Raw genomic sequence first — 271,668 nt, forward strand, 5'->3', positions numbered from 1 at the left:
AGCGATATTTTCTCTAGTTTTATATATTTTTGGCAATGAAGTGCTCACTAAAACCATCATATTTAGTAAAGACTAAAATTAGGAATTCTTAGTAAGTTGGATCAGTCTTTCCCCCCTAAACATATTTCCTCCCCTTCCCAAATACAGACACCATATGGTATAACATTTGTGTATTTAATATGTGGTAAAAACTTACTTCTAATATATGTTTTTCACACAATTTCATAACACTGGGGGATTTCACACTTAGTCCGTTCTCTGTGCTTCATTTTTATCGCCTGACCTCTAGCTTTCACACCAACCCACCCCCCACAGACATATTATGAATTGTTATATTCTAGTTGAGAACTTCTCTGCTAGAGGAATAGCCTCCAGTCCAGTGCCAGGCAGTGGAATTTCCTACAGTGATAGACATCGTTTATAGCTTCACTTAGAAGTGAGCAGTTACTAGCTAATAGAGAGTGATACACTCAAGGAAATGAATTCTGAAAGGTCAGTCTTTCTACATAGCCCTGGCTGACCTGGAATCCACTATGTAGACCAGGCTGGCCTCAAACTCACAGAGATCTGCCTGTCCCTGCCTCCCAAGTGCTGGGATTAAAGGCGTGCATCACTACACTTTACTATTCAGTTTTTAATTGATTTATATTTAAGTGCATTTTATTTTAAAGACAAGGCCTCTGCAGGTAAAGGTTCTTGCTGTCAAGCCTGGCAACCCAAATTCAATCCCTGGAACCCTGATGGTGGAAGGAGAGAACTGACTCTCCAAAACTGTCCTCTGACCTACACACACACACACACACACACACACACACAGACACGTCATGTGTTTATTTATGTGTGTGTGTTTAAACACAATATATAGCCTAGTCTGGCCTTATACTCACTATGTAGCTGATGGCTTTGAACTGATCCTCCTGTTGCTGCTGGGATTATAGACATACACCACCAAAGATGATCTTATATTTAAATTTAGATAATTACTCATATCCTTAATGGTTAATGATTTGGACAACCAAGGTCCAGTCCACAGAGGCACCAAACCGTTTTTAGTATTGGATTTAGGTCTTAAGGTTTTATAATCTTGTGTTTTCTGCATTTGTTAGTTGTACATGTGGAATTGAGTTTTGCTAATATTTTATACCAAGCCATCTTGTTGAACTATTTATTTTATTTTTTAAGATTTATTTGTGTATGGGTGTTTTGCCTGCATGTATTCCTGTGTATCACATGTGTGCCTGGTACCCTTAGGGGCCAGAATAGGACAACAGAGTTAAGGATGGTTTGCAACCACTATGTAGGTGCTGCGAATTGAACCCAGGTCCTCTGGAACAGCAGCTAGTGCTCTTAACTGCCAAGCCATCTCTCAGCCTCTTTAATGCTTGTCTTAATTAGGGTTTCTATTGCTGTGAAGAGACACCATGGCAACTCTTGTCAAGGAAAACATTTAATTAATCAGGGTGACTCACAGTTCAGGGGTTCAGTCCATTATCGTCATGGTGGGACATGGCAGCATGCAGGCAGACATGGTGCTGGAGAAGGAGCTGAGTGTTAGTACATCTTGACTTGCAGGTAACAGGAAGTGGTTTCTGATGCTGGGTGGTATCTTGAGCATATAGGAGGCCTCAAAGCCCGCCTTCACAGTGACACACTTCCTCCATCAAGACCACACCTACTCCAACAAGGCCACACCTCCTACTAGAGCCACTCTCTTGGGGTGGGGGGGTCCATTTTCTTTCAGAAATCTCCCATAGACTCGTTTGACTCATAGCCATATCACCTGTATAAATAAATGTACCCCTTTGCAATTCTCATCCTTCCTTTTTACTTCTGTGCACTAGCACCCCCAGGAAGTGTTGAGAAATGTGAGGCCAGCAGACAGTTCTATCTGTTTTTTTTTTTTTATTCTTTAAAAGGCCTGCTTATAGATTCTAATCAAAGATAATGTTTGAAGAGGTTTCAAGTAGATATTCTTTATGAGGTTCAAGGATTCCCTATTAGTCGTGGTTTGCTGAGGGTTTACTTATCATGAGTGGTTGTTGAATTTTATTGGATGCATATTTTTAACTACACAGTATGTGGCGGGGGTGGGGGGATGCTGGGGATTGAACTCAGAGCCTCAAACATACAGGTTCTTACTTTACTCTGAGCTATACCCAAGACCCCTATTCTTTTTTATTGATTTTTATTTTTTATTCATCTATTTATTTTGCATCCTGGCCACAGTCTCTCCTCCACATCCCCTCCCAGTCTAGTCTCTCCCCTCCCCTCTCCCACCCTCCAGTTCCCTCTTCTTCTGTCTCTATCCAGGAAAGGGCAAGGCTGCCATGACTATCAATAAAACATGGGACATCAAGTTGCCGTAAGACTAAGCACCTCCCCATGTATTAAGGCTGGACCAAGTGACACAATATGAGGAGTAGGGTCCCAAAATCCAGTAAAAGAGTCAGAAACAGCCACTCTTCCCGCTGTTAGGAGTCCCACAAGAGGACCAAGCTACACAACTGTCACATAAATGCAGAGGGCCTAGGTCAGTCCCGTGCAGGCTCCCTGGTTGTCGGTTCAGTCTCTGCAAGCCCCCATGAGCTCAAGTTAATTGATCATGTGAACCTTCCTGTGGTGTCCTTGACCTCTCTGACTCCTACAGACCTCTTGTCTCCTCCTCCTCTGCAGGATTCCTGAACTCCACCTAATGCTTGCCTATTGGCCAGACCCCTATTTTTAATATCTATTGAGTTGTCAGTACATCTCCCCACTTTAAACTGCTGAGATACATCCATATTTATCCTAATGTAGGAAATCCTTTTGCTTTGTTTTCTTTTGATCATTAGCCACTTTTCTCTTCCTCTGTACATATCTGATAATCTTTATTGAGTGATGGACACTGAATATAAGACAGGGATACTCCAGATTGCATTTTGCACTAGTGAAGGTTCCTTCTTTGCTGTTAGACAAGTAGGGTGAATGATTTACCGCTTTTATCTAACCAGGGATTTTATTTCTGCTGAGCCTGGATGCAATTTGAACCAAGATATTTATGAAGTTGGAGTATTTATGCTCCAGTGTGGATGGAGGGAAGTTGAGGGTAGGAGGATGGGGGGATAAGAAGTTGGCACTATTAAGATGGGAGTGGTGGCGCATACCTATAATCCCTATAGTTGGGGGTCTGAAGTGGGAGGATTGCTTTGAGTTCACCTTAGATTACAGTATCTGCCTGCACTGCAGAGTGACTTTGAGGGCAGCTAGAACATCTTAGTGAGGCCCTGCCTCAAACTAAAAACCAAAAAGAGGGCTGGGTGTGTAGTTCAGTGGTAGAGTGCTTACCTAATGTGTGCAAGACCCCGAGTTCAAACCATAGAAAAAGTTCTAAAACCATTAAAAGTGTCTACGTGGAGTTAGAGAGATGGCTCAGCAGTTAAGAGCACAGGCTGCTCTTCCAGAGGACCTTGGTCTGAACCCTAGCACCCTCATGGTGGCTGAAAACCATCCTGAACTCCAGTTCCAGGGGATCTGACATCCTCTTCTGGCCTCTATAGGCATCGTACACATGTGATACACAATCATACAAGCAGACAAAACACTCAAACACATAAAATAGAAATTAATAAATTTGTTTAAAAATAGTTCTTATCGCTCAAGAGAATATTATAACACAGAGTTCAATTCTTGAGTAAAAATTACCCAAAATCTTTCTGCCAAACTAATTCAACTAAATTTTTTTTGTGGGTATCGTCTGCTCTTTTGCTTATAAATACTCAAATGCAATTACACCCAATATCCTTCTTTTGTAACTGTAACCACAACATTTAGGTAGCAATCTCCCTTCTAAGATTAAGTTCAGTTTATGACTAATACTCATTAGTAAATCAGCAATGGGATAAAAGTCTTCGTTTCATCTATGAATTTTAATGCTGTTCCATTCTGCCAGTTGGGGAGAGGGCAGCGGTCGGTATCGAACAGAGAGGACTTTAACCTTGCTGGGCAATCTAAGTTGTCATCAGTCAAGAGGCTTCAGTGATAGTTTGCGGACTTTCTCATTTAGGGTTGCTATGACTCAGGTTCTTGGGAAACTGCTTTATACTATATACTTGACTTGTAGCTCTCTTCCCAGAGCCCTTCCTATTGTTGCTTGCTTATTCTCAGGGCTCCAAAAGGAGTCACCCCTCATGCATGCCTTGTCTAGTGGCATTGCCTTGCATGACCACCTATTGCATCTTATTTATTTCCTCCAAGGCCCTCAGTCTTATCTGTAGCTACACATTTGCTGAGCTGCTCGCTGTGTCTCCTCCACTCCTCTTTAAGCGTTCCTAGGAAAAGGACTGCATTTAGTTTATTCACCAAACTAAAGCCAGCTGAACTGTATAGACTTTGAGTCCTCTCGAAGGAAAGATGGTGCTGGGCGCATGGCCCACCCCCAATTTCTTCTGTGTCCCTTTATTGCTCTATCCTCAGATAAGCACTTAGCATAATGGCGGCTTTGTTGAACAAGTAAGTATTAATGAGGATTGACTGTTCACTTCCTGCGAATCTAAAACTCACTTCAAGGGAAGTGAGCATGTCTATGCTGCAGGCCCTGGAAGGCTTTGGAACGGTGGGGTGCTTACTCAAACCTGTGGGAGGTGCAAGCTGTGTTGGCCCCTCACGCCAGGTTTTCTGGTTTGGGACAACGGATAAGCTGACAGAGCACGCATATGAGTGACTTTTAACTCCCTAGTTGTCAACCACCATCAACCATTCTATGGAATTTGGGGGATCCGCATATAAGGAAATGTTCAATAATGGTTGAGGGTCAGAACTTTCATTTAATCCTATTAGCTCCACACTGGAAATTCTAAACTTTGCTCATTGATGAAACGCAGACTAAAAATAATACAAGGAATTGCAACAGACAACAGACATCTGAAGCAAAAGGAATTGGGACCTGTATTGAAAGCCAGGTACATGGAAGTCAAGGAGTGAGTTTCCATAAGAAGGTGGACCATGCTTGATAGAAAGTGCCACCCAGTGTGCTGGCCGTGTATTTTTTACATGTGATTATGCATTTACTAACTTGAGAGCTCCCAAGCTCTTCAAATTCAGCCAGCCCGGCTTCCATCTTTCTTCCAAGAGCCAATGCGGGGAAACTCCTGTCAAGGGCCTGCCAGTGAGGTAATGAAAATCCTGACCTCACAAGAAGTCCTTGTGACAGCACTGCCACCCCTTCAGTACTTGGAGACGTCACAGAGGACCCCCAGTCTGGGCCCCGTGGCTTCCGGAGGCCTTAGGGGACCAGGTCAGCCACTCTAGCTGTTTGGTCCTGGTGGCAGCAGAGGCTGCGCCGCCAGGTGCTGCGCAGCGAAGGGGAGCCGTTCCCTCAGGGTGTGGTTCTTGCTCACGCAAGGCAAACTTTGGGAAGGAAACGGGGCTAGCGAACTGTGCCAGCAGGCCGCTTAAGTTTTCTTTCAAGAAGGTACCTCTTTCTGCCAAGCCTCTTGAAGCTTGGCGGTCTTCCCACCAGGCCGGTTGGGGGACCCTGTAGAGGCTCATGCCCGGAGATATGATGTGAGGTGATGTCAGGAGAATGGCACTCTTAAACAGAAAGTGCATCTGCGACCTTTGCTCCTGTGGCAAGCATCATTGCCCACATCCCGCCACAAAGATTTATGAGAAGACAGAGAAACCATGTTTTTTCTCCGAATACACCGAGAAGTATCCTACCTATCAATCTTACATGCCCCGAGAGTCCTTCAAACCTAAGGTGGAGTACCAGAAAGGAACTATACCAATGGAAGGCCTGTCTACAACAAAGAGAGACTTTGGGGGTCACAACATCGTATCGGTGAAACACCATCGTCCCGAAAAGTTCACTCCAAGCCAAGATGAAATGGATTTCCTCACAACGTATAACCAACACTACAACAACTACCATCCTGCCAGTCGAGTGAGCCCCATCAAACCTCGAGACAACAGACAGCTATGTACTGACAAAATGGAGAGTGTGCCTACGTACAAAGCCCATTATTTACCTTGGAACCAGCAAAGGCGACCTCCGTTTCGTCCACCGGAAACATACCGTCCTTTGTCCTGTAGGTTCGATCATAGAACCACACACCAGGACGATTACCCCATAAAAGATCTGGTGGATACGGTGAATTACAAACCCCCAAATGTGCCAAAGCTCTGTAATGTTCCCCTGGAGAATATGACAAGCTACAAATCGACCTATGTGGCCCATCCTTTGGAGAAACGGTATGTGTACGAGGTGGAGAAGTATAAACCATGTGAAATTCCTTTTGACGACCTTACCACCCACAAAGATTCTTACAAGGGTTTGATGGGGGAGCCTGCGAAGAGCTGGAAACCTGTGTCCAAGCACTCTGGGCTAGACATACCTTTTCCAACCAACACCGAATTTCGAGATAAATTCCAAGCTTGGCCAACACCGCAAATAGTCCCCAAAGAGCCTATCCCTTATATCCCACCTGAAGGGAAGATGGATCTTCTGACAACTTCGCAAACTGACTTCAAGTGCACTAATGGTATTCCTGCCCAGCCCTGCCGGCCAGTCTACCACATAAAGAAGAGCGACCGCTTTGAAGGTTCCACCACCACCAAAGAGGATTACAAACAGTGGGCCAACGTCCGCAGAGAGCCACTCAAACCTCCTCCCCAGCTGAAATTCTCTGATGAGCCTATGGATTACATGACCACCAATCGTGCCCACTATGTGGCCCACACACCTGTCAATACCAAAAGCTGCAAGCCTTCCTGGTTTGGCCCTCGTGTTAACATCCCGGTAGAAGGCCAGACCACCTATTCTACCAGTTTTACTCCGAAGGAAATTCAAAGGTGCCCAGCTTCATATTCTGAACCCCCTGGCTACATCTTTGAGGAGGTGGATGCTGTCGGGCATAGGATTTACAGGCCGGCTTCTCAACAGAGCAACCATCGTGGCTTTGGTGATGCGGAATGCCCTTACCAAGGAGAGATGGCAGTCCCAGCCCGCCATTAAGAAATGGTTGTTTAGCAATTGAATTTGCACAGTGTATTAAAAGCAAACAACTGAGGATTATTAATTGGACACAAAAGAATTCCCCAAAATGAAAACAACAATGTAAACAAAACAACAAACTTTATTATCAGCTTCAGGATATTTGAAAGAAATAAGAATCACCTAAAAAATAGCATGGAATTACCAGCTGATTGACTCCTCTTAATCCTTCCTGTATTGTACCTCCCTAGCCCCACCAATGTCCCTTGCTTTGTGCTCATGAAATCAAAGCTGGTCTCAAGAAAATATTTCTCTGATCTAGGTGTATTTTGTTAATCTGATCATTTGAAAAGCTTGAAGTGTCAATAATAAAATTTATGCTGGGGAAAAAGTAAAATGGTGTGATTATTCATTTTTGTTTTTTAATTCTTTAAAATTTTTCATAGTGTGTGGATTAAAACCAGACATTGATACATTCTACGCAAATACTTGACTACTGAGTTACACCCTAAGCCCTTTAATTCCTTCTTAGGCTGGGCAGATTTCTGGTACTTACATAGTGAAATTATCCAACTTAAAATGTATTTTAGTATTTGTATTACTGCAAGAAATATGCTCACCTTAGTTTCTAGGCAAACTACACAAGTACTGCATTGGTTTGGAATACTGAGAATGTATAGATGTTTTTGTATTCCTTACTGAAAATAGAAAAAACTCATAAAATATGCATAAAAGTAATGCCTAGCCCACTAGTACATTAGCTTTGGTGTAAATAAATTAGCAAAAAGTGAAAATTAACCCTGTCTCAAAAAAAGTGAAAATTACTAAGCTGTATATGGTAAAATTTTTAAATTTCATTTGTATATTTTATTTACTTATTCATGTTTCTCTTTCTTTACAGGATCTTTGTGTATATATCATGGCTTCCAGTTGTGTTTTTATGGGATTACTGAGTGTGTAAACTAGTGGAGTTAATATTTTTTTTAATATTTATTTATTTGCTTATTATGTATACAGTATTCTGTCCGCGTGTATGTCTGCAGGCCAGAAGAGGGCACCAGACCCCATTACAGATGGCTATGAGCCACCATGTGGTTGCCGGGAATTGAACTCAGGACCTTTGGAAGAGCAGGCAATGCTCTTAACCACTGAGCCATCTCGCCAGCCCCTGGAGTTAATATTTATTTCTTATGTTTTTCTTGGGTTATTTCCTTTTCTTTTGTCCTATTCCAATGTGTTAGATTTGCTGTGTTATATTATATTTTTATTCCTTAGAAAACTGTTTGTTTTCTAATGAGAAACAGAAGGGATTGATCTGGATGGGGGGGGCAGTGGTAGAAAGGAACTTGGAATAAAGGGAGGAGAAAACATAAATCTAAAAAAGTTAGAAAAACTTTTATTTTTCTATAATCTCTTAAACATATTCTTTTTTCATTTTCCTGTTCGTTGCTCATTTGCACGTTTTTAATAGTGCAATACTGTTATGCCATTGTGCTTGTATGATCGCTTTCTACTTTAAACTTAAAAGTAGCTATTACTTCGTGAACAGGGTAGAAGAAATGCAGGCAGAAGACCAGAGCAGAAGCTGACACAAAGGAAAACTGCGATTTTGCAAAGAAGTCGATTGGGAGAGCAGACTCCAGACTTTCTGGCTCCAGTCTTCTTTGTCCTTACATTGCTGGACCGCATCAGGGTCTTTGCCTCAGGGTTCAGTCTCCCAGGCTCTGGCCCCACCCCTCAGCGCCTGGCCCCGCCCACAGACTCAGGCCCCGCCCCCGCGTCGGGTCCTGTTCTACCACTCCAGGCCCCGCCCCGCCGACTCAGGCCCAGCCCCGTCGCCCCACTGCTCAGGCCTCGCCTCTCCGCTTCGGTCCCGCCCCGGCCGGCCGCCATATTGGTCCTTCTACCCAAGTCGCTAGCTGTTGGAGCTCGGGCTGATTAGCGCTCTCTTCCCTTTCGTGTCTCTGGCTCTCTTTCTTCCCTGGTTGCACCCAGGCGGGCTGGCCAACAGCTCCCGGGGCGTCCTGTGTGTGGCTGGAAGGTGAGCGGGGATCAGCATTCCTTTTGGGGCCGGGCCGGAGCTGGTTAAGGGTGCGCGCGCGCGGCAGGAGCTGAGGGCCACCAGGGCGAGGGGCGCGCCAAATTGGCGCGGGTCTGTAGACTGCTGGGTAACACGGGCGGTTTGTCCCCCAGTCTGATGACTGATGCAGGAGGAAAGACGGGTTCGCACACTCAAATACATAGGAAGAGGGATACACACCCAACCACTCGGGGAATATACGCGCGCGTACACACACACACACACACACACACACACACACACACCCTCCCTCCCACACGCATAGAGGAAGAGAAATCCACAAAACATCCCAGGAGGGAGATATACCCAAACTCAGACCCCCAAACACTTCGGAATTGGATGGTGGAGAGATGCGCACACGGACAAATACGCAAACACCTGGGTACACACATATACACCAGTCTTTCCCCTAACCACACGGCGACACCCACACACACGAGACCAAACCTTGCGCCAGAGTGACTGACTAATGCTGGGGAAAGCAAGGACGCTCGTGTTATTTGAGTTTGGCGACCTCTGACATCCTACCCGGTTGAGCATTACTTAATGTCTTTGGCCCACGCAGGTAAGGGAGCTTGGAAGATAAAGCCAGGGCAAAGACTATGTAGGCGGTTGGGAACATTGTCTGATTCAGACCTTGGCAGAGGTTTCAGAATCGCGTTTCTTCCTTTCTTCCGTCTTGCTAAGTGAAAAGACCAGATGAGACTTTTAAGTGCTGACCAAACGATTGGTGTGTGTATTATTGTTTTGTTTTGTAAGTGATGACACATCCCGTGATCATATTTCTTTTGAGGAATAACTTTTTTGCAAGTTTCCAAATTGGCACGTGACCAGTCTTTTCACACGTCCTCAAAATCAACAGACTGAATTTGGTTTTTGTTTTGTTTGTACAAGTTTTTGTCTTTTTTTTTTTTCTCACTAGTTCCACTGCAGTGGACAATCCCTACACTGCCTGAAATCTCAACTCGAGTTGAAGGAAACCCGGGGTTTTCAACTAAGGACTATTTTCCTTTTTCGTTTCTATACTCTTCTCTTTCCATTGCTGGAGACCAAACCTAGGGCCTTGTGCTTGCTAAGCAAGAGTTCTCTACTACACCTGAGCGGAATTCCCAGCTCCTCCCTTAGTTAGGGACTTAAGTAATCTGCTTTTTCTTTGTCTTTTATCTTCTCAGGTCGAAGTTCTCACTAATTGTGTAGAACTCCAAAGTATCTTAGACTAGGGTGCCATGTCTAACAGTGGTGTGGCAGTTTTTTGCTTTCAGGGTTTTCATGTAGATTGTAGTCTCTTGCTGTACTGAAACGTTTATGGTTTGGAGGCTTATTGACTTAGAACATTTAGGGATTTAAGGACATTTTTGTTTTACTTTCTGGAAGGTTAGCATAGACAAGCGGAAACTAGAACATCCATTGTTGCAGACGGAAATACATTGGTGGTATTCTCTCTTTTCCAGAGATCCTTTTTACATTTTCCCCTATCCAACTACTTCCATTTTATACTATAGTACTCTGGAGGCCTGAAGTTCTTTTAGTTCTCGAATTTTTTTTAACCTCCTTCAGTTTCTTACTATTTATTGGAAGGTCCTACTCCATATCACTTGAATTGATTTTTCTGGTGTTTGCAAAGCAATGGTTCTATTTTACAGATGATGAATTTGCTGGGACCTGGGAGGGTTAGATCTCCTTTCCAAGGTCACCTAGGGAGCGAGGGAGCAGTGCTGATTTTCAAAGCATGTTTGTGGGCATTTTAGAGTAGTAGTTTGCACCGGGAGGAAACTTTATTTTCTCAGGGGATATTTGAAAAATGTCTGGAAGCATTTTTGGTTCACACTCCAGGTCACACCAGGCTTCTATAGTTCTTTAAGCACAATGTCTATTTTACTATTTAGGACAGCATTTTTATTATTTTAAAAGCTTGCTGGGTGAAAATTCTCTTTATTAAGAGGTATATGAATACCTGGCAACAATTCATTTTTTTTTTGTTTCATGGTTTTGTTTTTTGTTTGATTATTTATTTTTAAGCTGGCCTCAAACTTTGTACATTATCGGAGGCTAGCTTTGAACTCTTAATCCTGCTGTCTCAGCCTTCTAAATTCTGGGATTACAGGGATGCACTACCACAGAAGTTTTGGAATCCTTTTTTTTTCTAAGACAAAAGGGACAAAAACTTTGACACTATTGGGAACCATTCCAGTGGACTTAGTGAGCTTGTTTCTTCATTATTCCATTCATCCACAGATATTTTCTGAACTGCTTGTCGGACACTGGTACAAAGGTGCTGGCCAGAAGGAAGAGTAGTGGGGAAGCTGGCAGTCTGGTCACAGTCATAAGACCAGGTTCTGGCGTGGTCCTAGAAGAGAATTTATTGTTTGGACTACTCGGGAACAGAGGTCAGGTGCTCATGAAGGAAACAACACATCCACACCCATCACAGGAAGGAGTACCTGTCTCATGACATTCTTTCCTGGGCAGACTTAGATGAAGTGGAAAATAGTTTCTGGGCTCTTGAAAGCTTTGTACAGTTGAATTAGGCGTGTGCGTGATTACTAAACTACATCCAGAAATTAGTCGTCTTTTTTTTTTTTCTTCTCCATAATAGGGTCTCACTGTGTGGTTTCAGCTGGTTGCGAATTCACTTAGTAGACCAAGAGGCTGGCCTGCAGCTCAATCCAGCTCACTATCTTATTGCCTGGAGAAGCTATTCTTAATTTACATAAGGTCTGGCTTAAATTTAGCCTCAGTAGATAATAGTTAGACAGGTGTTTTATTGTTGAAATCAAGAAATACAATGATAAAAAATTTAAGATAACATTTGCAAAATTTTCTTTTTAAAGATTTATTTTTGTATTTATGTGTATAGGTGTTTGCCTGCATGTGTGTCATGGGTACTTTCTTTCGTAGTGCCTGTGGAGGCCAGAAGAGGGTAGTGGATCCCCTGGAACTGGAGTTTACAGATGGGCATAAGATGCCACATGGGTGCTGGGAATCCAATCCAGATCCTCTGAAAAAGCAGCCAGTCTTCTTACCTGCTGAGCCATCTCTCCAGGCCGAATAATTTTCTTTTTGGTGTTTTTCAGCCTGTTTTTTTCCATGATTGTCTGAGGTTTGAGACTAGGCCTTTCATGCTGCTCCATTCTAATGTCAGTTATTACTGTTAGGTGAGCCTTTGGGATAGGTGTGTGTGTGTGTGTGCGCGCACGCGTGCATGCATGTGCAGGGTTGAATCTCTTTAGGATTTCCTGGGGAAACATTCACATGGTCACTAGGTTGGTTTGTGGTTGTGAGAATGTATGTGTATATATGGTATGGATGCACACGTGTGTGTGAAGGCCAGAGAAGGATGTGGAGTGTTCAGTTCTATGTTCCACCTTTATTCCGTTGAGACAGTCTCCCACTGAACCTGGAGCTAGGCTGCTGGTCAGTAACCTGCAGTAATCCTGGTGTTTATGAGACCACATCCAGCTTTTTCTGTGGGTTCTGAGGATTTGAACTCAGGGCCTCTTGCCTATACAGCATGCTCTCTTACCCATGGAGCCATCGCCCCAGCTCTGTATCTTTGGCTTTTGACTCCTGCCTCTGCACAGTTTTTTTTTTTTTAAGCTAGTGAATAGAGACTTCTTTACTGATTACCAGATGCTCTCTGCTGTGGTGTGTGTGTGTTCAGGGGGTACAGGATTGTTGAATTTCATATCACCTGAAAATGATTGCCTGCACATGCATTCTAAAAGAGGTATGTGGGTGTTTGTTTTTCTGAGAAGGGTCAAGAGGACTTGGTGCCAGGGAGTCTTGCTCAATCATTACTTGTCTTGCTACTCTCGCATACTTAGGTCACTTATATTTCTTTATTTGTAAAAAGATATATTACTTCCTAATGTCTGTAGGAGTGTGTGTGTGTGTGTGTGTGTGTGTGTGTATATCAGGTAACGACAGCAAATCATTAGCTGCCACATAATTCTGCCCTGGGCAGTTTGTTGGTTAAGCAGCAGGAGGAAATAAGCCAATTAGAAGTGGTGCCCAGTGAGGCTAATTTGAAAGCTATGTAGATAATAAAAGCTAGTATAAGAAAATAGGGTTTGTAACTACCGGGTCATCCACAGAGACCATTTATTAAAGAGCTGTTGGGAAGGGGAGGAACTGAAGTCAGAAAATGCCTCAGGAAGTTTGGTGGGAAGTCAGGAAGCAAATGAAAGGATTCCTGAGGCAGGACACCTGGAGCCACCTAGGTATGTGGGTGGTGGTGATGGGGGTGTCGGGCAGGCCTGTAGCAGTTCCAAGCCTGCTTTGCCTCAGGGTGCCTGGGCTGGTTAGATAACTTGGGGGAGAAATCTGTTTCTCAATGTGACTCTTGATATTGTACATATTGTGGATGTGCTTTGGGTATTTCCACATTCTGGATTTTTCCACTTTGGTTTCTTAATTTATGACCCTGATGATTTCAGACTGTAGAATGTCATTACATTGGAGACACAGACAGGACATGGAGATGTAGTTAAGGTGTTAAGTAAGATAACAGCTCTATATGAGGTAGAGAGAGCGTGTTTCAGAAGTGTAGAGAAGTAAAGCAGGCAGGCGGCTTCATACTCAGTGGACACAGACTCCACTTTTGTCTTAGGCTGAAAGCATTATAAATGTTTGCCATTGTGTTGACAGGGACTGGGGAAACAGTATGGAAGGATTGCATGCATTCATTCTGTGACGGCATTTCTTTTAATCTAAGGGTAAATAATAGTCAAACAGTAATAAGGACTGAACTAGTTTCTGTGATTACAAAAATTCCAGGTTTTTGTGATTTGGATTAGGTGCTCGGGTACAGAAGTTAAGAGAGCTTCCAGGAGGTTGCTGCTCATAGCTGTGTTAGCAGTGTTAGAGAAATGTGAAAAGGCCTCACACTTATTTCAATATCTTGATAAGTAGAACGCCAAAAGGTCGTAGTGTTGAATGATTCTAACAGGGCCACAAGGCCAGGCGGGGTAGTGCACACTTGTAATCCAGGCATTTGAGAGACAGAGACAGGAGAGCAGGACTTAGAGACCATCCTTGACAACAAAAGAAGTTCCAGGCCAGCTTGGACAAAATGAGATCCTGTCTCCAAAACAAAGTAGAATAAAAACAAGTGGAAATCTCTGGGTTGCTTGCTGTCTTTAGTTAGCTTACAGGGTCGCTGTAGTCTGTGGTTTCAAGCTTGTATATTTGATCTGGTAAGTGTACCTGAAATACATACACAGTGTAGCAGGAAGTCAAATCAAAGACCTTGCTGTGGGGCCACATGTTGGTGAAAGCAGAGTAACCTGGAATGAATTTTATTATCCCCCTTCCCCCAAGACAGGGCTTTTCTGTGTTACAGTCTTGGAACTGGCTTTGTAGATCAAGTTGGCCTCTAACTCACAGAGATCCACCTGTCTCTGCCTCCCGGGTGCTGGTGCCACCACCATCTGGTCAAATTCTAATATTCTTAAATAAGATAGGAAAATAAAAACAGTTTGGAGCAGCAGACAACTGCCATTCTTTAATCTGCCTTTCATTTTTTTTCTGTGATCCTGGGCAAACTCAGCTTCACAAAGTTATGTCATCAGAAGGAATGTGTGCAATGTGGTGTTGAAATTGTGAACTCCCTTGAACACAGTACCATAGGGATGCCAGCATCTGTTTCCTTTAACCATTTAGAGTAGCCTGCCCTACGCATGTGAAGCCACATAGTTTAGGAATTATAGCGTTAGAAGTTGGTGTTTTCCATTAGTGTTTACAAACCTAAAGGTTTAGTGGTAAGGAAACAAGGCGTTAAAGTTGGTTTTTAATTCCCTACCACTCCCCTACCAGTAAGTCTGAAAGCTTTTCCCCTGGACTTGCAGTTTGGGAATGCTGGTAGTTGGGTTGCTGGCCTTAGGAGAGCAGGGACTGCAAAGGAAAGCACAGGTCAGGCTTCCTATGCAGGCTGCCCCTCCATCCCTACTTTGCAACCTCTTTTCTCGCCATTTTCTATTATATGCACTTGTTCAGGAAGTTGAGTGTGCTGGGATGATTGGAGGGGTGGCTGTTCTTTCCCCAGAGTGATCTAGCTTTCAGCCTTTACCTATCTAAGTGGTTGGAAAATTGCTGGAGCGCTAAGCAGTACGTTTTAGTCCTGTGGCTGACTTTCCTTGTCAGTCAGTTCTTGAGTTTCACACTGCCACCACTGTAGGGTTAGCTTTCCAGTCTCTAAATTTTGTTGCTGATTTTCATCTAAAATAGGTTTTTTTGGTGACTTTTTTTTGGCTGTGTATTTTTTTTTTTTTTTTTTTGAGTCCTTTCTGTCATTTGGTGGGGGTGAGGATAACACTTTTGACTTAACCATGTTTACTTGGGCCTGGAGATGGTATTTAGTCTTTGTTAGCTTTCTGCTGATCTGCGAAGCATGGGGGATGGTGTCTGATCTACAGGAGGTTTTAAGGGGCATGTCTCAGATACTGTGACAAAATGGAGAGGCCACTTAAGAGATGGGCCTCTGGACATTCCTGTCTAACTGAGGTGGGAGGAGCCCTCTAGTGTGGGGAGTACCATTTTCTGGTTAGGATCCTGAGTTGTATAAATGTTCCTCATTGTGATGCGCTATGGGTCACTTCAGGTTCTGGGTTACCTTGACTTCCCCACTATGGTGGGCTGTAGCCTTTTTTCCTCCGCCTCAACTGTATGTCAAAAACTTTCTTCCTTAAGTAGCTTTACTCAGAATATTTTATTACAGCCACAGGTAAAGAAACTAAGACAGATACTTCATAGACTGTAGTAGTAGCAGCTGTTAAGATATAGTTGTACACTTGATATTTAACTCAATAAGACAATGGCTAATGGGTTGGGAGGGAAGTAGACAGAATTCTTTGTAAGGTTGACTCAGGTAGATAAGACAGAAGAGAGAGGTCTTAGAAGGCTAAATAGCATGGTTTGACATATTAAATTTGAGTACTGTCCTGATAAAGGGATTGGAAATTCCGTGTGGCCCTGAGGTGTGAGAGTGAAGGTGGACTTCAGGAATCACTGGTGTTTATAGCTAGTGGGAAGATGTGTGGACTTCAACCTCAGATTACAGTCTTTGAAAGATTGCTGAGAAAGGGAGCCACCTGGCTGAAGAAAACTGATGTAAGAGAGAAGCAGAGGCAGCCTCTTGTCAGTAGTTTCATGGACTATTTTAGGAACATTTTCAAGACGGAGAGGGTCATGTCGTGCATTTTAGGCCTCATTGAGGCATTAATGGGGACTGACTAGTCCTGTTTAAGACATGAAGGATCCCACCTTGCCTCTGGGCAAATGTGTGGTGCTAGCAAGATACTTTGTCAAGTGGGCCTCCCTTTCCTTAGTTGTTTTAGAAAACTTGATTACCCTTCTAAGATTCTGTGGCATGCACATCTTCAAGGATATTGCTGTGTGTTACCATGGCCACAGGTGGAGGGACAAAAACCATCCCTCCAAAACCAAAAACACCCTTTCACTCTTCTTTCTATTCACCATAGGGCCCCTTGTTGAGAAGTGGAAAGAAGCCATTGGATTGGCTAATGGTCATTTTCTGATGACTCGCTGATGTTCCAGGGAATGGAGGTGTGTAACTCTCGAGAGTTAATCTAGTGTGGAGGCAGATGGGGAACTAGGCAGTGAAGGGTAGAGGAAGTCTAGGCTTGGAAAGATTTCTTGTGAGAAGAGTCCATTCCAGCATCTCAGTAGGGTTAAACTGGGTGCCACTGGAGAGGTGTCAGTTACATCCAGTAAACAGAACTTAGGAAGAGCTCCTTACAGTGTCTGGCATTGGACTGCTTACAACTTCTCTTGTGTGTAGGTGGAGTTTCCGAGCTTCTAATCTAGTTGAGTCTTAAAACAGCTGCTCTTACTATATATACCATTACTCAGCGACCAAGAGCAGCCTCACGCCTCAAAGTCTCTTGGTGTTGAAACTCAGAGGTAGTGTACCATAACCCACATCAAAATTAGATGAGGGTCAGAGTAAGCTTGAAATGTTCGTTCCTGGCAGAGCATAATATGACAATTATTTTCAGTTACATTAATTATTTTGTTTAATACATCTGGACCTCGGTCAAGGCCATGGAAATCTCAAATGTGTTGCTAAGGCAGGTGTAACTGTTAGGGAGGGTGGGTGCTTGTCTAAGCAAACAAAATGGACTCAGGACAAAATTACGTTGGTCACTTCAGTATGTTGTAGATTGTATTTGGTTTGTGTTTTGCTGATTTTATTTTTCCAATATACATGTTTAAATTCATTCCTTTCATAATTTAATTTTCTTCTTTAAACTCTCAGCCATAATTCCTAGTATTTTTTTTCTTAGATAGGGTCTTGCTTTGTAGCCCAGGCTAGCCTCAAAATTGCAGTCCTCTTGCCTCAGCCTCCAAAGCGTAAAGATTACAGGTCTGGGATACCACACCAACTTCCCATTATTCCTGTGGCTTTTTCTCTCTTTCTTTCTGTTTTCATTTTGCCTTTTAAAATTCAACCTGAAAGTGGGCATCATGGCACAGACCTTCAATCCCAACTATCAGGGAAATAAAGGCAGGTGGACCTCTGTGCTGTTTCTGGTTTACATTGTGAAGTCCAGGACAGCCAGGGCTACATAAAGAGGCCCTGTCTGAAGAAACAGCCTTAAACTATGCCTACTCTTTCCTTTTTTGGGGAGCATTGTTTTAAGGGCTAGTGAGGTGATTCAGTGTCAGAGACCTGAGGTTTATACCTAGGACCCACGTGGTAGAGGGAGAGAACCACAAGTTGTCCTCTGTGTGACACACACACATAAATAAATAAAATGCACTAAAAATTAATGCTAGGCCTAGTGGCAAGCGAGAAGGCCTGAATTTGATCTCTAAAACCCAGGCAAAAATGCCAGGCTTGGTAACAAAGACTTGTAATCCCAGCACTAGGAGGTAGAGACAGGAGGATCCTTGGGGCTCTCTAGCCTAATTGGTAGACGTTTAAGGCAATGAAAGATCCTGTCTCACAAGGTGAATGACATCCAAGGTTATTCTGTGCTTTCTCTATGCAGTGCCCTCGTGCACACATACACATGGCACACCACACCACAAATGTGGTGCAAGCTCTTCTAATCTTTCCAGTATAAAGCTCAAGCATGCAGGTTCCTCTCACACTTTGATTATACTTATCCTGAGCCCATGTGGGATTCTAGGGGTTGGTTCTCTCATGTTCATTCATCACACTGTATGTAGACCTCCATTGTCTAATACAGTAGCCATTAGTGCTGTGGAATGCTTTAATGAAAATGAAGTTAATCAGTTAGTTAAGCGGACTAACTACATTTCAGATGTTCATTGGCCACATGTGGTTTGCTGGACATCTCTAGCAATACAGAAAGCTCTGAATTATCTGTTATTTAGTTGCTTAATTGAATCTTTTCTCCTCTTGCCATACCTAACTACAGCAGTGCTCTTAATGAAAAATTAATGTATATTTATATTAGATATTTCATTTTCCAGAAAGTGTACTTACTGAAATAGAGTATGTGTTTTGTCAGTGGTAGTTTATGCTTTGATTTACTTTTTTTTTTTTTTTTTTTGGTTTTTCGAGACAGGGTTTCTCTGTAGCATTGGGGCCTGTCCTGGAACTAGCTCTTGTAGACCAGGCTGGTCTCGAACTCACAGAGGTTCGCCTGCCTCTGCCTCCCGAGTGCTGGGATTAAAGGCGTGCACCACCACCGCCTGGCAATAGGTGCTGTCTAAATATGTGCTGGAAATCTGCTTTCACCCATCTTATGAAACTGGAGGCTTCTGTAGAGATAATGAAGAACACTGCAGACTTTGACTCAGGTTTCACTTAAAGCATTTTTTTAAATACAGTATACTTGGTTGGGGTGTGTGGCTCAGTTGGTAGAGTCTTACTTAGCATGCATGCAGCCCTGGGTTTAATTTTCAGCACCTCACAAAACTGGGTATGATAGTGCACACCTTTAATCTTGGTTCCAGAGGTAGAGGCAAGAGGTTTTTTTTTTTTTTTGTTTTGTTTTTTTTCTTTTTAAATAAACTTATTTATTTTACATCCCAGCCACAGTTTCCTCTCCTCCCAGATTCCCCCCCTACACATACTCCCTGTTTCTACTCCAAGGCACTCCACTTCAGTTTCTGTTTAGGAAAGGACAGTTCCCCCATGGGTATCAACAAAATATGGCATAACAAGTTGCATTAAGACTAAGCACTTCCCTTCCGGGCGGTGGTGACACATACCTTTAATCCCAGCACTTGGGAGGCAGAGGCAGGTGAATCTCTGTGAGTTTGAGACCAGCCTGGTCTACAGAGCTAGTTCCAGGACAGGCTCCAAAGCCACAGAGAAACCCTGTCTCGAAAAACCAAAAAAATTGATTATTGTCTTCTCCAGATATGTGAAGAATTTTGATGGGATTTTAATGGGGATTGCACTGAATCTATAGATTGCTTTTGGTAGAATTGCCACTTTTTTTTTAATTTTGTTTAACATTTTTTTTATTGAAAAAAAATTTTCCGCCTCCTCCCCGCCTCCCATTTCCCTCCCCCTCCTCCCGCCCCTCTCCCCCTCCCCCCACTCCTCTTCTCCTCCCTCTCCAGTCCCAGGAGCAGTCAGGGTTCCCTGCCCTGTGGAAAGTCCAAGGTCCTCCCCACTCTATCCAGGTCTAGGAAGGTGAGCATCCAAACTGTCTAGGCTCCCACAAAGCCAGAACCTGAAGTAGGATCAAAACCCCGTGCCATTGTCCTTGGCAAGAGGTTTTATGCTCATCCTTAGCTAAGTAGTACTGAGTTTGATGCTACCCTATACTACATGACACTGTACCTCACAAAATCAACAGGAACAAAAAACCCATAGCATACTCAGGCATACTTTATGTTGCATATTGGCAGATTAGCTTACTAGTTCTGTTGAATTAACTTGTTCTTGTGCAGACCTTGGAATAAAATGAAGAAGCGAAAAGACTGCTTCCACCTGCTTATTTCCATTATAACTACAGCAACAACAGTAAGCCCCTCAACAACAACAACAACAACAACAACAACAACAACAACAACAAAAAGCAGCTGCACTTGAAGTAGCCCAGTGGGTTAAGTGCTTGGGCTTTGGAGTATTCTTCTATATTAACAGCTTAACTGTTTTACTAGCTGTGATCTTGCATCATATATAAATAAGCTCTCAAGCCTATCATAGGCAGTGATAGGAAAAGCTCTATCTTAAATACTGTTCTATTGCAGTGAAGAGACACCATGACCAAGGCAACTTATACAAGAAAGCAGTTAATTGGGGGCTTGATTACAGTTTCAGAAGGTGAATCCATGACTATCATGGCAGCAGGCAGTTAGGCATGGCACTGGAGCAGTAGCTGAGAACTTATATCTAATCCACAAGCAGAGAAAGAGACTAACTGGAATGGCTGAACTTTTGAAATCTCAAAGCCCACCCTTAGGGACATACCTGCCTCCATAAGACCACACTGCCCAAGCCTTACCAAACAGCTCTACCTACTGGGACAAAGCATTCAAACATGTAGGCTGTAAGAGCTGCTCTCATTCAAACCACCACAGATAATAAACCTGAGAAGTAAATGTGGGGTCACAGGGCACATGGCATACAGGGCTCTATCAGTGTTAGCTGCTGTTTTATCCTTGATCCTAAATGTTGGCATTTTAAAGAGTCCTGTTTTAATTGATTGAATTTTAAGTTAAGGACTGCTATATATAATTTTCACAAAAATACCCTTTCTTTTCTTTTAAAAATGATGATGGTGGTGGGGGTGCTGGAGAACTGGATCATCATATAAGAGCACCTGTTGCTGTTCCAGAGGACTTGAGTTCAATTCCTAGCACCTATGTCAGGTTGCCTCATAACTGCCAATAACTGTACTGTGGGCCTGGTCAAGTTGGTGGGATCCAGCTTCCTTTTCTGGTCTCAGCCATCACTCCCCCTTCCCCACATACACTCATAACACATATACATATAAATAGTAAAAAAATATTTTTAGAAGGTGGTGTGTGAGTGTGGGGCTCTTTGGCTTCCTAATGAAGGTCTGCATATAATTTATTCTGCTTATAGCATTTTATAGCCATTAAACTATCTGTAAAATTGCCTGTTTGAGACTTCATGGTCTTATTCCACAGAAAGTTCCTACACTTTTCTAATAAGTCTAGAACTGGTGAAAACCTGTGTGCAGTTATTTGAGTAAATGTTTGAGTAGCCCTTGAAGGTAGATGTTGCTGACCCTGTTGTTCCCGTTTGGTTTCGGGGAATTAAGTTTGCCCACACTTGGGCTGAGCCCCTTGCTTGGTTGGTCCTAGAAACATGTTCTCCCTCCGGCCACTGTTCTCATTCATGCATGGAAGACTTTGCTTTTTTGCTTTAGCTGCCCAGTGGCTTCATGACACTGCACTACCTCCAGATCTTGGTCTAAATCTATGGATCATATTGGTGCCTCTTTCTCCCTTGTTTCCTCTTTTTCCTATGTTATCCTTATTTCATAAAAATACGAAATAAGGAGAATCATTGTCTGGGACATGATTCTCAGCCACCTAAAATTTGGGCAAATATAATTCCCTGTATAATTTTATAGCTATGTCTGCATATGAAAGTTAGAAAAGAAGGGTGGGCAGGTAAAACTCTTGACAGAGGAAAAATAGTACTTAGAATACAGTATTTGATGTAGGGCTGTTTTTTTTTTTTTGGCTTAGGTAGATTATAGATAGCATTTAGGTATTTTTAAATTAAAAATGTAGATGTAGTCAAATTTTTTTTTTACAGTTAATTCTTTTTACACTTAGAATTATGAAACAGGTACAGGTCTGCAATCCTAGTTACTTTGTAGGCTGAAGTAGGAGGATTAAAAATTCAAGGTCCAACTTAGACTACAGGGCAGGTTCAGGGCCAGCCTGGGCAATGTAGTGGGACCTGACCTCAAAAGTAGTAAAAGGGCTGGGGTTATCTAATTAACTGGTAGAGCTTGCCTAACATATACAAGGCTTTGGGTTCAATCTGTAATGCCATAGAAGAAAAAAATCATCAAAACAAACGTGTATCACTAATATGAGCTTTGATTTTTTTTTTCTGCAGATAATAATGATGCTTGAACTGAACTACTAAGGTAAGGTTCATGACCTTACCTTATTAAGCCTTTTTTATTCAGATGTCTTTATTTGTAGAATTTAGCTGTTAAACTTGATGAAGATTATTGCTTTTAGTTTATTGCTTTTAGACAGTCTTTCCAACTGTGGAATATCAGAGTTTATATTACATTTACTTTTAGCTTAATTTTTAAAGTTACATGGTAGGAGGTTTTTTATTCCTTTAGCTTATGCTAAAGAAATCGCAAAGGTTTTACTGCTTTTAGAAAAGAATAGTAGGCCTCAGTGGTTAATAGTGTGTACTAAACTGGATGTGGTGGCACACTCCTTTAATCCTGGCACTTGGGAGGCAGAGATAGGCTGATCTCTGTGAGTTCGAGGCCAGCCTGGTCTACAGAAGGACAGCCAGAGCTGAATCCCTGTCAGGAAAATAGAGCAAAAAAATGAATTAATTTTAAAAAAGTATTTGTACTGTTGCAGTTTGGTTCCCAGCACCCATGTATTAAGCAGCTCACAACTGCCTGCAACTCTTGCTCAAGGGACTATATTGCCCTCTTCAGGCCTTTGTGGGCATCCATCCCCTTACACACACACACACACACACACACACACACACACACACACACACATAAATTGAAAAGAACAGGAAACATTTTCTTTCTTTTTTTTTTGGTTTTTCGAGACAGGGTTTCTCTGTGGTTTTGGAGCCTGTCCTGGAACTAGCTCTTGTAGACCAGGCTGGTCTCGAACTCACAGAGGTTCGCCTGCCTCTGCTTCCCGAGTGCTGGGATTAAAGGCGTGCGCCACCACCGCCCAGCTCAGGAAACATTTTTATGTCCATAAGCTTGCTGTGATTATATTAATAGGTGGATTGAATGAGGTTGGCTTCTCTTAAATATCATTGGAACTAAGATGGTTTATATACTTATAACACCATGTGTATTTGTGTACAGCTCTAAGGTTAGAATCAAAGAGGTGGTGTGTATTAATAATGTTAGCAAAGGCCCCTATATTCCCAAGTAGGAATGTCTGGGAGCCCCCAAACAGTCAATGTGCATGTCACAAATATTACCTGATGTGTGGAATTTGCAAATGTAAATTTCTTTTAAAATGTCATGAATAGAAAATCCCATTTAATTAGAACAAAAAGGATCGCTACAATTATGTAAGTCTGTCTTCCTCTCACAATAGATCATGGAGCTTTTGTGGTTTTGCCAGTTAAAAACTGTGACAGGAACAACATTGATGGGGGTGATGGGAAAGGGTTTCCAGTAGAGGCAGTGACCAAGCTGAGGAGGTCCGAGGGCACAGCAGTTGGGTTTGGGGTGCGAGTAGAAGCAGCATTTAGGTGAGGGAGCAGTATGTGCTTGGTTGAAGGCATAGACAGTGAGTTGTTGCATGGCATTCCTGTGAGTAAGCATCCACTCACCTAGATAGGGAATTGACAACAGAAGCTAAAGACTAGCTTGGTGAATCAGTGTGTTTTCCTGGAGTTTTTTTTTTTTTTTTTTGGTTTTTCGAGACAGGGTTTCTCTGTGGCTTTGGCTTTGGAGCCTGTCCTGGAACTAGCTCTGTAGACCAGGCTGGTCTCGAACTCACAGAGATTCGCCTGCCTCTGCCTCTCGAGTGCTGGGATTAAAGGCGTGCGCCACCATCGCCCGGCTTTCCTGGAGTTCTTACAGGAATATGGGTTGGGGGTTATTTAAAGGAGCGGAAATGCTGCACGTAGACGGCTGAATCCCTTTCCCATCATTGATGACAGCTTGTGAAAGGTAGAAAACCTGCCTGGAGCTCACTGCACAGCCTGCAGGTAGCACAACAGGTTGGAGTGTCCATTCCTGGTGTTTAGGTTGATCTGAGCCTTTTCTAGGGAGCTCTGCCACGTTTTGTTTCTTCTAAGCCAGTGGTTCTCAACCTTCCTAATGCTGCAACCCCTTAATACAGTTCCTTTTGGTGACCCTCAACTATAAAGTTATTTTCGTTGCTACTTTGTACCCTCTAACCCACACACTGAGAACTATTGTTTTAAGCACTTTAGCTAGGCTCTGCTTCTTTAATCTTCTCCCTCCCTCCCTCCTTTGTTTAATTTCTTAGTGAGCTTCTGTGGGGGTATTTCACCTCTCCGTAAATACTCTATGGCAGGTTTTAATCTGAGAGGAAACTTACACAGCAGTTGTGGGATGGCCAAGTCAAAGTTGAGTTTAGTTCTTTAAGTCTGGAGAATAAACCATTAAATAATTTTAATAATTTTGGGCAAGTTTCAGATGCTTTCCCTATGTTGAAATACAGCACAATGGGGACACATTCTGAGAAATACATCATTACATGATTTCAATGTACTGTGGACATCCTCGAGGGTGCTTACATAAACCTAGGTGGGGTTGGTCAGTCATTTGCCAGCGCCTCTTGATATAATTGTGAAACTGGATAAGCATAAGATATGTTTGGCTTGTTATTGTGCTTCTCTTGCCAATGTCTCTTGAGTGCTGGGATTACAGGCATAATACATACCACCACTCAGTTCTTTGATCATTTTTATTCATTTTTTTTCTACTGACTTGATTTCCCTCACTAAACTCTTTTTTTAACCTATAGTAGAACAGAGTTAGAAATGCAGAATTCTTTTATGTTACAAAAGTATTCAGTAATACTGGATACCTTCACATTTAATAAGAAGACAGACAATATCTACTACACTGGTAATAGAAATGTATCCTAGTAGATAAAGCAATTATTCATTTCTCTACTATTTTCCCACTGTGGGAGTCAACAATATTCACTTTCATGATAAACTAATGACTATTCTTATTTTAGAACTCTGTTGTCCAATATAGCTAAAGGCTTTTTAAATGTGGTCATTTAAATTAGCTGAAAATAAATGGGAACAGAAATGTAGCAGGTTTTTTAATGCTTAGCATGCACAAGGGCCAACTCCCAAGCACTTATCAAGTGCTCAACAGCCACATAATAGCTAGAGAGTACCATGTTGGGCCTTTATTATTAGGTAAAAATATTTTTGACAGTGCTCATATAAGAAACTTAATTTTCCTTCATAAAATTTAATATACTTAACAGATACTTAAATCTTATATTTACATATTAGATGATTTTGCTTCAACTCAAGTAGAAACAAAGGAGAATAGGAGTTAACAAGCAATCAGGATTTGCCTTAGGCTGATAATTGGTAAAGGTGAAGCTAGGTTTTATGTGTTTTCCCACCCAGAAGTTTTTTGTATGCTTATTTTTTTTGTATTTGACAGGGTTTCTCTGTGTAGTTCTGGCTGTCCTGGAACTTGCTCTAGAGATCAGGCTGTCCTTGAACTCAGGGAGACCCACCTGCCTCTGCCTCCTAAGTGCTAGGATTAAAGGCACGGCTGCCTGGCTTCGAAATTTTTTTACGATGAATTAAAACAAAATATCAAGTAGGGACAGTGTTTTCCATCAGCACTCAGATGTAGCCATCAGTCATAGGTATCAGAAGTATCACCCCTCTCCCCCTACTGACTCCTATAGTGTAGGAAAGTTTTTAAATTCTACATCTGGACTTCTTTAAAGGGTATGTATAATTACATTTTCACCTGATTTGATTTTCATTTTACTTTATGCATAAATGTCATGTGGGGCTGGGGAGACGGCTCAGTTGCTAAAGTGCTTGTTTTGGAAACATGAGGACCTGAGTCGGCATCCCCAGTACCCATGTATAAAGCTAAGTATGGAAATGTACCTATAATCCCAGCACTGGTGAGGCAGAGACAGGAGGATGTATGGTTTGTTTGCTGGCCATCCAGTGTAGCAAAATCTGTGGAGCTTTAGGTGCGAGACCTTGTCTTAAACTCTACTTCCCTGCTCAAAAATAAAAACAGTGGAAGACATCTGACATTGACCTCTGTCCTCCATGCTTGCTTATATGTGTATGCACCTCCCCCACCAGAGTGGACACGCATTGGCTAAGAGTTGAAGCTGCCCAGATGAGTTTGAGCCTTATGCTCGTGCTTTTGACACTGAACTTCTTAACAACTCAAAATAGTATTTCCAATGAAGACAGTAAACTCTTTGTAGTCTGTGGTTGATAGATTTTTATTTCTTAGCTGAATCAGTGAGCTTCTGGAAGGCTCTGAATTTCCTGCTCCGTAGTGCCTGTATGTAAAGTGAGAAGAGGAAGGACAGTAGGAACATATATCAGTGAACTGGGGATTGAGGGGCTGTTAACTTCAAAGAAATTTATGGACTTTGCATGCTTGCCACATCTATCCATTTTGGGTGGCTGGGGCTTGGAGGAGTTTATGATAGTGATGGCTCAGAGAAAGGTCTTTGAGGTTATATTTGGTCTCAAGTCCAGCTTCACAGTCAGCAAGGGTGAGACTTCACTGTTATTTCTAGGGAATAATGAAAATGGATAGGGGTCGGTACATGTCTAAGTAACAGTAAATAACAGTTCTCATTATTTAGGTAGTTCTTTTGCAAAGAGGAATCAGGGCTATGCATTTTTATTTCACTTAAATGCTGATTTTTGTTAGAATTGTGTGGATTGCTACAATATAAAGGCATGTAATGGTACCTTTTTTTTTTAAAACAGGATTCTGAAGTCAAAATCCATACTATTAATAATGGCAGGAAAATCGTCCCTTTTTAAAGTAATTCTTCTTGGAGATGGTGGAGTTGGCAAGAGTTCTCTTATGAACAGATATGTAACCAATAAATTTGATGCCCAGCTCTTTCACACAATAGGTGTGGAATTTTTAAATAAAGATTTGGAGGTGGATGGACATTTTGTTACCATGCAGATTTGGGACACGGCGGGTCAAGAGCGATTCCGAAGCCTGAGGACACCATTTTACAGAGGTTCTGACTGTTGCCTGCTTACTTTTAGCGTTGATGATTCACAAAGCTTCCAGAATTTGAGCAACTGGAAGAAAGAATTCATATATTATGCAGATGTGAAAGAGCCTGAAAGCTTTCCTTTTGTGATTTTGGGCAACAAGATTGATATAAATGAACGGCAGGTGTCTACAGAAGAAGCCCAAGCCTGGTGCAGGGACAACGGCGACTATCCTTACTTTGAAACGAGTGCAAAAGATTCCACCAATGTTGCAGCTGCCTTTGAGGAGGCAGTTCGAAGAGTTCTGGCTACAGAAGATAGGTCAGATCACCTGATTCAGACAGACACAGTCAATCTGCACCGAAAGCCCAAGCCAAACTCATCTTGCTGTTGATGTCATTAAAGAGATGGTTGTTGCATTCTAACACACCCACACCCACATGAGAGGAGGGTTCATCTATTAATAAAATTCAACTAACGAATATTGATTGTTGCCTCATTAGTTGGTGGGAGAAGGGACACATTCACTCTGGAGGAAATCTATTTACTCGATAATGGCACCTTACATTTATAAATTGTAATGGTTGTCTAATGTTTAATTTAAAATTAGTGCTAATAAGATGACCAAGAATTGAATTGTAATTCAAACAAAAGCCTTGAATATTCTAGAAGTTACACTTAGGTTGTTTTTCCCCACAAGAAAATGGAGAGTTACTTTTGTATGTGTATATTTTTATGTAATTAGCATTCTATTCTTGGTCGAGGGAAGTAAATTCCTATAACAATACTATTAAAGATTAAAATCTAATGCATTTCTTTATGTTGCGATGCTTTTTGATACGATGACTTCATTATCTCTGTAAGAATTTATCTCACATTTATTTATTAAATTGTGTGGCACACACATATCCTCTTCCCAACATAGGAGCTAGCTTTTTAGAAGATTCTCATATATTCTAGGTTGACCTTTGTACTTCTGGTTTTACCTCCACCTCCTGAGTGAGGGATTACAAGCATGAGCCTGTACTGCCACGTCTAACGCATGACAGGTGAGCTTTATCTTCAGCCCAGGATTATACTTCCTGAGGGTGAAGGCAACCATATCTACATAGGTATTTCCTTTGTATCCTCTCTATCACTATTTAATGATTTGCTTTGAAAATTTATTTTAAAAAGACAACTTGCAGCAATGATCTGCCTTAGTTGGGTCACTACTGTTGTGATGAAACACTATGACCAAAAAGCACCTTGGGGAGGAAAGTTTATTTGGTTTATACTTCTACTTCACTGTTTATCATCAAAGGAAGTCAGGACAGGAACTCAACGCAGGAACAGAAATGCAGGATCTGAAGCAGAGGGCACGGAGGGAGTCCTGCTTCCTGGCTTGCTTAGCTTGCTTTCTTACAGAACTCAAGACCACCAGGCCTCATTCACAATGGGTTGAGCCTTTCTCACCCTATAGGCCTATCTGATGTTGCTGAGCCATTTTCTCAATAGAGGCTCTCTCCTTTCATAAATTCTTTCATGAGTTGATTTCACATGTGGTATGAGTGACAACAGTCCTGGCCCGTAGAAGCAAATCAATCATAACCTAGACTGACCGCTGATATAATATGGGTAAGACCCTTCCCCATGATAATTAAGGACATACTAGAGTAGGAGAGTGAACTGCTAGGCTGGGGATTGGGGGAGGATATAGAATGTGAGAAACTAATCAATGTCTCTCTTGACCCCACCCATTGGAAACTAGGAGGAAACAAATCATTGCAGTAAGTTTAAGTTTTTGAAAGTAACTTCGTAATAGGGACAGTTTTTGTCATATGGGAACACTTTAAATTTGGAGCAATTCAAACTGTACACATATTTATGTTGGTACATACGTACATGTAGCTGGATGGAGGATAGATTTAGAGACAGTTTCACATATTCTAGGCTGGCCTTGAACTCCTTAATCCCCACTCAAGCCGGGCGGTGGTGGCGCAAGCCTTTAATCCCAGCACTCGGGAGGCAGAGGCAGGCGGATCTCTGTGAGTTCGAGACCAGCCTGGTCTACAAGAGCTAGTTCCAGGACAGGCTCCAAAACCACAGAGAAACCCTGTCTCGAAAAACCAAAAAAAAAAAAAAATCCCCACTCAAATGGCCTAATCAGTTCTTCAAAGGTAGTCACATTTCGAGGTTGTCTTTTTTTTTTATTCTGTTGCTGTGGTTAAATATTCTAACAAAAGCAACTGAAAAGAGAAAAGGCTTATTCTGACTCACAGTTCTAGGCTGTAGTTCATCATGGCAGGAAAGTCAGTTGGCAGGAGCTTCAGAGAACAGAAAAGAGCACTGAAAATGTGCATGCTAGTTGAAAACATGGCTGATGAGGTAGTCTCTAGAATTTGGAATCAAATATGGTAGGTGTCAGAAATCAGCAGAAGTAAATGGTCCACATATATAGGAAAGTCGGATCAGCAGTTTGGTTCTGTTAGGAGAGGCTAAATCCCTGGAAGGGAGCTCATATATGGCCCTCTTGGGTTATGAGCACCTGGTGAATGAAATGAGGACATGGTCCTGACTTCGTTGTACATGTTCTCCCTCCTTCTGCTCCTCATTAGGACCTTGGGAGCTCAGTCCGGTGCTCCAGTGTGGGTCTCTGTCTCTATCTCCATCCATCGCTAGATGAAGGTTCTATGGTGATATGCAAGATATTCATCAGTATGGCTATAGGATAGGATCATTTCAGGTTCCCTATCCCCAGGTGCCCTAGGAACTAACTGGGGACATTGCCCTTGGTATCTGGTAGCCACACCAAGTTCAAGTCTCTTGCCAACCCTTAGGTGGTTCCCTTAACTAAGATATCTGGATGGAGGGGGGAGGACCTTGGACTTTCCACAGGGCAGGGAACCCTGACTGCTCTTCGGACTGAAGAGGGAGAAGAAGAGGAGTGGGGGGAGGGGGAGAGGGGCGGGAGGAGGGGGAGGGAAATGGGAGGCGGAAAATTTTTTTTTCCAATAAAAAAAAAAAAAGATAAACGTAAAAAAAAAAAAAAAGAAATGAGGACATGACCAATCCAAGGCATGATTGAGAAGGATTTTATTATAGATATGAAGGAGAATACAGCCATAGCTATTTGTCCTGAGTTTCTTGGGAATCTGACACCAGTGTTCAGTGAATCCTTGCCTAGGGAATGGTGCTGCTGCCTACAGTGGGTGGGTGGGTCTTCTCACTTCAACATAAGGTGATATGCTATTAAGACTTCTCATAGGATTTTTAGATGTGTTAAGTTGGTAACACCATCACAGGTTTTGGAGGTTAAGGTTTTAACATAAATTTTGGGGGACACAACTCAGCCTATTCATCTTTTACTACACACAGACACATGCACAAGAAAGTACGTGAGCAAACATTTAGGGCTACTTTCTGGAACATAGCTATTTACATTATCATGGGTAACTTTACCAGTGCCTATACAACTGAGAAATATGACTCCTCTTCCCCAAGGAATCATCAACTGCCTGCAGAATCTCATGGAGGGGTGGGGCTCATGAGTCCCTCTTTAATGGGTTGTCAACAGACCAAATTTTATGCAGTAATCATAGCTGCTGAGTTCACCATGTAGTGACCATGCAGTATTTTTATTTGTAGATTGAATGTCTTAGTGTTTTTGCTTTTGTTTAATGAGACAGGGTCTCTTGTAGCTATCTTGTAGCTAAAGTTGGCATTAAAGCCCTGACCTTCTAGCTTTTATCTCTAGGTACCAGGATTCCAGGTATGCAAAACCCCACCTCATTTTAACTTTAAAAACTATTCATAACTTTCAGTTTACTACTGAAGGTTATACTAGTTGGTTTTCAAAGTTAACTTTCAAAAGGTTAGAGCAAGCAGTGATAAAAAGAAAAGTTTTATGTCTGGAGAAAGAGTACCCAGCTTCACACTGTGTTAAAGAAGTAAGTGAATACTGGCTAACCTAATTGGAGAACAAAATCTTAAAGGGCTAGCCTTGGCATTAAACTGTGGCTAACACTGAATGAAAAGGTAGCTGAAGGTAGACTTTTTCTTTTGTTTGAGTAAAGTCGGGTGCAGTGATGGCTGGCATTACCTAGACAAAGATGGACAAAGCAGAAAAACACAAGATGGGAAACCAAGCAAGTTATGTATGGCGGTGGAAGTGACAAGCAGCTGCCCAGGAAGAAAGCAGAAGGAAGGAACTGTGTCGAACTTGTACTTCACTACTCCTGGAGAGGGAGGCCCTGTTGGCAGTCACCATATGGTGTTTGACTTTCATTACAGGAGTCATATTTAGCTAAGGGTAAGCTGTGTAGGAACACAGCCTTCTGATTAAATTCTGTTTTAAGAGGCACATACTGAATTTGGAAAACAGATAAGGTGCATTTGCTATTTGAGTAGAAATATTTATGCTCTTTTTACCCTTCTGAGAAACTTTGTAGTTAAAATAAAAACATCCCAGATGTTCCTTGTCTTTAAACTGTTTTAATCTCTACACTAACTTTCCATATTAATAACACTATGATGTAAGTTCTCTCCAAAAGCAGTAAAGTGTTAAATAGAAAAAATGGACCAATATTAAGTTCCTAGTAAAAGGGGAAGTCTAGCCAGTCTGTGGTTTCTGAGATGCTATGGACTGTCTAGGAAGTATGAGAGTCTTAAAAATTAAAACACCCCAGGAGTTGGCGGCTCTGCCTTTAATTCCAGCATTGAGGAGGCAGAGGCAGGCAGATTCTCTGTGAGTTCAAGGCCAGCCTGGTCTACAAAGTGAGTTCCAGGACTGTTACAGAGAGAAACCCTGTGCCATGGCACATGTACTCTCCCTCCAAACTTCATACACAAATGAATAAAAAGCTTTAAAAAGCCACAGGTAGTAGCATGGACAAAGACATAATGATGCCTATATATGAGAAATAACAAAAACATGGGTGATACTGAGTGAAGTACTCTAGGGATTTCTAGCTACAGAAAGGACACAAACAGGTTTGTGTATTTTTATCTGGATCTCCTTTGGAGTATAACTGTATACTATAAATTTTGTGCCAACACAAAATTTCACATCTGGTAGGGACATTACCTATCAGATCTAAGCTTTGTCAGATAAAGTTAATGCTTTACCCCTTACACAGGTTCTGGCTCCATGGCTCCATGGCTGGAATGCAGTTTTTCTGTTTGCACACTGAAGTCTCAGTCATTGCTGGACTTCCTTCCCCTTGAACTACTTGACAGTCACACTGAAAATTTGTACTTAACTTTGGCAATATACTCACACAAAGTGAATGGTCCTAGCTCCCATCTTGCCCTCCTAAACTTGAAGAAAAGGAAGGCTCTTTGCAAGGTAACCTCTTGCTCTCTGGGGCTAGAAACCAAGTCTCACCCTTGACTTCATGCTATAATATGATACTGTTTGGTTGTCTGGAATTATAGCACCTTCCTGGGTGTGGGTTCTGTGCTCACTGAGGGTGAAACAAGTGGTATATGATAAGTACATATTTGGGTCTCTCCTATTAGCATTGTTCAAATTTTTAAAAAAATATTTTTAATAGTATGTGCCTTTAAGTACAGGTGCTCAAGGAGGCCAGAGTCACTGGATCCTTCTAGAACTGCTCCACCTAGGTACTGGGAAGCCAACCTGGGTCATTTGCAAGAACAGAAGATACTCTTAACTGCTGAGTAACACCTCTTGTGCCTTTGACAGCTAGTTGAGAGGTGATCTGTGATCTGAGCTGTTAAATTGGGTGAGATGTACCTACCACATTAGTTTTCAGACATCAGTAGGGAAATGGGATTTAAAAAGTATTGGTGTTGGGCTGGATTTTAGAAATAGGCATCTAACTACTACAATCTTGAATGTAAGTTTTTATTTAAGAACTCAGAGCGATGGTAACAACTTCACAAAAAGTTCCAAGAAGGCTTAGTTAGAACTGCTTACTCAAAAATGAGAATGGAAAAGTCTCCCAGTGTATACATGGAAAGCTGGTTTACTTGATTTTCCATGCATATATACTATTGTAAAATCAAACCAACATTTCTTATAGAAGCCACACCTGCCACCTCCCACTCTGTATACTGTCTAAAAGGCTAAGTACAAATGTCAGTGTAACTCAGGCTTTTATTAGTAATACCAAAGCTCTATTACATTTTTAAGTACAGATACAAGTACATTCAACTTTTAGTTTACTAAGAGAAAGGAAACAGGAATATAAGGTAACAGAGGCAATACATTTTGCAGTGGCCTGTAACTGATGCAGTGTACACGGGTCTAGGATAGAGAGTCATAGCAGGATCACTATTCTCAGCCCGACAGGCAGGTAGGCATGTAACACTTGGTATGGCAGAGGCTTTCTGCTTCAGATTCTTGGTACTGTAGTGTATTACGCATTTAAAAAGACTATCTCTAAAAGTATTAATAATTCAATTTCATTCATGTCTGCAGAAGCTTTTAGTTTTAAATCTAACAAATATTAACTATGACATTTGCTTTTGAATTTAATAAGTTAAGATCAAATTATCTCAATCAGGAAAGGCAAAAGTTCATTCTCAAGCTTTTAAATAAAAATGTTTAAATTACTGGTAAAGAATTCTTTATAAATAACACTCGACAAGCAAATATTAATGCTGATAATCAACATGAAAACACTGTACAATTTTAAGTGAACGTTTTCCAGGCTATTTCAAATTACTTACAGCGCACACATTCCTGAGTATAGCCCACGACAGTGATACTGTTTATTTCAGTTTTTCTCCATTTAGCTTAAAAGGTGTTTCTTCCCAAGAAACTGGACTTTCCTGTCAAATGCACTTGATCGAATAGGAGAATTGGGTTCATAAAATGGATTCATTGCAAACTAGGAAAGAAGAAGGTATTAGTAAGCCTGTTAAAGCAAAGAGGTTCATGAATTACAGTTGCTAAAGGAAATTTACATTTTCAGTTAAAATTTAGCAAAGACAAAAGTCTGGGTCTCATTTTTAATTCTCATTGAAAGTGTTCTATTGTTATTTTTTTTTAGAAACAGAATTGGGATTTTAAAAGGGAACTTATAGACTGTAATCATGAGGGCTAAGGAGAAAGAGACACCCAGGAAGTAAGGCACACCCATGGCATTTGTGTGGGCTTCTCAAAGGATACCCACTGTTAAATTTTAACATCTTAGCCAGGTGTGGGTGCATACCCTTGCAATTTCTGCATTTGGGAGGTGCAGGAGGATCAGGATTTAAGGCTAGCTTTAGCAGCACAGTGAGTTCAGGGTCAGGTAGGGCTACAGGAGACTATCTCAAAAATAAAATAAAATAAAATAGCCCAGTGCCTAAAGGCAAGCTGACAACCAGGCTTCTATCCCCAGGACGCGAGTGGTGAAAAGAGAGTTGATTTCTGCAAGCTACTTTGAACTCTCTCCATTATGTAAACCATGGCAGGTGCCACCTCTCCCCAGCCCCCACAAATAGGTAAATCAGCAATAATCTTAAAAATAAACAACAAAATGCCCCCTTAAAGAAAATTTTTCTGGGAGACAGTTTCCCATTTTGTAACCTGGCCTGGCCTTGAACTCTAACACAGATTAGCATTAAACTCACTGTAATCCTTCCAGTGTCATAAGGCTTGGAATTCAGATGTAAGCTACCACACCTGTTTGTCTGAGATAGGGTCAATCCAAAGCCGCCTCAAGCTCACCGAATATCTGAGACTGACTCTGAATTCTTGGTCTTCCCTTTCTACCTCCCAAGTGCTGGGATCATAGACATGCATCACCTTACTTGGCACCTCTGCAGGAATTCTGTATTCCAGTATTTTCGTTTTGAAAAGTACTTGCAGCTAACCAATGGTAGTATGATTGATATGACCTATATACGTTAATATGGATCTTGACTCTACCTTGTATTCATTATGTGGATTAATCTATATGGCCTTTTGGATTATGTAAACAAATGGTAAATGTCAAATAGGTTCAGTTACAAAAGTCTCACTATACTGCTATTAAGTGGAAGTCATTTTTTTCTTTCAAATTCTTGGGTAGCCCAGCTGGCTTCACACTCATGATCCTCTCAAGTGCTGGGATTACAGACATCTGCCGTTGTGCCTTATAATTCTTTTAATTTAGGGTTTGAATACTTTGCTTTAACGTAAAGCTAAAATTCATCAGTTCCCTAGCTAATATAAGGACTTCATAACATATGTTAGAAAACACTAAAGCAGAATTACTAATAAGAGAAATGTTCTTTTATGCCTTAATCTGGACTGTTTCTAGTCCTCTCACTTAAAAAATCAGATTATTTTAAATTATAGAGTATACCATACCTTTATATACAAATCATAGACATCAGTAAAGAAATTCTTTATTCCATCTTCTTGCCTCACATCATGAAGCATAATAAATCTCATATGTGAAAAAATTAAGGCACAATCTTTACTAGAAATGAAAAATTAAAAGCAATCATCTGATAAGATAACCTTCACATTGGTCACATAAACTGTTTTGTGATGGCAAAGCTGAATACATAAACTGGCTTAAAGTCACTTTAGCTTAAGGAGAGTGTACTCTTTTAAAGTTAGGAAATAAAGTAAAATAGCCCTTGGTATAGTTAAGATAAACCCTAGTTTTAAAATTATTGGCTGAACATGTTTACAAAAAAAAATTAATGTCTTGTAAGTGAAAAATTTTCATGGCAGCCTGATTCTTAGAAGTCTTCAAATTCAGAGACCGCCTTTACGTTTCAAGTTCTTGTTTTCTAACTCAGCCTTTGGTTAAGCATTTGTGGTAACGTCTGAGGGGCATTTTCTTAACTGCTAACTGATGTAGAAGGGCTGAGTCCATTGTAGGCAGTACCATCCATAGGCAGGTGGGCCTAGGCTGTATAAGTAAGGTAGATGAATATAAGCCTGAGCAAGCCCAGCCTTGGTATTCTTCTATGGTCTCTGCTTCAGTTCCTGCCCAGACTTCCCTCAACAATGGAGTGTAATTTGAGAAGTACAAGCTAAATAAACCCCTTCCTCTTGAAGTTGGTTTTGATCATGATGTTTATAATAGCAACAGAAAGCAAACTATAGACAGCATAAGGAAAGGATATGTCCTGCAGTGACAAATGCTGATACAAACCACTCATTGAATTTGTCCACAGTTTTTAAGTACATGTTATTAGAAAGCCACATGTTTTCATCCACAAGGTCAAGAGCAGCATGGGCTATAAACTGGTTCAGGTGACGGTGATCATCCTAAATGACAGAGAATGGAGAAAGATGTACATTTCCATATGGCATTGGTACCACAGACAATTCATTCTGAAATTCTGTCAATCTGTGTGTATTGTGTGTGTTTTCTCGTTTTAGATATGGCCTTACTATGTAGCCTAGAATGGTCTGGAGCTCCTGAACCTGCCTCAGCCTCCCAGGTACTAGGAATACAGGTGTAATTCCTGGTTTTCATTCTGTACATACATATTTTTCTTAGGGGCGGAGTCTTAGCATTTACTACATGTATTGGTATCAAGAGATATAAAGGATTATGTTTGTATTGTCTTGATATCTATCACTCATAACAGGAAGAGCCAATTAATAAAGTCTTGACTATTAAACATTATATTTTGAATGCTGAGAGAAGGCAATTACCAAATTCTATAACTAATTAATCATATGTAAAGAGATTACTACTTTTAGAGGGAAAATAAGGCAGAGCCTACTTTCCAGAAGCCCATGTCTTTTTAGAAGAGAAACACACAAAGTGAGTGTATGCAGATGTGGATCAAAGAGGGCACTTTTCCTAGATCAAAATGGATGTCAGGGATGCCATGCATATGGAGTCTCAAGGGCTGGAGGCAACAGGGAGAGCCAGGCTTCCTGAGCAGAAACAGTAGAGACAGTTGTGAAGACCTATGATAGGCCTCTTGCAGAACAAGAGCTTACATGCTTTGGGGATCTGGGATTTGGGGTGGGGAGGTCATATTCAGCCCTAGCTGTGAATTGTCATCTGTTAACAGCAGAAACAATCCTATCACAACCAGGAGTGTTCTCTTCGTGGGCAAAATGGCCTAACTGAAAAGAAGGTAGGAATGACTCACTATAATGTAGAGAACATTCCCAACCTGGATGTAGTCTTACTCCTATAGAATTCTCTTTCACAGTGCTTTTCTCAAAAAGCTACCTGCTGTGAAATAGACTCTATATAGTATAGAGCAGTTCTCAACCTGAACAAGCCCTTCACAGAGATCTTCTTAGATCATCTGCATAGCAGATATTTACATTACAGTAGCAAAATGAAAGTTATGAAGTAGTAATGAAATAGTTTTATGGTTGGGGGCCACCACAACATGAGGAGCTCTATTAAAGGGTGGCAGCATTAGCAAGGCTGAGAGCCACTGCTAGTCTCTCCTTGAGGAAACTCATATGGTCCTCAGAATGTGACCTTACTTAGAAAGAGGGCCACTGCAGATGTGGTTAGTTAACATGAGGTCATTCTGGAGTAGAGTGGGTCTCTAGTTCAGTGTTCTTGATGTCCTCAGAAAGTTTTGCTGTGTGTGATGCCTTATACCTGCAATCTCAGCACAAAGGAGGTTGAGGACAGAGAATCATCCATTAATTGGAGGCCAGTTGGAGATGCTTTAAGAAGGTGATGGCAGCCAAAGAGAGTGCTAAGACCATGTCAAGTTAGAAAGTGTTTTCATGTGCTGCTACCTAATAGGTCTCTGGAGTACACAGAAACTAGATTTAAGTGGCAACTGGCACAGGGCAATTGCTGCCACTGCCTCGAAACAAAGCTTAACAAAGCTTTGAAATAACATAGGACCAATAACTGGCAGAAAATACCATAAACAAATTTCTTTGGTATTTTGTTGGCATAATTTGAATAGTTGAAAAGTATCTCCTACTTAAGATTGTAATATGTATTCATATATATACATACATATATGTATGTATATGTATGTATATATATGACTTTAAAAAACCAACTCCTTGGCTTACTCTGAATGATAGGCATCATATTCTTGAACCAAGTTTGTTCCTCTGGAACCATTCCCACAAGAAAGTGTCACCCCTGCTGTTGCTTTTAGAGTTTCCTGATATAGCCTGGGTACCAGCAGAATGGGGACAATGTAAGCAGTGCAATCCTCAGGTGTAAATTGATCTATGTCTGTTCTGCTGAAAAATAAGATTTGCTGTTGAATGGACTACTGTGGCATTTTGAGGCAACAAAATTGTTCCAGGCCCCTGACAGGTGGGGTACATTTCCTTATGCTTCAGAAGCATTTCAAGGTAGGCGACATTCCTTCCCTAGGTTAGAATGGTTTCTAACAGTCCGTGGAACTCCAGAGAAAGCCTTATTTAATTGTTGCTGTATCTCAGTGGCTTCATCTCTCTAGATCTATTTCAGTTCTAAAACACCATTATTTCATACTATTATAAACAACATAAAAATTCTTATGAAATTTAGATTGCATACGTACTTTGGATTCTGCTTTCCCAGGTGGCAAAAATTCCATTTCAAAAACTGGATTATCATGGTGGCCAACAATTACAAAGTAGAAGCTTCCAGACATTGTCTTCAATATAAAAAACTCCTAATCAAATTAAATAATATTTTTAGTCCTCAATACCAAGACCTAAAATGATTAACATAAAGTACAGAGTTCTAGTTTTACTTTTTTTCCGAGACAGGGTTTGTCTATGTAACAGCTCTGGCTATCCTGGAACTCACTCTATAGGCCAGGCTAGCCTTAAATTCACAGACATCTGCCTGCCTCTGCCTCCCGAGTGCTGGGATTAAAAATGTGCATCATCACTGCCTGGCTTTTTTTTTTTTTTTAAAAAAGTTTTCTTACTTAAATTTGACAACATGGTCTGCTTTCTGGTATATAGCATAGGCACATGACTTTCTATACATTAAATATCTGTGATGTGTCCTTTAGAACCCAATGTACTATGTACTATATCTTCTGAAGGAAAATAGGAAACCTGTAGTATATCATAAGTATTCTCATGATTGAAAAATTTGAAATATTCAACTCAAGGGTCTTTGTATCTGATGGAGTATGTTGAGCTTAAGTTGTACTATACTGGTTAATGTTCATATTAATACCTGGAAACATTAATAGAGGTTGTTGATTAGCTAAGTACAATAAAAGGTAGAAAAGGCAAAGGAAATAATTAGCTGCCCCAGAAATGTTCAGGAGGTACTCCTCAGAGGAAGCTAAAACCCAGCTATACCACAGTCCATTTTTATATAGAAGAGATAATGTACCATCTATTTACAAATTATATGGTGTATTTGTCTTCTTTCTATCAGAAAATTTAATTTGTATGCTACAAATTAAATGGCAAGGGCCTATGTGTCTCTTAATACACTAATTTAGGAAACAGTTTACTGGGTATGGTAGATAAGCCTTTTCAATTTCAGCACTCAGTAGGCAGAGGCAGGTAGATCTCTGTGGTTTCCAGAGATTTTCTTTATAGCAAGTTCCAGGACAGCCAGAGGTACATAACAGAGAGAGACTATCTCAAAACTAAAACAAACTAACAGAAACTGGGTAGGGCGGGCAGAAACCAAGTATTCCATGGTTTTACATAAAAAATTTTTATTTATTTTGTGTGTGTGTGTCTGTATGTGTGTGCACACATGCCATGACTTGCATGTGTGTGGGAGTCAGTCATCTCTCTCCATGAGTCCCAGGGATCAAACTCAGGTTGTCAGGTTTGGTGGCCAAGTGACTACACCAGCTCTATTCCATGGCTTTCAACAGAAATTATCAGAAAGCTGGGTTGGTAGATGGGTGGATCTTAGTATGTTTGTACTTTCAGTACAAGGGCTTTGGATTTAGAGAAAGCCAGACTCTGACTCTTACTTGCAATGTGACCACAGGCGCCAGTGTCTGTTGCCTCATCTATACAACAGTGGTAATATTGGAGCTACTTTACTGATACCTGTAGGAAGCTTCCTACATAGTCCAACATATGTAAAGCATGAAATTCTAAAGGAGGATGTCTGGCTAACAATGAGTGCTTGCTAAGTGTTATCTAGAATAACATTCAAGAATATCTGACAACACTAGGATGTGACAACTAGTAACTCCTCAACCTGGGGCGGGGATCTAGTCAACCCCTAGCCAGCCTCCTGGATATCTGAGGACATGAGAGATCACAACTCACCAAGACTTTCTGGGTCTTTTGCTGATTCACACAGAAAAAAAAAAATCAATGAAATCCAAAGAAATCTGAAACGTATTTCCTAATGAAGGAAAAAGCAAGTCAAAGTTAGTACTTTTAGTTTAAAATGGAAGGCTACGACTGTGGGAGACAAGTAAGAGACTCTTTGGACACAGTTAAGATTTAGAACATTATCTGGGATGGGGCCTACACCTGCAGATTGCAGGCCAAAATTTAACCTCAGGCATCCTTTTACTATGGTCTAAAAACTGCTTTTGCCCTTCAATGGAAGAGCTGAACATCGGTAACAGATACTATCTAGCACACACAGCCAGAAGTATTTAGATAAGAAAAGGGCCCCAAAATAAAAGTGGGTAACAAAGATAAGCAGGTCTGACAGAAAAGCTATGCAAAGCTAGGGATACTTGGTAGTAGCTGCAGAGAAAAGGAAAGGTAGAGAACGTGGAATTTGAACCAAGTAAAGAATGATAGCATGAATTCTTGCTAGAATAGGCTGCAAGGCTGTAGGTCTGCAGTAGGTCAAGTGAAGGATTTGCTTTACTCAGCACACATATAAGCAGCAACAGCATAGGAGGGGCCTGCAGGCAGCAGAAGGAAGTGCATGCACAAGAAAGATAACCCACATCATGCCCCACACTTGGTCCTTTATGGGATATGCAGATGCTAAAGAAGCATAGTGTCTAAGGATAGCATGAGATAAAAATAGGAACCAAAAGACAGGCATGAGGGTTCTCTTACAACTTATCCATCTGGACAGTGAGACGGAGCTTCTTTCCCTTGGAACATATTAACTGCACAAAACAATGGCTTTCCTAGGACATCCTCATGCATGCACAATGCACTTCAATCATCCCCACTTCCTCACCACATTCTCATTGCTTCCTTTTTACTAATATGCTCTCTCAAATAGTCCCCACTTCTACTTTTATGTGCAAATGTTATTCAACCTAGATCCCATATGTAAGAGAAATCACGCAGCAGCATCCAGACTCACCTACAACCTTTTAGCAACTATTCTCAGGCTTACCTCGCACTGGATAAAGGTGTCACTGGGCAAAGGTGACACAAACCTATGTTGTCCACACTAATGAACTTTCTGCCAAGGTAAAAATGTTGTACAACCATATAGTCTAATATGGAAGCCAGTAAGCATTTGAAATGTAGCTAATTTAACTGTAGAACTGAATTTTTAATTTATTGGTTTGAACTAAGTATCTGTGTGGGGCTAGCACTTCTAATACAGAATAGATCAACTTTAGATCAACTATTCTAAACTTTATAAAACCTCTGCACCTTCGCAACCGACAAAACAAGTACTACTATTTAGAGTTCCAACATATAAAACAATACAAGCTGCCTCATGCCTGTTTCCCCAGCAGTTGGGAGGCTGGAGCAGGAGAGCCACTGTGGCTCTGAGGCCAGCCTGGATTATGTAGTGAGATCTTATCTCAAAATGGGAACTAACAAACAAACAAGCACAAAGTAACAGCAGTGCTTAAAAGTATCTGTGTTGACCAATGTGTCTGTTCCTTTTCTTTTTTGAAAAATATTTATTCATTTATTATGAATGCAGTGTTCTGGCATGTACTGTAAGCTACCATGTGGTTGCTGGGAATTGAACTCAGGACCCCTGGAAGAGCAGCCAATGCTCTTAACCTCTGAGCCATCTCTCCAGCACCCCTTCTCCCCTCGGTGTCTGCTCCTTTTCCTCAATGTCCTGGAGACCCCTGAGGCTGACCTCAAATACAGAGATTAAGTCAGGCACTGCAATCCTGGCACTGGAGAAGCTAAGGCAGGCAGATCATGGATTCAAAGCCAGCCAGAGCAGAAAAGAGCAAAATCAAAAAAGAACCGAAACCAGACAGTGGTGGCCACACTATTAATCCCAGCGCTTGGGAGGCAGAGGCTGGTGGATCTCAGTGAGTTCAAGGCCAGCTTGGTCTACAAAGCAAGTTCAGGACAGCCAGGACTGTTACACAGAGAAATCCTGTCTCGAAATATCAAAACCAAAACCAAACCAAACAAAAAGAACTGAAGTGTGTAAACTATGTTAAGAAAAGCAAATGCCTTTGTAGGTTACCATTAGGAAAAGCAGGGCTTCTAGCACTGTGTATACACTGAAATAACTAAAGATGAAAATCTGCTTAATTTCTATTTTCTCTGTTACAATGTATGACTTCTGAGTAACAAGCCAGGCTGGGCAGGATGCAAACTTCAAGACCTAGGTATTTCAATTCAAACAAGTCTTCAGGTCCTGGCAAATGATATAGCTTGGAGCAACAAATCTACATCTATTGTTACGTGACATTAAAGAAATCATAGGCACAGAAAGGCTCTATATGCTAAGAGATAGGTAAGTGTTATTCCTATTTTCAAAAACAGGTAAAAGTGTTATGTCCTCAGCTATAACCGGGTATATCCAGAGACAAAAACACCAACACAAATAGGTATTGCCTGGCTGGTTTTGGTCAGATACCATGCTAGGACCCTTTTCTGTACAGTAGCTCATTCAGTATAACTTAAAAAAAACAAAACGAAACAAAAAACCACCACCACTAAAATGAGTTATTATTCATGTACATTCTCTGCTTAAACTAAGAACAAACCACATCAAACTATTCTGCTTTGCAAAGGAAATGTAGCAGGTGGGTAGCAAACTTTCTGGGTTATTTTAGTATCTATGTAAGAACGCACTGGAGACCTATAGCCTGTGTGATAGAAAGGCACCCTCAATGAGAACAGACACACTGTTCTTATTCTCTATGGTATCCCCAGGGTTACAACAGTGCCAAAGGGCTAGCAAACACTCATTATTTGCTGAATAAGGGGTGACTTACAGATGACTTAGCATTAATACCCAGGAACACTGAGTGTCTATGCCAATTTATGGTACAATGTCTCCAGGGAGATTTCGAGAATGACCTTAACCTAGTCCACATAGGCATTTGGACCAATAAGGTTTTATTTTATTTTTAATTTTGGAGACAGGATCTTACTGTGGCCCAGGTCGGCTCTGAACTCATGATCCTCTTGTTTCAGTATTCTGAGTGCTCAGATGGTAGGACTGACCTATCATGCCTAGCACTTATTCAGTAACTTGAAGGTAACTTACCACATTCAAATACAAAACAGCTATTATGAGCTTATTAGCAGGTAATTAAGGAATAAAAGAGATTTCCACTTCTGGGTGTGGTGGCATATACCTTTGATTCTAGCACTTGGGAGTCAGACACAGGTGGAGCTCTGTGAGTTTAAGCCAACACAACCATCCACAGGAGACTGGGGACAGCCAGGACTACATGGAGAGACCCTATTTCAAAGTGAGGGGTTAGGATGGGGGCAGAAACCTAATCAGATAGTATGACTGCCAGGAGTTGGTGCTGAGAAACAGTGTGGTCAGCAGTGAAGACTGGGATCAATTATTCATGGCAGCTATGGGTTTAGGGGAGTACAGAACGTGCATGAGGCCAAGCACTTGCTAACTCTGGACTTGACAGATTTATTCTAAATGACTCTAGAGGATAAACCCAGAGCTGTCATCTGCAATTAGTAGGACGCTAAAATGCATGATGGTGTTAGACCGCCAGTGCAAGTGGGAGGATGAACTTAGAAATCCTTTCCAAGTAAAGCACTTTAAGTTACAGGTAATACAGATAAAACTCACACACCCCAGTTCAAAGCTATTCATTTTTATAGCAAATCTCTCTACAGTCTCTGGAGGAACATCTAGAAACTTTCCTGTGCTCCTGACAGTAGTAGCTTCAGTGTTCCACAAATGAATAAGGGCTGTAAAACTAAACTGGTGTCACACGGAACATATCTGGTGCAATGAGGAGCTATATGAACACTATTGACAGATCTCCAATGGGAAAATGGCCCTATAAAGTCAGAAGCAATGCCTTCATTCCCAAGTGAGTGTAGGTTGACTTTCAGAGACCACTAAATCTACTTCTTTTTAATTTGGGAATCAAAGACAGTGGAGAAGAGTTCAAATATCTTTGGGCACTGATGCTATTTTAAAACAGTGTTCGTAACACATCAGCATCATTTTAGAATATACTTCACTATTCTGCTCAAAAGCTTTAATGCCTCTCAGCTATGTAATCATGTACCATTATTCAACATGGGTCCTCCTACATTGTTCCCTATGTTGCTTCTCAATCCTATTGTTCACCTCTGCTGGAGTGGGCCAATCTACTTACTTCAAACTCACTTTGACTATATCCACTCAAGATCCTTCTTCACGCCTAAATACTGTCCCTAATTCTGTGTGCATCCTTAATTCATCATTTACACTCCAACTTCTTCTTTAATTGTCCAAAACAAACAAAAAAAATGAAAAAAAAAAACCCAAAGCTCGTTCAACTCCAATAAAGTCTGCTAACTATTCTTGCCACCCCTCAACTTTTATTTTTATTTTTTTTTACAGCTACACATCAAAACTCTTTGTACTCCTTTGTGCTGTTAGCTTTAACAATGACCCAATTGCATCTTCATAGACCTTAGCTACCTAACATCCCCAGCACATAACTCAGGGCCAGGCTAGAATCTCCAGGGCCCCAAGTGAGCCCTGGCATTAGTCCTCTGCCTATTTCCCCCTTCCTGTGATGCTCATCTTTTTTTGTTCACTATCCAAATGTTACCAGTCAAGGCACTGAAAAATAAAATCACACTTTCCCCATAGAGATGTCCTCAATCACTTCCACCTGCAATCAGCTTTCTTGCTAAACTATCCCATCCTCAAGACTTCTTAGTCATCATTTAGCTCACTAGCTGCAATGGTTTTCACTCTTGCTTCCGGGGATTCTGGTTTTTCTTTCCAATTAGCCTTATTTCTTTTCTTTTTTGGTATAGGGTCTCATTTATGCTAGACTGGTGTCCAACTCTCTATGTAGTGAAGGATAATCTTAAACTTCTGATCCTTCTGCCTCCACCAATACTGTGGTTTTTGGTTTTCAATGCAGTGCCTGAAATTTAATCCAGGCCTCTGTGTATGACAAGCAAGTACTTAACCAACTGAGCTACATTCCCCAGTCCCAGATTTACATTTTCTTCTTTAGGCGCATCATAGCCCAAACTGACCTCGAACTTTAAGCAATACTCCTGTCTCAGTCTTCCCAGTGTTGGCATTACAGACGAGCCACCACGACCGGATCTTTATAATCTGAGCTAGGCATCCTGGGCACTCGGCTCATCTTTATCTTTCTCACAGCACATACACAGTGTTTTTTTTTTTTTCCTATAAAATTAAACTCTGTGGTTCTCAACAAGATGCGATTTTTGCTTCTGAGAGCATCTGTCAAGAGTCCGGAGACACGTGTGTGCGGAGATAGGGGTACTATTGGCATTTCATGGGAACCGACCACTGCAGTGTCACTGCAGCAAAGACACACTGGATTAACTGACTGATCTCGAGAACGCCAAGCCTCCAAGAGCGCGGAGGTCGTTTCCACGTGGAAACCGGGGCTGTGTCTACTGGGAGAACTGTAATTAAGCGGCCCCGGGGGCTGGCTCTGATATTCCGAGTCAGGGCAGGACAGAGGTACAAGACCAACATCCGCGTCACGCGGAGTCTGGGACGTCCCTCGCGGACCCGGAGCACCCGCCCTCCACTTCCCTCCAAATCCTACCTGTAGGGAGACGCCGACAGCAGAAACGCCCGCCTCGGAAACCCGCGTTTGGTACTTTCAGCCGGGAAACCCAGAGTCACTCACGCGAGATCTGGGGCCATACTCTCGCGAGACGTGGCGGGAGCGTCCGGCCTGAGCTCGCGCGTGCGTCACTTTACTCCATCCCTTGGCGGGTACGTTTGTCCGGTGCTTTGGACCGGCAGACAGCGAGAGAGCGGCGTAGGCGTTAGCTGTGGAGCAGTGAAAACTGTCTTTTGAGCGGTCGCTTCTGGTCTCCGGCTTTCTCTGGTGCAGAATCTCTCCTGGGTCACGGCCCTGCGCCTGCGTGCTGGGGTAATGGGCTGAGTGCTCAGCTCCCTTGTTCCCCCGGGTCCCCAGAGACAGGTTGGTTTCGGAGGTCAGGGACTCCCACTCCAACCGCGGCCTGCCCTGATCACGGAGCCTGGCCGTAGAGGGGCGAGCTCGGGAGGAAGCAGATAACGATGGCTCAGGTAGTTCCACCTGCCACTCCCAGGGGTCTGTGAGAAAGGAAGTCCCTTGTTTATGTTCGTTAGAGCTCCGTTAAGCATCTAAGGGCTTTCCGGGAGGCCACTGGTCTGATTTCTGAAATCCAGGCCTCCTTTGCCGCTAGGTAACTCATCATTTTCTCTTCCAGTCCGCCATGTCCCTCAAGTGTGATGTGTTGAGTCAAGATGAACTGCGCAAAAAGCTATACCAGACGTTTAAGGATCGGGGTATACTGGACACACTTAAGGTATCAGATTTAGGTCCTTAGTTTCACAAGTATAACCTCTGACAGTAGGTAGTTCCACATTTAAATTCAGCCAGGGCTTGGATTCCGAAATCACTAAAATATAGATTGTATCGGTGAGCTACATTTTGAAAATGTTGAGTTTCAGTCGTCTTAAAAACCATATAATAGGTTTATTGAACCAACATTAAGGTAGCACATAGCATGTATATAGTGAAAACATTGTAATAAATCTGAGATGCTGTTACAAATCTTGTTTACAATCTAGATTTGACCCTGTTATGTATATGTAACGAAAGCAGAAGGGGACAATTGTGGGGACAGGACAGGGTGGGGAGGGTGACGGGAAGGTGAATATGAGCAGAGCACAACAGTGTACATGTATGAAAACATCAAAATGAAACCTGTTATTTCTTTGCTAACTAAAAAACAATAAACTCCGTAGATGTACACTTTTCAGAATTAATAGGTGGTTTTAGAATCTCTTGATGACACTACATAGACAAATATGAAGAAGTTATTGCTTATTGTGTAACAGTTTTGAGAAATGGAATTTTTTTAATACATACTGGAATGGTAGCAGGTATGTTGTCACATGCCTTTCTTTAATCCCAGCACTTGGGAAGCAGAGGCAAGCGCATCTCTGATTTGGGGGCGGCCTCGGCCAGCTAACCAGTTTCAGGTCAGTCATGACTGCGTAGTCAGACCCTGTGTCAATAATAGTAAATAAAAATAGAATATACTAGAGTGAATATTTACTGTGAGTAGCAAATATGTACTAGTGCACCTTAAATTTGGGTAATAGCAAGGTGTCGAATGAGTTAGTTCAATGTGTTTCATTACAATATGCCTTTCAGAAACATATTTTACATTTAGAATTGGAAATTAAGGAAAGGTGAGCCTGATTTTTTTCCACTCTTATTTTATTAACTTCATAAAATACGTAAGACTTGTCTAGAAAACACAAAGAAAGCAGAAGGGAGAATCATCTTTGATAACCATAAACTGGTATAAGGTGTATGTATCATTTTAAAATTTACATTATATGATGAGCCTTTCTCTGTTTGCTCAAGTTGCCTGAAATCCTTGTTTTTAGTGGCAACAGATTCATCCTGGTTAGTCAAACGTCACATAGGTAACTTTCTACTATTTGAATGCTTAACTTCTACTAAAGTCTACACATGATCTATTGTGCCTGTCATTTTCTGTCTAGCATAGAGAAATCCCATTTCTGAGAAAGAGACATGAGTAGGTTTTGGCCGGTTTGCAGTGTTCTGCCTCTGCCTCTTGAGTGCTGGGATTACAGGCCAGTGCCATTATGCCCTGGGGTATGAACATTTTTACCAGTGTATGTATCTGGGTCTGAAATGGTTTTTACAGTTTATATTTCACAAGCAGTTTGGTAATATATTTCAGTGTTGCCCTGACACCTTTTAACAGTGTCCTCTCCCCAGCTCTCTCATTTGAAATGTTAGAAAGGCTTTATCTTTTGTCGTCAACTCACTCCCCCATTAGTGATACTGGATTCAACCACCTGGATTGATTACATTTTATTAATCTATAATATAGAAGAATCTTGTCATTCCTGGTTATGTCACATTGCGGATTAGACTTGATGGTCCTTTACCTCATATCTCAATTTTATTTGGTATTGACCAATGGATATCTTTGTAGCCCTTTTGTGCTAGCCTTGGTCACTTCACAGCTATAGCATGGCTGGCTATTCAGTCTCTTATTAGCCCAACTGGATGACATTTTCTCAAACTTAGCTAATTTTTACTTTCTAAATTCAATGACTGATATAGATTAAGCTACAACTTTTTTAAATTTTATAGAATTTTTAGTGGTTTAGTTTATATTGTTTTATTATTTGATATGAATTTATATTTATGGTCAATTGCAAAGTCATTTAGGTATAGGGTGTTTTTGTTTATTTTGTGGGTTTTGTCATAATTGGTGGTTTTTTGAGACAGTGTCTCACTATCCTGCCTCAGACTCGTGGTGATCATCCGGCCCCAACCTTTCTAGTGTTAGGATTACAGCCATCTTCTACTACATCCAGTTTAGGTATATATTAAATGAAACTTGTCAAATCATTTGTTTATATTTGGTCTAGTTAATCCATTTCTGAGATGTGTGTGACACAAATCTTTTCTCTCATACTCTGAGTTTCCCCTCCCATTTTGTGAAAACTGCCCTTTCATACTACTATATATTTTTAAGATTTATTTTATATATGTCTGCCTGAGTGTGTGTGTGCATGTATATGTGTGTGTGTGTGTTTGTATATGCAAGCAGGCCAGAACAGGCTGTCTGATTCCTTGTGTTGGCAGAACACCCAGGTGGCTTGTTGTATAAGTACTAGAATCTAAACTTCAATCCCCATGATTATAAAACAGATAGTTTTAACTACCTTTTTCTTTTTTTTTTTTTTTTTTTTTTTTGAGACAGGGTCTTTGTAGCCCAGATTGGTCTTGAACTATTTATAGAGCCAAGGATGACCTTGAATTTCCCAGTTTATTTGAATCATAGACTGCCACAATCCACAGTTGAGATGAAGTGGCAAAATTTTCCACATGGCTTAATTTCTTCATCATAAACAGCTGAAATTGCTTTTAGAGATGTCAAATTATGGTCTATGGACGTTGGGTGTAGGAACTGGGGAAAGAAAGTTTTTGTCCAAGCCCACTGAGGGATAAGATAAATTGTGAAAGAAATGCTTCCTACTTTTTGCTCATGGATATAGATTCATTTTGAAAGTAAAAGAAAGAATTCAATTAATGTGGCAGATCTGTGTGTATTTCTATTCTGGTAAAATGTATCTCCTTTTGTCTTTTTTTTCTGTTTCTCACTAGACACAACTCCGAAAACAGCTAATTCATGAATTGATGCATCCTGTATTGAGTGGAGAAGTGAAGCCTCTGTCCATTTCGGTGGAAGGGAGTGCCCTCCTAATAGGCGCTTCTAACTCGCTGGTGGCAGATCACTTACAAAGATGTGGCTATGAATATTCACTTTCTGTGTTCTTTCCAGAAAGTGGTTTGGCAAAAGAAAAGGTAAATTCTGGTATTTTTGAATTTTCTCTTGGCAGTTTCTTCCTCTAATAACTGTAAAGTGGTATCTAACCTCTGCTTGTCTTTTGACTGACTAGCTTAATTTCTTGTTCATCTTTGATTCATGTAATCCCTGCACAAATGATTATCAAATGTGACTGTTATTAATGCTTTAGTATTTCAGTCTTTTGTAAAATAGTGGTGTGTGGAATCAAAATGTTTTGGAGCTAAAAGTGATGTTACAGTCCATGTGGTTTAAATTAGACTGGTAACTGCTGTTTCTGTAATGTTCGCTGTGAAACTGGCACTGTGCTAGGTACACTGCAGGGAGCACATGTGTCACAAATAATGACGCAGAATGTAGACAGGTGAAGTGATTTGCCCAAGGTGAGTTGCTTCTAAATAGCATTGCAGGACAGAACATTTCGTTTTCTAACATGTTCTTCATTTAGATGGCTGCAGGGGTTTCTCTGCTTTGTAGTTGCATAAGTGCAAAATACATAATTCAAGAAAATCTATAATAATAGCACATGTCTTATGTCTTACTACTCTAATGATTTTAACTAGTTCTTGTCACTGTTGAACATTATAGTCACATTTTATTAATTATTTTAAAGTCAGATTTAACAAACATTCTCAATACTTGTACATTACCTAAAATAGAACTTTGTTTTTAGAATAGTTTTAGGCTTGTAGCAGAATTGAGCTGAAAATAGTTTTCATATACTCTGTCTTTCCCACATGCACAGAGTCCTACACAATCATCATTTTTCATCTAGGGATACATTGGCTGTAGTCAATGATTCCAAATTGGCACCAAATTGTCAATCAAGTCTATATTTTACATTAGGATTCATTCCTGATGTTTTCTCTGTGTGTCTTTGTTTTTGTTTGTTCTGCAATTGTCTCAAAAGTTTTAAGAAATAAGAACAATGTTAGTATTCTGATGAACAAATATGGTATACTTTATTAACTATATTCAACTTGTCAGCATAAATAATTTATTGTTTAAGCTAGGCATGGTGGCATACATCTGTATTCTCAGCACTAGACAGACAGGAGAATCCCAAGTTTTAGGCCAGCTTGGTGAGTCTCAGGCCAACCAGGTATACATAGTGAGTAAGACCCTGTCTTAAAACAAGTCTTAAAACAAGAATTCATGCCGGGCGGTGGTGGCGCACGCCTTTAATCCCAGCACTTGGGAGGCAGGGGCAGGTGGATCTCTGTGAGTTCGAGTCCAGCCTGGTCTACAAGAGCTAGTTCCAGGACAGACTCCAAAACCACAGAGAAACCCTGTCTCGAAAAACCAAAAAAAAAAAAAAACAAGAATTCATTTTTAGCTCATCTTCTTTCTTATGACACATTTTACAATTTTGATTACTGTGTGATAGCTATATAATTATAGTAATACGTTGGAAGCATGACATGAAGGTTCATGAGCCCACTGATCTCCAGAGAAACCAGGAATGTTAAGTCTACATGATTGTCTTTCTAATGGGAAAAATGAAAAACCCATTCTTCCATCCAGAAAGCTGAGAATTGCAAGTGATTAATGGCCATTATTTTTTGGGCCATGCCATATCAAGCTCCTACAACCAGGACTGTAGAGACCAGGCCAGACCCTTAGGTCCTTAAGGCTAGTACAGGTAGTATATTTTTAGAACCTACCTTCTTGGAAGAAATGACATGTGCCTTGAGTTGAGTTTCAATGTAATTATGTTTCTTTTTGAACCAGAGATTGCATCACACCAGGAAACTTTTTCCAAATTATCCTGGGCTTAAGTACATTGGAAATAAACTACCTGTTATTAGACTTCTCTAAGTGTGATCCAGGTCAACGAAGTCAATCTGTACCGGGTTTTCATTCCGATCGCGTTGTGCAGTATGACACCTGCAGGGACCCTCTCAGTAATAATTAAACCAGTTCATATCATTAATTGTTTCTAATAATGTAAATGCCAACCAGAGCTTCTTTAAAGGGAAACCATGTGAAAATACATTTTCTCAGTGTCTTAAGGATAGAGCTAGTGCACAATACATACTATAGTAGAAATATGTATATCAAGAATAGCTGTGTGATTAAAACTATTTCAGGTACACAGTAGTCATTCATAGTTTAGAATAATAAAACCTGAAGTTTATTTACATTTTTATATAGCTGTAAGGACCCTGAAATTCATTCATAAATCCCCTGGTTCACCAAATAGCTGAGTGTTATCTGTAAGGCATTCATGATTTCTTTCATTTCTGTTAGTGTTTGGAGGTTAATTACTTGGTTAAAAATATTTTATCTGGATAGACATGATGGCTCAGCAAATAAAGGCACTTGCCATTAAGGTTTGATGGCCTGAATTGGAGTCCTAGGTCCCATATGGTAAAAAGGTTGAACTAATTCCTGCAAATTGTCCTCTGATCTCCACATATACACCATAGCATGTTCATTCCTACCAATACACACAAAAATAAATAGATGTAATTTAAAAAGCAAATTATTTGATCCTTCTGACCTCAGTATATTTATTGTAACTTGTTGGCAACATAAAAGCTTTGTTTTTGCATTACTAGGTTAATTATATATAATATTATTTTAAATCGAAATGAGTCTTTATTTTATATTCAGTAATATATCATCATTTAAACTTATTGGTAGACAAATTTGGATACTTAAGCTTTTTTTCTCTCTTTAAGGTATTTACTATGCAGGATCTATTACAGCTCATTCGAATCAACCCCTCATCCAATCTATACAAATCACTGGTAAGAGTGTTTTATGAGCTACTTTGATTTGCTACTTATAAGTGAGTAATTTAATAAAGGTAAAATATTTTCTTTTAACAGATTTCAGGATTTGATAAAGAAAACCAAAAAGGTAGGAGACTTCATTTTTGTGGAGAATGGCAAGATTTTTATATATGCTTTTTCTTACAAAAATATAAAACTTGTGGTTTAATGAGAAGAATAGGAAAGTTAAGTAGAATCAGAACATTTGATTTTCCTTGCTGACCATGGCTTGCTTTTAAATAAGCAACTGTTCATATGTTATTTTGATAAAGATACCTTATTCCCCCACATTCTATGCTTTTAATAAGTCTTTGATAATCAAGGAAGGACACTGCAGACAGTATTCAAGAGCCCAACTAGCAAATGAAAACTACTCTTTACAGACACTTACTGTTTAGAATATTTGCTTAATAGCTCCCCACCCCATAAAAAAAGCTAGTAACATTAGCTATTTTTGTGTATTAGATATCCCCCCTCAAATGTAATTTATGAAGTATTAAATGTATCAGTTTCTTTAAAATATTAATGCTTTTTTACAAGTTAAGTTTTCATACATTCTTGATGAATTACCTCAACCCTGGCTTTGATAATGGCCATTCTTATTATAAATTGTTACTAAGGTTGTCAGACCATACTTTAGACTTGGTATTAGGTTTTGTGTCTTGAACATAAACTGGCAACTTAGCTGCCACTGATAGTTAATCTTTTGGTCTTTTTAAGTAGCCTGTGACATGTCACAGTGGTCCTTTTGTGTTTAGATTTTTGATTTGTTATCCCTGCTAGAAAGTTCATAAGCTTGGAACTTAATGAGCAAACATTTGCATGTCTACTTTTAGCTGACATTACTTTTTGACTTATTGCCAGAGCTCTTGGAAGTGATGTTTGCAGTAAGTTAATTGGCTTACAAGATGTTCTAGGCTTCCTACAACATAGATCATCCCTGTTGAATTTTATTATGGCAACTGACCCCACATTCCATAGTGAAACAGCTCACAAAGGGTAAAGCTAGATCAGTTTGTACAACAAAATAAAGTGTATTTAGACATACAAGTGAATTATTATACAAAATAAAAATGACTCTCTTTTATACCATACTGCTAAGTATATGAATAGATAGACCCTACATTCTGAACTTCAAGGCCGTGTGCTATTTAGTGTAACTCTGGTTTTGATGGAGATGCCTATTTCTACAGTCTCATGTGGTGGCCACTAAGTTCATGTACCTGAAATGGGGCTACTGTGACTGAACAGTGAACTTGGTTTTAGTTGAATTTAAATTCAGCTGCCCACATGCCTGCTATATTAGAAAGCACTGTCCTAAACTATGTCACTCTAATAGCTGTTACCAAAATATTGAGAAGGAAATTTAGAACTTGAAGCAATATTTAGAAATAATCGACTTTACTATAGGTATTTGTATTAGCCTTAAAAGATTGTTGCCCATGAGTCCATAATGTACTTAAGTGCTTCTGGTTCAAAAAAAACTTCTGACTAGCAGCTATTTAATGTGGTAACATTTCTGGAAGTCAGAGAAACTGAGTAGCATTTGTGTTAAGCATCCAAGTACCAAAATTTGGGTAGAGCTCTTTGCTAACCATTTTGTTAATTTTGGCAAAAATGAGTACAAGGAGAGCTACAACTCAAATTTAGGATATTAGGTGATCTCTGGATAGATGTAGACTGTGGCCAAACAGTGTTACTGTAATGTTCTCAGTTAGGCTTATGGAGGGCTGAGCTTCCTAATTGTAAATTAGTGGAGCCTAGCAGCTGAAGGAATTGGACTGTAATGTAGGTGATAGTTACTTATATGGAAGGACTTAATAATAATTGTGAAATTGCTGTTAAGTCTATAGGTAGTAGATAGTAAGAGATAACTTTCTCACTGTTAGAATGGGAAATTTAGGCCAGCGAGATGGGTCAGCACATAAAGGAGACTGTTGCCAAGCCTGACTATCTGAGTTCCATCCCCAGGATCCACATGGTGGAAAGAAGGAACTGACTCTATGACTGAGAATTTAGATAGTTTGTGTATAATTTTTAGATAGGGGAGTGATGTGTTTCTAAGGGGGAGTTGTGAGGTTTCCATATGGTTCTGCTTATGTAAAAGAAGTTACAGTTGTGGGAATAGAATTTTAACATCTTTAGTAGGGAGAGAGAAAAGACTGTAACTTAGGTGAGGTCCTTTCAACTGTTTAGACCATTTTTTTGTTTCTTTTTTTTTTTGAGACAGAGTTTCTTTGTGTAGCCTTGGGTGTCCTAAAACTAACTCTGTAGACCAGGCTGGCCTCAAACTCATGGAGATCTGCCTAGCTTTGCCTCCCAAGTGCTAAAACTAAAAGAAGGCATGTGCCACCACTGCCTAGCTGTTTAGATCATTTTTATGAGACTGACGCGGTGCCTACTGCGCTAAGGCGGCACCTTGTTTAGGCCAGTTTTTATTTTTATTTATTTTTATTTTTTTTTTTTTGGTTTTTCGAGACAGGGTTTCTCTGTGGTTTTGGAGCCTGTCCTGGAACTAGCTCTTGTAGACCAGGCTGGTCTCGAACTCACAGAGATCCGCCTGCCTCTGCCTCCCAAGTGCTGGGATTAAAGGCGTGCGCCACCACCGCCCGGCCTTAGGCCAGTTTTTAAAAACATATTTAGCTCCCTATTCGTGGAGACTCAGCCATTTGGTTTTTTTTTTGCTATGAGAAGCAATAAGTGTACATCATGCACATTTTGTGACTTTATCGAAATAAAGCAGTGTAAACTCAAAATAACTAGGTTAAAATAATGAACATTTGAAATATATAGGAACACTGACAAATTGCTTTCCCCATGTCAACACTTGACATCAGTGATTTAATTTTCACAGTGTTATGTAGAAAATGTCTTTTATGTTATTAATTTACATTTATTTATGAGTTTCTGTGCATTTGTTTAATATTTAAAAGGTGATTATGTTTATTTTCCATGTAAATTTTCTTTCTGTGAATTTTGTCCATGCCTTTTCCTATTTTTTGTTTTAATGATTGCTAAGAGTTCTTTGGCATTATGATGAGCTTCTCAGTATTGCATAATCTTTTCCAGTATATCATTTGTCTTTTGACTTTATTTTATGACATATATAAATTTATAATTTTTGTGGTTATAGCAATTTCTATATTTCTTTTAAGGTTTATATCATGCTTGGAAGGACCTTTCCTTGGTAATCAAATGATGTTATAAACCAAGACTCATAAACAGCAATAAAGCAATGGTTGAATGATATTCTGAAACAAAACTATGTATGTTATGCTTTTATAGGTTTTCTTATGAGTTTCTTAAAGGAATTGGCAGAATATCATCAAACTAAAGAGAGCTGTGATGTGGAAACGCAAACAAGTGACACATTTCCTAGCAAAGTGTCCCTAGGTAATTATAGCCTTCTTACTTCAATTTTACTGGGTATCTTGTTATTATTTTGTTTTTGCCTGATTATTTTTTCAAACAGGGTCTCAGCATATATCCCTGGCTAGACTTGAACTCACTGTGTAGACAGAGCTGGCCTCAAACTTTTGATTGTACTGCCTCTGCCTCCTCTGAATACTGATATTTTCAGATGTGTACCACCTCCCTTGACCTGTTTTGTTTTTGGAAGAAGAAAATTGCCGTATTTATCATACTATGTGATTTTTCCCTGATCTGGAAAAATGCTACCTGTATGTAGGTGACAAGGAGATTCATTTTTGTCTGAAATTATGTTGCTGGATGTACCAGAAATTGCTTTCCACTCTCATAATCTATCCTGAATGGCAGGGCTACACTGATCATTCATATAGGGATCCCAAGACCAGGTTCTACCTTACATGTGGAGTTTAACCTGTCTTAACTAGGAAACTCATCTCATGTCTTCTCTGACCTTATTTTATAGCCATTAAATTAGTATGTGTCTTGGCCAGTGTTCTAGTGTTGTGAAGAAATTCATTTTTTGGAGTTGGCTTACAGGTTTAGTCTATTATCATCATGGCAGGGAGCATGGTGGCACATAAGCAGACATGGTGTTGGAGAAGTAGCTGAGAGTTCTATATCCAGATCCACAAGCAGCAGGAGGGGGAGACACTGGGCCTGACTTGGGCTTTTGGAACCTCAAAGCCCCCCCCCCCCCCAATGACATACTTACTCCAGCAAGGCCACACTTACTCCAACAATGCCACACCTCTTTATCCTTTCAAATAATGCCCCTTCCTGGTGACTAAGCATTCAAATATATTAGCCTGGGGGGTGGCGTTCTTATTCAAACCACCATAGTATGTTACAAACTGTTTACTTTGCAAAGAGAAAAGTCACTGTCTCATCATTTCACTTAATAGTTGAAACTGAGGTCCTCAGAGGAGAGAGCAATTTGAAAATTCCCATTTGGATAGAGTCCAAGGTCTTTGGTCCAAGGCCTTTCTATAATATCCTTCTACCTGTGCTAGCTAGTTTTTTATTATCAACTCTATTTGAGACAACCTAGAGTTGCCTTAAATAAAGGGTCCTCAATTAAACAATTGCCTCCATCAGACTGGACTATGTGTTCATCTGTGGAGAATTGTTTTGATTGATGTTGGAAGGACCAGCTCACTGCGGGCAACACCATCACCTAGGAAGGGGCCCTGAGCTGTATATAAAAGTGGGCATTATGAGCCAGGAAGCAAGGCAATAAGCATTCCTCTGTGTTTCTGCTTGAGTTCCTGCCTGACTTCCCTCAGTAATGGACTGTGACCTGGAATAAAAGCTGAAAATAAGCCTTTTCTTCTCTAGGTTGCTTTTGGTCATGGTGCTTGTCACAGCAATAGAAAGCAAACTAGACACTACCTTTTCGTTTTATGTCAAAAGAACTGGAAAGCAGTTATTTATAGTGATGTGCTTACCCACCTTTTTGGTTCGTCCTCACTTAGAGTATTGCCTTTAACTTGTAGGAAGACAAGGAATTGATCATTTACAAAGATATATTCTACAACTAGGCCCTTAAGTAGAGTTTAAATACCATTAGCAAAACATTATGTATTAATTGCAAAGGAGAGCTTTCCAGTACTACAAAGCACATAGATAAATTTTAAATTTTTCTAGTGGGTACATTTTAAAAAAATGAAAAGTAACAGATGAAATTCATTTTAATTATTTAACCCAAAACATTCAAGATATTTAGCAAGTACTCAGTATAAAAATATTAATAGATATTTTATGTACATTTTTGTAGCAATTCCTGGAGATCTAGTGTTTTATATTCACTAGAGCACAGCCCAGATTGGGCTCATTTCAAATATTCAGTGACTACATTTGACTAGAAAGTCCTGTATCAGACTGTGTGGTTATGGCTCACTGGAAAATATGTGAAGTGGCTGGAAAACATGCTCACAATTATGCCTGCTGCAAACGCTTGATGTTTTAATCTACTCCTGCTATCTCTTTCTTCCCATATGTGCTGTTGTGCATGAGATTGTACTCTACATTCAGGTTTATCCTTGGATTCATGGTTGATTTGGCTATCTGGTTGGTTTGAGGACCAAGAGCCTCCTGGAAAGAGATCTGGCATGAGGCCTTGAGTTGGGCCTGGTTGTGTAGTAGTTGCTTGACCCTCTGGAAGTTACTCAAACTCTTTGTTCCTTACCTGAAAAATGCAAGAGTTAAAGTACATAGTTTTTATATTTTTAAAGTCCTTGTTTTGATCATGTGTCAACTTTAATTCAAGTTTAAAGGTCTCTGCACTTAGAAACTGAGAAGAGGTTGATTCATACTTGTCATTTTATTATTGACATTTCAAACATTCCGAACAGTTGAAACAATGTTAGAGACTATTTGCTTGCATAGATGCTACTGTGACATTTATAATTATACTTGTTTATCACTTATCTGTCCACTTATCCATCTTGGTTCTTGAATATTTTCAAAGTAGGTAGCAGGCATCTCTACACTTCCCTTTTAGTATAGTCTGCTTTGGGCCTCTTGCATACTTGACTGAGTTGATTTTATATTTCCTAATTGGCTGTGCTATTTTTTTTAATAGCTGAGAAGTTTCAGCTTATTGATGAACAATTTGCAGATGCTTTTCCTCACCGTCCCAAGCTAGAATCTTTAGAGACAAAGTTAAATGAATATAAGAGAGAAATACAACACCAGCTTCAGGTAGAAATGTGTCAAAAGGTAAGCTGTACTTCTTGCTGCTATTAATGAGAGCTACTTTCACTTATCTTCTACTGTCTTAATCTTAGGCATGTGGGGAAATATCTGAAAGTTTTTATTAAAGAGTAGAATACTATACTGTTGATGTACATTTCTCTCCATTGATGTCATTTGTTCACATGTTTGCCCAAATCCTGTAAATGAGATAAAACTAAAAATGGATTAAAGATGTATTTGGACAGAACATTATTAGTAACCTAATGAAGAGTGAATTTGTACTATTTTTAGTAACTTTTTTCCGTTTATGTGCTCCATTCATAGTTGAAGTATTTTAGAGAAGCTGAAATAACAAAAGTTAAGATGGAAGAGAAAAGAAAGTTTGAAAAAGAAATGGCTGAGTTCCGGAATGAATTTGAAAGAATCTGTCAAGCTAAAAATGAAGCCCTCATTTCTCAGGAAAAAAACACCCTGGAAAGAATTAAAAAGCACCGAGAGGTAATATCTGGAAATAATTTCCTGGATGGCTATGTCTTGCTGTTAGTAGCTTCGTTTAAGATCCAGAAAGGACAGCTGATAGAACAAGGCTCTAGAGAAGCAGTTGGAACTGTAGTAGTCGAGAGTGCAGAGAGATGGTTGAGTTAAGACAAGCCCACATAGTCTTTGCTCTGCAGGGCAGAAAAGAAAGAACTGGAGTGAATGTCCATCCTGGGATTAGGAGACACTCAGCAAACAGTATCTATCTTGTAGGCAAATTAGAGAGAGAGGGCTTCAGGGAGAGGCTTGGAGGTAAATAGTTGCTATTGGACAACGGGGAGCAGCTCTTTAAAGCAGAGAGGATATTACCATTACAACACCCAACTGAGGCATCAACCTGAAAGTGGAAGAGCAAACCATGTTCTTGGACAAGAGGTTTCTGTTCTGACTCTGGGGAGGATTGATCATTTCTGAGTACCTGTTCCTCCCTTTCCTTGAGGGTGAGAAGGTAGCAGCAGTTGGGGAATGCTGTTTTGACAAGCTTCATTTGATTTGAGAAAGGCAGCATCAAGAATTAAAGACCTTGGGGCTCTGCTAGGGGATGAAGAGGGAAAAGACAGAACCAGGAAAGAAAGGGAGTGTCCCCCATTCTGGGGAAAATGAGGATATATCTCAGAGTGATGTAGGAGTAGGGTCTGAGAGGCTGTTCAGAGTAGCCCAGTCACATTGCAGGCAGAGATTTCCTTCAGGAAAACCTGTTTGCTAAGAGCGTGTCTTCAGCCAAACGGGACTTGGAGTACTCTTTTCAGTGAGCATCCAGAACAGTTGTCAGAAAATGTTCAAAATAGGAATGCTTCCTCCTAGAGTTCATCATTGCTCAGAATTTTCAATATGACCTGTTATCTGGTACTAAATAGGACCCCTCTACTATGTGTCTAGCATATCTGAGAAATGGACTAATTTCATCTATGAGAGTAAGCATAGATGTTTAAGATACTGGGTTATGTTTAGATTAACAGCTTTATCTTCAACATAGGTGACTGACTAGATCCCTATTTAGTTAATATTACATGAAAGTGTTGAAGATACCATGCCTTTGGATGCTTGTCCACATCTCTCCCTGTTAAGGTTGTACTATTCTTCATGTCACCTCAGTGACTTCTTCCCCAGCTCACTGAGTGACTCATACAGGTGTTTTTCCTGCATGTGGTCTTTATATATTTCATGTGTGAGATCATTACATCCTCATGTGATTGTTTTCCCTCAACCAAATTGTGAGATCCTTGAAGATGAGGAACTTTTCTGCTCCTGGTGTTGTTTTTTTCAGTGGTGGGATGGCCCAGCCCATTCACTTGGTAGTTCACTGGATGGTCACTGGATGACCTATAAACTGAAACATTTAGGCACCATCAATCACCATGGAGATTCTATTTTGGAATCATTGAATTAATTGCTGACTGCACATGTGTAATGTTTTTCCTGCTGATTCAGAACTTATCAAAATTTTTTTTTTGTTTGTTTGTTTTTCGAGACAGGGTTTCTCTGTGGCTTTAGAGCCTATCCTGGAGCTAGCTCTGTAGACCAGGCTGGTCTCAAACTCACAGAGATCCGCCTGCCTCTGCCTCCCAAGTGCTGGGAGAACTTATCAAATTTTTGAGTAAGGGAATATGAGGGTTGTTAAAGAACTAGACTAGGAATGTTAGGAATATAGCACAGTGTAGTTTATCATTCATTGAGGGACTAATTTTGTTTATAAAAATACATTTTTATGCGAACTATAATATAGACTTAAAAGCAAATCTTGATGAAATCTCTTCAAGGAGAAATTGTTACCCTAAATATCTGTAACTTTCAGTGTGTTCTAGAATTTAGGAAGTAACGTCTGAGTTCTAGTATTTTTATTTTATTTTGCTTGCTTGTTACTAATAAATGCTTTCCTATGCAGATTGAAACAAAAGAAATTTATGCTCAAAGACAACTTCTACTAAATGACATAGATTTGCTTAGAGGTAGAGAAGCAGAGCTGAAGGAAAGAATTGAAGCTTTTGAATTGTAAGTAATACATGTTCTTTTTGGATGTGCAAAAGTTGTACTAAGTATTATGTTTAAATTTTCTAGCCTTTTCCAAAAGATTTTGTGTGTAATGTCTGGAAGGGTATATGCAAGTGCACTCACCCGTATGTGCCTATGTAGGTCAGAGGTCAATGTCAGACATCTTTATCACTCACCACCTTATTTTTTACAGGGCCTTTCATTGGTTGGCTTGAAACTCATTCATTGATTGACTAGACTTACTGAACAACAAGCTCTGTGCATTCATGCCTTTCTTTCATCACCCCTACCATTTCTGGCTTTTATATGGATATTGGGGATCTGAACTCTGGTCCTTATGCTTGTACAGCAAGCACTTTCTTTACTGAGCCATCTCCCCAGCCAAATAGAAACCTAGTGTGGTAGTGTATGTCTGTAATCCCAGCACTTACGAAGGGTGAGTCAGGGTTATTTCCAGGGGTTTAAGACCAGCTCAAGCTCCATGGTCACTTCTAGGCCAGCATGGATACTTGAATCAGATGTTCAGGCCTGCTACATTTACATGCTCTGTACTCAAAGAAAGGAAATACAATAGTCTGACTTGTCATGGGTAGAGCTATTTCTCATTGTGTTGATACCCCACCTAATAACAAAACAAAACAAAGCAAAATTGCCAGGGAGAGTCCTGGCTGTGAAGGTGATATCAACTGCTTTAGAAGGTACAGCTTGCGGGGAGGGGAGCTTGGAGTTCTTTGTAAACTATTAGATAACAAGTTGGGCACCGTGATGAAATATTTCTATCAGACTGCCTTGAGGCTAGACAACTTGGAGGTATTCCTAATGCTTCAGCATATACTTTGCTTTGCAGCTGCCTTCAGTTATCATAGCTAATAGTTTCTTATATGTAGCTGAACTTCAGGCATCCTGGCCTGCTCCATTTACCCATTTTGTACTCCAATAAGAAATTGTGGTTTAACTTGGCTTGTCATGGAACCATTTCTTGTGATGGGGGCAGGGGTGCTACTTAACATGTTCTAAGTGCTCAGGATGCTTCATCCTTCAGTTTTACCTGGGACTGCTAGCAAGCTCACCACCTGTAGTGTGTGCATATAACCTTTTTTCCCCATTAGAGTCAACTGTTAGCACTCAATAGGTACTCTAGGAGTCTAGTGCATTAAAGAACTTGTCACTGTCTTCATCACTGTTGTTTTCTCACATCTGTAGGCTCAGTTCATTTGATTTCTTCTTTACCTAACTTTTTTACCTCCGCTCCTGCTCTGCCCTCCTAAGCATTCAGGTAAATTAAGTGTACTTGCTGATGCATGCCTTTCCAGGTTAGCCAGCAGAGGGTGCTGGTGCTGACACATAGCGTTTATACCCAGTTCTTAGACCAGTGAGCTTTTGGGTAGTGCTTTTCAGAATGGCTTGTTCTCTGCAGCACTCTGGAAAGTGGAGAACTTTCAGTACTGCTCATCTAACCTCACTAGGAGGAACTTGTTGAGTCAACATATAGCAAGGATATGATCCCTCCTTCCCTCCCTCCTTAAATCCCTTCTTCCATCCCCTCTCTTCATATTTAATCAATGGATTATAAATGTTGAAAGCTTATCTTCTACCTTGAGTATCTATGGGCTAGTGAAATATATACAACAGTTGTAATAAGTATTATAAAAAGTTACGTATATAAGATAACTTTTGTTTGTGCTTTTATAACATCCTTCTTCACCTCTGAATTGATTATGACCACTTACCATCTATAACTAGGCTTTTGTTTGAGATATAGTCTCACTTTTTAAAAACCTGGTCAACCTGAAACTCACTATGTAGACCAGGCTGGCCTTGAACTTGAAATGATCCTTCTACTTCTTCTGTCTAGTGCTGAGATTATAGGCATGGGGCACTGTGGTCATGCTGTAACCAGTTTGCTTGTTTTTTGTGTGTGTATTTAATTTTAAAATTAATCTGTTTATTGGTGTGTGACTGGGTGAATTGCAGCACAGCAATGCACACATAGAGGTTAGAGGACAACTTATGATGAGTCAGTTCTTTCCTTCTACCATGAAGATGTGGATCCTGGGTATTGAACTCAGGCTTGGCAACAAGTGCCTTTACACTGCCCTCCTAGCCTTATAGGGAAGTACTTTGGCTTGATTCCTTCCTGCTTCTTTTAGCCAGATACCCCTATCCTGCTCCCTCCCTAGTTCTGATATATTATAAACTAGGTCAGTTTGTAAAATATAGGAAGACTTCTGTCTTTTTCACTTCCTATTAGTACAGTTTCATATATTTCAGTCTGTTGTCATGCAGACATTTTTCTTCAAATTTATTACATCAGATATTGTACTTTGTTTGTTTTATATGTTTTTTGTTCATTTCAGGACCCAGAAGCTCCAAGAAGAAAAATATAAAAGTGAGGCTGAGGCACTTCAAAGACGGGAACAGAATCTGAAGAACATTGAGGAGACCTATGATCAGAAGCTCAAAACTGAACTTTTAAAGTAATTGTTTAGCATTTTTAAAGAAGTAATATGTTTAAATTAAGTTGGTGAAAATGTGAACAAAAGATGATGTATATACGGCTAAAATTTACATGTCAAAGTTTAGTGTTTGAGCAAATCTATTTTCTATGACAAATCAAACCTTTTTCATGCATACTTGAGTTAAGGTGGTTTTTAAAGCATCCAGTGTAGAGAATTACATCAAATGCTTTTATTCATAGCTTCTCTGGCTGTGAAGGCTTGTGATTTACTTTAACCTTACATGTGAAAATATGTATTATATTGTATATTTTTTAACTTTAGGGCACCATATGACTTGCTTAGCTTGTATAGCTGATTAGCTGTAAAATTGGAATTCTAATCACTTTAGTCATCTTTCTCATGCTGCCACTGAGACGTTCATGTCAATAACAATTTACAAATTACTTAAGGTAAAAGTGGATCGTGAACATGTATGTGCTTTATATTCCCTCAAGACACTGTAAATCCAGGATCAAAAGGAACTAAAGTGAACTATATGAAGCAAAAGATGATACAGGGGAGGGAAAATATGACAGCTATGGTTACTTTGGTCTACCCTCCTTCCCTCCTGCATTTTGCTATGTAGTCCAGGTTGACTCGAAATTCTTTACTCTCCTGACTCCAGGCTCCCAAGTTCAGTGATGGCAGATGTATGCCATTATGCCCAGGTACTTTAGCTTTTCTTTAGTCCTAATTTTATGTACCGGTGAATAGAATCCTAGAGCAAAGACAATTGTATGGCAGCTTTTCTCAGTGGCAGTTGTACATGCTCCGCCTAATAACCTTTAATATTTGTCTTTGGTTTCAGCAAATGTAGGGATGGAGGATGTTCATCACAGGAGGGTTTGTCTTTCTTTTCATCCATCTCTGACTAGTGACAACTGAAGAAAATAAGTAAAATTTCATGGAAACATCCCTTTTGCTATTGCTGATGTGGATAAAATACCAGTAGGATCTCAGTTGCACATAAACTCTAAGAGCACAAGTTCTTATCCTGGTTGGGGAGATTGTACAGGCAGATTACAAGTGACTGACTGCCTTGCCATCTCTGGGGATGTAAAATCTGTTGTGTGCTAGTTACGCTTTGCTTTGTTTCCTTTAATGCTCTCTGTACCAATTGAGACCAGTTGAGACCAATTGAGACCAGTTGAGACCAGTTGAAATGGAGTTGTTTTCAGTAACCTAATGATAACACCCTTCATTTTGTGTGATTAAATTTTGGGGCCAAATTTACAGGATGGAGGCAGGGTTTTACTGGACATTTGATGTTTAGAATTCAGTTACCTGGCCTTAGAACTTTTGAAGTTTCTCCTCAGCCATGTTGGCACCCCTAGATAAGCTCCTTAGTGTTAGTGATCTTTTTCAGGGAGATGGCAAGGACCTCATTTCAGTCGTTCTGATTCTCAGATACCAACTGGAACTAAAGGATGACTACATCGCTAGAACAAATAAACTACTAGAAGAGGAAAGGAAGAATAAAGGTGATTTGGGTGGGTGGCTGGCTTATTTTAGATCTGATATAGGTTATTATCCTTCTAAGTTGCATCTGTTTTATATTCTTAAATACAGCTTTTGCTTCTTACAGAATGCTTATTTACATATTATTTGTCGGAGGGGATGTATTGCTATAGTGTGCATGTGAAGGTCAGAGGACTTATGGGACTTGGTTTTTTTCCTTCTACCACGTAGGTCTCTAACATTGAAACTGCGTTGTCAGATTTAGCAATGTTTTTACCCACCAGTCCATCTCACTGGCTCTTCATTGATTTTTTTTTAAGATTTATTTATTTTATGTGTATGGGTGTTTTGCCTGCACATATGTCTGTGTGTCATGTGCATGTGGTGCTTGTGGAGACCAGTAGAGAGCATTGGATCTCCTGGAGCTGTTACAGATTGTTAGCTGCCATGTGGGTGCTGGGAACTGAGCCCAGGTCTTCTAAAAGAACAGCCACTGCTCTTAACCACTGAGTCATCTTTCCAGCCCCATTATAGAAAATTTTACTTTCTCTGTCCTCTGTGACCAGGTTTAATAGTTTTTTTCATAGATGCCATTATATTTACTAAACTCTCAAGTTTACATTGATCTGAGGCTATGAAAGTTGAATAATTTTTTAATTTTCAGATATTTTACATTTTAAGATATTTGTGAGAAATTGTGAAAAGAATATGAACTTTGGAAATTTCAAACATTTTTTTGAAGTAAACTGGAACTGCTTACTTGCTATGAACTAGATACCAACTGTGTGACTCCTTTTGCTCATGTCTTATAGAAGCAGATGTATCTCTTGTAGGATAACACTATTGTGTACTTATATTTGTGAAATTTTCTTTTGATATTTATCTTCATAGACTTGTGTTAGAGGAAGGAAAAACTACAGAAGGAAAACATACAGATCTTTGCTTTTTAAAGAAAGTAGATGCTGTTAGCAGATCCCATACCCTTCCCAGGTGTAGTAACTGGTTAGCATGTGAACATACATGACACATGTTAACTCATCATTCACTGGGTAATGGGATTTATTTCTTATTTGCCCACTAAATTTTGACTTATACACTTGTTGCTTTAGACTATGCAGCAATAGTTATTAGGTCTCATAGAGTGACCATGAATTATTAAATGTTTTTTTGTGTTCAGTAGGAAATCACTATTTAATTGATTCTTTTTTATTCCCTAGAAAAAACAATTCATTTGCAAGAGGAACTCACACTTATTAATTCAAAAAAGGAAGACCTCACTAAATCTGTAAATCGTATGAAAGAAGTTGAGGTAATTGTAAAACTCATTTTTTAGTTTCGGAGCCTGTCCTGGAACTAGCTCTTTTTTTGTTGTTTTTTTGTTTTTTGTTTTTTGTTTTGTTTTTTCGAGACAGGGTTTCTCTGTGGTTTTGGAGCCTGTCCTGGAACTAGCTCTTGTAGACCAGGCTGGTCTCGAACTCACAGAGATCCGCCTGCCTCTGCCTCCCGAGTGCTGGGATTAAAGGCGTGCACCACCACCGCCCGGCCTATGTTAAGGGTTTAATACTATTTTTATTTACAGAGAACATAGGGGTGTTTGGAGAGTTATTTATTTTTATTTTTGTACATTGGAGCTTTGCCTGTGTGTATAGTGCCCATGGAGGGCAGAAAAGGACATACGATCCCCTGGAACTGGAGTTACAGAGGGTTCTTAGCTGTCATGTAGGTATGTAGGAATCAAACCCCTGTCCTTTGGAAGAGCAGTTCGTGCTCTTAACATTGAACTACCTCTCCAGCCCCATAGGCCTTTTTGATGTGTTTGAACTGATTATTTTATGACTAAGAAGGTGATAGATACAGTTAATGCAGTAGGCTCTAATTTCAAGCAAAGGCACATAGGGACATAGGAAAAGAACTTGTATCTAAGAGTCCTGCTGCTCGAATAGTACCTCCCTCTGTTACTGCTCATATGCCTTTATGTGAGTGTAATCTTGGCGATTTTTCTAACAATGCATGAATTTTGGGTGAGTTGGGTGAACTACCCATAACAGATGGTGAGCAAATCTTAGCTTCTATCTTAGCCTCTTCTTTTTCATTGGTAGCTATTACAATTTTCTATCACTACATCATTCTTTTCAGGCTGTCTTTAGACAAAGTAAAATTTTTACATACCACTGATACTTTAGTGGTATGCTTGTCATGTAATGTACAAAACTAAAACTTTAAGTAGTTAAAGGAGATTGTAGCTGGGTGTAGTGCTGCACACATTTGATCTTAGCACCCAGGAGGCAGGCAGATCTGAGTTTCAGGCCAGCCAGGGCTAAATGTGACCCTGTGTAAAACAAAACAAAACAAACCACAAAAACCCAAACTGAAGTAGATACTATAGGTTACAATTTACCTTTGCAGCCTTGAGATTTGTGTAGGCTTTCATATCCAGATATGGGACACATAAGACTAAGGAAAGGAAAGAACCTCACAGCAGTAGAGATTGTTTCCACCTTTTATCTGTTCATGTTTTAAAAATGTCTTGTTAAGTTGTGTGATGTATTGGTAGCATTTGAGAATTGACTCTATACTCTTTCATTACTTCATAGGACAGAGGTCTATTGATACAGACTCTGAGCTTCCTCTGGCCTATCACCAGTGCAGAAGGCCTGACCTCTGTTTGGTAGTCACTGTCATTCATTTATGATGCTTAGATTCAGACAGCCTTCCAGCCTTTACCTTTGCAGTGCTGTGAAAGTTATTCAGATGTAAGTTTTCTTTTTCAATTTTAGCTGGAGCTAGAGTCTGTCAAAGCCCAGTTTTTGGCAATGTCAAAACAAAACCACTTGCTGAATGAAAAGATGAAAGAGATGAGTGATTACCCATTACTGAAAGAAGAGAAAGTGGAGCTTCAGGCACAAAATAAATTACTTAAACAGCAACTGGAAGAGACTAGGAATGAGAACTTACGTCTCCTAGACCGTATGTCTTTTTTTCTGATCTGTCTGTTTCTGTAACTTACATTAGGTGGGGATTATAGAACAACTTCGTATCTGTAAGGAAAGCTTACATTGGAAGAATCTTTTAAGATCCTTACATTGGCGCTGCTTTCTTTTTGCTTGCTATTATATAATTAGTAGTTTCATTTTAAGTAATATTTGTTAAATAACTGACTCTGTGTGTGACTTCTGGGTTCAAGCCCTCTGACTAATTGCCTCAGTTGAGCTAGTAAGCACTTGGAGCGAGGCAGGGAGAGGAGGTTGAATTATAGTTATTTCTACTCTTAGCCTTGATCTCCAGGTACAGCAGTCTGGACTGCTTATATACTGTGCATCTCAGGCACGAGAACTCACAGTCACTGCTGGAGGCCTCCCATTAGTGCTCTGTGCCTGTGCTTACTCATTGTACCTCTGGAAACTTGTTCCTCTCCCAAGCCTCCTAGTCCTTATAGAGCACTAACATTGTGGCTGTGTTTCTACTACTCTCTCCTTTATAATTACCCTACAAAGGCACATTTTATTAATGGGGTTCTTGGGTGACCCAAATGGAGAGTACCATCAGCCTTATTTCTATAGCCTGACTGCCATGGGCTGCTGTTCAGATGGGGTGAAACCAGGGACATGCACTGACTGGTGACAAATAGGGACTTCTTTCTTAAAATATCATCTGCATGTGGTAGAGGGAAGAGATAGGCTATTGAGTTAATTTAAGAATTTGAAAGAATTCTTTAACTTAGAGGGCTCCTGGAGGAATAAAGTTATATTAATATGAATTAAATGATTTTATTCTGAAATTTGTGAATCAGGATTGTTCTTAGGCCATTTAATAGAAGTGGTAGAACATTAATTGCATGAGTACAAAGAAAGGAAAATTTAAACCTCTTTAAAGAACTGCTTTTTTAAAAAGTGAAATAAGCAATTTTAAGATTGATAATAACTAGGAATGTTTTTCTTTTTTTTCTTAAACTTTCTTAGGTATAACTCAGCCACCTCCTGAGCTTTTGGTTTTTCAGAAAGAATTACAGAAAGCAGAACATGCTATGGCACTAGAGCACAAGGAATTTGAAACTCATAGGCAAGCCCTGCAGAAACAGCTACAGAGTGAAGTGAGTCTTGTTCCTTCTTTTTGTCTACTTATGCCAGTCTACTTTGTAGTAGTTATAGAACCTTTCGATGTGCCACACCAGCGAAAATCAGATTTATTTGAATATAAAGAATTTCTCCCCCAACATTGCAAAGGAGCCTTTCTCATATAAGAAAATTCTCTGATGTTTCTGACTTTATATAATAGCACTGAATGAAAAGTAAATTCATCTAGCTGTAAACTTCTCAGAGGTCCTGGTAATTCCCACCATGAGTTTCTTGATTCCTGCTTTGTGGCATACACACATCCACCGTGTCTCTTTAATTGCTGTCTTCGTGCAATAGAATAGCTAGCTGTTTTTAGACTTAAATTGAAAAGGGAAGGAGGGAGAGGTGGCACACATATTTACTCCCAGCATTCAGACCGCAGAGGCAGGTATGTATGTGAATTCTAGGACAGCCAGGGCTTCACAGAGAGACCTTGTCTCAACCAAAACTTGTTTGGATGTTGTTTTAATAGAGTTCTTCCTATTGGTTTTTGGTGTAAATGCTTCTTCAAATTGGCAAAACAAAGAATAGAAGCACAATAAGAGAAATTTTCTTTCTGAAGCAAACTGTAATTGGTTTGTATTTATTTCTTTGGCTCTTTTTCAGATTGAACATTCTACACATTTAAAGGCCCAGATATTAGACTACGATGCTTCTGTTAAAAGGTTAACCATTCAGGTTGCTGATTTAAAATCACAACTAAAACAAACTCAGACAGGTTGGAGACTCTTTTAAAAATAAATTGCTTATTAATTGTGTGTGGGTATGTGTATAAAGAGAGAGAAACAGACACATAGAGCACCAGAATACTGTGGCATTCCGGTGGAGGTCACAAGACTTACCTGAATTGGTTCTCTGCTTCTACCTTGCTGAGACAATGTGTCTCTTTTTTTATGTATGTATATATTATTTATTTTTATTTATTTTTATTTTTTTATTGAAAAAAAAATTTTCCGCCTCCTCCCCGCCTCCCATTTCCCTCCCCCTCCTCCCGCCCCTCTCCCCCTCCGCCCACTCCTCTTCTCCTCCCTCTCCAGCCCCAAGAGCAGTCAGGGTTCCCTGCCCTGTGGAAAGTCCAAGGTCCTCCCCACTCCATCCAGGTCTAGGAAGGTGAACATCCAAACTGTCTAGGCTCCCACAAAGCCAGAACATGAAGTAGGATCAAAACCCCGTGCCATTGTCCTTGGCCTCTCATCAGCTCTCATTGTCCGCCATGTTCAGAGAGTCCGGTTTTATCCCATGCTTTTTCAGTCACAGTCCAGCTGGCCTTGGTGAGCTCCCAATAGATCAGACCCACTGTCTCAGTGGGTGGGTGCACCCCTCGTGGTCCTGCCTTCCTTGCTCATGTTCTCCCTCCTTCTGCTCCTCGTTAGGACCTTGGGAGGGGTTGCACTGCCTTCCAGGATAGGTAACCTGTGAGCTACCTGCTGTTACAATAAGAATGCAGATGTGTGCTACTGAATCCAGCTCTTTTTCAGTATACTTAGAATATTTTATAGCTGTATAAAGTATCTTGATCATATCCATCCTACTCCTTTTTCCAGCTTCTCCCTTCTGTCAGTATATCTTCCTTTCAGCCTTAATCCTCTTTATTTCCCTGCCAACTCAATGTTTTCTTTCTTTCTTTTGTGTGTGTGTGTGTGTGTGTGTGTGTGTGTGTGTGTGTGTGTGAGACCCTGATAAGGCTAACATATTTTCCCATATTTTTATATAGTTTTCAGTAGACCTGTGTGTAAATATATAAGAGAAACAGGATAGTTGGGTGCAAAGAGAATTACTTCCAGAATTGGAGACCTATTTTTGTTTTGGTCTTTAGTTGAAGTTGTTTGATCTCGGGCATAACACTTTAGAACTTCCTCAAGTTCCTAATTTATCGTGGGGATAATGGTATCTACTGGGCCACAGTGAGCAACGATGGAATGATAGAATGGATATTGGGTATGAGCTGGTATATGAAAGCCCCTCAGGCACTACTTACTGCTAGTGATTTGTTATTATGTCTTTACTGTGGATGTCTCTCTCTTCTGCTTTCTTCTTCTGTTGCTTTTGGGTCCAGTGTGTATTTGTTGCCCATTCAGCTTGTTTTTCATCCTTCCTTGACCTGAGCCTTCCTTAGTTCCAGCTTGGACTCATGTTTCTCATTAAGTCCCTTGTTCCTTCCACCACCATTGGTTTTATTTCTATCTCATTATTCATTTCGAAACTCTTTTTCAGTTTCTCATTTTTCACTAGCAATTGTTGGCCAGACTGTCTGCCACTGAAAATATAGGAGTTTTGTAATGTGGAAGTAGATCAGCAAAACTAGGGCCCTCCTGCTGTCCACACGCATGGACTTAGCCCATTGCACATAGATCAGCGAAACTAGGGCCCTCCTGCCGTCCACACGCATGGACTTAGCCCATTGCACACTTGTCTTTGTAGCATCATAAGGAAGTGTTGCATGGTAAGAGGCAGCATAGGTATAAGATTTATGCTAGAAACTCTCAGCAGCTCTAGGAATTGTTGACCATGTGGCCGCCATCTCAGGAAAACTATCCCCTTTCTAAGTAGAAAGCAATGAGAATTCGTGGCCAGGTTATCCGACACTTAAGCTTTGGGGGAAACTATGTTGGCGCCAAATGTGTGAGTTATTCATGAAACAAGATTTAGTAGATGGATATACTACAGTTCGGGTCTGGCTAGACTTTGTATCAAGAAAATTATATATTTTTATTTCTCATCTACATGTAGGTATTTCAGACTCATTTTTAACAGATTGTGAGATTATACCATGTTTATAAAGGCTTGATATATGAAGTTAGCTTTCAGTCAATGTTAATAGTTATGACTATGGCTTCAAAAACTGTTTAATTTACAAGCTTGTTCTTACTACTTTAAAAATATTTTTGAGCATAATTTAATTTTATTCACAGCTTTTTCTTCTCATTTCTCATATTTTCTTTTTGTGACCTGCAGCCTTAGAGAATGAAGTGTTCCGAAATCCAAAGCAGTCTTTGACCCTTCATTCCCTGAGTGGTCTAGTAAGTGGCAAGATGGCGCCTCACAATGGGGATACAAGTGGGGATTTCTTGAATGCACCTCTTGAACAGAACAAGGTTATGGCAGGTGCAGTTATGTCAAGGGTCCTACCTTATGCAAATACAGCAACAGAGGCTGGTTCCCCAGACTCTGACCTTGAGTTCTTAGCCAGTAGCACTAAAGCCAAAGTGAGAGAGCTAGAGCAAGAGGCTGAACGCTTGGAAAAGGCTTTCAGAAATTACCATCGAAGAGTTACTCGGAATCCTACTGTGAGTCCTCAGCCAGCAAAGAGTCCTTCATCTGTATACTCACTAGGAGCTCTCAGAAGCATAGCTTCCAGTTCCATGGACAGACATGTTTCTGCAGAGGACAGAGTTGTCTCTGAACAGCCTCTTGTGGAGGTGCTGAAGGAAGAAAAGAGTGACGTGTCTAGAGCGTTCATGGGCAGTGTAGCTTCACGGCATCGCAGGACCTCTTCCTCCACACGCCTCTCCTCTACACCCCATCCAAAATCGAGAAGAAGCCTTGATAATGAAATGTATCTAGAAGGTAAGCCACTGTCCAGAGGGTTGTGACATAGATGCTTTAGACTCAGGCAGTATACTGAATAGAGAGCTTGGAGGAGCCCGCTCCAGCAGTGCTGGTATTCTCCTCCTGCCATACCGTGGTTAGCAGTGGTAGCCTTCCCATGTCATGGGGTTGCTGTGAAACTCGAAGCACAAAGGGTGTTAAGGTCTAGAGGTTTTTTTTGTTTTTTGGTTTTTTTTTTTTTAGCATACAGAAGTATTGCGGGAACAACATGGCCTTTATCTTGCTGATTAGTTTTGTGTGTTCCATGTTGCTTATACAGTTTGAGTTTGGTGCTTGATTCATCTTGAATCATTGCCTTTGTGGATCTCATACATCAAGCTTGGCTATTTTCAAGGATGGCATAGGATTTATTTTCAACTTAATAGAGCTTTTAAAAAACCACTTTGAAGCCGGGCAGTGGTGGCGCATGCCTTTAATCCCAGCACTTGGGAGGCAGAGGCAGGCGGATCTCTGTGAGTTCGCGGCCAACCTGGTCTACAAGAGTGAGTTCTAGGACAGGCTCCAAAGCTACAGAGAAACCCTGTCTCCAAAAACAAAACCAAAACCAAAAAACCACTTTGATACCTTCTCTATGCAGTTTATGACATACTTGCCCCAATTCCTTCTACCTCGTAGGTCTTGGTAGACTACACATTGCTTCCTCCAGCCCTTGTCTTGACAGAGCAGCTGGGTCACATGTTGCTTCCTCTAGTCCTTGTCCTGACAGAACAACAGCCCAGCCATCACCTGTTCCATCTAGGCACAGTTTCTCTGATCCTTCTTTCTCTAGTGCTCCAGAGAAAAATGCCTGGTAAGTTATTTTCTCATCAGCTTCTCTTGACTTACGCTACTGACCTACTGTTTTGACTTTCACTCCTTTGGCCTTTTAAGGCAATATTAAAGACCATGTGGCAATCTGGAATTTACAGTTAGATTATAAAATCATTTGTGATCTTTAAAAGTCATCTGAATTATGAAGGAGAATAATTGTATAAATAAAAATATTTATAGGTCTGTGAATGGATTTAATTCATAAAGATACACAAATTAAATAAACTTTGTGAGAGTAAATAAATTTGGCTCATTTTTTAAAACTGGAGAACTTCCACGTATCAAAATATCATTTAAAAATATGTTTTGAGGGCAGGTATGGTGGCACACACCATTAATTCCAGCAGTCAGGCAGAGGCAGATAGATCTCTGAGTTCAAGGCCAGCTTGGTTTATATATTAAGTTCCAGGACTGCCAGGACCATCTCAAAAACAAACATCAACAAAAAATGTTTTGGCATTTAAAAATAAACAAGGTTTCAGTTTGTGTATCATTAAAATAATTTCTGAAGTAAGTGGGCTCTAGGGTATGATTGTCAAAGTAGAAAGACATGCATGTTTTTTAGAACTAGGACAGTGGGTCAATTGAGTTTATGATTCAGTGGCAAGACCACAGCAGGAGATCCTGAGTCCCTGCTTCGGGGCTCCAGCTTGGCACCTGATGTTTAGGAATGGCTACCTGTTCAGATTTGAAAACTGCAATTTGGGCCAATCATGGTCCTAGAGCATTTATATTCTTTAACATTTTTATGTTGTACTTTTTTTTTCAGACAGGCTCATTTGTTATGTTGCCCAGGCTGGCTTCAAACTTGTAGTGCTCCTCCAGCCTGTCTGCCTTTCTGAGTCCCCATGCACAGCTTGTATTGAATTTTTTTATGAGAAAGCCAGAAAGAGCATGGAGACCTACAGTAACAAAGTCAGCCCACTTTGACACATAGTTGGGCTTGTGGAGTTACATTTTCAGCTGGTTTGTGCTGATGACATATGGAATTTGTCTTTTGAGAAAATGTCTTGTGGTTAGTGGAAAACTACCCGAGGAATGGTATCGAGAGTACAATATTCTTTGTTAAATGGAGCAGTGACTACTTAGGGCATGGGGTGGTAACAAGGGACGTGGCTGAGTAAATATAGATTAGTTGCCAAGAACAGTGCTTGGTGGCAAGCTCAGTCCTCTGGAGCCATTCTCGCTCCCACCACACACACGCACACACTATACAACTGGGTCCTAGAGCCATTTTTTATTATTATTTTTTAATGTGTATGGGTATTTTGTCTCCTTCTATGTGTGTGTACCATAAGCATACCTGGTGCCTGCAGAGTCCAGAAGAGCTTGTCAGATCCCCTGGACGTGGAGTTTCAGGCTATTGTGAAAAGTCATATGGGAGCTGGGAATTGAACCCAGGTCCTCTGAAAAAGCAACTACTGAACCATCTCTCTGGCATGTAGAGCCATTCTATATAAGTCAATGAAAAAATGAGTTTCAAGAGCATGCTTGCTTATCCCTATTATAATCCCAACATTCAAGAGACTGAGACAGGAGAATTACCATGAGTTTGAGGTCAGTCTGGGCTACATAGTGAGTTCTAGGCCTATCACAGAGAACCAGTCCTCTCCCAAAATTGGAAGTTTTGTAAATTATTTTCAGCAACCAAAAAACTTTTGTCACCCTATTCTCTTGTCTTTTATGTTACTAACACTTTATATTCATGTATTTTATTTTTCCAATCCAGTTTTTATCAAAGACAAACTGAAACTCAAGACAAAAGCGAATTTTCAAATGTGGACAAGCAATCTTTGAAAGATAATGAGGAGTATGGACCACCTTTCAGATGTAAGCTTTGAATATTAGGTTTAGTGTGTATGTATGTGCATGGTTATACATGTGCTGTGGCACCTGTGTGGAGGTTAGAGGATAACTTCAGATGTCATACATTATCATCCACCTTGTTTAAGGCCAAGGTGTTTTTATTCATCATTATATATTGGTATGCCAAGCTATAGAGCCAGTGAGCTAACTAACAGAGTCCATCCCACTCTAGTCACACTGGGGTTATAGTCACATGTGGAGATCCTACAAGAGCTTGTAGGAGTCAGTTCTCTTGTCAGGTCCCAGGCATGGAACTCGGGTAGTCAAGCTTATTGGGAAGCGTCTTTACTTGGTGAGCAATCTTTCCAGCCTTGATTCATTTTTCTGTCACAAAGAATTTTAGGTTGCATTTGAGTTTCCTTTGGAAAAAAATGGTATAACATAGTTTCCAAGTTAAAACTAAGGCCATAAAGTGAATCTTTAATATTTCAAGGTTGGGGTTACTTCAATTTAAAAAAAAATAAGTAATTTTCTCATTGTTCATTCTTTTTCTTTTCTGTGGAATGAAATACTTTCTTTAGCTTATACTGATAGAATGGAAGTGAAAGAATGTTCAAATGGATTGGGGCAATGGTTCTGTCTGTAAAGTGCACCTGCATAAAAGCTGGGCACGGTGGTGTACTCCTATGGTCCAGCACTGGGGGGCTGGAGACAGCAGGATGCATGGGGCTTCACTGGCTAGCCAGCCTAGCCAAATCACTGACCTTTCAGGGTTGAGTGATAGACTCTCTCACAAAAAGTAAGGTGGAGAGTGATTGAGGAAGACACCAAACATTGACCTGGCCGCCACATGCACACACAAAAATTAAGATGAGAGACAAGAAAGTGGTGGCCTTGGACTATAACCATGCCTTGGACTGTATAGGGTCCTTCACCTCTGAGACTCTTTCCAGCTTGAGAATTCTTTACATTTGTATATGATCTATCATTTGGGCATGTTGTTTTCATTTCAAATCTGAAAGAACCATTTTACATAGTTAAATGAGAAAGTTTAGTAAATTTTGTGAATTTTTTAACTCTAGTTAATAGACTTTGTTAATTCATTAAATTTTTTCATTCTTTGAGAATTTCAGACATGTTATATATAATGTATTTTGACTATAGCCACTGCCTACTCTCCTCAAACTTCTTCCTGACTCCCTGTTGCCATGTCTCCCTCCCAGCTTCATAACCCAATGAGTCCAGTCAGAGTTGTCCATATGTGCATGGGTGTAGGGTCATCCACTAGAGCAGGGGCAACTTAGTAGGAGCCTCTTCCCTACACCAGTAGCTTTCAGCTACCAAAGCTCCTCAGTTAAGTAGTGGGGCTTTTGAGTCCCTCCTTCATCTGTGCCAGGATATTGACTGCTTTCGGTCATTAAAATATTAATATTGAATTCAAATTATTAAAATTGAATTTATTATATTAAAATTGAATTCAAAGGATTTTATCTGCAAACCAAATGAATTCTCTGTTGAATGATGAATCTAGTTTTTTTAACTGAATATCATTTTTAAAATAGAAAGAAACTTTGAAAATTGAGCATCTTGTAAGTGGTTGTACTAAGACCCCTGTAGGGGAGGGCCCCCATTTGCTTTTAGTGCAGCTTTAGTGTTCCATGGTTAGATCTATCTCCACTACTCCCTAACCCTCAAGCACCCTCCACCCCTGCACTACATAGCCCTTCTTTCACTTTCTGCTGTTACTAAGGACTCATGCATAATTAGTTACACCTCATGTGAATGCAGGGAACAAGCCAGAACAGTTTGAAGCAGAAGGACTCTACCCTGCAGGTGACATGCCTAGCATAGATCTTGCTGCAGCTACTGTGCCTTCCAGACCAATTTCATATGACTGCCCAGGTAAGTGATTCTTTTCTTAAACTATCAGTAACCAATAGCCACATGTTGCACGCTGATTTGTGTGCTCTGTAAATTATTTCCCGATTATTAAAGCTCTTCTGTTATTACATTTACTTATTTATTTCATTAATTGTGTACACTGGTGTTTGTCTGTATATGTGCATGAGCATACAGATGCCTGGGGAGGCCAGAAGAAGACATTGGACTCTTTGGAGTTAGAGTTACAGGCAATTGTGAGCTACCTAGTGATAGGTTCTGGGGCCCAAATGCTGGTTCTCTGGAAGAGTAGCAAACACTTTAATTGCCAAGCCATTTCTCCAGGCCCAACATTAATTGTTCCTTTGTTTGTTTGGGTTTTTTGTTTGTTTCTGTGCATTTGTTTGTGGAGGTCAAAGGACAACTTGTGGGAGTCAGTTGTCTTGGATCAAACTTGGATTTGGTAGCAAGTACATCTACTTGCTGAGTCATCTCTCTGGCCCTATAGGAATTTCATAAACATTATTCAGAGATTTGGGCTTGTGGTATTATCATTATAATGGCATTCTGAAGGAAGTCTTCCTATGTGGCCATGTACAAACTGCTAAGGAAACCTGAGAGTGAGACTTCTCATTAAGTCTTTTTAAAAAATGTTTACTTCGTCAGAGTCAAACAGTGCAATTATGCTTTTCCTTTAAGACTTCTGCCAAAATTGTTCCGTAAAGAACCTTATCCATAGAAATAGTGGTAAAAACCTGAATTAATGGTCAAGTACCATTGTATATCTTTAATATAATCACATTTTAGTATTTAGTGTCTTACTTCCCCTATGTCATAAGTTAGGATAGAAAAACTTTATATTTCAATCTTCAGAAATGTTGGTATCATTACATTGTCACTGATCATCAGACTTCTGCCTGGCCAATGCTTCTTTCTCTTCTTCAGCTTCTCCACTTCTCTGTCAGGTGGTAGAAGGAGCAGAGAGCAGAACTGAGAGGAGGTTTGTGCTTTGTTTCAGCCCACCCAACAGCCAGGCACTTTTCTTCTTGGCCTCAAACTTGAAATGTCTTACTTAAAGCCGCCTCTTAGAGCTGTCCAAACGGGAACGCCAGCATCACCTCCCATCCACCACATATACAGTCTCTCCATAGTAGTTTCTTGGTTTAAGCCACAGTACTCAGGAAGATGAGGAACTATTGAAAGGAGCAAGTGATTTTGATTATACTCACTCCTGAGTAAGTGTGCTTTGGAAAATAATTCATTTAACTAAACTCAACCAAGCACCTTCTCTCTGTTGGGCACTTGCCTAGGGGCTGGATACAATCAGTGAGCCAAACCAAGCTCCTGCCTTCATGGAGACTCTGGGAAAAAAAAGGGGATGGGTGCAGTGAAGGAGTCCAGCAGGCCATCACGCATGCCCTTGATAGGAGGCACAGCAGCCGTGTTTACAGAACTGAGGGAAGGAACCAAAATAATAGCTAAAGGGAATCAGTGAGTAGCTGCCTTGAGATGTATAGAAGACCACATTGGTGGCTTTTTAAATAATTAGTAAGAGCATTGGTATGTGTTGATCACTTGAGACATTCTCTTATATTCATCTCTGCCTCTTCATCTAGGCACAAAGAAGGTCAAAATGTGGTGTTCTTGAAGTACCTAATGCATATACCTCTGGTCTTGGCTTTTGTGCCCAAAGAAGTTTCTGCACTTCCTCTCTCTTTCCCCTTTCCCCTTTTCATCTTCTTCTGGTTCCTCTTTTTCCTCTCTCTCAGCCACAGTCCTATTTTGTTATTGCTATTCCCTTTGGGAAAGTAGAACCATTTGAACTAACCTCTCCTCCATCAGCAAGGAGGGACAGGATAGTTGTGCCTGTGGAAGTGTGAGTCTCTGCTATTTTAATTTTATGACAAAGCTAGGTAGGTAGGTAGATAGACAGACAGACAGACAGACAGATAGATAGATCTGTGCTGCCATTCTCTTGTCAGCAAAACTCCATTCCTGCTGAGCATTTAAAATAAGGGTCTGAAGTCCTCTGGTAAACCTGTGACATTGTCGCTGATTGGCATTGTTTGAGTGAAAAATGTAGGTCATGGGCCAGAGCTAAAAGAATGGCCAGCATCATCATCTTTGAAATTGAGACTTAAGGATGAAAAGGGAGCAGACAATATAATTGCCTCTCTAAGCCCATAGGGAGTGGCACTATTAGGAGGTGTGGTTTTTTTGGAGTGGGTGTGGCCTTGTAGGAAGTGTGTCACTGTGGAGGTGGGCTTTGAGGTCTCATATTTGCTCAAGCCACACCCAGTGTGACAGTTCACTTCCTGTTGCCTAGGGGTCAAGATGTAGAACTCTCAGCTCCTTCTCCAGCACCATGTCTGCCTGCACGCCACCATGTCCTACCATGATGATAATGGACCTAAGCTCTGAAAATATAAGCCATCCCAACTAAAAGTTTTTCCTTTGTAAGAGTTGATGTGGTTGTGGTGTCTCTTCACAGAAGTAGAAACTCTAGCTAGGACAATGGGCCTTGCTCAGAAGAAATAGAAGTGGGGAAAAATAAGCACACTTGATGTTCTAGAAAGAAGATATAAGATACTGGCATGTTTATGTATCACTTGGAGGGTAAGGAGGACCTCACAGAAGAACTGTCTCTGTAGCAGCAAGATGAATTGTGCAATCACATAAGCCCTGGTGGCTCAGTGGACATGGGATAAGTATGTTGCCTGGGCTTCCCTTGAACGTGTGGACTCAGATTCTTGGATTGCTAGCGCTATACTTGTGTGTGTTTGTGGTCTATCTAGACAAAGATGATGAAAAAAACCAGTATAACTTTGGGAGGAGAAGGCTAGTGTTGTGGAATTTCTCTATGCCTGTGACAGAAAGTCCACTAAAAACATGGTTGTGAGGCTGGGAAGAATGGTTGGGAATGAAGAAAAACATGGAAATGATTGAGGGTTAAGATGTCCCTAGGGAGGGGCTAGAGAGATGGGCCCAGTTGTTAAAAGCACTGCCAGCTCTTCCAGAAGATCCAGGATTGATTCCCATCAACCCTATGGCAGCTCATAGCCATCTGTAACTCCAGTCCAAGAGAATCTGACACCCTCTTCTGTTCGTCTCAGGCATTGCATACACATGGTAGACAGACACATGTGCAAGCAAAACCAGCTGTACAATTGAAAAAAGATGGTCCCTAGGAAGGACCAGGATCAGTGCATAGAGATGTGACTAGTGACATAGCTAGAGTGGTGACAAGGATGAAGCAGAGGAGGGAGTTCCATTCTGTTTGGTCCAGGAATGACTTGAGCATCTTTTTAGGAGTAAGGAGAAAGGGTTTTTAAATGGTTATGGAAATAGGGGCTAATGATTCTGAAAACAGAAGAAGGATTGTACTCAAATGTGAAGGTAGAAATGCAGGATTTGCTATGGAGAGGCTGAAGCAGGGAGAGAAGAGATGAGTGAAGAGGATATGGGATAGAGGGAGAACAGTTGAGGTTGTTTGTGGTGTGCTGGTTTATATCCAGGAAAGTGAAAGTCGGGGTATGTTGCTATGGGTCAGTCTGGGGGATGGAAGACAATAAAATAGAGCAACAGCTTACAGTAGGTCATCAGAATCAGTAGAAAATCAAGTGGGCCAGCAGAAGACCAAACGTGAAAAATCATATTGGCAGCTACTCAGTCCATTTCTTTTTTTTTTTTTTTTTTTTTTTTGTCCTGTTAGGTGCTGGTCAGAGCCAAACTAGAGAACAAGAGGGAGAACAACAGCTATGGGAACTGCACATGAAAGAACGGAGACAGAGAGAAGAACAAAGGCAGTATGAACGGCAAGAAGCTCTAGAGAGGGAAAGAAGAGAGCTGGAAAAACTAGAGCAGGAGCGGGTAATCTGTCACTTATATCCCTGTACAAGTTTCTCCAGTGTACACCTTCAGCAAGTACGTTGAGCTCAGGGATTGAGCCAGTAGTGCTGTGAGGTTAGAGAAGCAGCAGGTAACTTGAAAGGCATTCCCTCTCCTCTCCTTGTTGTGCTTGCCTTCTGAGCATCTGAGTTTTGAAAAGACGTTCACATGCAGTCTCATCTATTGCATCTATTGTGTGACTTCCCCCTGTACACACATTCCAACAGAGCCAGCTATCCAGCCTGGAAGAGCTAAGGTAAGGAGGTGCCTCTAGTCAGTCTTCAGTGACTTCTGTTCACGCACATCTTCTTTGTCTACCTCTCTCCTTGCCTTCCATGTTCTGATTTTAGTACTAAGCAGATGGATTACTTTGGCCACTTAACATGCCTTAGAAATGTTTCTTGGCTACCCTTCCTTCCTTGAAATGATAAATTTGTCTGATGGTAGCAGTGACTTCCATTTAAATACACACACATACATATTTCTCTGGTATGCAAGTTGTACTTCCAGGATAAGGATCATATTACTATGATTTGTAGACACTGAGAAGCTTTTAAAACATGTTCATGTATTTCTTATTTTGGCTCTGGCCTGTTTCCAGAGAATGATTGAAGAATCACTGAAGGTTGAAATAGAAGAAGAATTAGAAAAAAGTGTTCAAGAACAGAAAGACAAATCAGCTCCTGATGAAAATCCTTTAGAGAAATACATGAAAATCATCCAGCAGAGACAGGAGCAATCACATGCAGATAAGGTGCCTATGCTATGCATAGTAATGTGGGGTGGCAGAACAGAGGGTAGTCACTGGGGAGGCTTAGTCTAACACCTTGGAACATGTGTTCTCTGTTGAAGACAAAAGATTAAAGGCTAAAAAGTGAATATTTGAAATGGAACCATGAATCTTTAAACATATACTGTTGACAAAATTTTGGTTTTGGTTTAGGTAAAACATTGAAAAGATTCTGATTTGTCATTTTGTATCAGTTGGGATGTCTTATTTGAAAACAAGCAGTAGTGATGTATCATTGAGTTATGAATTGTGAAAATTATTCCATCTGAATTATGAGTATTGAAAATACATGCATTAGATTATTTTGATATGCTTGCTAAATTTGACTTTAAAGAGGCCTTTTATTAGGCTCTTATATATATTTCCAGAATAATTGAAGAAATCAAAGTGTACCAATTCTTGGGTTTCTGCTAAGATCTCCTGCTAAGATCAGGTGTAAAAGCCTCTGTTTCATGACATTTAACTTGTTTCAAAATTCTTCTTTCCCCATCCTGTGGAAGAGCTCAAAAAAATCAGCCATAGAATACTCACTAGTGGACACGATGGCACCTAGTGACAAGGATGAAAGGTATGATTTCCCTCAAACATTATGTCCTTCAGGCGAACCATTATTGCTCATTTTGTCAGCTAAAAATGATCAGGTAGTTGGGCTTGCCTTAAATTACTGAATCAGTAAAAATGACTGACTTTTGAAAGTTGGGCATAGTCGTGTACGCAGCATTCAGGAGACTGAGGCAGGAAGATCAAGAGTTTGAAGTCACTTGGGTTACATAGTGAGTCTTTCAAATAATTAATTTAAAAGGGATGGAGATTTAGCTCAGTTAGTAGTGTTTAGCTAGAATGCGGGGATCCCTGGGTTCAGTCTCCAACACCTCTTAAAGAAGGTGTGGTGCTGCATGCCTATAATTCCAACACCCAGAGGTGGGAGCAAGAGAAATAGAAATTTAAGGTCAGTTTTGGTTATGTAGTTTGGGACCAGCCAGGGATGCATGAGACCCGGCATTGAAAAAACACAATGAAAACAATACTGGCTTTTAAAAGTCCATTGTGATTTTCTTTGAAATTGGCCTTGATACAGTCCTACAGTATGAACATTGTGACGGTCTAGAACAGTGATGCTCAGCCTTCCTAATGCTGCCATCTTTTTTTATTCCTCATGTTGTACTGATTGCCAATCAAAAAATTATTTTTGTTATTACTTCATAACTAATTTGCTACGGTTATAAATTGTAATGTAGGTACCTGTGTTTTCTGCTAGTCTTAGGCATCTCCTGTGAAGGGGTCATTTAACACAAACTCCCCCCACCACACATTCCCCCCATAATGACCCACAGGTTGAAAACAACTGATCTAGAAGTTGGAATGAATTTTTTAAATATCTTATTTTTCTTTTTAGTTCTCGAGACTTTTCTCATGAAGAACAAGATGACGTCTGGTAATCACATTAGCTGTCTAGCTTTTACATTCAAGAAGTCATGTAATAGTATTCTTATTTTTCTGTAATTAAAATTGTCAATAAAATATTTGTGTGTCATGAATTTTTAACGTGGTTTTAATTTGGTACCATAATGTATGAAACAACAGTAACAGTCAGTTGAACCCTTCCACCCTCCTTTTTATTGTTTGGAGACAAGTCTGAAGCCCTGGCTGGCATTGAACTCACACACATTCATCTGCCTCTGCCTCCCTTTCAAGGCACGCAGTGCATTCACATTCCTTTCTTTAGCTATGGAATTTATTCATTATACTAAAATGACACTCCCCTCTCTGGTTTTGTCTTAAGTTACACCTATTCCACCTATTCGAAAACTTAGCTTGTCTGCCCCCAGGCCTGCCTTTGCTAAGTTTAAGCTGAGTGCCTCGTGCTCTGTACTTTGGCTCTGATGTGTAAAACAGGAAGTCATCCATCCAGCAGAGTTTTTTCCCTAGACATGAACACAATTTTTTTTCCATCGTAATGTCTATAAGTATTATTTTGCTATCTGCTGTGGTTAAATGTGTAGGTCTTCTGATATTCTTATGTTGGAACTTAAACCCTAGTGTGGTAGTATTAGGAGGAGGGCTTCTAGGAGATGATCAAGGCATGAAACCAGAACCCTCTTAAATAAATGACCTCACTGTAGGCCCATTTGCCTCTCAGATTTTGGGGAGACAGCAGCTGTCCCTTCCAGATGTACCAAGAACTTGATCACTGTATAAGCCAAGGCCTGACCCACTGAAATTGCCAGCATTTTGTTACTCAGCTTCTCAAGTCTCCAGAACTGTAAAGCAAAACAAAAAAGACCCAAACTTAGCTGGGTGCTAGTGGTGCATGTCTTTAATCTCAGCACTTGGGAGGCAGAGGCAGGCAGATCTCTCTAAGTTTGAGGCCAGCGTTGTCCACATAGTAAGTTCCAGGACAATCAGAACTACACAGAGAAACCTTGTCTCAAAACAAAAAACAAAACGACCAAAATTCCTTCTTTATAAGTTACCTGGTCTAAGATATTTTATAGTAGGAGTAAGCCATCATCTTTACTGTAGTATCCTTGACCCTTATTTATAATGAGTGGACTTACTGATTTTTTTTAAGTATGTAGGCTTCCCCTATAACTTTTCATTTTTTTCCCAAGACTGGTCTTCTCTGTGTAACTGCCCTGGCTGTTCTGGAACTCACTCTGTAGACCACGCTGGCCTTGAACTCGGAAATCTGCTTGCCTCTTCCTAGAGCTGAAATTAAAGGTGTGTGTCGCCTGGCTCATTTTTATCTTGTAAAATGTTTTACAAGAGGTAATTGGAAAAAACCTGTGCCTTCTGGAGTTTCCTATGTTTGATGGTGGAATTACTGTCAATTAAGACTGCTTGTGATTTTGCTAAACCATTAGAGTTTATTCAGGAGGTTCCTGTGGCTTATCCAATGGTACAAAATACAAGCTAAGCAGAAGGTATTGAGACAAATTTCATTGCATTTGGGCTCCTGATTGTTCTACACTATGAATGAATGGCAGTGATCCAGAATCAATACCTCATATAGACATGTTATTGTGTCCATACTGCCAAAGGTTGGGTCTCACTAAGAAAGGTCAGGTGTAGACAATCAAAATGCATAATCATACTGACAGTCATCTTTCAAATTATAGAATGAAATTTCAAGTAACAACTGTAGTGCTGCTTCAAAGAATAACTGTTAGAATGAGTTGTTATTCTATTCCCAAATAGGTCTTTTCCCCCAAGACTTTGGGGTTGAAAATGAGTCACCAGCAAATAGACATTTATTAAGGTTCCCCCGTTATTTCTACTTTGCCAAAGATTAAGCCATGTGTTAATCCTATAGGCGGATGGCTTTTTATTGGAGAAACTAGTTATGAAAATCCTGTGCCTTTCATAGACCTCTTAGGTGCCACTAGTAGCATTTTATATAAAATAGGGCTCAGTAGGTTACAATAGTTTGTTCTCAAATTGTTCTGGCTAAAAACAGATTTGTATGTGTGTGCAAAATAAAACCCATAGCATTCTCCCATGGACTACATTATCAATGTGAAATCTTGATGTATATTATTTAAAAATGACACCATACTGCAAACAGAGAAAGATAGGATTTATGTATGGTAAAACGGCAAGCAAATGAAGCTATAATTTTATTTCATTACTCTTTAGTACATCCACAACTATTTCCACCTAAATAGATCTTTAAAATAAGCATACACAAGTATTGACTATTATCTACAAATATTTATTGTAACACTTGAATAGAACTACAGGAAGCCCTTGGCACTGATAGAAAATATTGATTCACTGTTAGGTTACAAAAATTTATACATAGCAAAATTTAATGCTCTTTACATAAAAAATATTAGACTACTTCAACAAAACGTTCATAAATTCCTGGCAATAGCTACCAGAATTAGAAAAGTAAAATTAGGCTTTAGACACTGCCTCTTCTAGAACACTGGACTCTAACAGCACCTCCACTGCTGGAAAAAATATGAACTCTGTCATGCAACAGGAAAACAAAACACTAAGCTATCTTGGAACAACTGTTCTACACAGAAGAGAGCGTCTCCCAATTAAAAAGAACCCAAATAGGCGTTTTTCGGCATTGACCAAAAGAAAAAAATCCAAATACGATAGTTGATGTTTGATTTTAATAGCATCTTGATAAAGGTATGCTTCCTTTCATTTGAATACATTTCTGCACATGTATATGTTTTAAAATCCAGGAAACAGCCTAACCACAAGGTAACTCTTAACATGAATATACATAGTTAACCCTATAGTATGCAGCCCCTTTGAAAAGCACTGATGCACCCCACAGTTATATGTATGGATCATTCCAGAAAGAACAACACAAAACTTACCATCACTAATACCCAGTACCTATTAGTCACTTAATATTCTGGAACACAATGAGTTAGAAGGCAAGTTTCTTTTGAAAATGGCTTAAACTCAAGCAGTTTTCTTGCTGAACATCAAACATTATTATTCCAGGAAATTAAGATTTAGATAAGAAAACAAATACCAATCCTAATTTAAATTACTTATGTATTAAAGTCTATAAAAGTAGGAGGTCTGTGGTCAATTTGCAGTTAGGTTTTAGATAGTTGGTATGAAACTGTAAACTCACTATCCAGACCACTTAAAAATGGTTTAGAATGGTGGTCATTTTAACAAGGTAACACTTCTTAAGAAAAATATTCATGGAACAGAATTTTATGAAGGGATTTTGGGTCTCTGCTTACAGTATAAATTCTTAAAAATTTAAAGCAAATATTAAGGCAGAGCTGACATTTATTTCCAAACAAGAATGGTGATCACCGAATCGTCACTATCGTTTTGTTACGATGTGAGCTACTATAAAGCTGACTTTGCAGAGCTCGAGTCAGAATCCAGCTTCTGCACTGATAAATTTAGCATAATTGCAGCTCATTTTAGCATTACTAAGATTTCTGAGTGGCGTGGGAAATCAATGAGTGAGACATTGGGGATGCTAATTTTTACAGGTTTGAAGGAATGACATTATCAAAGGTTAATAAAGGTCAGCTATCAGAAATGAACTTCACACCAATTCTATTTTGATAACACTTGAGGACAGGTGGCATATGAAAATCTAGAGTCACATCCTTTGATACTGGCATGCCACAGGTCCGCATCAAGAAGCATGATGTAAACCTGTGTTAGAACTGCTCTAGCAGTCACGTGCACATGCCACGACTTTCCAAAGGATGAACGGTCTTTCTTTCAAAAGTGTTGCCTTTTAAAATGGCTAACATGAAACCTCCAATATTTGTTCTAAAGAAAATGATTTACCCACTGGAAGGTTTTCCTAGAGATCCACCCCAGCAGCTTGAGACAGACAGTGAAATGTTGGTATGTCTACATTTGTTTGGTGGGATACACATCTGTACTGCAGAGCAGCTGTCTGATGATTTGTCAGAGCTGTAAATTCGTCGGCTGACACACTCTGGCAAACGCTTTTAAGTGTAAGAATTGAGTTGTTCTTTTGATCGAGACTGGATATCTTGCAGTTCCTGTTCTTCCTTTGCTTTGATATCCTGGTAAGCCTGCATTTTGCTTGCATCCTTTAAGTAAGCCCAGTTAGAAGACAGTATCATGAGGAAGTGGATCTGGAAAAGAAGGGTGAGCATGATGGCTAGTGAGCATGTGAGAAGGCAAAGCGAGCTGGTAGTCAGATTAGACGGGTCAGCTGGAGCGGGGCGAGGGTTATTCACTAGTAATGCTCTCCTGCTAGCAGGGCTGCAGACGCACAGGGTGCTCTACTAGTTGGCTTCACACTAAGAGGCTGAAGAAAAGTTAGTATGCAAATATAGTAAACTTGGGAATAAAATGGCCAGAGTTATTGTTAAGAAGTGAAAATGAAATATATGGCAGTGCTCTTCACCACTTTGAGAGTAATTTTAAAGACAAATGTAGAGGTTCAGAAACATTGCTTTTTAGGTTAAAATTGTAAGATAAAGACTTTATCTGTGGGTTAAAAAAAAATCCCCCAGAGGCCTACAAGTGTGAAAAATGTTTATTTTGAGTAAATAATTATAGAACTGTATATTTAACATGGAAAAATTAAATGTTAAAACCAAAATTGAAAGTATGCAGTCTATATGTTTACACATTTTAGCAGTGAAACCCATATTCTTCCTTTTATAACTGCCATTACTTCATTTCCTCTAAGTTTATTTCACATAAAAATCCTTGTCAATCTTTACAGTTTATGTGACGAGACACATCCTTCCTGTGTATTTTCCTATTGCCTGAAACATAAATCTACACAGCTCAGTTTCCTTAAATGCCATACTTTCTTCTCATATCATACTTCCTTCTCAACATATATGAGACCTTCAGATCTGGACCCAACTTCTCTTCCCATTAAAATCCTACATGCCACTTAAGAACCTAGTTATGAGGGAACAGTCACTATTCACCAAGACAATTTGAAATTACTAGTTTTGTGGGTTCTGAAGAAGTGACTGTTATACCAAAAACATGTAATCATTTTTCAGAAAAATTAAATGGGTGACACCCTTCTTCAAATTTATATGGCCTACTTGAAAGGGCATTTATTTGGTATGAATGAATTAAATGGGTGACACCCTTCTTCAAATTTATATGGCCTACTTGAAAGGGCATTTATTTGGTATGAATGAACCATGGATATAAAAACCTCTTAAATGGAATTTAAAATATACTTGAAAAATATTTTCTAGAAAAGAGTATGGCAAAATGAAATTTAGGTTATAACTTTTCCATCTTCAGCACTTGTTTTCTTTCCATCATTAAGGCTGGTTATCAAGCAAGCGAGAATAATGGAAAATGCAGGTATTTCACAGTGTTAATACTTCATTTAGAGATCTGCTCCAAGTTTAAGTTCAAGAAAATTATTTTTCAAAGGATGCTCACCAGTGTCAGTAAATTACAATCCTTTTCAAACTGTGGAAATAGACCCCATTCTTTTGTAATCCACGTACAGTAAGTCATATTATTTAGTCTACCATGCAAAGTGAGTTAACTGAAGCTATTTACAAGTTACTGTAGCCAAACTGCAGAAAGCTAGACTCTGCTTTAGTCTGGAGGGTCAGTGATATTCACGCTATAGAGCCGAGCGAGCTCTCTAATGCTCCTTATCAGCCTTATGTAATTTAGAACTTAGTGCAGCAATCTTCCCGACTCTTAAACTTCAAAACCGCAAAGTTATATGTAGTAGCCATCATGTAGATCAGCTGGTGGAAGAGAACAAAACAGGACAGTAAGATACAGGCAGTGGGGGCTGATGGCGCGACACCTCTAAACTGGGGCAGGCCTGCGTGCCAGCTCACAGGCAAAGGGCCTTCTCCCCACCTTCTAATCAAAGCAGATGATTTTTCTCATCTAGCACATGACTTTTTTCTGATCACACATACATAATGTAAGTCCTTGGCTCTACCCTCAGTAAGTTTATTAAAAAGCTTTGGATGTGTTTCAAGACTAACAAGATAGAGAGCTGGGTCAGCAGTATGAGAGATGAAGTTCACTGCCCTATTTCTTCTCATCTTTCCCAAACTGCCTGCTCAGCAGCAATTAGTCTTCTTCCTGCCTGTTGCTCAGCCAAGAGAACAGGTCACCATGGTGATTTCATGGGAAGGAATGACTTAATGGTTAGGAAAACTGGGGATGAGCCATCCTCAAGCAGCCGAAATCTCCTTGCTCTCCCCATCTTAAATTACTTTTCTACAAGTCATAAACCAAGCCCACCACCACCACCAGTTATACACATACCTGCATGAAAGCCCGTTTACTTGTAAGTTGATTCTCATTATGTGCAGATTCCAAGTTCACCTACATGGTATAATATGTATCCCCCCAAAACAGTATTCATCCCCCATGACTGGCCATGTGCAGAGCAGCTAAGATTTGAGTCCTCTAGTGTGCACAGTTCTAGCTGAGGTCTACTGAGGTGAGGCTTCCTTGTCTTTTCCCTGTGCTCTCACTGTAAACAAGCATACTATTTGGTGCCAGTTCTGCTAAAATAGCTCCTAAGAAAGGTGTGCTAGTGCCATTCAGAGATAATGTGTGTGACAGAACCTTTATCCAGGCATGCATGATAGTGATGCTGGCTGTGAACTCAGTAGTAATGAGTTAACTAAGGTGTCTTACACTGAAATCTACATGGAATAATGTGATCCAGAGGCTACTCTGTATTTCCCCAACATGCTGTGTTCAATATATACAATTTAGCATTTGAATTGACTTTTTAGAATATTATTTCTGCACATAAGGAGATCACCTATATATGTATATTATATTTCTATTTAGAAGTCCAGATTTCTTTGCAAAGAAATGGGCAGTGCCTCACGTGAGTCTCTGTCCATGAATGAAGCCATGGGAATAATTGCTAAATGCCATAAGGCTATGCCTAGTCAGCAGGTGTTGGTACCCTCTCTTCTTTCCAGTGTTCAAACTGCATCAGTTGGTACCAAGGCAGCTACTTCCTGCGAACTAGACATTGGGTAAGTTTACAGAGGGAACAGTTAGCCACAGCTGAACACATGGATCCTTTGCTGCTTCTCCTGGTAAAAGCTGAAAGGGAAATCTGGTTTGGAGGCAGGGGGTGGAGTGCTCCACTAGGGTAGTTCTGGGATAGTTACTCACCAGGGCAATGACGGTGGCACCAGCTCCAGCACACGCCACAATGAACAGGTGATAGGACATGTAGAACTAGGAAAGAATAGGGCACCATGAACACTTTGTGTGGAGTGCTTTCCTCTCTTTCACAGCTCTTGGCTGCTAGCCTGGGTATAGGCTCAAATGTCCTTGGAGCCCTGGCTCATTTATAATCACTGTGGGAGCTTCAAGCCTTTCTGATTCTCAGGCTGCACCCCAGATCAATCACATTGGAATAGTGAAGGTCTGGGCCTCAACTATGGATAGAGTGTGGCTCCTTAATGACTGCAATGTACAGCCAAGGTTAGGAGGCTCTGCTCTGAGCCAACAATGCATGCTATGGCTATACAAATGGAAAAGTCAGATAGGGTAGAGGCCAGTTGTTTCTTTAACTTGGTGCTTTCCAAACAGATGTCTGTTTTCTTAAATATATACACTTCACCAGTGCATTGAAGACTTTTGTTTCATAACCAGTTGTAAGCCCACAGCTGACAAATAGTGTTAAGAAAGTTTGATTTTAGAGTGTTAGGGTATGTTGCAAAATAAGTACTAAAATGAAGAAAGAAGGGCCTCAGAACAAGTTGTTCTGGAAATAGAAATGATTAGCTCTGTTCTCTTACCAAAATATAGGACATACACACAAATTTAGGATACTTTATTGTTTTTAATTGTATTTGTGGGTATGGATGTTTTGTATGCATATATATTAATAGTGCACCACATGTATGCCTGGTGTCTTTGGAGGACTGGAATTTGACAGAGTTGTGAGCTACTGTATGGGTACTGAGAATTGACCCTGCATCCTCCTGAACAACACCAGGTATTCTTAACTACTGAGCCGTCTCTCCAGTCCCCAACACCAGGTATTCTTAACTACTGAGCCATCTCTCCAGCCACAGACTTTTTTAAAAAGAAAAAAATAGAATTAACTAAATTTGTCTGTGACAAGTGTTTTTTTTTTCTGAAAATATTTCTAAAAATCATTCCTCAGATTTTTAGGTTTGGGATCACAAATAATTGCAGAGAATAAAAGTTCATGATCTTAAGGATCCTTCCTAAATGGACTGTACCATATGAAGTGGACATTAATTTTCTCAGTGGAAAGCAGAGTGATGGTTACAACAGTTCACATGGAAGACCTGCCTTTCTTAGCAGCACCATCTAGAGCCCTGTTTCTTAGCTCAAGGTGTAAATCAGCATGTGTCGGGTGCTGGGACTGTGGCTTGCTTACCTCGTTCGTGTTGCAGATGTTCTCCAGGGCAGAGCCACAGATTTTGCCTGGGAAAGCATTCCAAGGAATGATACCTGCAAAGTGAACCCCAGCAGATTATGAGCACAAGATGTAGTACCCAGCGCCTTGACTTCAATTCGGGCTGCTCTAGTTTCGTTGTGCTAGTGGTCGTCTCTCCCACCTGCACTGCTAGGGATGGAATTTAGGGTTCTTGCACATGCTACACACACATTCAACCACTTTGCTACAGTGTCAGCTCACCTCATGTTAGTAGACCTTTCCACTTTGGATTCAGTACAACTGTTAGCTATGCTCCTTTTCAATCAAGGTACCTTGTATTTGAGGTTTAGGCAATGAGGAACCAAGAATATGCTCTATTTGGGCAACAGAGCAAGAACAAAGACACTCTCCCTAGTCCATGTGAGATTTCAACAGCTGGGCATTTTTCACCAGCAGACTGTACCTTGTCAATGGAGTTTGGTATTAATGTCAGATTTTATTTTAGTCTCTCCCCCCCGCCGCCCCCAGTCAGGGTTTCTTTGTGTTGCTTTGGAATCTGTCTTGGAATTCACTCTGTAGCCAAGGTTAGCCTTGAACTCATAGAGATCCACCCGCCTCTGCCTGAGTGCTGGAATTAAAGGCAGGCACCACAACTTCCTGGTTTATTTTGGTTTTGTAGATGGAGTACATAGCTACCTAAAGTTAGTTTCGAGATAAGGTGTGTATCTACGTAGCCTGGCTGGCCAGGGACTAGCTATGTAGACCAGTCTGGTTTTGGAGAAATCTGCCTGCCTTTAGCCTCCTGAATGCTGGGATTAAATGTGTGCATTGCCGTGCCTGGCCCACATTTTCAAGGCTAGATTTTTTTTTGCCCTGTAGTGAATTGAATTTGCAGGGAAACCCCCTCATGAAGCATGATAGTAGTGCTTAGGTCACATGTCCTGGCCACAGGAGCACAGGGTGTACTCTTGAGTTCTCTGCAGTGACAACTGTCCACTGGTTACTGCTCTTTTCCCTCTTTAATACATGGGATGTGCTTAAATGCTAAGCACGGCTCGGTTTCCCCTTCTCACAGGACGTAAGGGACTTTTGTTAAATCCTCATTCTCTCCCATCTCTAACATTAACTCAAACAAGTACTCTTAAAAATAACCAGCTGGGTAGAGACAGGATTTTAAAAAATCATTACCATGGCAACAAGAGTTCTTTGTAAGGAGCACAGAGATTATTGCACATATTCCTTTATGGAAACTTGATGTTTTGAAGCAGGGTCTGACTCTGTGGCCCAGGCAGGCCAGGAACTGGCAATCTTGCTGCCTCAGCTTCTTGACACCTATGATTATAGACAGGTGCCGGCACACCCAGCTTTATGAGTACTTTAGAAACTAGCCCAAAGCCTCTTAAAATCTATCTTAAGGCCGAACCTTTGTGAGAAGAGATCTACTGTGGGCAGTTTTACGCAGGTTTTATACCAGGCTGTAAGCTAAGATGTTGAGAATAAGCCCCATAAGAAAGTCTATGTAAAAATGAAAGCGCCATCTTTGTCCGGGACACATTCCATATTCATTTCTAATGGAAAACTCTCTTCCTCCCTGTTTTCTGGCAGAACACATTTTCTAACATCCTATCTAGAGCAGTAATTACACTCCCTCTTTAGGATGTGGCCTTTCCTCAGCAAGGAAGTCAATTTCCACCCAAATTAATTGGTTAGAGGCCCCAGTGGCTCCTTCTGTGACTTTGAGGATTTCTCTGAGGATCCCATTTGTGAGAAAAAAACTATCTGAGCCAGCTTTTGACTACTGAACGCTGCTTTCCCAGAGTCCATCATGGTGACTTTGAAATACATCTGCATTTTATGTTTCTTTCAGTACAGATAAGTTGAAGCAATTGGTCATGTAAAAAAGACTCCCTTTAAAGAGCCAGGCATGCAAATGTATTAGGTGAAAAGTCAATGTGATAGTGAAAAGATCTGGGCAAGGGAGCACATGCCAGGATCCTAACATTCAAGAGGCTGAAGGGGCTGTGGGTTCAAGGCCAGATAGCCAGCCTGGACTACATAGTGAGATAAGAATAAAAACAAGAAGAGGGCAGAAAAGAAAAACAAAAAAATTCTTACAATGGGTATCTAAAAGTTTTTTTATTGAGTTGCATTATATAAAGTAGCTTTCTGTTATGAAAGACTTAGTTTTTTTTGTTTTTTTTTTTGTTTGTTTTGTTTTTTTTTTTGTTTTTGTTTTTGTTTTTGTTTTTCGAGACAGGGTTTCTGTGGCTTTAGAGCCTGTCCTGGAACTAGCTCTTGTAGACCAAGCTGGTCTCGAACTCACAGAGATTCACCTGCCTCTGCCTCCCAAGTGCTGGGATTAAAGGCGTGCACCACCACCGCCCGGCGAAAGATTTAGTTTTTAAAGTATGTACCTAACTTGAATTTTTTTTTTTTTTTTGGTTTTTTGAGACAGGGTTTCTCTGTAGCTTTGGAGCCTGTCCTGGAGCTAGCTCTTATAGACCAGGCTGGCCTAGAACTCACAGAGATTCTCCTGCCTCTGCCTCCCGAGTGCTCGATTAAAGGCTTGCATCACCACCACCCAGCTTCTTGAAAAATATTTTTACAAATCTCAAATAACATCGTCTAGCAAGCCCCGGGATTCTTGCCTCCAGAAAATAGGTCAGAGTGTGAAGAATTCATGAAGGCAGGAAATGTGTTATGATGACGAAAAAGAGGTCTATGTGCTAATTACAACCCACACACAGGCACAAAACAATGAAGGAGTAACGGGGACAGGATTGGAAGGAGGTACCATATTGCCGAACATCCACACAGATCTGCTCAACACCGGAGGTCCCGTTGGTTTGTGGGGACTTGATGACTTCGCAGGTTGACCATATGTTGTAGAACATGAACACGGGCACTGCAGAGAAGCCGAACACACCCAGCCAGGCCACTCCCAGCACATATGTGAGGAAAACGAACTAGGCAGAAAATAAGAAGAGGGAGAAAGAATCTCGCTGATATGGGCAGGTTGATCTCAGAGGAAGGGCAGCAATTTTCTGCCCAGTGTGGGACCCATGGGATACAGGGACCTTGCCTGGCTATGCAAGTGAGGAAGAAACATCTGCTCAGCATGGAGCAGGGGAGGCACTGTTGTCATGCTCCACAAGGAGAATCTAGAGTGGCAGTGCCCCAATGCCTGAGGAGACCTTCAGACTTTCTCAGCCCCTCACTTTATGTATGTGGATTGTGGAGGAACTTGACTACCTGTTTTTCAGGTGCTTTCCTTTTTTTTTTTTTTTTTTTTTTTTTTTTTTTTTGTATCTCAGTGTTCTGGAACAGACCAAGTAGGCTAGACTAGCTGGCCATTGAGCTCCAGGGATCCTCTTGTCTCTGCCTTCCCAGTGGTAGGATTCCAAGCTGGGTCCCCCTGCCTATAGTTTTTATACAGAGTTCTGAGTTTCAAACTCAAGACCGTCCAGTTGAGAATGTCTCTTACCCCTCCTATTCCCTTTTAACAATCCAGGTCGTGAGAACCCAAGAGGTGACCTTACTCCTCCAGTTAATTAGTTCCAGGACCTGAGTGAGGCTTGTGTTTTATTGTTGTTTGTTTTTGTGTTGTGTTTGTACTGGGAATTGAATCTAGGGCCTTGTATGTGCTAGGCAAATGCTCTGCCACTGTGATAAACATTCAGTTCCCTTTTTATATTTTTATTTTGAAGAATGGTCTCATTAAGTTGTTTAAACTTTTGATTTTCCTACCTCAACTTTGCATAAAGCTGGGCTTACACCCCAGCACACTTGGGCCAGCCTATGAGATATTCTTTCAAAACATCAGTTCTGAAAACTCCCAGCATCCTACTAAATGTGGGCTAGGTCCAGGATGTCTTTAGAGGTCACTGAGTCACAACATTGTGTGGATTTCTCAGTACTTCCCTTTGTTTTACCTTGCATGTGGGTCTGTGAAAATAGCAACTACCAAGGAAGTCTTCTCTCCAAAGGAGCTCTGCTAGTTCCTGATCCAGAGAACTTACTAGAAGTATTAGATCTTGAACTTTGACCAAAGTCTCAAACAGTCATGAGCACAATGAATCTGTTAAGATTCTCATTTTCCTCTTCTATTTCGTCTTCACCTAACTTTATGCCATAGGAGATTCTCCAGAGGGAGAATGACCTGGACATCAGGTTCAAACTGCTGCCCCTTATTGGCCACCCTGGGAAACTGCAGATACAGGATATTGTCCTGTTCCTTCAAGACCTTGTCAGTTTCTGAAGCACCTGCGTTGCTAAAATTGTTCAAATGAACAAACTTCAGGGTCACACCTCCTCTTCCTCCCTAAGGCTTCCAAGCTGCCTGTTCCAGAATAGGTTTTCTCGTTCTTTCCCTAGCCACAGAAAACTGATGCCCTTCATGGGCTTTTTTTTTTTTTTTATTCTTTTTTAATTAAAATTTCCACCTGCTCCCCATTTCCCATTTCCCTCCCCTCCTCCCAAATATTGCCCTCCCCCCACTTCCCTCCCCCTATCCCCACTCCTCTTCTCCTCCCCCCACTCCATTCCCCCTCCCTCTCGTTACTGAAGAGCAGTCCAAATTCCCTGCCCTACAGGAAGACCAAGGTCCTCCCACTTCCATCCAGGCCCAGGAAGGTGAGCATCCAAACAGGCTAAGCTCCCACAAAGCCAGTTCATGTATTAGGATCGAAACCTAGTGCCATTGTCCTTGGCTTCTCATCAGCCTTCATTGTCCGCTTCATGGGCTTTTTAATAACACCACAGGGACTTGAGAAGGGGCTGGTGTTTCTTGACCTTGGTGAGTCTTTACTTCCTACAGAGGGTCCGGGTCCCAGAGGTCACACCAGTGCTGGTAGAATGCACCCTCCTGTGTTCAGAGTCTTCCTCAGTAGCCTCCCCGCCCCAGGGAAGTAGGTGTTTCCCATAAAGGTCTGGGGAAAGCAAGGTCTTCCTCAGCAAACAGCAGTACCATCTCCTCAACTTCTTCTCCTCTGCTCCTCAGATGCTGCTGCTGCTACTGCTGCTGCTGCAGTACCAGCAACCCTGAAGCTTGTTTTCCCTGTCCACCTAGCCTTTAAAAACCGAAGTGGGCGCCCAGTAAGATGGCACTTGCTACCAAGCCTGATGGTGACCTATTCAATCCCTAGAAAGCACAAGGTGGGAGGACAGAACTGACGCCTGCAAGTGGCCCTCTGCTATCCATACATGCATCATGTGATATATGCTATATAGCAAGCTATTATGGCCCTCACCCCACTAAACAAATAGAAACCTTTTTGAAATAGAAGTGGGGCTGGGGACATAGTTCACCTGGTGAAGTGCTTGCTGCTCCAAGCGTGAGGGCCTGAGTTTGGTTCCCAGTGGCCACATAAAAAGCCGAGTGTGGTAGTACACACTTGTACCCCCAGTGCTAGGCGGTCAGAGAAAGGCACATCCTGGAGTCCACTACCTATCAGTGTGCTCTAATCAGCAAGTCCCAGGTCCCAGACCAGCCAAAAGAGACGGCTGAGGCGGGGCCACAGCCGTATGGTCCCTAACAGGAATGGTGGCCACAGTGGTATCTCCTTTCAGTAAGGCTGTTCATGGCCTTATCTTATGCTGAGGGAAGTGGGGTCTGGCTGGTCCCTGTGGGAGGACAGTGGCAAAAGAGACAGCAGGAGCCTGAGGCACAACCATCCGACTGTGGTGCCACCTGGACAGAACTAGCAGAATGGAGGTCAGGGCAAGGCTGTAGGCTGTCCAGGCATCTTCAGGTACCATATGCCAACAGCATTCAGGAGGTGGGCTCCTACAATGGTGAGAAGGCCATTAATGGGAGGAATGACATACAGACTGGACCTGATACTGCAAATGGTCTGGACCCTTGGCAGGCATCCAGCTCCTCGGCTACTTCTTTCTTGAACTTTCAGAGGCATTATTTGTCTGTCCGTGGCTTCTGAACCTACCCAGCAGATAGTGAGGTACCTCGGGACTCCTCCACAAACCTTGATGGAAATTTGCTCACAGTTTTAGATAGGTAACTCCCAGCCATTCTCAGAAGCCCTGGCCCCAAGCTTGTAGGTGACACACTGGCTAACTGGACGTGGTCCTCCAAGGTTGTAGTAAGCCCCCATGGGTCATAGTGAATCGACCAATTTCTCTCCACCCTAATGGCACACAGCTCCTTAGCATAGTACTAGAGCCGGGACTTGTCACTCATTTCCTCCTCTCATTGTCCCACCCATGACCACACCCAGAGCCCCTATTCTACTCCAATGCCAGGGTCCAGTTGGCATCTTCACGGTCTGTCTCACTTGAATCTTGAGATGGCCTCTTACAACCTCACTTTCCCAAATTCCTCTTCCATACCACTAGGTGACTGGCCAGATCTGAGGATTACTGAGTTGACCCTGTCACGACCCCACTTGTCTTTGCCTACCGATGCCATTCCCAACCTGAAATTCAAGGCTCATTTGTGCTGGGTCCCTACCCCTCCTCCAAATAGTGGTCTTTCCCATCACCTCCACTCTTCCTGTTCAGCCTATTCATGGGACTGAACTTTTCTGGGCCTCCCCTGTTCACACTGGTTCCTCGTTCCTGATCTCATGTGAAGCAATTTCCCTCTGTTTTGCTCTGGCTTTAATAAAGCCCTTCCTGATTCTGTACTTCAGTGCTCCTGTCCCTTGGCCTGGTGCCACTTACTCCCACCAGCACCCACCCCCACCAGCACCCACCCCTACCAGCATCCACCCCCACCAGCACCCACCCCTACTATCTCCCACTCTCCTTCCACTGTGCGCTCTTACGTTTGAACTCAGGCTGGATAGTATGTATGCACGGTGAGCATTTTCACCCACCGAGCCATCCCATCAGCCCCACATTTACCTTAAGAAACTTAATATAATAGCACCTATAATATCATTCATGGCCAGGTTCAGATCAAGTCACAAAGAATTCCACCCCAATCAGCATGTCTCCTTCACAAAAACTGCTGTGAACAGTGGACTACCCTGGTGCTGGAAGTCAGACCCACATCTTTCCCTTCCTAATACTATCTTCCACCTCCCCTGCAGTGGGGTGCAATCATATCACTACTATACAGTAGGAAGCTCATAGCCCTGGCCTGCGGGCTGATGCTTTCCTGCTGGGAGGGCCCACACCATGCCTCACGTTTCTTCCTCAGCATTAGTACTTTTCTCAACTTCCAAATATTTTCTCTACATCTGACCATTCTTCCGATAACTAGCGACATGTCCAGCTGTCTGGGCAACATTTGGATAGGGATATATTATGTGTAAAACCTGTATAAGTGATGGGACGTAGCTCACTGGTACAGTACCTGCCTAGGATGCAGAAGGCTCTGGGTTTGATTCCCAGGGCAACATACACATGTGCATTACCATATGTCAAGTTTTACCTTCGTGATGGAACAGTTCTTAACCCTGGCTTTAAAGACTTATCTTCCTCTAGACCAGAGCCCAGCAAAAGGGAAATATTTGGCTTAATACTACCAGTTACAAATTTTCTCAACCACACAAAGGTTTTCAAATCCCTATGGTCATGTTGGTAAGAACAGTATTTGTGTCATGGACCCTCCCCGAACAGCTCATAGTTTCCTAGTAGAAAGAAACGCAGCCATGCATGCATGGCTCTGCCGAGTACCCAGGTTTAGTACTCACCATTCCACTGATGCATCGGCCACAGGCAGTTGTTTTAAACTCACCGTGCAGCTCTTTCACTGCACTTGTAGTGTAAAAGCCTTCTGCCAACAGAATGATGCCATACAAGAAGAAAAAGGATGCAATCCCATAGATGACATACTGCATCAGCTGGATCCTGTGAAAAGAAGATGGCTGCATAAGTGAGAAGCACTGTGGAGTAGGGACACGAGGCATCCTTACTGTGCCATGTCTGGTGGCCTCAGAAGGCCCAGAGGGCAGCCCAGAGAGCAGCCCATAGGGACATCTCTGCCCATTCTAGCAGCCCAGGTCTTTCCATGGTAGGTCTGTGGGCAAGATAACCAACCTTCTCAAGCAACAGGCAAGAGTTTCCTTCGATGGAGTCTTGTGTGATGGATGTTTCTATCTCCCTTTACAGGGAGCATGGACACTGAGGAGTCAAGCTACCCACTCAAAGTCACACAGTGCCAAAGTAGGTGTCTGAACCCTGGTTTAATAGACAGCATATCAAAATGCTTCCCAGCCAGGCTTAGTGGTTGACGCTATTCGGAGAAAATACCTAAGTCAGCCCTCAGGGTAGCTCTAAGGAAAAATCTGGCAGATTTCTTGTAAGGGGACAAGTGCTGGGATTGTCCCCTTACAGGCAAGTTACAGAAAGTTCATTCCCAACTTTGGCAGATCCTCAGGCTTTGGCTCCCCCTGAAATCATCTGGGTTGTTTCAGAAGCTACTAGTACCTGGATAACACCTCCAAGAGATTTCATTAGCTGCTCTGCAGTGAGACATGGGCAGACTGTAAACTTGCTTGGAAGTTTGAGAGCCATGGATTAAGATCACTGGCTAATTGGGTTAATACTCCCTTCCTGATATTTCTTTTCTGTAGATTTCTGTATGTCTTTTTTTTTCTTCAAGAAAGCCCAAGATAGCATGTATCCCAGATTAGTTTTAAACTTGCTATATAACTGATGTAAGCAAAGGTTCGCAGAAAGAAACTGCCATTTCAAATGGGAGCTTCTACAAGGCTTATTAAGTGGTTAGTAATTAATGACTGAGGACAGGCCCAGAGCCTAATTACAGTTTAGCTTGGGTTATCTTTAATCCCCCCAAATAGCCATTCTTTGTCCACCTCTGTGCCAGACCTAACGCCCCATGACTAACAGATAAAAAGAAAAAAAAATCCTTGGAATGTCTTAACTTGGTAGAGCATTAACTTCCACCAACCAAAAGCTACAAGTGCCATCAGATAGTCCCTGAGGCCATCAACAGAGGGTCGCTGCTTTGCTGTAACTTGCCTATCTGATGTTTGCATCAATGCATTTGAAGAGTGACTTGATCTGTGACCTTCTTGATTCTTACTATAAAACACGAAGCTGCTTTCATGTTGGGACATGGAATTTGGGCTGACCTTACATCTGTGTTCCTGAGCCATGGCCACTCTCATCTGGCTCCAATACATATTTATTCATCAACACCGAGGATGACTTTAAACTTCTGGTCCTCTTGCCTCTACCCACTTGAGCACTGGGACTACAGGTGCGTGGACCTCGTTTGTGGAGTGCTTTGAAATCCAAGTCGGAGCTTCACACATATCAGGCAAGCATGCTTCTGATCAGGCTATGGCCCCAGCCCGCCACACATGCATTCGTTACGCACATTTGTATGCGTTGATTTCCCCCCAATGCAGCCTTCTCATCCTTGCTCGTTTCTTCAGATGCCATTCGTGAACAGATTTTAAAATGTGAAGTTTGCCAGGCCTGGTAATTGATACCTATAATCCCAGCATTTGGAGGCAGAAGCAGGGCCAAGGACAGTCAAGGCCATAGCAAGACTGTCAACATCTAAACTAAAAGTCATTTCATTGTGATCCCACAAATGGTCATTTATGCCTTTGCCACTCTGATGGTTGCTTCAAAAGTACAACCCACAAACACGGAACCTTCAGAACTTAAACAAAAAGACTTAAGGAATCGAGCAAGGGGAAGCTACTTGCAGCAAGTACATATGGCAGTGGGGTTTGCAGTCATGAGACCAAGCCTGAGACCTGCTGAGCTTCCCCTGAGAATCATGGCAGAGTAGGAAGACAGAGTGCCAGCGCTGTTTCCAGAACTTCCTCTTTGCTGCATTGGGATGCTCTGGGCTTAGATCTCCTGCCCAGATATGGAATTGATGTGGAAATACTGTTCCTGTTGACTTAGACTTGAGTGAGTCCTTCACAGAGCATCCATTTCAGGGGGTAAACTAGAGGGTTCTTGTTACATGAGAACAATGACAAGGGTCTGGTAGGGCGCTCTGCAGCATCAACCTGTCACTGTGTTACAGTCCCTACATCTACCACTACTGTGTGGACTATGTACACTTTGTCATATGCAAAGGAGAATCTACCCTGGGCCTCAAATACCCACTACATTCTTGGCCTTTTCCTTTTTTTCTATCATGGATCCCCCCCCCCATTTCCTTTCTATTCCATGAAGCAGGGTCTCATATCCAAGACTGGCCTCAAATTTGCTATGACTTTGAACTTCTAATATTTTAAAAAATTATTCTCTGAGAATTTCTTGTATACAAATAAATATGACCATGAACTTGAACTTTTGAGCCTTCTGCTTCTACCTCCTGAGTGCTGGGAATACAGGCATGCTCAGTCTTTGTAGAGCTGGGGATGGATCTCAGGATTTTGTGCATGGAAGCACGTACTCTACCAGCTCAACTACATCCCCATCCCTTGTGGACTTTTTCTACCTGAATATAGCAAGCTTTAATCAAAGGTGTTGATTTTCTGCTCGAGGACAGGGTAGTCTGTCAAAAAACACTGAGATGGTTGCATCTTAAATACATGTCTAAAGGGAAGAGGATACTCACACTTCGCTCAGCAAGGCATGGTCACTGGTGTTGGTAGAAAAGTGTTGCTCAAGAATTGCCACGGTGCCCGCGAGAGCCACATGCCCACAGCCACAGAACAAGGCAACTCCCGAGAAGCATAGGATGGTGGCCACCAGGGAGGCATAGGGAACTCCTCCCAGACACTTGATGCAGCATTCGAAGCATCCTAGACCAAAGGAGAAAAAGGCGACCATGATGGGCAGGGATGCCTCTGGTGTTCATGAACACCACCATTTGCATATACATTTCTAACTTCATCACCCTTCTCAGGTCTATGACTAATATGTGAACACCCCAAGGACCACAAAGGCAGTTGCCATGGAATCACATTCTGTGAGTGAGGACCCTGGTACTCCTAAGGAGAGTGCAGCTGTAATTCAGAGTCTCCATCAACTGTCACTTAAGGGATGTAACCTAAGTTGAGAGCTTCCTGACTGACTGTGAGGCAGAGGGGCACCTGCCCAAGTGACAATAGGAACACTCATTTTACTGAGAAAGGCAAAGGAGAAGACTGTAGAGTCACTGTGTCTCCATGAAGAGAAGCCACAGTCCGGTTTTCTCGAAATCCAGACTTCTAGGGTTTCAAATACATCTACTGCTGTAGTACCTGATGGCTTTCCCCAAGCCCTTGTTGTCCTGGGAGCCTGGAAGAATCCAATGTGGTAATTAGACTGTTGCCAGGTTTGGAAAAATACCAAGGGGATCATTTCGGAAAGGGCCTCAAAGGTACTGAAATACCAAGTCACCAACATCCACCCAAGAGGGTCCACCCAAGTTTGCTTCCAAATGATACCAGAAATTACCTCAGCTGTTTAATAAAACTTTCCCCTCTCCAACCTAGGCAGCACAAGCAATTCATTTGCAGTCCTCCTCCTCCCCAGTTTCCATCTTAATACACATGCCACATGCTTAGAGTCAGAAACCCAAACCCAGTAGGTGATTTTAAGTAGTTGAAGGGAAAAAAGAAACAGAAGAAGGGAGGAAAAGGACAAAATGAAACTCTATGAAGTGAAATGAAGGAGACAGAGCCAGACTTCACACTTGGTATAGAGAAGATGAGACGTTTATCTAATTTTAAAAAGAGATTTATTTTTATTATTTTATGTGTATGAGTGTTCTGCCTGCATGTACATACCTCTGTGTATTGCATGCCTCGTGCCAAAGGAGGTGAAGAGCCTCCCTGTAGGTGCTGGAGATGGAACCCAGGCCCTTTGCAACAAGAAGTACTCTTAATCACTGAGCAAACTATCTGGTCCCTTTATCTCTTTTTTGGAGAAACTTTTCCTTGAAATAAAGGTCTTCATAAAGGTCTGCCTGACCTCCATGGCCAGATAACATTTTTAGTTTAGAGACATTTATCTTCTAGTTATCACAGTGCTGGCCTTGGGGATAATGTCTGAGCTCTTCTGACCTCCCATCTATGTTTATATTATCCAGACCCTCCAGTAAATGGCCTGTCAGAGCAAATTCAACTTTAAATGCATTAACATGCTTAACAGCAATCAAGGGCAATTCATTAGTTCGGGGTAAGCGCACTAAGCCACTTAAAAGGCTTCCCATCAAATGGTCTTCATAGGATTCAGGGATGGCAAAGCCAGCAGAACAAACCAGTGATGAACTTTCCTTAGCTGAGTATCCCATGTGAAGGTAACATTCATTTTGCTCTGCTTTCTGAAACTGCCCTTTAGCTCATTAGAAAATGCAAAATATCAGGGTTTTCCCAAGGAGCCTTGCATCCTCCTATTTCAAAACGACAACCAGTTTTATTCAGGAAAGTCCACCTTATTGAAACAGATATGCAAAACATCATAAAATAGAGCCAGTGCATGATACGGTTCCAAGTTCATTAGCAAGTTAATTCCTTAAAGAAGTCTGGACACTTGAGATTTGTGAACATGGATGTTGGAGTTGTTCAATTTTTTTTTTTTTTTTTTTTTTGGATACATGACTTTCTTGGGGACTGAGTGGAAGAAATGCAAATTCTCTCCAGGCTCCTAAACTAAAAGAAACAACATCCTTGACCTTGATCTGTCCCAAAAGATAAAGAAAAGATAGAGCAATGTGTTTTGGATCATTAACAATCCATCACCTCCTGTTCTCAGTTTCTATGATAACATGAAGGACAAGGTGGATGCTTGCTGTTGTATCTGGTCTTTATCAGAGCTGTATGGCTGCAGGACTGTGCCAGCTGAGCAAGCAGTAACTGACACATGTGGCTACTGAAATTTAAGTTAGTTAAGATGAAGTGAAAAGGAAACTTCATTTCCTCAGTAACACTGGCTACGTTCCCTGGGTAACCACCAGAGCTAGTGGTTGCCATAATGGACATTACACATATACCATGTTTCATGATCACAAAATTCAGACTTACCATTTATTTTCTTGTCTCTCATATGAACTGGGTTCTAACTGAACCCAATGAAATCCCCTTGGATTTCATTCATGAGGTACTTTTGAAGACTTACTGGGTGGGTGTCAAGCATTGTGCTTAGCACCGGGCACACACATCCGAAATAAGATACTTTCACCTTCAAGATCAGTCTGACACCGCATCAGAGAATAAACTTCGCTCAGGCACACCTTTGAACATCGCAACACAAGCCTGTCATTTACAAAGCTCACACTCAAGAATTGCACAACTGAATCACAAAACAAACTTTTAATAAACCCTCATGTTTCAAGTAACTTTTATTATGTTGTGTTGAATCACATTCACGGCTATCTAGTGGTGCATAGTCAGAACTGAAACATGATGAGGGTCAGGATACAGACTACCTGAGGACCAGAGGGCGGAAAGCAGAGAAGAGGAAGGGGGGAAACCAGAAAGGAAAGTGATTCATACTGGAGATGGGGCAGGAAGGTTTGTACAGCAATGGCTTCCTCATTCATGTGATGACCATGATATATAACCTGATAAAGTGCTCCTTCATTTCGGGATAGTTTGGGTGCACATATATTTTTAACAAGCCACATCTTTTCTTGTCATTAGGAGTTAGGTTTAAGTGTTCCAGTATAGCACATTCATTCAGCCCTTAACAATAGAGCACATCTTCCCAAATCCGCAGTGGCTGCTTTCAAAGGCTCTTTCATCCAGAGGGTTAGAGTATTCTGCCTTTTTTCAAAGGAACTATCACAGCTGCTCCCAGGCTCCAAAACACAAGTGGGGTTAAAAGAACAATGGAATTCAGTCCCAAATTCAACACTCGATCAAGGCTAATGTTTCTTTGCAATTTCTCACTCTTACAGACAACATCTACTGAGTGTTGTGGATCTAGCCTTGTCACAGCAGGGGAAACCAGGGATTCAGGAACTTGGGGGAAATCACAACCACATCAGCGAATGCCAACCTTGACCGGCATGCATTTCCAGCAGACGGCTTCATTTGTGGCTGGGAACTGTGACTTCCCCCAAACTGAAACCACACACTGATCATCTCTATTCCACACACACAGATACAACTCTTACAGACTCTACCAGACAATATAACTAGAAAGTTTTTATATGTGACATGGGAAAAAACTGATAAGGAAATACTACTATAGCTTTGTTGCCCGGTTATCTAAAGAACTAAAATTCTTTGTGTTGTGACTATCCAGCTACTCCTAATTGGATTGCTCTCTACCGTACCTATATCACCCACCATAGAAGCCCTCAGCACTCTCAGAGGCCTAACTTTGAGATCAGTTACCCTGATACAAGTTCCTTACTGGGTCAGTTCCAGCTGCTTTCTTCTACGCCAAGCCAAATTCCACCATAATGAACTCGAACTCCATGAAACAGTTCTCGCTTTTGGCCAAATGGAGGAGGAACAAAGGTGAAATTTAGCTTTCTGCCTGAAACAAGACCACTGGACAGAGTGTATGGAACAATATACATATAAAGATGGTGGACAGCAGGCTATGAAGAACTATCGTTGGCTAATGGTAGAATTTCTAAATCATTGAAGAAGCAGCTATGATAGCATAGGTCTATGGGAGGGCACAACTTGGCTTTCACTCCAACTAAAGAAGTCCCTTCCCTTAACCATTATTACAAGTGTTGGGGTCTTTTGGAATATAGTATTATTTATTGGAGCTGCTGTGAGGCAGGATCCCGGACCAAATCAAGGATGGCCAGCTATTCCATGCCTTTCAAAGGGTAGACAGTGTTCATTGAATGCCTTTCATGTCCTGTGCTAGGTGCTAGGGACCCAATGGTGAGCTAAGATATGTGTGATATATACCCTGTTGAAGCTTGCGGTTTATGTAGGGTGAGGAAGTCATTAAATCATTTTAAATTAAAAAGTGTGAGGAAAAGGAACAGTGGGGACAACTCGGGTTTCAGGAGGTGATTAAGAATGGTATCTTGAGCTTAAACCCAAGAATGAATTAGGTAAAGGGAGGGAAAGATGGGGAGGAAGAGTGATCCAGGGAGTGAGAAGAACATGAATGAAAATCCTGTGGCGGGGGAGAACAAGGTCCATTCAAAGACCACCAGGGGAAAATGAGCCAGAAACAGTTCACTGAGAGGTGGAGTGGTAAGAACATGGCTATCTATAGGTGCTTGATCATGTAGGGGCCATCAGGTCTCTTTACTAATTCTTGAATGTACTAAAAGATTCCTGCTGGGTGTGGTGGTACACGTCTTTAATTGCAGCACTCGGGAGGCAGAGGCAGGGGGATCTCTGTGAGTTCAAGATCAGCCTGGTCTACATGGTGAGTTCCAGGCCAGTCAGGGATTAGGGAGTGAGACCTTGTCTCAATAGCTCTCCACCCACCCCACTCCAGACAAAGATTCTACTGACTGACTGATTAGTTTCCCTGATTGTAGAGACCCAAAATGTTGCAGGTCCTGAGCCAAATAAACTTGGTCTGTCTTTAGTTCTCTTAACTGTCATTGGCCACCTTTGTGTTTGATGTAACGTTTCCCTCTATGATTTACTAGGTAGATCCTTTTGAAATATACAAATAGATTCTAGTCTCTACCAACCCAAAGGACTGAGATAGCGTCTCAGACCCTCAACAGAGATCTCCTCACTTTCTGCAATCTGTCCGTCTGATGTTCTCACCTAGGGTTTTTTGTTTGTTTGATTGATTTTTGTTTTTCGAGACAGGGTTTCCATGTAGCCTTGGAGCATATCCTGGAAGTTGCTCTTATAGACCAGGCTGGCCTCGAACTCACAGAGATCCGCCCGCCTCTGCCTCCTGAGTGCTGGGATTAAAGGCGTGCGCCATCACAGACTGGCCTCACCTATATATTTAAAAAACGCTTTGGTTTATAAAATTTCTTTGTTCTGTTACTATTTAAAAAATGAAAACTATTACCATGTTGGAATGTGGTGTTTAGGGGTCTGAATCTGTGTTCCTGGGACATGGTGAGTCACATTCATTTCTAGAATGAGCTCTCACTTTGAGGTAACAGCTGCTTTTCTGTGTCAACAAAAGCATCCTCAGAATCACACGGAGCCATTCAACATTTGAGAGCAGGGAAACAAATCGGGGTCATGCAAGATGACTTGCAACTCAGCAACGCTAAACTTGAGGCCAACAGCTTCTACTTACTGGACGGCAACAAAAACTTCCAGGGGTCAAGAAGAGGAAAGAGCTGGGCCTGGCAGTTGACATCTCTAATGCCAGCACTCAGGAAGCTGGGGTAGAAGTGTGAATTCAAAGCCGGTCCAGGCTGCACTCTCTTTCCCTTTGCTCTTAGCCCCCAAGCCAAGAAGTGATAGGAGAGCAGAGAGCAGAACGTGTGCTATTTGGAAGTGCCTTGCACAGGGTGGTTCTGGGATGAACAACTGTAGCTTTGAGAAGTGGGGAGTTTTGGAGTGACAGAGCTATGCAGAATCTTGAGGTAGCTTCTGCCAATCAGCTAAGTGAGCCCCCCCTCTTCCTGGAGTGGTATGCAGAGGCTGGAGAAGCCATCCGAGTCAGCAATTCCATCTCCTCGGGATCGGATGTGGTATCCTGAGACCGCGTAAAATGCCTACTTTCACATAGCACCTGGAACTTCACCCCCTGTAAAAAAAAACAGGCCTCCTAGGATTTGACCACAACATTCTAGCCACTTCTAGACCAAATGTCTAGTTTGGGGACTCCCAGGAAGAAAAACAAAATGAAAATGTTCTGGATTGTTCTGCTGTCTTGAAAGACTGCAACTCGGGTGCTTTCTCGGAAACAAGGAAGCCCTGATAGCCTCAGCACTGCTCACGGTTAAAACTACCTTTACCCGGATGCAGGCAGGGGCTGAGACAATAGATCTGGGACCACTGGAGAAAGCTGACTTACATGCACCCCTCACCCCCACCAAGGTGCCAGGTGTGCATACGGCAAAGGGAGTGGGCCTCAGGTTCAGCCTAGCTCCGGGTTAGGAAGTCCCAGGCAAATGCTTTGAAGTATGCGGGTGGCATTCTGTATCAGCAGAGGACCAGACTGCGAAAAACCAATGCTCGTTAAGGAAGAGTAATGTCTTGCTTCAGTACACTTGCAAACCCACAGAATTGAATTTTCCCAAGCTTCAAATCAGCATTCATTATATTAGTTACCACAAAGCGGAGGGACAAGAAAAGCGTTGCCCCCCACAGTTCTTACTGCTGTGATCTTATATTAAAATGAAAAAAAATAATGCCAGGGTTTCAAACATGTTTTTACTAGTAATTCTCAATCTCTTTCACCAAACTCCCAAACCGCTTTTGAGCTAATATCTTAAGCTTTTGTATAGGGGGTCTCTGTGTAAAGATAGTTTTAGGTTTGATTCACACAAAAGCTCCACTGTTATTGGTCTAAGACAGTTTAAATATAAAGCACATAGTAAGGAGAAAAAAGTACACATCAATGCCTCTCACTGTCAATGGCCGTTTGTCCTCTGCATCCCTAGAACCTTTTGTGCAGAACAACAGAATAAAACACCTTTTGTCCTCGGACTTGCGGATGGCCGTTGCCATGGCTGTGAGTTCATAATGGCCAAGTGATTTGCCCAAGTCATCCGTGATCTTGGCTGCAGATTTAATGCTGGCTCAGAAGGAGGGTCAGCGGGAACAAGGGCTCAGATTCTTCCCCAGGGAATGAATGTCACACACATACATACACCATACTCCCCTCTACCCAGGGCATGCCTTGCCCCCTTACCAAGATACGAAATTAAAAAGGAAAGTTTTTTTGTTGTTGTTGTTCAGACCACCAGCTACAGGCAAATGGAAGCAGCTAAAATCCTACACAGAAGCCTCCGGGATGCTAAGTAGCATTCTCAGAGGGGATGGTTGTGCCCCAGGGGGACATCTGGAAGTTTATTGACATTTTAGGTTGTAACAGCTGGCAGTAGGGATGCTATTGGCATCTAGTGGGTACAGGTCAGGGATGCTGTAAATATTCTATAGTGTACAAGACAGCTAGCTTCTCACGACAGAATCTTATCAGGCCCTGAATGTCAATATAGTCCAAGAGAAGAATGCCTGAGATACTCTAAACAAAAAGTCACATTATTTAGACCTGTCAACCAGGGGCCATCTTCTTCCTCAGGAGACACTGGGCAATGTCTGGAGCTAGTTTGGGGTTCATATACTTGGAGGGCGGTGCCTGCACTTGATGCTAAGGGTGAAGAACCCGGCTCTGAGGTTACAATGCTGCAACCTTGGTCTTAGGATTTGATTTTTTCACCAGTTGTCTAAGATTTAAAAAAAAATTGTGTGTATGTATGTATGTATGCATGTATGTACACGTGAGTGCAGGTGCCCCATGGGGACTAGAGGCATCTATTTCTGGAGCTGGACTTACAGGTAGTTGTAGGCTGCCTGATATCTATGTTTAGAACTAGACTTGGGTCCACTGAAAGAGTAGCAAATGTTTTATAACTGCTGATCCATCTCTTCAGTTCCCCAAATTCTATTTTTTTAAAGAAAAAAAATGTTTACAATAAAATTTACTGTTTTTTTTTTTTTTTTGCATGCTAGAACAACAGGTCTTGCTCTTTCTAGCACATTAGAAATATCTGGGAATCCTGAGGTCTAGGCTCCACTGACCTGGATCAATTAGATTGGAATTTCCTGTTGATAAGAAACTGCAGAGTTTCTTGTTCGAACCTTTACGCTTTCCCAGTGATTTCAGTGGAAAACCAAGGACACAGTACACAGGTCAACAAAGTGGCCCATGGGGGCAAATCTGGCTTGCTCTTCTTACAGCTACAAATGAAGAATGATTTTTGTATTTCTAGGTAGCCAGTTGTGGTAGTACAGGACAGAAACTAAATGACAAAGAAGATTCAGGAGTGAGATTTCAAGTTCAAGGCCAGTTTGAGCTATTCCTTTGGTCTGTGTTCATACTACCCCTAAGTGAGCCCAATCTTGTCTAAATGGGGCAGAAGGGGGAGGCTTGAAAAAATATTTTGTGACATATGGAACGTATATGAAATTCAAACTTGTACACCCATAAATAAAGCTTTATTAGCACATGGCCGCCCACATTCGTTTTAGTCAAGTCCCGAAGGCAGAGCTGAGTGGTTGGCTATGGATAACTACACCAGACCCTTTTCAGGAAGAGCCTTCAGAGCTCCACTGGAGAAAAACAGTGGCTGACACACTTCCCCATGCAAAACTCTGTCTAGGGGCTAGATAGTTCAGGCAGTAAAGGGCTTGCCGCTCAACCATGAGACCTTGAGTTGAATCTGCAGAAGCCATGTGAAAATGTGAGGTGGAGTTTTCTAATTTCAGTGCTGCGGAGGTAGAGATAGGGCGCTCCCCTGGCCTTGCTCGGCAGCCAGTCTAGCTCACTAGGACAGCGCCAGGCTGAATGGAAAACCTTTCTCCAAATAACAAGGTGGGTGGTACCCGAGGGATGATACCTGTAACTGTCCTCTGGCATCCACAAGTGCATCCCCCGCAACACACACACACACACACACACACACACACACACACACACACACACACACACCCTTCAGTCTTTGTAAATCCACGGAGATAAGTAAACTGCTGTTTTTCTGACCAGCTCCCAGAAGATTTTCTGGTGCACGTCTGCCAGCTCCCCCCCCCCCCCCCCCCCCCCGACCAAGTCAGGAAGGTAGAGCTTTTGAAAGGAGCTAGATTGAGCCCTGGGAGATTGTGAGGCCCTTTCAGGAGGCCCGCGGGGTCCAAACTCTTTCTCGAACATCACGAAGGCGTTATTTACTTTTGCCGCTGTAGTGACCTTTGCGCAGGAAAAGCGCTGATGCCGCAGCAGAAAGCAGGCAGCGGCTCCGAAGTGCAGTAAGCACATTCTTCAGCACGCAGCATCGCGGCCGGAGAAAACAAACTGCGGAGCTGGTTTCGTGTCAAAGCATCCTCGGTACAAAGCAGACGTCCATCCATCTACAGTGCCACAGATGTTAAAATATAGGACTTTTATTCAATCACAACCCCGAGACCGCTTATTAGAACGTTCTGTACCATGAATGCGGAGGAAGCGCAGGGCGCTTGGATAGACATCGCACATCAAGGGATGTCTGTAACCTTTGGGGAAATTCTGGTTCGATTGTGTTACAAACCCACCTAGCACCTTTTCTCATGGAACGCTATTTTTCATTTTCTAGAAAGAAGCTCTGACAGGCTGTAGTTACTCAGACATAGTTATTTGGAAGACATTTTCTGGGAAGTGAACTAAGCGAACAGCTTGTCATTTCAAAGAAAACAGCTGATGGTATCCATTGCCAATGAACTTGGGGAAACTTGTACCTGCCACAGCGAGACTGACAGTTTCCCTAGCTCAGACGACTTCAGGATGAAGTCTTGGCAGTGATATGGAGACATGGGATTTTATGTGGTTTAATAAAATGTGTCAATATTGGGAATTCAAACATAAGCACATACACACTACTAGTGTTTTCCAAATAATAAGTGTGTAACTTTACAAAAAAGAATATAAGAGCCGATCAAAGTCCAGGTTACAGCAATGGATTTTAATAGAGCGGGATACAAAAGGGTCATCAATATGGTTTCAGATGTCACACAGTGAACCGTTCTTTAAGAAACCACTACGTAGGCCAGGGAGATGAAGCAATGGGTAAAGTTGTGCTTGCTACCAAGCTTGATGACCCAGTTCCATCCCTGGGGCCCACACGGTGGAATGAGAGCAATGGCTTGTTCAAGCTGTCCTCTGAGCACCCCGCAGGAAGATAAGATATTCCTTTACAGAGAAACTGCTACTTGATGGTTAATCTTGTCAATGGCAGAAAAGAATTTCAAATTCTGAAATTATTTTAAAAGGCCATTGAAACTCTCCTCCGACCTCATACCTGTGAGAGATAGAGCTTTCTCCAACTATCTAAATTAAAGCAAGAGAAGCCAAGATAGCACTGAAAGAATGCGGAGGCAGAGGCAGAATCTAGCTGCTTCACATTAAGTCCCATATTAGAAAGATTAAACAACAACAACAACAGTATTTACTCTTCACACTAAAGGATTTTGATTTGGAAAATATTTATCTTCTGAAAATGCTATTCAGGATAACATAGCATGGGTTTCATTATTGTTTTAATATGTAAGTTGAACTGAGGATGTAGCTCAGAAGCTGGGAAATAAATCCAAGAAACAAGACACTCATTAGCCCTTCCCGACACTGGTCCTTAATAGTGGATGGTGAGGGAGTAACATTCAAGTACAGAACTTTCCATGAGAGTAAGAAGAGAGGCAGCATAGGGATGTGGGGAGGGAGGTACGGGATTGATGTCCTTGGTTAGTGTGAGATGCTGTCAAATGGGTCTACGGATAGACTGTGTAGCTAGGCCTTGGAAAGCACATATGTTTCCATGATAGGCACTGGGGAAGGAGTGCTGTCTCAACGTGGTGGTATGGGAGCCAAGGTTTAGCTGAGTTTCTCAAGGACACCAGGGTAGTGTTAGGAGAAGTTGGAAAGAAAGGCAGGTGGGCCCTCCTCCAACTGTAGGAGGCAGTCAAGCCAGCCTGAGCCTCGGCTTCACTTGCAAGCAGGAGAGGGGGCAGGTTTGTGTGCAGGCAAGTGACATGATCAGAGATGTGCCTGTGAGAGTCATCTGGCACTGGTGTGTGGGCTGGGCCCAAGTGGGTGCAAAGCTGAAGTCTTCAGATGTGAGTGGAGGCAGAATCCGTCTTGCTGAGTTTTATTCAAAGGGGACAGGGCGTCTTCAAGGGAAGCAGGAAGGATGAAAATCAGACAAAGCCATGGAGCTATTAAGCAATCAATGTCACATGCCAGTTTGTGGGAATGGAATGAGAAAGGGCAAGAGAATACGTGAAGCCATGTTTGTAAGGCCATTCTAGGAAAAGCACAGGAATCCAGAGAGAAGGCAAAGCAGAGGTTGATTATGGGAGGGAGCAACAAGGAAGGGATGAAAGAGAGCTTGGTGATCTTTGGGCATGACATAATATCATCATACTTAGTACACAAGGAAGCCAAGACTTAAACCCTTGAAAGAGACTCAGGGTGATGGTCAACTTGACAGAATCTAGAATCATCATGGAGTCAAGCTTCTGGGCAGGGCTGTGCAGGGGTTTCTAAATTAGGTTAACTGAGGTGGGAAGGTAGCAACATCCCATGGGCTGCGGTCCTGGATTAAATATAAAAGAAGACGTGTACAACACCTGCTTAACTCTCTCTCTGATCCTCCATTAGTGATGCAATGGGATCAACTGTTTCATGTTCTTGCTACCATGATTTCTTCACCATGATGGCCTCACCAGCGGCTCTCAGCCTTCCCAATGCTGCGACCCTTTAATACAGTTCCTCATGCTGTGCTGACCCCCAGCCATAAAACTTTTTCATTGCTACCTCTTAACCATCATTTTGCTTCTGTTATGAATCATAATGTAAATCTCGGTGTTGTTCGATGGTCTCAGGTGGTCTGTGTGAAAGGGTCATTTGACCACCAAAGGGGTCTTGACACACAGCTTGAAAACTGCTGTCTACATCTTCAAATCATGAGCCCAAATCAACCCTTTTAAGCTGCTTTTATCAGGTATTTTGTTGCATCCATGTATGCTTGTTACTGCCACTTTAAAGCAATGTGTGTATGTACGTACATAAGTATATATGTATGTATGTATGTATCTATCTATCTATCCATCTATTTATTTTATGGGCAAGTAGCCACAGGTCATCCGTAATGGGTATGACTGGTTTACATAAAATTTTATAAAAACACAATGGGTGGTATCAAAACCCTCATGGAAATTTCCATTAGTTACCCCCAGGAAACTGCACAGGAAGCACAGGAAAATAAGGGAAAGTGAGAGAGTTCCAATCCCACGTGTCTCCTACCAGGCAGGCATTTCTTCACAGGCGTTACTCTCCTAGGGCAAAAGCACTCCTTGGAAATGTCTAGATAAAATCCAAAGTTTCAGGGAAAGGCTCAACCTATCAAAACGACTCCTTGAAACCGGGAGCATTCCATTTAGTATCATCCTGGCACAGACCCAGAAACTGGTTATGTGTGTGACTTATTTGGAAGTGAATCGGAATGACCAAAAGGACACAGCCGGAAGAGGTGGGACGACTCACACTGCCAATGCTTTCTTCCCAGCCATGGCAGCCATAGCGCCACTTACCTCCAAGAGGGTCAAAAGATGCCAAGGCAAAACGAAATATTTGTCACTGAAAAAAAACTGAAGCAGCAGCAGTAGGAGTAAGCGAGCAGACACCACTACTCGCAAAGCTCATTCTGGACTGATCGAAGCTGTGGTCCTCAAACTATCTGCTGTGCCTGACAGACAGCTCCAGATTGGCATCCAGGGCCCATTGTCGTCTCCATTTTTACTTCCTTTGCTTGCCTACTCTAAGCTAAGGAGCATACACAAGAGTAAGAGGCCAGGTAGGCTGATGCCGTGGGGACTCACTAGGCCACTGTGACACAAACAAATGCCGCATGCATACTGGCTAAATAGCAGCCCCAAATTGGAATGTTTGTAAACAATCAAGAAGAGTTTTCTTTATGGCTGATTATAGTTTTTTTTCTAATTAAGTCATGGAATAGTAACTGTACAACAGATATCATTTTATAAAAATAAAAAGCAAACGAATCCCGGAAAGCAGAAAACTTCAGAGCGTGAATCAGAGCTACGATATGCTCTCATCGTCTTCACGTCCACTGAACCAGAAAACCCCAAGTGTCTAAAAGCATATCATAGGCAGAGAGCTTCCCCAGCTTCCGATGTACACACTCAGAAAGCTACAGTACCTACACTCTAGGGAACAGAGTGACAAGTGCCATCAGAACCTACACGACATGCCCACAACCTCCAATAATGGAGGAAACCCCTCCACAGACAGGTACCATGCTCCTGATGCATGTCAAAATAGTAAGAAAGGGATTTCTCTCTTGAGATACATTTCAAGTGTTTGAAGATACGATCCTAAAACATAGTGGCCATACATCCTTAGGCTCTGAAAGTGTGTTCCTAAGGGACAGTAGTGCCCCTCCTCCATGTCAGGTTGAAGCAGATCCCAGGGAGAAGTTCCAAGGTCAGCAGTGAAAGGGGCAGATGAACTGCCTCCGGGAGTGTGAACTGAATCGCCACAGCGACCTCAAGGTGCTTTTAGGCACTCACTCTCAGTAACCCTCCACAGCTACTTAGGGATCCATTCTTGGTAATGCAAGTTGCCTAGCTTGGGCACTAACCTGTCCTCAAGTTTGCCTATCCTGACACTCATCATCCTGTTACACAAACAAGAGGTCATGCTCCTTGTTTGAACATCTGGACTTACCTATGGAATCTCAATCCAAGCATCAGAGTAGTTTACATTTGGTTAATTTTTTTAAGACAGGTTTTTTTTTGTGTAGCCCTGGCTGTCCTGGAACTAGCTCTGTAAATCAGGGAAGCATCAAGCTCATGGAGATCCGCCTCCCAAGTGCTGGGATTAAAGGTGGGAGCCACCACCGGCCGACATTCAGAAAAAAAAATTGGAGGTTAGTGAAGTGAGTGGAGGTCTTTACTCCTCGGACTGAAGTCCAAACGTCAAATTTACTGATAAATAGCCATTCTTAGTATGCTAGTTTTCAGCCTGTGTTGGAGAACCATCCCTGACACATAATTGGATCATATTGAGGAAGATGGGAGACACTTGTGTCTTTTCCCCAAGCTCCCATCCACAACTTCTCTGTTCATCATTCTTACTCACGTGTCTTCATAAGGAAAAAAATGGATTTAAAACTATCACAGAGCCAGGTGTGGTGGCACATGCCTTTAATCCCAGCACTTGGGAAGCAAAAGAAGGTGCAGCTCTATGAGTCTGAGGTCAGAACAGTCTGCATAGAGAGCTCCAGGACAGCTAAGACTACATAGTCAGACCCTGTCTCAAAGGAACTAAAAATAAAATGAAATAAAACAAAACTGCGGCAGCACTTGGAAGGTTCAAGTCGGAGGATCAGGGGTTCAAGGTCACTCTCATCTACACAGACAGTTCAGGTCCAGCGTGGGCTGCAGAAGAGCCTGACTGGGGGCGGCAGGGTGGGGAAGTAATGGTAAGGGTAACTACCAAGTCTTAAAAATGTGACTTCTGTAGAAGTTACAGTCAGGAAAAGAAAGAAATAAAGAAGAAAGAAAGAAAGAAAGAAAGAAAGAAAGAAAGAAAGAAAGAAAGAAAGAAAGAAAGAAAGAAAGAAAGAAAGAAAGAAAGAAAGAAAAGAAAGAAGAAAGCTATGGGGGAGGAGTCAAGGCAAAAGACATTGGACCGAACTTGATCTTTCTGGTGGGGAACAAGAAGTTGGGGTAAGGTGGTCTCTGCTAGTAACTGTATGGGTGAGAGAGGCATTTTTCTTTGGCAAAGACTTCCTGGTCAGCCAGGTCAACACCTCCTTGTCCCCCTCCCACCCCGGAAAGAAACTGCAAACTATGTATGGAAAGGGAAAAAAAGAAAAGAAGAAAGAAAAGACACACAAGCCATATGGAATTCTCGATTTCTCCTCCTCATACCATCTGCTTTAGAATCTAAGTGTGGGATGGCAAAACTATGTTGATTTTGGAGCCAACAAAACCCGGGGAGACATCTCCTGGGCAGATGATGACATGGCTGGGCGCCAGGTTTCCTCCCTCTGTGACCTAATCCATCTTTTACACTGTCCGGGGTAATGTCGCTCTAGTTACAAATGGGACTTCAGACATCTATTTGGCACCAGAGAAGCCAAGGATTGATGCAAATGCATATGAAAGTTAAAACAACACATATATAAAAACCACTTCAGGATCTTGGAAGATCATTCTTTAAAATTTCAAGTTCAAATCAAGTGCAAAGATTTTCTTTATTGCAGGCAAGAACCTGACAGCGCCCAGAATTCTTCTTTGCAATATCACCAGCAACCTGATTCTATGGGCAGCCTGAACCTCTCATTATGCCTACAATTCCAAAAATCCAAAAAAAAAAAAAAGTAATTTTTAATTTTGAGCCCAGAGGGGAGAATGGCAAACTGGGGTTGGACTCAACTTCTTTGGTGCTGAACCTTGAGTTAATGGCCAACGGAGCTTCATGGGCTGGGCTCTCAGTCGCCTGCAGTGGCAGTGAGACCTTGCCAGTGGGATGGCATTGCCCTGAACAGCAGCACCCTCCAAACCCAAGTTCCTCAGGATTCCCCAAAAACCAATTTCAGGAACGTCTTTGAAGCCTTACTTTTTTTTTTTTGTTTTGTTTTTTTTGGGGGGGGTGTTGTTGTTTCTCAGTTACAACTACAGCTTCAAAGGCCCCGCATTTAGAGGTTGGACTTCCAGATGAAAATCACACACATGGTGCTCTTCTGTAAAACTGTGGAATGCTCGAGACCACTCCAGAGCCACGGACAGAGGCACCTTGTCCTCTAGGAAGATGGCAGTGTCCAGGAATGACCCAAAGCTCTTTCTAGCTCTCCAGTTGCCTTGGTGTCATTAAACTTTCTTTATATCTATTTTTTTTGTATTACACACAAACACACACACACACACACACACTGTGGTCAAAGGACAAATTGCAGGGTCATTTCTCTCCTTCTATCATGTAGGTTCCAGGTATTGAACTCGGGTTATCAGACTTGGTAGCAAGTGCATTTAGCCACTGAGCCATCTTGCCATTGCCAACACTTACTCTTAAAATAAATATCATCTTGTTTCAAAAGCAGAAGCTTGTGATTCCTAGTGGGTAACAATACCCCTTTCTCATTTACCCTTGAATTACACATATCTAATGGGATGGGGTATGTGTGGTCAAACAAAGCAAGCATGGATTTCAGGTATAACTTATATACTAGAAAAATCACTTTTCAAAAAGGTAAGTTCTTACTATATGTCACTGGAACTATGTAGTCCAAGTTATCATTCAATTGGTGGTAATTATCCAGCTTCCACTTCCCAACTTCTGGGATTATGGGTGTGTATCCCACTGTGTCAGGCTCTCATCTATTTTAAATGCTACCGTTCAGGGCTTTTGAATTAATCCAGGGCTGTACAGTCATCCCCACAATCTAATTTTAGACCATTTCATCACCCAAGAGAGATCCTGGGTGCTCTTCTCTAGTTAATCTCCACTCCCTACTTCCCTGAGTCCCTGGCATGCACTCTCTAAGGAGTTACCAGTTCTGGAAACTCAATACAAATAGAGTTGTAAGAGTGCTTGGGCTCCTGTGTCTGGTTTCTTTTACATGTGTGCTATGTCATTGCTGAACAAGAATCCATTATATGGTAGCATTACAGAAAATAGCAACAGCAACTTCCAAACCAAGATCCCAGTCCTCACCACCCTCACCACCACATTCTTTGAAGGAGTTATACCAAAGGATGCTTGATCCATTCTTGTTTACCTTATAGGCGCACACAGAACAAGCAAGCACCTATGGGCTGAGACTGTAACTCCGTTAGTAGAAGGCTTGCCTAGCATGAATGAATTCCCCGGTTTGATCCCCAACACCACGTAAACGGAGTGTGGTGGCATACACGTGTAATCCCAGCACAAGGTCATCCTTCAGATGCTCAAGGACAACCTGGAATACAGGAGACTTTGTCTCAAAGAAGGGGAAGGAGGAGGAGAAGCAGCAGCAGCAGCAGCAGCAACAGCTGCCACCCTAATAGCCCTATGTGGAATGATGGAGTGCATTACATAGAACTAAATCTAAAATCAGATTTTTATACCATGATAATTAGCCTCATGGTTCCATTTTAGGTCTTAAAAGAAAGAGAACCATTCAACAGGATGTTTTATGTTATCTCTCAAGATGTTTCTTTCTAGAGTCATTGACCACACTACCATTTCTTTGTTGTCTTTTTAGGTGTGTGTGCATGCGCTGGTGTACGCATGCAAATGGTGACTAAAGGTTGATGCTGGGAATCTTCCTCTCTCCCTTATTTTTTATTTTTATTTATTTATTTTTTTTTGCGACAGGGTCTTTAATTAAACCTAGAGCTCACCAACTGGCTTTGGGCTCCAATGATCCACCTGTCTCTACACCTCTCCCACTGGGATGACAGATGCACACTGCCATCTGCTTTTCCGTGGGTGCAGGGGATCTGAACTCTAGTCTTCATGATTGTTCAACCAGTGCTTTTGACACTGAGACACCACCCCAGCCCCTACTACTGCCATTTCTGGTTGATCCCTGAAATAAGTACATGCCTCAGTTGGGAGAAATGACATCACACCTTGAGACAAAATGATAGCAATACTTTTTTTTTTTTTTTCCCTGAGACAAGGGTTTCTGTGTGAAACAGCCCTGGCTGTCCTGGAATTTACTCTGTATACCAGGTTATCCTCAAACTCAACAGCAATCTACCTGCCTCTGCCTCTCAAGTGCTGGGATTAAAGGCGTGAGCCACCACTGCCCGGCTGACAGCACAATATTTAAGCTTACTCTTGAGTTTATCTGACCGGTCACTGGTCCTTTGTATCACATTTCACATAGCTTAAGCTACCTTCCTACCTTGAGCTAATTGAGCTGAACATTATGACACATTTGGGCTTTGGGAATAGGGAATGGAGAAGTTCCTACTACTCAGTAACCTCTCCATCTCAAATCTCCAAATTGACACCCCCGACATTTTCCTCAGACATAGCCCCCTAATGGCCACCGAGATTAGTGTCCTTCATGAGCAAGGAAAACGGAAACTGGGCATCTAATACATAGCTGTCTGATCTTAATTTCACAGTCTTTGAGTTTTGTTTTCCCGAAAGTATGGATTGATGCTAACTAAAGGAGGGTGGTACAAAGCAGCATCACTGAAGAGTGTAGGCAGGAGTTCTCAAGACCTTCGAAGGCGAGGCTCCTTGAAATCCTGACCCAGCTCTGATCCCTGTGGTGGATATGTACCGACCTCCTCCCCCGTTACTAATTCAGACATCTGGAAGTCTGTGGTTAGCCCAAGGGCATAGCTCACTGTACACTGTTTCCTTTGATACAAAGAAGTGGGTGGAGGGAAGAGAGGGAAGGTGGGAAGAAGGTGGAGAAAGATGGCTGGAATGGATAGGGGGAAAGAAAAAATGAAAATGATTCAAAAATTATTAAAGGGCCGTTTCCACCCACACCCATGTCAACAAATGAATACACCAAGCAAAACATAAAATATCACCAAACTGAAAGAGCCATTATAAATTACAATCAAGATAACAGTCGAGTTGTTTGTGGAATTCACCCCAAGGCTGTATTTACCTGGACTGCTCAAGGGGCCAGCCCTGTCCCCCAGGGTTGGCACAGGACGGTACTGATGGTTCTTTGAGCCTGGGTACATCCAGTGGTACCTGCCAATTTCCATTTCAGCTCTGCTGTTCACTGCCAATTTCAGTGGCAAAGAGTCAGTGTCTATCTCCAGCAACGATTCTATTATCAGCATTTCTATGTATTGTCTTACCATATAGTAAAGGAAAATGGGGAGTTAAAAATACGCTATCAAAATGCAACCCTTCAGATTCAATTTATCAGTTCAACATAAGCTTCAGAATCGGTTGGACTCTTGTCCTCCAATTTTGAATTTAAGTTTACACAAATCACCAACATTTTCTTTATTTCGATTTTCTGTATTATCCCCTCCCCTAAAATCTTCATTTGGGGATTCATGGTAAAAATGTGGTTTCTCATAATGTGTTACTTTAAGTTTCTTTCCATTCAGACCCACAGAACACTGTAACTAAGGCCAGCTGCACAAGCAAAAGTGAACAGTGGTTCACTCTCCATCATGGAACCCAGTTCCTAGTTTAGAACTTTGGCAAGTGACTCTGGGGCCTGTTGAATTCTGGACAAAATTCCCATCCTCCCATTGACACCTGGAGTAGTCTCTGTCACTTCATCTTCATCTCAGGTATCACAGAGTCGAGAATATTCTGAATTGGATTCTATTTCAATAATCTTTCAGTGTGTTCTAGGGAAGGAATTGTTTCTTCCTGTGCTAACAAATGGTTTCCCAGGGACTCAGGTCTTCATCTGGTAATAGATTTCCCGCTTCTTAGGGAATTGGAGAAACAACAACAATATGTTTTAATTTGTCTGGCATGGAATATAGGCTTCCCGTCACAGTTACCTGAATTCTAATCCTGAAATTCTTAAGAAGCTAAAAATGTCACCGTGGGCCATCCATGCCTATAAATTCCATAAAATGTATGAAGTGGTGATCCTCTGAGGTACTACAAAATCTTAAATATTAAAAAAAAGTCTTTGGCATTGATGTGGGTAATGATTCCATGAGAAGACGAGGTTCTAATGTTCTGTGTGGTGCCTCAAATCATTGAAGACCAGATGAATAACCACACTGAGAGGCTAGCAAATGCCCCACCCTCACCAGAGACACCACAAAGCTTACCAAGCCTTACAACTATCCTAGTCCCACTCAGCAGTCTTGGAAAACTCCCAGCGTGACTTGAGATTGGGACACACTTTGGTCAGTGATGCTTTAGAGAAGGCCCTTTGGGATTGAAGGTCAGATCAAAATGTTCCATTTAAAGGGAATAAGAAGGGCCGGGAGATTGTAGTACAGCGATAGAACACTTGTAAGGCTCTGGGTTAAATTTCTAGCACCAAAAGCCATTAAGTAAATAAAGGTTCCCAAGTAAGAACAGAGTGTACCATGAAGCTATTTTTGCTGCTTCTGCTTAGGCTGTCAATAGCGATGATAGCTATAATTTATGGGACGCTTATGGTGTGCTAGTCATAGTGTTACACACATAATGCCTGCTGTTGCACTAGGTATAGTCACCCTAGGAAATTATTATTCAGTCTTGACAAGGGAAAAATGGAATTCAAGAAGAGGCCCATTTCCTGCCCAGGGATACAACCTGGAGGTGGAGCTGGCTATGCAGTTGGAAAATCAGCCTCCAGAGGGCGCACTTTCAAAACCCTAGCATCAATTGCTCCCCACCCCATCCTTCTTGGGGCCTAGAGAAGTTCTATCTTTTCCTCCTTTCTCAAGTTAAGGCCAATGAGAGCTGTTCTAAGTTCCATGCGAAAGTGAGCAGTACTTCTGCGGTTCCTAAAGAAATAGTCCTGGTCCCCTGTTAACACTACTTTCTCTGGAATTTGCCCTCTGGTTTTCAGAACTGAGGGGATAGCTCAACACTAGAGTACTTGCCTAGCATGCAGTGCCCTGGATTTGGGCCTTGGTACCACCCAAACCCAACCAAAACAAATGAAAACTTCATCTAATTTTGAAAAGCCATTCTCTTAGATAAAGGTTATGCTACATTCTCAAGCTAGAAAGAAGCCTAACCAGGCTAGTGAAAAGGATCACAGGGTCCAGCCATGGCCTAATATAAGCTGATTTCCTTTTGGGAAAGTTGACTGTGAGCCCTTCATATTGACCTCTCAAGAAAAAAAAATTTAAGCAGTTTAATCTCTTCTGATAGGAGTTTTTCTTTTCTTTCTGTGAGTGTGGGGGAGGGTGCTAGAGACGGAACCCCGAAGAACCCCATGCATACCAGGCATGCGTTATAGCATTGATCTACCCCCACAACCCTCATCTTGTTCTAAATTTTATCTCTATACGTGCAGCATACTATAGGTTCCCAATAAATGATTGCTGGATGTGTATTTTATTGAAAGTGAAAGACCACCCTAGGGCGCTATGGACCCCCAACATGCTGATGGCTCCCTTAGTCAATAAAGTCACATGAATGTGTGTGTGTAATATCTATGGCTGCAATTCCAAGGGCCTGTGTATGCCCCGTCCTCAGATCCTCACAAAAATGGGAATGTCCGCAGCTATCTGGGCACTCAGGTAGTGGCCACGGAGCAAAGATAATGGAAATGCATGGATTATTCAACTGCAAGTTTTTAAAAAAAATTGCTTCTCTCTCTCTCTCTCTGTGTGTGTGTGTGTGTGTGTGTGTGTGCGCGTGCACGCGTGCATGCCTAAATGTATATTTGTGCACCACATGCAAACTGGAATCCACAGAGGCCAAAAGGGACCACCACCATATGGGTACTGAGAACCAAATCCTAATCTTCTGCAAGAGCAGCAAGTGCTCACATCCACTGTGCCTGCCATCTCTCTAGACCCCAAACTGTGACAATTTCTCTGAGAAAAATATGGCAGCTATGCCTTCTGGAGATGCTCCATAGAATGGGAAAATATGATGACCACAGCAGATTTAGAGACGAGACAAGTGCACAGCCGTTTCCCAATCCCTTGGATGAATACTCCGGGAGAGCCCTTTTTACAAGAGCAAATCTTTAGATATGAGAAAAAAGAAACTCACTTCTAGGCTGTGCTTTTGTGTCAAACTTAAGCAGAGACATTAAACACAGAGTTATCTGCAGTGTTTGTGACATCAGACTACACACTTTAATCCCAAGGACAGGATCCAGACACCTAGGAGTCAAATGCCTTGCTGAGTCTAGGCCTGCGCAAGTATGAGGAAATGGCCTATTCCGTATACAAGCAGAATACACGATGGTGGCTATGGTGGCTCATGGAGACACATATGATTGTAAGTGGTCATCACCAACGTGGGGGCATGACATCAATAATGGGAAACCGAGGAAAGCAAAGCAAAACAATGCCTTTACTCCCTTCCGTAGCCCCCATTAACTTTGACAACATGATATAGGGACAAGTCACTGCCAGGCTGGAATGCTTTTACAAATGATCACTGGGAACAACCACGTGACAAATATGGCTGGCGAGGTCGTTTCAAAAGCCGTGTTTGTCAGTGTCTGTTTGTAGCCCTTAGCTAAAATGTGAAGGGAAAGACAAGGTTCTGCCAGAAGGCTGTAAACTGTCTCATCTGGTAAAGAAAATCTGACTGGAACACTGTTACATGCCCTTGGGCACATACATCTGTGGCTGCTTCTTCAGGCTAGGATGGCAGAAGTGAGCAGGCAAAGCAGAGATCTGTGGCCTGGAAGGGTAAAATATGTGCGACCTGGCCTTTTGTATGAAAGGTGCACTATGCCCTGGTATCAAATGGTAGGTAGGGCTTGGTATACACGTGGTTAATATAATTAATAAAATCAGCCTGTAAACAAGGCATTCTTTGATTGTCTCTTATTCACTCTCTAAGGAGAAGTATCATGGAGATGGCTAAGGATCAAAAGTCTCCATCACTGCCATTGCTTATTTGTGACCAATAAAACCCGTGCGATGCTACTTTTAATGATGCCTAAATGGGTGAGCAGCCTTTCACTCCTCGAGCGGGAGCCAAGGGCACAGGAGGAAGGATGCCATTTCAAAGGCACATATTATGAAATGAATAAATGACTGACAAATGGCGAGCAACAAAGAACACTTGTAAAGCTGGGAGTGGAGCCTCCCTGTCTCAAAAGCCAGTGTGTGTCCCATTCTTCCTCCCTCCCGAGTCTCCCCTTCTCCTGGCCAATTAGCTCATGTGTATGCGTATTTGGTCAAAAGGAAAAAGAAGAAAGGGGTGTCATTGGAATGGTCCAATTCATCCCCAGTCCTGGTGACGGGGAGTGGACATCATGCAGGCACTGGTTGTTCTGCATGTCCTTGGATGCAGCAAGACTAAGAAATGGTGTCGCTAAGATCTCTTACCCTAAACTGATCTGTATTTCCAAGTAACAGAAAAATACGATCTTACAACTTACTGGCACAATGGAGGTTTATGCTCCATTTCAAGGGAGAAATAACATGGCCAAGTTGTGAAAGTGTGTTCATGGAACTGATAACAGAAACGGAACAGCTAGACTAACTTGCTCAGATCTTTCTCCACATTTTAATTTTCTTAAAAAAAAAAAAAAAAAAAAAAAACAACCCGCAACCCTTCCCCTCCCCAAACCATCAAAGAATGCCATGTCATACCTACGACATATGTCGCCCACCATCTGGACAGCCTCTTTTTGCTACAGTCTGTTCCCCAGGCCCCATCACTTCAGATGCTCACCTTGGCAAACTCTTACTGAGAATAACATCATCTAAAACTTTCCTGGTATCACATTCATATAAACAACTTTGCAAATGTCAGGAAGAATGTCATGGGTCCTTCAAAATAATGTTAACATGTTAAATGCTCCAGAGAATTGCTTTTTTTCTTCTAAACAAAAAATGGAGAGCCAACATGCACATGTTTTGCTAAATTTTAAAAAAGCAGAAAGATTACAATGAATCTGTTAATACTGTAAACAAGTCACTTATTCGAATTCATCTTGTATTCCGACTCTGTCCTCCAATTTACTTTCAGTCAAACATTATTTCCAATTTACCACATTTCTCCCTTGCTACGTGGCTAGAAACTTAATTTGATACTTGGATTCTGGGATTGATTTCAGCAACCGTTTACAGGAACTGACCTAGCCTGTTTATAATTATTCTGGGAGATTCCAATTTCCTACATGTAATAAAAATAATTTTCAGCACAGATACTGCTCCCCCATAATAGAGCTTCAGAGTTGTGAGGGATTCAATTGTTTTTCTCCCCCATAGTGACGTGCTTCCAGCAATTCCAGACACATCTGTTTTCACAAATGAAGTGACGCTAAGTGATACTCCACAGAAACAAATGGAAACCTATCTTTCCATCTTTTTATTAGCAGAGCCATCATCCACTTCCTTTAATTGCCTTATTCATTTTCTCTGCTCGTTCCATCTTTACTGAATCTGTTTACTCAATTCTGCCACTTTACTAAAACCTGTCACTTGCAATAATTTTGCATTTGCTATACTCATCCAAGAAAACCTGCTTTCTTTAAAAAAAAAAAAAAAAAGCAAATTACTGTCTACCCCTGAAGACGTTATGTGAATTTTGGTTTCTCAGCAGCATTCTGGGATAACACTATGCGAGCACCGCAAAAACACAAACACTTTCTTGTTTGTTAAGACTTGGATCATTTTTGTCTGAAATAAGAACAAAGCGGTCTGATTGAGTTTCTAAAGAAACAGACCTCTTGGTGGCAGTTAGTGAGTTGCAATAGCTATGTAAACTCTCTCTGGGAACAGAGACCAACCAGCAAAAGCTGAGGTCAGTTTATAAATCTTAGTTTAACTTACATTCTTCATAGACACTGTAATAATTATCCACAGCTATTCCTTCACAAGCTGTTGGGTGCTAGCCATTGGGCAACAACACCCCGAATTAACAGACAGGCATTGCCCCTGTCACCAACAACTGAAAACCAGTGGGAAAAGAGGAACACAGGGAATCACAAATCACATATGCAGACAAACCTGTGAGTAAGAAAAATGTAGAGGATAACACTTAGGAACGAAGAAGTCTTGCAAGCAAGAAGAAGAAGAAGAAGAAAAAGATTCTCCAAGCTCCAAAAATTACACAGTTCATTTTATAAGTAATATCGTTAAGTTTGTAAATGATAACGTCAATGAGCTAAGCATAGGTTTAGACCCCCAACATCACATCTGAAGGAATACAGAAGAGATGAGCACACAGGACCATTTGTGGCTACTGTTTTATAACAATGGGTCAGCAAACTAGGGAATGACACATGTACTTATGTGAATTTGGACTTTGGGAAGCTAGCATATGAACTTGGGCATCCCACTCAAGATCAGTCATCTTCCAGAATGCTTCAAGAGGGGGTTCACACAGCCATCACAATCCTTGTTGCTGCAGATTAAGAATAAACTTCCTGGTCCAGATTCTTATCCAAACTTGCACCACACATGTGACCTTAGCTTAGTAGCTTGCCATTTTTGACTTATTTAACAACTGGTGTTTATGAATCCTGGCCACCTTTAAAGTTCCTCTGAAAATGGTATTTTGCTTCTAATTTTGCCACTATAATGACAGCTAGCCAGTTTTCAAATACTGGGGATACAGTGGCAACCTGTAGACCTGCCCTTAAATATGTAGATGATGCCATGTAACAACCGTCCCTGAGACTAAATGGGAACAGGTCACACAATCGTGTACTAAAGATTTAATGCCTTCTGTTTTTGAGAGGAAAAAAAAAAGATCCATTTCTGTGTACACAGACAGTCTTGTAGAGGTCACAGGGCTTTTATCTGCCACAGGCAAACATAGCATTAACAACAACAACAAAAGCACGCATAAAGGAAAATCATCCACTTTAGGAGAAAAATGCTCGGAACTGTGGTACGTTTCCTCCGGGATACTACTACATTATCACATATGCAATCGACTTATTATCTAATTGTAGTGGAAATGATACTTGATAAATATACCTGAGTTTCTCTTACTTGACCATTCACATAGATTAGAAAAAAATGAGAAAAAAAATCATATGCAAGAAAAGATAGTGCCTTTTGTTAGGGGAGGGGTAGGCTTGATATAAAAATTATACTAAAGTAGCAACTTGAAAATTAAATTGCTATGTACTTGTTGCCCCTGAATTGTAAGTTAAAGTGGTTAAATGGTAAATTTGTGAATTGTATGTATCAGGCTTCTAAAATTAGATTTTCAAAATGAAATTGGTCTGTTTAGGATGGATATAGTATGGAATATTAATATAGGCAGAAAAAAATCTGTGCGAAAATAAGCAGCTCTTATCCCAATGTGCTGTGAACTTGACCTGCATATAAATGGGCTTTTCATGTTTAAAATGGTTGACAACAACAATTTCATGTGGCTCAACCCATATATTCATAAAGAAAATGTGGCTGAAGAATTACTATTATTTAGGGACTGCAATTGAGTGTAAAAGCCGTGAGAAAGAACCTTAGCGTGATAGATTTTTTTTAAACCTGAGCCCGTGCAGCTATAAAACATGTTTTTGTGCATTTTATGACAGTTTTTATCTTGAAGTGAAGAGATCAATTACAGCGGAGCCAGACACCGTTAACCTAACACTGGCTGAGCTGTTTCTACGGGGCATCAAACTTGACCTCAGGCATAGCGTCTTGTTTCTGCCATTTTCTTGGTGCAATAACGTCAATTTCTCCAAAGTCGGAATCTCAAAACTGTGACTTGGTCTGAGACTTCCTTAAAGGTTGGAACCCTTGGACAGTTTTCTTCCTCCAAATCTTTAAGTCACAATTAGCAAAAGACCTCTTCCCTCCTGTCAGTGCTAGCGGACAAAGCTGATGTCAAGCTCCGACTATAAATGATTATTACATGTCATAGTCTGATACATGGAAAGAACAATCATGTCAGAATAAGAAACTTACAGCATATTTAAATCACTCCGGCATTATTGGAATCAAAGTATATTTAGCATGCATGTCTCTCCAGCATCAGCACAGAACAACGCATCCCCTAATCCCTGAATGTAGCATGCAGAACACAGGACCTAAGTTGTGATTAATTGTTTTAGTAAAAACCAAAAAGAGAGAGACAGTTTTCCCACTCCAGCAGCCCAAGGTGAAAAACTACAGACATTTTTCTATGAAATACCATGTTACATAGGAAAACTTGCAACAGAAATACAAGAGAGGCTACACTATTAATTTAACATTAGCCCCCAGGAGAAAGCCAAAACCCACCCTTTACAAAACCACACCACCGGGTATTGTTTTAGAGCTGTTTTACAAGAGATAAAACCTGGATAACCCCCTTTAAGCACCCTCAGTGAAAAGCTTTAAAGCAGGCTATTGTCAGAGCGCTGGGTACCTTTTCTCTCTTGGCTTTGTTCAGTATTTTCCTCGGCTGCAGTTTCCATGGCTGGCTTCATACCATCCACCAAAAATGCTTTTCCCTGTTTCCCCCCAACACACACTTTTCCCCCTCCTCTTCCTTTTCTTTTGGACTCCCCTCCGTCTCTCTTCTTTACACCCGTCTGATTGAGAGGCTCTGTTCTTCACTACAGCAGATTACAGCGCCATCCAAGATGCAAAAGTCTTGTCAGCGTCAATTTCGCTCTGCCTACTGGTCCATAAAGACAGCTGCCAAGGAGCAGGCGACCATACGTCACCGAGGATCCCAGTTATAAAACAGCCACTCTGTGCCCCCACTCCCAGTGTACCCCGGGAAGGTCCTGCTCCCCCACCAAGCTCTTCCTCTTTGCTCTCTCCCTCTTAAGATCTCTCCCTTTCTCTCTCTCTCCTCCCTTCTTTCTTCTTGCCAACTGCAACCCAATGAATACTAATTAATTCTCCCAGGAAATAATAGACTTGTGACATCAGAGGAAAGGATGTGGAGGAGAAAGAAAAGAGCCCCCTCCCACCACGTGACTTGGTCAGGCCACACTATATGTTATCTCTCAGGAGAATGCTTATTTTCCTATGCCTTCCTTTTCTGGGGCATCGTTTTTTTTTTTTTTCATCCTATTTATTTGTAAGCCCTGGCAAAGAATCTTCAAAAGATGTGTCCTTAGTCTATTTTTTTAAACAAAAATACTTCTGTTTCACAAATCACTAGATGGGCTGATTTAAAAAAAAAATACTAAAGACAAGAGAATAAAAGTCTGCAAGAGGGAAGAAATTCCAAACAGATTTAAAATGGCAACAGAGCAATACAGTATTAAAATTGACTTCTTTATATTAATAGGCGAGAAATTTTAGCTTAAACCCAGTTTCTAAAAAGGGGCCCATACTTATTCAACGTTCAGTATATCGAAAGTGTGTCTAGCTGATATTTTGGTGGTTTCTAATATGAAAATCAAAAGTTTTTTTTTTCTTTTTAAAATACATCTGCATGGCATTTTATTCATTAGAACTCGTCAGTCAAAATCTTAAGAGGGTACTTTTTAAGAGCACTCTAAACATCTGACTTCATGGCTATTGTATCGACAGGGATTCCAGTGATTTTGATGGCCGATTTCACAAGCCCTTCTGCACAAGCAATGTTCTTAACTCACAGTAAGAATTGAAATTTTTATTTTGATTACAAGTTTCCAAACATTACCAGTTTCAAAGACATTTTACAATTGCATTTAATGCACTCACCTTCATTATCCCAACTGGAAAAATTCTCGAAACTAAAGTCACATACAAAGATAACTATTGATGACCACGGATTAAAGGAATCCTGGACTCACCACAGTCTGCTTGACACCACTTGGGAGTAAACATTAAAGGCAAGTTGGAGGGCCAGTGAAACGGCTCAACAGGTAAAACTGCCTGCTGCAAGCCTGACCATCACTTGGGCCCCCCATGGTAGAAGGAGAGAATTGATTGGTGCAAGTTGTCCTATGACCTCCAGATGCACGTGTTTGTGTGTGTGTGTGCACGCACACACGGATACATACGTCCACACACACACACACACACACACACACACAATTTTTTTAAAAAGAAAAATTGGAAACCACCTCTCCTAAAAACAGTCTGAGTTTTCTGGGGCTTTTTCACAGTACCTCAAAACAATGTAGGAAGATCCTAAATCAAAATCCTGTAGCAGCCGGATCTTTTAAAGCTTTGGTTTTAGATAATCTCTCACGCTCTTTTAGATTCAACATTTCTGCTGTGCTGAACAAGAAAAGACTTTGAAAACCAGTTTGGCCGGCTTCAACACTTTCTTTTAATTTTCCATCTCACTTTCCGCTTTAGCCATTGTCCCTGAAGATCACGCCCACACGCAGCTACTCAGCTATTCCCCCGAAATGTGGCTTCAGCCAATTATATTGTCTCCATGTGAAGGGATTGGAAATGTACCACCTAAAACTTCAGGCTCTGGGAAAACTTACAGTGTGTACTAACGGGACACAACAACTTAGGTCTATTCAGACAGAAAGATACAGCATACAAAAGTTTTCCTTGTGGGTCGATAAGATTGCTCCTGTTACCAGGTATTACCTGAGCTTGGTCCCCAGGACACACATGATCGGAGGAGAGAACTGACTTCCACAGTTATCTTCAGACCTTTGCATACATATCATGACACATGTGTGTACACACAGTGAAATCAATGGATGTAATTGAAAATTAAAAGTATAATCGTGAGTAACAATTTGGTGGATCTTTTATAAAGTGCCTAACAAAGTCATTTAATTTTAAAACTATCAAAACTAATTGCTTTGGCTATTCCTTCGGACTAATAGCTTTTTATGTAAGAGACAGGATCTGGCTAAGGGGAGGCACCTACCACTGACCCTTCTTAGGGACATTATTTTAATATTAATACAAGTGAAAAGGAAAAATACGACAGGCATTCCAAATTTAAGGACAGCCGTTGTTCTACAATAACGCGACAAATCAAAACCATTGGGCAAAATGTCTATTTCTATGGGTAAATAAGCAATTCATGAGTTTTACCTTATTTACAATTTTACTTTTGTTAGCACCATGATTTATGACAGCGCTTCTGGAAATCACCACTGCACCAGCTCACAAGCAGCTTCAAAAACCTCCCAGATCTTTATGCTAAAACATATGACACAGAAAGAATAGAAAGAAGCAACAGAGATCCTGTCAAGAAGAAAAAAATAGAACTCATGTTTAAAATATTTTTGAGGTATGCATCCATATTTCTTTTGACAGAAAAGCTAAATATATAGAACGAATGGGAGCTGAAAGATCTCTTTGAGTCCTGTGAACAACAGAGATGCTCCTAAAACTTGAGACCAGCCTGGGCTGCCAGTGTGGTGAACTCTGCCCCCCCGCTCACACACACACACACACACACACACATATGCACATACACACACGCACACACTCAAGCACACACAGACACGTCTGCACACACATGCACCACGCATGCAAGCATACACACACACGTACACACACACATGCAAGCACACACACATGCACACACATACGCAAGCACACACAGACACGCCTACACACACACGCACGCACGCATGCAAGCATACACAAACACATACACACACACACACAAATCAAGAGTGCTGGTACACTAGTTCAGTGAGTAAGAGCACTCACTGCCAGCCTTGACAACCTGAGTTGGATTCTTCAGACCCACATGGTGAAAGGAGAGAAAGTTGTTTGACCTCTGACCTCTGTGTGTACTTTGGCACACGTGACCTTTGGTTGTTAAAAAATCATTGAATTTCTTATTTTTCATGAAATGTGAGTTTTGAAAAATGCCTTTTGAGTTCATTACTTATTATTATTTTCCCTCTATCTGCTGAACTTTACAGGAAAGCTGAAAGTACAGATCAGATAAAGTGATATTTCCGGACACTCGTGAGAAATTGTGAAGCTAGGGACTGGAGAGATGACTCAATAGTTAAGAGCACTAGCTGTCCTCCCAGAGGACCTGAGTTGAGCTGACATGGCAGCTCACGACCATCTGTAACTCCAGTTCCAGGGGATCTGACCCCTTCTTCTGACCTCTGGGGGTACTAGGAATGCATGGGACACACAGATATGCATGCAGGCAAGATACCCACATACATAACATGAAGTAAAATGACTTTAAAATTGGGAAGTCTGAGTTGAAGACATAGCTCAGTGGTAGAGTTCTCGCCTAGTATACGCGAGGCCCTGACTTCAATTATTAGTACCACAAAAAAATAAATAAATGACGAATCTTTGTATGGGTGAGCCATCGCCCATCGTAGTTCTCTTTAATGGCAGAGTTGTTCCCAAGTAGACCCTTGGCTAATGTCCACAATGCTGAGAGTAAGAGAAGTTTTCCCCTTCCTTTCCAGCCTCATCGGCTGTTCACTTAGTGTCAGGCAGTAGCCTCCTTAGAAGATGCAGGAGCTGCCCAAACAGCAATTGTTGAGTTTGGCAACAGTCAGCTCCTCTGTCCCAAAGACAACAACAGCGACAACGAAACTTCACAGAACCACATGTTCAAACAGAGAGTAAGAATAAGTTTGGGATGTACAGCCTAGGGCTCGACGTGGTGACACCAGGTGCAGCATGGGCAGTTACCACATTCCCAGTTGAGGAATGGGCTACCCACAGGGGGCGCTGTGGCATTCCGAAGTAGGATGGGTGACCTCTATCTCAAAGTCGATTTCAGTGTTGTGGCTTCCTTCGTCTCTCTCATATCAAGGCTGCTCGTTGTCAGCTAAGCCTCACTTAGCATGGGGTCATTCTCTCCTGGGGTGATGTCCTGGACATAATGGATGGTCCCTGACCTCCACACATTAGATGCATGTTTTTGAGGGAGGAAAGTCACTCCCAGTCAGAAATCACTGCCTTCAATCTAGTTTTCTATGGTTACTTTAACATTCTCTTATTAGCCAATGGTTCTAAAGGCTGGCTGTACCCTGGAGTCACCTGGGAGGGTTTAACAGTAGACCTCACCCCCAGATGTTGTGGCTCATTAGTGAGCTTGTGTGGTGTCATCAGATCTTTAAAAACTCACCCAGGGCATTCAAACATGCAGCAGGCATATAGGGGTTGGGACACAGTAAACTACCTTTGAAAGAGTACAGAGAGGGGAATTTGAAGTACATATAGGAGACCAGAGTCAGGGCGACTATGACCAACAGGGAAATGATTAAGGTTCAGTCCCCAGCTAGCACAGAAAGGACCAACTGAGCATCAAGACAAGAGATGGGGGAAGTCAGTGTGGAGAGCACAGGGAACACAAGGAGATCAGAAGATATACTGATTTTCTAAGGCCGATATGACAACGGAGCATAAACCAGATAGCTCTAAATAATAGAAATTATTCTGTCATGCTCCAACCTCCACCCATGTCACCACACGCTGCTCTCTCTGTGTCTTATAAGGATACCAATCACATTGGACTCAGGCCTACCCCAGTCAACTATGGCCACATCCCCTCTTCATTATATCTACAGAGACTATTTTCCAATAATGGTACCTTCACAGGTACTGGGCGCTTAAGCCTTTAATATCTTGGCACCTGGGAGATATTGTAAGACTCACCTCCCACCAGGTGAGAGAGACTGAGAAAGACAATCACGTTTGGAAGCCGTGTGAGCAATGCCTGTAAAACTGCTCAGTCTAGGCAGGATTTGGAAATGAAGAATTGGGTGCTAGCAGCAGGGAAGAACAAATTATAGTGGGAGAGGGTGTGATGCCAAAGCAGAAGGCGCAGAGAAGAACACCATGCAAGTACCACCTAAATTCAGGGGGGCCTCAGGAAAAGTACTCTCAAAGGAGGCCAAGGATATTGGAGAAGAGCCAGGACAGGGGCCTGTTGCAAGGGGAGAGAATTTTGAGAAGCGGGGGATGTATCACAGTCAAAGCAGTCAGACGGGGAGGATGTGGCAAAGACCACTGAAACAGAAAATTCCAATTTCATTGCCAGTGGAATCACAGAGACTAGAATGGAAACCAGTTTTTAGAAGGATCACGGGAGGACTGGGAAGTGAGGAAGAGAGGGAAAGTGTGGACCATCTTACTAAAGACATGCACTTCGAGAAGGTAGGGGAGAGATGGAGCAGATAAAAGAAAAAGAAAACGTGGCCAAGAGCAAGTCCACCAAATGCTGGATCTGCAAAAGCAGCTGGGATGGGAAGAGATTAAGATGTAAGTGGAGGTGGACAAGTGACATTGAATCAAGAGGACAGGAGAGTGGGCACCAGCTATAGGGGCAAGCTGGGACAGCTCTCCTAACATGGCAGCAAGGATAGAGGAAACAGGAAAATGGATGTCTATCCAATTCCAAGACTCAAAGCACTCAAAAAAGGTGGCCGTGACTGGCAGGTTATTGGTGCAGCCTGTCCTGTGGGGAGAAGCGTACATCCATTACCTGGTAGCAGCCATGCCACAGTCTTAGGAGGGACAACCAGTCCCAATAGGTGACAGTGGGAGCATGATGGTCTTGGCCTGAGTCTGGGTGACTTGTGGATATTAACAGACCTTAAATTTTCAGAATATCAGAGGCTCCTGGAGGGAGGGAGGAAGGGAGAAAGAGAAAGAGAGAGAGAGAGACAGACAGACAGACAGAGAGAATACCCTTACTATGTCAGTATACTGGGGAGTGGATCCTGGCAAGACAGTCACATCTAATTAAAAATGAAAAAAAAAATGAGAGCCAGATGATTGCTTTTTTGTTTTTTTTTGAGAAGGGGTTTCTTATATCCAAAGCTGCCTTAAACTTGCTATACAGCCAAAGATAAGCTCGAACTTCTGATATTGCTTCCACCTCCTGAGTACTGGGATCGAGGTGTTTCTAGTGAGCACGGGGCTTTGCGTACGCTAGGCAAACACTCAAGCCACTGAGATACATTCCAAGTTCCTGTTTTTATTTCTTGGAAAATGTTTTTTTAAATTTATTTTTAAAAAGGTATGCGTGCTTCGTCTATGTGTACATGCACCACAGGCATGCCTCCAGAGGTCAGAGGAGGGCATCGCATCCCCTGGAACTGGAACTACAAATGGTTGTGAGCTACTGTGTGAGTTCAGGGAACTGAACCCAGCTCTTCTACAAGAGCAGTGAAGTGCTGGGAACTGCTGAGCCACCTCTTCTAGCCGCTCTTTCTAATGGTTTTGATACAGGAAAAACTCTACTGTCTACACAAGAGACAGAGAGCTGATCGAATGAGGAGGTGCTTCTTGGTTCACTATCACATTCCACAGGGATTTGGGATTCTCTCATTAAGAGTGGTACACCACCAAGCTCTTCCTGAAGGTTCCTGATTAACAAACACATCAATGCCACATGTACCAGATTGGTATGAACAAGGGGCAGACCTTCCAAGTCCCCTTGTTAGGTCTCAACTGCAGCTCTTGGAATTCCGGTTGTGACTCTGTTGTTATATCACCAGAAATCCCAGAGGGTACAGTATTCTACCATGAGTGAGATGCTTAACTTTATAACTGGGGACTCATCTGTCAAAACTCCACCCTAGCTAGCCGGTCCAGTTCCATGAGGGCACAGGCCCAAGGCCTTCTCCTTTCAGTAGCTTCCTGGGTGACTTCCCCTTCTACAATTTCAGCAGTTGCCTTAGCCCCTCCATCTCTCCCTCTCACTGCTAAGAGCCAGCTCTGTCCACTAGATGACAGCCATTCACATTTCTCTGCTTTCCACTTGGGGTAGAAATGATCATTGTTGAACAACCCAACATTCAGTAGCGTGCCCCCAAGGAAGGCCACCTAAGGCTGCTATGTCTCTAGATTTTTGGCTAGCTTCGTCAAAGAGAGACAATTTGAAGTTAAAACACAAGACATTTGGATGGTAAACTATCACACAAGTTGAAATGTTATGGGATATTTCCGGCGGGGTAAGAATAAAGACTCCTTATGAACCACACATTTCCCCCAAATCAAGTCAACACCAGGGTTAATGAGCTTCTGTCGGTTGGCTTCTAGGGAGAGGCACTTTCTCAGACAGGCATGGAGACGCCCAACCACCACATTCCTCTTGGAGTGGCAGACCCATCCAGGCCCATTCACTACGGTTCTCATGTCAGCCTCATCCGGGAGACAGAAAGCATCAGATAGTTATATTTGGCTAACCTTTATATGTGCACCAGGGACACCTGGCCAAATGAGGTCTCTGGCTACATGCGGAACCCAGAGTGACCGGGATCAACACTGTCTCTATAGAACCCCACAGCTGCCCACCTATGAGATGTATGACCCAGCCCTGGACTCAAGAACAAGGACTGCAGGTGTCCTCTGTGCCAGCATTGTGGAGGGAAGTTGACCCATGTTCGTTCTTTCGTTCGTTTGTTCTTTTTGCCTGTAGGACAATATTGAAAGCAGGGCTTGCCATCTTCCTTGGACAGAGACATCAAGAGCAGAGGGAACCAAAGGGACTTGGGCTAAGGCCAGACTTTGAGTAGAGCCTTGGCTCTCAGATGCTAATGCTGGGAATTCAGGAATCTGGCAGTTAGAATTGAAAGACACAAAGCTAAACAAGGGCCCTTGCACAAAGGTGTTCAACATCATGAACTATTTAACTTCAAGAGTTCAGGTGATTTTCTTGAAACAGCTCTCTTGGATAGGAAATGTAGCACCGTTAACAGAGTACTTACTTAGCACAGATGAAGCCAAGAAGCCCAGCACCTCATAAAGTAGCCAGGGTAGCACACACCTATAGTCCTAGCACTTGGGAGGTAGAGGCAGAAAGATCACAAGTTCAATGTCATCCTTACCTACAGACTGGAGTACTTGAGATACTGTCTCAAACAAACAGAAAAACAAACACAAAAGAAATACTGAAAAGAAAAACCAAGAAAGCCCTCTTATACTAGTCTCCCCCCAAACGTGGTATTCCAGAGCACTCTACCTGCCTCCCCGCTTCTGTAGAACCCAGCCCTGGGTACGTCACTGACAGAATGATGATCTCACAGCCACATCCTTGCCCACCATCTGTTCTAGCCAGCTCTCTCATGCCCAGCCTGGTGATGTCACCCGACCTTGCCTGAGCCTTGACTTCCATCAGCTACGGGAAGAACTCATGCAGGAGCATCCTCCACTGGGCTATTGTTAAGCTAGCACGGTGCTGCAGAGCCTCAGCATGCCTCCTACTTGGCACTGACAAAATGCTATTTCTAGTTTGGAAGGTTCTCATGCTCCCACTACTGCCATACAGCCCCATGGCAGAGTGGTGCAGAGGAGGACCAGTGGGTGATCGCATATCCTACGAGATCTTTCCTTGTCCTTGAGGGCCTCCCACATACTTGGTAGTTTAGGGTTGTTTTCTGAGGCTTTCACTCTAGCCTGGGCTGACATGGAACTCCTAGCAATCATTCTGCCTCTGCCTTCTGAGTGTTGAGATTACAGGCATGAGCCACTATGCCTGGCTTCACCTCTGGGCCCTTGCCTAGCTTGATCAGATTTCTACAGACACTTCTGTCCTTAGTCCCTCCCAGCTCTCGACCACTCTTTGATCTTGTCCTAACCACCTCCATAATCATTCCCAGGAAGGCTTACCTGAAGAGGATGCCCAAGGGTAGAATACCTCATACATAAGTGGGGATGATATGAAAAAAGCCACGAGATTAAAAGAAAGCATGCCTCTAAGAGTATTTTTCCTCTTTAACAAATAGATGAATTTTTTCTGGAAGCTGGGGGTGGGGACACTTGTTAACACCTGCACATCTACAATAAAATTAGATTTGCCTCTAGTTCCAATTTTTTTTTCAAACGCAATTGGATTTCTTCATGTCAGAAATCACAAAAACAGAGCTAGCTTCATGGGCATGCAACATGTATCCTATTCCTATCTCAAAAAGAACCTTGGATATCAAGGTCTTGAAATCCTTTTTTTTAGAGTTAAGGTCTTAATGTATTCTACCCTGGTATGCTGGGATTGCAGGCATGCACAATCACATATAATTTACGCAATGTTGGGGATCAAACCTATGTCCTTGTACATGCCACGCAGTCTACCAATTAACCTACCATTTCCAGCTGCTTCCTCTGTACTTTGAACAAACAGACCACATTTTCAGTTTGCACTGAGCTCTGAAAATTCTGTACCTAGCCCTACCTGTGAGGCCTAACCTAGTAAGCTGTCAACATGCAAATTTATAACAATAGGATCGGCAGATGGCTGACGTCTGTGTGGACTTCAAAGCATTTGGCGAAATCCCGGCAAATGTTTGGGGGAGGTAGCTTGCTGTTGGCAGCATCACTAAGTTTTAAATGCCAGTGAAAAAAGAATAGGCGACTGTGCATTCAGAGTGGCTACGAGATGGTAGCTGTCAATTCAGAGTAAGGTGTTTAGCTCTCCATCACTCATCTCTGTATTTGGTTTACGCCATGGATGTGGAAAAGCCACCTCCAGCCTTGAGAGGGCAGGGCAGAAACCTTCATTTTACCACCTGTTCATGTGAAATAAAAGACACGGGAATCAATTTAGAATTTCTTCACAGAAAACTGCGAGAATTTTGCATGATTCTTCCTATCTCATTTTAAACACATGTGATGTACAAAGAATCCTCAAACAATTGGGCGGTGGTGGAGCACACCTTTAATCCTGGCACTCGGAAGGCAGGGGCAGGCAAATCTTGGTGAGTTTGAGACCAGCCTGGTCTATAGAACTAGTTCCAGGACGTCCAGGGCTGTTACACCAGAGAAACCGTGTCTCAAAACAAAACAAAACAAAACCCAATCAAACCAAACCAAACAGAACAAAACAACAACAAAAATCCAAAACAGGAACAAAAATTTAAGAGCAGGTAAGCTTCTTCTCTCCTTCCCCAGCCTGTAGTCAGGACAAGGCAAAACTAGAGAGTTCAGTTCTCTTGACTACAGTCCAACGCTCTTGTTTTTATCTGATACATAGTTACCAAGTATTCTCTTGGAGTAAGGCACAAGTACCAAATCTACAACGTCTATGCTTGGTAAAGAGAAATCTTCCCCAAATATACATTCTTTGCAAAACCCAGGTTTAATACATTTCTACAAAATACTTTTCAAAAATCAAACCCTGTTGGGCCAAAGCAGAGCACTGTGAAAAACACAGCATGAATCTTTGGAAATCAATACTCCATGATCTTTGTTTGTTTTGTCGTTTTCAAGACAGTGTCTCGCTGGATAGTCCTGGCTGTCCTGCAACTCACTATGTAGACCAGGCTGGTTTCAAACTCACAGAGATCTGACTTCCTTTGCCTACTGAGTCCTGGGATTAAGGGCGTGCCCCACTACAGCTGGCCAATTTATTTTTAAAATAAAACTCTGGTAAACCACGTCGTAGGATTAAGTGAATGAATGTATGCTCCAGGCTTTCCAGGAGACCGAGGAAGCCTCTATGAGAGGTAGTTGTTATGGTGCATAGGTGACTAGAACTGGGTGTGAAATGCTTTTTCACGAAGACAGTGAGCTGTAGGACCGAGCTTGTCAACCCGCCTCCGCCAGAACATAATGGATGGATAATGGTCACCTGTTCCACCTACTCTCAGGGTACAAACTTGGATTATGGACAAATCTCAGCTCCCATCTGAGAGCCCACTTATTTCCGCCCACTCAGGAAAACCAAAGCCAAGTACAAGGCAGAGGCAGTGGGATATGAGCAGAAAGAATGTACACAGTTAAGAAAAGGTCGGTAGGAACATTTGTGTGCCTTTCTGTAGAGCAAATGGTTAGAAAAGGCTAATAGCTTTACTGAAGCACACAGGGTTAGCCTGCTTCTAGCTAGAATGGCTGCTTTAGGAGAATATGAAGTATCTCTAAGCACTTAAGATGATAAGGTGCTCAAAGAATCTAAGCTTCTATAAGAATACAGCCCAAGAAGAAACACTCATTGATATTTGGGCTAATGGAACAAAAAAGTAAGTTCTTGATTTGGGTAATTCTTCAAATCCCGGACCCAAATATGGGTTTGAAGCCATTTTTTTTTTCTTTTTAAGCACTTGATGCTAAGGATTGACAGAGAAACATGACCCTGTGCTAGAAAATGAAGTTCTAATATATTTAGAGAATTTAAGATGTTTACTTCCTTCTCTGTTTTGTTTTGGTTTTGTGAGGCATAGTCTCACTATATATCACAAGCTGGTCTTCAATTTTGTGACACTCCCCCTGCCTCTCAGCATCTTAAGGCCTGGGATGACAGGCCTCCACTGTGATGATTTAAATCTCTTTAACCAGTTTTATCTCTAAGCAGGTGTTCAGCAGCTGGTCTGTGTTAATCCGGAGTGTTAGTTAGAGGACCTGATGTGTACCATCTCTGCCAGGTTTACAGACGGAAGCTCTGGGTAACCCATGTTCACACCCAAGGACACATCAGTCGACACATGAATTATGTAAAATAGTTAATATTAGTTGCGAAAATGTGACTTATTTTTTTCCACTAGTTTTGCTAGCACTAGTGAAAATATTAAAAAGAAATTAGATGACTGTCAAGCCTGTTGCCTTCATAATTAATATATTTCATAAGGGGAAATCCAGAAATTAGTCCATAGAAATACGTGCTCATGATTTCATTGCATTCAATTTTTTTTTGAGACAGGTCTGTCTCCTTGCATAGCTCTGGCTGTTGGAATGTGTTATATAGACCAGGATGACCTTGAGTTTGAAAGAATTCCTTTTCCCTCTGCCTTCTGAGCACTGGAATTACACTCCTGCACCACCACGCCTGGCTGCTACCCCCAAGCTCCTGTGATTTGAATTAGAGCAGTAGGCCATGCCAAAGCTGACTCAGAACCAAATGCAAGATGCTACTTAGATTAATATGGCTCTCAAACTTGTCCCTTATAGCTCCCATCGATACCTCTCCATCTCTCCCCCATACACACACACACACACACACACACCCCACACACACACAATGCTGTGATCTGTGTGGGCTAAAGCTTAGGCATGCACCCACTGGCCGGTGGTACTTTGAATCACTAACAGGTGGCTGACTTGCTTTTTCACTTTGATTTCCTTGACCCCACTACAATTTCAACCATTAAAAAAAAATGACTGCTGTTCTCAGGCTGTGACTTGAAGTCTTAAAGTATGCTCACCATGCAAGTAAACAGATCACCAAACAGAAGAAACGCCAGCCTTAATTTAAGTAAAACACAAAACCTATATTTAAACCAATTAACACCCGCGTGCAGAAGTGAGTGCCTTCTTTGTAGAGTGAAGGGGTTGAAGCGAACAAGCTCTGGTCCTTATTACTACCTATGAAAGGACGGGGCCAAAACTGCAGTCGCGTGTTGTGCAAAGAAGGTCTATGTTCCAAGAAATGAATGGCTAAGCAAGTTCTTTGTCGTGAGATCAAGTGTACTTCTAAAGAGTAAAACAACTGGACTGCCTTATGTAATGCAATCTTATGGGACCACTCTCACTCATGTGGCCCATTAACCAAAACAGTATGTGTGAGTGCAACTCCCAATTCCATAGTGCAGAGTTATCATGCTTTTAACTTCATAACATAAAACCCAAGGAATCAAAAGATACAGTCAAGTGCTTTACTTTAAAATTATTATTATTTTTAATTATGTGTATATGTATGTGTGTTTGTGAGCATGTGACTGTAAGGACCCATGTAGCCCAGAAAAGGACATCAAATTACCTGGAGCTGGAGTTTTCGATGGTTATGGACCCCCCACATGGGTACTGGGAATCAAAACTTAGATCCTCTGGAAGAACAAGAGTGCATGCTCTTAATAGCTGAGTCAGCTCTCCAGCCCTCATTTAAAAAAATAATATTAGCAACTACTGCAATTAAGACAATAAACCTATATTTTTGTTTCACGCATAAAGCATACTGCCATCAATATTTACCAAAACAAACAGAGAATTCAGCTATCATTTGTGACCTACATAGAACATACCACAAGTATGCATGACAAATGCAAAGACAGCCTCCAATGAGTCCTGTGAAATTTCAGTTTAGAAGCACTTTTGCCTGTCTTAATGGCTGCTTGCTCGTGAATGCATTATTCTTCAGTTACTAAAAATTCACATATTTAAAAAGCAGTCTAGCTAAAATGTCTCCACAAGGAATTAAATCGATGCACTTTCACAGATAAAAATCTGAGAAGGAAGGAAAATATGTTGGTTTTCTATTGTGGACTATAGGAGTCTCCACATCCAATACTGTTGTCTCACTCTGTGTAGACATCCTGGTGAAATGTGCCTTATAAAAAAAAAAAAATCTAAGCCAGGCCTGGCGGTGGTGACGCACGCCTTTAATCCCAGCACTCAGGAGGCAGAGGGAGGCGGATCTCTGTGAGTTCGAGGCCAGCCTGGTTTACAAGAATTAGTTCCAGGACAGGTTCCAAAGCTACAGAGAAACCCCTGTCTTGAAAAATCAAAAAAAAAAAAAGATCTAAGCCAGGTGTGGTGGGACATACCTGTGATCCCCAGCACTGGAGAGGAAGAGGCAGGAGGATTTCCCATGAATTTGAAGCTAGCTTGATCTACATAGTGACTTTTGTGTCAGGCAAGGCTATATAGCCGGACTCTAGTTCGAAACAAGTAAATAAAAGTGAAAGTATTGAATGTAAAAACTGAGCTACATCTACGGCTATCTGGTGAGAAAACTTACTGGTAAGTTGACAATTAAAGTAAATATAACTCACACCATGAAACCATGACAAGCCGAGGCTTTCAAGGCCTAAGTTACTGCCATAGTATCATGAGGTCGGTGGTATCATTCCAAACCACTGAGTTCTTTTTCTTTTTCCCCTTGGCAATGCCTTGTCTAGGACATGGAAGCTTGACCCCAGTCTCTCTCCCATCCTCCCCGCCCCCATCCTGGCTTGTTTATTAATTTGAAGCACAAAGTCTCTCTTGAAAGAGGTTGGACAGTCCCCTAGAGGATGATGCCATGGAGGAAAGATGACAGGAGGCAGCGCCTGGGGAGGGAGGGCCAAACACGCCAATGGGAACCCACCCGGTGCTGGGCAGCCTGCAGACCTGAGGAGTTTCCAGGGTGACTGAGTCGCCACCGGATTCATCCCCTTTCTCCTGGTACAATAAGGAGCCTCCAAACCCTCGGGATGCTGCCTTCTCCTCTCTATCATCATTCATATCTCAACTATGACAGGACTAAAAAAGAGTCTGATGGGAAATGTGCCACCAATTAGCATATCCCACCACCCCCACCCCCACCCCCACACACAAAAGAGGCTTTTAAACTTCTGCTTTTTAAAAACCAGGGCCTGGTGGGGGGAGGGGAACCACCAGGCAGCTCTTAGCAACAGTGTCTGAAATTCAATGCTCTGCACTCCCTCTGAACAGCTCATATGTTTTTCAATTTTCTTCAAGCAAGCGTTCTCTCAGATGGCTTAGGAACTTATTAGAAAGTATTTATTCAGCCACTAGGTGATAAACGGCCTCCCTCTCGTCATTAAATTGCAATTCAATTCCTTGATTAAAAAATAATAATTATCAACCTACAGTCCTTCCTTCATAATCCTGTTACAGAGTATGAATGGCATCCTCTGCCCAGAGAAATTGACAAAAAGAAGAAATGCCCTGTCACATTTATTTACGTGTTTCCCATCTCTATGAATAATGAGGAGAAACGATAACAGAAAGCAAAATGGGCTGTGTTAGCCTGGGGTTTACCCGTGGAAGGCCGGCAATCATTTCATGCTTGCTTTCACCTAAGGAGACTCCCCAAACACAACAGACCTAACCCATTTGAAAGGTCACAAAAACGTCATTTGAGGAGCTGTAGAGAGCACTTGGTGAACCAGAGCCTTTGCTTCTCAATCATGAGGACCTAAATTCAGATCGCAGAACCCATGCAAAAAGCCAGGGAGGGCTGTAGCACCAGTGGTGGGGTGGGGTGGAGACAGGGGGATCACTAGAACTTCAGGGTCAGCGAGGGATCTTGCCTTCTGCACTTGGGCATGAACACCTCCCCACATGTGAGCGTATATCCGCCCCCACGAGCTCACACACACAAGCAAGTCAATCAAGTAAACTTCTAGGACTAGCAAAAGAAATGATTCATGGCCCGCCATGAAATATTAATTTTCTCAAGGACTGATTCTTAGTTTGAAAAGGAAAAATGTAGATTTATCTGACTCAGAATGAATTCTTTAAAGACCTCTTAGCTTTTAATGGCAGCTCAAAACCATGAGGGAGTCCTTAAAAGGGTGGCCGCCTTTACAGAGGGTCCAGGCCCTCAGCCACCCAAAGTACAATTGCACCCCAATCCAACTTGGGAAACCACTGAGTTCACTGCACATTCTTTACAAAGCCTGGGCGAGGGGGTGCGCTCACAGCAGCTGCTCCATGAAGCTGGAGACTTCCCCATAGCTGCAAAGCTGGGGTACATTTCTATACTCTAGCATGTTCAGAGACCATGATGGTACATTTATGTAGTGCAGAATCACACACCAATGGCTGGGAAGTGCAGGAGGGATTGACTGGAGTGTCTAATGACAGTCCCTAGCCTCTTCTATGAGAGAATGTCAGTGGTCTTCATCTGTTGCTTGGTGCTGAGTAGAGCCAATCAGACATTGACAAAAAACTCGCCAAACACTCAGCTGATGGCTCTTAGGCTCCCACTTTCAGCTGAGTCATGCCTGGAATAGCTAGCTACCCATGGAGAGGCAATTCTGCTCCCCCTCCCAGTGGCCACCTTCCCTGGTTGGACTACCCCCTTTATTTTCCTTAGGGTCCATCTCCGCATGTGTAAAACATGCAAAATCACCTTTTCTTATAGAGTCAAATGATTCCTCCTGGCCCCAGAGCCTCCACTCCAGATTTGAGGACAAGATTTCTTTTCTAAACTCCATTCTTTTATTTACGGAACAGCCACATAGATGTTTGTATACGCACTCACATCCACATGCACCTATCAGTTGATATGGGAATGGAAAGATATAGAGTCTAATTAGGACAAGGAAGATAAATTTAACTTAGAATATGTTGAATTTAGAAGGATTTAAAATATTTTGCTTCGTTGTTGTCTCTTGGAGGTCTGCTTTTTTCTGAAGGGACTCAACGGGGACAGATCTGGGGGAGAAGGGAGGTGGGGAGGTCTGAGAGGAGTGGAGGGAAGGGAAGCTATGGTCAGGATATATTATATGAGAAAAGAATCTATTTTCAATAAAATAAATCTTTAAATGAAAGTGTATGTGTATATATATGCTGGCACTTACATTACATATGCATGCATAGATACATAAATAGGCATAATATATGCATTGATATGTAATGAACATATTTGTGAATGCGCATGTGCTCCCATGTACATAAAATCATGGGAAAATGCTGTACACACATGTGTATACTTACACATACTTCCATTAAATATATTATAGCCTTCTAAACTCAAAGTATGCAAGGTTGAATTCCTTTAAAAATTTTTAGAAGATTTATTGTGTGTGTACAAGTGTTTTGCCTGCATGTATATATGTGCACCACATACATGCCTGGTGATCAGAAGAGGACACTGGATCCCCTAGAACTGGAGTTATAGACAGTTGTGAGCTGCTATGTGGGTGCTGGGAACAGAATCTGGGTTCTCCACAAAGAGCAACACGTAACCATTCCTCTTTTTTTTTTTTTTGTGATTTGTTCACTTTTAATTCCTTAAAAAAAATTTAAGGCTATTTTATTTTATGTGTATGAGTGTTTTGCCAGCATGCATACATGCGCACGACATGTGTGCCTGGTACCAGCAGAGGTCAGAAGAGGGCATTACATCTCCTGGAGCTGGAGTTACAGACAACTGTAAGCTGCCATGTGGATCTTCTGCAAGAGCAACAAGTGCTCTTAACTGCTAAGCTGTCTCTCCAGCTCCACATTTCTCTTTTTGTTATTTGTACATTTTGTTTAAAAACGAATTTCTAAAACTTCTATTTATTTGGGTATGTGTGTGTATGCATACCGCAGTGCATGGAGGCGGACGCCTTGTGGGAATTGCTTTTCTCTCTCTATCATGTAGGTCCTCGGGATTGAATTCAGCTCAGTAGGCTTGGCAGCAAGTGCCTTCACCCGGTGAGCCATCTTGTTGGTTTCCATTTGGGGATTTTGAGACATAGTCTTGCTATGTAGTCCTGGCTGGCCTGTAACTAGTTATGTAGATCAGGCTGGCCCTACATTTATAAAGTTCTTCCTTGCCTCTAACTTTCTTTAGTGCTGGGATTACACTGCTCTTCTTGACCCCTAACCCCATTAGATGCCTCCCATATACCCCAATGCCAATGCTCTCCTTCTCATCAACACTTTAGAATCATAGCTCTGCCATTTACCAGCTAAGCCACATTGGGAAGTTAGCTAGCTTCTACTTCCATGGGTGTAGTTCTGCATCTGCTTAGTGGTTGCAGTAATATATTCCCATACCACCATATAATATATAGTTTGGAACAACCATTTATAGTAGACAATGTCCCTCTATACTGCGCATGCATGCTCTCTATAAAAGATGTATCAACCATAACTCATCCACATTAGTACTAAAGAGATGTGGGCCAGAAGGTCAATAGTTCAAATCCCTCTTTACTCCTTTCTTTAACCTTCTCTGACCTCAGACTTGTATCATTTCAGTGGCCAATTGCAATTTCCACAATTGCCTACCTGAAGCTAAAAACCCAACTTTATTTTCCCAAAGAGTTCTCACTGTCTATGTTCCCCCAACGTATCTCATTATAATACATTATCTTTTATGTATGTCAGGCTTATAGTTCCTTAAGATTTCTCTATGTTCCCCCCCACTCTGGTGCCATGTCATAGAAACTTATGCCCTTTGATTTGAAAATTACGGTGTAATTTCTCTATCTTAAGTAACAAAATAACCACGCACCATCATCTCTATCCAGGAACTCTTAAGTATCCAGGCATGTACTATAGTTGCAGATACTTGTGAGGGTGAGACAGGAGGATCACTTGAATCCAGGAGTTCATTAATAGCTTGGGTAACATAACAAGATCCTTTTTACCCCATCTCAAAACAAATGAAGAGGGCTCTGTGTGTGTGGGTGTGTGTCTGCTTCTCTGTGTGTGTGTGTGTCTGTGTGTGTCTCAATTGATAAAGTGCTTGCTTTGCAGGCATAAGGACCTGAGTTTAATCTCTGGAACTCACATAAAAAAAGACAGGCGTGGTGGTGCCCATTTCTTAATCAAGTATTGGGGAGGTAGGGACAGAATCTTTGGGCCTACTGGCCATCCAGTGTAGCCTAATTGATGAGTTCTGGGCCAATGAGAGACACTATCTCAAATAAAGTAGATGGCATTCCTGAGGATGACACCCAAGGGTGTCCCCTAGCTTTCACTTGCTCACTCTTTCTGTCTGTCTGTCTGTCTCTCACACACAGCTAAAACAAAACAAAAAATGTTAAGCAAATATCATTTCATTACCAGATGGAATTTGGCAAACAATACAGTGCCAATTTATGTATCTAATGCATTGTATCCCTAGAGCTCAATACATAGAAATGCTGCTAAGTAGCTTTCATTTTCCACCTATGGTTTGTGAAGCCCAGGGGGCTCCACACGACCTCACTGTGGAACAGGGAACACATCCATCTGTCAGCAGCAATTGTTTTATTGACCTGATTAAAGAACAGCTATGTCCACGGTCAAAAAGATCTATCCAAACACATCAGCCTCAGCTACACAGGAGCAATAATTAGAGCTTCATTATGCCTGGATTAGAATATGAGTCAGTGGGCACAGCCCAGATTCATGTGTTATTAACATTTACCCAACTTATTTCTCTTGCTGGCTATGATGTATGATTAGAGCCAGAGCCCATTTTTAAACAAAACCAACCAAATACAGCTTTTCTAAGGTAGTCCAGACATACCTTATAATTCACCGAACTGCATACACTGTTGTGAACACATTCCCAGCTTTCTGCTTACTGTAATTGGCACCATGATCTGATTTTGAATGTTTTTGTTCCCCCTAAAAGAAAGCCTAATCCCACCAGTACTCAGCCGCTACCCTTCCTGCTAGCCCTGACACAAAGAAGCAATACTTTCTTTATAAAATTGCCTTTTCTGGACACTTAACATGCAACTAAAAAACACTGCAGGCATTTTTCACTTAGCATAATTTCTCATATTTTTTCACTTAGCGTGATTTCTAAAGGTCACCCACACTTAGCATGTTTTTTTTTTTTTGATTGCTGTGTCACATTCCATTGCAGTACATAGCAAATTCATTTGAGTTTTGACTTTTGGGCTATCATTAATATTAACATTACAGATAAGCCTTTGTGTGAACCAAGTTTTCAGTTCTCCTTGTTGTATATACCTAGAACTGGGAAGAATATTTGGGCCATATGGGAACTCTATGTTTAGCCATTTGAGAGTCTGCCAGGCTGTTTTCCAAAGTGTCTAGCCTACACATTTTTTCCATTTCCACCAGTAGTGTGAGAGTTTTGAATTTTCCACACCCTCATCAACACTTCTTTTCTGTATGTTTGATTCTGGCAGGTGTGATGTGATATCTCATTGTGGTTTTGTTTTGTGGGTCCCAAAGGACATGTTTTCATGCACTTCTCTGGGTATCTTTTTAGGGGTGTTGTATTAAATCTTTTACTTTCATTCTGAGTTGCCAATTGTGAGCTCCTTTTATACATTCTTGATGCAAGTCTCTTAGATTCAATTCTATTGAGACAGGGTCTCACAATGTGGACCAGGCTGACCTTGACCTTACAGAGATCTGACTGCCTCTGTTTTCTGAGTGTTGGCACTAAAGGCATGTGCCACTCTGCCAAGCTCTACACTCACTCTCTTTTAAATATTTTCTTTTAATTCCATGAATTGCATTTCTATTTTCTGATAGTATCCTTTGCAATACAAATGTTTTAAATTTTGATAAAAACGCCAATGTATCTATTATCCCCTTTGTTCCTTATATTTCTGGTGTTGTATCTAAGAAGTGTGTGTGTGTGTGTGCGTCCGCGTGCACACACACATGTGCATTCATGGGAATCAGTTCTCAGCTTTTTCCATGTGGGTCCCTGGGATCAAACTCAGGCCGTCAGGCACAGTTACAAGTACCTTTATGCATTGAGCCATCTTGCCTGCCCATTTAAGTTTCTCCATTGTTTTAACATGAAGCAACACCGGGAGAGCAAGAGCTTGGATCTAGCTTGCCTCCATTTACTCAAGTGTCTCCTGCTATTAGCCAGGATAGTCTCCTTTTTCTCAGCAGAAAGCTGAGCACTTGAAAGGCTTCCAAGTCTATTTATTTAGGAAAAATTGCCAAGTTCCAGCTCACAGGATTTTTGTTCATTGGCAAGAAATAGACTTCCATCTCCCCTCTTCCAGCAGTCCAAATGCTTCCAGTACATGCCGAAGGTAGAGTTTATTTTTCCCTGCAAAGATTGAGAGTGCAAAACTGATTTTTCTTTGCATTGATTTTTAACTGTCACTTAGATTGCAGGTGTCAATTAGTTATGAGTGTTTTATTTAAGTCATTAGCATTCCACCACTTTTTATTGAGACAATGTCTTAAGTAGCCCATACCACGCCAACTTTTAAAGGGGCAGTGGATGTGCTTGCTGCTTAAACTCTTGCCTCTTATAACAGAGCCTTGGGTTCAATCTGCAATAATGCTAAAAATGAGGGGAAAAAATGGAAGAAAAGGTAATTTTCAAAAAACCTAACGATCATCAATAACACATTAAATAAATACAGTTAAATTTTCTGAAATTACATTGTATTATTTGCCAATGACTTTGTCTCTCAAAATCTCCTTTCAACAAATAAGGATCTCTGGTCTTTATAGATCCCAGTGTATTATTTCTCAAAGAAATGTATAAACGCCCTATCTAAATTCTAACTCAGCACCAATCCCATTTACATTTCATTTTCCATAGATTGAATATATGAATTATGGTTCGATTCAGCCCCCTCCTCAGTATTTACTCAGGCCCTCTCCATAGCCATCTCTTTACAGGAAATGTGTTTGCTAATCCACTAGCCACTCAGCTGCAAGGAGATTAATGTTACTGCATTAGAAAATGGCCCCTATAGATCATGCCATACTACTTTGTAGTAAAGCCAAAAGGGCCCTCCAAATGATGACTTTAACATTCACTGTCTATCAAGGTTCTTTTCCAAGTAACTTTACTAAAACAGTGTTTTAAATATTAATTGTTCATTAGAATTTCCCATCACTCTGTTTTGAAATGGTGCTGGGCATGGAACCCGGAGCTTTGTACGTGCTAGGCAGATACACCCCCACTGAGCAACACCCCCAGAATCTGCTGCAAGTTTTTAACCACCTTTGTTTCAAGACATCAAAGGTGAAGTAGAAAAGAAACACCTACATTTTTTCCTATATCTAAGCCTAGAACTACATGAATATTCAATGGTCATTACAAAGATATTAAGGCAGTTACAACCCCCTCCAGAAAAATCAAGAACTTCAAACACATTTCCTGCGACTCCAACTTCTTCTGTTGCATCTTACAAATGTCCCTTGACCAGCTCCTCTACACCCCAAACAGCCTCACAAAATTTCGCCTTGGGACTCATCTTTCTGATTGTGGAGGCTTTCCTGGATGGAGAGGGGCTTGTCTTATGATAGTCTTATTGTCTTATGGAAGCATAAACCTATGATCACTATTTAAATGGACCTCAGAAAGGGCACTCCCCTGGGATAGAAATGGTGTGTAAGAGAATGTCAGTAATACAGAAACCTAACAGAAAAGTTCAAAGGTGCAGGAGAGCTGGTTTACTTGGTAAAGCACTTGGAGTGCAAGTATGAAGACCGAAGGTCAGACCCTAGTACCCATGTAAATAGCCTGGTCTGGCAGGTATAGGCCTGTCACTGCCCTGCTGTGGAGGCAGAGTCAGGAGGGTCCCTGGGGCTTGCTGGCCATCTGATGGAGCCAAGTTGATGAGCTTCAGGTTCAGAAAAAAAAAAAACCCATCTCAGAAAATAAGGGAGGAAAAAAATTTTAAAAAAAAAAAGCAAGAAAGAAAATAAGGTGGGGGTCGGTGAGATGGCTCAGTGGATAAAAGAGCTTGCTGTGCAGCTTGACTACCTGAATTCAACCTGGGACCTTTATAAAAAGCCGGGTGTAGTGGCACACATCTGGATTCCTGGCGCTCCTAAGGCAGGCTGGGAGGCAGAGACAAGAGAATTAACTGGAAGCACACGGACTAGCCCGTCTAGGGTACATCGTGGGGCAGACAAAACAGAAACCCAAACAAAGAAACAAACACATCAGGTGAGAATCCACTCCTCAAAGTTGTCCTCTAACCTCCAAATACAATAACAATAAATCACCATTTTAATATGATGAAAGGAGATTGCGAAAGACATCCAACATACACTTCCGGAGCACACACACGCACATCCCACTTCTCAAAAGGCAAAAAGTGACAAAGATGTTGAAAGAAAGAATATAAAGGGAAGTCAGGGCATGGTGGCTCATGCCCATAATCCTAACACTAAGGAGGTGTTAGGAGGCGGCAAGAGGATTAAGAGTTCAGAGGCATCCTCAGCTACACAGTGAGTTCTAGGCCAAACTGGACTGCATGAGATCCTATTTCAAATACATGCACGCACGCACACGCATTCACAGGCAAGCATGGTGGTGTATACCTATAGTTTCAGCAAGAGGCATACTGTGAGTTTGAGGTCAGTCTGGACTACATAACAAGATCCAGGATATCCAGGGCTGGATGGCAACACACTGTCTCAAACCAGCAAAAAGATGTATACAAACAGATGTGAATGAAATAAGTAAAGCGCTGGTATAGTAAAGAGACGATTGTTTCTTGGAACGTATTCTAACAGAATTAGAGAAAAAAAGGGCTGATTAGAAAGATTGTCAGGGACAGAGCTGTCTGGATGTCCCCAAGTCCTTTCTTTACAACTCCAATATTCTGGGAACGCTTGTAGCACCGCCAATCTCCTGTCCCATTCATTTGGACATAATCATGTATTGCTGTATACTCTCAGTTCTTTTGGGCACAGAGTCACTTCCTGGAGGCTGATGTATGCATGAGTGCACTGTAAATATAAACAAATGCACGATGGAACAATTGAGTATAATCAGCTTAAAGCTAAGTGCAATCGATTATTCTGGATTCTAACAGTCATCGTAATATTAAGACAATAAAGCTAGCAATTCCCCTTGCATAGAAGTGGTAAAGTCATCAACACCATGATTGTTCTGGGTTGAATGTAAAATGCCCTCCCTCTGAGGGCCCATGGCTTTGAATACTTGGTCCTCAGCTGGTAGTGTGCTTTTGGAAGGTTGTAGAACCTGCAGGAGGTAAAGTTTAGCTGAAGGAACTAGTGACAGAAGGGTTGGTCTTCAACCCCATGAACACACACACACACACACGACTGAAAAATAATAGGCCTGGGAGATGACTCAGTGGGTAAAGGCAAGTTGTTATCAAGCCTGATGATCTGAGTTCAATCCCCAGGACTCACAAGATGGCAAAAAAAGAAGCAACTCTCTCAAGCTGTCCTCTGAACGTCATGTACATGCAGTGGTATGCATATCGCTACACATATATAGAAACAATAAAAGTGTAATAAAATGTTCTTAAAATAAAAATTAAAAAAACGTTTAAAAATATAACAAAACACTGGGCAGTGGTGGCACATGTCTTTAATCCCATCACTTGGGAGGCAGAAGCAGAGGCAGATAGACCTCTGAGTTGGAGGCCAGCCTGCTCTACAGAGTGAGTTCTAGGACAGACAGGACTACACAGAGAAACCCTAGCTTGAAAAACAACAACAACAAAATACAATCACACATCCAATAATGATACTTTAGTTAATAATGGAGCATATAGGCGATTTCTTTTGAAAACAAAATAATAAAACAAACCCCCAAATCAGATAGCAAATATTTGAAACTTTGCTGTCCATATGACCTTTGTTACTACTTCTCATTTCTACCATTAATTCTAGCATAAAAGCAGCCCTGAGCACTATGTAAAGAGTGGCCATGGTCATGTTTCAACAAAAGTTTAGTTATTAAAACAGGTGGCTGAATCATGTGCTATGGTACAAGCAAGGTAACAGTTGGAAGAATGTACACTCCCCCCCCCTTTTGAAACAGCATCCATTAAGTAGCTCTGGTTATCTTGCGACTTACTATATAGCCTTACTATATAGTTCAGACTGGCCTTGAACTCACAAAAATCCACCTGCCTATGCCTCCCAAATGCTGGGATTAAAGGTATGCTCCATCATGTCAAGCAAATGTGCACTTCTTATCTCTGAGAATGCTAGTTTGATGATGATACATGTCACTTACATTTAACCATTGTCATTTAGTCTTTAAAATTGTTCTAGTTGGCACAACTGACAAAATGATACTAATAAAGAATACAGCAAAAGCTTCATGTGATGGGCACACCTGTATTTCCAGTACTTGGGAGGTTGAGGTGGGAGAATAGCAGACCCTGTCTCAAAAAGAAAAAAAAGTTATTGCATAGATAAAAATCAGATACTAGATTTATTACTGAATATCTTAATTTGATTTTGCTTGGTTGGGTTTTTGTTTTTGAGACAAAAGTCTTGCTATGTAGACTCAAACAGACAGCAAGCATCCTGCATCTGTCTCCTCCATCCTGGGATTCTCGGTGTGCACCACTGTGCCTTGCTGTGGACCCTGCTTTTCATGTTCTTCGCCTGTCCTTACTCTCTCACAGCTGCCTGCACCTTTCCAAATTCTCCTAACCTCCCACAGGACAAACAGAATTCTGGTGTTTTGTTACTACAGTTTGGGAATGGAGATTACAATTTCACCTTTTATAGGCATCACATGGTATGGAAATGGGTACAGAACACATCTAAAAGCGGGGTTCCTGGATCAATGAGTCAGCAAATTTATGACTGTGATCCCAAGGGACTCGCCATTCCACACCTTGTTCTAGATTCCTCGGCGGCACACCTGGGTACCTTCTGACCACATTGGTGCTAGGAGAAAGAAAAGCTGAAGCACTGTTTCCTGTGTTTGTCCCCAAAACTACCCTATGCACAAAGATTTCATAGAAGACTTCACAGGACCCAGCACCTTGAACTTCCAGGCAGTGTTTATTACAGCAAATGCATAAGGGCGTACCAATGGATCCTAAGGGGAAAAGATGGCACAGAGCTGAGGAGGACCCATATGTAGACTTTCTTCTGCTCTCTCCCTCCCAGGAAAGCTGATACCTGGCATGCTTTGCCCCAGCAATGAAAACGTGTGTCCTATATAAAAGTTCTACCCAGAGAAGCCCATTTAAGAGGCAGGCTGGGCCCACAGGCATCCTCTGCCTACCCATGGCAAGGTTCCAGAATCTAGGAAGGAAAGCCAGCACTCAGCATCAACCATATCCACACAATTAGGCAACCTAAAGCAGCTTGACAAGGGAGGTGGTGATGAGGGGAGAATGTCCTTGTCCTTTAGAGAATAGCTCATCACCTAACTTCTCTTATGTAAAGGAGACGGACAGACAGACACAAGTGCACATACATGCACACCACACACACACAGACACACACACACACACACACACACACACACACACTCCCCTTTAGAGATAGCTCTGCCATGCCAAATCTTCCCGGCACTGTCTAGCAACATGAAGTCTTTTCAGATCAGCCAGCCAGTTAGTTTGACTGTATACCACCAAAGGCAGGAAGTGAGTGTGGCTTTAGGCAAACCATGGCTCCGTGGGATCGACTCTGATTGGCCAGCTGCTTGCCTTGAACTACTTCACACCATTTGAACTGAACTGCAGCTCACTCCAGGCTGCCGCAGGGAAATGTGCCTGGCATGACAAAACTGTCTCCGAACAAAATTACTATTTATCGCTAGCTGCTGCTTGAGAGAGAGAAAAAAATGGCCCCATTCTTTCATTCTTCAGCACTACAAAGGGCCAAGAGGGAACAGGGCTAATACTGGCTTCAGGGATTTTCATGAAAGACTGTACCAGCTCAGCGAGAAAGCAGGATACAGAAGAGATAGCCTTCGGTTTGGAAGTAGGGGTTTAATACACAAATTCCTGAACAGGCATTTTTCTCTTTAGAGCAAGTATTTTTCTAGGGATTCTCTATTGGTGCAGCTATTTCGAATGCCTAGTTCTCCGAAATCATCAAAGTTTAATAGACTACATGCACGGAAAGAAAATGCTAAGGTTACAGGCAAGTACAACAATGCCGAGTGATTTACATTTGTGTTGGGGATTCGAACTCAGATCCTCATGCTTGTCCACCCACTGAGCCATTTTCCCAGTCCTTGACCTGGACTTATCATGCCACTAATAAGCCTGCTCAGTTTGGGCTTTTTTAGAAGTGGAATTCTATGAAACCTTCTCTTGAGATACTCTGCTGTCTTGCTGCATGTTCTGGTAGCTTATTCACTCTCAGAGCTGTGTAGAAATTCGTGACAGGAATAAACCATGGCTTATATAGCCAGTCTCCTTCAAAAGGCATTTGGACTGTTTTACATTTACTGTTAGGAGGAAGAAGAGTTCAATGCATTCATTTTCCAAAATGCTAGTAAGACTATTCAAAATAACTAAATAGCAGGCTCACGATCAAGTACGCAAATTCTAAGTATTCACTTGATGAGTGTGGCATCTCCCCCCCTCCCTTCAGTATAACCCATGTGACCAAAGCCAAGAGCAAGTAGCTTCCCAGGAGACAGTCTCTATTTTAAATCGTTCCAAAGCCAGGATCAGCCCCCAAATCTTTATACTTATAGCACAACCTCCAACTGAGATGGTTCTCTCAGTGCACAAGGTTAAGCCCCAATTCTAGATCATCCTCTGTCATTATTTGATGACCTCCTCAGGGGTCACGCTTGGCTTTGGTTTCAAAGTCTAGCAAATGAAGGAATGCAACAAGATGGACACCAGGGCCCTTTGTGGCTCCTGTCAGTCAAAGAACCCCATTTCCAACGCTGGGATCCTTGTGGCGATCCCCCGTTGTTAATAATTAATTACCATTTTCCTGCTTGCTGCCTATCCAGTTTCTTACATATCACAATTAAACCATCGTTTAGCCATCTCTGCTTATGGTGGGATAATTGTAGCTTTTGTTTGTCCCACACATTGGTCTCCTCCAAGTCTTTGTGGCTTCTCTGCAAACATCTTCTAATTATCTACATGCTTCTAAAAAGGAGCTCCCAATGGATTCTAATATTTTAGTCAAGTAGACCAAAGGTGATGAAGGAGAGAGAATCCAGACAATGAAAGGATCAGTCAGCCTTCCTATTCAAAGTCTGGGAGGGCGACAGCGACAGCCAGCCTGGGTATCCCCGTCCTACGACTTCGCATCTCAGGAGAGCCATTAGGTTGAAAAGCCGCCTGCTCCTCCACAGTTCTTCCTCCAGATCCAGCTAGTCAGTATCCCAGGGGAGCCCAAGGTATGAATGCAAAGATATTCAAGCCTTGGGAGGACACACTTTGCCAGTTTTCTTCAGACTCTCCTGCCTCCTCAGGAACCCTGCAATGACAGTCCACCCAGTCAGACGTTTAATCACATTCTAGCAAAGTCTCTTTTTACTGTGTAAGGTAGGAGATTTACGGGTTCTGGGGAGTATTGGCCAGAGCAACTATGGGAGTTGTTCATTATTCTGCCTTGCAGAAGTGAGACAAAACAATCCAGGAAGAAGCAATAATTATTTGCTAAAATTTCTCTTGTTTATTTGTTTTTGAGAAAGGATCATACTACGTAACTCTGGCTGTCCTGGAACTCACTCTGTAGACCAGGCTGGCCTCAAACTCAGAGATCCACCTGCCTCTGCCTCCTGAGGGCTGAGATTAAAGGCTTGAGCCATCATACCAGGCCAAAAGTCTTAATTTATGATTTTCTTGTTTGGTTACTATAAATATTTCATGATATGTTACCACACTGGAACACAGGCTTTTGGGAAACCTGCATCTATGTTCCTCAGCCATGGTTGTTCATATCTGGCTCTAGAATAAACTAGCTCTTAACTTCCTTCATATCTTGGTGATGACACCATCACTCCATATAGTGCCTCTTCCTAGCTCTTGAGGAAACCCTTGGGTTTATTTTATAAGATGGGTCTGACAGCTGCATGTCATGTCCAATGGAAACGACCTAAATGCATTCTTTCAATAAGCCTTTTTTGAGCACCCACTGGACAGTAGTAGGGTGCAAGGACACCAGAGACTCGCAATACCATGTTCTTCTGGAGTCTGTGCCTTAACGAAGCTCACAGCACACAGACCAGGAAGACAGTATACGTGTGCATGCATGTGCTGTAGGTGTACACTATGGGCACACCATAAGAAATAGGTCAGGAATTGGGGCTGGGAACATAGCTTAGTTGGTAGAATGCTTGCCTAGCCATGCAGGGGACTCTAAGTTCAATTCTCAGGACCGTATAAACCAAGCATTGTGGTACATGTCTATAACCCCAGCACTGGGTGCTAGAGGCAGCAGAATCAGAAGTTCTAGGTCATCTTCAGCTACATAGCCACTTTGAGGTTAGCCTGAGCTACCCAAACTCCTGCCTCAAAGAACTCAAACAAACTAAGTATGTATTGTGAAGAAAAACTCCTGAAAATAAACTGTGTTTGCAGCCAGGTCCACCCTAACCCCTCCATCATCTAGGATCTGCTGGAGCTCATGTAGGGACTGGTCCTGTGGAACAACCCCTGAAGGATCTCCATGACTTGGGGTGGCCACAGGCTATCCCAGAGCAGTTCCAGTGAGGACCCAACGATGGTGGTGTACCAGAAACCAGTGTTCTTGAACCAGCCCAATGACTCATTGCAGGGAACATTTGCTAGTCGAGCTGATTGGACAAAGGGTGTACTATGTGACACATGGCTCCCAGTGCCACCAGGATGCACGAAGAGGTGTTGGATTGCTGGGAATGATGGAGGAGTGAAGAATATTTTTTTTGTAGTTGTTCTGTTTTATTCTTGTTTTTGTTTGTGTGTTTTCTTGCTTGGTACGTTTTGTTTTGTTTTGTTTTTTAAATTTTTTTTTGTGGGGACACTGCAGGGGTGAGGGGAGGATATGGGGGGACCAGTAGGTGAGCAGAATTAGGTGTATGATGTGAAATTCCCAAAGAATCAATAAAAAATTATTTTTTTAAAGAAAGCAACTGTGTCTGCAGAAACTGATTGATTAGAATTTTAGTACTGTGGAGAGGCTGTGATGGGAAACGTCCAGAGGCGTATTAGTTACCTTATCTTCAGCTAGTTCTTATCCTCCAGCACAGCCATTCTTTGCTCACCTCTGGGTTAGAATTAATATCTGTGACTAATAGAAACCTTTTGACTTCGATTATCTTAGCAAAATACTAGCTTCCACCGACAAGAATGCCATCAGACAGCATCTTGGGCCCATAGAAAACCTTCCCCACCATGACTATGCCCACCTCTCTGATGTACCCACCATCGTATTTTAATGATCTATTACTTTCTTTCTTTTTTCTTTTAAAATTCTGTTTATTTAGTGTATGTACACATAAAAGAGAAATCACCCCTCAGATCTCACCCAGCAGAAAACATGCACAAACCCAAGGTGTATGTGGAAGGGGGCCCAGCCCCAAGTTAGCATCAGGAATGGTGCAATCCTGTGATCACAAGCGCATCACGAGCAGGCCGGACTGAAGTGTCAAACAGGCTGGAACCCTGCTGCTGACCCTAAAACAAGTGAGTGCCACCGCCAAAGGTCTATTTGATGCCCTCAAAGTAATACCGCTGCCAGCCTTACCCCATCTGCTCTTCCTCAGGAGCAGGGATGCTCTGGCCTTCCATGCACAGGTCTGTCTCTGGGTTCTTGCCAACAAAGGTCAAGGTGATGGTAGCAAAGTGCCCCTCAAGCCATGACTTAAACTGCCACTTCATAGCGATGTGTTTCTTAGGGACCAGATCAGAAAACTCTCCGGTGGCATTGCTGTCAACCATGTGGAGCACCTCCTAAGGCTGCAGAAGCATGGGGAAATGCCTGCACCCGCTCCTAGGTGATAAACATTCTTTAGAGCTCGTCCGGTGACGTCAGGAACGTCTCTTTAAGGGAGAACTTACAAGTGAGGATTTTGACACCAACAGGTTTGGCCTGGCTTTTTGAAGGAGCAGACTTAGCCTGGCATACCTCAGTCTTTAGTGCTGGCCTACCCACTGGGTCTACCGACTCTCCGTTCACTGTGGGCAAAATCATGCCCTGAGTGAACTCTGTTTTGACGGCGCTGATGGAAATCCCACCTACTTCTTTTAGACGTTTTGTGTCAGGCTCATCTTTGGCAAGGCACACACTAATCTCCACTTCATCCACACTGTTTTCATGAGACAAATTGGGGACTTCCACCTGTCCTTTGTATTGCACTCCTGACTTAGAGGTACCTGTCCAGTTTAGTTTGATGGTCTACTCATAAAAGAAAGTAAGTTTGCCTTTCTGGTTATTAAATGGATGCCTCTCCATCAAGCCTGTTCCCTTCTGTCCCCTCACACTTGCCCTCCTCATCTTCTACCAGAACTGCCAGGAACAGAGTTTTCAGCTTTTCTGTGGACCAAAATGAAGCATCCCTTTCTGTCCAGTGCCAGTGGTTGAAGTTGGTGGGATCTGTCCACTCCTTCAAGAGCCAGCGTGGATCTCTCTCACCCCACTTGGCCATCAGCTCACTTATCGCACCGATACCAGTTCCCAAGCAGCCGCAGCCACAGCCTCAGGACCGCTCGGTCCCGGCTGCCCCGCAGTTCCTGGAAACTACTAGAAGTGGCAGTAGCACCTCCTGGCTTGCTTTTTCAATCTATGACTTTTTTGTCCTTTAAAACTATAAAAACTTCACGAAACTGCTTCCATGTTGGAAAATAAAATTTGTAGTAACCTCAATTTGTGTTCCCAGGCCATGGTTACCAAAATGGCTCCAGAATAGACTATCTCTTATACCCTTTAGGAAGACAGCTGTTTTTTTTTTTTGTGTGTGTGTGTGTGTGTCTGTGTGTGTTAATGTAAAGATTCCATAAGGAAACCTTCTGATTTGTAGGCTACGTTTTTTTAAGTACCAAAAAAATAATTTGTTAGTGATTTTATTCATTCGGCGACTATGCTTATCTCCTGTGTCAGAAGCCGGAAGTATACCCGAAGGCATAAAGAATTTGATTGGTCCTGTGGGATGCTGACAATTCAAAAGAAGTTGAGAGGAGAGGGAGCACCATTTACTAGTGGTTTGAAAACGTGTTTGTATGAGATGCTCATCACATCTGCGCTACAGATACAGTACCCTGATGCTTCATGTAGTGTCCATCTTCCCATATGAGTATCTTTTGTAGTGTCCATGATCATTTTGTCTGCTTTCTTCTCTGAAGTTCATAGCTACTTAGGATTACAATCCTTTTTCTGCCTTTCCTTTTTGGACCTAATGTGTCCACCTCTATCCTCACGCCCAGTCAGACTTGTCTTCTAGGACTCCAGTAACAGCACACCTGAAATTCTCATGGGATTTCATGATGGTTTTGATGTAACTTCCCTATAATTTCTGAAAGGATACTGATGGAGGTGGGTCTTGTATTATTATCCTACGTCCCTCTGGCTTCCTGCTTTGCACCTTTGATAGTATACTGGTGTATGGAGAAGTCTCAATAGCATGTGTATTAATTCCCCTTAGAAACAATTCTAACAGGGCTGGAGAGCTAGCTCAGCTGTTAAGAGTGCATGCTACTCTTGTGAGGATCCCTGTTCAGTTCCTAGTAGCCATATCAGTTAGCTCCTGACTGCTTGTAACTCAAGCTCTAGGGGATGCAACACTCTCCTCTGGTCTCCATAGGCACCTGTACTCACACCACAGGCACGCACACATGCACGCAGACACACAGACACACACACACATACCACACACACATACTTCAAAATAAAATGAATAGTTCTTTAGAAAATGCAAAGTCTCTAAAAAATATTCATTCTAAGATTTTTCATTCACCTTTTCCAAAATACAAGAAAGACTAATGTTCAGCAGTTTTATAATTTGTAGCAACTTCTAGCTTTGGGGTATAATTTACATACATTAAATTTCACCTATTTTAAGTGTATAATTTAATGAAACTTAGTAATTATATGCAGTGTTATAATTACAATAATCAAGATACAAAACAGTTCCCTTTGTACATGGTACTCTAGTGCCTTTCTGCAACTCACCTCCTTTCCCAGATCTCTGATTTTCCTTTTAATTGATCAGTAGCATTCTATAGAATCGATATGCCATAGGAACAGTTACACTTTTTGAATCGCACTTGCATTGTTTCAAGTTTGCAGCCATTATGAATTATGCTGCTATGAACATTAACGTATTAATCTTAGTGTAAACCGAGTTCTATGTGCTTTTGCATCAGTCAGTGAATTCTTTCATATACTAAACCCAATTACAAATGCTTTCCCATTTCATGCTAACACTAACCCTCAGGTCTGGTAGTTTCAGCTCACCCCAAAACAGTGAAGTTGCACAACTTTATACCACAAGGAAGTGGAGGAGTTAGGATTTGAACTCTGCTAATCCACGTGGTTGTCATGGGGATCAAATGAGTTAATACATATAATGTGCTTAGAATAGCAGGCGTTCAATAAATGTCAGCTATTATAACTAAGCTCTTTCCCACACACCATCCTGCCACCCACAGAGTACTCAACGGTGTTGGAAATCAGGCTGCACAGCGGCGGAAAGAAATGGATAACGCCGCATCATGTCTTTCTTCTCTCTTTTACCGCTGTCCTTCACGCAGGTCCCAGGTTAAGAAAAAAAAAAACTGTGTCTCCTCACTTTGGCAACTGAGATCACAAAAGTAGTGACAACAGACATCCCTTCGTGCTAACACATAAAACAAAATGATTTCACTGGGACGAGCCTCCTCGTTGGGCCAGGTGGATTTTGTACCTGGAATCTAACAAGAAAAACAAGGTGATCCTTATTAGGGTTTCCTCACCCCCATCACCAACCATTCTTTTCTTTCCTTGAATCACTTGAGTTTTGTGGATTTGAAGAACACTTCTCACAAATATTACAGAACTATTTCATTTCAAATAGAAAGGAATCTGGGGTTCAGAGTTCAGGTCCATGTTTGGGTATAAATATGTAGATATGTACACACTGAGGTTATCTACAGAGTAATCTCTGGGATGGCAAAAGATTTAGTTTTACAAAATGGTTCCTATCTGAGGCCCAGTAAGAGCAGAGCACTCCTATAAATGCTTCAAAGGAGTTTTAGTTTGAAGGTTTTTTGTTTGTTTCGTTTTTGAGGTAGGGCCTTAACTACGTAGCCACGGCTAGCCTGGAATGCACTAGAGAGGTCAGGTTGGCCTTGAACTCAAAGACAGTACCCTGCTTCTGCTGGGACTGAAGGCTACACCAGCAGGTCTGGCTAGTTTTGCACTTTTAAAGAGAGCCTCTTAAGAAAAGCATATCTGAAAATCCCGCAGGAAGGAATCGAAGTGTTTTTGTTGCTGGTGTGCTAATCATCCACTTTTGTCCTCTCGATCTTGTCAGATAAGCATTTTTGGCAACTGTCAAGTTTTTTCCTAACTGGATATGAGACCAGTAGAATGACCAACTTCTCAACGTACGTACACCTCTCTAAGTGAAGGGGGACTTTTGTCTTGTTTCAGCTGGCTATATTCGGTGCTTGTGTTAGTCTCAGCTACTAGGGTGGCTAAGGGAGGAACATGGGACTTCAGAACGAGCCTAAGCAGCATAGTGACTCCTTGTCCTAAATAAATAAATAAATAAATAAATAAATAAATAAATATGCTTTTAGTTTAGATTTTCTGTTTGAAATCACTCAGATAAAATTTGAACTGATGAGGAAGAGGCTGAAGAGACGGCTCGGTGGTAAAGAGCACATACTGCTTTTGCAGAGGATTCAGTCACCCACGTCTCCCAACCACCTATAACTCCAGCTCCAGGGGATCTGGCACCCAGTACTGATTTCTGCAGGCACTGAACATAATGTACACATATATACATGCAGGGGAAACTCATATACATAAAACATTTTTTTTAATTTAGCTGATCGATATCTATTATTTTGGCTCTTAACTCTGGTTTTAGCAATAATGCTGATAAATATTATAGTACTTACAAAGTCAATAATGAACATTGTGTTTCCAAACTCACTGTCAGGACTCTATATTATGTTTCAACAAATAAGAAAAATTTATTTCTAGCCTCATGGCATTCTAATGAACTTGATAATTAAAAAATAACCTGAACAGATTTGATTAATTGAAGTAGTATATGCAAATAGTAATGCCAAAAATGAAAACATAAACAAAGGGTATATGTGTAGAAAATAAGACCTCACTATAGGTTTCATGCATACAAGTCCCGAAAAAACTATAGCCAAACTCTGTTTCCATTTGTTCTGACACTCTTCAAGGGAAGAAAAGTCAGTAGAGTCTACAGGAGTCCATGCCACAGAAGTGGTGACAATTATCCACAATGTTCTCAGGTTATGTTCTCAAATCAGTAGATGAAGCAAATTGTTACGTGGTCAAAAGCATAGTGCCTACTGGTATTGAGAAGTTACAGAGCCACAGAGAAGCAGGCTGGGGTTGTAGCTCAGTAGGTATAGTCCTCACTTAGCATGCATGAAGTCCGGAGCTCTGTGATTCCAGTGCTCGGGACATACAGTCTTTAAAGCCTAAGCCTATTTTTCAAAGCATTAAATCATAACAGTAACCGTTGGGCATTATAAACGATGTGAAGCACTAGCAATAAATGCAATAGCCAGCCCCCTATATTCAGGTATAGATCCAACAAGCAGCAACCGAGCATGCGAAAAATTCTGTCTGTAGTGAACACAGACAGAATTTTTGTTCTAGGCCTAGGGATGTAGCTCAGTTGGCAGAGTGGTTGCCTAGCATGCAAAAGATTCTGGGTTTGGTCCCTACCACCACCACCACACAAAAATGCATGTAAGGGCGAATGCTTGTAGTATTAGCACTTGGGTTGGAGGTAGGATGATCAAAAAGTTTAGGCACATCCTAGGTTACATAGAGAGTTCAAGACCAGCTTGAGATATATAAAACTGTCTCAAAATAAGCAAATTGGTAAATAATAATAAAACATGCTTTCTTATCATTATTCCTTAAACTACAGAATGAATTTCATGGCTTTTATGCAGTAGTGTATACTGTAAATGATCTAGAGAATATGGGAATATGGGCATGCATTGTTGTGCCCTGTAAGTGATACAGAGAATATGGGACAGACATATATGATACATAGATATTATCTCCCTTATGGTACAGACTGAACCCAGGGCCATATATTGTTCTAGTGCCTGTGTCCTAGAAATAATTTGCCTTCCCAGGGAGAAATCACTCTCCACACTTAGAAATTAATAAAGAAAAAGCTCTTTACTGAAATAAAGTGTGTGATTAGCCGTGGCTACTGTCCAAGGAAGAGCTGGCTTTGAATAGAAGATTTCACTAACACACACACACACACACAGACACACTCAGACACACACACACTTTAGGCTTATGTATGCCACATGAACTGTCATCCTTAAATGTCTTTTAGGTCCCTGACCCAAGTTACACTTTGAACAATTTAAATAGAGACAAGATACTGCAAGTCTAGCTGCTTGACCAGATGGAAGAGTTACACAGGAAAGAGACTACCAGACTTATGTCATTAGCATACCAGTGTTGTCCTGTTCAAACACTTGCTACCTGGGTGCATTGACCACCTGGCAGAATTATGCTTTTCATGATACAAGGGGACTTAATGGCAGAACAGGCAGGATTAATGGTATTTGTTAACCTGCTCTGCCTCCTTGAGCTGACTGTCAGAGGGATGGTCGTCTTTAGGGATGGGCCTAATGGCTGTCAATCCCGCAGAACAAGCATTTACATACTAGTGCTTAAATAATTTCTCTTATCTCTAACAGGCCTGGTTAGCATATTATTTATCTTTCAGGCATTTTGGCAGCAGCACTCCCTTAACTGAGTTCTGCTTGACATCAATTCTATTACTTTGAGTTTCACCTATATCATCTGAACTGAATCTTAAACATCTTATATGCAGATATTAATATGCTATTTTATAAGGGTCATGAGCATCCATGGATTTGGTCTCCAGGAGAATATTGAGACCAATACCCTGCAGTTATCAAGGGCTCACTGAGCACTATAGAGTTACTGGAAAATATTCAATGAGAAAACTATGACCATCCCTTCCTAAGAGCTATTTGTTTGACTTCTGCTTTAAGAGTTGGAATAACCACACAAAGCCATTGAGCCATAATGTAATCACCCTCTCCCACCCTCAACCCCACCAGTACAGGGGATCTTGCTTTGGCAGACAGCACCAATGGCCTCTGCTCTATTCTGATGATCAAGGAGCTTGCGCATTTTCATATGCTACATAATTAATTCCACCAAAACCTTCTCCAGGGGTAATCCTTGAAAAAATATGAGCCACAAAAATTAGTTTCACACCAACATAGTTATCTCATTTCTAGGTTTAAAACAAATACTCTCTCCATGCACTACAATCATTTGAAATAAAAATGTGCCAAGCTCCATTTAAGTTGCTCAGTCCATAGGAACTATTTCCATCTCCTATAAAAAATGGTATCTCACACTGTCACAATGCAGAAATTTCGCTTGAAGACTGCAAGGATTTGGCCTCAGAGGGGGGGAAAAACAGGAGCTCCAATGCCACATGCAAAAGCAAGCTGGTTGTGTATATTCTGATGCCAACCAAGCTGGCCATTGTGTGCCCCTTTTCCATGCTGGCTGTTTCCCAGAGCTCATTACGACAAAGGTTGTTCTTTCTCCCTCCTCAATGAATGCGGCTTTTGAATACACTTTCTAGTTCTATTTGGTCCCAGCACTGATAGGTTATTTTAACCATGATCTCCTAATGGGAAATTCACTCACTTTATTTCCAGAGAATGAGCTGCCCTGTGACAATTATAGCAGTTTTCAAAACTCCAGGATATGTGGTGTTTTTGAAAGGAAAGGGATGGAGTCCTTGGCAAAACAACAAAGAACCAATTTCCCTTTGGTCTATCCTTGTCTGTTTTAAAGCTTGCAGTGAAATGGTAAAAGCAACAGGGGAAGTACTTGGGTTGCAGTTTTGTAGGTGCTACGCATAGTTTTTACAAAAATAAGCTCCGTTCCTGTGTGTGTGTGTGTGTGGAGGTTAGGACAACATTGAGTGTTAGTCCTTGCCTTGTCTTCTACCTTGTTTGAGCCAGGGTCTGCTACATACACACCAAGCTAGCTGGCTTATGAGCCTCTGAGGATTTTTCCGACTCTACCTCCCATCTCACCACAGAGTGCTGGGATTGCAGACACTGGTTACTATGATAGATTTTATGTGGGTTATGGAGATCTGAACTCAGGTCCTCACAACAGCATAGCAACTGCTTTACCCACTAAGTCATCTCCCCAGTCCCTAAGGCAAATTTTTGTGGTATCTTATTACTGCTCTGAAAACTAGTGGGCTAGGGTCCTTTTCTTTCTGGAAAGCAAAGCAAGATTAGCAAAAAAGAAGAAAAACTTTCAATGGAACCAATGAAGTGATATGGTAAAGGTTGCCTATCTCTTGACTTCTCACTTTATGGCACAAGGGACCCCGGGAATCAGCAAGAGACTTGGCAAACGCTGGAAGAGTTGATGCTGACCTTTGAGCCTTCAGCCCATCTCCCCAAAGGCTTGCATAGTGATGGCAATAAACTAGTGAAATAGGTCTGTGTAGGGTCTCATTTAGCAAAATGGCAGAGTAGCTGATATGGTGCCAGTTCCCTCTGGTAGAAGGCAGACAAGGTGTGCTGCCACATTCGTGCCTTGGGCGCTGTTTTGGGGGAGGCAGACGTACTTCTCAAGCTAGGTGGTGCAGGCAAGGGGCTCTGAAGGGAATAATTTTGACTTTAGAATCTTCTAAAGGTTCTTTTAAAAAGCAATTTTTTTTTTAGTGGATGGAGGTCTCCTCCCGCCAATATATGTGTGTGTGCAGGTGGAGGACAAAAGTTTATAGATAAGATTTTCTTTAATCACTCTACACTCCCAACCTCACTTCTTGTTCATTTGAGACAGGGTCTCACTTTGTAGTCCTGGCTAGCCTAGAACTGATTATATAGACCAGGCTGGCCTGGGACTCAAGAGGTCCATCTGCCATTGTCTGCTTATTGCTGGGATTAAAGGCAAGCAAAACACCACCATGTCCAGTCACCTCATTTTCTGACATAAACTCTCACCGAACCTGGAGGTCACCAATTCTGCCAGACTGACTGACTAGCAAGCCCAAGGGCTCTTCCTACCTCTGCCTCCCTTGTGCTTAGATTACAGGCATATGCTACCATTTGCGACTTTTTACATGTGTGGTAGGTATTCAAACATGGGCCTATTTGCACACTTAGCACTTTAGCCTCTTAGTCAGCTTCCTGGGCCCCCGGGATCAATTTCTTCATCATTATTAATTTTTTACAATCATTCTTTCCTTGTCCTTCACTCGGGACCCTGGTTAAAAAAGAAATCCGCAACTGATGTCACAACAATAGTCACAACAGACATCACTCAGAGCTAAGACACATAGTGAGGTGGAAGATGAGCGTACTAGTTGGGCCGGGTAGATTTCTGCATGTTGAATTTGTACCTGAAGTTTATTTATGGAGAGAGAGAGAGAGAGAGAGAGAGAGAGAGAGAGAGAGAGAGAGAGAGAGAGAGAGAGAGCGCTATGGTGCACTTATGGAGCCCAAAGAACAACCCAGGGTAATTAGTTCTCTCCTTCTACCATATGGGTCTCTGGGATGAAATGGAACTGGGCTAGTCAAGCTTGACAGCAAGTGGCTTTACTTGCTGGGCCATCTGTCTGGCCCAGGATCAATTTCTTGAAGGACAGCTGCTTTAGAGACCTGAATTATCTCAGATGTGTGGCTCTGGAGATGCTGTCATCAAAGTGCCTCACAGAAAAGCAAATAGGAAGGCCAGAGTGTTGGAGTGTCTTGTGGTAATCACCTTTCCCCACCGTGTTTCTATAAATGGCAGGAATGAAAGGTTAAACAAGAATTCCAGAGCCGGGCGGTGGTGGCGCACGCCTTTAATCCCAGCACTCGGGAGGCAGAGACAGGCGGATCTCTGTGAGTTCGAGACCAGCCTGGTCTACAAGAGCTAGTTCCAGGACAGGCTCCAAAACCACAGAGAAACCCTGTCTCAAAAAACCAAAAAAAAAAAAAAAAGAATTCCAGGGAAGAAAGTCAGAAAGATGAGCTTCCACAACCTTCTCCAGTGCAATATATACCACACGCAGTAAAGGCTATGTGGCGAAAATGCTAGCAGGCATCAGACTTTGTCACAAAAAGCGTTCATTGGGGCTCACATTTCCAGAAGTTTCATCCCATCATGGCAGGGAAGGCGTGGCAGCAGCTAGCAAAGGCATGATGGCAGGAGCAAGACATTGGCTGGCCACATTGTCGCTGCATTCAGGAAACACAAAGGGAACAGAAAGTGGGACTGGACTATAAAACAGCAAGGCTCTCTCCCAGTGAATACTTCCTCCAGCAAGGCTCCATGCTGCTGCTAAATGCTCCAGAACCTTCCCAAACAGAGCCACCAGTTGGGAACCAAGTGCTCTAAACCACGACACGTATCAATGTCTAAAATTACATTACTGGTACTTTGATGATTAACTGTGCAGGGAATTTGAAGCCAAGAAGGAAGGCCAACCCAAGGCATTGCAAAATTAACTGGGTACCTAAAGGAACCTGGAAATCCAGAAAAATGGGGAGACTAGAAAGACTGAATGTCATGAGGACAAATGTCTGGGTCTTAGGAACTAAACACATGATTTCAAGACAGGGTGGGGGAAAAGGTGTGGTGGTTTGAATGAGATGTCTCTCATAGTCTTGGGCATATGAATATTTGGTCCCCAATTGGCCACACTGTTTGGGGAGGCTTAGGAGGTGTTGCCTTCCTGGCAGAAGTATGTCACTGGGGGTGGCTTTGAGAATTTAAAGACTGGCACCATTTTGAGTTTGCTATCTCTGCTTCATGGCTGAAGATGTGAGAACTCAGCTTGCTGCACCAGCCACCACACTTGCTTGCTGCCACACTCCCCTCCCCTCAAGATAGACTCTTACCTCTTTGAAACCAGAAGTCAAACAAATTCTTTCTTCTGTAAGTTTCCTTGGTTAGAGCGTTTTGTCACAGTGATAGAAAAGTAATTAATACAGAAGATTTGGGGCTGACTCAACAGCCCCAGAAAACAATTGAATGGGCTTATTTTGGGCAAACATCTATGTAAGTTCAAATGGTGTCATCACTCAAGAAGGCCAACCATTAATCCCAGCACTCGGGAGGCAGAGGCAGGCGGATCTCTGTGAGTTCGAGACCAGCCTGGTCTACAAGAGCTAGTTCCAGGACAGGCTCCAAAACCACAGAGAAACCCTGTCTCGAAAAACCAAAAAAAAAAAAAAAAAAAAACACAAGAAGGCCAACCAAAGCTTACATTGAAACCTAAGTAGGAATGCTGATATCCATGTTCCATTCCGGATATGTATTGTCTTTAACAAGGAGTCTAGCAACCATACGGAAGAGGATGTGGGTGGATTAGAAGTACCCAGCACACTTTCTCTCCTGAACTCCACACTCTGTGAAATGTCTCTATTTGTGCGTAAGTGAAGCATCAGCACTGAGAAAAATTCAAGTAGGGCGAAGAGTCTTCCAGGAAGTGAGAAATTTTTCATGGAAATTTAAATTGCTTGCAAGTATGTTTTAAAGTACTATTGGAAGGAGTCATTGAAATGACAGGAAATGCTTTGTGTTAAAAATCACTTTTATACAATAGCTGAAAATTCCAGATTTTGAAAATAAAGGGCCAACATTTAAGTAGAGTTAAGTTTCCAGGGTTTATTCTGGTCTCGACTTTAGAAGATTGCCTTCACAACTGAACGGAACTATGGAACTTTTAACTCAGCTCCAAAACAAGCCTGGGCTTTCCCCCCTTCCATTTCATTTATTTCCGTTAATAGAACATGAATTAGATATGCAAATCCACTCTTGCTAAAAGTAAAATATAGGCTCTTAGTCATCTCTTCTTTGGTAAAATTATCTGGTGTTGGTTATTAATCAGCCCACAAGTAAAAGATTAACTTTTAAAATATGATGGTTGCATAAGAGTTTTCCTTTACCCCTTGGGTCAAATGAGGGGAAATTCCATGACCTAGAAAGCAATGTATGCTGTTTCCACAGAAAACATTCTGTTTCCACAAAGTTTGGCAATAGCATTCCTGGGCAACTAACATCTTTCCTTTCTCACACTTCTTCAATAAAGCAATTCACTGCAGAATTCCCCGAAGTGATTATTGATTTGCACGTAAAATAAGACACCCCACCCCCCATTTCTGAAACCCCAAGGAAGCATTTCTTACCTTAATTCTCAAGACTTTCCAACGTGGTTAATTATGTATCTAAGACAGTAGTACTGGGTAGGATGCTAAGAAATGCGGAAATGTGCAGTTCTTTTTTCTTTTTGAGGTACTTGAGATAGAACTCGGGGCTTTAAGAATACCAGACAAGTGCTCTATCACTGAGCTGCACCACCAGCCCTCTATTTTAAGGGGAAGAAAGTGTCCTAAAATTAGGCTGTGGTGCGGCTAGAGAGATTGCTCCGTGGTTAAGAGTACAGACCACTTTCCCAAGGAACTGAGTCTGACTCCCAGCACCCGGATCAGGTGGCATACAACTGCCTGTAACCCCAGTTCCAGGGGGATCTGGCACCTCTGAGCTGTGTGAGCACTTACATTCATGTGCATATACCTACCATAGACATATAATTAAACTAATTTTAAAAAATCTTAAAAAATATGATTAGACTGTGGTGATGTGGACACAGCCTGTGGCTATCCAAAGACAGGGTGAACTGTACATGTTAAATGGGTGAATTATGTGGTATATAAATTCTATTTTAATTGCTAAAACATGAAATTGTGACAAAATGTGGGACCTTCAATTTATGATCTCTGTTTATCTGATTTAATTTCCATCTTGAGACAATTCTTTCCCCTTTTACTTTTTTTCCTCTCAAAACACAGGACATTTCCAATTTTTTAAAGAACTTTTATTTTGTTTTGAGGTCACTTTAGCCTTTCAGAAGGGTTGTCAAAATGTCATGGAGCCATACAGTGGTATATTATTTGTGTTTTAATAAGTAAAGCTTGCCTGAAGATCAGAGAGTAAAACAAGCACACTGGTCAGCCTTCCAGACCAGGCAGGGGTGACACACACCTTTCATCCCAGCAGTCACACTAGTTTGCCATAGATGCCGGGAGGTAACAGCTCATGCCTTTTAATTCGAGCCCTAGAGAGGAGCATAAGACGAGAGGAGACAGCTCTCAGCAGTCTCATTCTGAGGATTCGTGAAGTCAGGATTGCTATTTCAGTCTGAGGTAGAGGTAAGAGCCAGTGGCTGGCTGCTTTGCTTTTCTAATCTTCAGGTTGAACCCCAATATCTGTGTCTGCATTTTTATTAATCATACAACAGAACCAAGCACCGTAATTCCAGCATCTGGGAGGAAGAGGGATTCCAAATTCAAGGCCAAACTGGGCTAGAAAGTGAGACTTTGTCTAATGGGCAAATGCCATTAGAGTTTTGATAAATCCCTTACTAACTGAGCTTCTTATGTTAACATTTTACATTGCTGTTCAACAGTCCTCATAACTGGACAGCCAAGCTTGGTACAGCGCTATCAACTCAACTATAGCAGCTATCAGTTCTTCAAGTAGCATGCCGTTTTCATCCTAGGATCTTACACCGGCTTTACTTTTCACGTGTCTTTGGTCTACGTCAATTTGACAGTCTCTCAGTCTTCTCTATGACCTTGACTCTCTTCAAGATGATTGGGCACACCCTGGCTTTAGGTGACATTTCCTCTTGTTTGGTTGGGGTTGTGCATTTGAAGGGAAGTCACAATAAGGATGCTTTTTACATCTCAGCCCTTGGTATCAGGAATGAATGATACTGATTAAGTGTTCTTTTTTTTTTGGTTTTTCGAGACAGGGTTTCTCTGTGGTTTTGGAGCCTGTCCTGGAACTAGCTCTGTAGACCAGGCTGGTCTCGAACTCACAGTGATCCGCCTGCCTCTGCCTCCCGAGTGCTGGGATTAAGTGTTCTTGATCCATATTACTTTTGACATGCACCTTGATCACCTGGCTAAGGTGGGTTCCACTAAGGTTCTCTACTGACAAATTGAATGTAGAATTAATTTTCATGGGCTTAAAGTGTTGACTTGATATCTGCCAGGGGCCAGAGACAATATAAAGCTTAAGAATATAACGGCTCATTTTTGTGTGTAAATTAAGATGACCAGTGGAGCCTTTAAGACAGATAGGGAAAACCCAAGTGTCTTTAGGGAAGACACTGAGAAGTTTGATTTTTTTCCCCATCTACTGTATTTCGCATCCTATGGACTCTGTTAGGAGAATTGGGGCTCAGAAGAAGTCACAGTACATCAACCATTCACTTGTCCCTTACCTAGGAAGCACATGCGCCAAACTGCCAATGAATTCCCCAGAACGTGCACAGGACAGGACCTGTATACAGTGTAGCACCTTTTCCATCTTAATTAAGGACTTGTCTTTCACTATTGGCTAGAACTTCTACAGTTTACAGTGTGATAGCAAAACTAAGACAAATTTCCTTTTCTTTCTTTGTAATCTCATGGCCAGAGTAGATCTTAGCAACCTCAACATATAGATTTTGTCTTTCCTGACTGAGCTCAGGATTTTTACCTTTTGTTTTAAAGAAGTGTTTCTCTTTGGCACATCCCAATTGCCATAATCATTATTACTACGGAAAATAAGAGTAATTTGCAAACAAACACTATGATACCACGAGAGTTATTTTGACAACTAAAATGTCTACCATGTGCCTAATAATGGGTACTGAATATACTAAGGAGACAAGGATTCCCTTCCAGGTCCAAGACGGTACATAATATTTCATTCTACTATTCAAAATGGAATCCAATTTAAAACTCCCGGAATCTAACATTTAAAGACTTTTAAAGGTTGACAGAAAATAACCAAAGAAACTATCGGCACGATTACAACATGTCACTTTGTATGTGCATGTGGGGGTTGGGGATGATGTATGATGATGCCCTTGTGGGGAATCCCAGGGGAAGATATTGGATGTCTTGTTCTATTACTTCCCTGGGAGGCAGAGGGATTGCACCACCACTTTCCGCCTTAGTCCCTCAAGACAGAGTATCTCACTGAATCTGAAGCTAGGCTGGTGGCTGATAAGCCCCATCAATACTCCCATCTCTACCGCCTCTCAGCACTGGGGTTATAGGCATGCACATATATACATACAGAAGTTGACCTTGCTCAACTTTTATGTGGGTTCTGGGGTTTTGAACTCAGGTCCTCATGTGTGCTGAAGCTTGGCTCTATAAGTCATTAAACAAATAAAGCAAAGATTTATTTCCATTTTCTGTATATTGGTATTTTGTCTGCACTCAGTGCCCGGGTAGGTCAGAAGAGGGCACCAGATTCCCTGGAACTGGAATTACAGATTGCTGTGTACTGTCACGTGGGCACTGGGAACCAAGCCTAGGTCCCCAGCAAGAACAACAAGTGTTCTTAATTGCCAAGCCATCTCTCTAGCTCACTATATGTCACTTTTGAGAGTGACAGGGATATTTTCAATAATGATTCCATAGGGACAAAATAAATTTGGACTTTCCAGGGTATCCAGGATACATGGCTACCTAGGCTGAAGGTGAAAAAGAAAACAGGGCTAGCATTGTGAGTTTTAAAGCCATCAACACAAAAACGAGGGAGTGCAGAATGAATGGGAAGACCCAAGGGTGGGTGTGGGAGATTTGTAGAGAAAGGAAGACAGGAAAGTGGACAAAGATTGCCCACATTGAGGGTGTTAGTAGAGCAGGGGGATGTCAGTGAGGACTGGAATAAACGAGAAACAGAACAAAGAATCAGGGGTAAAAAGGATCCTAGGATTCGACAGAGAGAAGGGAGAACTAGAATGAGAAGTGGATACAGTTGAACTTGACCTTTTCTTCACAATTTCCCTCCCTAAAATAACACGTTCTCATTTCATTAAACTGACTTTGTCTTTTAAAAATTAAACACGGCATTGAAACGACTGGGCTGCTTTGAATAACAAAGCTCACCATGTCATCTTTTCCACCCAGAGCAACAACACATGAGACTACTCAATAGCACAGATTGTGCAAATGACACATCTCAACTTCAGCTGCCAGCAACTTACAACAAATAAATTAATGCTATTCTTATTCAAAAAGTGTGAGATTAAGGAAGATATTATGAGACAGTCAAAGTCTTTGTTTTAATGGCTTGTAAACAGATACAAATGAAGAATAAGGCTCCTGTCTGAGAATAAAACATTATCATAAAGAAAAAGGCTATACTTTTCTGGGGTTGAAGGAGAACAAATTAAGGATCAGAGAAAATAAAGACTACGAATGCTCCATTCCCTGGCTAATTAGATTGGACAAAGATTCACAGAACACGGAGTGTATGTAACACATTCTGAAGGTTCTGGGGGATACAACTTGCTGAGCTACACCCCCCAGCCCCCACAAACTATTTTTGCAATTTCCAATTGTTATTAAAATAGCCCAACAATAGAAAGACAAAAATAGTAACAAGTGCCTTTGAGCACAGAGAACTGGTGGTTACCCATCTCTGTCCTTGAGAAGCTGATGGCTGGAGTGCAGGTGGAAAACCATCAAAGCGTCACGCAAGCCCAAAGGGCCAGGGCTGACTCCAAGGCACATGTAGAGTCTGTTCAGTAAGAGCATTCACAGAACTACAGATGCTTCAGTTAGTAAAGTACTTGTAAGGTGAGCATGAGGACCCAAGTTTGATCCTCAGAAAAAAAGAAAAGAAAAGGAAAGAAAAGAAAAAAAGCAAGTGCATGCTTGTAACCTCAGTACTGAGGAGGATTGACGGTGCTTGCCAGCAAACTTAGCCTACTTGGTGAGTTCCAGGCAAGTGAAGAGACCTTGTCTCAAAAGACAAGGCGGACAGCATCTAAGGAACAACACGGACAGTTGTCCTCTGATGTTACCAGGCATACATGTAAGTACACACAGGCACATGGATGCGTGTGGGCACACACAGAAATGAAATGTAGACGAATAGAGATGGATCTAGAGAGATGTTCTGGGGAATCTGGAACAATCTACTGTGTGTCAAGATGGCCCCCATGGGCCGACTCAAAAGGCAGCAGGAATCTTAAGCCAGCTTGTGTAAGATCAAGATCCCAAACTGTCCACCTAAAGAACTGACGACAGTGAACAAGAGAAGAGTTGTTCCCAAGGGAATTCAGTGGCCATGACAGAGTGCCGCATATCTGACATTGAGTGTGGCCGTTGTCTGGAAGCATGGGAGGTGACATCATGCACATGCCATGATGTTGTCTCACCCCTTTGGCATAATGGACAAGCCCCCGGGGTGCTTTCAGAACACTCTCTCTACTCCTAAATTGGAGAACTGGTTGGAGCTCATGTGTGTGCACAGGCAAGACCATTCTTTGGGTCCCAAAGTTCCAGCTGTGCATTTCAGTGTCATTGAAAGGCCTGGGTCACAGGGCAGGATAGGACATTTCCTCCTTACCCTCCCCTAAACGGACCCCTCTCTCAGTCTCCAGGAAGCTAAAGGGAACACCCACCAGCCGAGCTGCTTCTGACTGCCATTTGTTCTCTTTCGCATACTATTCTCCTAGAAGGAAGCCCTTTTGAGATTTTGACTAGTCCATTGAGATAATCAAGAAAGCAAATGTAACAGGATCCCAAGGTTGTCTTCAGGGCATGGAAACCTGACGGAAACCCTGAATTAGTTTCATCAGAAAACCTAGTAAGGAGGAGAGAGTAAAAAGAGCAGTGCTCGGAGGTGGCAGGAACAAAATAAAATCTGCAAGGCTGGGGCTGAAGAGACAGCTCAGCAGTTAAGAGCACTGCCGGCTCTTCCAGAGGACCTGAGTTCAATTCCCAGCGTCCACATGGTGCTTCACAACCATCTATAGTGAGATCTAGTGCCTTCTTCTGGCATGCAGGCATACATGCAGGTAGAACACCACATACATAACAAAACAAAACAACAAAAAAATAAAAATCTGTAAGGCTGGGAACCAAGTCATTGTGCTAGGGAATCTTTTTTTTTTTTTTTTAAATTATCTTATTTTTAAGACAGGGTCTTGTGCATTCCAGGTTGACCTCGAACTCACTATGTAGAATGGCCTTGTACTCCTGATCCTCCCGCCTCCACCCCTGCCCACCGAGGGCTGGAGTTACAGGCACAAGAAACCATGCTCAGTTTTTTATGTAGGTTCTGGGAATATGAACACAAGTCCCTCATGCTTGTGTCATGTTGAACTTTACTCAACATGTCATTTCTCCAGCCACAGATTACTCCTGATACTGAATGTCAAGTAAGTTCACTATGCTTTCTTTAACTTGTCAAATGTATAAAACGAAAGAATCCAGGTTTCTAGCTTTCATCTGGTTCAAGCAGAGAATACTCAGTTGCCTGAATAGAATTCTACACTATTCTTAAATACGGGGAAATATTGTTAAGGGTCCACCAAGAGACGCTGCAAACCCTCAAAACTCAAGAGTCTGTAGATTTGACCTTGTCTCTATTTACTGCCATTAAAATATCTGGGAACTGGGGCTAAAGAGATGGATTGCTCAGTAAAGTGCCTTTCATGCGAACACAAAGACCTGCATTTGATCCCTAGAACCCATATAAAAGGCTAGGTGCCTGTAATCCAAGTTCTGGGGACATGGAGACTTGCTGGCTAGCCAGTGTAGCCAAATAGGTGAGCTCCAGGTTCAGTGAGTGACCCTGTCTCAGAAAATACAGTGAAGATTGACTGAGGAAGGTATCAGTAGTCAGTCTCTAGGTACATGGAGGTACATGTGAATATGCATGTGAGTGCATGTGCACACACACAAGATCTGGGAAATACAGTATAAGAAATGGTGCCTCTATACTATCACATTTGTTATCCTTAGAGTTATAAACTATAATACATCATATCATAAAGTAGGATGAATTTTTTCCAAGACATTAGATAACTGAGGTTGCATTCCTGGCCAAAGACTTTAAATCAGAAAGAAAGATATAAATCAATGACAGAAGGAAATATACAACGTCTAGCCTGCATAGCATTTGAAACACAAAAGGATCTAAGTAGGAGAAAGGCTTAGACGACATGATCCAGGAAAACATTTGGTCTGCCCTGAAATCTTTATGGGGGCAGGAAACGGAGAGTAAGAGGGAGAAAAACAACATCTGTTGAGTGTGTATACATAATTTGTGTCATCTCACTTAAAGAGACATTGAGTAATTTGTTTGGGAAGGAGTCTAGTTTTCTGGCTTTGAGTTCCCAGAAAGGGTATTTAAAAACCTATTTGTACCACTTAAAAACATTTTACAATTATGTGTATATATGCATGTGGGAGTAGGGGGTTTGTGCACATGAGTGTTGTCAGTACATATGAATGGAGTCCCTGGGGAGGCCAGAAGAGGGTATTAGACCCCCTGCTGAGAACAAAACAGTCCTCACTGTAAGAAAAAGCTTTATTTCTTTCATGTTTGTGTGTATGTAAATGCATTTATGTACACCACATGTGTAAAGGTACCCAAAGAGTCCAGAAGAGGGCATTGGACTGCCCTGGGGATAGAATTACAGGTAGTTGTGAGCCACCAGAAATAGGCACCAGGGAACCAAATATTGGTCCCCTAAAGGAGTAACAAGTGCACTTCACCACTGCGCCACCTCTCCAGTTCCTGCACTATTTCTCTTATAAGTCTATAAAGGAGGCATAAGTATACTGTCATCATCAAGTCCACGTGGAAGATTGGTTTATTAAAAAATATGGCATCATTAAAATATGAAAGTTCATTGACTTTTATCCCAAACTGACATATTAGTTAACACAACTGCCAAAGAGCCCATTAGTTATCCTTGCTACCTTAGAAAAAGGAATGATTGGGAGAGAGCTGGAGCTCAATGGGAGAGCACTTGCTTAGAAAAAAGGAACTCTTTAATGTTCAAATAAATGTCCAGAACCTGAACTACGTGTAGGGAGACCTTGAGTTCAGCCAACATCACTAAGAAGAAACAGAAGAAAAGCTGAGCAAACAGTAGAAAACACATAGATGTCTAGAAGTTGAAACTAAATGGCTGTTGGACCTTACTTTCTATTACTGTGATAAACACCATGACCAAAAGTAATCCAGGAAAGAAAGGGATTTGAATTATCTTACACATTAAGGTCTGTTATCAAGCAGAAGCTAAGGCAGAACTCAGAAGCAGGAACTGAACCAGAACCATGGCGGAATGCTGCTTACTGGCTTGCTCTTCATGACTTGCTCAACCAGTGTTCTTACATAGCCCAGGACTACTGGCCTTGGAAGGGCACCACTGGACATCCCCACATTTGTCATTAATCAAAAACATGCCCCACAGATATGCACCTTGGCCAATCTGATGAAGGTAATTAATTCCTCCACTGAGGGTTCCTCTTCCTGGGTGACTCTAGTTTGTCTCAAGATGACAAACCCTGTCCATAATACAATAGGATATATATACTTCATTTCTTGGAAATTTCAAAATACCTAGTAAAACTGTGAGGTGGTGGACATGCTAACTACCTTGATTAGATCAGTACACACAAGAGACCTCCATCAAGATATTATTGTACCTATAAATGTGTACAATTATGGGTTCAAAACTTCTATTCCCTTCAGTACAGTCAGGGTATTTGTCTGACTCTGGTAAACCAGAAGAGATTAGTCTTATACTTGAAAGTCCAACATGATCTTTTACTTGAGTTTGGAGTGGTTTTAGTTTTTTACCCCCTTTGCTTTCAAATGTGAGAACTGAGGTTTTTGAGCTGAGCATGATGGCATACACCTGTGAACTCAGGAGAACGAGGCAAGAGGATCAGGAGTTCCAGGCCAGCCTGGACTACAGGAGACTGTCTCCAAACAAAACCAAAACCCAAACCCTAAGCACACAAACACATGAGGTTTTTCTTTTCTTTGAAAACTAAAACAACGAAAAATGAGTATAAACCAAAAGAATTTACATGCTTGCCTCTGTACTACATGTGTAATTTGTTAAATCAGCAACAGAGGTGAAAATTTGACTTTGCTGTCTACTTTGGCCTCCTGATTTTCTGACTCATGAACATAAAATGCTTCTTGATTTCTGGGTTATGAGCCACAAAGACGTTGTGGAATTAGTATTCAACATATTCAAGGAGGCAAATGTATTCAAATTTCTGCTAATGAATTAGTAAGCAAAAGCTCACCCTGAAGTTCCACATTTAATCAATGATTAATTTAACCCGATGCCTTTAGGAGCTAAATTGATCCTCTTGGGGTCCATAACATTTTTCTCTAGAGAAATGTGCGAACATTGCCTGTTCCTAGTACATTCCTCCATCTTTATGTTTACAGTAGAGGATGTATCAGGATGTAGCTGCGCTGGGGGAGCATGTGAAAAATGCTGCACACATAGGTACTATTTGTAAGTTCCCAGCTCTGTTGACATCACGGGGCCAGAACGGATAGCATCCCTATATAATCCTGTCATTCTGAATCTTACACTTCCTGTTCTTGCCTACAGGCAAGGCGCCACACTGCTCTCAGCCAGTCACTCTCCTGGTGATGTCACTCCTTTACCAAGCTCTCAACATGGAATACAGCTTCCTTCCCGTCCCTTCAGTCTCTACCCAAGCCATTATCACTGAAGAAAACGATGTCACAATATAGAAGTTTGCGCTCTTCTCGTTTAAGGTGTGGAGCTGGGTGCGAGGCTGCCAGTGTCCCTGGAAATGGTGCCCTTCATCTTCCAGCAAGTGTCCTCCTGTGCATGTCTGTTCACCTAGTGCTTGTGTTTCTGGTATAAGTCAGAATCTAATGACACAAGCACAGGGAAAACAGTTCAGTCTTTGGGTTTCTCCTTCCAGGGAACTTGGGGGCTACCCAGAGGGAAGACAGAGGTGAGACTGCTAGAGGGGACAGCACAGAATCTTCTCAGTCTCAGTTATACCACAAACTCTATTGCACCTCTCTCATGGTGGCTGTGAAGACAACAAGGGGTTAAAGAGAGAGTCAGGATGTCACTAGGCACTCTCCATCACTAGCTTGTGATCCCTTCTTACCTTACTTCCCCGGGAACTGAAAATGGAGGAGAGAAGGGCAGTGGTATATAAGAAGTGATTCTCAATATTGGCTGCCTTAGAATCACTTGGGGGAGCATCCTGTTGCTGCTGCTGCTCTACCCCTAAGTCCAATCAATCACAGCCCCTTGGGGTGCAACCACAGGACAGTCAGCTCACCTCCCTGACAGCCTAACAGTTACTGAGAGCCCGCAGTTGACCGCAGCATTTTTGCTCCCAAGTGATCTCTCTCAAGCCCTCCTATGATTCTATGGTGTTTCACCAGGCTTAAAGCCCTCAATCACGTAGCTGACGCTACATGCAGGCTTGATATTTCACACGTATGATGAGGGCCAGCAGAAAAACAGACATGGCAGCCGATTTTGATGACCCCTTTCAACACTCAGGGGCCATTTTTCTATGACTGCAATACTCTCTCCCATCATCTCTTGATGGGAGTCAACATTAGGGAAAAGTGGCAAGGTGTGCTTATGCTTCAGGTTTTTTTTTTCCTGTGTGCATATCTGTGGGTACATGATGAGTGTGGGGGTGCTGGCATCAATCTCGATATCATTCTGTAGGAGCAAGCCACCTCATTTCTTGAGGTAGTCTTTTAGTGGGACTTTAGGTTTGACTATAAACTATGCTGGCCCGGCTGACTAGACTAGGGAAAGCTAGGAATCCACCAATCTCTACCTTAGCAGCATCGAGATTACAAACTCATGTTATTGTGCCCAACGTTCTTCATGGTTGCTAAGGATGGAAATTAAGTCCCTATGCTTAGGTAGCAAGCACTTTTGCCATCTGAGCCATCTCTCCAGCGCCTAGAGTCTTCAAATACTTCTGTAAGCAGCCGGGGATTACTGTAAAGCCTACTTTCTGCAAGAAAGGCATTGCTTACAAGGTCGGACTAGAAAAATATTCTCCGTCCTAACAGATCTTCTAATGTACATGCAGAAACTCTTTCATAGGAACCCACAAAGGATAGAAATGTGCACATTCTTTTTAGCCCTGGGAAATGAAATCAAGATCTCCATTTTGTCGCCTGTTCTCTAACCAAGCCAGGATCTGACAGTTCCAACTCAGGCCTCTAGGCCATTTCTTGAGCATGCTTTGTTCGGGAGCTCTGAACACACTGTTCAGGCCTCTGGTGAAAGCAAACAGGAAATTCATTCTACTCTCTGGAGGAAAAAGATGGCCCCTTTTGCCTCTTATTTTTCTTCTACCTAGGCTAAGGCTACTTTGTTTAATCTATTTGGGTTCTTCCCTTCTCCTGTTTCATGATGGTATTCCAAGCTGAGATTAGAAATGAAGTAGGGCAAATTAAAAAAAAAATGCTTTTTGTCTTTTGTCTCCAAAGCCAATTATTTAAAATAGAATCACGACTGCTTCAGATGGCAACAATACTTCCTTCTCTGTGGACTATTTTTAATTTGCATTGCCGGCGTCTGTGGCCTCCAGAAATACACAACATTTTCCTTCATGGTGCAGCCAGCCGATCTCCAGCTCTCGGGGCCAACTAAAACAGCACGGCATTAACAAGAAAGGGAATTGTAGGTGTCCCTGATTTAACACACAAACAATTCACCTGAGGCCATTTGCTAAGTCCGCTGGACCTGTGTGGGACTCAGGTGTTTTGAAGAAGCCCTGACATCTTCCTGAAACTGTTGGGACCTCACTCTAGGAAGCAGGGAGCTAGGTGACAGTTCAAAACCCTGGCATCTGTTGGGTTCCTTTATAAAGGCTGGATGGCTGGCAGGCCCTCAGGTCAATGGAATGAGAATCTGTGGCGTGTGGCCTGGGCATAAACTACTCCAGGTGAGTCTAATCTCTGCCACTCTCCAGAAGATGACGTCATGGAAACAGTACTGAACCACAAGTTGCCCATCTCCCAGCTCCTCCCACAGCCAGAGGGCTTAGAAGACAGAGATATTAAATATAAATGCACGGGTAAGTGAGTTCTCGTCCCTAAGGAGCTTAACAGATGTACTACTGGATTCATCCAGCCAGCAAATATTTGTGGGCCAGTTGCTAAATCCCAGGAATGCTCCTGGGGACTGGGGATCCTGTGACAAACAAAGCAGACTCGGTGCCTGCTGTCAGAAAGTGATGTTTTCTCGAGGAAAGGCACCACTCGGGAACACAAAGCCAGTGATTTGAAGCCGTCAGTGCTAGCAAGCAAATACACCGATTCTAATGAGAAGATAGGACATCCTGATGCTTCCGGATTAGAATCAGGAAGCATATGGTCTATGGTCCAACCAGTCAATGGTCAAGAAATGACAAGATTCCTCCCACCTCTCCTCCTTCATCTCAGGGTATCAGGTACCTAAACTGCCCTTGAACTTGCTACACAACCAAGGATGACCTTGAACCTCTGGATCCCTGAACACAGGTTTACAGGTGTGCACCATCATATCCTGTTTTTGTTGTGCTAGGTACTGAACCTTGGATTAATTCTCTAGCTCCATCCCTAGATCCAACCGGAGGCACTTCTAAACTACCTTCTGCCCAGGCCATTGCGATAGAGCAGTGGTTCTCAACCTGTGGGTCTTTACCTTTTTGTCGGAGGTCATGGGTCACCTAAGACCATCTGTATATCAGATATTTACATTACGATTCATAACAATAGCAAAATTAGAGCTATGAGGTAGCAGCAAAACTAATTTTATGGTTGGGAGCACCACAACATGAGGAACTGTATTAAAGAGTCGCATCATTAGGAAGGCTGAGAACCACTGCATTAGAGAATTAATTAATGCAGAATCCCTGAGGGTGGAGCAGGGCCAGGAGTTCTTTATCTTTTTAAAAATTGCATTTATTTAGCGTGTGTGCAAGGGTGTGGAGGTCAGAGGACAATTTGCAGAAAGAAGTTGGCTCTCACCTTCTACCATGTGGGTTCCCGGAATGGAACTCAGCCTGTCAGACTTGGCAACAAGCGCCTTTAACCTGCTGAGGCAGCTTCCTGACCCAGGAGCAGTTCCGAAAGGGCCCCAGGTGATCCCACCTCGAACCAACTGACAGCACACCGTGCGCGTGGTGCACGACTGTACCAATCCCTCCACCGCAGTCTCCCCACCGGACCTGGAAAGTGGTTACAAACTGCTGAACGGTAATTGACAACCAGAGCCCCACTGACTCAAACGCCCATAACCACTGCAGAAATGGCTGCTCTGGCATTCATAAGAAGAATATGACAGACATGCTAATCTCGCTTTCCAGCTACAGAAAACAACTCGGATACAAAACAACAATTGCTAACTGTGAAAGGGCGCCTTCTGAATTTCCTTTTAAGCTCAGGCAGCCACACTTTGGTGAAACGTGCTGTGTTTACGATTTGTCTGAGCTCGCAGTCCCCCAGAGGGGGCCCAGCACACTGCTATGAACTCGGTGGGTGCTTAATAAATATTTACTGGTCACCTAGCTCACCCAGATGTGAGAATGAAGTGTGTTTTTCTTGGAGTCGGAGAAAATATCGCCACCTAACCAGTGCATGTGACTTGAGGAAAGGCAGGCACAATTCAGCTTGTGGCTAGGTTTTGGAAAGCGGCAGGAGGTGCTGGAGGGGAGAGGTAAGAGGACAAGCAAGAAGTTTCAGCATCGCTGTACCCATGGCATGAAATAAACAGAAGAAAACTATGCCAATCACGGCATAATGAATTCGCTTCTGGCTGCCAAAGTAGGGGGCCTCGGAACAATGAACAATTTGAACGGCTTCTGTTTCCACAATGCAGCCTTGTGAATGTCCATGGGCAAAAATTTCTGCCTACCAAGCACTGCACATTTTTCTTTCTGAGGTTGTGCTCTAGACCTGGGCAGCAAATTGCAGACTAAAGAAACGTTTCCTGTCAGGGGCGGGAAAAGGAACATTTGAGACTGCTGTCTGGCATAGCTCTCAGGTATGAGAGACACAATTTCTTTTTCTCGGGGCCATTTTCTGAAGCAAAGACAAATGTTCAAAATGGCTGCCGTGGTGTGGTTACCTGAAGATGGCACGCCAAAAGGGTTTCAGGAATGTCCCTGTAGACACAACCACCCTCTTAGCTTCAGCATCTTCACACTGCCTTCAAGTTTCTGTGAGGAGGTGCTGACTAATTTGGCGAGTTATGGCAGAATCCTTTGTAACTAAGATCTCTCCAGAACTAGAGACCACGTTCAACACACCCTCATAGTATGCCAGGTAGCCTTCCAAGATTGTCCCCAGTCTGGCTTCTTTGGAGACAGTTGGGACTAATCACTGTTTCTGACAAAATCTGGGGCCTAAGTAAATAATGTGTATCTAGTACGTATGGAATAAAGTCTCCTTTCAGTCCTGTTCCCTGAAACTCTTTCTGTGCAGCAATATCTTTAGCCATAGATTCATACAGGCTTGTGTTACTGTTCCTTGGGCCTGTAGTCAACTGCACTCAGCAGATTCGGATAAGTGCATGCAAATGTGAAAGAACAATTTTCCACACAGAGATGCATACTTTTCCCAAAAACGAAGTCACGCAGCACAATGGGTACAACTTGCTCATCCTGATCCAGAGGAGTGAGAAGTTACCAAGCACAGCACCATGCCAGAAACCATAGTTCTCATTACTCTGGTCAAGGGATCTCACCCCAGGGTGGGCCAAGACATGTGTATCATCTACCCTTGCAGACAGAGGTGATCAAAAAATGTTCCCTGAGCCTGGTCCATAGTAGTACATGTCTATAATCTTAGTACTTGGGAAGCTGAAGCAGAAGGATTGAGAATTCTGGGCCAGCCTGGGCTACATAAGGAGACCTTGTCTTAATAGTAATAGCTATTATTTCCTGGGAAAATAGATACTAAACAAACAAACAAACCATACCACACTTAAGGCTTTCAATGCATGGCAGAGACACCACTTTCCAGAAGTTCTCAGGGTGCCTGGAAGAATGAAATAATCACTCAATTCTCTTGAGTTTAAGGCTAAAAATATTAAACCCTCAAAGAGGAAAAAAAAACCCTCTTCCTGCCAAATACCAGTTCCTACCTTTTCTTTGACCATAGTACTGAGGGAAAGAGGTAGTTATTCCAATTGGGCACTTTTTTTTTTTTTGCAGCTCTCAGTGCCATCATAGTAGGGGTCAAGAGGAGACAAAGTTTAAACACAATTATAATGAGTGTGTTGGTGAGGAGGGCTGGAATATTTCGTATTAAGACTGAATAATTGGTGGCTGGGGAGAAAGCGCAGTCGATAAAGTGCTTGGCTTGCAAGCATAATAAACGGAGGTCAATCTTAGCTGAGTTCAGTTCCCAGAACCCACATAAAAGAAGCTGGGCATGGTCACCTGGTCACCTATGTCTATAACCCCAGTGCTGTGGGGGACAGAGCCAGGGTGATCACTGGGCTTGCTGGCAACCAGCATAACTCTATTTCTGGGACAAATTACAGTCTGAGAGGAGTAAGTGATAGAGCGGGATTCCTGTTGTCCATCTATAGACTCCATACCCATTCATTCAGGCACAAGAGCCCACAGACACCTGCACACACAGCACACATTCACACAAACATATACAGTAAATAAGTTTTTTTTTTTTAAAAAAAAAAAAGGCAGGATGGGCATCTTCTAAGAAACAACACTGGAGGTAGACCTGTGGCCTTCCTATGTGCACGTCTGTGTTAATGCTTGCAAACACACCCCCTCCCCACGCACACACAATTGAAGAACTCAAGGCTGAAGTTGTAGTTTTCATATGGCCTTGTTCAGAGCAAGCATTTACTTTTCAGCTCAGGGAACAGCCTGTTGTCTACAAGAAATGGTAATTTGTGATTGCCTTTGGAGAGTTCTCTAACAAAACATAAGGCGGCCACAAACTGGATCAGTTAATTTGGGGACCAGCAAACTGTTCCAGTAAAGGGCCAGATAGTAAAGATACTAGGAATTTTTTTTTTTGAGCCACATGTGGCTTGTATTACAGCAACAACATTCTCATTTTGACAAAAACACAGTCAAAGAGAGGTAATCCACAAATAAATGGACCTGGCCAGGCATGGTGGCATGTGTAGCTCCAACTACTTAGAAGTCTGAAATAGGACGATCAGAGTTCAAGACCAGATCAAGCAACATAGGGAGATCTCAAAGATTCCATAAAAACAAATAAATAAAAAGGCTTCAATTAGTGAAAAAATAAAAGAAAAAAACCTGTGTTGGAATATAACTTTACTATGGACACTGGGTTTTGATTTGAATTTCTTAAAATTTACACTTCATAAATATTCTTTTATTTTTCTATTGAACTTTTTATTACATTTATATATTTATTTTGTGTGGGGGGGCACACACTGTGCAGGGGTATAGGCATGCCATGGTGTGCTTGTGGAGGCTATGATTTTTTTGGGAAGTTGTTTTTCTCCTTCTATGATGTGGGTTCCGGGGTTCAAACTTGGTTCATCAGGCTTGGTGGCAAGAGCCGTTACCTATTTCCTCAACCCTTCTATTTTTTTCCCCAACCATTTAAAAAGGTAAAAATCACTTTTAGTTTACAGACTGTTCAGAAACTTATTGTGGACCAGATTATGCGTCCATGGGTCACAGTTAACCAAATTCCGATATGAGCTAGTCATTTTCTAACAAGACTTCATCCCCAAATTACACACCTGGATTTGGCGGGATGTTCACTAAAACTCACAGACCCGGATTGTCTTCTCATCTCTATACATTTGCTGCGGCATGTACATGTACACACACATGAACACACACTCATGAATAAATAAATGTTTTTAATTTTTTAAAAAGAATTTAGCAGATTCAAGGTTGGTTATCACTTGGAATAAAGGGGTTTTCTGCGTTGAATCTATTTGAAGGATAAAACAAAAATTTGCTCAAATATGGGGGTTTGTATACACAGAGAATCAAAGCAGGTATCCCACATGCTCCCTCTCTCTTCTCTCTGACAACTGCTCAGCCCTAGGGAACATAATGACAGTAATGTAAGTCACACTCACTATTTTCCCTGGACTGTTAACATCATTTTGGTGAGAATGAGCCTGCCATTCCTTGCCACGCAAATATTTTCATTTGGTGTTTTCTTTTCACTGAGGGCGAGATCTTAATTTGAGAGTGTCTACTGTGGCCTCCCTGCTCTTGTTTTGCCTTCTTTAGGGCTTCTGAATTTATCCACATAATCACAACAGCCCAGGGGGCGCCAGTGAGCTCTCCATCGTCTCCTGCTATGACCCTGCCTCTCTGTGTGACATTGGCAAAAGCCACGGGAAAATGAATGAGTCCAACTTCTCCTGAGCATGATACTCTGGTACTTAGTTTTTTCTTCATTTATAGTTGACTTAACTTGTGTTGAAACAGGCAGCTTTCATTTCCCCAGAGAGGAATAATATTCTTTTAGCAAAATTCCTGGGTCAAATCCATGTGTATTTTGGAATGGATCAAAAACTGGTGGGGAGGGGACACAACCCAGCATATTATCATTCTGGGAGAAAAAAAAATCATAGGCAGTTACTAACAACTCCTTCTGGAAAGTGGCTAGTAAGGAAAAGGATTTTCCAGACCTCAAAAACCCCGTTTCTCCAGAAGAAGTATCTGCCAAGACCTTGCCATATGTGGCGAATGGGACAGAAAGGCTGTGATACAAATAGGGTTTTAAAAATATTAGAATTCAGAATTTAATAAGTACTCTTGAACTGGGAGTGGAGGCTCACACCTTTAATCAACACTTGGGAGGCTGAGGCACAGAATGTTCCATGAATTCAAGGCCAGCCTGGGCTACATAGTGAATTCCAGGTAAACCTGGCATATAGAAAGAGACCCAGTCTCAAACAAAACAAAATGAAACAAAAAAATCTTTGAGATGATGCTTATGAAAAAATTAAATAGTCATAAAACAAAAATTAAATTATCTTAAAAATAGAAGATAAATGGCCTTTCTGTATAGCTGGAAGGCAGGGAGAAGAGCCACCCTTGCTGGAATCTTGGTAAAGGTGCTCTTTTCATATGGGAGAGAGACATGGCAACTACATGCTATAGAGACTACACTAGACCAAGCCAACTTTCAGAAAACAGACATTTCCTCCATTCTTCTGAGAGCTACACTTAACCAACAAACACGAGACTACAGTGTTAAATAGTACAGTGGCTCCTAGGAAATCCTAGGTGGTTTCCTGTGTAGAAAATGGTTATAGACTGTCAGTTTGATATGATTTGCTCTAACAGAAAGTATAAAGAGATAAGCTTTCTAAGGTGGTCTAGAGCTTTAAATATTAAATAAGGGTAACTGTGATGGTTCAGCTAATGAATTTGACTTGACTTGCAGGAACAAAAAAAAAATAGGAAACATTTATTCCACATGATAGAATCAATGGTTAGGAGAATTTTGTTTTATTGTCTTTTATCTTGTAATGGAGCATAACACACTTAGCCCAAATCTTAAGTGTTCTATTTATTATTTATTTTTTAAAATCGTGTACCATTATTCTGTGTGTGTGTGCACGTATGCACTCATGTGTGAGCACACATGAGAGGGTTTATATGTCATGGTATGTGTGGTGGGGTCAGAGGACAACCTTGTGTAGTCAAGTTTCAGGGACTGAGCTCAAGTCATTAGACGCGTGCATAAGCACCCTTATGTGCTGAGATAGCTTATCTTGCCAGTCCCACAGATATATTCTTCATTGGTAGGAAAAGGTCATATTTTCTTAAAGCCGCACACATTCTTGCGACGTCTCTAAAATTCTACTGACATTAAGAGATGTTGGAATCGTGCATTTTATTTTATTTTTTAAAAGTTTTTTTTGTATTAGTTATTCTACTTTGGGGGTGTATTTAAAATGTGAGTGTGCCTCTCTCTCTTTCTCATGTGTCTGTGTGTGTGTGCGCGCGCGTCTGCGCGCGCTTTCCTATGGAGGGCTGACTTCAGACTGTGTTCTCCACCTTATATTTATGCACAGAACTGGAGCTCACCATGTTGGCTAGCGTGGCTGGCCAGTGAGCCTCTGGATCTGTTTGCCTGTGTCCTTCTAGGGCTGAGGTTACAGCGATGCACTGTTTAGCTCAGCTTTTATGTGGACACTGGACAGAATTAGCCTTTTAAATTTAATTTTTTGAAAACGTCATACAGGAGTACTGTATTTGCATTATTTCTATCCCTCCTCCTACCTATAATACTCTCCACTCAAATTTATGACATCTTTAATTGTTGTTATATAATTATTATATAAATTATTTTTTATTTCACATACAAATATCTCCTCTGTGTCCATTTAGTGCTGCTCATGTCTGTATGTATTTAGTGCTGACCAGTTGGGATTAGATAATTTACTGATGTAGTCTGTCCCTGGAGAAGACTGATTCTCCCTCTACATTCATTTAGAAGTTGAACTTCAGTTCTGCATGTAGCTCTTCATCTAAGGGCAGAGCCTTGTGAGATTGCTCTGATCCGTACTGGAATGTCAATTGGCATTAACATTGTTTGGTTCTTGTTTAGGTGATGATATTTTTGAGATTTTGTAAGGACAGCTTTCCTGCCATATGTAGAAGACACTATCTCACAGCAGATGTCCTTAACTTCTGGTTCTTACAGTCTTTCTGCCCATCTTTCGTGATGTTCCCTGAGCCTTGAGTGTTAAGTGTTATGTTATAGCTGCATCCATTGGCACTGAGCATCTCCGGCTGTGGATTTCTGTAATGCTCTCCATCTACTGCAAGAGACCTACACTTCCCTGTGGCTATAAGGATAATTACTTAAAAGGTCAGCTAGAAATTACACTGGTTTAGGAAAGTGGTAGCAAAAGGGCTTCTTCTAGAACCCATGGCTTCACCAACCATGGGTAGCCACAGTCAATAAGGTTTTTTCTGTTGTTTGTTTGTTTTTATTTTGAGACAGGTTTCTCTCCATAGCCCTGGCTGTCCTGAAACTTGCTCTGTAGACCACGCTGGTCTCGAACTCAGGGATTCTCCTGTCTCTGCCTCTTGAGTACTGGGATTAAAGGCGTGTGCCACCACTGCTCAGCTTTAAAGACATCTTGAATGACCCAACACTTCTTTTCCCCTTTCCACAAATGGATTGGTACTTTCTAGCTGACAATGATTTACTATTACCTTGTCCTCTAGTGTCTTTACTAGAGCTAACTTACAAATATATTTCAGGAGCAAGTGATAGCATATTACACTTCTTTTGTTGTTGATTTTTGTTTTGATTTGAGACATGGTCTTATATAGTTCAAGGTGCCCTTGCTGAATTGCTGAGAATGACTTTGAACTTCTTATCCAGTCTACAACTACCTTCCAAGTACTAGGATTACAGATGTGTGCCACAATGCCTAGCTTTGGACAATGCTGGGGTTTAAACTCAGGATTTCATGTATGCTATGAAACCCTGTACCTGCTGAGCCACAGCCCTAGCCCCTTAAATTGCTTTTAGAACATACTGAAAATGACACTCAACAAAAGAGAGCTGTCAAGCAACTCATTTTTAGATAAGCTACTCCAATGTCTTGTTGCTGTTGTAGTTTTAAAGGGTTCAACCACAAAGTTGAGTCCTATCACTGCGTGGAAACATCCACATGCTGTCATATGGATGTCCTGGGGAACCCGAGCGGTTTGTTGACAAGCAGATGAACTTCTGTGCATCAGTCTGTATTTGTCATTTCCTGGAAGAGAAAACTCTTCCGCAGACAATTCTGGAGCATTTCTCTCCTTGCAGAGAATCTGAGGTCTGCAGATCATAACACTGCACCACTTGGTTACCCAGCTGCAAGTCATAGTCAAGAGTCCAAGGAATGTCCTAAACTTGTTCCAAAAATGTCCAGCTGGACTCACTCACATACCACTCCAGTAGCAGCACTGATGGATGCAGAGTCAGGTCAGTTCACCACATGCACATTCTATATGGAGTGGGCAGCCATCCTCCCCAAAGATACCCAAATGATCTTTGCAGTATCCATAGGCCTCTCTGTAGATCTCATGCTGCCCAAACTGGTTTCCTTTGAATTTAATCAGTTGTGTTTATTTAGACTGCAGTTAGCATATTCTCTCACTTTAAATCACTTGAAGGTGATTTAAATCATGGTGACTGCCAAGTTTCACCACTATAAACTATATGGTACTATATAGGCTGGGACAAGATAACTCTGACCTAAGAGGTGGTATCTGTGTTAGTCTTTCCTACGTTATTGAATAAGTATGTGATCTCTTCAAAAAAGAAGCAGTATTGCTGACACTTGGGGCCATATCATTCTATGGTGGAGGCTATCTGGCACTGTAGTGTATTCCCAGAGTTCCACCACTAACTGCCAATATCACCAGATGGTACCCAATGGTCTTGGGCAATGAACTGTGCTCAGCTGAGAATGACTGCTTCAGACTTTGTGGAATTCTGAAAATAGTTTGAGGGCTAAACAGTTGGTAGAGTGCTTGCCTAAAATCCTGGAGGTTTGGGGTTCAATCCCCAGCACCACATATACCAGGCATGGTTGTGCATGCTTTTAATCCCAACACTTGGAAGGTGGTGGCAGGAGGACCAGAAGTTCAGAGTCATCTTTGGCTACACAGTGAGTTCAAAGGCAGAGCCTGGGACACAAGAGATACTCTCTAAAAACTTTTTAAAAGAAGAACCAATGATAATAAAATTGTATTTGCCTTCATGCTTTTTTGGGATGTTGCTATTTAAAGTGAAGTTACTAGTCTGGGAGTATGGCTTAGTTGGAGTATGCTTAGCAAGCATAATACCCTGGGCTCCATTCACAGCACCACAAAAGAAACAATATAGTAACTAAAAAATGGCTTAAAATATGAAAAAAGGCAAAGTCTTCTAAGATGCCAATTTAGGGCTAGCAAGATGGCTTAGAGGGTAAAGGTACTACCTCCAAGTCTGAGAACCTGAGTTTGATTTCTAGGGCTCACAAAGGTAGAAGGAGAGAACCAGTTCACAAAAGTTGACCTCTGACCTCCACAGGTACATGAAGGTCCATGAAGTTTCCCTTCGATAAAATCATAAATATAATTTACAAATTTTTAAGATGCCAATTTAGCTTTGTTGAATACATGAACTGCGATCAACAATACACAGAGGGCACACATACAAGTACAGAATGGGAAAGGCAGTGAACCGTGGGGACAGAGGACAGTCTGGGATCACACTGCTCTGGGCAGTCATGACTTCTGAACCTCAGTTTCTCACTTATCTCCTAAAAGGGTTGTCATAAAGACACAACATAGCAACTATATCCAAGGAGACCTGGCACCCAGAAAGTGTTCCTCTTTCTTTATTAGTCACCATCCCTGCTACAGGTTTTAAATGTCATTAATTTTGTCCCTTTGGCAAATAGAGCTATTCTTTCTTGTACAGATTTTAGATAAATCACAAGTAAAATGTCATCACATTATAAAACATCTATAAAGAGATGAGTCTCTCTTAGCTCATCTTGAAAAATAACATTAAATAGCATGAAGTTAACTGGAAAGTTTGCAGCCTGTACAGTCACTAATGCTATAATGTGACCAACATAGGTTGGGTTAAAAATGATCATTCTCAGAACCAATAGAAGGTCCAGAAAGTAAAGATGATTATTGTGCAAGCCTGGTGACCTGAGTTTAATACCTGGAACCCCCATAACACTGGAAGGTGTGAAACTGACTTCAAAAGGTTGTCTTCTGACCTCCACACCTGTGAAACACACACACAGATACAGACACAGCTAGATAATTTTTTAAAATCACTCTAGAGCTAGAGATGAAGTCCAGTTGGTAGAGTATTTGCCTAGCATACACAGAATCCTGGGTTTGAATCTTCAGTAAACTGAAGGTGGGAGAGCTCACGTGTAATACCAGCATTTAGGAAGTAGAGGCAGGAAGATCAGGAGTTTGAAGGTCATGGTCAACTATATTTAGAGTTTCAGGCCAACTTGGGCTACACAAGACCTTATAAAAAAAATTAATTAATTAAGAAATAGGAATGTAAGGAAGTATTGAAGTAAGTGATGTCAGTACCCTGTCTGACTACACAGGAAACAATAAATCACAAATGGTGTACATATTAATGAGGGTCCCTTGTAATGTTCATTATACTATGTTCAAATCAAGTGAAACAATAATCCCCTCAAATTTGTACTCTTTGTGGTGAAAAAACTTAAAATCTTTTAGCTGTTGCTGTTTAATTTCGTTCTTTTTCTTTTTTATCCAAGACAAGAGTTTCTGTGTGTAGCTCTGGTTGTCTTAGAACTTGCTCTGTAGACCACACTGGCCTCGAACTCAGAGATTCCCCTGTCTCTGTTTCTGGAGTACTAAGATTAAAGGCATGTGCCAACATGCCCATCTTAATTTCTTAGTCTCAGATATACCATAGGAAGAAAATATCCTCTTTTTCTAAAGGATATTTTAGCTGAGAATCAGATCCAATTATAGTCTCAAAGCAGAGCTTTCTTGAAGCTCATTTTTTTTTCTTCATGACACTTGCAATGTGTAACATTACATTCCATGCCTCAGTTTCCATAGGGTCAAAACCCCCAAGTCATGCAATGTGCTGAACACAGGAGGCAGTTGAGGAGACGGTTCTAGACAGACCCCTGCATTACCTGCTTGGAGTCTTATTATCTAACTCTCCAAAGAGGTTGTTTTAAGGACTGGATGAGAAAACGTAGTTTGAAATTACCTGAGCAAGGCTGAGAAAATCAGGAGTTGAATGTAAATGTGGATGCAGTACTTAATTATAACCTGTCTCTTTGCAGGCAATGTCCTATATGCCTCAGCACAAAGTGCTCACACAGGCAGCGGTGAAAACACAGACCGACTAGCAAACAAACATGCCAGGCATAGGGAGCTGAGAGACACAGGCAAGTGTGGGGAAAATCGACTGCTTCCACAGAGCCAGGCAGAATTTCATTTCATCCTTGAGTTTCCACTAGCTTTCGAAATGCCTTAGTTTTCTGGTGTGAACATCTGGAATGTCCCATTTCCTTGTCTAAAAAGGAGATTCATTCTCTGGAGTCTGAAATATAGTTCTTGCCCAATCTTTTCTTCCTGTCATGCTACTAAAGGGAACTTCAGAGCCAACTAAGTTGTTTCCCACTCTTCCCTTAAATCTGTCAGGAATGAGGACCATTGTTCTGAAGTCTAGACAGACAAGGTCACAAGGCAACCTCCAGAGACTTGTGCATGCTCATCCAGGGGATTCTGGAAGTCTGCTTCTGGAGCAGATCTTGAGATCCTGACTGAAGTCCTTTATTCACTGAGTTTTCTGTCCTGCCTGGTTTCTGCAGTCATTAAGTACCAAAGAAATTACACAGAGGTCTACATTAATTAAAAAAACTGATTGGCCTAGTATCTCAGGCTTCTTGTTAACTTTTATAACTTACATTAGTCCATAATTCTTGTCTGTGTTAGCCATGTGGCTTGATACCTTTTTTGGTGAGGCAGTCACATCTTGCATCCTCTGCATCTGGGTCATGACTGCAGAATGAAACTTCCCTCTTCCCAGAATTCCCATTGCCCTGCCTCTACTTCCTGCCTAGTCGCCCCACCTATACTTCCTGCCTGGCTACTGGCCAATCAGTGTTTTATTAAAAATAAAACAAGTGACAGGATACAATACCATTGATCCATAGCAGTCCTTTGGCCACTTCCACTAGATACTGAAATTTAGATTTCCTACCTCCACCCCAAATGCTAACTACCCATCAAGTACTGAACACATGCTGCTTACTGGGCCTAGGGCCAGGAAACTTTCCCATCCAGGAAAGGGATCAGCAAGCCTAAATCTATCTAACTCTTTATTTTTATTTATTGCAAATTCATTGGATGACCTCTGATTTTAAGAGCTTTTTGTTACATGGAATTTCTAAAGAGTTGTCATATAGAAGTCAAAGGTGCCAATGCAGACTTATATTACATGTATGTGCTTCTCAGAGAGAGACTCATTGGTTGGTTTGTGCTCATAATTGTGACATGATCACTAGGCTTGATTAAGAGCAGAAAGGTAGCTGACCATGTCACATGGGTATGTGTGGTTTTCTGTTAGACTTAGGATCGCCATGGCTGAGGAAATGTCATGACTAATATTGATGATCGCTTTGACAGGATCTAGAATCCCCTAGGAGACAAGCCTCTGTACATGCCTATAGGGATTATTTAGATTATGTTAACTGAGGTGGCAAGACCTACTTTAGCTGTAGGAGGTACCATTCCATTGGCTGAAGTTCTGGACTGAATAAAAAGGAGTGAGCTGAGCACCAGCATCCATTGCTCTCTCCTTCCTGACTGTGGATGCAATGTGACCAGCTGCCTCCCATGGCTCTACCATGCCTCCCATGTCTCTACCATGCCTCCCCCATCATGGTGGACTTCCCCTTGAACGGAAAGCTAAAGTAAACCCTTCCTTCCTTAAACGGTTTAAGGATGTTGTTTTGGTTTTGTTGCAGCAACCAGCAACAACAAACTGATACAAGCAGGATCTTCAACCAAACCCTTCAATGGAGAAATACAAATAGGATTCTGTTTAACAAGATGGTTGCTCTTTTCTGATAATGGATGCCTTCAAAAACAAGTGAAAAATACTTCAGCTCCAAAACATGAATTTTTACCTTTACTTAATTTCTTACTAAAGGCTAATTCCATGAATGCAGATTGACTTTATTATTATTATTATTTTAGAGCTTGTACAGATTCTTTCTCCATCTCAGCCCTCTGAGCTAGTAGACTCAGCTTATTTCCCATACCATTAATGAAAGTGGCATGCTCCTAAAATCACTTATCACCATTGTTTCATTGTAACCCTAACTGTAACCCCTAACTCTAGCCCCTAATTTGTTGATACCGGTTTCTGTCCTGCCCGGTCCCACAGATGCTCAGTCCCAAAGAAACACACAGAGGTCTACATTAATCATAAACTGGTTGGCCTATTAGCTCAGGCTTCTTATTAACTCTTATATCCTACATTAACCCATAATTGTCTATATTAGCCATGTGGCTTGGTACCTTTTATCAGCAAGGCATTCTCATCTTGCTTCTTCTGTGTCTGGATGATGACTGCAGACTGCTTTTCCTCTTCCCAGCATTCTCCTGTTTTCATTGCCCCGCCTATACTTCCTGCCTAGCTACTGGCCAATCAGCATTTTACTAAAATACAAGTGACAAATCTTTATAAGATACAATACCATTGTCTCAAAGCATTAACCCTTAAGCCTAACCCTAACTTATTGCTTAGGGAAGGAATTACCCTATTTTGACAGTTACCTAAGCACATAGAGAGGGTCAGTGGATTGCCCAAGATCAGAGAGGTAGTAGAGATCCCATCTCTGATGCTTACTCTAACTAACATGCCTTCTATTCTGTCATGAAAGCTGGGCTGTAGGGGCTGCCTAAAGGCAAGCAGCAAATCAGAGACCCTCAGGCTCCTGTCTGAACTTGTCAGGGCCCATGACCCCCACACACAGCTCCTGCTGGGACATGACAGTGAAGCCCATCTCTCCTTATCCCAGTGGTCTTAATAATTCCTGTGAGTTGCTGGTGCCTCAGCCACATAATCTACAGTGCCACAGGTTGAGCCCACAGGAAGCCCACAGGACCTAATTCAGAAAACACACTGAAGATACAGCTCAATCAAGACAAAAGGAGGAACATGTGATATAAACTTAGAGGGACCTGTCTCTGTGTGTCTATGTGCACTCACGTATAGGTTCATGTGAAAACCAGAGGTCAATGTTAGGTATCATTTCTCAGGTATCATCCACCTTGTTTTCTGAGACAGGATCTGCCACTGGTCTAGAGTTGATGGCCAGAAAGTCCCAGGGGTCTGCCTGTCTCAGTCTTTCAGCCCTCCCAGTTCTGGAATTATAGGCATGCAAATCTGTGCTTGGCTTTTTTTCTTTTCTTTTTTATAGTTCTGGGAATTAGACTTAGGTCCTCATATTTGCAAGGCAAGTACTCTGCCAATGTGACTATCTCCAGCTCCCCTTCCAAGTGAGACTTTCCTAGGCATATTCTACTGGGTGATTGTGGAGCCATCTAAATGACCAACAGAGATGTCAGGATCCTGAGAGTGTTGGACAGACTTACTTTATGCTTTGTCACACCATATCAGTCTATCCAGGGGATCCTCTCCTGGCATACCACTGTCCGGTGTGACTCTTCAAGCTGAGTCCCTTGATACAGAGACTACCACCTGTTTTTCTCACATTGAGCTCTTGGGGCATCTCTGGGTACACATGGCTCAGAACTTGGACTTACATCAGGCAATACCCTAGCATCCAACTATTGACCAGCCCAGGCAAATACTACCTCTCAAATACTGAATGTGTTCCACAGATCAGGCCAACGACTTTTTCTTGAGTCAGTCTCTTATTTAGTCTTGGCTGCATCCTATCAAGTAAGTACAATCCCCAATTTGCTTACGAGGAAATTGAAGTTCAGAGAGAATAAAGGGAGGCTCTTCCCAAGCACATAGTTAGTGGAATGGGTACATCAGCATTCTGCCCTTAAGCTCCTGCTCATTATGGTTTTGCTGTGCAGGCTCTTGGACCTTCTCCAACATGAGGTCAGCCTCCAGGAAGAGACACCAGCATGGTCAGGGTGGCTTAAGGTCATCTTGATGGCCAAAGTCAACATCAATGTGTCACTGTGCAGGAAAAAGGATCTTTTTATTAACAAATTACAGACTCATTAAATTTGAGAGCAAATCGTCTCCCTGGGTCCTCAATATTACATGTAAGCAAGTAATGCCATTTTAACAATGTGGGGCTGGGGGTGGGGAGTGTCTGTGATTGGCACCAGGGGTAACAGAGCCAGAGGAAGGGCAGTGGGACCCACACAGTGCTTTAAAGGCTGAGTGGGTCATACATGGGGACGTAGGGACATTCAGTGAGCTGGAACTCTCGGAACCCCCAGGACTAGGGGAGACTCAGTTCTGATGCTCTAGGAGGTCTGTAGAAACCTAGCTGATTGCTAAGGTTTAACCTACCAAGCCCTTAGGGCCTCAACTATCCTCCTGGCCTCCTGATCAATTCTGAACTTGAGACAGCAGGTGATCAACGCTCATGCAGTTTTTCTCTAAACCCAAGAAGGAGTAAGGCTTCTTCAACTTTAAACCTATTTATACCTTCAAGAAAAATCGGACTACTTGTGTGCCTGGGAGTATACTTCAGTGGCAGGGCACTATAGCATGCAGAAGTCCTAGGACCAACCCCAGCACCAAGGAAAACGGAAGTCAAATTCTTTGTCATACGAAGTTGTGCCATGCCCTTCACTAGGTCTGGCTTTGTGCAAACGTGGCTCTATTACGAATTCATTTGAATACTCTGCAGTTTATTTAACCCCAGTGGCAATATGCCAGGAGACGATGTGTATTACCTTGTAAAATGAAGGACTCTGTGGTGCTAGGACGTATGGTGACAGCAGTGTTACGTGCACATGAACCATCTGTGACCTTGGAAATGAGTAAGCACTTCCAAGAAGAGCCAGCTAATCTAGCCTCTTCCATGGTCACCGGGTAATTCTAGCTTTATTTTATTTGAGAAAGAGTCACGTGTGGCCCAGGTTGGCCTCAAACATTATATGTAGTTGAGATTGATATTGGACTTCTGCTCCCCCTGCCTCCAGCTCCCGAGTGCTGGGACCACAGGCACACACCACCTTGCCAGGTTTATGCCTGGAATTTCCTGAATGCTAGGCAAGTACTTTACTAAAGCCAGACATTTTGATTATTCCTTGTAATAGTGTCCCATAAAATAAGGGTATGACGGTGCAGCATGACCTCCCAGTTTGCCCAATTTATACCACATTGCTCTTTGACGGCCATATTTTTTGCAAAACCCTCTTTGGACCTGAAGAGATGACTCAATGCTTAAGAGCATTTACAGCTCTTGTAGAGGACCTGGATTTGATTTCCAGCACCTATTAGAAGGCATGGGTCACAATCCTCTGTCAAGTCCAGTCCGAGAGGATCTGAAGCTTTCTTCTGGCTTCCACAGTCACCAGGTGTATGCACGTGCAAATAAAACACTCACTCATAAACATAGATAAAAAATAAAATAAAACCCATTTGGTCTTGGACTTGAGAAGATTCCGTTTGAGCCATGCGTACCCTTTATTCATGACATAAATGGGATCCCACTTAAAAAGATAGGAAAACAAAATCATAACCATAATTGCCTTCGGAGCTGGTCTTTATGTTTCATAGTAAACACCAGTCCAGAATTTTGGAAGCAGGTAAAAGCTGTGTTGATCTAACCCTCACCGGGCTCTTGGAACAGTTTCATCTCTGTGTTAATTCACCCTCTTCCTATCCAGACTGCATTTCATTTTCCCCCTGATAAAGAACATCCTGAAAGTGTCAGAATCACCCAGTGATCCAACCTAAATCCATGGCTGCTGGCTTCTGTGAGAATGAGCACAGCTGCTGTGAGGAACTGTTTTTCTTCTCCCCCTCTGCCTGGTTCTCTCCCCAGCAGCTGCTTTTGTCTTTTGTTTGACTGCCTCCTCCCACTTCCCCTCCCCTAACCACTTACAAAGTTGGGGGCCAGGGCATGCTGGATACAAAGCTGAGCTTGTTACAATTTGGAGTAAATCTGGGCTAATAGCCAAATTGAATTCTAAAGACCCTTTCTGGAAGCTCAGCTTCAACTGGAATCTAGTTATAGGTCCGGCTGTTTCAAGGACACCATGTCCCCATTGCTAAGGGGGAAGGGAGCCAAATCTGCTTTGATTGGCCGCTGGGTTTCAAATATTTGGTCCATATTTTAAAAACCAACACTTTCTCAGAGCTAGGCTATACAGAGACTCCTCTGAACTATCAATTTATGACTAGAAGAAATTTTACAGTCAATGGATATACTACAAGTCAATCACATAATCCTATCTTTCAAACTAACTAGACAAAGAAGCAATCTAGTTCATTTTTCATGGTGTTTTTGTTTTTGACACTAACAGGACTTGAGCCTAGGACCTCATGTCTGGTAGTCAAGAGCTTTATTATGGAGTAGTCTTTTTTTTTTAAGGTTTTATTTCATGAGAAATATCCAACCCATTAAACTTCACATTTTGGAAATTTATCAGTAATATCTAGTATTCAAAAAACCAGAGTCATCTCTTGGAAAAGAAAAATTGCCTGAATTCATGTGCCTTTTCCAGTGGTGAGATTATTTCCACGTCAACTTCAAAGACCAATTTTAATAAGCTTTTAAAACCTCATACAGGGGTCTAGAGAGATGACTCGGTGTTTAAAAAGTAAGGGCACTTGCAGCTCTCCCACAGGATCCCAGCTCACTCCTATCGGGTGGACCAAAAGTTGCTGTGACTCCAGTTCTAAGGGATCTGATGTTGTTTTCTGACCTCCCACACACACACACACACACACACACACACACACACAGCATAAATTCACACAGATGCACATATATACACGAATATCAATTTAAAAAATCTTGAAGACTTCAAACATGACTCCTATAATGTTAGGTCGTAAGGGGATTGGGAGGAAGAGAGGAATGGCTTAAGACAGTCTTACTATGTAGCCTAGGCTGACCTGGAAGTCCATGCCTGTAAAGCTCAGGCTGGTCTTGATCTCCATGGATCCTCCTTAACCTCCTGAGAACTAGGATACATTGACATGAGCCCCCACAATCAAGTTATATGGTACTTATGGGGTCATGGGTGTGGAGTGTCCTTTTGTGGTCTGAAGATATCTCTAGAATACAGGAATGATGGGCACAAAGTCAAGACTACCAGGTTGAGTATAGTCTAAGTGCACTTACAGGTGAGGGAAGAAATGTCCAAGCGTCTTCTGCTGTTACTGCTTCCTAATAGTTCTGCAACACACTTGCAGATTTAGAGGGATGTAAAGCTAATTGCTTTAGCTTTTCGTGGCCTATCAACTCATAAGGGGCCACAAGAGCCATATGGGATAAGATCAAAGACCAAAACTGCCATTGATGGGGCCCTTACCCTGTATGCTCCAATCTTCTGAGAATACTGTCATTGCACAGACACTGGAAGGTGTATCTACTTAAAGCTAGCTGCTACAGCTTACTACTCAACTAGGCTGAATGGCCTATACAAGGCAGAACCTTAAGGTCCTGGGACCAGGATGAAGAGATTAGTGTGAGATGAAGCGAAGCCCAAGAGAAGATGAAGCAATGTGTGTAAAGCTACTGCCAGCTTAGCTGGGCACACCATTTGACGGTGAACTTCTTGTTGTGTAAGTACAAGGGAAATTCTGTAAAATGACGAAGAAAAGTACAGTAACTAGCAGGGCAGCGCACGCCTTTAATTCCAGCCCTCGGGAGGCAGAGGCAGGGGAATCTCTGAGTGCTCCAGGAATTTGGTCTACAGAACAAGTTCCAGGACAGCCAGAGCTGTTACAGAAACAAAACCAAAAAGCCCTTTCTCAAAACACTATAACCAAAACCAAACCAAAGCAACAACAACAAAGAAGATAAAAACTCAGTAAATAAATAAAACTAGCAGTCCCCGTGATTTAAAAACAAACAAACAAACAAAACCCCAAAACATGGCTCCTTTAATAGACAAGCCTTTTTGAGCCTAAGTAGAAACTAAGCAGAAATAGTGTGCTGGGTAGGGATGCCTGCTGCGGCTCAGGTACTGGCATTCCAGGGCTGGGGAGACTGAATGCAGTTCCAGGTCACACATGCCTGCACCTAACCCCCACACCTGGCCCCGAGTCCTAGACTTGCCTCTCACAGACCGGAGGAATGGCCAGCAAAGAGAGAGTTAGCCAGTTGCTACTCTGACTATTTGAACCCACAGATTTGCATCCTAGCCTTTGATTCTAAAGTTTTATTAGAACGATAAGCATTTAGTTAAAACTACCTTTAGTGGCAGCACCAGAGCCATTGGCTGGTGGGGGCTGTGGCCTTAGTGGCCAGGCTGCTGGTAGTTTAAAGCGCAGTCACTGTAAGGAAGGTAAAATAACAATTTCCCTGCCCTCATTCTCCTGCCCCTCTAACTGGGGTTATAGCTCATGCACATGAGCCGGAGGCCAGCTTCTTACATAAATGCTGGAATCTGAACCCTGGTCTTCAAGATGGCCTAACAAGTGCTTTTAACTAACGATCCAATATCCTGTGGTAGGCTTCCTTATACCAGCTTCCCCCCAAGCACAAATGGTGATACATCACTGTATAACACCTGTCACTAGATTTTAGAAATTTTTCATCTCCATTACTGTTTTGTTGTTTGTTTTGAGATAGGATCTCAAGTAATCCACAGTAACCTCAAACTCCCGTCTTGTAGTCCAGGATGAACTTGGACGCCTAATCCTCCTGCTCCAATCTCCCAAGTGTTGGAATTCCAAACATCAATTGCATTCTAATCTTCTGGAACTGCTGTACTATGTGCAGTAGACTGTAGCGGTATATTATTTGTATTTTGATAAAGAAATCTTACCTGAAGATCAGAGATAAAGCTAAAGCCACTAGAGGCCAGGCAGTGGTGTCACACACCTTCAATCCCAGGATTTGGGAGACAGAGGCAGATGGATCTCTGTGAGTTCAAGGCCTTCCTGGACTACACAAGATCAATGCAGAAATAAATCCAGGCGGTGGTGGCTCACAGCTTTAATCCCAGTCTTAGGGAGTCCCACACCTTCAATCCCAGCACTAGAGGGAACATAAAATGAGAGGAGAGAGGCTTAGTCTGCAGTCGCCCTGCCTTGGTAGAGACAAGGCTTCTGTAGTGGCTCAGCTGCCTTGCTTTTCTGGTTCTGGAGTTGAAGCTCACTTTTCTGTCTCTGGGCTTTCATTAGTCGTGCCCTCAGCACGCCACTCGCGCCCTCTCTTTAACTCTTGCATCTACCTCAGGGAGCTTTTCTTGGAGAGCTAAGGAACTTGCTCCTGAGACGTAAAGCAGCAATTTTAATCTAGGTTGGTCTTACTCAATTCATTTTGTTTGCTTGCTTGCTTTTGGGGCAGAGTCTCAAGTAGTCTATGGTGGCCTGGATTCTCTGAACTCTTGATCCTTTTGCCTCCATCTGTCAAGTGATGGCGTTGCAGGTATGTGCTTCCATGCTGCCTGTAAATTACTCTTCGTCACATACCCTTAAAGTCAGACTCTGATACAAGTTGGTGAGACTTTAAAATGGTTTAATATCACCTTTAATCTCAGCACTTAGAGAGAGAGAGAGAGAGAGAGAGAGAGAGAGAGAGAGAGATCTGTGAGTTCAAGACCAGTTTGAGTTCTAGGAAATCTACAGTCACATAATAAGACACTGCCTCAAAATAATTAATAATAATGATAATGATGATGATAGAAAATGGGCTGTAAACAGTGTACTCATTTTAAAAGCAAGCAAAAACCCAAATGCTTCAAGGAATATGTTCAAGTCAACATGCTTCTTTTCCTGAGCCATGTCTGAAGTCTGGCTGCACAGCCTACCCCCCTCTGCACACATTTGTAACAGCTTGAGGAGCTTCTTTGTCAATCACTGCCAGCAGCAGAACTGGGAAAGCTTTAAGCAAGCATATTGAGAGCACCCATGAGATGAAAGGAAGCAAATTATGAAAATGACACACAAAGAGTCAGAAGCATGGGCTATTTGAGACCATTTTTATGCAGACATAATATTTCCCACATCATTTTTTTATATTGTAACATGGTACACAAAGGATGTCTGTTATTAAAGGTATTTATAAAAATGAATCCCAATTTGTATCTCTGTACCTTCTTCATTTTTCTGTGAATATAAAATGTTCTGAAATACAAAGCCTTAAAAAAAACCAAACAAAATGAGCTCAAGGCTACAGATGTGCCCTTAAGTAAACTGTCAGGATTAGCAGCACCAGTAGTGAGATATACTGACATGACATGTCCCCTGATAGCATAGCTGTGGTATTTGTGCCCCCAAACGTACACCCCAAACCATGAGAAAAAATCGGACACATCCAGCTTGAAGGAGTTGCTCCAAAACACTTGATCTGTACCTTTCAAAATGAGTTGAGGTCAAGGGCCAGGGATGAAGCCCATTCAGTATAGTGCCTGCCTACCATGCATGGAACCCTGACTTCTGTCCCCTGCACTGCATAAAATGGAGCAGGGAAATGCCTGTAATCCCAGCACTGAGGAAGGTAGAGGCAGGAGGATCAGAAATTCAAGGTCAATTTTGGTTATATAGCGAGCCTGAGACCAGCCTACTAGCTACATGAGAGCCTGTCTGTTTTTCTATTTTTTTTTTTCAAGAGTTCAAGTTGAAAGCCATGGAAAGAGTGAGGAACGCTCATGGGATGGAGGGGACTGCGGGAATATGAGAACTGAATGTCATGCGAGAGCCTCAACTGCATGCTGCAACAGAAAAGGCCGCTGGAAGAGAAGCTAGTGTCCAAACAAACATCTTGGCTAAGTTAACAGCATTGTGCTATTGCCAATTTCCTGGCTTTGATAATCGTTCTACAGTTATGTAAATGAATGTTAGGGGAAGCTTGCTGAAGACTAGACAGAAAATCTGTGATGTCTTTATTGTGCTTCTCTATCTAAAAGTATTATTATTGCTTTATCATTATTATTGGGTTGTGTTTTTCCCCTTTGAGACAGGGTCCCATATAGCCCACACTTGCCTTAAATTCCTGACCCTCCTGCCTCCCCCTCCCAAGTGTTCAAATTACAGGTACACCATCACTCCTGACATTTTCTACTTGAAATTAATTTTGAAGTTAAAAAAAATTGCATGAATCAAATCTGGTTAGGCATACATGTGGAAATATAAATCTTAGAAATGTCTTCTGCAGAAACATGTCAAATAAAAATGTTGGTTCTTTATGAGAAGGGTTAGTATCAGGTTTCCTGAGCACATGGCTGGCACACAAACATTTGTTGAGTAATGAATAAACAGCCCACCCCCATTTACCAAGACAGTGTTCCCATGGTAACAAGTTATTAAAACATTTTATCCTAGAACTCGTAGGTCTAGAGAATACTTGTCAAGATGCTACACATAGTTCTGATCTGCTTCTCACTCAGTTCCCCTATTAACACGCACCCCACTACTCCTATATATGCTATGACTTATTCGGCTGGCTAGCTCAGTAGGCTCTTTATTCTTGGAAGGATGAAGACCAGCTTGATGCTAATCAAATCTTTGTTTCATTTTTTTTTTTTAAGTCAGGGTTTCACACATCCCAGGCTGTCTCAAACTCACTAAGTAGGTGAGAATGACCACGAGCTTCTAATCCTCCTGCCTCCACTTCCTGAGTGTTGGGATTACAAGAGTGACCAGGCCATTCCCAGTTTATTTGGGGCTGGGGATTGAATCCAGGGCTTTGTGCAGACTAGGCAAACACGGCACAAATGAGCTGCATGCAGAACTCATGGCTTTTGGAGTTTATAATCATAGTCGGGGGAGTAGGTCAGGCGTTTCAGTTTACACAAATCATCTAATTATCACCATAATGGAAGGAGATGGGCGTCTTTTCTTATTCCCACTCCATGTGAGAGGAGAACGAAGCACAGGAGACTTCCAAATACATCTCAGATCGTTCTGAAGGAAGTAGGGAAGCCAGACTTAACTGTAGGAGTTTCTGAGGGTTGTCTCTTGACTACTGCAACTGTCAATGAACCTAACCCTGGACACAGCTGTTCAACTAAACTGCCCATGTCGTAGGAATTGGCTTTATTTCAAGTAATCAGACTTTTTTTTTTTTTTTTAAAAAAAATTCCTTTTGGGTTTCCCTTTAGATCTGTGCATTTTTCCTTCTAACTTGTCAATGTTGCTTCTAGCACCTGTCAGCCAGTGTGTACTCTTTTCAGCCTAAGGTCGTCATCATTCCTGGGTTTAACCCATGTGCTAGGCATGCATTCCCATCCCTGACAATAATATGGACCCGGGTCAGGAGTACTGATGCATGCTGATAGTTCCAGCCTTTGGGAGGCAGGGGCAGGATCATGAGTTTGAAGTGAGTCTGGGCTATAGAGAGAGAAACCTTGTAATAATGATTAAAAAAAAAAAGAAAGTCAGACATGCTGTCACATGCCTTTAATTCCAGCACTCTGGAGGCAGAGGCACACAGATATCTGAATTTGAGGCCTGCCTGATCTACAGAGCAAGTTCCAGGATAGCCAGGGTTACACAGAGAAACCCCATTTCAAAAAAAAAAAAAAAAAAAAAAGGTCGGGTGTTGGCGTTGCCTGGCAGGGTGTTTGCATGCATGAATCCTGGGTTCAATCTCCAGTACTGGATAAATGGCGCGTGGTAGTACACACCTGTAATCCCAGCACTCAGGAGGTAGAGGCAGGAAGATCAGCTGTACAAGATCATCCTCAGCTATGTGAAATACTATCTCAAAAAACTAACAAGCAAAGGATCTGGACAGAATCCTGTGAAAGTCAGCAACTACCTCGATCCAGGTTGATGTAACCTTTTAATAAGCCATGGCTGGACACCCTTCAAAAGCAGCCACTCCTTATCACTGGGTATAATTTAGCTCAATGCACCCAGCTGTATATTAGTATCACACATCACGTGCAAAAACTCCCCATGCCCAGTGTGGCATCCTAGAGCATTGCACCCATATTTTGTAAGTGGGACCTACACTTAGGCACTAACATTCACCAAGTTCTCCAGTTGAGAACAGAGCATAGCCGGGATGCACCTTTGTTCTCATGCAAAAGAACACCATCAGTCACTGTGTCGGACACAGGGAGGATACCGAATGCACTGGCTTACCATTTGCTCTCATTGTCAAGTCAAATCACTCCAGGGGAAAAACAGTCCTGGGTACATGGACGGCATGATGAAGCTGCAGGCTGGAAAATCTGCAAGCCGAACGACATAATTTTACCTGACCCACACGTTAGCATCACAGTATTGCTCCACACAAAGGTGTGGAAATAGCAGTCATAGTGTAGATATGCTCTCCGAGGCCGAGAAACTTCTTAGATATGGTTCAGAGCCGTTACGATCCCAAGCTAAAACAAAATCATCTCAACTCCCATTCCAAGCCTACTGCTAGAGAGGAGTGGCACTTAGTGTCATTTTTTGATGATGATGCAAATGTACTGTTTTTGGTTGTCCAGTCTAGTAGCCTTTAGCCACACGTGGCCACTGGAGTCCTTAAATGTGTCCAGGGAACCGCATTTCATTTCATTTTAAGTAGTTCAAATTGGAATGACTAATGAGAGCCGTATTGCACAGACAGCAACAGAAGCCAGCCGATGTCTGTTATTTGCACCCTTTAAAATCACTGCTGGGACCAGATTGGAAACAGGCACTGCAAAGTTGCTTTTGCTGAAAAGCCTTGATTCCCAGTACACACAGGGTAACTAAAAGCAGGACGAAAGCCTGGAACCTCTGCCTTCATTTTCTACCCATCTCATTCACTTTGGCTCATAACTCTTGCTTGACTCTGCGTAGGCATGTTCCTCATGCAGAGGCTAGGCTGTCTAATTGTCCTAAACCTGTAGTCCCAAGGACTTCCGAAAATAACCTGACAGGAAGGATCTGTTCCCAGGATGCCTGGGATTGCTTAATTACGCAGATCCCCACCCTTGATTCGAATTCTTTCTCTTGTTAGGTCCAAAACTCATGTCAGTCTCCCGAAGACACTTCCGGGCACGCTACCTCTTTACCTAGTCCACTTCCCAGTGTGGCCACAGTGAACCCCGTCCCCTCTACTTTCTATCATTATTCATTTCTTTCCTTGGTAGGTCAGGGGTGTGGGGTAGAGCCTAGACTTTTATCCTAAAAACTCCATCCCCATGGCACTTCCAAAAGCAGGTTCTCTTTCTGTGATCGTTTAACTGCTCACTGGCCCATCTCAAACTCTGTTGAACGAAAATCCTACCAAGAAGTTTGGACAAGCTTGAGTTCCGTGCTTTCTCTGGGTACTGGGCCTGGCAAGATCAGCAAGCAGGCTCTGCTGAGAGTTGGGATATTGGTCTTGCAAAATGGAGCGACGTCAATGAAGAGCTCCTGCAAAGAAAACAATTCCCACTGCGCGTGCTCATTGACAGTGGAGTCTGTTTGCAAGGAGCTGGAAGAAGTGTTGGGATAGAACAAATGCGAATGTCCCTCATGCTAGTCAACCACTCCGCTGACCTGCAATACTGTCATAGGTTGTGATGTTGAGGTTCCCAGCCCCAGGCTTTCCCCAGACAGCAACCACACGCGGTGTTCGGCACTACCTGTGTCCTAGCACCCTTTTCTTTTCCTAGCTGAGGAAACCAACACCAAGACAGGTAAGGTTGAAGAGTACAATCACAGGTTTAGTTCATAGTAATCTAGGAGCAAACTGCCCCTCCACCCCAATAATGCCTTCCTGCTTTGGAAATTCTATTCTGCAAAGTACTGCTTAGACAAAATGTGCCACTTTTTCTTAGGTCTCCCCATAGGTCTGCTGTTGAAAAATATCTTTACAATGGAATCCACAAAGGGATGCTTTTGTGATCCCAGCACTAGTGAGGTGGAGGCAGGAGGATTGCTGGGAGTTCAAGGCCAGCATGATTGACATACAAGACTGCTTCTCAAAGAAAAAGAAATTTTTCTTTTATCCACAATAACTACAGAGTTGGTGAGACGACTCTGGGTGACGGCACTGGTTGCCAAGTCTGAGTTCCTTCTGCAGGACTCACAAGCACAGGCAGTGGTGCACAGGAAACCTCTCCCCACGACAAACAGTGTAAAAGTTGTTTAAACGTAACTACAAATGCATCCACATAAAGAAGTATTTTCTTGGTCTGGGCCTTTTCATTCAGTCGGTAGAGTATTTGCCTAGCATGCATAAAACCCCGAGTTCCATCCCCAGCACTGAATACACCAGGCATGGTGGTGTGTATCTGTAATCCTGGCACTCAGGGAGGAGACAGGGCATTCTCTGTTCTCTGTTTCCCTCTTCACCACCTCCTCGCCCCATCTCTTAATAGGTCCCCTGCAGTTCTGAACAGCAACCCCCACCAAACCAAACCAATGGTGCTATTAAATAGCATCAACTGTACTACCTCCATTAAGAGGAGATGAAGACCACAGAACTGTGCCAGAGTTCTTGCCTTCAAACACTGACTGGTATTGATGTTTCCCAGTTATGTGATCTCAGTTGTCACCTGTGTAATATGGTCAGGATTACAATGTCTGATTAAGGAACGCATTTAGAATAGTGTATACACATAGTAAGGGCTCAGTCCATTTACATATATATACATATATATATGTGTGTGTGATGTATGTATGGTACATATGCATATTATATATGTATATATGAACAATGGCTGTGTTTGTCATGAAGGCAACACACATTAGCACATGTATTATCTATGTATAATGGCTAATATATGTTCCTTTCCTAGATGACAGGGTGGGGGGAGATACGCCTTATGTGTATGTGTGTGCATATGTTCATATCTTAATTGATACGCATGTATATTCCATTTTCTTTGAAAATTAAGTTGACTCATAACAGCAGTGTCCTTTTGTCCGGACTTCAAAACTCTTGTCAAAGCTCGTTCTCCTGCATTTGCAAGATGTCTAATTAAGTGCATCTGCCACTTACCCATCCCCCGCAAGGGGCTGTGAAAGGCCCAGCATGAGCTCAGCTGCTGGGGACCCACCATCAGCAGGGGAAGGTGGCACGTGGGTTCAGAACAGGAAGGGCACTGCAGGCTACAGTAGGCTCCGAGCCCGCCTTGGGAGGTTATGACTATAATTTTATTTTCTCGGTGACCAAGGGAGCTTGTTTTGAGTCGCTCGAAAGATGTAAACACAGAAATACAGACAGTGCCAATGAAAGGTTTCCATAACAGCCGGAGTGGAGCAAAGAGAAGCTCTCAGCTGAAGTGAATCTCTCTCCTATGCTGCCCTCGAGTTTTTGTTTTTTTTTTTTTTTTGGAATGGAAATCTAAACAGAGAAACAAACACACAAAAAGGCAGTTGTCACCGCTGATGTCCCAAGCAGGACATAGTTATTTCACCAATATGAACCCATAGAGCCACAAACTAAGATTCACTGTTTTTCTACAATATGAATGTCAAACCTCAGCTATTTGCAGAACAGTCCTGCAAAAAAGGCAGAGCCATCAATGCCCGCCACATTAGCCCATGTATTGTCCTAAGATGGGCACTGCCAGCACCTATTCCAGGCTACTGAGTGGAAAAGAGCGCAGAACTCTTTACTGCTTATATATGTTTGAAAAGAACATGTAGTTGTTCATAAATTTGTGCGTGGTGGAAAGAAGCTCCAGCTTAAACAGGCATTTAAGGTTTAGGGACCTTTATGACAACACAGGGGAGGGAGAGACTGACAAGCGCAAATGAGGCGCTGCACAGACTCGTGAAAAGTCAGTGGCTTCAGGGTTGGCTCATGAGCTGAAGATTCCTGTCACACTCAAGACACAACAGCCGTGTCTATGACTTTTCATGAAACACTCCACTCAGGTGGTTTCACTCTGTTAACTTGGCATGGACACGTGGACAGCAGTTTTTTGTTTTGTTTTTTTTTTAAATACTACATTTGCTTTCGATTCTGGTCATTTAAATATCTTCAGTGCTTTATTAAGTAACTTCTCCAGACTGTATATGATCAAGTGACATGCCAGTTAAGTAAAGACCTGGTCACTGGACAGGAACAAATGACATCGGGAGATTTCTTTCTCTTTTCTCCAAGCCATCAATCTGCTGTAGATATTTTTAAATCAACTAAATGCAGTTTGCTAATTTAACTACAAACTTGCCACCGGAATAATAACATATAGCCTGTCTCTGTGCTCTCCCAAGATACTCATCATAGGTGATAAATGTATACAAAGAATGAAATGGATCAGTCAATAGCATCTGAGACTAGACTTCATTGAGCATCTGAATTAAGATCTGAGTCGGTTCTCTCTTCCTACCATGGTTTCTGGAGACCAAACTTAAGTCATTAAGCTTTAGCAGGGCCGGGCGATGGTGGCGCACGCCTTTAATCCCAGCACTCAGGAGGCAGAGGCAGGCGGATCTCTGTGAGTTCTAGGCCAGCCTGGTCTACAAGAGCTAGTTCCAGGACAGGAACCAAAAGCTACAGAGAAACCCTGTCTCGAAAATTAAAAAAAAAAAAAAAGAAAGAAAAGCATGACAGTGTGTGTCATGAGGCTTATGAAGAAGGAAGCACCACGTAATGTTGACGTTTCATCAGGTCATTTGGAGCTACTGACATATATGGTTGACTCTCTTATACAGCTTGTGGTTTTGATCAGTTTTATCCCCAGCCTTCTCTGTTTTCCTAATTGCACAACACTGTCCATGATAATTTGCCACATTCAGAAAATGCCCTTTTGGAAAGGTCAGGTTCTTCCCAGCTGTATATTTCGTTTCCGCAGATTGTTCAATTGCAAAAAGAGCAGCACGTGGATATCAGTAAAATGTGAAACTTGTTAATACGGTCATGAAAACGGTCAACTACAGTGTAAAAGACAACAGGACTGTATATACACGTGTATGCGCTAGAACTACAGGCCAGTCGTAAGTTGTTAGTAGTCTAGCACCAGAAGAAAATGCTTTCTTGAATACACTTTTATTGTTTTGCATCTACCTTTATCATAACTTCTCCTCTGGTGCCAGCAAGATAATTCAAAGGGCAAAGTAAGGCACTTGAATCCAAGGCTGATAACCTGAGTTATAATCAGAGGGACTTGCATGGTGGAAAGAGAGAACGGGCTCCCTACAGTTGTCCTCTGATTTTCACATGTGTGTCATGACATGCCCCCCACTCCCCATAAAATAAATAAATAAAAATTTCTGTGCTTGCAAGTGTCTGTGCTACCGGACTACTGGAGTCTACTTTGAAGCTAAGAGACTAGATAAGATTATAAGGTTTAAGTGCGTAGCCTACACTTAAAATTGCCCTTGAGCAATGACTGCACCAGGAGACCTGAGGGACTGGCTAGCAAAGAAATCCATGCCTCTAAGAAGCCTTTGATGACATCAACACAGGTAGAAACATTACCTGAAATGGCTACTGTGGCCATCTGGTGCTTGGGCCTTGGCTACAGTCTTTCTCTGCAGGTGCTGCTATAGCTGGCAGGGTAAAGACAAGAGTAGACCTTTCTCTGCAGCATTTATAGGTAGGAAGATGGAAACATAGACAACTTCTAGTTCCTTAGGCAGCGGATGTGCAGTGAGGCAAACCTTCCTTTCTTTTCTGGTCACTTCTTCAACATTTCAAGCCCTCTAATTTCCTTATTTGGACCCACCATTTAACAACTCTTCGAGTGAGGGTCTAGAGACATCAACTTCTTCTTCATAAAGACTTTAAATAGTGTCACGCTGGTTAGGCAGGGATCCTTAAAGGTGGACTAGAGATGGTAGTGGGAAGAAGAGAGTTGGTTTGCCCTCCTGCTTGTTTGAGACACGCTCTCCTGTAAGCCAAGCCAGGCTTGGATTCCCTCTGTTGAGCTGGCTGGTATAGAACTGTTTGAGTCTCTTGAATACTGGGATATTACGATCATGCATCGTCATGCCTGCGGATTTTCCTCACTGGACAATATGGAGTTTTATGATTTTTTTCCATGATGTTTTTAAGAGCAAGTACCTGCTTTCAAATATAAGTAAGTTAGAGCTGGGGATGTGGTTCAGTGGGAAGTGCTTGCCTAGCATGCACAAGTCCTTGGGCTCTATCCTCAGCGCTACAAGAAGAAAAAATGTCTACAAATGTAAGTAGATTAGCTAACGAACAAGCTTCTAATTACTTGCTATTTCATATAAGGATGAATTTTTTTGTTGTTTTATTTTTCGAGACAGGGTTTCCCTGGAGCTTTGGAGCCTGTCCTGGAACTAGCTTTTGTAGACCAGGCTGGCCTTGAACTCACAGAGATCCACCTGCCTCAGCTTTCTGAGTGCTGGAATTAAAGGCCTGCACCACCACCACCCGGCAAGGATGAAATATGAAATTTTAAATTTTAGTTTGCTAAATCTTAAAAGAACATCTCTCTTCCTCTCTCTTTCCGTGTGTGTTTGGGATGGGGCACACACACCACAGCACCCATGTGGAGGTCAGAAGCCAACTTGCACGAGTTGGTTTTCTTTTTTCATCATATGGATCCTGGGGTTCAAACTCAGGTCAGCAGGCTTGGTGGCAAGCACCTTTACCCACGGAGCCATCTCAACAGCCCAAGGATCAACTTTTAATCCTTCTCTATTCTTCACCCTCAAAGAGAAATATTATTTTCATTTCTAATACTGCTCATGACTGGTTAATAATTGTGTATAAGTAATTTAAAATGAGACTTCTAAACAATCCGTGAAGGTGTCTCTGTGAAAGCACACTTTTTTTGAGGTCTTGACTGACAAGAGATATAAATATCTTTAGAAATCATTCAACTGCATGGGCACGAGCAGTTGCCATTTAACAACTACTTGGAAATGATATATATAGATTTAACAATTTCAACTAAATATATGGGGAGAACACTTTCCTGCAGATATTGCCTATTATCAACTGTGTACATCAGTAGAAGCATTCATTAACTCTAAGGGAAAGAAGAGGCCCACCCTAGCTAAAGAACTTCCTCTGATGTCCACACATTGTATCCATCTGTATGCCCCAGCAGACAGCAGCTCTGCAGAGCATGGACACTAGGGCCTTCCTTACTTCTTTGCTTCTGCAAAGGAATTGCCGTAGGGAGAGTGGCCCCTTGTGCTTCTTTCAGCGGGATGGGATTTGTGAGGGCAACTCCAAGCAGTGTCTTCTGAAGACTGATCAGAATGAAGCTATGACAGCATGGACAAAGTTTCAGAAGAAGAATAAGTGGCTGGAAGGAACCGCGGGGTATGAGATTGAGACCATGGCTTTGCCCCCTCTTTTTAGCATGTTGGACAATTAGGCTACATTTGAATGAAAAAAGCCACACTTGTATATTCTTTTAAAAAGGTCCAAAAACTGTGTAATTAGTAGTTCAGCCTAGCAGCTGCATCAGCAACTGGAAAGTCAGGGCAACCTGATACTTAAACCAACCATTACACTATTCATTAGCAGCTCTTAAAATATAAAAAGGTTAAACCTATTACTTTCAATTCAATGATGAATGAAAAATAATTGGTTTGCGTCAGCGTTCTACCCTATCTTTTTTATTGTTGTTAATTGTATGAGTGTTGGTTTAAAATGTTAAATAATACATAAACAAAACATTTAGGGGTACAAAGGATTTGTGAGGCTCATTACGGTACAGTTTTGTATATGCTATCATGACTTGCAGTTCCCCTGTCTTTTTTTTTTTTAATCATAAAGAATGCTGTTACTGGGCATGGTGGCACATGGCTATAAACTCAGCACTAGGGAGGCAGAAGCAGGAAGATCACCAAGGAGTTCAAGTCTAGCCTAGTCTACATAAGCTGCTGCTAGGCCACTCAGGGATATACAGGCAAACTCTGTCTCAAAAACAAAGAAGCCGCAGTTCCATGTTCATAGTAAGAGTCCTGAGAGGATCAGGGGAATTAGCCCGAGGATGATACCTGGGACTACGTCTGCTTCTGCGTGGGGTTTATCTGGAAAGATGCAGTTACTTCCACATAAGCTTTTTTCTTCTTTCTTCTTTTCCCTCCCTCCTTCCTCCCTCCCTCCCTCCCTCCCTCCTTCTCTCCTTTCTTCCTTCCCTTCCTTCCTTCCTTCCTTCCTTCCTTCCTTCCTTCCTTCCTTCCTTCCTTCCTTCCTCCCTTCCTTCCCTGTCTCTCCCCCTCCCTCCTTTCTTCCCTCCCTTCCTACTTCCTTCCTTCCTTCCTATCCTCCTTTTTGAAAAAAGAGTTTTCTAACAGTCCATACTGGCCTTGAACTGCCTAAGTAGCTGAGGGGAGCTTAAACTTCTGATCCTTCATTGCCAGGATTACAGGTGTGTTCTACCAAGCCCACATTTATGAGGTTCTGGACATCAAATCCAAAGTCTTATGCATGCAAGGTGAGAACTCTGCAGACAGAGCTACATCCCTAATCTGTTTTCTTTTTTTAAAAAATATCTCATTTGCCATGTTAATACTGAGGAAACTATAGTTCTATTACAAAGAAGTAATTCTTCTGTGTCTACATGAACCCCTGACAGTTAAAATATAATGGCAAAAAAACAAAAAGAAGCTAATTTTTCACATCTAATTCGGATTTCAGTTTAACTTGCTTATTTATGTCTTTATTTAATAGTGCTATGGACAGAAGTTAGGGTCTTGTGTGTGCTGAACGCATACTTCACCACTGAACCCCACCTGACTCTATACTTCCATTTCATTTATTTATCCATTTGTTTATACAGTGCTGGGGAATGAATCCAGGACCTTATACATACTAGACAAGTGCTCTAACATTAAGGAATACCCTTAGCCCAGATTCAATTTGATTTATTTCGCTATTTTAATTTATTTATTTTTATTTTGCAGTTCTGGAGATCGATTCCAAGGCCACCAGTACCCCTGGCATGCGTTCTACCAGTGATACCCACAGTCCTCGACTTCAATTTTAAATTGTAAAATATTAATATTATGAAGCTATCCAATGGCAAACAGATTATAAGAGAAGTGAACCCTGAGAATGGATTCTTATGACTACGGCCTTTTAAGGTGGCTGAAATCTAAACACGGGTAGGTGTGTAAGTGAAGGACCACAGATGAACATATAAAGTATCCACAAGTTTGGTTTGGATCTTCACTGCCCATAACACAGTAACAGTTATTTTTAAAGAGGCAGGTGGACATTTGGGTTTCAGGCCAGTCTGATCTACACAGTGAATTCCAGGACAGACAGGACTGTTGTTACACAGAGAAAGCCTGTTTCATCCCACCCCCAAATAATAAAAACAAAATAAAAATTTAAAAAAAAAATCACATTTCCAATGTTATCTTTTAGGAAAGTTACATTTGTGGCTCCTGTTGCCCTTGAAATAAATAAATAAATAAAAGTTTGAGGCCTTGTTGAAGAATACAAATACTCATTTGACGGCTGACTAAACTGCTTTCCGAAATAAATCAAGCCCGTGCTACAGGCCAACTGCTGGCCTCCTCTTTGCAGGGCACACGGTTATATAAAATATTCTGGGAGAAGTGTTCCATTAAATTACTTAGGGAAACTAGGTAATCTTGAATCGACCATGAAATTTTTATTTTTTTCCACAAGTAACATTACTGAATTTGAAGTAACACTTGAACATTGCTGAGATATAATGGAAAATTGCGTTTTTTTCTCTCTCTCTCTTCCAACTGGGAACTACCAAGTCTGCCGCGCTGAGACTGCAGGCATGGCATGTGTCACCACTCCCAGCTTTTTAGCATTTGTTTGCTTTTGATTTTTGTTTGTTTGTTTGTTTGTTTGTTTGTTTGTTTGTTTTTTGGAGACAGCATCACGTTATGTGACCTAGACTGGCCCCATACTCACAGTGATCCTCCTGCCTCTGCTTCTCAAGTTAAAAAATGCATTATATGGAAGGCCACGTGTGCAGGTCAGAAGACAACTTCGTGGAGTTGGTTCTTCTCTTCTACCTTTAAGTGGGCTCTGCGGATTAAACTCAGGTTGCCAGGCTTGGGTGGCAAGCGCTTTTAGCCACTGAACCTTATCTTGCTGCCCCCAGGAGTTATTATTATTATGCTGTTTTTTCTTTCTTTTTTCAATTCTTTCTTTTTTATTGAGCTGAATATTTTTCGCCACTCCCCTTTCTTCCTCCCCCTCCGTTTTTACCCTCTCCCATGATCCCCATGCTCCCAGTTTACTCAGGAGATCTTCTCTCTTTTTACTTCCCCTGTAGATTAGGGTCCTCTTTGGTGTCTAGGTTCTCTGGGATTGTGAATTGTAGGCTGGTTTTTCTTTGCTTAATGTCTGAGTGACTACATATAATAATTGTCTTTCTGGGTCTGGGTTACCTCATTCAATATAATGTTTTCTAGATCCATCCATTTGCCCAAAAATTTCAAATTTTAGAAAAAAATAATGATTTTTTTTCTGCTGTGTAGTACTGCATTGTGTAAATGCACTGCATTTTCCTTATCCATTCTTCAGTCGAGGGGCATTTAGGTTGTTTCCAGGTTCTAGCTATGACAAACAATGTTGCTATGAGCATGGCTGAGCACATGTCCTTGTGGTACGATTGAGCACCCTTTGAGTATATACCGAAAAGTGGCATTGCTGAGTCTTAAGGTAGTTTGTTTTGTAATTTTCTGAGAAATCACCCTACTGATTTCCAAAGCAGCTGTACCAGCTTGCACTCCCACCAGCAATGGAGGAGTGTTCCCTTTACCCCACATCCTATACAGCATAAGCTGTCATCAGTGTTTTGATCTTGGCCACTCTGGCATGCTGCTTGGCCATGCTGCTTTTTCTAATTCGTGTTATTTCCACAAAGAACGTAGAACTCCTGGTCATGCAGAGTGAGAATCCAAATCAGCTTCTCTACTGAAAAGGAGCTCTGGTGAGCAGTGGAGAATATCCTGCAACTATAGCTGCTTGTTTTATGATTTCTCCAGGAGCCTGTGAGTGTGGAGTCACACTTTAAAAGCTAAAGTGTCATTTCCACATAACGACGGAATTCATCATCTTGTGATGAAGAGACCTTGTTTGAGACCCCAAGGACTCTAAAGATGGGCCTCAACTCCCAGTTTTTATGCAGAATATAAGAAAAAGGGAAAGGATTTAGGTTGAATGTAGAAAATTTCCTTCTATTGAACATGGTGTACATCAAGGGAGACAATGAAATTTCCACATGACTCCATTAAAAATAATTTCAAAGGCTGGGAGTAGTGGCACTGCCTTCACACTCAGTACTCTGAAGGTTGAGACAGGCATATCTCTGTGACTCTGAGGTCAGCCTGTTCTACCAAATGAATTCCCTGTCTCAAAACAAAAACAAAATCAACATTCAACAAATAAAGCCCTGAAGCAGGGGGACTGTCACATGGCTATCACACATAGATAGCTCTTCCCAACAGGCTAGTATGTTGGTAACTCAGAATCAGCTTTCCCACACTGACAATTTATTCATTTAGTTGACAAGTTTGTCCATTATCTGGATTTTCTAAAGTTGCAAGAGTATGGAAGGGAACCATGACATCCCATAGAATTAGTTTTGCCTTTATTTGATTCACTTTTTAAGAAGCTACAAATATTATGAGGGACCTTCAGATCATCGTAAGAGGATGTGAGATCATTGTTGGGAGGTGGAATGGAGGTCAATGTACACAAATGGGAAGACTCAAAATCACTGAACATGTGACCAGCACATTTACTGTAATCCCACTCAAAATCCTACTCAGGTATGTTTGTGGAACATGAAAAACTAATTCTCGAGGCAACGACCAAGAATAGCTCAGTGAATAAGAGCTAAAAGAAGAAGCTTCTGTGAGATTGCCAGGCTTGTTTTAAATGAATATAATCAAGGCTGTTTATATTAGCACAGAGACACACTCATGCACACATATGTAATATATATGCATAATATAAAACCAACACAAAAGGATGAATTACACACTGTGGTTGGTTTCTGTACAGATTATATAAAATAGTACACTTCAGCCTCTATACCAAAAGAAAAAAATCTTTATGGAGAAAAAGGACTAAAAGGCTGGGGAGTGCTTGATGTGCAAACATTAGAACCTGAGTTCAAATCCCCAGCAGGCACATACCAAGCTGGCATGAGGTGGTGAGCTGGAGAGACGGCTCAGTTGTTAAGAGTACTTGCTCTTCTTACAGAGATCTTGGGATCTAAGTCCACTTGGTGGCTCCTTCTGTAACTCTAGTTCCAGGAGATACAACTAACTCCCTCTTCTGACTTCTGAGTGCACATACATCTAGGCACTCACACAGACACATAAAAGTAAATAAATCTTTCTTTTTAAAACTAGGCTTGATCTAGACATCTGGAACTTTGATGCTGAGGTAAGGAGGGGTGGGACAGACATAAGAGGATTCCAGCCCAATTGCCTCCTCCAATAAAAACCAAACCAAATCAAATACCAAGCTAAACTCGGGTGAGCTCCAAATTCATGAAATATCTTGTCTCAGGGAATAAGTGATAGACGTCCCTCTATCTCTGTGTGTGTTGGGACCAATTAAGTCCTGGCCTTCAGCTGCTCTTCCCTGTCTAGAACCTTCTAATTGAAGTTACTAGAAACTGTGCCTAGCCTAGAGGATCAGAGGATGGGATTTTCACCTGTTGGCCATTGACTGCAGGGTATTTAAGCCTCCATGGGCTTTTGTACCAGCGATTGGAAGTTCATGTGTTGGTCTATCTCTGCGTGTGTTTCCTCAACCTCCAGCTCCTTGCCAGAAGCTCGCGAAGTGGGTTCTAGCGCATAGAGCACACACTGGGGGGGGGGGGAGCACGGTGTGCGGCAGTGTGCTCATGCACACACACATGCAACAGAGACAGATAAAGACGGAAAAATTTCAAGTATACATTTGTAAAACCTTTAAAAAAATAACAGAGGAACAGAAAAACGTTTTTTCTGACCTCAGGGACAAGACTGATTTTTAAGTAGAATGGAGAAAAAAATCCCAGATTAGAAAGTAGTAAAAGGAAATATTGGTCACTGGGACTTTATGACAACTTGCAACCTCAGTACAGTGTGACATGTTGGGCAAAGCTAAAGGTGGGTCATACACAGGAAAAACACACACTGACCACATCCTTCCTAAAGATTAGGACCCAAAACATAGACATACACGGAAGACAAAACCCAAGTAGTCAAGAACCTACTCGCTTTCAACCTCTCTAGGGAAATTCAACATAAAAATCATGAAATACCATTTCATACCTACCATAATTTAAAAATGAAATAATATAATTATACCAAAGCTGAAGACACTAAGAAGCTAAAATTTTCACATGTTTCTAGTGGGAGACTATCTGGAGTCTTCACTTAGAAAGCCATGATGACATGATAAAATTGGGGACAATAAAGTATCCATTGTGCTTGACCTTCATTGTGGTCAAGAAGATAAAACTTCTCGGTGAGGGGAGGCAGGCAGGTTATAGATGTGTATGTCCAAATAACAACGAAGAAGTCATTTGTCAAAGATAATTCTGTCTCTATCCATGGACTTTTAGGATGAAAATCAGAAATCATCGCAGCTCTTTGAGTGCTTCCCAGCCTTGTACTCCATTACTGTCAGCTTCTGAGGAATTATGGTTATAATTCAGACACATCCTGCAACCCCATCTTATTCAGGAAACTCATTGGAGAGATCTCTGGCATCTATTACAGCCTTATATCCTGAAGCCAGGGCGCATACATATTGATCATTTCCTGAATGATCTAACCTAGCAGTGATAGCTTCCTCTCTGTGCGCAGCTCCTCAGCTCGCGCTTTCTCTCTGAGAAGGGCACATGGGGATATATTCTTTTCCTAATCTCTTCAGAGCCATCATGTTTTCCCATGCAAACAGTCCATCTCTCTTCAAGTATTGTTCCAAGATCTCTCATGGCTGCCGTGGTGGGGTTTTTCACCCAAAAAAGGGGGTACAAACCCATGCTTTATACCTTTTTCTACTAAATTTCTATCGACAAAGGCTTTTCATAATTGTTTCTAACCACATGATTTAGAAGCACGCCTGTCTTACGGATAGAAAACATTTCTGGGTTTGAAAATAATGTTAATGTTGAACAAAAGTTCAGCATTTATACTTTATTATTCAATTGACATAAAATGTAAAACCAAGTAAAACTATTCTGCTGGAGATTAGTGGTTACCCTTGGTGGGGAAGACAGAAAGAGCCCTTGAGAGAACCTTCTGAGGAGCTCCCAATAATTTCCTTCTTCCTCCTCCTCTTCTTCTTCGTTCTTCTCCTTCCTCTTCCTTCTCCTCCTTTCCTTCTTCCTCCTCCTTCTCCTCCTTTTCTCCCGCCTCCTCTACCTCCTTCCCTCCATCCTCTCCTCCTCTGTCTTGAGATAAGGTTTCACTATGTAGCCCTGGTTGTCCTGGAATTCACCATGTAGACCAGGCTGGCCTCAAACTCACAGAGATCCTCTTGCCTCAACCTCTAAAGAACTGAGATTTAAAAGTACACGATCATGCCTGACACCCTCCCCCCTTTTCAGTGGTGGGAACAGAACCCGTGGCTGGGCAAGCACTCAATCACTGAGATATATGCCCAGCCCCACGTTCTGCACTTGGAAAAACATATCTAACTCGTACGCTTACGATCTACTTACTTTTCGTGGCTATCTTACGGCAACAAATTTCAGACGAGTTTGCAATATCCATGCCTCTTACAAAACAGTGTCTATGACAAACCCTCATCATGTAATAGGGCTCCAAAGAGTTGTCGGCAATCCAGTACAGCAGCTTTGCAAAATGGCTGTAATTTACACACACTGGAGCTTCAGGCCTTTAGTGCTCTAGATTCTATTTTACTCACCATGGAATCGGTCAGAGCAAGTCAAGTGAGAAAATAAAGAAGGCAATATGAAATAAGGGGCTGCATCCAATAAAGTTATCTGAAGTGCTTGCATTACTTTGCTAATTACCCCTCCACTCTTTGCTGACTGTGTGAAGGAACAGATGTCTGAATTCAAGCTCCAATTTGAAAGCCCACCATTGAAACAGCCTTTTCAGGGAAAGGTTATAAAAGCCCCACTTCTCCACCTAAAACAGTAACCTGCTGCACATAAATAATAATTTAAAAAAAGAACAGAATTCCTAAGCTCCTTCCAATCTTCACTTCTGATATGCCTTCTGTATTTTTTTTTTTTTTTTGGCTGTCTTTTGCAACTGCAATCAGATCTCTGGGGAAACAATGACTTACAGCCTCCACCATGATGAGTTAAGACTGGAGGGTAGGAAGGAATATCCAAGGGCTATAGGAGAAGGATCTCCAAACAACGAGCGTGAAGCCAGTCTTGTATCCAGCTCTTTTACTTGGAAAACATAATGAAGACACAACTATGCACTCTAAGGACAGCCTATAGGAAGGCAGCCTTAAAGCCTTAAGCTGGCTAGATTTGGTTCTAGCTAAGGGGATGAAGTCTAAATTTGGAAAGGCCATTGTGCTAATTAAGGACATGATTAGCTCCTTCACGTCTTCCCACTTACTGGAAACGAGGGTAATGTCAACAACAACTTTAGTAAGCAAAACAAACTTCAGAGATAAGAGTCCTGTGAGTGAGAAGTTGCACTAATGCGTTAGACAAAGTAACCAAGGTAAAACAGACACCCTGCTCCAGGAGAGGGGGAGGGCAGGGCATCACAAGATTGAGATGGTTTCTAGTGCCATTTTACTTCAAGGAAGGCACGGATCACGTGGTATGCCACGCTCCCCCATTACAGTATAATCCTTTCTGGTAATGCTAGAAAAAGATGAAAACAAAACCCAACTTTCTTAGTGTGTGTGTGTGTGTGTGTGTGTGTGTGTGAAGCAAGAAGCAAGCATTCCCTCTGAAAAGAAGGGACCTTTTTAACCAGAGATCCCAGATTTGCAGATATGCTCACCAAGTCCTCAGTGAGGCCAGGATTCTGATATTTTTTTGATATTGTGATGCACAAAGATTTTCAGTAGCCACCTCCTTTTTTGAGACAAGATTTCATGTAGCTCAGGCTGCTCTCATACTTTTTATGCAGCCAAGGATGACTTTGAACTTCTGATCTTCCTGCCTCTACCTCCCAAGTGCTAGGATTATATGCAGGTGCCATCGTCATAAGGTACTGAGGATTGAACCTGGGGCTTTCTGCACTCAAGAAATACACACACTCTACCAACTGAGTTACATCTCCACTCCCCTCTTACTCTTAAGCCATTATCAGTATGGCCCCATCCCCTATTCCATCAAGGTTATCTGACATCTGGGGACATTTGGTTGGTATGAATAGGGGAATATCACAGCATATGGTGAATAGAGGTCAGGAATGCTGCTGAGCATTTTGCAATGCACCAGTGGAAAGGGGGCACAAGAGGCATATGTGAATATGATCAAATCACATAGGCACATACAAAATGTCCTAATGAAGCCCATTATTACATATAATTAACATATGCCAATTTTAAAAAACTTGAAAAGACAAAAAGAACAAAGAAGAGACAGGGAGACAGATCCTAGGTAGCTAAGCCCATAGAGTTTCTGTAGCATTAGTGTACCAAGCAAGAGAGGGCATGGAAGCTCCTCATGTCTTCTCCCATACTTTACCCAATGCACTTCTTCAGATGCATGCTCTATGAAATCCTTTATGATAAATCAGCAGACATGTTTAAAAGTAACAATAACCAAATAACTAGACAAGGATGGTATTCTATTTCAATGCCAAATCATGAAGGAGTCACAGCAAAGTTACTCCTTATCGCTTTTCATCCCAGGCAGCTCACAGTTCGTTCTGTGCCCTCGAAAGGGAGGAGATAATAGATTTGCAAGATTCTCTGCGCCCATGGCAGAGACAGGCGGATCTTTGTGAGTTTGAGGCCAGCCTGGTCTACAAGAGCTAGTTCCAGGACAGGCTCTGTAGCTACAGAGAAACCCTGTCTCAAAAAACCAAAAAAAAAAAAAAAAAAAAAAAAGATTCTCTGTGCCCATTTATAAAAAGCTAAAATGTATCACTCCCATCTGGCTCTCTGTCAGCCCAACAAATCTTTTTTCCTTGTTTGAATTTTTTTACGTTTATTTATCATGTTTGTATGTGCATGTGTACACTATGCTGTGTGTGCAGAGGTCAGATAACACTTGAGGTAGTCCATCCTCAAACCTCCAACATGTTGGTCCTGGAGAGGAAACTTAGATGGCCAGGCTTGGTGGCAAGTGCCTTCATCTGCTGAACCATCTCACCTCAAATCTTGCTTTCTATTCTTCCCCACACCTACTCCTTGCTATGTCCACTTACTTTAGGATACCACTGATAAGCCTTGCTCACTCCTACCTCTCCTGCATGGGTAGACTCCATCCTTCCCATCATTCCTCTCAGCACACCTTCAGTGCAAGCCTCCCCTAGAACCTTCAGAGAAGAAATGGGGTCTCAGTCTTTTCAAAACCCTGTCTAGGGGGCTGGAGAGATGGCTCAGAGGTTAAGAGCACTGCCCGCTCTTCCAAAGGTCCTGAGTTCAATTCCCAGCAACCACATGGTAGCTCACAACCATCTGTAATGGTGTCTGGTGCCCTCTTCTGGCCTGCAGGCATATACGCAGACAGAATATTGTACACATAATAAAGAATTTAAAAAAAAAAAAAAAAAACCCTGTCTATGCTTTTACTTGGAATTTTGCAACCAGATAAGAAGAAATCTCTTCCTCTATTGTTGGTGGCAGTTTTTCTAATTTTGCTTTGTTTTAATTTGGGGGATACTGTGGGGTGAAATCCAGTGCCTTATGCATGCTACGTAAGCCCTTTCCCATTGACCTATTTCCCAAGCTACCACCTCTAGGTGTGTGTGTGTGTGTGTGTGTGTGTGTGTGTGTGTGTGATAGGAACATATGTGTGTGCAAGTGCATGTGTGTATATATGTGAAGGACAGAGGAAACCATGGTATCATTCTTCAAGTACTCAGTACTGTCCATTTTGTTTTTGTTTTTTTTGGTTTTTTTTTTTTTTTTTTTTTTTTTTTTTTTTGGTTTTTCGAGACAGGGTTTCTCTGTAGCTTTTGGTGCCTGTCCTGAAACTAGCTCTTGTAGACCAGGCTGGCCTCGAACTCACAGAGATCCGCCTGCCTCTGCCTCCGGAGTGCTGGGATTAAAGGCGTGAGCCACCACCGCCCGGCCCATTTTGTTTTTTGAGACAGTGATTTGGCTAGACTGGTTGGCCAGCGAAGCCCAGGAACCTACCTGTTTCTACCTTCCCAGCCTTGGGATCACGCCCAGCTTCTTGACATGGGTTCTGCAGATTGAACTCGGGTCCTTTTGCTTGCAAGGCAAACACTTTATTGATTGAGCTATCTCTCCATCCCCTTTCCTCATTAAAATACTAACTTTATTTTGAGACAAGATCTCATTAACTTGGCCTGGCTGGCCTTACACTGCCTATGTAGCCCAGATGGTCCTTCAATTTGCCACCTTCCTGCCTCTGCCTCCATTTGCCAAGTAGCTGGAATTACAGAGTTGCATTGCCATGTCCAGTTTTAATGGTCATCTTTTTAGTCCCTTTGGGAGACTGCCATTTTTCCTCAGCTGTCACTTGCCTGCTTAAAATCCCTTTACAATTCTCTACGGCTAACAGAGTAATGATTGATTGCTTCCCAAGTATGACACTAAGTAGTCTGGCCTCAGCTCAGCTCTCCCCACTCCCCCACTTCTGACCATTCTTATTTCTTAAGGTACCCACAAAACAGCCTCTGTCCTGGCTCCTGCCTTTCCTTATCTGTTCACAGGCTCTGAATGTTCTGTCTCAGACACCTCCTTAAATATTCATTTTATTTTTTCCTACAGGCCCTTGACCTTCAGCTTTTGTAAAACGGCTGGGTATAGGAGGACAGAGGCTGTATTTCAAGATACAGCACAAGGCCTTGGGGCACATGAGCAGGACTCCCCCATTCCTTTAATAGCCTCCCAGTCAGGCTATGGTACTAACAGGAAGGCAGAGGCTTCCAGTTGATTCTGTGCATGTTTATTGCAGGGCACTGTGCTACATGCTGATTTAACCCCAACATTGTTGAGAATGGAAAAACGAAACTTTTGGTGCCGTTCTATTCTCAAGGTAATGAGAACATTTTTACTGAAACAAAGTATTTCTTCGCTAGCTTTCCTGAACTTCAAAAATTTGACAAGAAGAAATGATTTTTCACCAGAGGGAGGAAAATCTAACATCACAATAGGAAAAGCTAAAGGTAAAAGAAGTAACAATAGCAATAACAACAACAACAACAGTGGAGGAACATTTAAACTGCTGTGTAAATTGTTTTTGTGTCTGGGCATGTCTGAAGTAATAGAATTACTATGAAGGCATTTTCCAGTGCTAAAATTCTGTTACTCCATGAAATACTGTGATACAAATATTAATTTTACCAAACTATGATGCTATTTGTGCTATTTAATAATGTATAGTTTATCATAGTTTTTAATGATTTTGAATACTTTAAAATTTATATATGTCTATTACAGGCATACCTTAATAAGATGAATCTTATATGATAAACTTCAAATTTTTTCCAACAAATATACCTGGAGCTTCTACAATATTCTAATCATCCAAATTAACACTGAGTATCAACAATGCATAGAATAACCTCTGCCTTTGAAACAGTTGGTTTTTTGAATAAGGGAGGCATATTATTAAAATAAATATATCAACGTGTGAGACCATGATCACCAGTACAATTGTGTTACAATTATCCAAATGACTATGGCCCCCAAATACAATAGAAATGCTCTTACCAATATCATTCACCCTACATACCCCCACTCACTTTATTGCCTTTTATGATGGTTAACATTGTCGTGTTGACAAGACCTTGACTCACCTAGAAGGCATGCCTCTCCGGACATACCTTATGATATTAGGATTAGGATAGCCTCTATGCATATCCGTGAAAAAATAGCTAGATTAAGTTGAGGTGGGAAGATCCACCTTACCTGTGAGTGCACCATAAAAAGGAAAGTGAGCTGAGTACCAGCATTCCACATTCCGCCTCCTGTGGCTGGAATGTGATCAGCAGCTTCAAGCTCCTGTTGCCATGGGTTCTTTACCATATGGACTGTACCATCAAACTGTGAGCCAAATAAACCCTTTCTCAAATTGCTTTTGTTAGGGTATTTTTATCATAGCATCAAGACAAGGTAACTAAAATACCTTGCATCCTCTTTTCTTTTTCTAAACCATACTTACTACTGTCCACAAAACTGGGCTTCTAGAATCTTCTCCAGAGTATAAGTATTATTTTTCTCATCAGTGTGTGTACTTAGGAAGTCTTTTGTCTTTGTCCCAAAAGGTAGTCATAACAGTTAGGTTTGTTATCATAATTACGCAAATTAATTTAATATTGCATAAACAAATGAAATATAAGTTTCAAAAGGAAGTTTTCTTTCTTTTAAAATCTGATCCATTGCTTTGCAAAGTCTTGTCCAAAAGGAGTCACTTGGAAAATAGTTGCCAGAATAATTAATGGCAAGAAACTGTTTAGATTTTATTGGAAGTGAGGTGGGTAATGTAAAAGGATTCTGCACACAAACTGGATTTGAGCAACTTTAGGTCTCATTTTACTTTAAAAGTATCCTAAACTGGCCATTAGAAGCCAAAGACGAGCTATGATTCAAGTATGGAAAACTTTAAGGAACCCCAAGCCCCATCAGGATGTCTTGGTCAAAGAAAGGCCTTGACTCTCCAGCAAAACCTCAGCAGATTAATGTTTAAAGATAACTAAAACATTTAGGACACAGAAACGGCCCTTTATAGGATTTACCACTTTGGCATTTTCAATAAAGCATCCTACTGCTTGATCCCGGATGTCACTATCCTCTAAAAAGCCCCCGGGGAGACCAAGCGGTTTGGCCAACAGCTGTTGCTAGAGCAAAAATATAGTAAAGAATCAATTGCTTCTTGTTTGTCACAAACAGTCCTCAGTGGACTTGGTCTGAGGTTTACTCAGAATTTCAGCCTGTTTTGAAAAGAGCCTCTCTGAGGCCCCGGGTGGGCTCCTTGGGAGACATTTGGTTTCAGAAGGCTGCCTAGCACATGCTGGGACCATATCCTGCCCAGTTATGCATCAGAACACCACTCTTTTGTCTTCAATTGCATCTGAAATCCTGAGCCAACTTCCAGAACTAAATGTTGTATGGTGGGGTCTTCAGGGTGCAGCTTCCTTTTGAGGCACAGCCTGGGTGTGTTGGGGGGGGGGGGGGTCAGGAAAAGCTCTGTAGAGACAAGAGGGAAGACACCAAAGCTGGAAGTGTTGAAGAAGGCACCCTTGGGGCTCCCTCCATCCATCGCCTTGGAGAACAGCCACCATCCTGTAGGCGGGCACATGGAAGATGCCAGCATAAAACCCAACTACAAATGTAGTCAGGCTGCTACCTTGACAGAACCAAACAGTGTTTAAACAATTAGGGAGCTGTTTGCTCCTGTTTTTCAAGCATAACATTACTCTCTCATGTTTGTCCCCTAAATTACATACTTGTAGATTTGTAAGGATTTAAGCAAGTCATTTTATAGATTTTTTTCCTAGTAAACTGAGGTTGAAGAGGTGAGAATGATGTATCTTTATCACACAGTACTGAGGGTAAGCTGAGGCATGGACCAGGTCCCTGACTTTCCCAGGCTTTTTTCTATTTTCTAGCTTTGGGCCACCAGCAGCAGAAGCAGTAGTGCCAGTGTGACTTTTAGAAATGTCACCAAGGCTGTTCCCAGGCTGGTTGAGTCAGGGCACTTTCCTTTCACCAGGATCTCCAGATGATTTGTGATACGCCATTATTAAATTTTTTAAAGTGTGCGTGCGTGTGTGTGTGTGTGTGTGTGTGTGTGTGTGAGAGAGAGAGAGAGAGAGAGAGAGAGAGAGAGAGAGAGAGAGCGCACCCATTTGCTGTGAAATGCATGTGAAAGCCAGAAGACAACTTTCCAGAGTGGGTTGTCTGCTTCCATCTTGTTGTGGCAACATCTTCCTCATTTCTGCCTTGCTGTGTATTCTAGTCTAGCTGGTTCCTGAGCTTCTGGGCAATTCTCCTCTCTCCACCTCTCATCTCAAGGCAGAAATTCTGGGATTTACAGATGGACACCACCAAATCCAGTTTTTTTTTTGTTTTGTTTTTTAAATGTGGGGTCCAGGGATGAAACTTAGGTTGTTAGACTTGTATGGCAATCTCTTTTATTAGCTCCGCAGAGCTGTCTCAGTGACGGCTTGGAGTCTTGGATTTTCTTGTAAATTTTATCTACTGTGTGTGTGTGTGCGCGTGGTACGCGGTATTTGCTTATCACAATGAGCACATGCAGGTCAGAGAACAGCTTGTGGGACTTAGTGCTCTCCTTCAGCGTATGCTGGCCAGCTCTATCTCCTAGGTGCTGAGGTTACAACTGTGAACTACCATGTATACAATATTTTTAAAGTAATAGTGAAATGATTTCATTTCATAATCATAAAAATTTCCTGCCAACTGGGTGCAGAGGTCTTTGAGCCCAGCTATTCGAGAAGCAGAGAGACAGGAGGATCACTTGAACCCATGAGTTGGAAAACAGCCTAGGAAACACAATGACAGCCTGTCTTAAACTAAAACACATTCCCTAATAGTACAATGGGTCAAATAATTATTTCCATCAGATCTCTTCACATACTGAAATAATGTCAGCATTTCTCTCTGGATATGAGCCATATTCCACAAAAGTCTTCTGAGAATTTATTACGTTGAATTTTGTTTAATTACTATGTCTTCAAGTGGATGAGAGGAGAAACAAAGTCAACATTTTGTTGGCCAAATGGGTTTCCATCAGATACATAGAATAAAACTGGTAGGGAGAAGAGACATTGGGCCATGTGGAACCACTCCTTCAGTGGGAGAAAGAACTAGTCTCAGCACACTTATTTAGGTGGTGCCCTCTATCTAAACAACCTGCCAACTCTTCTCATTGTGCCCAATAACCCAAGTCAATGAATAGTCCAATACAGTACAAACATTAATTGGTTCATTTCATTTCCATGTAACATCGGGAAGAGCTAACTCCATAGGGATGGAAAGTAGGTTAGTGGTTGCTAGGGCTGGAGGGTGGCAAGAATAAGGAGTAACTGCTAATGGGCACAGGTTTGTTGAGGGGGTGAAAATAAGGGCAATAGTTACCCAACTCTGTATCAAAGCCTGCAAGTTTGTATGCTTAAAATGTGTGAATTGCATGTGGACGGTAGCTAAAACAGATCAGAAACAAAAATCAATTGACTGGGAAAAAAAAACACCTCATTTTCTTTGAAGATGGAATCGTATATCTGGCCACTGTTCTTTATCTTGCTTTTTTTTCTTTAAAAGTTTTTCTTTCCTTTTTAAAAATAGCTTAAAGTGCCAACCCAAAGGGGCAGTTATCTTTACAAATTTCATTTATTTTATCAGTGAAGTAACTGATACCAGATTAAGAAGTGACATGTGTAGAAGAATCAACGGAATGGGCCAATGGTCAGCAATTTCTCAGCACTAACTTATTTGAAATAGGGCACTCACAAGGGTACACTCAGTAATGAACAACATCTGGAAAAAGAAAGCCAGTTAACGGCCCTGTAGTGTATTTATTTACTGGGAACGTAAAGGAAGTCAGTATGTTTCCTTTCTGGCATGAAGGGAGCTTGCTTTTTCATGTAAACTACAAACCGAAAACCAAGGCGACTGCCAGAAGCAATGAAGTATGCGCAAATTACCATAAATTGGCAACTGCAGTGTAGAACCAATAATTGTCCAAGACACAAAGTACTTCCTTGAGAGCAGGGTTTTGGCCAGGATATTTGTTTCGGGAGAACTGCAGTGCCCTTCCACGCCCACTTAAAAAGAAGCCTCCCCCCCCCCCCACCCAAGACCAGAGTACACCGCTGTGCAAAAGGCTAGCACGCTCAGCCGATGCTCAAATTCAACTTCTGAATCTCAGTGTCTGGAGATCAAACACCACAAGAACTTCCTTTCGGCAAAACTTGTGCTTTTCTCTATCCATCCCGCAGGTCTGGGAAACTGTAGTGGTCTTGGACAGCAGGCATTGCTAAAGCAGCTCCAAGCTGGCCCAGAGTCCTCTGCTGACTTTTGGGTATGAACCCCCTTTAAAAGGGAAGACTGAGTTGTTGGTTACTGTTCACATGAGGACATTGAAAGAAGAACCAGAGCTACATGCCACTCAGTTCTACTCTTTCTAGAAAAATCTTATCCTAGCTTTCATCTAACTTTTTGGAATGAAATTTTTTTCTTTCATATTTTGATCATTGTATATTTTAAAATTGGTTAAATATAAAGTTATTTCAGGTTTCTTTTTAAATGGAAACTGATGTGTCCTCCGTTCTATCTCGTCCCCAAAATATAATCAGTTAAAAAAAAAAGATCGCTGCCCCACCCCCACACACTTAGAGAAGGGAGTGTAGTAGCAAGAGCTGGGGGCTTGCTTGTGACTCCCAAGCCCTGGCTCTTAACCTTCGGTGGTTAAACCCACTGCTTTTCACATTAGGAACGTTTCCGAGGGTCCCTTCTTAGTCCTCGTGGCGCTGTGGCTGGAGCTGTCATTAGAGAACGATAATGAAGCAGAGAGAAACCCCTTTCTCAGACGAAGCCCTGAGAGCCGCGGCACAAGGCTTATTTCCAAGGAGCTCTTGAGTTTTCCTCCCCATGGTGCCGGTTTTAAGGACGTGTTGCTGACGGCAGCATTTCGGGATGTTAAGAAGTGACAGAAGGGATTCTCCCTCCGCCTAACACCCACCTCCGGGCAGGTGAAAGATTTTCACGTCTTTGAACAGAGTCTTTCACTGTTGGTAGCAGTCATTTCCCAATTGCACTGGAACCCACTTTCTCACCGGCTCCACCTGCTCAGGGGTTCCGCTTAGGCAGTTGGAACCAGGGACAAAGAGAGACTTGTGGTGTGTCCCATCCTTTCCCCTCCCATTCCCTCCCACTTCGCTAGTTTCAAAGGTCTGGGTTCCGAGAAAGGAGCTTTCTTGGAAGATCCCCGCGTTAGGGGGTACAGACATGTTTCTTTGGGCTTCAGAAGAATTGAAGGACCGCAGGGCGACACAAGACTGGACTCAGGGCTGAGAGCTCGGTGACAGGGAGATCGTCCCAGGAAATGGGCAAGAAGCCACTCTCTACCAACCCCTTGAAATAAAACAGGAGCCCGCGGTCCGGGACATGTTGCCCGACCCACCACACACACCCCTGCCACCCCTCGCGGGGCCCAGTTCTCTAGCTCCCGCGCTTGGCATGCGCCAGCGTACAGTGTGGGTGCAGCTGGAGTGGGGACGTTCCCGTGGATGGGGCAGGGAGGAGCACCTGGGCATTGCGGACACCTGCGCTGTGCCCCTCCCACCTTTGGCCTCCGTTCCCCTCCCGCACCAGTCTGGACCGGATGACCCAGGTGGCTCAGGTAGCACCACCTGAGCTGGGGGTAGGGCGGGGCGCGCCCCTCTTCGAGGCAGAGACGCGAGACTGTGGCCGTGGTGGTGGCCGTGGAGGTGGCATGGGGCCAGCACGATCACTTACCCATGGTTGGAGACTGGCGGGAGGGGTGCGGGCTCCGGGCTATTGGGCTCCCCGGGGACGCACGAGAGCCGGTGGCACAAGTTTGCAGGTCTGGCGGGCACGTGCGCGGGGCCGGGCTCCGGGGTGGCTGCGCTGGGCTAAGCTGGGCTGGCCGCTTGGCTCTTCTCTCCTGGCCGGGGTGGGAGCGCGGCGCAGCTCCGCCTGCACTGGGGGCCGGCCGTGCAGAGAGGGGCCCTGACGTCAGCGCCGGGGGCTTTGTGTGCCCGGAGCGAGGGCCAGGCTGGGGGCAGTGGCCGCACCCGCGCTGTTGCCAAGCCAGCAGCTTTCACTGCGACCCTGGAGCAGGGGGCATGGAAACCGGAGAAGCAAGGAGGGGGGTGCAGAAAGAGGGGAACGGGATTCTAGTATCTTGGGGGCGTGAATCTTCGTTCCGGATGAAAACTAGTACAGTTAAGGGGGCGGAGGGCTTGAGGTCTTAGCCACCACCCGTTGTACAGATAAAGAAACTGAGGATGGGAACACTGCTCCGAGGATACCCTTGGGCAGAGCTGCTTTGACCCACATTCCTGAAATTTTTTGTACCACTAACAAGCTGCAGGTGGTGACTTAATCAATTGGGCCTCAATCCTAGTGACATTTTAGAATCACCTATTTCATCAGGGCATCTGTGGATGGGTTTCAAGTTTAGGGCTCACACACCACTCCGGGACATTCATCGTGTTCGTAGAAGACCTCACACGAACCACCGACTGGAGTTACCTGTGGGTAACAAGTGATTTAGAAGAGCTCAGATGACGTCCGTTAGTCTTGGGTGGAATCAGATTTAGACATGCCCATAGTTAGTCAGCTGTCTAGATCCCTGGAAGCCCAGCATGGTAGGCTCTTGCAGACCACAGATTTGTGCCAGCCAAAGGTTCCAGCTGTTCAGGCCTTGCGCTGAATCTTTAGGCGAATTAATGGTTTAATAGTGTCGGGCATTTAAATTCTTCCTGCTTCCTTAGAGAAGAATATTCCTGTCAACAGAAGTATTCGAAAAGGCCTAAGATCCAGGCAGTTCCTGAGGCCGATATTTCCTGGGAATATTTTAATGTTGTGTTCCTTTATGGTTTGGGAAATACAGCGTGATACTTGAACAGAGGGTTACATAAACAGTAACACTAGATAGTGCATTTAAGGGACATTTAAGCCAGAAGAGAGAGGCTTTGGGATTGAGAAAGGGAGGAGGAAGCAAACATTTCATCTATTGAAATTTATTGGATTAGGAAAGATTTGATCAAGGCAGAGCTCTAGAAAGCCTAATAATATTTTACATAAAAGGACAGAGATTTGTGCTAGGCGGATCACTGGCTCATTTTCTTCACAATCCCACGGGAACAATCATTCCTACTCTATCTTCGTGTGGTAATAAAGCAGCAGGGATCTCACAGGTTTCAGTTTTCCATTACCGGGAGTAATCCCTTCGCCTGAGTGCTGAGTGCACCCTTGGGCTGGAATCCGACCAACCACAGGTGACTCCTGAGGCAGCTTGTGAAGGACAGGAAGTCAAGGTGGTCTGGGTGAAGACAAGAGGAATCCATGTCAAGTCCTGGTTTTTGGAAGAGCACTTTAGCTGGTTCCTACATCTCAACAGACTCCTAGGAACTAGCAAAAACACCGGAACAGGCTTTGGGCATTCCCAATCAGAAGTAGCATGTTTATTGCTTCCATGAGCTACTTGAGGACCAAGAACTGGAAAGTTTGTGCACCGAGGTGATAGTCAACCCTTTGGTCTGTTGGTTCATTGCTTAGACATTTTGGATTTTTTTTTAAACCACAGAAAAGAAAGAACAGCTGTCTAAATATTGGTGGGAGTCACAATGGGATGCTATGATTTTAAAGGGAAGTCACATTTTAATAGAAACTTTCCCTCACTTTGCAACTGTCGTGGATTAATTTCACCAAGCAATTGACCCCAAAAGTCTAGGAAAATCTTGGGAAACCAGAGTGCAGAAGGTGGACTAACCAACATGTTTGAATTTCCTATTAAATGTTTTCTTAAAACCTTTCATGTTAAGTAACCAAAGCCTTTACAAATTAAAGCAAAATACACTGCAGGTGGGTGAATAAATTGGGCAAGGCTTTCTGGAAAGCCCTTGGCATTGTGTATCAGAGACTTAAAAATATTCATTGTCCCTGACCTACTGAGTCCCCTTCTGAGACTCTCTTCAGTAAATAACGACTGTTAAAGTTAAAATGAATGCAAAAGGATGTTTATCAGATGGTGAGATAAAATGACAAATAAAATAACAAAACAAAAACAGGAACACAGTCATTGCTCAACTATCAGGAAGTAGTTACAGAATTTTTTTTGCTGAGTTAGCTCAACCAAAAGGGGATTTGTGACCCTGCCCTCAGCAGTCTCTCTTGCTCTCCCTCCCCCAGAGGCCCCAGAGACTAAATGTCTGGAGAATTTTGAGCATTACAAACAGGTAGGAGGGCCCATCCCTGTCCTCTACCATGGTACTGTTAGAGATGTTTCCAGACTGTGGGACTACTGGTCTGGGCTATAGGAGGTAAGTGAAAGGCCTTCCTTCCCAGGGGTCCATCCTAGGGTCCTCTTTTAGAATTGGTATCCAGCTGGGCTTAGAGGATGGGATAAATGGTCACATCCTGTGGCTGGGTCTTACAGAGTCCAAGGTTAGAAGTGAGAGGGACTAGGGCATAGGAAAATGAGCAGCAGCCTGGGGGGCTCTGGATTTCAAAGCTGACTAAAAACAGATCCTGCCTTTCAAACATAGGTCACCTCATGCTGCTCCTGTGAGTCATAGCAATTGACAAGCATTTTTTTTAAATGTGGTTTGTATTGAGCATCTCAATCCGGCAGTTTGGGCCATGTCTGTCTCCAGGGCTCTAGGGTCTTTCATGTGATATTCCATATTTTTCTACCATGGCCAAATTTCCCACATGTGTGAGTTTAGATCCCCGTTCACAGCAGTACGTCAGGAACTGACAACAAATGACCATGGCTAACCTGATGGAGGCTACAGCTAATCGGACAGCGTCTCCTTGCATCTGCAGATGAAATTTTAAAATGAACCATTCATACAGCTCCAAAAGTATTTAACCTCTTCTAGTTTCATTTTTGTTGTTATGGTAAAATATAATGGCAGAAAGCAAATTACGGAAGGAAAAAATGACTTGGTTTACAGTTTCAGGTGACAATTCATCACTGTAGGGAAGTCAGGGCAGAAACGTAAAATATTTCATCACAGTCAAGAGCAGAGAGGAAAGAAATGAGTTCTTGCTTCCTCACTCTCGGCTAACTTCTTTTTCTTTTTTTTTCTTTTTTTTTCTTTTTTTGGTTTTTCGAGACAGGGTTTCTCTGTGGTTTTGGAGCCTGTCCTGGAACTAGCTCTTGTAGACCAGGCTGGTCTCGAACTCACAGAGATCCGCCTGCCTCTGCCTCCGGAGTGCTGGGATTAAAGGCGTGTGCCACCACCGCCCGGCCCTCGGCTAACTTCTATTTTTTTTTCAGGACAGGGTTTCTCTATGTAACAGCTCTGACTGTCCTGGAATTACCTTTGTAGACCAGGCTGGCCTCAAACTGAGAGATCCACCTGCCTCTACTTCCCAAGTGCCAGAATTGAAGGTGTGCACCACCAATGCCTGGCTGCTTTCTCCTCTTTTGTGCTGTTAAGGTTCCCCTGTCTAAGGAATGGTGCCACCCACAATGGGCTAGGTCTTCTGACATTATTTAATAACCAAGACAATCCTCCAGAGAGATTCTCCCCGGACAATCTGATCTAGATAATTCCCCGTTAAGACTTTTTTCTCTGAAATTCTAACTTGTCTCAAGTTAGCAGTTCAAATTAACCAGTATATAACTGATTACTTGTGATAACAGTAATTATCTCTTACTCTTTCTGTGCATTCCCATGGCCCAGAAAAAATGAATTTGCCATACAAAAACCAAAACAAAATAACAACAAAACCCACAACTGTCACCTCAAAGGAGATAAACCAGTTTATTCTGGAACAAAATACGAGTTATCATGGTCAGGGGACAGAGATTCAGATGACCTCAAACACCCCAGTTTCATTTTTACAGTTAAAACAAATCATGAAATACTTTAAAAAATAAGACATTTCATTTTTATTACATTTCGAGTGTGTGTGTGTGCGTGCACATGCTGTGGTGTGCTAGTAGCAGCAGATAAATTGAGGAGTCACTCTCTCCTTCCACCATATAGACCCTGGGGAATAGAGTCAGGGTGTCTGGCTTGGCAGCAAGTACGTTTCCACAATGAATCACCTCACTGGTATCAAGACACTTCTAAAATACAGTAGTGGGAACATCAGGCAGTCGGTTACCATAGCAAAATGGGGGAAATCTCTGCTACAGGTCTCGTGTTATCTGATGACTTTCTTAGCTGATGAGAGCGAGGGGTCTGTTTGTACATTCTGAAAGGATTGTTACCTGCAGTTGCAAGGATGTTAGCTCAAGCATGGGCTATTAAGGGACCTACAGAGATCTCAAGATAACTTGACTCTCTCTGGACCTGCAAGTTTGCAACCGTGCCACAATCTTTTAAATTCTAATCAGTGAATCAGCCTTTGTTGAAGGCTCCAAGTAGGGTGCAGCGTGTTTGAGGGGACTTCAGTTCACAGTGTAGATTAAGTCTTAGAAAAAACCATTCCAAGCTAGCCAAAGCTTCCTTGACTGTTATAAAAGTCAAAGTTATCATCATTTACAAAATTCCAGGGATGTTTTAAAAGTATCTCAGCATCCTGGATTATCCTGGGGCAAGCATTCCAGGACTGCCCAAAGGGAAGGGGCTCTCGATGCATATCCATACCTTGCTAGTCAAGATAGAAGTCTCTATTGTCTCAGTCTGAAAACATTCCAGAAGTATGTTTTTTTTTTTCTGGTTATTTGTTATTGTCTTCTCATAGTAAAACTCACATACCATAGAATTAGACATTTTATTTTTTTTCAGACAGTGTCTCTCTATATAGCCCTGGCTCTCCTAAAAATTCCTGTATAACCCAGGCTGGCCTCCAACTCACAGAGATCCACCTGCCTCTGTCTTCCAAGTGCTGGAATTAAAGGCATGTGCTACCGCACCAGGTGAGAGTTAGATATTTTAAAGTAAAACTCAGTGGCATTTAGTATAATCGCACTGTGATAGAAACACTAACACTGTGTAGCTCTAGCGAATTTTCACCAGGCCAAAGGGCAAACCATATACTGGTTGAACTATCGTTCCCCCATTTCTTCCCTCCCTCATGCCCTAACCACTATTAACCTCCTTTCTGTTCCTATAGATTGTCCTCTTCTGGATGTTTCATATCAGTGGAACATTACATGTGGCCTCAGTGTTTAGCTTCTCTTGCTTTAACAACACACTCTAGTATGTTTCAATACTCTGTTCCACTTTTACGGCTGAATATTTTCCATTGTATAAATGTCACACATTTTCTTGCCTCAGACATCTATCTTTTGGCTACTTGTGAATAATACTTCTTTCAACATCGGTCTACAAAGATCTGTTCAAATTCCTGATTATAATTCTTTTGAGTCTGTTGGAACTGCTGGTTCATTTGGTAAGTTCTCGATGCCTCAGACAACAGCACTGCCACCTGACATTCTCATCGTCAGTACAGAAAGGTCCTAATGTTTTTACCTCCTTGCCTCATTATTTTCTGCCCTTTGCATTATAGCCATCATGGTGGGTATACGGTCATATTCCTAGTAATGTATGTTGTTCCCCTTCAGACCATGACTGTAGTGGGAACAAATTATAACACTTCTCTCAATTCAGGCACAGGTATAGCTCAGTTGATAGAGTACTTGAGTAGCAGGCATGAAGTCCTGGGCTTCATCTCCAGTACTACATGAACCATAGTGGCATATACTTGTAATTTAAGCACTAGGGAGTTGGGAAGAGGGGGAGCAGAAGCTCAAAGTCATTTGGGGGTATATACTAAGGTGGAGACCAGCCTGGGATATATGAGGCCCTGTCTCAAAAAAAAAATTCTCTGAATTCTGAGTTCTCTAAATGTTTGATTTCTTCCTTCCCTAGGACTCTGCTCCTGCAATAACAGTGCATTTTGGTTTGCTTGTTTTTGTCGGTTGTGAATGATGACTTTTAATCAGGTCATTTGAGATGATCCTCTAGCAAACCCCAGAAAAGTCACCCAGACTTGTGCACACTTTTCTCACCTCCCAATCTCTGGAGCCCCTCCCCCGTAAGCCTAGTGCCCCCACCCTGTTGCTGAAATTGCTCTTTCAAGGACATAAATGACGGGCAGGGAGCAAGACAGGATGCTTGTGCTGTGTCTTCTTGAAGCAACTTCTTATCTGAGCCTCTGAGAACCAGGACATTCCTGTTTTCCTTCTGTCTCAAAGGATACAATTTCTGTGTGCTCTTCTGCTATTTAAACTTTGTTTCTCTCGTTTCTCCCCGACTTCCTTTCATCCCTTTGTGCTGAGGACATAACCCTGGTGTCTCATTCATTCTAAGCATGAACTCTAGCACTGAACCGTACCCCCTTTAATAATTAGTCAATTAATTTGTGGTGTGTGTGTGCGTGTGTGTACATATGCAAAGGTCAGAGGACAACTTTTTTGTTTGCTTTTGAAACAGTATCTCATTATGTAGCTCTCACTGTCCTTGAACTCACTATGTAAACCGGGCTGACCTCAAACTCACAGAGATCCTCTTGCCTCTGCCTCCTGAGTGCTGGGATTAGAGGTGTGTACCACTACACCTGGCTTAGAGAACTTTTGAGAATTGGTTCTTTTCTACCTTGTGAGTACGCACCATTATCCTACTGAGTATATCACTAATGCCTAATTGTTATTGTTTCTGCTGTTGTTGGTGGTGATGGTGTGTGTGTACGTGTGTGTGTGTGTGCGCGCGCATGCCATGTGTCTGCATGTGCCACAGCATACATGTGGAGGCTGGAGGGCAAATTTTTGGATTCTAATGATCAAATCATCAGACTTGAGCCATCTTCTCTGCCTTTCCTATTCTTTTCTTTCTGTCAGTTTCACGCAGTAGACAATAAGCTTCCTATGAGCACGAATCTTGTTTGTTTTGAGCATACCATCGAGTCTTTGTTCACTGAATTGGAATTGGTGCAGTTTGGAATATGTTTTGTTTTGGTGCAAGTGATTGAACTCAGAACCTCACAAATGCTAAGCACACACCCATTAGATATACCTCCAGCCTAAAAAAAAGTTATTAAAATTCTCGTTCAAGTCAAAAAGATCCTAATGCCTTGTCTACACCATCCTTTGCCATTTTGATTCTCCTCCTGGACATGCTCACTGTTCTGCCATCTTTCTCTACTGTTCTTGGCTTTCTTTCTTCCTTTAGGTTGACCTCAAGCCATTGCCCAGCATTCTTTGGGCGCTGGTGTTTTCAACTACCTCGATTGTGCAGCACATATCTCTCCACATTGTCTGCAGGGATGGAAAAATTTCTGTTGTGGAAAAATGCCATCTTCTGTTTAGCACACACAGAGTTCTAGGCTTTTGCAGCTGTTCAGCTGGTGAAAGCACCTGTTGGCAGGGTGATTTCCAAAATCTGCGTGAGCAAGGTCTATTCCCGACCTCAGAAAGAGGAAAAGCCAGCACGATGCCGCAGTTTATGGTGTAACTCCAAGTGTCCCAGTGAAGGAGCTGGTTCTCATATCACACTGTGACCAAGGGCAAAGAGCTGCGCCAGCAAGGCCATCTGATACAACGTTTGCTCTCTCTTATTGCTTGTTGTTCTGCTTCTCCACCTCCTGAAGGCCAGACAGAAAGTTGAGCGGCATCCTTATTCATTCTAGAAGCTTGATTCAGAAAAGCAATGATGTTGGGGGTGGGGAGCAGGCTGCTGTGATGACTCCATAAACCCTCATCCTGGGAGACTGTCTCTTTCTCTTCAAATACGCTCAGCTCTCGATCCAATGTTTGGATAAGCACACTCACTACACATTGCCCAAGATTGCCGGGGGGGGGGGGGGGGGGGACTCAGCAAATATGACGCACATTGTGAAAACTTTGCAGAAGATGTTTAGTCTCAGGATGAAGTAGTATCTTAGCTTTGGAATGAATGGTCATAGATGACTGCTTAACTGAAATCATAAGGGCTTCTCCACACTTTCCTTTCCCACATACATTTCCAGCATATCAGTAGTAGAGTGCTCACAGCATGCATAAGGTCTTGGGTTCAATACCCAGTCCTTCTCCCACTGAAAGTAGGCAGCACTGACTAGGCCACTTGTGGGTTTCTTTCCAGAAACTCCTTTGAGCCTCTTTCTTTCTTTTCTTTTTTCTTTTCTTTTCTTTCTCTTTCTCTCTTTCTTTTCCTCCCTCCCTCCCTCCCTCCCTCCCTTCCTTCCTTCCTTTCTCTTTTAAAATTATTTATTGCTGGGATGAGTCCCAAGCCAGCCTAGTCTAGATAGAGAGTTCCAGGCCAGCCTAGTCTATCTAGATAGAGAGTTCAGTGCCTAGCAGTGGTGGCGCATGCTTTCAATCTCAGCACTTGGGAGGCAGAAGCAGGAGGTTCTCTGAGTTTGAGGCCAGTCTGATCTACAGAGCAAGTTCCAGCACAGCCAGGGAGGGCCATACAGAGAAACCATGTCTCAAAATATTTGTGTGTGTGTGTGTGTGTGTCACAGTGCATGTGGAGGTCAGAAGACAACGTGATGGAGTCAGTTCTCTCAACTTCATGTAGATTCCATGATGAAACTCAAGTTGCCAGTCTTTTTGCAGCAAGCACTGCTACCAGCTGAGACATCTTGCTCACCCTGTGTCCTTATTCTTGATTGGTAGAGAAGAATATCGTTGGCACATGCTTTCTTGTTCATTTAAGTGTTTGAAGCTGCAGAGTCAGGTGAAGCCCTGCATCAAGGCTGATTTTCTTTTCTTTTTTTTTTTTTCTGTTGATGACAAGACGTTTGCAGTTACCATGTTTCCTTTATTGGCAATTTAGACTTTTCCTCCAATCCATCTCTTGGTGAACCTTTTGTTCCCTGTTGATGCTAGTTTACATTGGAATCTCATGGCGTCTGGCGGGGCGGGGGGGGGGGGGGGGAGGTTCTTTTTTGTTTGTTTGTTTGTTTGTCTTTTGCTGGAACAAAGAATCAGAAACAGGTGGAGAGTGGGAAGCAGGGTGAGAGAGCTTCAAGAAAGAGTGTACCATTCTAGGACTGGAGTCATGGCTAACTGCTTAAGAGTACTTGCTGCTTGACACATGTAGTTACTGCAATGATTCCAGTTGCTTTTCAGTTCGGGAGCCCACTATGATTTCTGTTAAAGAGGGACATGGATAGTTGGGAATACTTTGGATTAATGTCTAATTTACTTTATTTACTTTTCTTCTTATAACCGGACAACTCCTTGTAGTTTTATAATTTTTGAATCATGATCCATGAGTCTAAGGCCTTTAGAGGCCTTGTTATTAGTTAGCAAATGTAAAGAATCCGGTGTTCTTTAAATGATGTTTTTTAAAGGAATAGATGCGTCGGCCAAATCTCCTTAAGCAAACTAATGAAGTGTGGGACTGGAGTGGTCTAATGTAGCGAAGCAGCGAAAGGAAGTGATTCCTCACAGTTCCCATTGTTTGTCTGTTCTTAACCATCCTCGGGAAGTGTAAATGAAAGTCGGGATGATTTATTCCAGAAACTAAATAAATGGTTGCCTTTTCAGTTCAAAAAAAAAAAAAGTATTTACTGCTTTTGCTGAGGACCTAGGTTTGATTCCCAGCATTCATACTGGTCAATTTCTAACTACCTGTAACTCCAGTTCCAGGGAATCCAAAGCCCTCTCTGGCCTTCATGGACCAGTGGTGTACGCACAAACAAAGAGGTATGTGCATGTAAGTGTACATATGCACATATACACACAAAAGTAGATAAAAATTTTGAGGGCTGGGGAGATGATTCAAAAGGTTAAAAGTGTGTATTGCTCTTCCAGAGGCCCCGAGTTTGGTGTCCAGCACCCGTGCTAGGCAGCTCACAACTGTCTTCAACATCAGTTCCAGCGGAGTGACTCCATGTGTAACCACAGACATATATACACATAATTAAAATAAAATTCTGGGAGTCGAAGAGTTGGCTCAGCAGCTAAAAGCACTTGCTGTTCTTCCAGAGGACTGACATGGTGGCTGTGTGATGCTAGTTCCAGAGAAACCAGTAGGAGCAAGGCATGCGCGTGGTGTAATACATATGAACAGTAAACATCCAAACACGTTCATTCAAACACTCATAAACTTCTGTCTACAAATGGTGCCCAAACGTTTGGCAAGAATTTCCACATAAAGCATGAGAAAACTTTATAAAAAAGAAAAAAAGGATTCTAGACAGACAAGAACAGAGTCAAGCAAAGTTTCTTGGTAACCATCTTTTCTCCAGGAGGCTCTGTTTGCTAGAGGCAAGCAGAGGCATGGCTCCTTTAAGAGAGGCTTATTGGCTCAGCGTTAGCCACAAAAACCTCGCAGCTCTTTTAAGAGGTTCTGCCACTCAACACTTACATGGTGTTTGTGAACAGCAGGCGGCATGCTTCTTGGTGACAGTAGAACCCTAGAAATTCCACAGAGTTGTGGCAATAAACGTGGCTCCTGTCTCTAACTCTGCCATGAAACTGGACTCTCAGAAAGCTAAGGAATCATGAACTATGGGCTCAGTATCCTTTGCTTTACAGCTGGCTGAGATGATCCAGTCTCACAGAATATTCCAGTCAAGATTAGACCATAATCCTAAATTTTCTATGGGTCCCCATAAATTTATTGGCACCCCAAATCAGAGGGAAGTAGCTTAGAAAACTATGCCCACATTCCCAAAAAATAAATTTATGGATGTTTGTTTTTGTTTTAGTTACAAATTGTTATGGATGATGATCAGGAAAAAAGCTAAACAAAGTAGATTCAGAGTTCTTGTTTTTTTTTTCTTAAAAAAGGGGAAATGCTGTGGGATTATTCTCCTTGTATACTGTAAAGAATTGTCACTTGTATTAGTTTCATAAAATGCTGATTGGCCAGTAGCCAGTCAGGAATATAGGTGGGGTGAGCAGACTAGAAGAATTCTGGGATGAGTAAAGGCAAAGATGCAGTTGTCACCCAGAGGCAGAGGAAGCAAGATGAGAATGTCTCACTGAGAAAAGGTACCAAGCCACGGGGCCAAATATAGATAAGAATTATGGGTTAATTTAAGCTGTAAGAGTTAATAATAAACCTGAGCTAATAGGCTAAATAGTTTATAATTAAAATAAGACTCTGTGTGTTTCTTTGGGATTGAGTGGCTTTAGGACCAGGTGTGCCAGAAACCTTCATCTACATTAAAATAAATATTTTTATTCATTTTATTTTTTTTGAGATTACTACATATGAAACATTATGTCAGGGGAGGAAGTTTTGAAGCTCAATGGCAAATGCTGTATGAAAGCTTTCATGTCACATAGTATGGCCTTTTTAGGAGTGCCTTGGTGTCTGTGCCAGTGACAGGCCAATTGTCTTTGTTGGTGTGGGATGAGAATGTTCCATCCTTCCTCTTTGCCAGTGGGTTTTTGTTCTATGATACATTTGCAGCCTCGAGTAAAGGTTTCCACACTCCAGTCTCCATTCTGTTCTCTTATTCCACTGTGGCCCAGAGGGCTGATGATGGTGACTACAATATTCCAGAGACTCCAGGAATGTGTTAGTTACTGACAGTCTTGAAATTCTGAACTTGGAAGGAATTTGAAGTTGTCAGGGTTGATTTGAGCTGCTCTATTTTTTTTAAACATCTTTTTAAAATATTTATTTATTTATTATGTATACAATATTCTGTCTGTGTGTATGCCTGCGTGCCAGAAGAGGGCACCAGACCCGTTACAGATGGTTGCCGGGAATTGAACTCAGAACCTTTGGAAGAGCAGGCAATACTCTTAACCTCTGGGCCATCTCTCCAGCCCCTTGAGCTGCTCTAATAAACTGTCACAGATTGGGGAGGTTTATAAACAACAGATATTTGTTTCTCAAAGTCCTGTCTCGGAAGTTCAAGGCAGCAGTAGTTGGTTGGTGAAGATTGCTTCTTGATTCACAGACAGCCATCTTTCCATTCCTGTCTTCATGTGGTGGAAGAGACTAAGGGTGGCTACAGGACTCCCTTTATAGGGGTACTAATTAACTTCCAATATTGTTATCCTGGGGATTTCAACATATGAAATTCCAGATACAAATGTTCAAGTTATAGCAAAGGTTCTCATTTCTGACTGACTCTGAAGATGGCCGAGTTCTTCTCCATGTCCTCCTCTTGCTGTTATTAGGCTCTCATTGAATGGTTATTGAGTGAAAGAATGAATTAGTGGATGAGAAGACAGACCTAGTACCAGGCTCTATTAGAAGAACCTGAGTCTCTCAACCGTAGTACCCTTGAAGGGTTGTGTTTGCCATATAAAGAATAGCTATTCTGTTTCTTCTTCTCCACATTCAGTTTAACTCAGTCCCTCTTTCAGAACTGTAGCCACTTCCATTTTGTTCTTTCCTTCCATATACTTATTTACTTATTTTAATATTTACTCCTTGTCAAAGGATGAGAAAAGTAACCTCTCTGTTACCTCTCTGCTCCCAACCATACTTCTTTTCATGCTTTGTCCCCCTGCCTAGTTCTGGGTTTACAAAATATCCTTTGTGTTTTGTGGGTCACAAATAAAAGCATAGCACACACAAGGATAAAACATTAGCTTGTCAGTCAGCTAACATAATGTTCTTTAAAAAAACTCAAGGTAATCGTGATTCATAATTCCAAGAATCCTCATACTTGTTTTGATTTCTCAAAATGCAATTGAATTTAAGATAAAAAATCAAAATCCTTTATTTAAATTATATTGAAGTAACTTTCTATCACCAAACAGGTCATATTTGGGGAGAAATTTCTCAATATTTAAAATGAATAATAATTGCTTTAGAATAATCATAATTACATCCCCAAAAGGGAAATTTATCTCAGTTAATTTTTCCCTTTGTACTGTTGAATTACTGATTCCGAAGCAATTATGAAGCACAGCGTTCTTTTTCGCCATTGAATGGCATGCCTATTATCCTGCCTGTGTCCTGTGTTTCCCTGCAGCCCCACATGGGTCTGAAAACAGTGGTTTTGTGATTTAAGCTTATCGCACAAAATGCCAATGCTAATCAACCTTTGAGCATGTACATCTCTGTACCAAAGCAGAGGGCCATGAAAAAAGTATGTAGGCGTGCAGCTACGAGGCATTTGATTTCCACTGTGCTAAGGGGCTCTGTGTGGGTGGTATGAACATATTGAGGTCTTACAAAACCCTTCTCCTCTCTGGAAGAGCCGCCCCCTTTGCAGTGGCTTCCAAGATCAGGCTTTCTGAGCCTCTCTGTTAGTGGGGACCTGGGGTCTGCCTTCCTGACATGTGTGTCCATACCTTGCTGCTGGGGCAGCTGCTTAAGTAACAAATCCTGTTAAGAAGGGTGGGCGATGAGGTGATGCTGCTCTGTTGGCCCCTGCACAGCCCACTCAGTTAGGAAATGATTCCCATGGAATCAGTGGGAAGGCAAGCTTTGAGGGTAGGTGGACTGAAATTCAAATCCTGACTCTGCCCATGGCTCACCAGTTGATGCATTAGGCCTGTCCACATGTGGATGTGAGGATGCTGAGGCGGAGTTGGGGGTGGGGGAGGTCACACCATAGGCAGTTTGCTTTGATAGACGCTCAACTGCTGAAAACCCCTTCTAGCACTACCTGCAATATGGTACTTTCCATGGTCTGACTCTAAGTAAGTGTTGTCTTTTGTAGAATGGGAGAGGAGTCGTACGTCTCCTAAGAGATTGTTTAAAGCATGAATATATAATATACATTGATATGTATTTGTGGTACAGGCATTATCCCTTATATAGCATCTTCCCATTCTGAGTAGGGTCACCTTGGAAGGGCCCAATGAGGGTCCTACCTCATCTTCCTTGTTAGGCATGACTTCTTCAGAAGTGTGTGTGTGTGTGTGTGTGTGTGTGTGTGTGTGTGTGTGTGTGAGAGAGAGAGAGAGAGAGAGAGAGAGAGATCTCATCTTCCTTGTTAGGCATGGCTTCTTCAGAAGGCAGTGTGTGTGTGTGTGTGTGTGTGTGTGTGTGTAGGTTAGAAGGCAACTTTTGGAAGTTGTCTCCTTCCACCATGTAGGTTCCAGGGAGCTAACACAGGGTGTCAGGCTTGGCAGCACCCTCTCTTACCTACTGAGCCTTCTGTCTGGTTTCCTTTATGTTACTATGTTGATGGGTAGAGGTATAGGTTTAATTTTATGTACATGTATTTATAAAAATATTGATACCTGCCCCCTTTTGGTTAGCATTGAATGGTGCTTTTCTTGGTTGTCTCATTCCGTGAAGGTTTTATCACAAGATGAAGCCTTTGAGCTCTGGAATGGAGTTCTAAGTCTAGTGTTCATTTCTTTTTTTTATGAATAAAAACATAAGATATTTATTTATTTTTTTATTTTTTTATAACTCTTTTTTATTGAAAAAAAAATTTTCCGCCTCCTCCCCACCTCCCATTTCCCTCCCCCTCCTCCCGCCCCTCTCCCCCTCCCCCCACTCCTCTTCTCCTCCCTCTCCAGTCCCAGGAGCAGTCAGGGTTCCCTGCCCTGTGGAAAGTCCAAGGTCCTCCCCGCTCCATCCAGATCTAGGAAGGTGAACATCCAAACTGTCTAGGCTCCCACAAAGCCAGAACCTGAAGTAGGATCAAAACCCCGTGCCATTGTCCTTGGACTCTCATCAGCTCTCATCGTCCGCCATGTTCAGAGAGTCCGGTTTTATCCCATGCTTTTTCAGTCACAGTCCAGCTGGTCTTGGTGGGCTCCCAATAGATCAGTTCCACTGTCTCAGTGGGTGGGTGCACCCCTTCGTGGTCCTGACTTCCTTGCTCATGTTCTCCCTCCTTCTGCTCCTCATTTGGACCTTAAGAGCTCAGTCCGTTGCTCCAAATTGGGTCTCTGTCTCTATCTCCATCCATCGCTAGATGAAGGTTCTATGGTGATATGCAAGATATTCATCAGTATGGCTATAGGATAGGTTCATTTCAGGTTCCCTATCCTCAGGTGCCCAAGGAACTAACTGGGGACATTGCCCTGGGCACCTGGTAGCCACTCCAGGTTCAAGTCTCTTGCCAACCCTTAGGTGGCTCCCTTAATTAACTAAGATATGAGTTTCCCTGCTCCCCTATGCAACCTTCCTATATCCCCAATCATCGCGTTTCCCCAAGTTCCCCTCATCCTCTCCTTCACACTTTTCTCTCTCCATCTCCCCTTACCCCCATCCCACCCTACCCTCAAGATTCCAATTTTTTGCCCGGCAATCTTGTCTATTTCCCATAGCCAGGAGGATAACTATATGTTTTTCCTAGTGTTCATTTCTTATAGAAAGATTTCTCTCCGTACGTGTTCAAACCCTCTCTCTGGCACTTTGTCAGGTGCCAAGTGTGTACACAAGGGATGCCAAAATGGGGGCTGACGGTCATGGCATAGCCATGGTAGAAGCCTTTGGTAGAAGCCACCAGCTGCTGTGAAGCCATTCTCCCACTCCCACAGAGTTTTGGCGGAGCCTCCCAGCAGTTGTCCCCTTGCTGTGTGCGTGTCTTACTCATAGTCACTGACTGTTCTCCATCTGCCTTTTTCTGATTTCCTCTTCCTTACTCCTCCTACTCCTCTCCCTTCCCTTTAGTTTCTGGCTTTCTTGTCTAATTCTCACCAGTCACTGCTAGAACATTATTATATTATATTATATTATATTATATTATATTATATTATATTATATTATATATGTGTGAGTATGTATGTTTATTATTTATATAATACAGGATCTCATGTAATCCCAGCTGGCCTTGAATTTGCTATATATTTGAAAATGACCTTGAACTTATGTCTTCTTGTTTCTCTCTCCCTAGTCTTGTGATTATAGGCTTGCTGACCACACTCAGCGTCTTAGTTAGGGTTTCTATTGCTGTGAAGAGATACTATGACTATGGCAACTCTTATAAAGGAAACATTTAATTGGGGTGGCTAGCTTACAGTTTTAGAGGTTTAGTCCATTATCTTCATGCCAGGGCATAGTGGCATGTAGGCAGACATGGTGTTGGAGAAGGAGCTGAGAGTGGAGAAGGAGCTACATCTTGATCCTGCAGGCTAATGGAAGCGAACTAAGACATGGGACATGGCTTGAGTGTATATGAAACCTCAAAGCCCATCCCCACAGTGACACACTTCCTCCAACAAAGCCATACCTATTCCAACAAGGTCACACCTCCTAATAGTGCCACTCCTTTTCGGGCCATTTTCCTTCAAACCACCACATCCAGTTTATGTGGTGCTGGTGATCCAACCCCGGACCTGGTGCGTACTAGACAGGCACTCTACCAAAGTTTCTACTTCTGGCATTGAGAGACGTAAAACTCTGCCAGTGTCTTGATCAAATGCTGACTTGTACCACATCATAGGAGGAGCTTGAATGTTCTGGACTTGACCGGCAGGATTTCTCATCCAGTGGGTCTGGCGGAGAAAGTATCCTTTCCCCCTCAGGGACTGTCTCTCAGATAAAACTGGATCTTTGAATAGGTTGCAAAGACTTAGAGCAAGAGCCAGAGGGAAGCCGAGGCAGTGAGTTCATTTTATTTTATTTTTGTTTTTCGAAACAAGGTTTCTCTGTAGCTTTGGTGCCTGTCCTGGAACTAGCTCTTGTAGACCAGGCTGGTCTCGAACTCACAGAGACCCACCTGCCTCTGCCTCCCAAGTAAGTGCTGGGATAAAAGGTGTGCGCCTGGCTTGAGTTTATTAAGATGAGGGAAGTGAGACAGGAGGATCAATACTTCAAGGTCATCCTCAGCTACATAGGCAGTTCAAGGTGAGACATCACTGGCACGTTGTTTGTGAAGGTATAAGTGTAAATAAGAAACTTACCTTTTCCAAGCTTAACCTGACATTTTTCATCTAGATTTCATGACAGAGTAATAATGTGTTTCCCCTGCCTTCTGGCCTACTCAACCCAGTTCCAGCCTACAAAAGAAAAATGACGCTAGCTCCAAGAGCTGCTTTGCGATATTGCTAGGAGGGGAAGCCTCTCTTCCAGCATTGTATGCTGAGATGTCAGCATGGCCTTCTGACAGCACAGGCTGTGGAAGGTGCCCTGCGATCCTTTGTGCCAGCAAGACTGCTTCGCTGAGCCAGGCATGGTTCCTCACACCCGCAATCGTAGCACCTGAGAGGTCGAGGTGAGGTTCAGAGATTCAAGAACAACCTGGGCTACATAAGACTGAAAATGGAAAGAAAAAATAGACTGATTTCTAAACAGATTGCGACGATTATCGCTATTCTGATGCACAGCATCAGGAAGAGCAGCAGGAGGGTCACTGTCATTTGATTTCTGACCCTGTGTTTTTCATACTCACTTAGTGTTAACAAACTGTTAAGATGCTAGTTTTGTTTTTCTTTAAGTGGTTTCCTGTAGCAACAATAATTTTTCAAATGCTTTCATTGGCTCTAAAAGAAATTGGTCCAGAGAAATTGGTGGTTCCTTCCAAATGCTCTCTAGCATAAATGAATGCTGCCAGGTGCTGGCCATGGAGGGCAGGACCTGGTTGGAGAATGTTCTGGTCACTTCGGAGAGACCTTTCTCCCTAGTAGTTCCCGGGCACTTTAAAAGGAAGGTGGCCACACTGTCTTACGAAGGATGAAGTGATTCTTTTATTTTTTAATTTTTTTGTTGATTTTATTGAGCTATATATTTCTCTGCTCCCCTCGCTTCCTCTCGCCTCCCCTTCAACCCTCTCCCATGGTCCCCATGCTTCCAGTTTACTCAGGAGATCTTGTCTTTTTCTACTTCCCATGTAGATTAGATCCATGTATGTCTCACTTAGGGTCCTCATTAGTGTCTAGGTTTTCTGGGATTGTGAATTGGGGGCTTGTTTACTTTATGTCTAAAAGCCACTTAGAGTGAGTACTTATGATATTTGTCTTTCTGGGTCTGGGTTACCTCACTCAATATGATGTTTTCTAGCTCTATCTATCTTCCTGCAAAATTCAAGCTGTCGTTATTTTTTCTCCTGTGTAGTACTCCACTGTGTGAATGTACCACATTTTCTTTGTCCATTCTTCAATTGAGGGGCATTTAGGTTGTTTCCAGGTTCTGGCTATGACAAACAAAGCTGCTATGAACATAGTTTAGTACATGTCCTTGTAGTACAATTGAGCATCCTTTGGATATATACTCAAAAGTGGTATTACTGGGTCTTAAGGAAGGTTGTTTCCTAATTTTCTGAGAAATACAGATATCCAAAGGGGTTGTACCAGCTTGTACTCCCACCAGCAATGCAGAAGTGTTCCCTTTACCCCACAACCTCTCCAGCATAAGTTGTCATCAGTGTTTTTGATCTTGGCCATTCTTACAGGTGTAAGATGGAATCTCAGAGTTGTTTTGATTTGCATTTCTCTGATGCCTAAGGATGTTAAGCATTTTCTTAGGTGTTTTTCAGCCATTTTAGATTCCTCTGTTGAGAGTTCTCTGTTTAGGTCTGTACCCCAATTTTTTATTGGATTAATTCTTCTTTTGATGACCAATTTCTTGAGTTCTTTGTACATTTTGGAGATCAACCCTGTGTCTGATGTGGGGTTGGTGAAGATCTTTTCCCATTCTGTAGGCTGTTGTTTTGTCTTGTTGACCATGTCTTTTGCTTTACAGAAGCTTTTCAGTTTCAGGAGGTCCCATTTATTAATTGTTTCTCTCAGTGTCTGTGCTACTGGGGTTCTATTTAGGAAGTGGATTCCTGTGCCAATGCATTCAAGTGTAGATGAAGTGATTCTTTAGAAGATGGGGGGCGTGCATCTTCCTCCTTTTTGGTGTCTGGGATTTTACTCAAGCGAGACATTGCAGTTGGAATGACTTCAGGTCCCATTCAAAGTTCTGGGGTTCCAGGTACAAAGCATCTGACTTTAGCACTGTCAGGGAGACAGAACCCCCAACCAGGAACTTCAATTTCATCTTAGTTGAGTTCTATGATTGATAATCAGTCATCTATCATGCTAGACCCTGGACCGATATAATTGGACCAAGTATTTGCTGCTACTAAAAAGGCCCAGTTGGGAGCCAGAGGTGGGAACTCTGGCTTGGCCCCCAGGTAGAAGCTATTTTCTCCAGCTTATGAGTGTACTCAAAACTAGTGGTTTGTACCAGGTATTCACAGTGCCTAGACTTCAAATTACACACACACACACATGCACGCACGTGCACCACACATATGAGAGACAGACAGACATAGACAGAGAGAGAGACAGAGACAGAAACAGATAGATCCAAGGAGAAACAGAGAGAAACAGAGACAGAGAGGTAGAGACACAGAGAGACATCTTCATGGCTGACTTTGGAAAAAAAGAATTAGTTTATTCAAAGATTGAGAGGAAATAAAAACAACATTTTTAAGGTTTTTCCTTCTGGTCACTGTATGGTATGATAGTCCAAGGTGAAGAAAGTCTCTATTTTTTTCTCTGTAATGAAGGAATGGGGAAGGATTATTTTTTGAAATTTTTATTATTTTTTTGAGATTATAACATGATTGCATCATTCCCCCCCCTTTCCTCCTTCCAAGCTCTCCTGTAGACCTTTCCTTTCTTTCAAGTGTATTACCTCTTTTTCATTGTTATTACATGTGCATATATGTCTATACACATATATGTATATTCATTTATATTTATAAAAATGTAACCTGTTTAGCCCAGATATGTATAAGTGTATGTATGTTTTCGGGACGGACCATTTGTATCAGATAACCAATAGGTGCACTCTTCCTCTGTTCTCAGCATCCTTGGCTGCCTGCTGTTATCTGTGTAGCATTTAATCACCACCGTAGTTCTCCACTCAGGAGACATCAGCCTAGGGTCAGTGTTGGGTTTGGAAGAGAAAGAATTGAAATGTTGTGGATTTTGTTTACAACAAAACCACGTAGACTACAGAGATGGGTCAGTGCTCAAGAGCCCCTGTTGGAGTTGCAGAGATAGCTCAGCAGGTAAGAGGTCTTTCAGAGGACCTGAGTTCAGTTCCTAGTACCCACACTCATCTGTAACTCTAGTTCCAGGGAATCTGATGCCCTCTTCTGGTCTTGGTGAACACCAGGCACCAATGTGGTACACAGCTATACACGTAGGCAAAACACCTGTACACATAACATAAAATAAAATAATTTTAAGAGAGAGAGAGAGAGAGAGAGAGAGAGATGTTCTTCCAGAATACAAAGTTTGCATCTTAGCACCTACAGCTGGTAGCTCACAATTGCCTGTAACTCCAGCTCCAGGGGCTGCCACGTCCTCTTCTGCCCTCCTAAACACACACGTGCCATACATCCACACAGACCCACAGAGGCACACACATACGCTCAAAATAAAAATACATTTTTAAAAAGAAACCTCACTAATATATGTCATGCTTCTGCAGATCTGCTTCTACTGAATATTTCACTTAAATAGATTCATCACAAATATAGACTTCTGCCCACACTCCTGTAAATAACCCGTGCCCATGCTCCTACAAGCAACACTAGTGAAACTCATTCACACCACACATGCACACACGGAAAGATACATGAAAGCAGCAAGGGGAAAGGGATCAGTGGGAGTTAGAGGGGAACATATAAGGGGAATTGGGGTAAATATGATCGAACTACTCTATATATGTACATACACATATAAAATATAGTTTGAACATAAATATACACATATATTAAAACAGTGTGAAACCCATTATTATATAATTACATATAATTAACATGCTAAAAATGTGGTCTTCTGTGTCAGGCTCTTTCAGTTAGCATGAAGTTTTCAAAAAGTACCTAGCCATGCTGTAGCACGACCACAATCAGTCCTATTCTTTCGCTGGCCACCTGCTATTCAATTGTACAGATAGATCATGCTTTGTTTATCCATTCGTTCATCTGTTTTGGATATTTGGGCTGCTTCCAGGCCAAGGCTACTATGACTAAGGCTGTACAAACATTTGCACACCAGCCTGTTGTTGTTTCAAAGATAAGGTTTCAGGTAGCTCAGGTTGGCCACAGATTCTCTATGTATATCCTTGAACTCTGCCCTCCCCCCCCACACTTTCACCCAGTATTATATGATGCTAGGGGTCAGAACCCAGGGTTTTACAAAAGCACTCCATCAATGGAACTACAGTCCCAATTCCGCAGGGCTTTGCCTTTTTGACCTTTCTTCAAACCATACTTTTGTGGTGTGTCTAGACATTACACTATACAGCCCAGGGTGCCTTCAAATCAGCAGAGGTGGAAGCAGGAGAATTGCGGTAAAAGTGAGCCACCATGCTGGGCTCTCTTGAGCATCTTTTAGAAACTGGCCGCCAGCGTGGAAGCCCGACCATTTGTCTTCCTGCCTTGGAGGATCAGCTCATTCCACCGAGTGAAACTGAACTCCATCACATTCGAGAGTTCGTCTTCTCTCTTCTGAGCCCCCTGGCCTCCCAACCTAAACATAGAAAGCCAGATACAGAGGAGTGGAAAAAAGAATCAATAAATCACTCACATGAGTGGATCGTCTTGAAACTAGTGATGTAAAATCCCCAGTGAGAGAACGAGTCTGCTAACTGCTTGAGGTCTTAGTGGAAAAAAGAGAAAGAATAAACCATTTTCAGAAAATGAACCTTACATTAACAGGACATAGAAATCTTCTTCAAACATTGAGCAAATAGTCCTTTGCTGATTCGTTCACTAACAACATGTTATGCATGTTGATTTAATATGACAACTGAAGAAGGCAGGTGGTGTGTGCCTGTAATCCCAGAACTAGCAAGGAAGAGCAGGAGGATTCCCGTGACTATTGGGCAGCCTGGGCTATATCATAAGTTTCAGGCTAGCCTAGATTAGAGTGACACCCTGTCTTAAAGAAACACACATGATAGCAGAACTTCTGAAGAAAAGTGGGAGACTATCCTCCGAAGGTTTGTGGCATGCCTATTGGAGCCATTTTCAGAAAAAAAAAAATGCATTTGGGATGTCAAGATGACTGAGAGAGTAAAAGTGCTTGCGTTGCAAGTCTAATGACCTGATTTGGACCATAACAGCCTACAGTGGATCCTTCCCCAAAAGTTCTCCTCTGAGCTCCACATGTGTGCATTTGCACACATCTATAATACAAGTACTACTACAGGAAGAATGGGAGGAATTGCACACACCCGTGCCACCCAGTCCTCAAATTCATCAGGTCCCACCCTCTCCTCCACACCCCTCCCGCAGCTCTGTCAGCCCACACGGAGCCTTTTGTTCTCCACAGCATCTTGCCTCTATCACTTAGGCTTGGGCTAGATTCTCCACTTCCTGAAAGTGTCTCTTCAGGAATACATTGTCTCCCCTGTCTCCCTTCCTGAATTTGTTTCTTTAGGAATACATTGTCTCCCCTGTCTCCCCACGAGGTCCTAAGGATGGAGGTTGTCCCTCCTTTTCTATGAAGAAGAGTTTCAGTACACATTTGCTGGAGTGAGTTGGGTTAGGGTCTCTGAAAACGGGACCCGCTACTGGGTGGGCTCTCGTGATCTCATGGGGCTGTGTCTTGTCACAGCTCTCAGGGCTACTGGCAGAAGTAAGGAACAGCAGGCTCGGGGGATGCAGCTTCTGCCACTACGCTATTTGGCTCTTCCTCTTCTCCTTTTTCCTTCCTGTGCTTCTGCTTTCTATTTCTGCCCCTTTTCCTTTTAAAAATGTCTATCCAGCTCACTAAAATAAAAGGAAAAGATGGTGGTCATAGAGCTAAGAAAAAGCAGGCCGGAATCATATATATATATATATATATATATATATATATATATATATATATAAGAACCCAGGGCTTCATGAGAGCACTCTATCAATGGAACTACAGCTCCAGTTATGCAGTGATTTTATATACACACACACACACACACACACACACACAAACACACACACATTTTTCTTGTTCCTTTCCCATTTCTTTATATTCCTAATTTGGGGCTGGTGGAGCTAAGGCCCTGCAGATTAAACCAGGCTTTGTGATTGCTAAACTCACATTTCTGTTGAGCTATACTCACATCCCTCATTTATTTCATTTAAAAGTATTTGGTGTAATGGCTTTTGGACATTTGGATTCATCCAGAATTTTAGATGTTGGTAAGGTATTGAAATAGATTGTACAGGAACTAGGAATGTAGCTCAGTTGGTAGAGGCTTGCCTAGCATGCTTATGAAGCCCTGGTTCCAGCCCCACTACTACATAAACAGGGAGTGGTGACGTACACATTGATCTCGGCACTTAGGAGGGGTAGATGGAGGATCAACAGTTCAAGGGCACCCTCAGCTACACAGCAAGTTTGAAGTCAGCTTAGGATACAGGAGACCCTGTCTCAGAGGGAAAAATAGATTTATGTAGAGAAAATTGAAATTTAGTATGGGTGGGCTTGTTTAGTTTAAAGGAAAGAGAGGGGGAAGGATGGAGAGGAATAGAGGAATGAGACGAGAGAGAGAGAGAGAGAGAGAGAGAGAGAGAGAGAGAGAGAGAGAGAGGAGAGATACAGGCACAGACATACATACACAGGCAGAGGAGAGGGAAAGGGAGACAGACTGGTTGAGAGAAGTGTTGAAGGTTGGATAACTGAGCGGAAAGGTCAAGGCTAGAGCCTGAGTATCCTGATTACCTGTGCAGAGACCTGGGTGGGATTTCTATGCATAAGAAAGCTAGTGTGCTAAGGAAGAATCGTTACTACAGTCAGCAATGTCTACATATCTCCTTAACGCAGGTTTCACTAAGTCATACACCTGGAATTAAATCCAGAGTTAGACAGAAAGAAAACTGTGCACTGACTGCTCTGTCTCGCAGATTTCTAAAAGTTCATGGCAGAGCTTCTAAATCCCCACAGCCACCTACCCTGGAGAATGGCTTGCTTTATTTCTGGTGGATGATTAAATCCAAACTCTGATGCTATGACAGAAATCAGGAGCTGGCAAGCTGGTGACATGTCAAACCCAGAAATGAGTGTGAATGTCAAGAGACCTCTCCTGGAGCTCGGCTGCTCCCCACTCCCCAGCTAGTTTGAATTAGGTTGTTCTGGAATTAAAAGACTTGTAATCTGAAGGCAGAATGGCATATTCCCGTGTTAGAAATGTATCTAGTTCATTAGATTTTCATTAAATGTGTCTTTGAGAATCAGTTAATGTTGGGTAAGGCAGGAAGACAAACATTTGACTCTGAGCACTTTTCATTAACTTACTTCCAGAGCTTTCTAGCAGATGTCTTAAGACTAGTTTCCTCCGTTTTTATAGGCATTGGAAATAGCACTCAAGGTTTCTATTATTATTATTATTTAATTAAAAATTTCCACCACTCCCCTCCTCCCATTTCCCTCCCGCTCCCCCCATCCTCCTTCCCCTCCCTCTCCAGTCCAAAGAGCAGTCAGGGTTCCCTGCCCTGTGGGAAGTCCAAGGTCCTCCCCCCTCCATCCAGGACTAGGAAGGTGAGGTTTTTTTTTTTTTTTAATCACATGTATTTCTTTTGTGTGTGCAGAGGACGGTGCCTGACCACCACTGTGTGTGTGTGTGTGTAGGTCAGAAAACAACTTGCGGGAACTCAGGTCGTCAAGATTGGCAGCAGGTGCCTTTACCCACTGAGCCATGAGTGGGCCAGCACTCTTCTTTACCGTAACAATTGGTCATAAGATACAGCAACAGCACAAACCCGGTAATGGTAGCAAATGGAGGCAAGGCACTGAGATAAAAGACAACGTTACAATTTTGTAACAAGTGTCCCCGTCGCCTGGATTTTCACTTTCATCTTCAGGATGGTTGAAACCCTGACTGGAACAATCAAATTCAAGTGGAGTACCAGTTGAATCTGCTCCTGGGGAAACACAATTCTCTGAGAAAATGGTCCAACTCAGCCCCTCTAGCAGTTATGTCCATCAGAATCCCTGCATTGATGCTGGTTGCCAAGGAGATGATTAGTTTAGGGACCCTGGGATAGAGCCCAGCTAGGTGGCTGCCAAGAAGTGCTGCAGCCAGAAGCCTTTTATGACCTCTCGGTTCATCAATACACATCAGGAAGTCGCTTTCGGAGCGACATGATACCAGAGGGGCACCTGTGTCACCACAATTCTGTCTCTTATGTCTTTGGGCTTCACAACTCATACTCCTAAGTGGACCAATGGCAAAAGCCTCCAAGGCCTGTGAGTCTTGAGGTTAACCATTTCTGAAGCTGACAAAAGGCAAGTCACAGGCTTCTGTGGCTTACTGAAGTCCTGAGGATCTCGAGAGCAGTTTTTCCACATACATTCACTATCTGCTCAGTGATTGTCTTTCTGAAAGAGGCAGTGAGGATGAGGTCCATGGGAAAGATGAGCCCAGCCTGCCGAAAGCTCTCAGTGAAAACTTCAGCACGATTGACTCCCTTCATGCAAGGCTGAGCTTCTGCAAAGGCCCTCTGAGGTCACAGATACTGAAATACCCAAGCATCACAGTTCCTAAGGAGCCTGAGAAAAGGAAAAGAGGGAACTGGTTTAGGGTATCTTAGCCTACTTCCTGGCCACATGGCATCCACTGGGGGTGGGGGTGGGGTGGTGGGGGAAGTCAGATGGAATCCCGCTCTGCAGTGCCTTATTCCAAGTGGGAAATCTCATGAAGGTTTGTCAAAGTCCCATATGCCGATGTTCTCTCCAATGCCCTCTCTCCCATAAAGCCACCCACATAACAAGCTGAAGTAGAAGGCTAACTGCATTACCTCATCCTTTTGTAGGCCAGTTTCTCTACTGCTACGGTCTGGACTTTAACGATTGCCAGCTTACTGCAATTTGAACTATCAGACTTTGGGTTTGGACTGTGTGGAAGAAGAGCAGAGAGCAAAATCTCAGAGGAATTTATTGCGTAGATAAGAAGGAAGCAAAAAAGGGAGGGAGGGAGGGAGGGAGAGAGAGAGAGAGAGAGAGAGAGAGAATACGCAAGAAAGGTATTTTACACACACGTCCTGGAAGCCCATTGTGGTTTAATTAAAAGATTAGTCATCCTAGGCCCAGACACTTCAGAGCATTGGTTCTCAGTCCCGGCTGCATATACAGTCCCCCGGGGAACATTTAAAATGTACACATATCCTACCTCGATCAATTCCACTGGAATCTCTGGGGGCGGTTCGCAGGCATTCAAATTTATTAGAAAGGATGCTGCTATTCAGGATCACCAGATGCCCGAGAAGCATCAAATTAGGTTTCTAGTATCGAATTCAGGAAGACCACATTTAAAATCATCTTCTGCTTCTATTTAAATACAAGACCTCACAACAATTAGCATCTACTGTTGGGCCTCAGCAACCTCAAGTTGTTATTCTATTCTCTGCATTTGAAGCTACCAAGGGAATACTAGATACCAGTTTGTACGAAAACAGCTGGTATATAATAATGTATCTGTGTAGATAGACTGGCTTAAAACTGTCTCTGGAAGTAAGATACAAAATGGCTTCATTTTTATTTGGTATTTGTTTCCTATTGTGACTTGAGACTTAAAATGTACTCCGTGTGTGTGTGTGTGTGTGTCACGCACATGTGCATGCATGCATGACTCTCCTCACACACAGAGACGCTCACGTGCATGCTCTCATGACAGTCTTGTGTCTCAAATAGCTCAGGCTGTCCTTGAAATTGCTAAGTAGCTGAAGATGAGCTTGAACTTCTGCTTGTCCTGCTTCCATCTTCCAAGCGCTGAGTTTACAGGCATGTATCCCTACTACCACTGGTTATTTTTGCAATGTTGGGAATGGAACCCATGGCTTTGGACCTGCTAGGCAAGCACTCTGGCACTTTAGGAACCAAGATTGACTCCCAGCCCCGTCATCCATGGAAGCCTGTGATAGAAACCAACATTGTTCCAAGGGAGGAGACATCAGTATTGGCTGGTAGAGTCTGGCTAATCGGCCAGGAAAAAAGACCTTCGGAGCACTCACAGGACAGGCATAGGAAGGGTGCTTTGGGGACAGAGTCTTTGGGGGACACTCTTTAATGGCAATCCAGGAGGGATGGAAACACAAGGTGGAGGACAGAAGGCCCAGAGGCAGCAAAGAAATTCCTGTTAGACCTCTTCTCATCCTGAGATACAACACAAGTCGGGGGCAGTAAGGCTGTTCTGTCTCACCAGGTGCTGTAGACAGTCTGTCAGGTGGGTAAGTAAGATACGACCCCTGCTCTTGAGGAAATGCCAGTCTAACTAGAGGCTCAGATCTCAGGCACTATTTTTTCCCCTTTGAGTAGAGTCTCCCAGAAGCAGATTGTTGAATCTGCTACAACAGAAGACAAGACCAACTCTTTGCCGAGGCCCTCTTTATGTATGAGTATCCAAAGCTGAGGGACCAAGACTTCAATGCAGTCATAACATCTGAGACCACTTTGTCACTTATTAGCATGCATGTGCTCTTCATGAAAGCTCTGTGAGGTAGATCAGATAATATTGGCCCAGGAGTAATAATCATGCATTGCTTGATTCCAAGAATCATGTGACTGACCATCATGGAGTTACAACGCAACATTTTGTTTCAGAACTCACATCCTCTGATTTTTTTATCTTGTCCTCATTTTGTGCAATTCTTTCCCTTCTGGCCAAACACCATTTTGTCCCAAATGTTTCCATGCCATACCATTTAACAAGAGGAGAAGACTAGTCCTGAAATGACTCACTGGAGGAGAAGGTGTGAAAAGTTAATTCCTAGTCTCCAGCTTAGTCTCTTAGCAACCACATATATTTAGTCATGACTGCTTCTAGGCCTCCAAAGCACACTTGCTTTCATATGATCCACAAGCTGTACCACAATTTAACTGAAGCTTTGCTCTAAAAGCACTAATGACTCTTTCATGAGCAGAATCTTAGTTTTCGCCCTCTCTGCCATGCATATGATGTGTGAAATTCTAGCACGTTCTTAGTATAAAAAGAAGACCCCCCTTTTAAAGGAGATGATGCAAATGAGGGTTTTTCCCCCCTTTTGAGGTTGTATATGACTTTCATAAGCCTTGGGGAATTTATATAGGTATAACCTTTTTGAAGAGCAATTTGATAGTGACTATCAAAAGCCTAAAACATGTTCTCTATTTGACTTGCTAATTTCACCTCTGTATTCTGTCCTCGGGCAAATGAATCTGAAAAAGAGACTAAAATTTATGCATAAAAGTCTTTGCTGCAGCATTATTTATAAACAGCAAAGCATTATTTACAACAGCAAAAAAGTTGAAAGAACCTACACGAATAAAAATGGAGTGGGGTGGTTGAGCTGAAATTTATACAGTCAAAAATAGACTCATCGATACAGGGTGGGGGGAGATGGCTTAATAGGTAAGGTGCTTTTTTGCAAGTGTGAGGACCTGAGTTCAAATCTCCAGAGCTAAGTCTGGTAGTGAATGTCTGTAAATGTCAGCATTTTAACTCTACTGTGAGATGGGAATTGGAGGCAGAAGAATCCCCAGAAGCTCACAGGTCAGCTAGCCTGGCATCCACAGGATGAACAAGAGATTCTTCTCAAGCAAGGTGAAAGACAAGGAGTGACATCCAAGGTCTTACTATATCACTTTGGCTGGCCTGGAAAGCTCTTTGTAGACCAGGCCCACTTTGAACTCAAGAACTCTGCCGGCCTTATTCTCCCAAGCACTAGGATTAAAGCCATGCACTGAAACACCTAGGTCTTTATCTTTTTGAGACAGGGTCTCATGTGGCCGTGTGGTACAGGATGGCCTGGGATTCATTATGTAGCCAAAGATGACTCTGAGCTTCGGATCCCCCTGCATTTAGCTCATGAGTGCTGGAATTCCAGATGTGTGCCAACATGCCTGTAATACAGTGCTTGGGATCAAATCCAGGCTTCCTTTCCCATGCTAGGTAAGCACTCTAGCAACTGCGCTACAGCCCCAACACCCCCAACCTCTTGATTTTCTGCTGCTTCTTCTAGCAGTCAACGGGATGTTTTGAAATGAAGAATGAATTTCCTGTCTCTGCTCAATGTCCTTTAGCACGTCATCAAGGCAGTGTCCCCCGGAAAGCTGACAAGACTCTGTGGGATTTCTCTGACCCTCTTTCTTTTCCAGTCACACTGGTATCCTTGGTGTTCACTGAATAGGCCAGGAACATGCCTGTCTTAGGGCCTTTATACTGTTAGTGAGCACACTTCTCTCAGGCACCAACGTAGCTGCTCCTCGCCCTCGTCCCACTTTTGTGCACACGTGACCTTCACAGTGAGCCTTCTTTAGACACACAATTAAATATGCACTCCTGTCTCGTTCCAGCCTCCCATGCTGCACTTTTCCCCTGTCATGGGATTCGCTTCCCCTTTTCTGTAGGAAGTGCCATGTTTCCACAGTCCAGTTGATTCATGAAACAGGACTACTTTTGGCAGGGCAAGAGACAGAGCCCTCCTCCTGTCGGCACACCCTGGGACACTTTTCTTCTCCTCTCTTTTAAAACTATTGATTATTATAACTTTTATTGTACATGCCACAGTGCATGTGTAGAGGTCAGAGGATTAAAGTGTTTCTATCTTTATTTGGGTTCCAGGTATTAAACTCAGGTTGCTAGATACAAATGCCATTATCCACTGAACCAAATCATCAGCCTCCCTAATGCACTTTGGTACTTTTGTTTTTTAGCAGTGAAATGAGTGTGTTTGTGTGTGTGTGTGTGTGTGTGTGTAACTTCATATCTGCTTGCTTATTCATTTTTGTATTTATTAAAACTGGGTAGATAAAGCTAAATCACAGAGGTCATTTTTGCTTAATGGATAAAAGCACACCCATACCTACACAGTGAGATTTATGCCTAAGGATGAACATGACAGTATTTTCTCCATTAGAAAATCAAAACTATAGGCTAGAGGGATGGTAAAAGTATTTATTGCTACGACTCATGCATGACCTTAGTTCAACCTTCAGGACCTACATGTTGAGAGGAGAGAACCAGCTCCCTCAAGTTATCCTCTGACATCCACATGCATGCTGTGACATGTGCCCCCAACACAAAATAAAGGGCTCTTAAACAACAAGGAAGGAAGGAAGGAAGGAAGGAAGGAAGGAAGGAAGGAAGGAAGGAAGGAAGGAAGGAAGGAAGGAAGGAGAAGAAAAACAAGAGAAACCAAGTTTGCAGCCCAAGCTGAGTGGTAGAATTCTTGTTTAGCATGCACTGGGTCCTAAATTTTAATCCCCAGCACTGCAAAAACAAACCTAAACTGAATTGTTCAGTAATAAGTAAATACTGTTTAATAAAATGGTTCTGCATCCATACAATGCCGTACCCTATAGCTATTTGATATGTAACCTGCAACCCATCTGTAACCATTTGTGAGTAAACTGATGCCAGTGTGTCATACATGGACAAAGACAATGTAGTGAGCATATACAGACTTTCTGGAAAGAGTCACAGTGTTACCACTGGGTGTTAGGTCTTGGACCCGCATTTGAGTAGGGAAAACTTGACCTTTCATTTAATAGCCCCTTTATAGTTCTCAGTTGTTTCCATGAGATGCATGTGTTACCTTTATTATAGCAGCCCAAATCCAGATTCGACAGCATTCCAAACTGCTGTTGGGACCATGTTTCAATTATGAAGGTATTTTATTCACTAGTAATTTTATCTTCCTGAACAATTAAAGAAAGAACTTTGTAGAGATTGGAAGCTAGAATCAGAATTTAAAAATAAAGTATCTACTGACATTCAGGTGACCACATAAAGGTTATCATTAACTCCTAATGAAAGCGACAGCTCTACTTCCCAATTCAACCATGGAGATGATTAACTCCAAAGACACTATGATCTGAGAGGGCTGATTTAGGATTAAGAATCGACTCCTTGGTTATCAGGTGACCTAAGGCAGGTGGCTCTCCATAAGGAAAATCCTACTAAGTAAAAGTGGTTTAAAAGTGACAGATTGTTTTTCCCCTCTGTCATCACTAAATGTAATTCTAGAGATGGGACTTTAGGGCTGGCTGCTATGGTGGCTCCACACTCTAATACCTTCCTTCTTTATCCTCCTGGAAAATGCTTCCATTTTCAAGTTGCCTCATGAGCCAGGGAGGCATCTGGAACAGCAGCCACTATATCAGAATACCAAATGGCAAGCAGGAATAAGGAAGCAAGGATGAAATAAGCAACTTTTCATTGATTAAACTTTCTTTAAGTGGTCCAAGAAGTCTCACCCAATTGTTTGGCTTGGTTCTTGTTAGAAAAGTACTAATTTCATGATCAAGCTATCTGCAAGGGAGGTAAGGGTATGATCACACTGTTAGCCTGAAAAAACCCAGCCTTCTGATACTGAGAAAGAAGAGCTTACAGGAGGGACATGATTCCCAGAAACAGAAATATCAATGCCTATAATGCCTATTTGAACATAGATGTGTGTGTGTGTGTGTTTTCTTTTAATACAAGATTTCATATAGCCCAGGTTATCTTCAAAATTACTGTGTAGCTGACAATGACCTTGATCTTTAGACGCCCTTGCTTCCACTTCCCAAATGCAACCTAGAGCTTTCTGAATGCTAGGCAAAGCACTGCACCAGCTGAGTCGAATGTGATTTAAAGTCACATTCGTCTTATCAGTGATCAGGCTGATGTTCGCATGTCTGTTATTTGGATCCTGCATTTAGTTTACACTTGCTCTTAAACTTTAGTAGAAAAACAGGATTGAAATGTATTAGCATCTTCATCTCCATATATAATTATTTTTATGGACTGATTGACTTCCTTTTTTTTTTTCTAGCAGAAAAGAGAAAAGGGAAATTTATTCAGTGTGGCCACATTGGGAAGAGGGACAAAGACACTATGATCCAGTGAACCCCCTGTGGTTGCTGGGAAGGGAGTGGCTCCCATAGGCTTTCTCTTTTCCTCTCTCTGTTTGTGGTTTTATTTAAGCACAAAAAAACATGTGCATGTGCTATCTATTCATTCTCTCTCTTTTGCAGTCTGGTGTTGGGATTGGGGACTTTGATGGCCAACTGTGCTGTTCTTTCTATGATGGCTTTGGGTTCTTATAGGAAACATAAGCGATGTCAGCACAGTAAGATTAGTTGCACATCCGCGGCGCTCCCAGCTCCTTGATGTATGAATCAAGAACTTCAGGAAGCTGCCGGGCATTATGAGCTTGGTTTTCTCCTGTAATCAATGGTGGGCTTCAGGATTTGGTCCTACATAATAATGAGTTTCACCATGAGATTTTCATACATATACATTTTCCATTTATTTACCCCATTGCCCTTTCTTAATTTTCCTAGCTTTCCTTTTTGGGGATGCTATTTTATAGCTACATTTTCTAAGTATATTTTGTTTCCTTATATGAAACAAAAACAAATACAAAATAATATGTTAGAATTCTAGTTTTCCAACTAAAACAAAAAACCATTTCTTTTCTGGAAAGATGACATAAAAAAACTGTGTTCTGGCAAATGTACACGATGCATTAATACTCTTCTCTTCATAACTTGGGCAACAATGGTCTTTTGTGACCGAGAGAGACACACTATCTTCTAAGACAGAAATGACATATGTTCATGACTACCATAAAAAGAATCTTGTGCAGGGAGTGTCACATACCCCAGGGAATGTGGAAGGGAGTGACAGAAGAGAGAGCAGCAATGCCTTTTATGGTTTCTTTTCAGAAACTTGCTTCTTATGCCCTTTGCGTTTCACTTCCTGCATAATGAGCTTCGTGCATAATGAGATTCTCTGCTGCTTGTGTTGTTTCTATTTGGCAACTAGTTCTATTTCTACTGTACTTCAAAGGGAAAAAAAAGACCCTTGAAATATCGTAGGAAATGGTCCTAAGCAAAAATAGAAAGGAAATTAACTACTTGTAGGGAAATGAAAATTTGGAAAGAGCAAGTTACTATAAATGTGGCACAGGTGGGCAGGGGATGTGAGTTGGGAATCAGTGATGGGCACAGTCTGTCATGGCTTTGGTTTCTCTTTATATTTATATTTCTCTCTCTCTCACGCTTCATGTGCATGAATGTGTGTGCACATGTGCCACAGCTACATGTGTGGAGGTCACAAGACAACCTTGCATGTTGGTCCTTGCCTTCCATCTTTGTTGGACACGGGGTCTCTTGCCAGTCTCGGTGTCCAGCAAACTAACTGGCCTGTGAGCTTCTAAGGGAATTCTCTTGCCCCTGCCTCCCATCTCACCATAGGGGCACGGAGGTTATAGATATGTGCTAACATGTCTGGCTCTATGTGTGTTCCGTGGATCTAAACTCAGGTCCTTATGCAGCAAGTGTTTTCTCCACTTTTAAACTCAGGTCCTTATGCAACAAATGCTTTCTCCACTTTTAAAATTTTGTTCTGAACTTGAAAACAACCTAAATGCCCCTTGACTGATGAATGGATAAGGAAAATGTGGTACATTTACACAATGGAGTACTATACAATGGAAAAAATAATGACATCTTGAAATATGAGGGCAAATGGATCTAGAAAACATCATATTGAGTGAGGTAACCCAGACCCAGAAAGACAAATACCATATGTACTCACTCATAAGTGGTTTTAGACATAAAGCAAAGAAAAGCCAGCCTACAATTCACAATCCCAGAGAACCTAGACAACAATGAGGACCCTAGGAGAGAATTACATGGATCTAATCTACGTGGGAAGTAGAAAAAGAGAAGATCTCCTGAGTAAATTGGGAGCATGGGGACCATGGGAGAGGGTTGAAGGGGGGGGGCAGAGAAGAAGGGAGGAGAGGGGAGAAAAATATATAGCTCAATAAGAACAATTAAAAAGAAATCCAAAAAATTTTGTTCTGAGACAGGATCTCCCTATCTAGCCAGAGTAGTAGTCAGTTCCCTTCCCTTCATTTTTAGAAGGCTAGATCCTCGTCATCTTCACAGGGGCTTTCTCACACCATGACTGGCAACTGATCAAAATTGATTAGGCACAGCTGCAAGTAACAGACTCCAGATACCAAATCATAGCAGCTCAAGATGAAACTTCCTCCCATGAAAGTCAGGACTGGGTAACTTAGAATTGATACGACTATTATGCTTCATCCTGTCCTGAGGAGGCAGACTCAGTTCATTTCTCAGGGTATGATGTCCCTCCTGTGGTTGAAAAGCATGGTCAGGAGTCCAAGCACTATATAAGAATTCAGGGCAGCAGAAGGAAGAGATAAGAACAATGCTTTACTGTGCATGCGCCAGCTGTCTTTCAAAGATGCCTGGCAGCAGCCATGGGAACTTTTTGCTCACATCTCATTGGCTAGAATGTAATCACAAGCCACAACTAGCAGCAAGGGGAAATGGGAAATGCAGTCTTTCCCTGCAACCAACATTTTAAAAGAAATCAGTTTTCAGTCTGAAGAATTCTCAACCTCCTGGCTAAGATCAAATATGACATTTACTCCAGGGGAAGAAGAACATTAGATACAAGGGACAATCACGATGAGCCAGAAATTGTGCCTTCTAAATGTTGGTCTCAAATGCTGTTTCTTGGGATTAGTGCCAAGTAGTAAGTAACAAAGAACTGACTGTGTTCTTTGCTAGTGGAAGTGCAAATGTGGCTACCTTCAAACAGTTTTAAGTAGTCTTTTATCTCTATGTCAAGGCTCTATTAGATTTGATTTCATCTCAGCTTTCAGTTTCTTCTTTGGAACATAGGGATGTCCTGACTTGTCTTTATTGGGTCGGGTCATGGACACTCAGCTTCCCAGGACACTATTTTCGATGCATGGAGACACGGGCAGCCATGTTGCACCCATGCAAGATATGCCTCAGACCCTTCTTCTAGAAACCAGGAGCCATAATTTAGAAGCTCAAGGCTGCAGGTCAAGTGACTTTCATGGGTGGATTTAATAATTTTATAGGACAAGGTAGGAAGTGGACAGAGTGATTCAGGTGTTAAGCTCTATCAAGTGGAACACTCTCCTGACCATCCAAAATTGGAAGGAAACTCTAGGATCATGTCTTAACAAGTCATCATATAGAGCTGGATCACTAGAACCATGGCTGGTTTAGAACCATCATTCCCCAAGGCTTGGAACATAAGCATCCAATATCGTAACTCTTCTATTAGATAGGCTACGGTATTATCTCTGTTTTGAAGATAAGGAAACTGAGTTTGAGAGAGATGAAATTATCTTATTTTTTCCAGTGTGACTCTTGAGTAAGAGGAATAAAACCCAGGCTTCATACATTTAACACACATTTTATTACTTAAAATTCACTTAATCTGAATGATCTCTCCTAGCTCCAAGATGAAATTGATGGTTGTTTGGAGGTAGGTAGGTGATGCAGTAAAGGATAAAGAGCACAAATGAGGGAGTCCAGGTTCACTGGCTGTGTGATCTCAGACATATATGACTCTACTGGACCTTTTTATTGCATTTTAAAAAGTCCATGCACTAAAGGTTTGGTTTTGGTTTTAAGCCCATGGCATTCTAGGGAGATGGCATAACATTTAGGAGGTGAGATCTAGTAGGGGGAAGTTTGCTCTATGTAATTCTGGCTGGTCTGGAACTCTCTATGTAGACGAGTTTGGCCTTGAATTCACAGAAATTGGCCTGCCTCTGCCTGGGATTAGTGGCATGTGTCATCATGGCTGGCATTCTCTTCGCTTCTTACAACATGAGCAGTCTTTTCTACCATATGCTTCTGCTATGGGCACCGCCCAAAGGTCATGAGGCCAAGCGATCATGTAGACTGAAATTTCAGCAGCCGTCAGTGACACAGACCTTTTTCCCTTTAAATTGATTGTTCTGGAGATGTGTTATGGTGATGGAAAGCTAACAGACACAAAACAAACCTGGTTATAGAAACCCTTGGATGGGGCTGGAGAGAAGGCTCAGTAATTAAGAGCACCGAGGATGAGGGTGCAATTCCCAGCATGCACACAGTAGCTAAGAACCATCTGTACTCTAGTTTCCAGGGCCTTCTTCTGGCCTCCATGGGTACTAGTCATATGTCACTCACATACATACCAAAAAAAAAATGAAAACCCAAAACCCACAGAAACACACAACCCCCCCCTCAAAACCTTAAAAAAGAGCCTCTTGAATGGATGACAGTTGCTGTGTTCTGGGTGGGAGCAGGTGGACAGTTCACGCTTACCCACAGGAAATGTACTGTAACACACAACCGAGAGGCTATTGTCTGCATTCAGCAGGAACATTGAGGAAGATTTTCAACATTCAAAGATTCTACATATCTACCAAAGTATTATAAAAATTTCTTCTAGCTACGGATATGCTTTCTTTGTAGTTCTTACCTTTTTTGATTTATTTTTTTAGGGGTGTGTGTGTGTGTGTGTGTGTGTGTCTAGGCCTGAGGTTGATGTTGGGTGTCTTACTCTGCAACTCTCCATCTTTTTTTTTTTTTTTGAGACAGGGTCTCACACTAAACCTGGAGTTCAAAGCTAGACTTGAGGACCAGCAAGCCCCAGTGAACTTCCTGTCTCTACCTCCCCAGTGTTGGGATTATACATTCTGTGTCTTAGGGTTTTATTGCTGTGAATAGGCACCATGACTCCAGCAACTCTTATAAAGGAAAACATTTAATTGGGCTGGCTTACATTTTAGAGGTTTAGTTTGCTATCACCATGGCAGGACGCATGGTGGCATACAGGCAGATATGGTGCTGGAGAAGGAACTGAGAGTTCTATATCTAGATCCACAGTCAGCAGGAAGAGAGACACTAGGCCTGGCTTAAGTTTCTGAAACCTTGAATCTCATCCCCAGTGACATACTTCATCCAACAAGGCCACACCTCCTAATCTCTGTCAAGTAGCACCCCTCCCTAATGACCAATTATTCAAATATATGACCCTATGGAGTCATTCTTATTCAAATCACCATATGCTTCCTTGCCTAGCTTTTCTATATGGTTTCTGAGGGATCAAACTTGGGTCCTCATGCTTGAATGGCTGAGCCATCTTCCCTGTTTTTTTTCTTTTATTTCTTGATACATGGGTTCTTGCAGCATTAAATTTGCACACTAAACTTAGCAGAGGGTAATTTTCAATTCCTAACCTTCCTGCCTCCATCTCCCGATGCTGGGATTACAGGCACGTATCACCAAATCTGGTTATTATTTAATAATTGTAGTGGTAGCTTTATTTACATATAGTCTTTATACTATATAACTCACCTAGCTACGTTATAACATTTGATGTTTTTTTCCAGTCATAGGATTGTGTAACTATTAGCACTTATTTTTTTCTCTAGGGGGTTGTTGGGGGATCCAACCCAGGGTCTCATACATACTAAGTATGGTGTCTACCACTGACTTGCAACTCTAATTACCACAATTGATTCTAGAATATTTCCATCAATTCATAAGGAAACATCCGAACTCAGTGTTATAGCTCAAATCTGTAATTTCACCACTTGGGAAGAAGAGGCAGGAGGATTACCACAAGTTAGAAGCCAACTTCCATTCACTAGCAAGAGACAGCACATTCGTTAGCATTTGTTTCTCCCTTCTTTTCCACTCTGTCTCTATGGATTTGTTGTTTTGGAGATTTTATATGTTAGATGGAATCAAAGAATATCCAGATACTGTACGTGGCCATGATTTTATCATCTTCATGAGCATCAGTTAAACAGACAAGAGAGACCCGTATTTATCATTAAATGGTAAAATCACAAACCAGGCCAATATCCAGTCACAGAGAAACAAATAGATGGGATTTGACTATTCCCTTAGTAAAATAACTAAACTATTTGAAAATTCACACTTGCATGCTAAAACCATATTTTTGACTCATACTATTCATTTTTAAAAAGATGTTGTTCTTGGTGGTTTTTCATTCTTTGACCTTTCTGCCAAGTCACAAATTTAAGCCCTTCCATTCTCCCTGGGCTCATAATAAAAGGAAGAGCTCAAATAGATGCAGAACACAGAGTAATAGAGAAGTACTTCTTGACTTTTAAAGTTCAGAAGCCTCAGCAGGATGACTCAGTAGGTAAGAGCACTCGCTGTCAAACCTAACAGCTGAGTTCTATCCCTGGGACCCACATGGTGGAATGAGAAAAGAGACTTCTGAAAGTTGTTCTCCGGCCTCTACACACACACAACACACACACACAAAATACAATAACAAATAGATAAATAAGATGCTACATAAAAAAATAAAGTTCAGAAGCCTGGTCCTCCTGACAGACTTGTGTAGTTATCAGCTGGCCTGTTGTGTGATAATATTAAAAAGTAGTGTTGTTGACTGAGGTTTTCTGTCCTACCCGGTCCCACAGCCATTCAGTCACAAATAAACACACAGAGGTCTACATTAATTATAAAACTGATTGACCCATTAGCTCAGGCTTCTTATTAACTCTAACTTATATTTGCCCATTATTCTTGTCTATGTTAGCCATGTGGCTCAGTGCCTTATTTGGCAAGGCAGTCACATCTTGCTTCCTCTGCATGTGGGTCATGACTGCAGAATGAAACTTCTCTCTTCCCAGAATTCTCATTGCTCTGCCTCTACTTCCTGCCTGGTTGCCCCACCTATACTTCCTGCCCGGCTACTGGCCAATCAGTGTTTTATTAAAAATAATGTGACAGAATAAAAGACAATTGTCTCACAGCACTTTCAAAAAAAAAAAAAAACCCAAAACTCTAATCTAACATCCTTTGTTTAACTTTTCTCCTGACCATTATCCATAGCAACTTGTAACCAATATTCTAAACAGAGGAAAATATCCATAGTCCATTTTGGGGAGAATGTGGGCATAGTTTTCCAGGATACTTCCTGCTGGTTGGGGGTGCTGATAATCTTATGGAGACCTAAAGAAAATTTATAATTATCATCAAGTCATGACTGGAGTATCCTGTGAGGCTTGATCATCTCAGGCAACATCTTGAATCTGTTCTGGATGTAGAACCCAGACATCTGGGCCATCTGTTCCTACCAGAGATTTCTCAGGGGGTCTTCCTTGATCAAACATGATTTTTCTTAACTCAGAATGCATCTACAGCCTCTCATTTCCTATGGAAACAAAAGCAAAATC

The 271,668-nt window shown here is 42.1% G+C and overlaps 5 protein-coding genes and 1 pseudogene across 13 annotated transcripts; 3 read left to right on the forward strand and 3 right to left on the reverse strand.

Moving 5' to 3' along the window:
• The first annotated feature begins 5,560 nt into the window (after positions 1–5,560).
• Positions 5,561–6,991, forward strand: LOC130868642 (stabilizer of axonemal microtubules 1-like). Its single transcript, XM_057760789.1, has one exon. The coding sequence runs from the start codon at positions 5,561–5,563 to the stop codon at positions 6,989–6,991; it is 1,431 nt and encodes a 476-aa protein (XP_057616772.1).
• Positions 6,992–8,822: 1,831 nt separating this feature from the next.
• Rab9a (RAB9A, member RAS oncogene family) lies at positions 8,823–27,667 on the forward strand. Of its 2 annotated transcripts, none has more exons than XM_057759043.1 (3): positions 8,823–8,896; positions 8,931–9,011; positions 26,683–27,667. In XM_057759043.1, exon 3 carries the CDS (start codon positions 26,714–26,716, stop codon positions 27,317–27,319), a length of 606 nt encoding a protein of 201 aa, XP_057615026.1. In that variant the 5' UTR covers positions 8,823–8,896; positions 8,931–9,011; positions 26,683–26,713; the 3' UTR covers positions 27,320–27,667. The 2 variants fall into 2 exon arrangements, with proteins under 2 accessions (XP_057615026.1, XP_057615025.1); XM_057759042.1 differs by adding an exon at positions 22,096–22,126 and having other exon boundaries at positions 8,837–9,011; positions 26,683–27,662.
• Positions 27,668–27,833: 166 nt separating this feature from the next.
• Ofd1 (OFD1 centriole and centriolar satellite protein) lies at positions 27,834–83,584 on the forward strand. Of its 3 annotated transcripts, none has more exons than XM_057759039.1 (23): positions 27,834–27,974; positions 46,352–46,450; positions 49,303–49,503; positions 52,189–52,257; positions 52,339–52,369; positions 55,567–55,674; positions 58,292–58,428; positions 58,729–58,902; positions 60,827–60,933; positions 63,291–63,410; positions 64,839–64,912; positions 66,107–66,198; positions 67,667–67,856; positions 68,849–68,979; positions 69,611–69,722; positions 71,960–72,571; positions 73,229–73,403; positions 75,153–75,253; positions 77,018–77,131; positions 80,820–80,977; positions 81,597–81,749; positions 82,286–82,353; positions 83,182–83,584. In XM_057759039.1, exons 2-23 carry the CDS (start codon positions 46,358–46,360, stop codon positions 83,222–83,224), a joined length of 3,063 nt encoding a protein of 1,020 aa, XP_057615022.1. In that variant the 5' UTR covers positions 27,834–27,974; positions 46,352–46,357; the 3' UTR covers positions 83,225–83,584. The 3 variants fall into 3 exon arrangements, with proteins under 3 accessions (XP_057615022.1, XP_057615021.1, XP_057615023.1); XM_057759038.1 differs by lacking the exon at positions 27,834–27,974 and adding an exon at positions 45,867–46,029; XM_057759040.1 differs by lacking the exons at positions 27,834–27,974; positions 46,352–46,450; positions 49,303–49,503; positions 52,339–52,369 and having other exon boundaries at positions 52,202–52,257.
• Trappc2 (trafficking protein particle complex subunit 2) lies at positions 30,004–45,785 on the reverse strand. Of its 2 annotated transcripts, XM_057759044.1 has the most exons (6): positions 45,697–45,763; positions 40,049–40,127; positions 38,350–38,463; positions 35,976–36,124; positions 35,210–35,291; positions 30,004–33,761 (listed from the first exon to the last, which is right to left on the reverse strand). In XM_057759044.1, the coding sequence occupies exons 3-6, from the start codon at positions 38,440–38,442 to the stop codon at positions 33,663–33,665; spliced, it is 423 nt and encodes a 140-aa protein (XP_057615027.1). In that variant the 5' UTR covers positions 38,443–38,463; positions 40,049–40,127; positions 45,697–45,763; the 3' UTR covers positions 30,004–33,662. The 2 variants fall into 2 exon arrangements, with proteins under 2 accessions (XP_057615027.1, XP_057615028.1); XM_057759045.1 differs by lacking the exon at positions 40,049–40,127 and having other exon boundaries at positions 45,697–45,785.
• Positions 83,585–85,476: 1,892 nt separating the features above from the next.
• Gpm6b (glycoprotein M6B) lies at positions 85,477–233,025 on the reverse strand. Of its 5 annotated transcripts, none has more exons than XM_057758929.1 (8): positions 129,082–129,508; positions 120,764–120,883; positions 102,161–102,347; positions 99,303–99,459; positions 94,442–94,613; positions 91,648–91,721; positions 90,405–90,470; positions 85,477–87,388 (listed from the first exon to the last, which is right to left on the reverse strand). In XM_057758929.1, exons 1-8 carry the CDS (start codon positions 129,140–129,142, stop codon positions 87,239–87,241), a joined length of 987 nt encoding a protein of 328 aa, XP_057614912.1. In that variant the 5' UTR covers positions 129,143–129,508; the 3' UTR covers positions 85,477–87,238. The 5 variants fall into 5 exon arrangements, with proteins under 5 accessions (XP_057614912.1, XP_057614915.1, XP_057614914.1 ...); XM_057758930.1 differs by lacking the exon at positions 85,477–87,388 and adding an exon at positions 88,272–88,996 and having other exon boundaries at positions 129,082–129,507; XM_057758932.1 differs by lacking the exons at positions 120,764–120,883; positions 129,082–129,508 and adding an exon at positions 232,702–233,025.
• LOC130867202 (activator of 90 kDa heat shock protein ATPase homolog 1-like) lies at positions 159,248–160,218 on the reverse strand (annotated as a pseudogene).
• Positions 233,026–271,668: the final 38,643 nt, after the last annotated feature.

The sequence above is a fragment of the Chionomys nivalis genome, chromosome X (genome assembly GCF_950005125.1).
Source record: "Chionomys nivalis chromosome X, mChiNiv1.1, whole genome shotgun sequence".
Classification (NCBI taxonomy): Eukaryota; Metazoa; Chordata; class Mammalia; order Rodentia; family Cricetidae; genus Chionomys; species Chionomys nivalis.

Coding starts and splice junctions, on each gene's coding strand:
- LOC130868642 (XM_057760789.1), top strand. CDS start 5,561: ATGGCACTCTTAAACAGAAAGTGCATCTGCGACCTTTGCTCCTGTGGC.
- Rab9a (XM_057759043.1), top strand. CDS start 26,714: ATGGCAGGAAAATCGTCCCTTTTTAAAGTAATTCTTCTTGGAGATGGT.
- Trappc2 (XM_057759045.1), bottom strand. CDS start 38,442: ATGTCTGGAAGCTTCTACTTTGTAATTGTTGGCCACCATGATAATCCA. Junction 35,292..35,975: donor TTTGTCACTGCAGGACATAT/CCTTTCCTTATG, acceptor TTTTTCACATAT/GAGATTTATTATGCTTCATG. Junction 33,762..35,209: donor TCTATGATTTGTATATAAAG/GTATGGTATACT, acceptor CTTCTTTCCTAG/TTTGCAATGAATCCATTTTA.
- Ofd1 (XM_057759039.1), top strand. CDS start 46,358: ATGTCCCTCAAGTGTGATGTGTTGAGTCAAGATGAACTGCGCAAAAAG. Junction 58,903..60,826: donor GAATTAAAAAGCACCGAGAG/GTAATATCTGGA, acceptor TTTCCTATGCAG/ATTGAAACAAAAGAAATTTA. Junction 80,978..81,596: donor AAAAACTAGAGCAGGAGCGG/GTAATCTGTCAC, acceptor GCCTGTTTCCAG/AGAATGATTGAAGAATCACT.
- Gpm6b (XM_057758929.1), bottom strand. CDS start 129,142: ATGAAGCCAGCCATGGAAACTGCAGCCGAGGAAAATACTGAACAAAGC. Junction 102,348..120,763: donor TGGCCCCTTGAGCAGTCCAG/GTAAATACAGCC, acceptor CCTTTGGTCTAG/GATGCTTCGAATGCTGCATC. Junction 94,614..99,302: donor GCCGATGCATCAGTGGAATG/GTGAGTACTAAA, acceptor TTTTCTGCCTAG/TTCGTTTTCCTCACATATGT.